The 268,010-nt window shown below is 38.7% G+C and overlaps 3 protein-coding genes across 5 annotated transcripts; 1 reads left to right on the top strand and 2 right to left on the bottom strand.

Moving 5' to 3' along the window:
* Positions 1–92,820: 92,820 nt before the first annotated feature.
* LOC124171352 lies at positions 92,821–123,143 on the bottom strand. Of its 2 annotated transcripts, XM_046550512.1 has the most exons (5): positions 122,877–123,143; positions 122,734–122,798; positions 122,511–122,657; positions 122,265–122,429; positions 92,821–95,172 (listed from the first exon to the last, which is right to left on the bottom strand). In XM_046550512.1, exons 1-5 carry the CDS (start codon positions 123,091–123,093, stop codon positions 94,741–94,743), a joined length of 1,026 nt encoding a protein of 341 aa, XP_046406468.1. In that variant the 5' UTR covers positions 123,094–123,143; the 3' UTR covers positions 92,821–94,740. The 2 variants fall into 2 exon arrangements, with proteins under 2 accessions (XP_046406468.1, XP_046406469.1); XM_046550513.1 differs by lacking the exon at positions 122,511–122,657.
* Positions 123,144–130,439: 7,296 nt separating this feature from the next.
* LOC124170616 lies at positions 130,440–156,907 on the bottom strand. Of its 2 annotated transcripts, none has more exons than XM_046549446.1 (6): positions 156,859–156,907; positions 152,697–152,861; positions 136,360–137,225; positions 135,361–135,562; positions 133,316–133,490; positions 130,440–131,512 (listed from the first exon to the last, which is right to left on the bottom strand). In XM_046549446.1, the coding sequence occupies exons 1-6, from the start codon at positions 156,890–156,892 to the stop codon at positions 130,786–130,788; spliced, it is 2,169 nt and encodes a 722-aa protein (XP_046405402.1). In that variant the 5' UTR covers positions 156,893–156,907; the 3' UTR covers positions 130,440–130,785. The 2 variants fall into 2 exon arrangements, with proteins under 2 accessions (XP_046405402.1, XP_046405401.1); XM_046549445.1 differs by lacking the exon at positions 156,859–156,907 and adding an exon at positions 156,341–156,852.
* A 28-nt stretch (positions 156,908–156,935) lies between these two features.
* LOC124170617 (solute carrier family 25 member 36) lies at positions 156,936–259,830 on the top strand. Its single transcript, XM_046549447.1, has 7 exons — positions 156,936–157,280; positions 158,203–158,544; positions 222,264–222,454; positions 227,147–227,271; positions 248,010–248,141; positions 250,674–250,773; positions 256,402–259,830. Exons 1-7 carry the CDS (start codon positions 157,240–157,242, stop codon positions 256,752–256,754), a joined length of 1,284 nt encoding a protein of 427 aa, XP_046405403.1. The 5' UTR covers positions 156,936–157,239; the 3' UTR covers positions 256,755–259,830.
* The last annotated feature ends 8,180 nt before the right edge of the window (positions 259,831–268,010 follow it).

The raw sequence follows: 268,010 nt of genomic DNA, 5'->3' as shown, positions 1-268,010 counted from the left end.
AAAGCCAAATCGGACAGACTTGGACATTGCTTCGTTTTTCCAGTTTCATCCTGTTCAGTGTGACAGAAACGCCAAACGATTGCCTTTTAGTGAAAGCATTTTCACGGTAGATATTGATGGCGAAAAATTTAAACGCAGCTGGCTTACTTACAACACTAGTTCAAAAAAGTTGTTTTGCAGTATATGCTTAGTTTTTACAGATTGTTCATCAGTTTTCTGCCAGGGGTTTGACCGTTACAGACATTTGACACAAACTGTACTTGAACATGAGGCTTCAGTATCGCACAAAGAATCAGTTAAGGCTAAGGTGGCGCATGACAGGGGATCGACCATCGACAAGCAAATTTTTGAAAAACAGCTTGCAAAAAGACAAAAAGAAGTATTTGATCGAAGGCAAGTGGTGTCTGCTATTATAGATGTTATAAAACTTATTGGAAAACAAGGCCTTGCTTATAGGGCATCAGAAGAAAGTGCCCATTCCCTTGATAACCATTCATTGAACCATGGAAATTTTTTAGATATAATCCTTCTCCTCTGCAATTATGACAGAAACTTAGAAAATCATGTGCAAAAAACCATTCAAGCGAGTAAAGCTGCGTTAAAATCAGCAGACGATGATATTTCTAAAGCCAGAGGAAGGGGAAGCCAGGTGACATTTCTGAGTAAAACCACCGTTAATAAAATAATGAGCATTATAAAATGTTTGATCAAATCAATTATCGCTCATGAAGTAAAGCAAGCTATGTCGTACTCTGTTTTAATGGACTCAACTACAGATGTCTCTGGTTTTGACCAATGTGTCATTGTTTTACGATACGTGTTGGGAACGGAAGTAGAAGAAAGAATTTTTGGCTTACAGAACGTGCAGTCGTCGTCAACAGGAGAAAGTTTATTCAAGACATTTACCGAAGTAATAAGGGAAGCAGGACTTGATATCAACAACTGCATTGCCAACTCATTTGATGGAGCTGCAAACATGAGTGGTCAATATAAGGGCGTTTCAGCCAGGCTGAAAGAGCAGATCCCAAACCACATTCATACGTGGTGTTATTCCCATTCCCTAAACTTGGTTATGGTAGACACATCACAAGTTGTGACGGCTTCGATTTCGTTTTTTGGTTTACTGCAGCAAACTCAAGTGTTTGTAAGGGAATCTCACAAGAGACTAGATATTTATTTGGAGCAACATCCAAGTTATAGGTTGGGTGCTATTGGTGCAACTAGATGGAGATCAAAGAGTGACGCCACTTCCAAGATCTTTGGCTATTTCCATAACTGGATGAAATTGGCGGAAGATGAAGGAAAACAACCTAAAACGGTGTACATAGAGTTGATCATTTCTCTTTCTATCGTGGCAAATACCCAAGAATTCAGTTCCAAAACAAGAAATGAAGCAAACAGTCTTCTTCAAAAGTTTTTGTCGTTTGAAACAATCCTAACTGCTATGATGTTCTTGATTATTTTCAAATCAACAACGCCTTTGTCGGACTATCTTCAAACAAAAAATTTAGATTATGCACAGGCTTGGAATTTGATTTCATCAGCTCAAGACAGTCTTAAGAGAATAAGAGAAGAGTTTTCAGGCATTGTCCATGCGGCAAAAAACTTTGTCAAGTTCATGTCAAAAAGTCTGATTAATAAAATCGAAGAAAATCCAATTTTGGATCAATATTCCAACAACATCAGCATAGAGAGTGAATTGCCGGCCAGAAGACAAAAAAAACGGAAAAAAATGCCAGATGAAACAAGTGATGAGGTCGTAGAAACTCCATTCAGCAGTGAAGAGAGTTTTAAAGTTAATGTGTTTTATGTGGTTGTTGACCAAATTAACGCCAGTATGGAAGCAAGGTTCTCTGATCAAAATCGGGTTTATCAAGATCTTTCATGCTTTGATCCTGTAAGATTCTCTGAGTTAAGAACAAATGGAATACCAGAACATGCATTGGAAAAAATATGCTCTGTGATCCCCAACATTGACAAAGGCAAGCTCCAGGAAGAACTGGAATCATTTATTGAGCAATGGCCAATCTTTAATATGAATTTACAAGATCACTTTCAGAAGGACTCCAGTGACATTGACGTGAATTTAAGTTCTAAATCAGAAGATGAAGATGAAGAAATAATTTGGTCTAAAAGCAACAACAAATGCCACTCCTGTATTAAATGTGCATACAAGATACTTTATCAGTACAATATGTACTCATTAATGTATCCGCAACTCCATAAGGCTTACAAGTTCCTTTTAACAATACCGATGACCCAAGTGAGCTGCGAACGTGCATTTTCAAAGCTCAAGCTCATAAAATCGAGAATTCGTTCATCCATGAGCAATGAGAATTTGGAAGCTCTCCTCTTGATGCAGTCGGAACGAGAATTAGTCACAAAGATAAGCAATGAAAAAATTATAGATGAACTCTGTTTCCGAAGCAAGGAAATGAAGCGCCTACTTTCCTTCTGATAATTAAAGTGGGCTCCAAAAAAGTACCTTTCACAATAATTAGTGATAACTTCAGTTTTCAGAGGCTGTTATGTATTTATACAAAGATATGTTTCATTTTGTATTAGTTTTATTTCATAAAACAGTTGAATACGTCTCTTGTTTCATGTACGATTTGCATAAATGTATACATAAATAAAACCCATTTATAGCCTTAATCTTACTTACAAGTTTTATCTTTTCCATTATTCAAACATTGTAAATAGTGGCTGTAGCGTAATTTGTAATATTAATAATAAATATCTTTGAAAATATTAAAATATAAAATATTTAGAATATATCCATGTTAAGTAGAAGCCAATTACACATGATCATTTTGAGTATTCGCTTGTTAAATTAGCGTATCTTCTATCGCATACGCGTTGTAATAGTTAAATAACTTTTTTGAAACCATTGCAAAAAAATACCCTATTTTTTCAAAATTTACTTTTTAAATTTCAAAGCAATATCCCACAGCCCTACCCTCGGACTGCGCCCTTTCTTAAGTTGAAGGCAGCGCCCTTTTAGAGGTCCCAGTCCGGCCCTGTAGTTAACGCTCGTTTACGCGGTCACTCCGCCGTCGCCGATCCATGCCTCACAGGGAAGAGAATCGAAGCGTTCAAGATGGCTGCGCGGTAGCAAAAAACCTTGGGATAGCATCCATACTCCTCAATTAAATTGAATGGCGGTAAATGGAAGAAAATTCTAAATTAAACACATAAAAAATATATATTATTAGCACTATATTCTAGCCATTATATTATATGATATCGCCGCTAAAAAGTTGCCCACCTTAGATGCCGGTTGGATGAATAGGGAACTTGCATATATTTCAGGTATAATCAAGAGCCCCAAAATTATATAAAAATATATGTTTGCATACCACGGTGAAAGTTTTTTTTTATTATTTTATGACGTGGTTTGCGATATTTAATGCATCAAAGTTCACGAGAATTTTCAAATACAAGTGAGAATCGAAAACGCCCGATGATTGGCTGGTAGAAAAAAGACGTCATTATTCAGTACGAGGAGGCACGGCGGCACGGCCATGGTAGTGGTTGCATACAAGCGACGGTGTGGTTACGATTCATTTATTGAAGTGCAGACGTATCGGAGTTTTTCATTGTGACTTCAGGGCTATTATTTGATCTATATCTCCTCCATTGCAAGCGATAGATTGCGTAAAGATGAAGGAATATGGTTATTTTTAGGCTGATCCTAGCAAGCTTCCTGTTACTGATTCCATCATGATACCAGGGTATTTTAGTGAAACTGTAGACTTCGTCGGCGCCGAAAGTCGATGCCGAGAAATGGAAAGGTAGCTAATGTGCATATGAAATGTTTTATAGTTCATAGCAAAGTGAGACTTGCGTGTAATATTGGCGAAAGCGTATACTCGTGTGAAATGTGTATTCTTTTGGCAGTCCGGTAGAGAGTCTTATGGTGAACTTATTTTCCACCTCGAATCTGTCGATGATACTTTCAACTTAAAAATGCCTTGCCTGGAAGGTGACAGGAAGCTCTTTAAGGCTAGAATCTGAGGAAGCCAGACTATTAATTGTTTCAATTTAGTAGCGACAATATGCGCGAATTTCCAACACAATCTATCATCTTGTGACTCAAAAACCCCGAAGCCACTTCCTATTCTGCAGAAAGAATCGGTCAATCGCACTTCGATCAATATAATAAACACAACGTCTTCAGGTGTTAATAAGTTACTTTTGTAATTAAGGCCTTCCTAAAGTAACATTAAAATGTGAATATTTTCCAAACAGTCTTTAATACATTTTGGGAGCTTTTCTCACGATATATCTGAAACCTACTCTAAAGACGAGGTCATCGTCATTGCGATCGGTTGTCACTTAAAAATTCCGTATCAGAAATCCTTGAGGGATAACTTTCGACGATGGCCGTGATCACCTGCACTCTCACTATCACTGGAACCCGTGGTGAAAATATCATCCCAATCCAATTTCTATTTGGTTTTAACTGGGGAAAGATCAACATATGAGAGAACTGCGCATTCTTTGGGCAACTTTGGGTTTCACTTTCTCTCAAACATCCCATTTCCCCTGTGGTGCACATCAGTCCTACTTTATACGATGGCCTGACAACCTTTAAATGGATCCTTGGTTTATCCTGACAACCAACTAAATGGAAATTGCTGATCCACACATGTCTTCTTATCTCCACCGTTTCCAAATCAAGGGCCGCGGAACATTCCTCTTGTGACTCAACTTTTTCTGAAAAGCAAGCAACGGCGTAGAAAAAAAATCAAAGAATGCTGCGATTCATTTTTGTGACCACCTTTGAACTCCATTCTTTTTCCATCTACAACTTCCTTTATAATGCGTCTCCTATACATTCTCACAGCAGCTGCTTGTTTACCCGGCGCGGCCCCGTTTGGCAACATAGCATTAAAGAGTTGATTAACATTCACAAATATCAATATTTTTATAGATTATGGATCATAGAAAAATCACAAATAAATTGAACGTGTTTCTATCAATTTTATTTTATCTTTCGGGGTAAACTATGGGACAAGATAATGTTTAAATATTTTCATTAATTTATAACAAAATATAAGTTCTAAAAATACCTAAAAGCCATTTTATTAATCCGCACTGCTGAATGTAAATTATTGTGGAAGATGAATGCTGTAGACGTAGTAGTTTTCCCTAGGTTGAGTTACAAAGTTCATGAAGTTGACAAAACGGCTAATTTTTCGGTGCGCGGAGTCATTTATTGCACTGGTGTATCTACATTTTTGAATTTTTTGTAATAAAATAAATCAGAATTTAGGATAAAATTTCCTTTAAAATGACGTATAGTTCATTATTATAGCATGCAGTGAAGCCAGGATATAAATTTGCAAAGTACAGCGGCACAACATTTTGCCGCCGACAGTAGAAGAAAACGCTGTCTTCTTGGCTGGCACTCGAATGCATGAGGATCAACGTTGCTCTTTATTTTCATATTTCCTCCCTTGATTTTAAACACCATGAAATTTTATATGTCCTTCCGTAACTGAAATTGAACAAGCGCTATAAATAATTCGAGTCCATCGTACCCATCGAGAAACAAGTATCTCGATTTTTGTTGAGAAGTTGAGTTTTTTTTCTACGGCGGCCGAATTATAGAAAAATCTCAGTTTCAAGTTACTCAGTCGATGAAATATGGAAATATTATTTATATTAAAGTTATCTTCGCTCACATTGCACACGGGTTTATCATTCCGTTTATTATACTCTTATTTGTCCGTAACACTCATCCCGACGGACGGCATGCATCGACGCTTTTCTTCTAATTTCCTCCGTGGGAATGCAGACGAAACTGTTTTCTGGGGTGTTATTGCACAGATGAATAATGCACCACTTGTAATTATTCCTAATTTCAACCATGTTCTCCTTTAAACGCAACGTGGCTCTTCCAAACCTGCAGCTACTGGGCTCGGATCTTGGACTCCTACTGAATTATGACGTCACGGCGTAAGATAACTGGGGGCGGTATTTTTTAGCTCGCGAAACTCGGTAGACTTTTGGGAGTCATTTTCTAGTGTATAAACTGAATTTTAAGCGGAAAAAAGTATACTGCGGTACTAAGTGCTTACTGTAGTATATCAGCATACTGTCTATAAAAAGTATGTAATTTCCCTAATTGGGTCAACATCGATAAATTTTCGGTACTTATTGAGAATACGAGAAGAATGCATCATTATTTTGTTGTTAAATATACCCACTCATTTGTTGAGAAAAGCAACTTTGCATGCTGTCACCTTTACAGAACTACTTTTACATTGTATTTAACATCTACTGCAGACACCGGCCTATGAAATGGGATTTATATTTGCTTCAACGATTTTTTAACGTATTTTTTGCTTTATCTATTCTGGTTGCTCTTCAATTAACAACTGTATTTCTTGGTTTAGCTTGAATATTCATTGCACTCGCGTTTTCTTCTTTATATTGTCGATTAGTACTCATGCCCAACATTTCGATGGATATGATATCTTCGCAACTCTCACGGATTTATATTACACCTTCAATAGTTTTAGTCCACGTCGTACGCAATGTAACATAAACTTTTCTACTTACTTTGAATCATTGGGCAACCAGAGCGACATGGAATACGAAATAAGAAACGGATTGGAGGCGATTTATGGCGAAGTCAAACAGCAACTACATCGATAATAGATCCTTGATAATCTATAAATCCTCATTTAATTTGAATTCCTGAATAACTTTCTTTCCAGAAAGGATGAGTGATAGTATGTTTCATTGGAAATAACCACTCCTCAGTATCCTTGAGTTTCGACGTGAGCGCAAGCCTCACATGGTTGCTTTTCTTTGAATATCATAAATGCGTGCTTCTCGTTGGAGCATAGAGCCTTTTACTTCGCTTAATATGTTACAATGCGCATAAGATATTGTGTTGGATTGTCATAAGTTCACAGTTGTATAATGTCCCTAAACACCGTCAGGGCCGGGTGATTGGAGCCTCACATCACAAAACTTGAACTTTTATTGACGAAGTTAATCAATATCATACTTAAAATTATATATTTAAAGAGCATGACTATATTACTGTACAGTTACTCATGCGTAATTTCTGTCAAACGAAGTCTGATGACTATTGTAGCTATTCAATCTGGGTGGCGCTAACACTAAATAACGAAAATACCGGTTTCTAGATGGATGTCAGAATTACCTCGCAACGCACTGTAGGCTGAAATCGAAAAAAGCTGGCCAAAAATCAAAATATCGACTTTTTCTTTTCGCACCGGGAACAGTACATCATCATTTTAGAATGTCCAGGACATGTAAAACTGGAGTGATTAAAAAAAAATAATTTGTTGAATTTTTATAGCTGGCCAAAAATCTTTAAAACAAAAACGAAATATTGACCGCGATTTTTACTGAAAAGTTCAGTGTTTGTTCCACAAGCAATGAAATGCAATTAATAATTCGGAATTTTTGAGAATATTTATTGATAGTGATATTATTTTAATTAATTAAAAGCGAACTCTTGTTAGAGTCAATCTTTTCTTAACTTTATGATTTGTTTAAAATATCACCGTTTTTCGCTTATTTTTTACCTCATGCTAGGATGAATGTAGATACCGCCGCTTGCCGCTCCTGATATATTTACACAAGGAGTTACACTGAAGTTTATATAAAAGAAAAATCTTGCTCCAGCTCGCACCCCTCCGATTTTTTTGAGGCAATGCAAAATGATGTCGAGCGGTTATCGCGTCCCTTGACCCGCAGTACACGGGGGTAGGCACTCGAGAACACAGCGTGGCATGCATAGCAGTCCATTTGAGAGACTGGATTTTCCCTAAATCTTGAGTGCATCGCATTCAACTACTTGTTATTTACGGTGAATGCATGGTGTGTACCCTCTTCTAGCGGTTTCACTCTCGAGTCTTTGTGCGCAAGCCGCTTGCGTACGGCAATAAACCTAAACGTAAATGGTACGCGCGCTCCCCTAGCCGTTTGTCCTTGGCGGCTACCCCTTTATGCACCCAGATTTGTGCCTTCATTATGAACACGTGCGAATATTTACATTCAACAAATTGTATGTTTCCAAAATATGCCGTCTATGCGATTGGCTCGCTCGTTTGCAGCCGAGTGCTCAACATCAGTCCCCTTCAGTATTCGTTGTTGAAGTGTGCGCCGGAGGGCGTTCGTATCGTAGTTCACAAGTTATGAATACAACGAAAGTGACTCGCCAAGATTTACATAAGGTGATCTTGGCAAATAGAGGACTCCATGAAGCAGAATATTGGAGTTTTTACGCAAAAAACCTTATTTTGGAAGGAGGTGCGAAATAAAAAACGTTGTTTGCAGCCTTCATTCAAAACATGTTTTTTCATCAATATTTTCCAAAGTGGGATGAGTGCTCCTGAATAAATAGTAGATTTCTGAAAATTTGTCAACTCAATTGGTTTTCCTAATCATTAGTTTGGATGCTTTTATTGCGTGATTTGGTAAACTATTAGTGATCGACAATCCTGATAGAGTGCCATATACAATCCTCATTCAGGAATGTCGTAGGATCTAATAACCCGCTTCGTAATAATTTTGAGAGCTGTATCTAATGTATTGAGTCTAATACTTCGAGTAAATAATAGGGTTTCCTCAGCTCACTGCTTTAAAACTACTGAACTATATGTAAAATTTTATCCATGATATCACATGCCACCAGCTATTCACTAACTTTTAATGCATAGAGCGGAAATTGTGAAAAATTCCATACTTCCTATTGCGCAGCTTTTCGAAGAGGCGTTGGAAGCCCGCCACAAGGATATAAGAAGATATCATGAGAAACACACCAGGAAAGTTTCTAAGATTGCCACGAACCATGACCTTTTCCATATGCTTCTGCTTACATCAGATCCTTTTATTTCTTGCTCTGTGGGGGTTCCCCGGAAAGTAAAAATATTACCAGAGGAGGTGAAAAAACTTCTTATTAATAGCAAAAATATTTTAGAATATGAGAAGTGTTCATTCTCTGACTCCGAATAGGTTATAAATTGGCACGCCCTTGTTTTTGAACAAGTAGCAATAAAATATTTGAGAATGATATTCTTTTTATTATAACGCTACAATGAGCAAAATTTATAGTTTAAAAGACTCAATAGCAATTTTCAATCATCACTTACCTTATGAAAAGCTATTAGATAGCTAAATCGCCGTTAACAATAGAAGAGATTCAATCATTCCCTTGATACTCCCGCATCAAAATTTCAAGTTGCCCTTGGCAAATAGTATTCTCGCATCAATTTTACCTATTTAAAATTTTTATTGCTCTCCTAAAAATATTATTGACCACATCATACTAAATAAGTTTCATTGAATCGTTAACATTTTTTTATTTACATTTTTTTAAAAATTATTGAATACACAATTCCCAAAAATTGTCATTAATTTAGCAATACTTAAGAATTTTGCGAGTATTGGCCAGCTTTTTTTCGATTTCAGCCCACTGTGTGACGTGTGCACTATTTCAATAGCAATATAAATTTTATTATTTTTTTTTAGAAAAATTGAATTGAATTTAGATGTGCTATCAGATAAAAACGCAAAAGATTCACACTATCACCAGCCTCGTGAGCCATTTGTTTTCAGCACGATGCATAAACGAAATTTTTGTGCTACATGGCTGAAATAGGAAGCATAAAAACGTGTTATTTTTTTCATTTAAACATAGGCTTTCAGGTAAAATATGATAAACAAAAGATTATCTTAAAATTGGAAATTATTTTGAAGCTACCCATTCCGCTCTGCCTTCACCAAAGAGATGCATGAAGCAACACTTGTCATTGGCCGTCGTCTAAAACTCTCGCATGATAGATTTAGTTGATCCGAGTAAATTAGGACGTGATGAGTGATTTTGATCGATTATTGTGTTCAAAATCAGTTTAAAATAATTTATACACGTATTTTTTATTTCCCTTGGTATTTATTTGCAGAAACTGGAATGCATCTGTATGCATATAAATCGACTGTTGAATTTTTCTTACTTTTTTTGTATTCTTCCTAAATAGATGTCCTAATGAATGCGGGTCACTTAAATCGAAGGCATAATTCAAATTATTCAGATGAAAATTGCATGCGATGCAGGTGATAGGGCAAATGCTTAGGTAATTTTCATTCTATCGTTTCATACATTGTTACAAATCACTAAAAATATTGGAAAATAGGAAACTGCGATTCCCGGATGGCATATATAATTGTTTCATTAACAGGACGAGAGGTTATCACGGTCAATAATAAGACAAAGTCAATGAATTGGGCATTGATAGCTTCTCAATAAATAAATTCGACCCTGAACAGGATTACCAACCGAAAGTCTGTTCTTTTAGTGCAACATCATGCTGAATGCTATCTTTGCTGAATGCCTTCCACGCTGAAGTTGTAAACAGATTTCCAGATGCCCATCTCATTCCTGCAACGGGAAATCAATCCCAGGGAAATATAACAAGAGAAATAAATATTGCCAGCTGCAGCAGTGGGTTTCGTTCCTCCTGCTTTGGGAGGCGGTATTGGCGAAATTCATGTAAACCTTCCGATTAACTGTAGATATCGCGCATATTATCGATCATTTCTAATTATCGCTTCTTATTTATGATAAAATATTTTCACTTTGATCCAATAGCGGCTCGCAAGCAACATTACGCAAGGATGACTTACGATTGTGTGTCATTGATTCGGTTTCAGTTGTAATTAAGGGACCTGATCTAACACAAACGGAACTATAATAGCCGATGTGGCATTTTAACCCATAAATCTATTGCTAAGGTGACAAGGTCTTGGCCATTTTCCGTCACTAAAATAACGTATGGTTTGAATGAATTTCTCCGATGAGTGGAGTTGTGATGAAGGCTCTGATCAATCATTCAGGAAATGGGCTCGCTCACCGATTAATTTTTTGTATTGTCAATGGCGATAGAGTTGAAAAATAAAGAGACCCTTATTCCTCCGTATCTCGATCCATCCACTTCTCGAGTCATCCCGCATCGAAAAATGGACGGCCTTAACCCCTTTGCAGATATTAAGTTGACCCGCTCCTGACGCTCCTCCACGGCGTAGCGCATCCGTCTCACTCGGTTCGTTAACTCTCAAAGGAGTGTCTCTCTCAAAGTGAGTTAATATTACGTTTGCTACTTGATATCAATAACTTCTATTCTGTGAACTCCTTTCAATGCATAAAATGGAAATCTAGGACTTAACGCATGATGTGCAAATGCCGTCAACGACCCGTCCTCGGTTGAGTATTTGGAATTAAATGAATCCCATTTCTCTGTCGTGTGCCTATAAATCTTTATTGCCCTGAGTGTGAATGTAACTAAAAGTGTAACCCATCGAAATCTATTTTCAGCTTCAAATAATTTCCAGCGTACTATGTGAGTTACGCTTTTTTACTTTTAGAGTGCATGGAGTGTGAATATTTACAAAATCAAACTAAATTCATTAAATGCGAACGTCTTTACATATGGCAACCATGTGGATGTATGAAATAACATGAAACCGTATAGTTGCAGGCGTAGTTCTCACTAAATTTTATTCTCACTAAAGACGAAAATTGCTTGGTACAGTTTGGTCCAAACCCAAACCAAATGGTTTGGGCCATACGTGAAAAACACCTTTCTGGTTGGACATTTTTCGGTCCACGCTCGTTTGGAGGCAAAACTATCGCATTACAAGCGAAAGTGTGCTGCAAGAGTTCTGCACAATTGGGAAAGAAAATGCACTTCGAAACATAAAATTTGACGTACATAACGCTTTATTTTGAAAAGATTTCCCGTTTTAATGTCTCATTTGGTTTTTAACAGTCATTGAAAAGTTTTTAATACAAAATATTAATGTCCAATGGAAATTTGTAATTTACAGTAACAAATTGAATTGCAAATTACTAATTCTATATTTCGAAGAGGAAATGTTTGGGAAAGCGTGGATCGTTAAATACTCATTAACTTAATGGGCTGCAATTTTCGGTCCAAAAGCACTTAGATTCTCACTAAATGTTACATAAATTATTTGAAATCGATGTTTTGCGTCAAGGACCATTATTACGTCGACGTCACCTTCGATGTAATATCAACGTAGAGTCCATTTAAAATTAGATTGAATCCGAGTTTCATTATCTCAAACACTAAATAATCGAAGGAAATGTATTGGGATGAAAAGTAAAATCGAATTAGCTCTGGAAAAGATAAGGAACGACACAATTTAATTGAGTGTGAGCGGCAGTCAGCTGTTAATTCTCATAAGTGTTGTCGATAGCATCCATTACACGTTCATTTAATCATGAAATTCGTAAGGATGATAAATCTCACACACACAAAGACACGAAAGGTAAAAATTTTTATTGCGGACTTGACATCAATAGCATGAAAGATGATCATTCACCTTGGAAATTATTTTGGAAAAATTAAGGGAAAGCTGGGTTTCACCGTAATGGGTTAGTCTAAGTTTGGGAAGGGAAAATCTCATTGAGACAACGCGAACTACCACATGCAAAACCTAGATATAAAATCCATTTTATACAAATAACATTTACATATACTCCGCCAGCCGTCTCAGCAGGCTATTTGCAGGGCTGTCAGGAGAGAGAAAGAAAAGAAGTAGCTCGTTGGAAATATTTCACCACTGAGTCCCATCCAGAATTTATCGAAGTTCTGATTTGTTCCGAAGAAACACTTGTTCCTATATCTATTCGTTCGGAAAATAACTCCCTAAATTTATCGTCTTCGTCCGACCTAAAAACAAAATTAGGCTCTTAGTTGATGTTCTCCGCGTTGTTTTTAATGACATTTTGTACTCATTGTTAGTACATATCTCAACCAACGTGATCCTAGCTCGCAGTCTCAGAGTCTTTTACGGCTCTGAGCCTAATTCCTGTAGAAGCTAACGATGAGATGGTGAGCATCGATTGTTCTCTCGATAATTCAAGCTTGACTGCCCAAATCCATGTAATACGCTACGTGCACATGGCAGGTGCTGCGGACCCTCCAGCAGTGTGCACCATGCAATGCACCCTACGCGTGGGCTTCATTTTTATCGAAGAAATGACCACTAATTGTAAGCAGTGCACAGGCAATGAGGCCAAGAGGGCGAAACAGGACTGGAGCAGAGTTAAATCTATATAAGAAGCCGATATTTATTCCCGGTCAGTGTTTGATATAAATTTATCCGTTCAATGTCATTATCAAACAATGTATTACAGCGAAGGAATAATAAATTGGGAAAATAGACCAGCATTCACTGCGGCGATTAATTTCGTGGGAATTGTTTGTGCCGACACCATGGTCGGCAATGAGGCGTCAGTGTAGAACGTAAACAGTGGATTTTATCTATTTTTATGTCTGATGTAAAATTAAGATCTGAAAACTTTAAACATGGAATAGTTTCACTCCTGTCTCTGATCTTGCCTTGCACCGTATAGTCGATTGTCCTGGAAAAGTTAGTCTTCCTGTAATCGCCACTGACTTTGCAATAGTTTTTACACAGATTATTGCTCACCCGGAGATCTAAAAAGTTATTGTATTTTTCATTAGTCACCCCCACATAATTTATAACTCGAGGTTTTTTCTGCCATTAATAGTTATTGAGAGATAAACTGCAAGTAGCGAAACGTAATTATAGCCTTATGATCATATGCTCCACCTCCAGGATTGATTGTATGTCCAACCTCTCGATGACATGCATTAATGCGAATTTTGATTCCGTGAAACATTTCTCAATATCCAGGAACAAGTTTTCCAGACAAGCGATGTAAACGAACCCATTTGCTGGCTAAACGGCTCACCTCTATGAAATGCTTATTTCAAACTGCAGGAAATCAAAGCTAAAACTTGTTTTCGGGCGAGAGATTACCGGAAGTATTTGCGGAAAGTCGTAAACGAGGCGAGATTTTATGACCGGTGGAGGTGGCGTGGTGGAGGGCGAGTGCTATTTCGCGATGGCGCCTCGAATGCGTAGTGATGGCATGGAATCCTCGCAACATTCTACTCAAAACCGAATGAAATGAGAAAAGAACAAAATAATTTTTGCTATAATCTGCCACGGGTGAGCAATACGTGGTGTTTATGTTGTAGGAGCCCAAGCGTCTTTCTGACTGTGTCCAAGATTGTCTTCGTTTCGCGCGCAGACTCTTCATTGCATAAATATTACGTCATCAGTTGCAAATTTAGAACATAATTAAATATTTATGGCGCCATATTGATCAAAAACAAACCAACAGTAACAACCAAAGTACTGAAGCTGCAATTTCTGACGTAATTTATGCCAAATGGAGATTGAGCATATGTATAGAAGATGATGTCTTTGTCGCTCTCGGAAAAGGCGTGAGGAGTTCATTTCGGTTGGGACCTGGAGCCCCATTCAGCAGCGCTACGAAATTTTTGAACAAGGAAAATGACCCAACTTTACGTTTAGACCCCAGAGTACATAGAGGCAAGAGCCAATTCAGCAATAGCGCGAGCGACACAGATTAAAATGGCAAAATCCAACATGACAAGATGAACCTGAGATGCTGACCAAGACGATGGCGTTTTGGAAATAAATAAAACTAGCTAATTCATCTTTATGAATTTCAACTAACACACGAACCGGGTTTTGATGGTCTGCATCATCTTCTTGAATCCCAGTTCGTGTGATGATTGATATTCATAAAGGGAAATTAGTAATTTTTATTTATTTCCACCTTGGAAAAACTTCACACAATTGCCCCTGAAGCCGATCGATTTGTGACGATAGCGTTTTTTTTCATGTCGTTTTTCCATTGGCATTTTTTTAAACTAATGACTCATGGATAAAGAAAAGTATCGAGATTTTAATGAAGCTCTCAAGTAGTATTTCATTTGATAAACTATTTCCGTTCCCTCAAAAGATCCCATAGTTTGTTGTGGTGATGTTGGCGTCGGTTACATCCTCGAGCACGCTTGTTTACGTCTGGCCGAGTGAATAAGCGCTCGCCTCCCTCCCCCGCCCCTCGCGCGGATGTGTGAACTCTCGACCCCAGTACTCGAGCGTCGAGTGCGCTGACGATCGTCAGTTGTTTTCCGGTCGATCAGCGCTAATAGGCTGGAAGGTTTGGGTTTTTCTTCGCACTCACCTTTCTCTTCGGGATGGAATTAATATTAGTGAGTCAGCTAGAACAACTTGAATATGTCTCGCATAAAACGACAAGGTCAAAGCGAAGCAATCGAAGAGAAGGCGCGAGCGAGGACGTTCGTCGAACGCAAGCCACAGGTGAATATGGGTAATTGGCATGCGCTTTTTTTCGCGTATTGTGTCCCTTAGAGTATCTCATTCTTTTCTTGTTGAGTGGGTATCTAATTCGAGAGCGATGTTCTTTTTGGTAAAATATGAGATTTAATATATTTTTGGCTGGCTATCCATCTTATTATCGTTTATTCCACGAGTTTGAAAATTATTTGTTCGCTATTGTAATCATTTTCTTCATGAGAGACCCACCGAACCAGCCCACAATTTCGTCTTTATTTAATATTTGTCAATAAATAACCATACTATGGGGCGATGGTTACTCTTGGCTGGCATTAATAAGCGGAAGTTAAAATAGCGACATATTCCTACTTAAGACGTGCTTACAATTCGATGATATACCCGCTGGTGAATAACGTGAAAACGCAATCACTTGAAATGCAAAACAGCATCCGTAGGAGTACCTCATCAATAAATATAATTGGAGTTTCATGACACATTATTACATATTCCGCTCTCACGTCATCGATTAGTCATCGAGATAATGCGGGTATTCCCGCGAATTGGTTTTCCAGGGAAAATCTATCATTCACCTTCCAAAGATAAAACAATTACTCGGTGCACTTTGAAATGTTCTCTCTTTTAAACCAAAACTCGTTTATTACCTCACTAAGAACGCGCTTTCCATCTATCATGTGTACTTTTCTTTTTATTAGTCCGCTCTTCCCAGAGACTGGCTTGAGCAAAGAGCTCATACCTCTCGATAATTATCCCTGCGTTAGGAATGAAATTGCGAAATATAAGAAGGACTAAAGAACCAATTGAAGCGTAGGATGAAATATAATATCGTTTCCGCGTGAAATTGTGAATTAAGTGTTTCTTTCAAACTTTGTACACTTTATCGTAGCCTTGTGAATTCTTACATCCACCTCATTTGAAGAATATGATTGCTTTATTACACCTCTAGCCAAATGTAATATCAAAGCTTTTTCGTAATTATTTCAATGATTAGCATTAAATACTCATCGCGCTACCGTGGAATCAAACCGAGCATTTTACATGAAAGGGAAGGAAATGCGGTATTGACTTGCGATGAGCGATAATTAGTCGCAATCGTAATAATGTACAGTTCAGTTTTCTGTATATTACATAGTGTGTAATACTGTAAAATTTTTACGAGCAATATAATTTTAATCGGGACCGAAGGACAAAAGTTTTAACACGGTGAAGCCAAACAAATTAAATTATTTTGCAAATGGTGACAAGTAAATTAATCTTGTTTTTAACCTGATGTGTGATTCTTGCTGTGATCTTTCTCTTGAGGAGATGTGTACTCTCTTTTGGCTGCTTAGAGTCCTTCGGTAATTCGGTTGGCTACTTCATTCATTTTATTAGGTCTTAATAACCTCGCAAGGTCGTTTGTTCGAGTCCCGTCTGAATCTGAATCCTTTCTTCTGGACATGGGTGTCTGTGATCGTCCAACGATGTTGTTAGTTCGATTCCCCCGTTGGAAGAATTTGATGATTGCGAGGTGGTTAAGATAAAAAAATTGAATTTCGATGAGATAAAAAATTAATTAAACGGGAAACAAATACCTATCTGACATTTGAAATTGGTATGAAATTAAAAAGTTCACATTTTAAAAAGACCCTAGATTAATTATATTTTTCATCAAAGTTAATATACTTAATAGAAAATCTAAGATAGATCAGAAACAGAGATCGAAATGGATATAGCTATTTAATGCACCAGATAGGAGGAAAAGAAATTCCAATTTACTTCCAATGATAAGTCTTCTGAAGTTTTTGAACTTAATCACACGAATCTCGCGTTATACAAAAGGCCATGCCTAATAGAGACTCTCGTGAGTGAGCATCATCTTTCTCTTCAATGAATTTAACTCATCCCTTCTCTCGAACCAATGCAAGTGCATTTTTGATCATTATCTGTCAAGAAAATACTTGACAGATTACATTGTATGAAAGTGAATCTCTCTTCCTTTCATTATGCTCCTCAAATTGTTTAGTTGCTTAAGAGGGCGCCCTAGCATTTGAATTTCCCAATTTAACGGCTCACTAGCCGCAGCGCCAGCACACGGAGACCGAAACCGAAGCGCCGCGAGGGGGAGAAAGGGGTGGGGTAGAAAGAAGCAACTCCCCTCCCAACGACGCCGCCCGCGACGACTCCGAGGAGAAATTGGCTACAGGGGTCGCAGACGGAGTTGATATATGATACGCAGAAGGCGGTATAAACTTATAAACAAGGTGGTATAAACTTATGGGGGCCATGCTTCGCTCTCATGCGCTGGAAAAATAGGCCTGTTAATTCGAGGGCCCGTTTGAGCTCGCACTATTTCTGAAAAAGCCAACGATGTTATCCTCATTATGCAAGCAGGCATTACGTCAACATCACGACATCAATAACAACTTTAGTATTGAATTGTGGTTGATGATATTACTTTAACGTCATGTGGAGTCTGTATACGCAGTGAAGATATCACCGCTCGCAGTTTTCGAAACGAGGGGATGAAACTGGTGGCATACGAAAAATGAACAGATTTATCATTAGATATATATAAAGGCGAAATATATTCATTAAAATAATAAATCGTTAATAAAATGTAGCAGTAAATGTCACCTAGCATGCTTGAAAGTCGCATTAGGATGAGAAAAAAAGGGTTTTCAAATTTCAGCCAAAAATATTTTTTATTTACCTCGATGAAAAAAAGCAAAATAATAGAACGCGATGATGAGAGAGCTGAGACTTGCGTTTCGAAAATAAGGAATAAATTAACATAGTAATGGAAGGAATGTAATGTAACGGAAAGCCACTACCCGCTTAGTGCACATGTATATTATGTTTTTTTTTTTAACTTTGTGGGCACTGTCGAATTCCGATGAGTCGGAATTCGCATCGAAATTTGAGTTCCGCATGCCGCCAAACCCTATAGAGGGTATAAAAGGGACAGACGTGTGAGTGAAATAGAGAGACGGAATAGAAAAGGTGACGAGTGTACAAAAGGGACAACGCAGTGGAAAAAAGTGGCAGCAGAGGAGAGGGAAGGAGACCAGAGGAGGAGGTATCGGCACCACGGAGCTGTGGTCACCCGGCTGTGTTAACTGCTGTCCTCTAATGTTCCCCCCCAGAAGTGAAATACCACTGTCCTCTACTGTTCCCCCCCAGAAGTGAAATACCACTGTCCTCTACTGTTCCCCCCAGAAGTGAAATTCCCCATCCCAGTGAATGTGTAATAGGTGCGTGTGTACTATTGGGTTTGGTTTTTATACTTTTCTCTGCCCTAGAGGGCGGTTTATTCATTTAATTTTTTTTCAAGTCAAGTTTCTTTTTTGTTTTGTCCAGCCCAATTGGCTGATCTTGTTCATTCAATAAATTGTCTTGTTATAATATAAGGATCCGTCTCTTATTAGGCGTAGTCACATTCGTATATATAGATTTGTCATTTGGTTAATATTTCTTTTTTTAAATAATAATCACCTCGTTGGGGCGAAGTTGGTGTGGGAAGAGAGGGCCCTTTGGACGGCAGGTTACAATAAATACTTCAAGGGCACTTAGAACCCTTCTCACTCAGAAGACGTGCTGCTGCCAAAATGTACGTAAAAACTGATTATTCAACGCTGATTAGCGGACAACCTAATTTTATCTAACGTCATTTTCTACCACTCACGCGGAAGCTTTCAAATATGTTGTGAAATTTCTGGCAAAATTGATTCCATATAAAACCTTGTTCATTTATCCGCCATTATTTTTTTCCAAAAATCGTCATTTCTGTCAATTAGCACAATTTCAATGCCCAACGAACCCCATAAAATAAAATCAAGTATTTAATGTCTGTGATGTGCAGCTGCCCCTATATTTGATGATGGTTATTGCCCTTCAATTTGAGAGCCACACGATCCTCCTTTCTCTCACATGATTCTAACCTCTTCTGAGATACGGCATCCTTCGGGTGCATTTCCCTGCATGTGTTTGGGCACTTCACTTCCACTATACCATCACCACCTGACAAGACGCCATCTGGTGTTGCTGCGAGGTAGGGAATCCTCCTATCAACAAAAAGCCCTGACGGGTTCACTTTTTTCCGGTGACTCTCTCATATTCTCTTAATATGGCCAATTATTCACTCGCAATCCCACATTCCGCGGCTTTGTTTCCGCGGAATGACGGGTAGAGCTAAGACTGAACAACCTTCTCCCGAGAAGTTCCTGCTCTTGGCTGCAAATGCGTGCAAAAGAAAAGGCAGTGAGCATATATCGTCGCTCAACGTGCCATGTTTGAGAGAGGCGCTGTTCACATTCTTCCAAATTTCGCCTTAGCATTTCGTCTACATTCAACGAAATTAGGGAAACCTCTCGCACGGTGGGGTCGATTTCTCTCCTCTTTTCGGCATTTTCAGCGTCACGCAGTCAGGACCAGAGATCAGGGTCAGGATCGACGTTTGTATGTGGTTGGTCTTTTGTATGCAAGTCGCCGCTTTGCTCGTATCGTTTTCTTTTTTGTTGAGGCCAGTTTAAACCAGTTTTGTGTAGAATCCTGGGCACTTGTTAGTGATACCCTTATATATCAGCGCATTACATTTGGTCCGGAATTGAAGGCAGAAGCGGCCACTTCACATCTTGTTCGTTATGACCCTCTCAATGCCTATTTTACTCTTTTGCCTCCAACGTCCTCTGCCACGTGAGAATTAAAAGACTGCTTTATTGTTGGCAACGTTCAGCATCAAGCTGGACGAGTTATTGGCCAACAATTTATTTGCAGCCATTACATCATCCCATACCCCTAAATTAATCAACGAAGGGACTCGATTCTCCTCATCAGCCTTTGACCCATGACAAAAGTACTACGCACTAGGGGCGCATCTAGGAATTAAGGCCGGGGGGGGGGGGTTCAGGTGCAACTAATACCGGGGTGTGTGGGGGCATGGAATACCCCCCAGGATAAGCGGTAGGTGCGAGATTAATAAATTGCGGAACTGTAAGATGAATCTTGGGGAGAAAGAGAAAGAACTAGACGATTAAGACGGAGATTACCAAATTCTATCTTCTAACTTCATGTCACAAATTATCTGACGGCGGGAGAGATGACGATTCCAAGTGAAGAAAGAAATCCGATGGCGAACAATTGCGAATGTTCTTTCGCTTGAGAAAATGACACACAGTAGGTTTATCCTTACCCATGAGTCTGTTGTACTTTATATTATACATTGTAACACTGTCTTTGAATCCTTCGATGATGACATCCGCTTCCATTGCCGTCGAGGAATCATTCCAGGGGCCTGATTCTGGTTCTTTCTAGCTATAGCCAACGCTATTTGTCGTAAAGTTTGGCGAACGGGGACCGAATTCGTATTCTTATTTTCATTTGCGAGCTATTTCGCCAGAAAAGCTTCGATTCGTCCCTCTGGCGACGAAAAAGTTATTTTCGTTCTGTCTGGCGAGCATATAGTGAATTTAAACATTCGCCAAGAGCGAATTTCGCTAGCGACGTCAATGTGGTCGCTCTAGCGACTTGGCGAAAGAATTGATGAGAGAACGACTCGTGATTTAATTACAGTTATACACCGTTATTAAGTTATATTTTTGATCCCAATTAGTTCAATTGTTATTCAAATGCTTGGCATACAACCTGTGTGTTGTTTTACTCGTCTTGTCGTTGTACGTAATTAAATAAATGGGATTAAAAGTGGGTTTGCATTTGAATGAACCGCGAAGCTTTTGTTTGGCAAGCGTATTGTGTTATCGCGGGAGTGCTGTTATTCTGAGCATATGAATGTGTTGGATTGCCTGAGAAAACTTGTTGCTTCGGTTCTTACGCTCGTGAACGCTTCATCGGAAATAATAAGAAAGGGACTGACCGTAGTATTCTTATATAATAGCATGTCTGCCAGTAAATGAAGTAGAGGTGGAGTGGATAGTACGGTGATCTAACAAACTCAATATTATGAGGTCGATTCCTGCCGAAGTAACTTTTTTTTCTCTCCACCACAAGAAAAAGGTTCGCATTTCATCTTCAGAGGCAAGTCAGTTGAAGTTGTCAAAATATTTTCTATGCACAGGAAAATCTATAATTAACTGTTCGGCTCTTATAAAGACTAACTTAATTTCACTATTAGGCTGTACATTTATGTCCGGAAGAGCTCTAGGCAGCATAGAATGTGTAGTACGCTGTTATGCCGCCTTTGGTGTTCATCCAGCATCAGCAAATTATGTTTATATGAGAATATTTGACTGTATTCCTTAACTATTCTTCCATAATATCTTATCTTTGCCTTAAATAAGTTCATTAGCGTACGAAAAGGTGCTAATCATTTTCTTCCGTAACTAAACCTTAAGAAACAGATAACTCTCTTATTTTGTGCCATCTGGGTTAGATTTAAATTGAAAATATTAACCCATAAGTTTCACCAGAGTTACATTTGGACTCATCGTTTACATCTACGAAAAAGATGAAAACCAAAGAGATCAGTTTTATGTCCAACAATGGAAAACAACTAATAAATAAGCAATATTTTGTACAACAATACTTAATTTAGCAATTTGATAGTATCACGCAACAAAAAGAAACATGGCATAATATATTTTAGAAATATGATTTCTCATATTCTAAGACCGTGATTTGAACTTACCAACGTCCTTCGCGCTCTTCAATTGTTTCGGACTGCGGAAGCAGTGTGTTGATCGCTGAAATTATCTTGTGACCCTTGACTTATGGGTATTCATCACTGTCTACGTCACAGTATTTTGCCAAGAGAACGAAGTTACCCGAACTGAAGCGATAGGCGGGGCGAAAAGAACGACGATAATCGCGGAGAAATTTTTTGCTTCGAGTTGCCGTGGAGAAGCGATGATTCGGGCGAAAGGAGAAAGAGAATCACCGCCCAGCTCTAAAAAAAGAACTTTATGTCTCGCTTCAGTTCTAGGGTCTTTTGAAGTAGCTTGTGCACATATACAGCAGTATTTATTTCTTACTCCAATAAATGTAACTTTTTTGGATCTCAATACAACAATACAAGCCTGAAAATGAAGTTCTGATAGTTCTGAAGAGATTCTGCGGAAAATTTCATGTGAAGTTTTTTAGTGTCATGATAGTGACTAATTTGGCGAATAAGTGATAAATATGAAAAAGAACGTACCACTCCTGACAAAGAGTTGTAATTTGTGCGGTAGGATCTCTTTGCCCATGATCCATCATACACCACTGCTATCACAGGTATACCGTCTTTATCTACTCCATTTGCTTTTATCGCAAGGCCACTTTCTTCCATAGCCGCTTTCCTTATCTCTTCCCAAGAAACATTATGTATGACAGAAGAGACGTTGGTTTGCGTGTTTAAAAATATTTGGTTGACCATAGACGGTATGTTTAAAATGGCACTCATTTCCGCCAGTTGAGCGTAACCTTGTCCAGTACATCCCATGCTGGAGACGTGTAACTGAGATCGGTAAGCAATTACATCTGGGAACGATGAAATGATGACCTAATGATTTTTAAAACAAAAGATGGCAACAAAGGTATGACAGTGGAAAGAAAATAGGCTATAAAAAACTGAATGTGTTGCCCGGCGAATAAATTATATTTAGTATAAAGTACGAAAATAGTGCTGGTTTTGTTTCCAGCGGGGAATGGTGATATCCTCATGTTATGGGCCAGGGGCGGATCCAGGATTTCTTTCTGGGGGGGGGGGGGCACAAGCAAGGCCGTATCCGTGATTTTGTTCGGGGGTGGGGGGCACAAGGATACCCCGTAATACAAAACGAACGCAACTATAATGGGATCGTATTAAAAATCTTGCATATTTTTGAGGGTCTGGGGGGGGGCACGTGCCCCCGTGCCCCCCCCCTGATCCGCCTATGTCGTGGGCCACTCATCATTGCGGTATTTATGTCCATGTCTTCTTTGGAGGGACACTCTGAGTGCAAATTCTAAATTATTCCACATACATCACATTTTAAGATAAAAGTGTTGAAAAACACTTTTCGATTCTACTTTACTACATCCATGTTAGAGATACCACACCCAAAAGGTTCATGGCTTCCTAATTCCTTGAGTGAGCGGAAAAGGTATTCCACATCAAAATATCTTCTGACTCTCGGCGATTTGATCACATTGTCAGTGACAAACGCTGGAGAGAAAGTTTAAGAAGCTCTGAAACATAAATCAAAATTGTCACTACATGGAGTAGGAGAGCATTTTCAGAATAATTATGAGTGTATACTTAATCACTTTAAATGCTGGACACTATTGGGGGACGAATGATGTCTCCGAACCATTTTATATTTTACATTAAAAATAAATTTGGTTCGCCTTCAAATGATAATTTCAATATACTCGTAACGTTGTCATGCATCAAATATGAAATTATGGGACGCGATTGTAGCATTAAATTTAGAAACTTTAGAAGAAATGGAAGGGCTGTGAAAGGAAAAAAACGGTTACAGAATGTTTTATCGCTAGAGTGAAATCATAAGCCTCTTATACGATTTCCATATTACTTGAAAGACGAAAAGTAAGTTCACCTGATAATAAGTAGAGTTGATTTTGAGATAACTCCTGTCTAACTACACGTCTGTCATCGGATGTATGACATGTGTCATTGGACCTATACTTTTCGTAAATATAAGTCATCAACCCCGCCGAAAACGCAAACAATCGAATCAAAACTTTTGCGGATTTACATCGAGCTATCACTTAATTGGTCCCTGAAAAGCTGGATAAAATGATCTTGTGTTTCAGGCTATACCGTAGAAAGTGACAATGATTATTTTATCGTTGAAAGTGGTTCCATGTTCATAATGCACGAGTTACGATGCAATGTCTTTTCTGCTCACCCAATAGAATCACCTCTTCTGCACACTTCATGTGCGACGTGATGGACCAAAGATGATTCCACGCCCTCCTTTGGTGTTTCCGTAGGCCAGTGACTACATCCGGGCTCTGGCGACACGCTTTTGAGGCTGTCGTAGGAAAAAGGACGTCCCGCGGACTCTTTAGTCTCATCCATATCGTCACCAGGGACCTGGTGCCTGATTGTGGACTTTGCTTTGACTTCAGATGATTTATCGGGCCAATTGCTCAGGGCTGGCCTAGAGAAACTCACTCTGTGGTACAAAAAGCGGCTAATCAGATAGGAAAACACTAAGGGATGTAAATAGCAAAGCAGAAGCAAATAGCTTAGCGAAAGCGAAAATGAAGAGTCGACAGTGTATCACATTGAACAAAAGTAAATCCTCAGGGGCTCAGCAGAAAGGAATACAATCACCACTGTTAATTCTATGACGTTGGTACGTTTAAACCCCCTAACTTATCCAATTCCTCATGTAATTGAATCGCCGGGTCCTATTCTTACCTTGTTTTCCAGTTTTCCGCTCTTCAGTGTTCAAGGTTGTGACAACTCCTTCAGATTCCAATTCAAAAGCACCAAACAAAAGAGTGTCTAGTATTATTTTCAATGTTAATATAGTTAATCGCTTGCCAGCGTTCAAAGCAATCAATTTTTTTATATTACTGATGCATATAGCACTAAATATGTTCTGACCCTCTCCTGACTTTTCCATTGCAGTGGGTTATTTTTGTTGCACGTCTTCCTTTTCTTGGACTTTTATCCTTTTCGATAGCGTGATTTCCTGTTGGGCTTTCAGGAACCTTCCATCGCACCAACCCACGGCGGTTTGGCCAACCTGCCGTGATTTTAATGGGTTTCCGTGACACTTGTGTGAACCGACTGCCAATATTATCCATTAATCTTCATTCAATGTCATGCCACGCTTTAATCGATACGGATGTGTCAGTTTCTCTTTGTGATGAAGATTTATTTGCTACTCTGAAATGTTCTTGGAGAAAGATTAATCGAAAGAACGTTGGCATCGAATTAATGACGATATCAGGCCAGCCATTTCATTTTTATTACTCAGTGTCTCTCAAGGTCCAAATCGGGAATTTATCTTGGAACCATGCGTTTTATTTAGCAAAAATTCCGTTTCCCGAGTTACTTGGCATGGATATCATTCGTAAATCAAACATGATTGTCTGTCCGTGCGACAGATTTAAGCTTTAAGAAGTGGCGAATGTTTTATTTTCTTTTTCGGACAAATGCGAAGCGCTTAGCTTGGCGCGAGATGGTAACTCGTCCGAATCCCCTGTAGGGCTATCCATAGAAAGTGCATTGAAAGATGATTTGCTGGGCTTATTGTCAAAGTATCCGGACGTTATTTCTCATGATTTGGGTGTGACGTCTGTCATGACTTATGAAATAAACTGTTAGATTCAACTCCAATACGATCTCATCCGTATGCTTTGTCTCCTCCGAAAGCTACTCTTATGAAGAAATATATCCAGTCACTAATCGATAACGTGATTGAGGTTTCCAACTGAAAATGGTGTTCGCCAGCTTTTTTGTGCCCAAAAAGGACGGATCTGAAAGACTAGTGGTTGACTATCCTAAGTTATATAAGGTTGTCAAGTCAGACGGTTTCCAATACATTCTGTTGAACATGCCTTTCAATATGTTGCTGATGCAAAATATTTCACTGCTCTCGATCTCAATTCCGCTTTTCATCATCTGAGAAGAGGAGAGAACACTCAAAATTAAATATTGGTTTTCGATAATTGAAACCAAAAAGATATGAACGAAAAACGCACATGCCAATTTTCAGTGCTCAAATTCGATTTTTTAACCGAGAGCAGTAGCTTTAAAAGTTCGCCAGGAGCTTCGGCCACGGCCACGACGCGAAACGTATTTCTATTGGCTGACGCCGCGTGACGAGTGAACCTCATGGATGTCGCGTGAGTAACGCTTGAAGAAGCCGTAAAGGTGGAAATAGTGGCCAAAAGTTTATCATCATGACGAAACAAAACATTAATATTTCCCGGCAGATTCCCGAAATGTACTGACATTATCAACAGAAACTGAATATTTCTGGCCTCAAAGCGAATCATTTCATTGAAATGAAACTATTTAAGATGAAATGTTTACAGTTCTGAGTGAGTCACTAATCAGGGCTCTTGTCGAGAATGCTTTAATTTGTGGGCATACCATCGTAAATTCCTTTACTTACCACTGCTTTTTAGATTCCGCATCCAAATTAAAAAATAATAGAACAAATCATCACAGTCAATATCTTTCTCGTACTAGGTGTTTTCTTGCCCTCTGAAGGGAGGAAATTCGGGGCTCTCTCTATTTCTTTCAGAACTAGCATTCAAATTTCGTTGGAACAGCATTTTTTTAAGCAGAGGCCTCCCTTTTTTCGAACTATGTTCCTGGTAATTCTTCAAGTCAGTTTCGTACTATGCCTCCTGGCAAAGAGAAAATCGGCCATGTTTCTCATTTAAAGGCATATCATGGTGGCATAGCTAATCCAGTTATTTAAAAAGAGGGTAATAACTTCATTGATTTCTTTAATTTTATTGTAATTAAGCATACTATTTTACTTCTCACAAAACTCTGATGCTTCTCACAAAACTCTGATGTGTATAAATATTTATATGTGACCCTTAATAATATATCCTCCAATGAACAATATTGAATACTAAATCTACTTCAATGTTTTTGATCAGTAATTTAACTTGAAATACTATATCTGTGCATGCGTCAATGATACTGGCTACATCACTTATGGTGTGTCGTGTTGTTGAACAGTGTTGTGTGAGATGGGGTAAAGTGGAGGTGCTTGGAGGGAGATGGGGGGAGTGTAACTGCGAACATTCTCCAAGATGACACGCTTGCAGTACAAGTCGTGGCGGAGTCTACAGTTATTAAGATTCAATTTTCATTGTGTTTCACCTTTTCCTCCACCACGACATTGGACATTCTCACACTTAGTGCATCTTGACTGTGACTGTGCTGTGATCTAGGAGTGTGTAGATTCTCTCATTACTTAAGAGATCAGCTGATCTCAAAATACTGCCTCCTGTGTTTTATGTGGCCATCTGGCGTTGAGTTGCGACCTTATCGCCCGACAGCTTTGCCATTACAAACTATCGCAAGCAGCACGTAGCTCTTCAAGCTGTTTTTTGATTTGGTTAACTTCAAGGGTGAAAACTGAGTGCTATTTTTCTTTATCCAATATGTAGTTGCCTTTTTGTTTGTGCTGCTCATGATCCTATTACTGATTTAATTAATACTGATTTGATGTTTTTGGTGGTTGGCTTTCGTTTTCTGTTTCTGACTGGTTTCCTAATTCATGTACTGGGTTCTTAACCAGAAAATATTTTCTAATGAGAAAATAAATTATTTGAAAATCTTTTAAGATCCCAATGCTGGGTATACTAGGAAGAAGTCCTCCCAGTTTTTGATATGGGTAATTCTTGTACTTTTGAGCACTGGTACATCAATCAAACATCATATTATAGCATACCTACTGATTTTCCATTCCATTTCTTGGCTAATAATACTAAATAATTTACTAAATAACACTCTATGATTTTTCTGTTCTCACATTGTAAAAATGCCCTGTTTTTTATAGTTGAATTCTCTCAAATTCCTGTTGGATGCAACAAGCTTTGATGCAACCATAATCACTCTATGTCATGTATCGCTAACAGAGTGATCAGTGTGTGCGGGGGGAACTCTGATATATCTTTGATTATTAAGGCAATGGAATGAATACTTTGTAATACCTTTATCACGGAATGTAACAATTAATATGATTCCTATTCATGATTAAAAATAATAGTACTTGGTTATAATATGAAAAATACAGTGGAGGTCGTTCTATAAATCTAAAATAAATGATAATCTATATTTGTACCATTGAATTCTAGATCAGACTCCTGACTTGTTACACTGTGATAACTGTGGGGGTTACTATAGCGGTGGTTAGTCAAGAGGATTCTTGTGGACCTTTGAAGTGGTGGGAGTGTTGTTGACCGCAAGTTCGAAGCAGAGGAAAACCCCCAAAATCCCGGTCAGCACAAAAACTCCAATTTCCCCGGGTAGTGCCCAAGTTGACAGGAAACTCTGGAACAGTTATCGTCGTCCAAGCAGGTCGTACCGTCGAGTTTCTTCTCCTCTATCTTCTGGATGGAGACACAGCCAGGTGGGGTGATCAACAGTTAAGACAAGCCATCGGAAGTGAAGAAGGGGAAAGACATGGTAGGATGAGGTGTTGGAGGGAGATAGAGAGAGATTTGATGGGTGAAAAGTGGAGTGCTTCCCACTCCATACTGCAGATTATGCCTCCCCACCAACTTCCCCTGCATCTCCACATCCAGCCTCACCCGCACTTGCAATTTAAGTCTTGATTTCCTTGGATGGCAGGTTCGGAGCCTTTGAGTCGAAGGCCTGTGCGCGAAAAACCTAAGCGGGAGAAGTTCTGCGGATAAGTTCGGAGGATTTTCGGAGGAATTTCTGGGAGGTTCCAGAAATTTTGGGAGGGGGTACACTAAAAATGTCACAATGCTTGGATCTCATTCGATATCAAATTAGAATGGTTCGATTCCACACCAATAATGCATTCTGGAATGTAGAGTACGATTCCTATTTTTTAATCGTCTGCAAAATTCACCTTACTGCAAGACTATTTTCCTGTCCTCAAGAAGTTCTTTGTTTACCTTAGAGACGATTTTTCACTATTCCGCTCAATCGAGGATTAGTATCCTCAAAGTTGAGCATGAAGTGCAAAGAAAGTAGAGTTTAGTTGATGAAGAATAGGAGGCCCCGGCCTCATATTCTTCATCAACCATGCTCAGCCGCGAGTAGTCAGTTGACGATACAACTCAGTCTTTTCTAGCCTAAGCCGTAATGCATTGGGAATTGCATTTTCTAGTGGAATCGACTGTCTGAGTTTTTGTCATAAGAATACCGTCTGGAAAGGATGTTTACTCTACACTTAGGGGAATACTGTAGTTACCACAGAACAGAGGAAAACATTGATAAAGCATTAAATTAACGTCGATAGTGCTTTTTTTAGTTAAGGATTCGAATATTTAGCAATTGTGACATCATGTATTCTCTCTTTTAAATGTGAAATTGATTATGGCATTGGCCCATCCGAGAAAATTTTTCTTCCCTGAGCCTTTGTTACTTATTGATAAGCCTTCGAAATCTCTTTGAATTCGCATCTAGCTGCCCGAAGCTTTTTCCATTTTTTTTGGTATGGCATGGTATCTTGAGGTGGCAACCGACAGATAAGGTCGTTTGCGCCACGAGGGCACAAATGGAGGAAAGAAACCCGGCGTTGGAATTGGCCTGCCCTTAACGAAAAGCGCCACAGGGACCACGGCCTAACGTCCCATCCGACGGACGTGCATGAAGTGCCCTCCACGAAGCAATCAAACAGAGATGGGTCAGTCTCTGGACAATCTCCTTCACCTCTGGGTTTGAAGCCAGACCCTCAGGGAAGCTAACACACTAGCTGCCACACCAACCCGATTTAATTGATGTTAACGCCGCAATGCCTTATAATTTCCTTGGTATTCAAATTTCATTTAAAAAATCATTCCATCTGTTTGATTTGATCTACAGCAAAAATTGGTGTTATTTAATTTCAATTCGAAGCATTTTTCGTTCGTAACGCAAAGAAAATCCCATATTTGTCCAACACCCTGGCATCGGGTGTCCCTAAATTTGGCAAAAATAATTTCACTGCATCGCTGACGTCTGTTTGATGGAATAAAAACCGGGAAGTCAACGGGGAAATTACCGAGAAAACGACTTCCCACTCACCGGATTTTCAGTCTCGCTCATAAGTGACGCGATGCTCACGAATGCCATTGCAGCACCTCATCAATATTTTACTTCAAAAACCGGTTTCAATGAAAATCTCTCTTGACATTGAACTGAGAGGTTTCGCTGATCAGGAATTGCTGCTTGTGCATCTAGGTGCAAGTTCTCCTGCTGGCAGCTTGAAAAGCATTTCGTGCGCAGGCCATTAAGTTGGATACTTTGTCGGACGGCAGAGATTTGTTTACCATTTTTTTGTGAAGCCACTTCGAGGTATGTTGGTTTGTCCTTTCGGGAGAAATCTTGCCGGAATTAACCCAAATTAAAACTCAAATTAAGCCCAATTCGCGATTAGCTATCGACATAAAATTTTCAGTGCCGATCAGAATCATATGACAATGCATTTTTCCGCTAATTCTAGTTCTTTGGAGGCCGTGAGAGCCGAAATCTTTTACAATTATTTTCTGCAAATCGCTCAGCTGCGGCAGAATTTTTTACGATTTGAGATAATTCAAAACTGTTTCCGGCTATTCGCCGCTGAGCCAACCAATCGAGTTGAGTATTTGCAATTAAAATCGATTTTGAAGATTCCAAGATATTTTATTCAAAATAACAAGACGAAAATATTACAATAAAATTTAAAAATTAATTAAAAACCCCAAATTTATTTTGAAATAAAAAAAAAGAAAATAAGCCACCCTGCCATGACTCAAGGTCCCACGTTAAAATTTTACAGATATAAGGCTTCACGTTCAAAATGAGAAACGTGATGCGCATCCATTTCAACATTTACACGAAATTCTACCTCTGTAAATATTTGAACGTATGGTATTTTATCTTAAAAATTTAAACGTAGGACCTTGGGCCATGACATGTTGGTTTATTTCCTTCTTTTTAGTTTGAATAAAAGCATAGCTTTCATTTTCTTATTTATTGTATTATCGATGGATGTGGATGGCTCTTCGCTCAAAATTGAGCCGAACAAGCGAAGTGCAATACGCGCATTAGTTAACCATAATCTGCTGCGGCTGAATTCGCCACGAGATAGACAGCGCAAGCGTGGATGGCAGCCTTTATTTCATTTGATAGCTTTCCTTAACTGAAAGCACTGTTCGGAGCTTGAACATAGTACAAATTTTTTGAAAAACTTTTCTAATGGGGAAAAATTTCTATATAATGAAGTATGTGCCGTGCATTAACATGAATTAAATGTGCGAGTTAAAATATAATTAACGCAGTAGGATGGAATCGCGGAAATTTTTTGCGTAATCGATAGGTAGGCCTTTGCCGTTTTGCCTTTCATATTCCCAATCAGAAAAGGAAGTAAAATTCTCGTTTTAAATATCTAGTTTAATATTTCTGGAAATATTGGTTTTTAATTTTATTTCAATTTATAAATAAGAGGGTATATAATGCAAAATAATTGTTGTCATAATTGCTATAACGGGATAGTCATGTATTAATAGCAGGTGCTGAACACATAAAATTTCTGCATTTAGACAGTCGTGTAAAAGTAGTTTACTTTTCAGTACAAGAGCCTCAAGTTCAAGGTATCTCTTCGCTTTCCTGGACCGAATGCAACGGTGGGCCCTGCGGAAGCGTTTCAAGTCCATCTTAAAGGGAAAGAAAGCAGAAGAGTGGGAAAATTGCGCACTTCATCACTCGCCCTGACCCAGATTTCGGAACTTCGTGGCGTTTCCAAATGTATAGTCAGTCCTCTAGTGATGCAACCAAAATTTCTCGCATATAAATTCTCTCCTGCTCTCGATCATCCACATCTCTCCGGATTCCAACTGGGGCACGCGTGTGAATTACTCTGTTTTAATCAGAGGAGACAGGCATTGGTGATTATATCCGAGCACATTATCGGACGTGTTAGAGACGCCACTCACAGAATATGAACGTGAAGAAACTGCACATTACGAAATACTTGTAAATCAAAAATTTGAACCGCTTTGCGTTTCAATCCGAGGATTCTAATCTATTTGGCTGCATTATCTCCAAGAACATGCTTCCTTTGAGGTGGCTGAGTAATAAATGACGAACAGTGTCTCTGAATCTCATAAATCCGTGAATTTCAGGATTAAGATAAGCTTTCGGGATCGATTCCAAAGCATTAGACTCTACTAACGTTCAATAACTTTGATCACGAACGAGGTATTGCTGTATAAGTTACGGCATTAAATGCTTGTTATTCGGAAGTACGAGATACGCCATCTATTAGTAGACATTTAGGTTCCATTTCAGTAGAAGACCCAGGAACACTGAGTAATCATTTTATTTAAAACGGAATTAAGTAGTTTTATCCATCTCCTGTAAAAAGTATCAAGTGAGAATCATTATAAAAATTCAATGGAGCAAATAAAGAAATGTTGATTTATATCAGTACGACTAGAGGGTAATATTTAAGGATCAGACAGAACGCCGACTCCACTTTTTCCCGATATATTTATTTTTGGGTGGGATCGTCAGCATCATTTGCAAAAAAGGTTGTTGCATATTAATAGATGGTGCAGTTGAATCCAACTCTTGGTTGGGTGGCAAGGCAGTCCACAGAAAAGAAACAACAGTTGGGGGAAATCCTTTGATAAAGTGAAAATGACGAGAAAAGAAAATCAATGAAGGAGCACTTGAAGGTATGAGAATGGGTCGCATTCGTGGTTTGAGGAGTGCAGCGAGTAATCGAAAGAAGTGCTTTTGAAGGGTGGGAATCTTTCTCTTTTTCCGCCGTTAGACGAGCGGACTGGGAGAATGACACACAAATTTATGGAATGCGTCCAGACAGCCGCGAATCGGTGCATAATCCATGCTCGAGAAAACCTAGAAAGAGTTGAGTAGTGAGTTATTTGATGTGTTGCATGTATTGCAGGCAAAAAGCGGATTCTCTGGAAGGCTCTACTCGATCTATTCGACGATTAGTGTGCAACGCGGACGTGATTGATTTGAGCGATAACTCTAGAACTGCTGGACTTGGCCCTTCAACGGCCAAGAGGGTCAAATTGATCCCCTCCATCATATGTTCACATAGAACACACTGTAAAAACGTATGAAGTAACAATTCCTTCCTGTGGTACGATTCCTTAAAGGAGAGCCTTGCCATTTTATTTGTGGTAGAAAGTACGACATATACGAACTTTCCATTCTTCGAAATACAATCTTTCTTGCAGAGGGACAAATTTGATCTCCGCGGCCGTTTCAGGGAAATTTGACATTTCCATGGGAAGAGTGGATGGTCCTGCTTTTACGCCCATGCATAAACTAAAAAAATGTTAAAAAGTTACGAAATAAAATGACTAAAAGATCCGCCCGTCACAAATGGCATTAATCTCATTTCGAAAAAGGATCAATTTGATCCGACTGGCCGTTGTAGTGTTCAGCGCCGCCGCAGTTTCCTCTCCGCTCAGTCGCTAAATAGTCGGGAGAGGGTGGGCTGGGCTGAGCAGAATATGGGACGCTGTCTCATATTCAAATATCCGTGGCCAGCGTGGACAGGGTGATTGCAAAAAGCAGTGTTGCACGTAGTAAAGAGAAACAAGACTGATTGGCAGTTTATTGATTGGAAACTTTATTCCCGGTAAATGTTAAACTAACGAAGAGAGATAAGTATCAAGATTATAATATTATCTTGAGGAATAGGTTGTGAGTGATCAAACATAAATAGATATATATATACCACTATTTTAAAAAATGGGCGCTCCGATCAAAGGACCCTCATATGTTCTTCGTGCGTTTCTATGGTAGAGAAGGGAGTTTCCGCTATTTTCAATGATAGAGGATCAACTGGGTCTACTGAAAAGAGTGGGTCATCCCACGAATAAGCCTGAAAAACTTGTGAACGTCCATTTTTCTGTATGTCTAGTTTTTTAAAACATAATATGGTAGTAAATTAACTTAAACAATTCATTTTCTAACTTCTCCCATTTCCAAAAATAATTCCGAATTCGGGATTTCAGTGGTGGCGTTGGCGTGCAGCTATTGCGCAGTCATCATTTCATTTGTTTTTGTATTCTCATCTCTTCATATAGTTTGGATGAGAACTTAAATTTAGTTGTATTCAAAACTCGCGAAAAAGGGTAAATACCAACCCTATTGGAAAAAATCTGCCGATACAATTGAAAATTTCAATTAAATTCAATTGAATATGTCAATTTTAGGAATTGCACGTCACTGGTTAAATTTATAAAAATTGAATATTTGGAAATTCAATTGAATTTCCAAATATTCAATTGATAATACGAATATTCATTTGAATATTAGGAAATTCAATTGTATTCTCAAATATTCAATTGCAAATCTCAATATTCAATTGCTTTCACCCACAAGGTTCAACATTACCACGATTATCACAAACCACCTATGACGGCTAATGAAGTGATCACGTAAATTAACCCTTTCACTCCCAAGCATTTTTCAATATGCATAACCAAAATTCCCAAGAGTTTTTAATGACATTATTAGTACTTTTTGTAAAAATTCTTATGGATTTATTTTGGACTTTATAGATATGGAAAAAATCAGAAATATGTAGAAATAAATGACGTTTTCAAAAATGTTAATTATTACTATGTATAATTTGTAGTTTTGCAATAATAAATTTATAAACTTAATACTTTTACATTTTTTACGGAAAACATAACTTTATGGCTTATTTATTCATAGTATTTTTTTCATTTTGCAATTGTTGAAAATTGTGTTATATTTAAAATTTAGTTTTTGATAGATCTATCTAATTTTTTATGCATAAACAGAAAAAATGTTGTCATAAAATTTTAATTGTTTAAATCTGTCTCAATCACTTTTGAGCAGTGCCTAAGCCAGTCTTCTGGACAAAAAAATGAAATATGTATATACTTATACATCTAGGCCTTAAATAATACAAATTATTGCTAGTTTAAATTATAGCTAAAGGAATTGTTTGAATGTTAACATTGCATTTATTTAAACATATGAATGACTTACATATGCAATGTTATTTCTATAAAAACGAAGGCTAACAAATATGATGAAATTTGTTTCACGGAGGATTTTTCATTATTTGTTCAAGTTGTTTATGAATTAAGTACATAGGTACACTTTTGATTAGTTTATAAAAATATCACGTAGGAATAAATTTTGCCTTTTGTTCACAATCACTCTTTTAGCACTTATGCTTATGCAAACACTTCCCATGCAAAACCCTGTTGCATCTGACGCACACTGTTCTAGATCTTCTTCTTTGTACATTTGTGCTGCAGACACAGCATCTGTATCCTTTTCTCCCACCCAGTTTCCCTATTCCCGGTGAAATACGGCCCCTCACTTCGGACTCTTCCTCGTGTTCTTGTATAAACATGTGAGACATGTTTCTGTTGTGAAACACACGTTTAATGTGGGCTTAATGTACAACCAGAATTATACCTATTCATTTTTAAATTAAAGAAGTTGTTCTTAGATAAGAACGTGTGAGATATTTGTGGTGCAGTTGTTATCGCTATGATCTGAACTGAACTTTTTTTACGATAACTATTCAACATTGTTGGAACTAGCGAAAGTTGTGGTTCTGTTTATATGGCAAAGATTTTGCTTTAAGATGACTATTCAAGATTGTTGGAACTAATGAAAGCTGATATAGATTTTCTGATAATCATGGCTAAACTATATAGCTTTTCGATAACTATTCAAGATTGTTAGAGGTGATGGAATATATGGGAGTACAATTGAAGTTTTTATGACACTGCTTCAAAAAAATTTCAACAGTAATTTCAGTTTACATGTTTTATTTATTTAGGATTCAGGATTCATGAAAATTAGATTTGAAGCATATCCTACTTTATAAATTTACCATAATGGATGAATTTGTATCTTTGAAACTTTTTCAATTAAAAAATTTGCAATGGAAAAAAATTCAATTGAAAAGTGGCAAATTTCATTTGAATTTTTGTCAGTTGAGTATATTTAATTGAAAATTTTTCGATTGAGTTTTTGCCAATTCGAATGAAATTTCGAGTATGCTCTATATTGCTCGAATCATTTCCATGAATGATATGAGCGCACGGCGTCCATCTTGCATCTGGCACCACCTCGGAATTTTAAGATCATATATAAAAACTTTGGAAGCATAGTAACCCATGCGATAGTTCAAATTATTTATATACTTTAAAAGAAAGTAGATTCACTAAAATCGATTTTCTAATGAGGGTAATTTGGAAAAAAACATTCCGGATTTTTAAAGATCAAAAACGTCATTTTTCTCCTCGATTACGTCTATATTTTGTTAAATTTATAATTATTAAACTATATTTAATGATTTGAACGCTAAAGTTTGGGGTGACATTCACAATTAATGGCAAAATCTCTCTTTATACGGTGAACACATTCTAACGAAATCGAGCCGTTATATCATATTGCCCCACCTAGGAAGTCAAAATATCAGTGTTACCTATAAGTTAAGGGGAAAACCCCATAAACTAGGCCATGAATGTCACAACCCACTTTCTCCCCCTGCATCGTTATTAAAAGAACAGTGAATACTCTGTGGTGAATAATTCAGGTACTTATAAAACCTTTAACTGTAAGTACGCACAATATACCGTAAGATATCATGAGAGCATTCGTAACCTTGCGGTCATTGGGAAGGAGAAAGCATTGAGATAACACTGATTGTGAGCCAACTTAATGGTAGCAAGTATGAGGATGCTGAAGCGCACTCCTTCGAAAATAGAGCAGGTCCCTTCCTTTTCGCTCTTCCCGGTACCTTTCTTCTCTTGCACAGGAATAACCTTTGCTCGACTGCATTGTGAAGGCTGTGCACCTGATGGGACCCCAAACAAAAAAGCCTCGTCGACCGGCCTTCACCCTTGTAGTGCCTTTGCTCTAAGCTTATTGTGTTTTTTTTTGGAGCTGGACGCTGCGGCATCAATACGGGACTTGTCTCCATTAGGTAGGATTTTTCTGAGCGAGAAACTAGGTAGAGTTCTGCCCCAAATTATTTTTTCACTTACTTTCTAATTACTGATTCGGAAGGCAAAAGACTTCGGATAACCATTTGAAGAGTAAGTTTCCTTCGGGTCATGTTCTTGAAGCATAATCATGGTTGCAGTGTAGCAAAAACAACTTATTACTTCGTCACGGGATCACAAAACGCAATACAGCAGCGATTTCTTAAAGTGGTTTCCCGCTATCCATACCGTATCGTTTGAATCCCTCTCATTACTTAGTACCTCATACCCCACCGAAAGTCAAAGCAATACACAATTACATTCAAGCGCACATGTAAACGAAGGATTCCGTCGTCTGCGTGTTCCAAAACAAATCATGTGGTCAGAAACGGTCGGAAATATCGTTAGAATCGACATGCACTATTGATAGTGGCACCAGTGCGCATCGTTTCTGCGCAGGAAATTCGCCGAAATTATTCGCCTTGTAAAGCGGTCACGGCGAATGAATTTAATTCGAATGGTCATTCGAATTATTTTAACCGTGTAAAACGGCCTGTACGTCCGATTGCACGGCCATTTTGGAACTATTTGTGAGTTGACAAGAGAAGGGGAAAAATCTGCGAGAATGTGCTGTGCACAAAGAGCACCTTGAGATAAACCTCTGCATTGCCCTTCTCATCTTCCACTTCTCTAGGTGCAGCTAAACGGTATCGCTCGTGATGGCTGGCCTCGCCCGCCTCGATGATTGCGTCGGAATCCCCTGCGCTTGCCTCCTCAATCTGTCCTCAACCTCGGAGGCGTCCTACTCTCATTTTTTCCTTCCCCTCCCTCTCCATCCCCCACCCCTCCAGGTGCATAGACGAAAAAAGTCGTGGACTTGTTCTCGGACTCAAGAAGTGTGGTTCCGACCGCAGGGTACCAGCTCCCCTCTAAGGAGTGCCTGGAGAGAAGGTTGTCGAGAGAGTCGCAGAAATGTATTTCATACTTGACTTGTTAACTTCTGTGCTACTAGTTTTATTTCAATTGCCTTATGTTTGTACATAAACTAACGGGGCCAATAAACATTATTATTATTATTATTATGAGAGAAGATAGGCTGTGCTGTTTGGTGCGTATCTTTCGATTATAAGCGGTTTCTTTGTCCGCTTGTTTAGTGTTTTCTGGTGTCCGCGACAGAGATGATATAGGTGTAGGTTAGAGGTGAAGGTTATCGAGCACAGGCACGTAGCCACGAGGGCTTAGAGAGCTTCCCCCCACAAATATTTTTCCCATGTGGCGACTGCCCGCGATACGCCTGCTGAAAAGACCACTCGCCACGGTGCACTAATTTTATGACTTCCATTTTTCGATACAGTTACAGTACATAGTGCCTACCACCGAATCTTATTGAGGAAACTTATCGACGATTCAATCTCCTTTTCAATGGAGCAATATCAATTAATGAACTCTATGCAGCCGAGAAGCTGTTGATTCCTTTCCTTAGACTACAACCTTGTCGCGGTGGAAAAGATTCCGCGTTACTATGACTCCGGGAGCGGCACCGTGCGTGTAAGAGAGTGGTCCTTTTAGATGAGGTAAGAGGTAGAATGATGGTGGTGGAATATTGAGGCGCGACCCACCAAACTTGTGATGGTTCAAATTTTCATGCCCACTAGTAATTGCAGGGGGGAAGAAGTAGGAGAGGTGAATAAACAACTCGAGGAAATAATTAGAGAAGCCCCGGGGAAGAAAAATCTTATTTTGATGGAGGACTGAAACGCCTCAGTCGGGGAAGGATGGACACGAAATATGAGAAATTGGATTGGGGGTGCGGTACGACAGGGGAGAGAAAGCAGCAGAATTTTGCTGGAGAAACAAGGTATTCATCGCAAACACGTGGTTCAACCGTCATAAAGGGCGAAGGTACGCGTGGAAAAGTCTAGGAGATATGGGGAGATATCAGATGGACTACATCATGGCAAGACAGAGGTTTAGGAATAGCGTGAAAAACTCTCGCAACTTCCCAACAGCAGATGCGGATTCAGACCACAATCTAGTGCTCATGAAATGCAACGCAAGATTCTAAAGACTTTTGAAAGTTAGGAAGGCGAGGAAATGGAATGTTGAAGCTCTGAAGGGACTATGAGAGGGAAATATCTGGAAATAGTGGAAAATAGTATCCAGGGGGATTGAAAATACACAGACCATCGAGGAAGGGTGGGATAGTATTGACACGGGAATAGTCAAAGCGGCTGAGAAGTCAATTGGCTACGTTGACAGTAGAAGGATAAAAAAGCTGTGCATTACGAAGGCAAATGTGAAATAAATGGAAGAGAGGAGGAAGTATAAGAATGTGGACACAGATCAGGGTAAAAGAATGTACAGGGAAATAAAAAACCGATTACGGCGTGAAAATATGAGGGAAAGGGAGGCTTGGTAGAAAAGACAGTGTGAAGAAATGGAAAAGTTTCGGAAGGAAGGAGAGGTAGGCGCGTTGTAGGCCAAAGTTAAGTCGCTATCGGATGGCAAAAGTGGGCAAGCCATGATTAATTTAAGGCTAAAGATGGAATGATACTAACCGAGCTATAAGAGGTACAGAATAGAGGAAGGAACACGTGGAAGATGTGTATGACGGAATGAACAAGCCGGAGGGATTGACTTTAGAGGAGGATAATCTTGGGGAAGGAGCAGTGGAGCAGTACTATCTTGTGGCGGCAATCTTAGATGCGGAAATCAAGGGATCTCTTCTTCATATGAATGCTGGGAAAGCAGCGGGCGTGAACAGTATCCCACGTGAGCTTCTGAAGTATCTAGAGAAGGATAGTAAGAAAAGGTTTTTCGATCTAGTTCGCAGGATCTATGAGGAAGGATGTTTGCCGGAGGATTTCGTGAAGACGGTCCTAATTCCGCTAACGAAAAAGAAGTAAACTATGATCGCACGCGGCGAAAGTGGAACTGAGGATATTGAACAGACGAATGGAGGCGAGAGCAAACGAGTATTTAGGCGATGATCAGTTTGGTTTTAGAAAAGGGAAGTCAACTCGTGATGCAATAGCAATAATGAGGTCCCTGGTGGAGAGGAACCTAGATTATGACCGGGACATGTATGCCTGCTTCATGGATTTTGAAAAAGCATTTGATGGAGTGAACTGGGTAAGTTCATGGATATGCTCAAGAAAATCGGTGTAGATTGGAGGGCTAGGCGACTGATTTGTAATCAGTATATATGGCGCAAACTGCGCCAGTGAGGGTAGTGAACGGATAATCTGGGTGGGCAAGCATTGGACGAGGAGTGAGGCAAGATGTTTTTTAACGTGTACGCTGGGGAGATGGCAAGAGGAGCGTGGGATGAGTTGGAAGCTGGAGTAAAAGTGAGAGGAATGATGTTGAAATCAGTGAGATTTGCGGATGATCAGGCGTTGATTAGCCAGTCAGCGAAGGGGCTTCAAGCTTAAGTGGATGCGTTATACGAGCGTTGCGAGGAATATGGGATGAGGATTAATCACAAGAAGACCAAGGTTATGCGGTTTTTTAAAGCATCACGAGCGAGGAATGTGAGACTTAAGATAAAGGTGGATGGTGAAAAACTTGAGCAGGTTGAGCAGTTCAACTACTTAGGCAGTACGTTAGAGGAAAACGGATACAGTAGTAAGGACATTAGGAAGAGAATAGAATTAGCAAAGGAGGCGTTCGTGAACAGGAAGGAACTTATGAAAAAGGATCGTTATGTAATAGTTTAGAAAAAAGGTTAGTGAAGAGTTTGAACTGGGGTATTGCTCTTTACGGTGCGGAAACGTGGACACTAAGGAAGGAGGAAGTGAGAAGACTGGAGGTATTCGAGATGTGGGTGTGACGAAGAATGGAGAAAGTGAAGTGGACGGAGAGGAGGAATAACGAAGTCTGGAGGTGGTAGGTGAGGAGAGGCAACTTTTAGTTGAGATACGGAGGAGAGAGATGGTTTACGGGGAGGGGATGTTGAAAACAGAGCTAGAGGGTCGAATGTTAGGTGAACGAGGGAGGGGGAGGAAGATAATTGAATTTTTGATAGAATAAAAGGTAGTAGGCGTGAATAGCTGGGGTAGTTATGAATTGAAGAGGGAGGTCCGAGAAGGGAGGGGAGTCTGCCAGGTTATTTCGTAAATACTCCATGCATACCTTCCTTATTTGGTAGAATATTTTAATTATAATAAGCAGTTAAGTAAAATAATTCCACTCGGCCGTACTCTTTAGTAGGTAAGGAAATGCAATGTCTCATGGTAACAGAGTAGTATGGTAATGAAAGGCAAAGAAGAGATTGGAATGCGAACCTCGTGGTTCTGACAAAGTGGGATGGGAAAAGAAATTTGACCATAGACAAAAACACGCACTCACTCACCAGGCAGATTAGTTGGAACGACAAATTTCCGCGGGACTCTAAGACACATTCGTAGCGAACATGTCTCTGGCGCCCGTGGCCATACTCGTATAATAATATACTAGAATTAAGCTAGAAAATTCACGCACACGTTCGAACACACAACTCGCTGATTTGCTCTGACGAATATGTTTCCGCCATGATTTCAGGAACTCACTTACACGGATTAATTAGTTTTAAAATATATGCTCGTTAAACTTGTGACAGAAAAATATTTCATAACACCTATTACAACCACTCATATTTGAAAAAATCTGAAAACCTTCATAGTCATATTTTTAAAGTAAATACAAATTTTATCTATCAGGTTATGATTACCTTTAACAAGACCATGATCAACTATTTTACGCAGAAAGAGGATAGTGGATAGTGGATAGTGGAAAGAGGATAGTGGATAAGAAAGTGGCTCAAAAATTCAGTCGAGTTAAACTCGTCAACAATCACACTCGCAGCTAACCGTCAACCTATCGAGTGCGTCCACTGGGTGGTGGGTCGATCTCCAGATACCGGAGTTAGATGCGAGAAAAACTTTACTCACGGTACTAGCTTTAAAAGCATTAAAAATTGGATGACCGAGGTATATTTGCGACCTTTCCAGGTGTCACAAAACCAACGGACAGATTGGAGTGGCTGCTATTACATAATATTCCAAACCTAAACAGAAGCAAGATTTGCATGAAAAGACTCGAGAATTCTCAAATAAGAAGACTTAAGGTATTTAACAAGCCCATCAGCCCACCACTGTTGAAAGCTCGTGCTCAACGTGTCATTAAACGATAAACCAACCAATATTTTAAACAAATGAAATCCACACACTTAGGCCTTGATGGACTTTGCTGGATGGAATTGGCTTCGTGGATAAAGGGCATAGTCCCTTCAGCGCCAAAACGTGGAATACACATTGATTTTGTTTTACTCTGCAACGCTATACCTGTTGAATAAAAAACATGATTTTTTCCTGAAGCTAAGAAGTGCAAAATGATCCCATGATTAAAATTAAATATTCTCTGCATAAAATATCTCCGCTGCGAAAAAATTATATTTACTATATAATTCCACTTGCATGCAGTATTTACATTGTCTGTATTCATAGAGAAAGATCTCGCGAATCAAGAATCATAGTCAAGTTTAAAATAATCACTATGGATGATCAAACCTCTTGAAAAAAACGACCAAAAAGAGAGTTTTCTTTCAGTAAAAAATTGAAATTGATTCCATTTATTATTCGCCATTTTTTGACGACCTTACTCTTTCCTCATACCCACTCCATTATGTGACTTATCTCCACTTTCTTCTCAAAAATTGCTTTCAATTAGTTTAACCTATCTCCGGTACTTAATTTTTCTACCCCCTAGAAAGTTTTTCGTTGTAAAGTCACCAACTAGTCCCCGAGACTGCCAAACTAACATGGATTTCTTCATGGAATCCTCAACAGTTTGTGAGAGGTAAGTGTCATCTGGGGAAAAATTGAAATGAAAGTTATGAAGTACTAGAAAGTTTTTATTCTAACATGTAAAAGATTTATTGCGATAATCGAGAAAGCTTCTGAATCAATTGAAACCAAATTTATAACATTTTTTGGCACGAAGGAATAGGTTTACAGACTATTATAAGTTATCTAGATAAGTACATTGTCGAAAAAATTAATTATATGTATTAATTATTATTGGATAATATTGAGTTCGGCAACAGGTTTGCAATTTCATCACTTAAATACAAGGTAGCTTATATAATAAGAACACCTTGGGAAGACGGATTAATAATACAAAAGATGTAATTGAGCGTAATTTAAAGTCTGGTATATGTTAATTAAATTGTGATCATTTTGAGCCTTTCTATATCGGCCAAACGAGACGAAATGTAAAGACAAGGGTGAAAGAAGACAAGGCATGCTGGATGAATAAGGATGACTCGTCAACGTTCGCCGGTCGGAGATGGGGCACCGAAGCGACTTTGAGCCGGAGTTAACTGCATTTGAGAGGAAGGACGATGGATGTATGTACTGGAAAATCGGGGGATAACAACGAATGGAAACCTTCTCAACAACGAAACCTTTCTTAATTCATCACCCTCCCAAAAACCCCACCCCCACAACCCGAATGACAAACTTTGTTTCCCCAGCCCTTCCCCTCCCTGCTTCACCAATCCCTGCTCCAAACATCTTCTAATAAACCCCCAGAGCATGTATAATAGGGTGGTGCGTAAAAACTCAATTTACAAATTTCCCGCCGCTATACAGCGGAAAACTTGCGATAACTTAATATAAGAAAAACAATAAAAGAATTATTAAAATTGGGCGTCACGGGCCATTAGACATGAAAGCCAAAATTACACTTTAAGAAGGCAGCATGTTAACCCTGATGAAACCGAAAGTGAAGATCTTGAGGTTTTAAATGATGCAACACAAAGTTCAACAAGGTGCAATGTGACGACTGTGGCTATTACATTCCTAGTACATCCAAGAGAAATAAATCACCATGGCAAATGATGGTAAAAGTACAAACTACAGCTCTGCAGCCTTACATTGTGATCGGTACGGGGTGTCTGAGCGTGCAGCTGCTGCTATAGCATCAATTGTTCTCGAAAACATTAGTGTTATAAATGAAGGAGATACTTATATGGCCATTGAACGATAAAAATAGAAGGGAAAAGATTAGCATCTTAAGCGATTTACAGAAAACCCAACTTGATGCAGGTGGACTACACAGATAGGCGACACAGATACAATGATAGGCGATACCCTAATAATAGAAATGATTGAATCGAAGGAGTACCGTCGGACAGTTAAAGAGGAACGCCATTCTTAAATAAAAGAACCTGGTTTTGCGTATGCAAGTCATGTATTCCCAAGCTCCGGGTCGGCTAAAGACATTGTCTTATCTCTTGATCAAGGAGTATCACTAGAGTAAGTTCAACTGATTCAGGCGCTATTAATTGGAAGATCGACGCATTGAAAGAAAGTGAATTTGCACAAGTGTTTAACGCGACCCACGCGTGTCGGCTCACAGGTATTGTAGCAGAGGAAACGCTTCGAACGCATTAAATACAAAAGTGGAAAAGTACATCTTTTTCGGAGAATTACTAATAAAGAAATAGCTTCCTTCATTGAATCCGAAGGTTATATACCAGGTTGGGGATGTTAAAAACTTCCCATATCACACGCAAGCAGTTGAGCGATGTGTGAAATTGGTAACTCAGGCATCCCTTTAGGTTTGTGGTCATCCATCCAGAGATGGATTTATTAGGGCTATAATCAAATCAAGGTCCATTATGCCAGACTTCCCCACCAAATGGCAGTACAAATTAGCGTTCAAATACTGAAAGTTAAAAGAAGGACAAAAAATGTAAATATTGTAAACAGTATTAAGCCTCATTGGTTCTGGGTTGTTCAAATATTAGTATATGATATCTTAACGAGGGACGATCTGCACAATCAAACATGTTGTATTTTAGACTGAGATATTTTCCTAAGTAAAAATATCACAACTGTAAAATCGGCTGACATGCCAAATTTATACATTTTTCATGGTATTGATAAGAAATAACCGTTTAAAGCAATATATCTATTATTAATGTACAATAATGACGTCCTCGGTGGCGGCGGGGTAACGTCCTCGCCTACTAAACAAAAGGTCGCAGGGTTCGAGTCCCGCCTGGATAGTTTTCCCCAGTCCAGGGAATGGTTGTTCGTGTACATTTACATGTTACATTTGTGAAATACCCCGGTATAAAATGGCCAATTAGAGCTATATCCGGTGGTTGGAGAATTAAATAAAAATACTATTTGTAATCAATTTTTGCTTTAGCGTTAAAAATACACTCTAAATTTCCTCTTTTACTACGAAAAAAAAAAACAATTATTTTCAGTTATGTCATTTTTTAGGTGTTTTGCGGGATCGTAAGATGACGCCCTATTTTAATAATTCTTTTTTTGTTTTTCTTGTACAAACGTATCGCAACTTTTCCGCGGTATAGCGGCACGGAATCTGTAACTTGAGTGTTTTCTCACCACCCTAATATATAAACCTGTCCCTGCCGTATTTTTTCATCGTTATTTATGCACTTGATGATGGCTTGGTAGCCGAAACCGGCTGTAATTTATGAATGAATTTTGGAAGTCACGAAGTGTTATCACTGCTAATATGCTCATGTAGTGTTATCACTGCTCCTTTCCACCACGTTCAAGCTTCTAGTTTCGATTTAATTAAGAATGTAGAAATGAAATTTTCCCTGAGTTCCCTCTTATTGCTACTCATATCAGAAATCCTGAGATTGCAACGTTTATTGCATTATACTGAAAAATAGTGCGTTCACAGAAAATATGGGAATCGTCGTGATGTTATTTGCTAACATTTTCATGATGAGGTTTGTGGTCGGACATATAAGTAGTGGAATCATTTGTTTCAAATTAAAATTTTTGCTTTACATACATTATTTACATTGAATTTTTATTAGCATTTTATTTTTATTATCTAAATCCAAATTTGCGATTTAAGCTATACAAGACCATCCCTGCTACCTATGTCGACCACATGTCTTTCATTTGATTTGTGTCGGGGATCTGTGTACTTGGCTGGAGTCTCAAATGGATTGGGCTGTCGTCGTTGCCCTCTGCCTCTGTAGTGTTGCCGCCATCTGGATTCCTGTCGTCTTCGGGCTCGGTACTGGTATCTGACTCTGGTATCTAACCGAATGAAATTTAATTACGAAATGTAATGTAATTACGATTACTTATTTAAATCAATATGCTATTTAGGATTTACTTTCCGATTTTGTGTTCTGAGACCTGAAATATTTTTAATTCACCATTCCTTCAGCAATAGCCGTTTATGTTCCTTAAAATACGATTTTATATTAGACTATGCAAATAAAATACAATTTACTCCCACGGGGTATGCGCTGCAGCAACTCAAAACCACAGTTAATTGATTGCGTTCTCATCGTACTATTGCGACATAATCTGACACGTATTTACCCGCAGTTTACTAGCCCACGATATCCGCGAATGACGACGGCAGCGCACCAATGGTTCCCACAGCGAAAATCCGAACCTAAACTACGTGATTCCTCAATACCAGTGTCTACCTGTTGGATGCCATAATCCGAATTATAATCCACTGATGGTTTCGTAAACAACAAATCACTACAATCTACGCAAAACGATAAACAACTCCGGTTCTAGCTTTTGGTAGTAGTACCATGACCAATGCATGTGATTGGTCAGTTTGCCCTCACCGTTCTCCTGTTTGTAGTCAAAATAGGAATGCCCAACGTATCAAGTACCTTCTACTTCTCCTCTTCATTCACCGATACTTCGTACTCGGTGTGTGGGTCGAAACTAAACCGTTCGAAGGTGAATCACGTGGTCCTTCCGGTGCGAAATATTATCTGCGTTTCGTCCCCGAGGTTTAGTTTAGTTTCGACCGGAAGTAGTTTTGACTCCGATTTCGTTTCAACCCTGAGTTTAGCTCCCCGGGTTTAAATTCATTTCGTTTAATTTCTATATTTCGCTCCCGGGAACGGAACTATTGAAATTTTACTGCTTTTGACTCACGTTTAGTTTCGATTGCCATCCGTGCCAGCCAGTGGCGGATCCAGGATAGCCACCTCCGTCCCTCCCCCCATACATCCGCCACTGCTGCCAGCAATACATGTTTGCTTGGCGGCTGAGAGAAATGAACTACTTGTTTCATAAAAAAGTAAGCTTTTAAATTAACCAGTGGAACGATATCGAAATGGGCACTATGAAGCTAAGTACCAAGCATTCAGAATTAAATGAAGATATGTATCGCACTAGTAGACAAAACGGGGAAAACTGATTTTTTAGATGAGACATATGCCTATAATATTAACCACTGCCGCTAAAGCACTATGGGGGCTGTATGTTTTTTATCAATTTAAAAATATTTTGAAAAATCAGGCGGGTTTTTTATACAAACCCTTCTGGAGACCAAACCATAAGGATTAGATCCATCTGAGAAATAATAACGACAGCTATAAATTTCAGCATCAAGAAAACGAAATTCTTCGCGAATCCAATCAAGTAGATGGTTTGCCGATGCGTGCGAAAAGTCTCCAATATAGGCAACCCGCCGTCCACTAAATCACCCTCCTGAAGGAAATTTCTGGCATCGTGCCTGCAAACAAGCAAGCATGATTGGTGGAACATTTTCTCGCAAAAGGATAGATAAAACTTATATCTGCAGATTGGATACCTATGAATGTTTTCTAATAATGCTCTTGGTGGTGGTTTTGTAAGTCATGAAACAACTAACTCGAATAGCAAACCCGTATCCATCGTGCAAACAATACAGTTATTAAAGCATTAGTGAACTACATATAAGTTTCAAACAACCTCTACATCTACATAATGCCCTGCGAGCCACCTCTAGGGTGTTTGGCAGGGGGTGATTAATCACTAGCATGCAGCATGCAATTGGACACCGACATGCATACCACACGGTCCAAAAAACGTCACGCATACTAACAAATTCATCTACATCTATATAATACCCCGCAAGCCGCTTAAAAGTCGTGTGGCAGGGCAGGGGCGGCTCCAGCCAGGGGGCGCGGGGGGCGCGCCCCCCCCCCCCTGGGCGGTGACTGACGGAATTTTTTGCTGCTTGCAATCTCCTCTTACCTATGCCAGGAAAGGCGAGAATGAAATGATGGCTCGTCACCCATTGTGCTACCGAGTATCAATTTGTGAAGCGAAGCGCGTGTGGCCGAAGTCTACGGTACATACATTCCTACAGCCAGAAAGAGTTTTTCTTGAAGTTGAGATGTTCCGAATAATTTGTTTCACTATCGGCAGGCGAGTTTATTTTCTTTGTAGAAAATTTCTGCAACTGTATATTCCTTAGATGAGCTTGCCAGTTCTATGATTCGAATTTGAAAGTCTGCAACTCCGACAACAGATTCATCGGTCGTTTCCACTCGTAGGCACGGTCAAGCAGCACAAAGGTGGAGCGCAGGAATCTGTTTTGCTGGCCTGCTGTTTGAAGTTGGAGCTCTGTACAATTACGAGCAAAAATTGTTGAAGATTTCCTCTGACGACACATTCTAAAGTTGAAGACTTTCTCTCTGAAAAGGTTGGAGTAATTCATCAATCACACGTGAGCTTGGACAGTTGCATTCGTTTTGGGGTTGTATTCTTTTTTTATGTTATCAAAATGATTTCTCTTTCTTTGTGTACGTGTAGATCTAAATTTATTTGCATAGATATGCAAAATGGTTAGGTGGCTAATAAGGAAGAAGCCTCGGCTAGAAAATGATTCAAAGGAACAAGATTCGACATCTCTTCCCGCGACTTTTTAAAGCATCAAGTAAACGTAATAAAACCATTGTTGATATCTTAGTTCATCAAATGACAGGTAACTGTGAGACTAGATGGGTAGAAAGGCATAAAGCTATTGTAACTTTTAGAGACGACTTACCTGATATTGCCAAAGCTCTCGAAAAAGTGTCAAAGTGGGATGATTATAAAACGGCAACTAAAGGAAGACGTTTATTGTTCTCAATTTGTAATTGTGAATTCATTTGAACTGTATATAGTCTGAGTGATGTTTTGAGTGCAATTTATATTTTAAGCAGATATTTGCAAAATGAGACTGTAGATGTTTTTCAAGCTAAAAAAAAAGTTGACCGAACTTTTGAAGTACTAAAGGATAAGCGGATGAACTCTTATAAAATTTTCTCTGGAATTTTTGCAAAGGCTAAGAAAATTATGGAGGAAATGGACATTCAAATCCGCATTCTACGTGCAGCCAATCGACAAAATAATCGAGCAAATTACCCGGCTACCAATGATGAAGACGATATAATCGCGTATTGGGAAAAAATAATCTATATTCCCATCTTAGATTACGTAAATACGGATATCAAGGACAGATTTGCTGGAGAGTCAATAGAGTGCTTCAAGTTGAATATACTGATCCCAGCTGTTTTCATGGAAATAAAAAATTCGGGCTCGTTAAAATGCATGCTTGAAAAAATATATGATAAATATGCACCGTTATTGAAAAAAAATAAAAGTACAATCTTAACGGAATTAGATAATGAGATAACTTTTTTGAAAAAAAATTCCGGAATTTAATGACATGAAACCAATGGAAAACTGCCATGGAACATGTGTGCACATGATTGTATTTATAAATACTTGATAATAATCGCTATGATAACTTCTCAAAAATATTTTCCAAGATATTCAGATGAAATGCGGCAAATAATTTTACTGTCGACTTCAGTTGTATTTCCTTGATCAATCATACTGTAGTTCCTGAAATCCAAAAGTTAAATACTTATGGGTAAAATTGGAATTTATTATCATCATCATTAGTCAACAATCCTAAGATTGGTTTGACGCAGCTCTCCATTTCTCTCTCCTATCCGCTAATCTCTTCATAGCTACATATTTATTCTCTTTTACATCCTTTATAACCTGTCCGATATAACTCATTCGGGGCCGTCCCTTGCCCTTTTTCCCTTCCACTTGTCCTTCAACGATTGTCTTCATCAGACCATCGTGCCTCAAAATGTGGCCAACTAAGTTGTCCCTTCTTCTGCTTAATGTTTCTAGGAGGCTTCTCTTTTCTCCTACTCTCCTTAGCACTTCATGGTTACTCACACGGTCAATCCATTTTATCTTCATCATTCTTCGGTAGCACCACATTTCGAATGCTTCCACTCTTGACTTCTCTGCTGCTGTCAACGTCCAAGCCTCGCTTCCATAGAGAAACATACTCCATATGTAGCATCTGATGAATTGTTTCCTTACTTCTATGCTGATATTTTCAGCTGTAAGAAGATTCTTCTATTTGTAGAAAGCCCTCTTCGCCTGCGCTATTCTACTGTGTATTTCTTTCTTGCTCCGTCCATCGCTGGTAATTCGGCTTCCCAGGTAAGAGAACTCGTTCACCTCCTCAAGCTTATGCTGTACTAGGTTGATGTTTGTTTTAGCCTCCTCTCTTTTGCTGCAAACTAATATCTTATGTCTTATTAATATGTCTTCTTTTTGTTGATTTTCAGCTGATATCTGGCCATTGTCCTTTCCATGTTTGTCAACGTCTTCTTCAAATCCTTCTCTGTCTCGGCTATGACTGCTATGTCGTCAGCAAATCGCAGCATATTAATTTTTTCTCCGTGGATATTGACACCCGAAGCTTTCTGCTTGATTTCGTTGATGGCTTTCTCTATGTAAACATTAAAAATGAAGGGGGAAAGCGCACAACCTTGTCTCACCCCTTTTCTTATTCTCGCTTCTGCACCGTTTGGTCCACATTTGATCACAGCTACTTAGTTTTTATATAAACTATGAATAATTCTACGATCATTGTAGAGTACGCCGATTTCTTTCAAAATTCTAAGCATTGAATTCCATTCCACGTTATCAAAGGCCTTCTCTAAATCGACAAATGCTATGAAGGTTGGTTTGTTTTTCTCCATTCTCTTCTCTATGATCATCCTAAGAGCCAAAATTGCTTCCCTTGTGCCCCTGCTTTTCCTAAATCCGAATTGGTCCTCATCCAGGAATTCTTCTGCTCTTCGTTCAATTCTCCTGTAAATGATTCTTGTCAGAATCTTCGACGCATGTGTCGTCAGGCTTATGGTCCTAAATTCTTCGCACTTCTCAGCTCTCTTCTTTTTGGGTATGGGAATGATGATGTTCTTCTCGAAGTCACTAGGTAAATCTCCTGTTGAGTACATATCGCAGATAGTTTTATATAGTTGAGTTAAGACCTTTTCTCCTGCATTTTTTATTAACTCTGCTGGAATGTCATCTATTCCTGGGGCCTTATTCTTTCGCAGGTCTCTTACTGCAGCGTCGAATTCCGATCTTAAGATGCTTGCTCCAATGTCATCCTTTTCAACTTCACTTTCCTCTTCGAGAACTTTTGAGCTAAGTTTGCTCCCGTTGTATAATTTCTCCAGGTATTCCTTCCATCTCTCGGCTTTGTCTTCGTTTTCAATTAGAATGTTTCCATTCCTGTCCCTTATGCTATTACATTTTGTGTTTCGTTCCTTGAAATGGTTCCTCACTATTCTATAGGCCGCTTCCACTTTCCCTTTTACGAGGTTATTTTGTACGTCCTCATGTAAGGGTTGCGGGTTCTTGCCCTTGGTGTCGGGAAGCGAATAATCACACACAAGTATTTGAAGTTTTAACCCAAAGTTTATTTCCCTTTGAAATCCCAGTTTCCAAATCAATTCAATGAATATACATAAAGTAATTTGAGCGTCCAGAATAGCCTAAATTTAAAACATTACCAAAAGTCTCGGGAAGGAGAGGAGCTGCTGGTGATGGCACGGGTGGATAGCGAGGCGCTTAGGTCGCACGGGCCATACGGCCCGTGCTTAGACTCCAACTGTGAGTTACTGAGTGAGTCCCTGAGTGCGTCAGTCCCAATAGCATCTCCACCGTGCCATTATATAGGGAAGTGGAACCAGGATGTTTTCGCCCAAGAGGAAGGGGAAGAGGAAGGTTAGGCGTTCTTGAAAGTGAAAAGGTGCAAATCCCAAGGCATAGTTTGTTGTTTATTCTGAGACGTCACACAACAACATATTTATGCATATTTTGGAAATGGAAATCTTCCATTTCCGGATCACTACACTCACATATGTTCCTCATCCACGCTTCTCTGGCTTTCCTCGCTTGGCGGCAAATATCGTTCCTTATTCTCTTGTAGCAAGCCTGTCCTTCCTCAGTATTCGTATTCTTATACTTTCTCCTTTCCTCAATGAGGTCTAGGATTTCATCCGTGATCCATGGCTTTTTCTTAACACATTTTCTTATCCCTAGAACTTCTCTAGCGGCCTCCTGAAGTCCACTTCTTAAGGTAGTCCAGTTATTCTCAACTGAGTTTTCAGACTGATCTAGTCCTATCTTGCGCTCCACTACTTCTTGAAAGGCCTGTTGATTTTTTGGCTCCTTAAGTTTCTCTAATTGCCAGGTGTTCTTTGCTGATTTCTTCAATTTCTTGAATTTCAGATGGCATTTCATCATCACTAGATTATGATCACTGTCGATATCTGCCCCCGGGTAGCTTTTACAGTCCTTTATCTGGTTTCTAAACCTCTGCTTCACTAAAATATAGTCTAGTTGAAATCTTCTTTTGTCTCCTGGCATTTTCCATGTGTATCTTCTTCGCATGTGATTCTTAAATAGTGTTGGCAACCACTAATTTGTGTTCTGTGCAGAACTCTAACAGCCTTTCTCCTCTTTCATTTCTATTTCCTAATCCATATTTTCCGGTTATTCTTCCATCCTGGCCTTCGCCGACGACAGCGTTCCAATCACCTAAAACAACTAGGTTTTCTTCACCCCTTACCTTTTTGATTACTTCCTTTATATCATCGTAGACGTCTTCAACTTCTTCATCCTCGTAGTCTGTCATGGGCATGTAGACTTGTACCACTACGGTATCTACTGGCTTAGTCTCTATCTTCACCATAACTATCCTTTCATTGTACTGTACGAAGCTTTTCACTTTTGTCAAGGGGTGTAAAATGCGAACTCGCATCATGTACCGTGGACTACCCTCTATTTAAAAATGTTACGCTTATGTCTGCTTTTTCTCTCTCAATTTTTGATCTACAGGGATGGGGTTTGCTGCATTTGGTGGGGATTCTCTGTTTTCATGATTTGATCATAATTGGAAGTGCATAAATAATACATGAGTCGTAAATTATACTCACAATTTTCCCATAAGATTGTACAGCGTTTTTTTTATTTTCTCGCCCTATTTCCCTCAACTCTCCATCGAAATCTACCATTCAAACGTCTATTCAAAGCTTGTGTCTCCGGGTTGGAACGAAAAATATACAGATCGTTTGAAATTCCACACGCAAATCGGAAATTACTTTTACAACTTTTTCCATAAAATAACACGGGCTTTTGCAATTTTCTCGGTGTATTCGGTGCAATTCGCTCATTAAAACCAAAAAATTTGTACCAATTCCTTCATTCTTCCTCAACTATAATGCCAAAACTCTTATCTTATTTTGACGCTAGTATGCCACATCATGAGAGAGAGAGAGAGAGAGAGAGAGTGGGGGGAGGGGTAAGCAGCCCGTCGCGCCCCCCCCTCAAGGAAATCCTGGAGCCGCCCCTGTGGCAGGGGGTACTAGGACACCAACCGTTTACAGCTTTAAAAAAATGAAGTACTCTAACGAGGTTGGTACTAGCGTTTATTAAAGTCCTTTATGGTTCGCGGGAAAAACGAATTCCCATATCTATCCGTTTGGCAAAACATCTATCTTAATTTATCGCTTCTATCGGACCTGGAAATATAGTGAGGCTCTAATATTATGTTCTCTATGTCGCTCTTAAAGATATCCATTCTCAATTGTTCAAGCAATCTAAGCCTAGCGCGCAGCCTCCGAGTCTCCAATGGCTCCCACCCTAATCCGCTTAACATCTGGGTAACGCTGTCTGTACGCCCGTAGCAGTTTTTGACGAAACGCGCAGCCTTCCTTTGTATTTTATTCAGTTCGCGGATTAAGTCTTTCTGCACCGGATCCCATACGCTCGCTGCATATTCAAGGTGCGGTCGAACGAGAGCGAAATAGCACCTTTCTTTTACTTTCTCATCCGAAAATCTTCCCACAGTACGCTCGACGAATCCTAATTTCTTCAGGGCTATGCCGCAAATATTCTTTATATGTGTTCCCCACGTGAGGTTCGAGGTTATCGTAACTCCCAGGTATTTCACTTCGTCTGTTGCCTTATTATACCACCCACTGCATAAACATGGTTAGAATTGGACGAATTCCGCAAGAAATGTAACGCCATGCATTTGCTCAGATTAAGTCCGAGTCCCCACTCTTGGCTCCACAAATGAACGTTGTTTAGGTCAGATGATAGAATTTCATAGTCAGAGTGATCACTAATTTCGCGATAGATGACAGCGTCGTCAGCAAATAAGCGTATTTTACTGCTAATGCGGGGGCAGAGATCATTAATGTATATAATGAACAACAGGGGGCCGATTACGCTTCCTTGTGGAACACCTGATGTAACTTTTACAACATCATAGCTAATTCCGTCAAGAACTACTTTTTGTTTACGATCTCTGAGAAAGTCGCGTATCCAGTTTACAACTGTCTCGTTTAATCCGCATGACTGTAATTTGTATAAAAGTTTGTTGTGAGGTACAGTGTCGAAAGCTTTCTTAAAATCTAGAAATAGTGCGTCAACTTGTCTTTTTGATTCACCAGATTTTAAAACGTCGTGAAGAAAGAGCGCGAGCTGAGTTTCGCATGATCTACCTTTTCGGACTCCGTGCTGACAGTCATGGAGGAAGTTACGTCTGTCCAAGAAAGTCATGATATTGCTAACGACGATATGCTCAAGTATCTTGCCTATAATCGATGTTAATGAAATCGGACGGTAGTTGCCTGGGTCATGTCTGTTTCCCTTTTTGAATATGGTTGTAACGCTTGCAATTTTCCAGTCTAGCGGTAACTTCCCTTCGGAGAGTGACTTCATGAATATGATCTCTAAGTAAGGTGCGATCTGTGGAGCTAACTCCTTGAGGACACGCGCGGGGATTCCCTCCGGACCCGGCGATTTACTATTCTTAATCGATTGTAGTTGTTTAGTTATCCCCTCACGTTGTATAGATATTTCTTCCATCGATTCGTCAGTATGTGGGATGTCTAAATTGAATTGAGTATCGTCAGTAGTGTATACACTTTCGAAGTGGGAATTTAAAGAGTTAGCTTTGTCAATATTTTCTGTGACAAGTTTACCATCTTTATCAAATAACGAATCTACGGTTGAATGTTTTCCCTGAAGCTCTCTCGGGTACGACCAAAATGATTTCGGATTTTCTTCGAGATTTTTCGAGAAAATTATACTACCATGTAGTGTTAAAAATAATAATAATTAAGAAACATGCATCATGTTTTACATAGGTTAGTAGGCTAGCTACACTACAAGTCATCTAATCTATTTATGAGTTATATCGCTGACGTTATAATCTCTAATTGATGATGGAAAAAAGACATCTGAATCTGTCTCTTCTACAGTGTTACTCTCTTATTTTATTTATATAATCTGATCTTCCGTAGTATGTTGGCGTCCGTAAGATATGGCTAACTTCGTTAGAAAAGACATTGCTCTTGAATTTATCTAATAGTTTTAGTCTATTTTTCAATCTACGGTCTGACAGAGATTCCCATCCGAGTTTATCTAAGAGGTCAGTTACACAAACAAGACTATCGTAACGACCTTTCACGTACTTGGCAGCTCTTCTTTGCACGCCTTCTAACTCTGTTTGTAAGCTAATTTCATGAGAGTCCCAAACACTGGCAGCGTATTCCAAAAGGGGTCTAATGAGAGAGAAGTAGATAATTTCTCTCACTTTGTCATCGCACTTTTATTCTCTTTTAACAAAACCTATTTTACGATTAGCTTGACCGGTTATTTCCCGAATATGTTTATTTCCCGATAGATCATAATTGAGTCTAACTCCTAGATATTTCACGGATTCAACTGCCTTTAATTGGGTGCCTTGAATCATATAGCCACGTTGTAGGAAGTTATTCTTCTTCCAGAAATTCATTGCGACGCATTTTTTCAAATTTAATTCTAACTGCAATGCGTCCCACCACGCTTGGATAGCAGCAAGGTCGTTCGTTATTTCACCCCTTTGTTTACTGAAACGACTTCCCTGTAAACTACAGCGTCGTCTGCAAATAATTGTAGCTTACTGTGTACTATTTGACCAATGCCGTTTATATAAAGAAGGAATAGGAGTGGGCCAATGACACTCCCCTGAGGGACGCCAGAAATGACTCTAACCTCGTTGGAGACTGCACCGTCCAATACTACTCTTTGGACGCGGTCGCTCAAAAATTCTCTCATCCAGGAAATGACATCTTCATCTAGGCAATTAGATTTCTGTTTTATTATTAACTTTCCGTGGGGTACTTTATCAAATGCTTTTTTGAAATCAAGAAAAATCGCGTCTACTGGAATGTTGCCTTCTCCGGAGACTAAAATATCGTAGACGAAAATTGCTAAAATGCTTGCTTGCTTCATAATTTTATCATATGACGCTTCAAGTTCTCTGATCGCATATGTCTAGGTATGGGCACAAAGCGATTAAGCAAGAAGAAATAACAAAGTAAGTAGGTTTTACAAGTACCTCCCATATTATTGAATAGACAATTTTAAAAATTACGTATGAATTAGCGTTGTAACCTTATGATGGCGATGGCGTTGGTTGTGGTGGCTATAAGAGTTATAGAGTGTTGGCTACCCGCCTCGTTGGGCCTGGTTCAAATGCGGCGGTGTTAAACCGATCTTGACTGCTCTGTGGAGGACGCTTCGAACTCCGTCCAGGGGCCGTATTCTGTATCTCCAAACCGATCGGTGCGGCACCGATTCGTCGGGTGGGACATCACACCGACTCGTCGTGCGATTCTGTATGCACCCGATCGGTGCGGCACCGGCTAGAAAACGGAAGATCGATAGCCGTACCGACACCATATAGGTGTCGGTACGGCCACTGACTAGTAGGTTTCATGAATTCCCCGGTGCACATTGCACGTTTTATTTTGTTTTCACCTCATCACCGAGTAAATAATGAGGTTTCCCGCAATTTTATCTCTTTCTCCCCCTTCGAATAGGCCACTATAATTCCCTGTGTCATCATCTATTGATTACCTTGACATAAATATAAGATATTGGTTAATAAACATGAGGTTTGCCACCATATTATGACTTTCTCTCATTTATGTCATCACTTTCACTCGCCTGGAATAGGAGTTGTTTCACTCTATCATCATTTATTTAATCCCTTGACATAAAAAAGATATATTTGATTAAATATGAGTTTTGCCGCAATGTTATCACTTTATCTCACTCTGAATAGGCAACTATTATTTCACTCAATCATCATTTGGCGTTTCTCTCGACATAGAAATAAGATCTTTTTATTTAAATATGAAGTTTGCCGCAACGGTATCAGTTTCTTTCATTTGTAATAGGCAACTATATTTCATTTTATCGTCAGTCATTGATTCCCTTGACGATAAAAGAAGATATTTGTTCAAAAGTATGAGGTTTACCGCAATATTATCATTTTCTCTCACTTGGAATGCGCAACTTATACATATGTATCTCACCCAATCACAATTTCTTTACTTCCTTGTCATTACACTTCTTTTAATTACACCCAGCTACATATTTTTATAACAATTTCCTTACTTGTTCCTCTTATATAACATTTACATTTGCTTTTGATTCCTATGTTCATGTTCCATGGTATGTGATTTTCGTCTGCTACGGTGCCAATGGCATAACCTTCCGTTGATAACATTTAGACGGAACTTACTTAATGGCAAATATATTACCAAATCATGAATAAATAACAATATACGGAGCCAATTTATAAAAAAAGAAACTTCGATCTCAAGGATAGTTTCAATAATTAATTCCAGCAACAACAATCTCCATCACATACAAACTATATTGTGATGTTGTAAAATTGTTTCCTTCGTTTCTGTAGGTACAGCATTACTACCACACATTATATAAGCATTGTTAACAACTTATTCAGTATCGATTATCTTAATCTAACAATAACTCGTAATTTCCGCAAACAAAAAGATTTAAAACGACGACAACAAACTGTGCCAATGAGTCTTCACTTGTTTTTACCCTTCTTTCATTGGTGGAGACACGTTAGATGACTTTTAACTTCGGATATTTTCGTTTTTTCCCTGTTTGGGAAGGAGTGGGAACCGTACCGACTGGTTTGAAACCGAGGACCTTACAGAATCGCTGAAAGTGCCGTCGTCGGTACGGAAACCGTTGTCGGTACGGAATGATGTCCAGTCGGTGGGCTTGAAAGGGAAACCGATCGGTGCGGTACCGACGAAATACAGAATACGACCCCAGTAGGGGCTTTCTCTAACTCGATAGCAAGTCTTATCGACGTTGCTGCGTCGTTAGCTTAGCGAAAATCTTCACTAACGACAATTGGTTTTCTCTACGCTCGCTTAACGATATTTTCTCGATAGCACTAACGAAAAATGCCGATAGCTTATCCGGGGACTCGGGAGCCCGTCTTAAGCTTATCGACGCCCGCTATAATGTTTTTAGGTATCGGTTGCTCAGTGCGTGGCAAAGTTATAATTCTGCTACCACAAAGCGATAAAGGTATTTTTACTTGAAAAATTATAGATACACTTTTGCAAAGGAGATGGAAAGCATTAAAACGTTTTGCAGCAATCAATGATTATAAAAAGTGGCAACAGAGACATTAGTTTTTGCGGGGGAGTGAACATGTTGTTTGAAGTAGATTTAAGGAAGTTATTTACCTTGTGAAAATAATATTTACACATTCCAATTATAGTGCTCCGATTATTTTTAGTCGGTAGTTTCTTTAGGCTCGACTGATGGGTCTTAACTTTTTAGGTAGGGATCTAATCACATCTTAAGGAGAGAGCAAATGTAATTAAGCATCTAGTGCAGAGAAGACGACTTAGGAATGTTCAGAATCCTAATTTTCGCCGGATTTTTAATTGAAAACAACCTTTTGAATAACCCCCGATGTGGCCGTAACACTGACGGATTTTTTGACGCCTTTTTTTGGCTGGCTCAAGCCACCGTTCACGAAAATAATTACGGTTTCCCTCATTTACTCAGAACTCATTAGTCGTCACTTTTAACTTTTGCAATGCTGTTAAACTAAGTCCCAACGAAAAATATGCCTGTGTTTTGATGGGTACATGCATACACTTATTTTAGTATCATTTTCAGCTGCTGATTGCAGTGATTTCCTATGCCTAATTGTGGCTACCAACGATAAACCTATGCTACGCTTTGATTTGTGTGAATTTAATCAGTGATTCGATGCCTCAACATGGTGGGCGACTATGAAAATATTTATATTATTTCCTTAAATGCACATTTTTTTCTATGTTTACTATATTGTGCTTATCTTCGCTTTGCGTAGAATATAATTATAAGTAACAACAACACCAACAACATTAACACTTCCGTAATCTTTACTCAAGAAATTAACACTAAAAAGCGTTAAGTATGTGACACGAGTTCACAATCACAACACTCACGATGATTCCTTCCATGACATCCGCGTAATCTCGGTATTTTTATCAACGAATTGATTTCAAGCATCTCAAAATATGATGAAAGCGTCAATAAGTTTTTCTAATTGAATAACTACCACTGTGGAAGTTGTGGACTTAAAGCGGAAATAAGGCAAAAGATGTAAACAAGCCGTGGCTGAAGATGCACTCCGAAATTTACATTGTTACAATACTAATAAAAATAACTTTGTTACCACTATAATCACGACACTAAAATTATTATAGGCGTAGGTGAACGAGTAAGTAGCAGACAAAGTCCTCTTCAAGATAATGATACTTGAACATTACGATACATAGTGCACCAAAAGTAGCCGATATTCTTCTATCGACGACTGTTGAATCCTTGAATATACACGCTTATTTACACTAGTTTCCCCCTTATTTTATTTTGTTCTTCATGGAAATATATTACGACACATCATAAAAACAGCAAATGAATCCACTACTAAAATAATACTCATCAGTTTTCTCCATCATTTATTATTCTTTTCCAAATCGACCGGTGCGTTCTTTAGCAGCTTCTTGTTTATTTATCGTTTATTAGCTACCGTAGTTAGGCGCTGCTTCTTTATGCTACCGAACGAATAAATCTAGGCATTGTGATTAGTTGAAAATTCTAGCCTCACTCGCAGGCGCCTACGGTGTATTGTTTGCTATCGACGAACCGTGGTCTTGTTTTGCAACGACGAGCTGTCGTTAAGGTGAGATACAGAAACACACTTTCGATAAGAGGGTGTCGTTGCAAGAGAGGACATTCGTTAACAACCCGTTAACAACAATTCGTTAACGAGTTAGAGAAAGCCCCTACAGGACGTTTAGGCGTGTTTCCCTAGCCGTTAAGAGCTGCCTTCTGCCTACGCTGGCTTTCAACCCTTTCCTCCCTCGTGGCACAGATGACTTAAGCTGTCGGTCTCCTCCTCGAAATACCGTACCACTATGATCACGCAATTATTCGAGATACATTATTTCTACATCGGAATTATCAGGAATATTACATTTTATTTCAAATAAATATAAATGAACGTTGTTTCTAAGATTGAAATAAGTTATAAGAAATTTAGGCCGGCGATATTATCTTTCATTTGTAGTTTTTCTTCGATCAATAGCATTAATTAAAACATTTATTGGAAAACTGGCATTTACCACAACTAACTACAATTTCTGGCATTGGAATCAAGTTTTTTTTTCTGATGACTTTTCAGGGTGCAAACCCAAGTGATGTTAATCTTAAAATCGATCTCCGATGGTTGTTCACTTTCTCCAATGTTATAAAGGTGTTGGAATTAAGACTCGGCATTCAGTCAAATGCTATGGTAATTACTGTAGGGATGGTCGGATCGGATACCTCGGATCCAGTTATCCGCGGATATTGCCCTTCGTCGGATACATCGGACCCAAAGTCGCGGAAGACATCGGATCTGGATCCGAAATTGTAAATAATGGCTTCAGTGAATGCAACATGAATAAGGGTGGAAAGAGTTCCGATTCTCTCTTCGAATGCGCCGTCGCATAATATTCTTGTCCTATTCGTGAACCGTTGTGTTTGAAAGCTCTCGCAGAGGTTACGTAGCAGCATTTCAGCCGTGGAAAATGAAAAGGGCATAATACGACTTGCACATAGTGTGAATCTTCACAAGAGATTGAACAATCATCGGGAGAATCTCAGCGTCGTAGAATAATAACCACGTCAAAAGTAACTACGTCGCAGATTTCAGAAAACCACCCTCGCCCGTCCATCAGCCCGTGCCCCTGTAGTTGTATTTGCTTCTAAAATCATTCGCACCATAAATCATTGTCTTCTAAGGATAATATCAAATTACACGAGAACAATTGAAGCGTGTTTAATCCCTACCTCGTCTCACCAACTGACCTTTCTTGGCCTACCTGCTTCAATTCTCCGTTTTTAGACAACAAATGCTAGTTGAGTGACCTTCTGGGGCCTAAGTCTGTAACTTCGTTTTCTCCCGAGTTGGGAGAAAAGAGACTCGTGAAGCTCCAGTTTCATCCAACTGAAGTCTGTAACGGTAACGGAGAAAACTTTCTCCCAGTAACGGAGACTCTGACTCTCCTGGAGAGTATCTTTCTCCCAACTGAAGTCCGTAACGCGATTTGGAGAAACTGACGCGCCCTGGACGGGAGCTTGGGAGTCACCCGCCCGGGACCCGGCGATTCATTTTCTCCATAGGAGAAACGAGGAAAATACCAATGGCGGACCGTTGTGGGCGATCGTACTGCAGTTCTAATTGTATTCTAATATGGTTTTTTACGTATTTGTGACAAAATAGAACACGAAAATGCATTCTTCAAGTTAGGCAGGCAACTTATGTAGTGTAATTTGTGACAAGAATAGAAATTTTTGTATGGCTGCATTTGCAAGGAAACTACGTGCAGTGAACTTTCATTGTGCCTCTAGTATAAGTGAACAAAATTTGTGTCCTTAGTGTACCCCTTAGTGAATTGATTGCACATAGACGATGAAGTAAAGAGTGAAGTGTGTTGTGAATGTAACATCTTCGACGAAATTATTTCGCACGTATATAATTTAGGCTACGAATCAACTGTATACATTACGATGAAAGGTATCTAACTATGTATTGCGAAGGGGATATGTTTCATATTTGAACTAGTCTTACTTTAGGGATACATCGAACGCCTGTTAATTTTCATTCGTTTGTTCGCTTCTAAGTTCTGTTTGATTTTATTACGTATTGCATCTATTTCCAATTCCCGTTGTGAGATGTGAGGTTTTGGCAATGTTTACATTTCACGCATTTCGTTGTGTTGTTGTTTGTTTTTGTTTTGGTCATGTTACGGTGAGAGTGATAGTGAAATTCGAAGTTTGTTGGTGTTACAATAACTGGTTTAGCAATTTGTTTCAACCTATTCATTTAATTGTCTTCGCAATGTTGATGTGAAATAACGTAATCTGATTCTAAGTCGTTAGTGATGAGTAGGAAGTGAGGTGTAAAGAATCCTTTCGAACTTCAAGGAGTGCAAATTCTTTTAGTGTGTGCAAAGTGATTGGAAAACCGATTATCATGTTTTATTAGTGTTACATAATGATGTTTTATATTTATTGTGAGCCAAGATATTTATTGAAACAGTTGATTCCGAATATAATGATTATAAGTATTAAAAAGATAGAAATGTGTGCGTTGTAGTGCTGTATGTGATATGATGAGCAATAAATATGTACAAGTAAGGGTAATTTTGCTTTGTTTTCCCTATATATACCTCTAGTAAACCATTTTCCCCATGTTTTCGCTATTCTACGCTGTCAGTCTTTGAAATTTTTAAAAGTAGCGAGGCAGGTTGTTGTGTTTCCTAAACTATAACATTTTGGGAGATTGTAACATATGTTACTAATTGCTGGCACGTAGGTATTTGCAAGAATAAATATGTACCATTCACACATTTATCTTAACGTTATTTTCTTTACGATTCTTTTCTGCATAGTAAAGTTTTTCAATTTTCTTTTTCCACACCCACATTGTGTATTTCAGCTTTTCGAGGATAAATGCATGTAATACTGACGTTGATAGTTATGTTTTTCCATACTCATCATGCATTCACCAATGAAAGTAAGCATCCGAAGTGCAAAAAAATATGCCATATATATCATCAATGAATACAGCGGCCGTTTGTATACAAGATTACCTACATCTAAAACATAAAAATGCTTTGGTGTTACGCATTATTCTCTCCTTTTTCAATGGTATAATATACTCTTTTGTGTGTACTAATGAACAAATATATCTGCGATGGATTTAAATCGATTTATCCACTATCAATTATAATTTCGATGCATCAATTTCTTTTATTTGAAAGTTTAACTTTAATGATGAACGAGTAGCCCTTATTACAGGTGAGAATCGTTTGATTTCCCTCTCGTTTTTTTATTTGAAACAAAGCTTTTCTATTGGTTCTTCACGGTATCGCCGGCTTCGGATTCAATATTTTTCATACCTACCTGCCGTTCCTGTCCGATACCGAGAATTAGAGTTTTCTCCGGTAGCGGCCAGGAACTGATGTTCTCTCCGCCAAGTTACGGACTACAGTCGGGAGAAAACTACGGGAGAGTACAGAGTCTCCGGAGAAAGGAGAATTCAAGTTACGGACTTAGGCCCCTGATAACAACGAATTTGTTGACTAAATTCGACAATAAACCTAAATTTGACACTTAATCCCCTTCCTGTTCACCAAATGGATGCTCATGAACGGAAGCACTAAAAGTACCTCCATTTACAACGTTTTTACAATAAAAGCAACGAAAATTCCGAGTTTGATGAACTCCTAATTGGGTGAACATTTCCACTATGGAAGCACATGATTCGGAGATGGGAATGTAAATTACGGTGAATATAATGTTTAGGTCCCACATTCATTCACATCAAGTTGTTAAATATTTATCACTTTTTGCAAAATACTTTACTCATGTAAAGTGGCTTGTAATATATGCCTGTAAGCCATAAAACAACGAGCCAACTTCACAGTATGAGAGTAATAGCACATGGCACAGAAGACGCAATTCAAAAATAGTATCTTCATTTATTATTTGTGCAGCAAATGCGATATATTAGAAAAAACTTTAAATTACTCAACAGGATTAACTTTTTAAGATGACACGAATATACACACCATTGCCATTACGCCAGCCATCACGGAGCGGACGTTTGTCCTAATATTGAACTTTATTCCTTATAATTATTATGAAAACTTCCGTAAATTTGATTCAAAAACATTCACTTAAACAGGTATGAATAATTTTAGGTGTTTAAAACATTCTGCCGGGGTGGTGATCTCCGATCCTTTTGTATCGTCGACCGCCGAAGGGCACGTAGGTACCTTTCTCGTGCCCTTCGTGCCCTACACTCCTCACGCCCTTCAAACCCTTGCACTACGCGTATTGGGACGACCCTTCCCTGACGTCACTTCCTGAGCGTGACGTCACCAAGGGCACGAAGGGTGCATAACCGTGGATTGGGACACGGCCTTAGGCCCCTGGGCCCGAATATGTCTCAATAGTTTCGAGAATTAGAGACATCCACGAGATTTGAAAAAGAATAACACCAAACGCGACGCATTCCTCACGATATTTCTGTTTATTTTTCAGCTCTAATTGATTGCCACTAAGTTCTCTATTTACAATTAGACTATACTAATATGCAACATTGTCCAAACAGCACAATTTTCAAAGAAACAAGAGCAACATTAACCCCTCAAAAACGTAGAGACGAATTGGAAACGCCAACTGCATATATCACGTAGCGCGCCCGGCTTCGCTTTTAAGGCAACGACGCACAGTGGGCTGAAATCGAAAAAAGCTGGCCAAAAATCAAAATATCGACTTTTTCATTTCGAACCGGGAATGCTATATCATTTTAGAAGGTCCTGGGCATGTAAAACTGAATTTAATTTTTTGTCAAAAATTTTTTTTTTAATTTTATAGCTCGCCAAAAATCAATAAAAATCTATGAAAGTGTGAGTGCGCTATTTATACGTAAAAGTTCAACGTTTGTTACCCATGCAATAGAATATAGTAAATAATTCGGAATTTTTGAGGATATTTTATGATAGTACCACTCTTTTTGTTAATTAAGAGCGAACTTTTGTTTTAGTCAATTGTTATTCATTAACTTTATGAATTGCTAACAATATCACTGTTTTTCGATAATTTGTTACCTAATGCTAGGATAAAAGTAGTTACCGCCGCTTGCCACTCCTAAGATATTTACATCAAGAGTTATACTGAAGTCTATATTATTAGACGGAAAAGAAAAATCTTTCTCCAACTTACTCCCCTCCGATTTTTTCGTGGTAAATCAAAATGATGTCGGGCGGTTGTCGCGCCCTATGACCCGCAATACACGGCGTAGACACTCGGGAACTTTGGATGACATGCGTCGTAGTCCATTTTAGAGACTGGATTTTCCCTTAATTGTGAGTGCATTGTACTCAACTACTTGTTATTTGCTGTTATTTATGGTTTGTGCCCTCTTCTGACGATTATACCCCTGGGTCTTTCCGCGGGAGCCGCGTGCGGATGGTAAAAAACCTATCGGTTCGCGCGCTCTCCAAGCCCTTGGTCCTCGGCGGCTACCCCTATGCACCCAGATTTGCTCTTTTACAATGAACACGTGCAAGTGTTTCCATTCTGCAAAGTGGGTTTTCCCAAAATATGCCGTCTATGCGATCGGTACGCTCATTTCTAGCCGAGTGCTCAGCAACAGTATTCCTTCAGTATTCCTTGCTGAAGTGTGTGCCGAAGGCCGTTCACAGTTTAGTTCCCCAGTTATGGATACAGCATCAGTGACTCGCCAAGATTTACATAGTGTGATATTGGCAAATGGAAGGGGGACCATCAAGCAGAAGAAATCGTCAGCAACTACTGGAGTTTTTACACTAAAAACTTTTTTTGGGAGGAGACGAGAAATTAAAAACTTTGCTTACGGCCTTCATTCAAAAAGTGTTTTTCATCACTTTTTTCAATTTTCGAAAGTGGGATGCGTGCACCAGAGTGAATAGTAGATTTCTGAAGTTGAATCATATTTGGTTAAAACAGCCAATAACACTTCCTGACGCTGTGTTTGAATCTGTCCCATTTTCGTATTCTTCTGTTGAATGCTAATGTTTACGGATAGATGTATGAATATGTACTACACGCATATGCAACTGCGCGAGTATTTAATTCCTTGTTACCTTTAGTCCGTGAATTGTAATTATTTCGTAATTTATCATTGTCTTAGGCTTAACTGAAAGCACTTCTCATGGAAGACCGTCACTGCATTTCGACAGTGCAAGTGAGAGGTCTAAACGTAGAAAAAAATGAAACTGAGAAGTTCTACTTCACTGGAGGAAACAAGTGTAGCAACTTTCATGGAATTCGCGAAAAATACACCAGGAAAATTTCTATAATTGCCACAAACTAGTGAAAAATCTTCTGGTGAATAGCGAAAATATTTTAGAATATGAGGAGTCTTTATCCTCTGACTCAGAATAGAATTTAATGTGGCACACATTTGTTTTGAGAAATTTGCAATATAAATATTTGTCAATGGTATTCATTTTTATTATTACTCTTCAATGACCAAAATTTCAGGTTTAAAAGACTCAATAGCAATTTTAATCATCATATACCTTATGAGAAGCTACTAGGTAGCTTAAACATAGTTGAAAATGGAAGAAATTCTGAATTTCCCTTGATATTTCCATATAAAAATTTCGACTTGCCCCTGGTAGCTATGGTTCCCGCATAACTTCCCCCTTTTTTTTAAATTTTATTGCCCTCATAAACACTGTTCTGGACTAAATCATCTTAAATAAGATTCATTGTGTCCATACAATACCTAATTCGTAAAAAGTTTCATTCATTTAGCAATACTGAAGGCTACAGCGAATTTTGGCCAGCTTTTTTCGATTTCAGCCCACTGTGCGACGTCACTGAAGCAAGATCGGACTTTTTCGTCCTTGACTTCCTCATTTGTAGCCTTGTTGTTTGAAATACGGAGGGAGCGCGCTCCATCCCCTCCACCTCTACGCGCTTCCGCTGCCCACCCTTTCCTCATGCTGAGCGGTCGTGCACCTCGTCGAACGTGACGTTAATGCTGTTTTAAATACTGTTAATGGTGTTGCATATTGCGCAGGTGCAATTTAATTTAATGATATACCGATAAAAATGTCTTTCATTGTGTGGAAACATTTCTATTGAGATAAGGAGAACCAATCTATACCATGTGCGTGCACTGTGGCGTGAAATTATCGCGAGGAAGTGCTAAATCCACCTCACCATACCGAAGCATTTTCGAATGAAACACAAGTCCGTATGCGATGAGAAAGTGACAAAATTCGGGGGAAACGTGCGTGAGGAAAAGGCTATTCGGGCTTCCAGCCGGGTGGTGTCCCTCCACTCTGCCGACGTTTCGGAACACGAGTCGGGAGGGAGACCATCCGGCTGGAAGCCCGAATAGCCTTTTTCGAATATATTCTCCGGGAAAGCATCAGACCTCACTTTGCGTGAGGAAAATTTGAATTCAGCCTATGGCAGTGGGGTAGCCAGGAATTTCGTTAGGGTGGGTCCAAAACCAGGGGGGAAATTTTTAAACAACAGGGCACAAAGTAGAGGGTTTCAAACTAATTTTAACACCCTTCATAATCGAAAAAAAAACTTCTTTTTTCAAAGAAATCTATTGTAAATGCATGATTTTTCAATATTTTGTTCCCTTTTATGAAGGAAAGTAATAGTGTTTTTATATTTCGGGGAGTCCGGACCCCCGGACATTCCCCTCTCGCTACGCCATCGGTCAGTGGTTTATCCGAAGATTTTTCGTATTTTCATTTCCAAACCCAAGCGTAACAGCTTAGGTCCTGAGCATGAAAAGACATTTTTAAAAAACAACTTTAAATCCTATAAAATTGATTTTTAATTTATAAAAATATTAAAATGTGTATGAAAATCTAAAAAGAATTCCTTTGATTGTATGTACCCAGAATAAACTTGAATAATTACTTCGTTTAATAGCAGGAATTTGAAAATGCATTTGGATCCGAAAATACCCGATCCGAAAGATCCGGCTCCGAAAATCAAGGATCCGTTTCGAATCCGGATCCGAAAAAAATCCTGGATCCGTCCATCCCTAGTAATTAGTGTTGCCGCGAGACTTACTCGTCTCGTCTCGAAAACGAGACGAGACCGTTGAGTAGAATTCGAGACGAAACGAGACCACTTTTGGACGAGACGATGCTACTTCCACGAGACTCTCGAATGTCTCGAATTAAAGATATATCTCCTTAATAGGTATTTTACATAGCTTTATATCTAAAACTATATCTTTCTGTTATGATGATGTAAATATTAAGTTTTTCTTAAGTTATAAATTTGAAATTTAATTCAATAACTTCTCCATATTTTATCTATTTACGTATATAAAACAAAGTCGCAAATCGTGTTACTTACACCATTTATAGCTCGAGAACGGCTCCGCCGATTTGAATGATATTTGGTTTTTTGGATTTGTCTCGGCCCTGGATAATAGAATAAATAATAAAAAAGTAAAATTTCACGAAAAAAATCATCTTGATCTTAGGGTTATTTTTCTTGAGTTGGTAACGCTGCAAAAGTTATCAAGTTGGTCAAAATTAGATGATTTGTTTTGTTTCAACCAATTTAATGACTAAGCTTCCTAACAATATTTAAAACATTTCAATAGTTACAACAAATTTAAATTATTAAAATAATATTAAAATCAATGTCCAGCTCGAATCGAGATGTCAACAAACATATGTCTACCGAGTGTGTATACAGATCTCCAAAAAATTGTTGACTAACAGTACTGGCCGCATACGAATCGATCCGATTGATTTCATTTCCTCGGTAGTTTTGTGCTGGAGAGCGAAGCGGGCTCTGTGCGTCGTCTGCTGCTCCCCACTGCGCAGGCGCGGCTCAACCGGCTTCGCTCAGCTGGCTAGGTAAGTACGTGCCGCTGGGAAGGTGGGCGTGAGGTGTGTGCTTCAACCGAGCGACTGGGAGGCATTGTCGACAAGCAACCCAACCGTTCCGGTCTAATGTGCCGCAGCCAGCTTACATATATTTTGTAGTTGAATTATTCGTGGAGAATACATTAAGTTATAGCAAAATGAAGCCAGGTTATCTTTTATTCCTGCACTCAACATTTCGGTGACCCCGACGTGATCCGGAGATTGCAGGTTTTGCAACCGTCTGAAGAATTCTCGACGTGGCTGCGAGTTCAGAGTCTTTCGTCTAAACTTCCTTCGTAACAAAATCATTTCCTACTCGGAGTGGCTCACCTCAACGCCTGCAGGACGGCGAAGCAGTTTTCCCGACGATCGTCATTGAACCTCCCCACGCCTTGGAGTCAACGAAGTTCGCTGATGGGCCGATTCAACATCTCATCTCGCCGATTGCCGTCGCTGGTGAGTGCAATCACTTTTGGTTTTGGCGTTCCTGTCTCGCATCGTTTTCCAAATGCCCTTTATCCTGACCTAATTCGATTTTTTTCGATCAATTAACCTAATTAACATGAGTGAGGATCTGAAAAAAACTTATTCACAAGCGAGGTCTGATTAAATCACGCCTAACTAGATTCAAGACATACTTAGATGACCGAGACCAAGACCTCTCGGAGTTTCAACTGTCAAGCCGTTTGGCAAGATTACGAGATTGCTGGTCGGAGTTTGATTCCATTCAAACGGAAATAGAATTAGCGCCAACTGATTCTAAAGCACTAAATGAAGCTCTTGCCGAAAGAGAAGCATTTGAAGATACTTACTTTGAGTTAGAGACCCTGTTTGCGGAGCTTATCAAAACTGGAATTTCACCATCAACTCACTTTCAAACGAAAATGCCACTAACGCAGGAATCCAGCTGCCGGCGTTGAACTTACCCTCTTTCAGTGGAGCTTATGATGAGTGGGCGCCATTTCATGGCACCTTTCACTCTCTAATCCATAATAACGTCTCACTCTCTCCCATTCAGAAACTTCATTACCTTAAATCGTCATTAAAAGGAGCAGCTTCTCATTCACTGGACAGTTTAGAAATTTCAGCCACCAATTACGAAGTGGCTTGGCAATTGCTGAAAGACCGCTATGATAACAAAAGGATCATCATAAAGAAGCACGTACAAGAAATTTTTAATTCTGCTCCGATGGAATCGGTGGCGGCGTTACGGCGTCTTTTAGACGACATTTTAAAGCACGTTAGAACCTTGAAGGCTTCAGGTCAGCCCACGGAACACTGGGATACCTTATTAATTCACATAGTTTCCCATAAATTGGACTTTACCAAAAAAAGGGTGTGGGAATCAACGTGGAATACCAATGAGCTACCAGTTATAGAGGACATCATTTTTGTCCCAACGCTGCAAAACTTTAGAGGCATCTGAAAATGATCAGTGCGCTCATCAGAGAGCCACATTCATCTGTCTCTCCGTTAACATCATCATCTGGCAAGTGTACCACGCATTATCGTCCGCAGGGAGAATATTCTCGCAAGTCGAATGATCACGTTGCCGCTCATCCGAGTTCGTGCCCATTCTGTGAGAAAGCTCATCAACTCTTTCAATGCAGCTCTTTTCAAAACTTATCTACTTAAGAAAAAATAAATAAATGCAGACAATTAAAACCATGCAAGAATTTTCTGCGCAAGAGCCGCATGACAATTAATTGTAAATCGTCATCATGCAAGAAATGTGGTAGAAGGCACAATACATTGTTGTATTTAGATCAACAGCCTATCCTTGAACCTTCTACATCATCGACTCCACAACCACAAACCGGGAACGAGTTTTGCCTGCACAATATTAATGAATCTCAACAAATTATTTTGGCTACTGCCATCATCAGCATCGCAGATTCGGGAAGCCGCTTGCACCAATGCAGAGTATTGTTGGACTCTGGATCCCAATCAAATTTCATCACTGAATCACTTACTTGATCTCCGAGTCTTAGCAGGATTAAGGCTTGCAAACCTATTATGGGTATTAATCAAAATATATCCCGAGCCTCTTATTTTGTTCGAACTAATATCCAGTCAATAATAAATGCTTTCACGTCTGAACTGGACTTTGTAGTTCTACCCCGAATTACCGGGGATTTGCCGTCAGCAACAGTACATAGGTCGACATTTCATTTTCCAAAGAACATTCACCTAGCTGATCCCCACTATTATCGCCCATGCAGAATAGACATACTCCTTGGCGCCGAGCTATTCTGGCGTCTGATGTGTGTTGGCCAAATCAGAATATCTGATAACTTACCTATCCTCCAGAAAACTACTCTAGGATGGGTGGTATCAGGTAAAATTCCAACCAAGGCTCTCTATGACATCTCTTCTCTACCAACTCATTGTAATCTTAGCGTTCAAGGGGACAGCTTAGAGGACACCATGAGAAAATTTTGGGAAATTGAACATATATAAAGGAGAAACTTTTCTTTCAGAAGAGGAGCGAACACACGAGGATCACTTCCGGGAAATCGTTAGCCGAGATGAACGCGGAGCGTATGTGGTAAGACTACCTTTGAAACACAGTCCTACCACTATGGGGAACACCAAACGGCACGCCGAGGACCGTTTCCTTAAATTGGAGAAGATATTTGAGAAGGACAAGGAACTGAAAAAGAGCTACAGCATGCAAATGAATGAGTATTTGGAACTTGATCACTGTAAACCTTGCTCTAATTAAACATATTCTGATTTAATTCCAGCTAACCACCTTCCACATCATCCTGTTTTAAAGGACTGAAGCACGACGACGAAATTGAGGGTGGTATTCGATGGATCAGCAAAATCAACCTCTAGCATTGCCTTAAATGACTTATTGATGATTGGTCCCAGCATGCAACGCGATTTGTTCTCAATATTAGTCTCATTTCGCTTTCATTCTTATGTATTCACAATAGATATAAAACAGATGTATCGACAGATAAGGCAGCATCCTGCTGACATCAGCCAGCAATGCTTCTTATGGTGAAATTCACCAGAGGAAGCATTATTGACTTATCGTTTGACAACAGTCACCTTCTGGTTAGCCTGCTCACCATTTCTAGCAACGAGATGCCTCCTACATTTGGCGGAGAATGAGAAACTGAGATATCCATTGGCAGCAGCAGTTACCATGAAGGACTTCTGCGTGGACGACCTCATAACCGGTGCAAGTACAATTGAAGAAGCTTTGAGGTTGCACAGTGAATTGGTAAGCATGCTGAGTCAAGCTGGGTTTAATTTAAGTAAATGGTGCGCCATCCATCCTGCTCTCCTAAAGAGAATCCTAATTGAAGAGCAGGAAGCATCTAACCAGCTTCCGAATGAGTCTGGGAGTGCCGTCAGAACTCTAGGGATGCTGTGGGAGCCAGTGGTGGATCATTTTTGCTTCATTGCTCCCACCATCGCCAAACAAGTTCAATTCTAAAACGCAGCATTTTGTCTGACACATCTATACTATTCGATCCATTGGGTCTCCTGCGACCAATTACCGTTAAGTCCAAAATAATAATGCAAAGGCTTTGGCAACTCAAGATAGACTGGGACGAATCCATTCCTTCCGACATCCACGCTGAATGGATAGAATTTCGAAGCCAACTAGGAGAAATCCATAAAATACAAATACCAAGAAGTATTATCCAAGGTAAAAACTCCACCGAACTGCAGCTGTATGGATTCTGCGATGCTTCAGAAGTTGCGTACGTTGCCTGCATTTATGTGTGTTCCGTTAACGACGAGGGAAAAATAAAGGTGACCTTATTGTGCGCCAAATCCCGAGTCGCTCCCTTGAAGAAGATGACTATTCCTTGATTGGAACCTTGCGCTGCATAATTATTATCACAATTAGTTTCAAAGGTTTCTAACTATATCCATTTTCAGCGTTGTTTTCTTTGGACTGATTCAAATATTGTTTTGTCTTGGCTTTCATCTCATCCTAAATCTTGGAAAACGTTTATTGCAAACAGGGTTGCTGAAATACAGGAGTCCACGTTTCTTATTCTCGGAAATCAGCACAAGTGTTATCTAGAGGTTCTTTTCCACTCCAACTTCTTCACTGCAACCTCTGGTGGTCCGGGCCTAGGTGGATAAGTGAGCTCAGCGTAATCCCTCCATCCGAAGGAGATGCAGATCCGCTTGAGCGGTCTGAGAGAGAGAATGATTGCATCAAGATCCACCTTACTGTTAATGTAAGCAGCAATATCTTTGAGAGATTTTCTTCATTATCAAAATTGAAGAGAGTCATTGCTTATTGCCTCCGATTTGTACATAACAGCAAGCCATCTCTACGCGAACGACGAACAGGAATACTAACTCTGGGAAAAATTCAAAACGCTCCATTACATTTTCTTAAAGCAGTTCAGTTGCAGCTTTTTGTTCCGGAATAGGAGGCTTTGAGAAAGGAAAAGGAGATATCATCTAAAAGCAGTCTGAGATCATTAAATCCTTTCCTGGATGGAAAAGGTGTAATAAGAGTGGGCGGCAGGCTGAAAAATTCTCAGCAATCGAGCAATCCCAGCTATCACATTATAAGCCATTGAGATAAGGAGAAGGAAGAAATACGGAAGGCGCTCATCAAGAAAGCTTGTCATGAGTTTTGTTACGGCCAGGCCGACAAATATCTAGAGTAATGACAAAATGGATGCCAAACTTTCAGGACTTTCGTAGATGTTGTTTTTATTCCATCGTTTTAGAGCATTAATTAAGGGATTTATATATAAGAATAATTTTTCTATTCTTGGCACGTCTGTAGTGTGAGTTAAATAACATCATACGGCCATAATTTGAAAATCATTTACATTTATGAAATGATGGCGAAACGACGGTCGCAAGGAAAATACATAATTTCACAGGAATAGCGACTTACAATTAGTCATAAAAGTCAGAGCTTTGTTATCATTCACAATAACAAACTCTCTACCGAACAATAATGTCCTATACTTTATTAATATCCATACAATTGCAAGTGTTTCCTTTTCTGACGTTGAGTATGCCAATTCAGGGCCTTTCAATGACCTGCTGGCAAAAGTTACTTAATAACTCTTATCATCCCCCAACTGATAAATCACGGCCCCAAGACAAAGTCACTACTGGCAGTTTGAACAAAGATGGTTTTGGAAAAATCTGGGAATAGAAGCATCACCGCGTCTAGAAAACATCATTTAATTTTATTAAATGCTTCATTTTGTTCTTCCCCCCATTTCCAAGGTGTACTTTTTTCAGCAAACGTAATAACGGAACGGTTAAATACGCGTACTTCTCCACAAAATTTGTGTAATAGTTACATAAGCCTAAAAATCCCCTCAGTTGTCTAACATTTCTTGGCGGAGGAGCTTTTTTCTTGGCCTTTAATTTTTCAGGGTTTGGCCGAATTCCTATATCTCGACAGAATATGCCCCATAAAGTTAATTTCATTTCGACAGAAATGTGATTTTGTCAAGTTTAAGGAAACATTTGCTTTACTAAGCCTATTGAAGAGCATTTCCAAATGCTGGAGATGCTCCTGAAAATTTGAGGAAGCAATAAGGATATCATCAACATAAATAGTATTGCAGTTTCGAAGCTCAGGACCAATAATATCATCCAAGCCACGAATTGGGCGGCACCGCTATTTCTTAAGCCAAATGAAAGCCCGCTGAATGACGTAACTACACGAACGGTAAATAAACCCGGTGTACTTCTGATCCTCAGGATACAATTGCACTTGTAAGTACAAGGCGGTAAAATCGATGCAAGTGAACTAATTAGCATTACGGAAATTTAGCAAAATTACATCAATTTTTGGAGGCACGTCAGATTCTGGGATGGTGATGCTATTCAAGCGTCTGGCGTCTAAACATAAGCGCACGGCACCATCTTTCTTTCTGAGTACCAATAATGGATTGATGTATGCAGTTTTTTTCCTTTTTAATTACTCCATCATTGATCATTTCTTCAATTTTTTCTTGCACCTGTCGCCGGTAAGAAAACGGAATTGGATAGGATTTTTTGTACAATTGATTCGAATTATCAACCAAACGTTCAATCTCCTCTTTATTGACATCGCATTCCACGGATAATACACTGGTCACGTCATTCGACTGAGAATTAGATATCGGAATGATAATGGAAGCTGCGTTTGTGTAACGGATTTTTACATTACCATCATTAAAATCAATGACAATCTTGATATCATGTAAGGTAATACCATACCACATACCATACCACAATACCTGTTGTGTAATGGGTGAAGACTTACGATCATTCGTGAAAATTGCGTGTGAGGGGTTTATGGGGAACGTGGGAAGCGTGGGAAGAGCAGTGTCTTTTCTAACGAAGTTAGCCATATCTTACGGACGCCAACATACTACGTAAGATCAGATCATATGAATAAAATAAGAGAGATAGATTATAGGACAGACAGATTCAGAATGTCTTGTTTTTCCACGATCAATAAGATATTATAACGGCAGCGTTAGAACTCGTAAATAGATTAGGTGACTTGTAGTGTAGTCTACTAGCTTATGTAAAACTTAATGCATGTCTCTTAATTTTATAATTATATCTAACGGCATATGGTAGTATAATTTGTTACCATGCGTGTCGTTTTTTGGACCGTGTGGTGTGCATGTGGGAGTCCAATTGCATGCTGGTGATTGATCACCCCCTGCCAAACACCCAAGAGGTGGCTCGCAGGGTATTTTGTAGATGTAGACGTATGTGAGATAAATTCTTGGCAAATTTTGAATCACTGGAAGCGCCAGGGTAACCATGACGTTTTGGATGGGGAAGGTGGTCGGTGAAGGACTCTGGTCGGACACAACTAATCTACTAGAAGCCATTCGAAGAATGCCTAGGTAAATATTGAGAGATACCCTGCTTGGAATTGTTCGCAGCTATGTGCGTCCGAATGTCTGAGATACCCGCGGAAAACAGAAGGAATAAAATCACTGGCGAACCGTCCGATCATCTCTGAATTAGGCGTTGATCGCAATGAAAAATATTAAGAAGACTTACACAAAGGACAGAAAACGATTTAAAGTCAGGGTATACGCCAGTTTTTCCGTTTTTGCCGAAAAAAGATTCGCGTGGATTCGCTCATTTTGGAGAATCTCTGTTGGCGGCTTTTCCTCTCCCTCGCCTATCCCCTCCACAGAAGACGGCGCTTAGTGCCCCGTTTACACAACGATCGTCGGGACGTTGATCCGTACGATCGTAACCTCAAAACGTCGTGTAGACGCGCAGAGTTACCATCGTAGGCCTTAGTACCTAACACTGCCGAACTTACGATGGTTAGCGCTAGTGTGCCAAGAAAAAAGAGTTAGGAAATGAAGATCGATGCATGTACGATTCTTTCGCGCCGTTGCAATCTTGATACAATAATTGATATTTCATAAATAACTCTAATATATATAAGATATATGGCAACGATTGAAGACATTATTGAGCAGGTAATGGAAGGACGTGATGGGAAAGTTTTTTCTGATGTTCTATTTACCAAATGATATCGGATATTCTATACTATACCAGTTTTATGCATTTCTTTATTTACAGGTTAACCCATAACCATGTATCCTTACATTATACTTCACAGATGATGGAAAATAACAAACATGCACAAAATTTTAACCAATTAAATCATTGTGTACAGGATTTCACAATAAAATTCGCCAGAAATAACCATAACATTTAGATGAGGACATGGAGATATCAATACTTGTGCCGAATCAAGCCGAAATCTAAGCCTTTTCTAGTTAAATTATAACGGCAATATGTACTGTCTTTAATGCGTGAATATTCTTGAATGTTTTGACATATTCTCTCGAAGAATCTAGTTTCTTAAAGACTTCGCGGACTGTTATGACTTAAAGTTTTAGTTTTATCTCATCATAGCTGGGAGTTGAAGACATAATTTGCTCTATGGTAATTAAAAACATGCAGGTGAGGATTTATATAGCTATGACGGGATACATTAAAAGTTACTAATAAAGGAGATAGGAACAATCTAAATATTAATTGATAATTTTGCAGAGGAATACGCCTTTTTTGGAGGATCCTTGGTCGTGTAAGAGTTTTCAAATTAACTAGGGAAAGAATATATGAAGTGTTGTAATCAGACAAAGAGATTAATAAATCGTAATTAATTAATCTGAAAATTTTATTTTGGACACGTTCAATCCGGATTGAGTCGATATTATAATAAAGTGACCAGTTAGCAAAATATTCCAATTTGGAACGTAGCAAGGAGACATATCTACTGTCTTTACCGCATGAATATTGCTAAACTTTGGACAGATTCCCATAAAGAAACCTACATTCTTCAACGTTTTACCGACAGTTCGGTCTAGCTTCAGTTTTAGCACATGAAAACATTAATATTCTTTTGCTTCTTAATTTCCAGGATTTCAATTTTCTCACGCAGTGTTGTCGTCAGTTGTTAAATGACACAATTCCACAACGAGGGCAGCACTGAGTTACGATGGTAACTTTTAGACGTGTAAACGTGCAGTAGTCGCGATCAACGTCGCGACGATCATGGTGTAAACGGGGCACTAGTCATCGCGGAAGCCAGCGAGTCCCTGCGCATTGCGCTTCACGCTCGGCAGCTCTCGTTAGGACAGGACTTAGACCATATAAGAACTAGACCCGCCATTCCCCACCCCTACCCATGTCTCGCCGTGTGGCCAACATCTCCCCTCCGCTCCCTTCCTTCCCCACCCACTTTTAAAGCGGCGTGACGTCACGGTTGGGACGCTCATCGTCGTAGCGCATGGCTACGAATGGGGACTCACTGTATCACTGCGGTATTTTGACCATATTCTTCGCGATTTTTCAATTAAAAGTACTAATATTTATTGCGTTATGTATGAGAAGTATTCTCTCAGCCATGGTTGGATTGGTGAACTTACAATTAATGAACATTGGCATTTTTCGGCATTGGCAGCGACGAAAAATATTGTGGCAGTAAAATGAAAACAAAGCCCTTTGTAAACTTCCGCAGATTTTTTCTTATCTCGTTAGCGATCTAGCATTATTCGGAACATCGTTATAAAAACATGAAATCTTGTACAAAAGTTGTAAACGGGGGGAATTTTAGAGAGGAAAAGGGTCATGGTGTAAAGAATTTGCCGGTCATTCACGAAGTAACGCGGCAACGCCTTCGCATATAGTAATTTTTAAACGGTCAATTATGCGATGCAAATCGAGCTGCGCGCTAGCGCTACTAAAAAGGGATGTCAACAAATCAGCATTTATATTATTTAGGTAAGTAATTTAGTTATTTCATAAATGCATAATTTTTTACTTAGCAGACAGCTCTCGTGTTATATATATTTTGCGATGGTGGAAAAAGGTCTAGCGCCGGCTTTGCAAGTGACACCTACGATTTACGTACGCTACGGAAAATTCTGGGAATAAATAATACCTATTAACATATTTATAATTAGAAAGAAAGAGAGGATTGGATTAAAATAATTTTAAAAATAAATTTGCTTTATAACAATCAATTATATTTAATATATTGAATAACTTATTAAATATTTTTATGTAATTTTGTACGTATGTACTTACAGAGCTTTCAATAAAATTTTTTAAAACAATTTACGACATAATTTAATTTTTTATATTCTTGTCACAATACGTAAGAAAAAAGGATGTGGATTCAAATATCATCTAAGAAGTGAATCTCATTTTATTAAAAAAATCCAGACGCGATTACTCTGTCAAATGTGTGAAGTGTAACAGATAAATTTCTATTTTTCACGGCAGTATGATATTTCGAAGCACTTGGAGACGCAAGACCATAAAAGATATTTAAATACTGCTCTATCTTCCTCCAAAATACAGAAATTTTAAGTAAAAACAATTTATGAAAACGAAGAAAAGAAACTAGCATTAGCAGAAGGATGTATTTCCATTCTATTTTTTATAGTCATTCCTTCAGATCTAAGGTCTATACATCACAAGTTATCAAATCGGTTTTGCAGCGCACATGATACATAAGGCCGTTCAAACAGCTGCTGTTTTGTTGCCCGCAGATGTGGAAAATATTGTCATTAAAATATATTTCTATTTCTACATTACACTGTGCGTCTTCAAATGCTGAAAGAATTTTGTGAAACTGCGGAAGTCGCATGTATAAGAAAATACTTGGTTACTGTAAAACGCGCTAGTTACCTCTTTCGTCAGCTGTAGATAGAATTTTTAAATTATACCACACCATGAATTCCTACTTTCTATATCAGGCTTAATGTCCTAGAATTGTAGAAGAGAGTTTTAATAAAGAATCCTCAAATTTAGCTAAAGTTTAAAAACAATCAATCGCCTTTTTTAAAAATGCTATTGAAGTTATTGAGGGATATAAAATTTTGGTAATCGAAGTAGCGAATGAAGTTTAAAATATCTGAATCAAAAGCGGTCAGAAAGTCAAAGCGGTCGACTAAAATCTCTATGACCTTTGACCCCCATTATGACTTTCGGAGGTCAAAATAAATTGTTGTACGGATGAATGAACTGCGTAACCGACTTTGGGACCCTTCAAAACCTATGGTTTGACACGTTGGTTGTCATGATGGCCAGACATTTAACTCTATGACCTTTGACCCCCATTGAGACCTCGGTGGTCAACAAATCAACAATACGGATCTATTAACTGAAAAATCGACTTTGGCACCCTTTAAAACATACGGTTCGAAACCTGGGTGTCACGATGGCCGGACGTTTACCTCTACGGCCTTTGACATCCGTATTAACCTTGGAGGTCAATTAGTGAATAATACAGGTATTTGGACAATACCAATGACTTGGGTGCCCTATAAAATCCATGGATCGACACCTTTGTTGGTATGCTATTCTTTTTGCCCCCCTTATGACCTTGACGGTGACCTTACTGGGTCAACGGTTGAATTTTCGTAAATTAAAGTGTTTTTTTTTCGGGTTTCTTGTGTCCGAAAACCCAAGAATTGACATTTTTGGTCAATGAAATTTAGACATTTTTCAATCTCGATTTTTTACATTAAAACCACATAAGGCAAATTAAAATTTTTGGTTTGGACCCACATTGTGAGGTCAAAAGGTCAAAATTGTAAAATTTTTCCTTAAACTCAACAAAACTTAGGACCTTTCCCCATAAGTGTGCCAATTTTTATGAATATTGCTCGATGCAAAGTTACTAAAATTACGGGTCAAAAATGACACACAACCGTTGGGACAGTCTTAATATTCATTTTCTAGGAATGTCACCGTTAGGTTAATCTACTACTAATAAGGAATATTTCAAAAATAATTTTGCCTTTTTATGGACCCCTCCCTTCACCCTTTGTGAAATATCGTAGGATTTTGCTCCACGCCTTCTTTTTAATCTCACGTAGGATTTTTCAAAATGTGTATTTTCAGTGTAAATACGTTAATCTAGGCTTCATTGTACTGGGCTTATAAATAAAACGATTTGTTTAATTATTTTTATTGAAGATTACCGAGATCGCAATAAACTGGTTTTTGCGGAAAAAATTACGTGATACTTGCCAGGACCCCTTCTTTTTAACCAGAGGGGGTGAAAAGGTATGGTCTAGGGGGAGGAAAGCCATGGTGTAGGGGGGGAAGCCATGTTCTAGGAGGGGGGGGCAAGCCAAGTTGAGACATTTTAGCATGGAAAAGATGAATGAAACCAACATTATAAGAACATTATAACAGCGCTTTATTAGTTTATGAGATCATTTCCTTGAAAAAATAGTTTTATTTCAGTTAATTAACTTATGTTAATACATATCATTTTTCGTTGGTTTGAAGAAAATTTGTTGAATACTTTCGTTCCAATTCAGTACTGATTTTGCTTAAAGACTTTTGCGATTTTTGCTTCTAGGGGGACAGCTACACCCCCTGGCCTTCGCTGGGTACGCTCATGTTTACATATGACATTCTTAATCAATTTATTTAATACGATCGCTTCTAGCTTTATCTTGATTTATTTAGCTTTTTTCTCACAGTCAAGGCTATAAAATGCCTTAGTTTATCGTAAAAATATATTTATTAAGTGTATAATCATTTTGCGTGCCCAATATCGTCACTTTTCAGCGACTTTGCAGCGAATGAGCGTTAAAATATCTCAAGCGCGCATACGGAATATCGTCTGCAGTCCCAACCGTGACGTCACGCTCCCTCATCCCACTCACTTCCCCGCCGTGCGATGTTGGCCACAGCGTTCCGCCCGAATGGCACGTCTACTTACTTAAATGGTCTAAGGGACAGGAGAACACATCACGACCGCACGGTGCCACATGGTCAGTGCAACGATTGCCTCCCCGTAGCGAGGCGACTCTTATGACAGCAAGCCGGAGAACGTCGTGGGTAGGCCTGGCCGATATATTGATATATCGTGAAGTATTAGGATATTTAAGTTAATCAGGAATCCGATATTCACGATAATGATGCAATCCGAAGGCAACTTTGGTTAGGTGAGGGTAAAGCTCGCCCTAGACTAGATCAAAGGCTAGTGAAATCCTCCCATTCAGGGCCACTTCCTTTCCTTGGGCCACCTCGCACATCGAGAATTTTGATTTGGGGTGTGCCAAGGCTTCACCCGGCATCCATTTGAAACGGAGCGGGAGTCGAAAAAAGCTGGCCGAAACTGGCTGTAGCCTTGATTATTGGTAGAGTAATGAGAATTTGCATTTTATGTATTTTAAAGATGCAAAGAAACTTATTTAGGATGATTTATTCCATAATATTGTTTAGGAGGGCGATGAAGATTTTTAAAAATAAGCTCAAGTGATGCGGGAAACATTTGCAAATCGAATTTATTATACATATATTGTGGCATCCCACCCCCGACTCGCCCGGATACCACAATAGAACCGGGGGGAGACGTCGCACAAAAATAAAGAAAATACAAATCCGCGAAGATCCCTCCCGCATGGGACCTACGGGACAAAACTATGCCACTCACTTCTCGTAATTCACATAAAATAAAAAAAATATTCCCCTTCTGTGAAGATGATTGCGGGTGGGGGGTTCCCGATTCAAACTGATGGGTGACGTTCGGGCGCTGATGCACTCGTCCAACACGCATTTACGGGAAGGAAATCAGACGGGGCGAAAGGAAGGACGAAGGATATTTTCAATGGGGTGACCCGTGGAGGAATCAGAACAAAAACACTCTCTCAAACACTTTCAATTAAACAAAATATAATTCACACAAATAAATTTGCATATGACAAAAAAACAAAAGGAACCCTCTTATACGCTAATGAAATATGAATTGGTGAAAGCCACTTATGAAACATCGATGATAAATTAAAATAAAAAAACAACAATATAACTTGGTTTCTAGATGAAAATCAATACAGAAAATGATGATAACAAATAAAAGTTCGGTGGTGAACACGTAAATATGATACAAATTCAGTGATTTCTTGACTGGGGAGGTAAATGATAGTCCATCCCGTCGAATATAAATTTGGGGTGCGAACGTTAATTGTACGTGGTGACTGATTTCACTTTCACTAATGTAACGGGTGCGTTCCGTGAATGTTTGTCTTAACTTGGCTTGGCAGGAGACACAAGGGGGCTTTGGGGGGGGGGGGGGAATAGCTGCAATCTTACTTTGTCGTAGTCCGAGTCTGGACCAGGTTGGATCCAACACTCTCTCGTTCCATTTACTGCACTCCTTTCTCCCTTGTTGGAGGAAGCTGCATCCGGAACGGAGATAATGCGTACTCTTCAGCTGGTCCTTTGCTCCTTCGGACGGGGGGGGGGGGGGGGGAATTCTTCTTCCAGATCAATCTTTCTGGAAACACTTGGGCCCCTTGTCTCCTCCTGCCGTGCGTCGCACTGATTTTGGGCATAGGCTCCGCCCGACAGTCACTCAGGAATTCTCCTGGTTCTCTTACGCGCACCACCTTTTATCATACCTCAACTAGGGGTGGGGGTAATGCACAATGAAAGGAGGGAGGAGTAGTACGCCACTCACTCAGGGAAAACCCGAGCTCCCCTCCTCCCACACACACACACTCGCACACACAACCATACAAAAATCGGCGAAAACACATTCATCCCCTCTTACTCATCCACGCCTTCCTCCACGGGCCATAGTCTGGGGGTGGGGTTTTGGGAAAGGTCGTGGAACGAGCGGGTAAACTGGTAGGGAAGAAAATGCGCCGAGTAAAAATGCACTGTAATGGGGCTTGAACCATTACAATATATATAATAAATAAACTTCCACTGATAAAAACATTAAAACCATCAAATAGCTGCACAAAGGGTAAATATCGATAAAAAAATTCGAATCGGCGTTTTAACTTTAAATTTTGGTCATTGAAGCGAAATAATATGAAAAATACCATAAAGATATATTTTTTATTGCTAATTCCTCAGAAACAATTGCTTAAACTCCTATTTGAGTCAGAGGATGAAGACTCTTAATCTTTCAAAATATTTTCTTCTGTCACCGTAAGATTTTTCACATCCTCTTGTAATATTTTACTTTAAGGTGAACCCCCGCAGAACAAGAAGTAAAAGGATCTAATGTAAGCAGACGCCTATGGAAAAGGTTATTGTTTGTGACAATCCTAGGCAGTTTTACGGTACGTTTTTCACGATATCTTCTTATATCCTTGTGGCGAGCTTCCAATATATCTTCCCAATAGAAATAATGGCATGTTTCACTATTCCAGCTCCATGTATTAAAAATTTGTGAATAGTTGGTGGCATGTGATGCTATGGATAAAGTTTTTCGTACAGTTTAGCTGTTTTAAGATAGTAAGCTGAGAAAATCGTATCATTTCGTAGAATTATAGCCGATACAATTCTCAAAATTACTGAGAGGTAGGTAATTAGGTCGTCCCAAATTCATAGAAAAGGATTTAACATTGCCCACTCCTAGGATTGTCGATTAATAATTTTACCAACTCGAAAATATTTTAATAGAGCGGCAGGCAGTGTTAATGACTTTTTAACCAAATTTTATTCAAATGCAAAAACCTACTAGTCACTCTGGAGAACTCATCACAATTTCTAAAACATTGATGAAAAAATAATTTTAATAAGGCTACAAGCAAAGTTTTTAATTTCTCGTCTCATTCCAAAAATAGTTTTTTGTGCAAAAACTCTAACACGAATGATTACTTCTGCTTAATGGACCCCCCTAAATGTGTTGACCATAATATGTAAATCTTGGTGTGTCATTTTTGTTGTATCCATAACAGGGCAACTACACTGTGACTGTCCTTCGGCACAAACTTCGACAAGGAATACTAAAGCGAGCACTCGGCTAGAAATGAGCGAGCTAATAGCTAAGACGGTATCTTATGGGAAACCCCCATTTGTTTGATGGAAATATTTGCACATTTTAAAAGCAATATAAAAATCTGGGTACACAAAGGGGCAGCCGCTGAGGACAAAGGCGCGCGAACCGTTAGGTTTATTGCCGTCCGAACGTGGCTTCGCGTAAAGACCCAAGGATAAAACCGTCAGAACATACCATAAAGGCAAGGCAAATGATAAGCAGTTGAATGTAATGCACTCGAGATTTAGGGAAAACCCAGCCTCTCAAGCAGACTGCTACGCATATCACGCAAAGTTCCCGAGTGCCTACCCCGTGTGTTGCGGGTTAATGGGCGCGAGAACATCCCGACATGAATTTGCTTTACCACGAAAAAATCGGAAAGTTGCAAGTTTCCGCAGGATTTTATTGTTCCATTACATAGAATAAACATTAATCTAGCTGTTGATGAAAATATCTCCGCTGAGATAAGTAAGTTTGTCTCTGATTTAGTTAAAGGATAATATACATATAATGAACATAAATAAAAACTAGTTAATTTAGGCATTCAGAACAATGCAATGTAACTTTCGGATCAATACAAAATAGTAAAAAATTGGGTTTTGGTCAGCTTTTTTCGATTTCCGCCCACTGTGCGTCGCGGGTCGCACATTATATAGTGTGGGTTCTTGCTCTTTGTGTCGGGAAGCGAATAAGCACACACACATATTTAAAGTTTTAAACCCAATGTTTTTTTTTCATTTAAAATCGTTTCCAAATCAATTCAATGAAAATACATAAAGTAATGATGACTTTGTGCGTCTAGAATAGCCAAAAGTTAAGATATTACCAATGTCTCGGGAAGGAGAGGAGCTGCTGGTGATGGCACGGGTGGATAGCGAGGCGCTTCGGTAGTACGGCCCATATGGCCCGCGCTTCGACTCCAACCGACGGCTAAATTGTGACTGACCACTGACGAGAGACAAGTGAACAGTCTCGAGTGATGACTAAGTAACTAAGTCAAGTAAGTGGCAATAGCGTCTCAACCGAGCCATTATATAGGGGAGGTGAAGAAAGTATGTTTTCGATAAAGAGGAATAGAAAGAGGAAGATTAAGTCGTTTCCGAAAGTGAAAGCTACAAATCCCGAGGCATAGTTTGACCAAGCAGGCTATTCTAAGACGTCACAACATAACATCTCTATGCATAATTTGGAAATGGAAATCTTTCATTTCCGGATCATTACAAATTTATACGATAAATATAACGGATCCGATAAAAAATCAAACCGAAAAAAAGAATATGAAATGGCATAACAGATAAGTTATGTTCTTCCGCTTTGAAAATATTCGTTTTCCGCCATTGAAAGAATTTTTAATCGTCATTAAATAGTACATTAGGCTTAGTGATTAATTCTGTTTGACGTTTTCCGCCAAAAAAAACTTTTGTCGACAAGAAAGGTTTTTTAAATGGGTAGGTACAATAACGTCACACTTCAGCCAGAAACTTTTTTCAGCGATAAAAACGTTTCCATGTCGTTCAGAGGAGTTGGTGTTATCATTATAGGTTGATTTTCAATAATACTGAAATCGATTGTGCCATGAAATCATGAAACCATTTTTGACAAAAAAAATACTTTTCCGCCGTCATCAACATTGGTCTCCCTTGAACAAGCTACAGTAAATATTTCTGATGATTGATTTCCAGCAAAAACCCAACGTAATTGATCAAATATAATGTCGGAGCTGATCAACTCGCAGTTCGCGTTATCCTAAACCAATAGGAAAGGATTAAATTTCCCCGCTGAAGGTGAAGCTAAATGTAAAGTTATATGATCCCTGGAAGTTGCAATAACCTTCATATTTCAGCATTTACTGCTGCCGTGACTATGGGTTCCATATCTTTATCCGAGCAGAGAAAAGTCCGCATTAAACGTCAGGTCAAGAAAAAGTCACGGTAAGACTAGTGCCGTTTATCTATTAGCCGAGTTGAAAACAGGAGTCCATGTGGTTAAAGTTACTTAGAATACGACCTGTGAGTTCTTCGTTCAATGGTATTAGGCTCGACTATGTGGAAGTAAATATTCGAAAATGAAAAGGAGACTTCGTTGACTTCCACTGATTTATTTCGTCCGTACGACATGTTTCGAACCATAGAGGTCATTATCAAGTACAACAAATTTGAATGGTAAGCAAACACATATACTCCTTGAAGGGGATGGGGGAGAGAGTGGAAGGAGTGGGTGTCAGGAGGGGGAGGGGAAGGTGTTGGGTTTTTCTGTGAGTTCTTATTATTGTAACAATTAAGATATTTGTTCCCTGAACGTCTTTTGATTAATTCATATTGCCGAGAAATATAACACCTATATTCCAAAAAAATATTTTCTATTCGTTTTCAAAGGTATTTACCATAGAGGTCATACCTTTTTTAAGCTTACCCCTAGCTTAAACAAGTGGCAACCTAACGGCTGCACTTTTCTGACACCATTTTCCGGTGCTATAAGATATTTTTTCCGAAAGTACCTACTAATCGCACCCGATACTTATCTCGCCCGATTTTTATATATATTTGTCGGGCCCGATTTTTATCGCTTGCATTTATAGCAAGCAATACGAAAACAAAAATAAGAATTTGTTTTGAAGAATTTTGAAAGTCACATAAAATAAGTTCGGTATATATCACGACATTTGTGTTCTTTAATCGTTCCGCTAAAAATAATAAATATTTAATACTGAATGTTGGAAAAAATGAGCTCAATAATATATATTACACCTAACAAATTCTTCAGGAATAATTCCATTTCGATTAGTATCCAGCTACACGTAACAAGTTCAACAAGGAAAATTAACATATGTTTGGAAGACTTAAGTGGAAATTGATGGTTTACCCGTCACCTTACCTGGACCACTCAAACCTTGGAAGGGCTTCGGCCTCGCCGCCTCTCTCCATCCTGCATCCAGTCGACTTCTGATCCAACTCTTTCCATGTCTTCTATGATTTGGTACTTCCAACGAAGTCGTGGCCGTCCCTAAAGTCGCTTTACCAGTACTAATCCTTCTGATAGAGCTTTTATCACGGTGATCTCCTCGATACCTGCCCACCGGAGTCTTCAACTTTTGATTTATGCTAATATGTCTGGGTCTGCATACAGCTCTTGCAGTTCTAACTTGGTTCGGATCATTCACCTCCCGTCATCGTTTAAAGAGCCATAAATACATCTTAAAATTTTATTTTCGTACCTTTTCAGCTTTTTTTCGGTATGGTTTGATATTGGCCATATTTCTGACCATGCGAGACTACAGGTTATATGATGGTTTTGTAGATCAATAGTACGGTCTTTTTTGAGAGTATGTTGCTATTTAAAGCCTTGGTAAATCCCAGTAACATCTGCTAACATTTATCATTCTAGTGTTCATTTCAGTCACCTCTTGTTTTGCTTGTCCAACATTTACTCTCAAAAATTTAAATGCACTTATTCTTTCGAAGGTAAAATCCTCTACTTTTAAATGGTTACTAATAAGCCCATGTGTCACCCTATCCCAAGATATTTTGTTTTCTGTTCAATTACATGAATTCCTACTTTTAAGCTCCTTTTATTAGGGCTTTGGCCCGGCTTTTAAAAATATTTTCATCTTCCCATGCCTCCCTTCCCTATCCCGTCCCAGGAGGCGTCGTCGGGCTCCTATCGCGGCGGCGCCTCCTTCCTTTCTCCTTCCTGTCCTCCCCCTTCTGAGGTGCAGAGGTAAAAAGCCTCGCGCTTATAGGCCCTGCCCCAGGAGTGTATCCTTGACAGCCCGCCCTAGGAGTCTCGCTTCATTTGTGTTCACGAGTGTGAGAACATAGACGGAGTAACTAGAGCAAGGGTCTCTTTCATTTTCCAGTACACGTTCGGTCCAAGGACAATGAAAGGTGGTGAGAGAGCCCGACGCTTCCGGAGGCCGTCCGGTACATTGACCTCATGATTTTTAAGAGCAGTTTCATCCACGCAGGTTTAAGTTCATTAAAAGAAGGGGATTTTGGAAACGGGCCACCCGCCTCGCATGCGATGACTGATCTTGAACGTCACCCTTCGCCACTAAAATAAAATGTTCAAAACAAGAGGAGCATTTCTGGTGTTATAACTAGAGGTACCGAATTTTCGCAAACCACGGTACCGCAATGATGGAACGGACTTTACTCGCTTTCGCGAAACTTCGATTTCGGCGCTTAATCCTATCAGAGTGATTTTTTTGAGTTGGCTTCTCTATAAGGGTGATTTTTTAGTCGCTTTCGTAATAATTACACTCATCCAACATTCGTAATTTAATTGAATATCGCTTTCACTCACTTATTTAACTTTTTCCGCGATTTGTCTTCAATACGACAGGCCGCGAAATGGTACATGGGTGGACGGGAAACGATGCGAACGGCGGCACAAATGAAGGGGGGAAAGCACCGAACGGACATATACGAGACGTCAGCCATAAACGTATATACAGGCACCTCATCGACTGTTATGGTATTTCATGCTGTTATTCAGCCAAACTCCTCACGTAGTCGCACTCAGATGAATCGTATAAGCGATAAAGTAGGCACTAATTCCGTGAATTGGAATGTGGATGATACAGTCGCTCTAAATCTGTCATGTTAGTCATTAATTCTACATTTTTTTATCGTGTCATACATCTTCGACATGTCATCGTTCTCTCTCTTCCTGCCCCTGTGCGCCATACCACCGACGCTAGGGGCGCTGGTGAAGCGGCCTGCCTCCACGCGGACCAGGGAAGGTGTGCGCGCGACGAGTCGCGATGTCCTCATTGGCGAAAAGTGCGGCACAGGAAATGCGGTCATTCCGGTAACCGTGGGTGGCGGGCGGAGGAACGGAGTTCGCCCCTTGCCAACCGCGGGCGACACTTAATTTCTCCTTTTAGCTCTTTTTTAGCATATTTATTTTTTCATTTATTCGGAAATAATTTTGGCAGTATTGAATTTTTCAGCAAGCGTTGAATGCCGCGGAAAAAATATAAAAAGCTAACGAGAATGAAAAAGAAGAGAGAAACTAATATTTTGGAAATACCTGAAGCGCATGAAGTTTCATTGATTTTTTCTACAAATAGTAGTCCAGACCATGGACTCGGTATTTGCTCATTTAAACTAGTGGAGATATTTTACCTCATACCTATCACTGAATTTATTCAAATTACTTTTCCGTGCATTAATGCTGTAAAAATTGTTTATAAACCTTTTTTGCCGTGAGTTAATACACAAATTATATTAAAAGTGTTATTTTTCATCAGAAAATTTTGATTCTGTATGACTAAAAATACTGTAAGTATATGAACAAATCATAAACTAGAGTCGACTGATGTATTTGATGAAATTTCAAGATTTTATTCAACATAAATCTTTGCCTCCAATTATAAGTAAGATGGAAAGAATATTTTACTGCTGATTTCTGTCCATGTAAAGATAAAATGCAGATTAAAGGATTTGAATCTGCAATGACTAGTATCTCCCATTCTCACGGCCCACTTATATACCACTGATCCATTGGACACAAAGACAGAATTGAGTCTCATTCCAAATTTTCGCGATTCAGCACACAGGAAGGAAGTCCTAAACAACCAGTCAGGGAAGATAACAAGAGCATATTAAATAATCAGAGATAGGAGCATTGCTTGCAATGATATCATAACTAATCTCTTTAATTTTTCATGCATCGGAATTAAGTTTTTAAAGTAAGAAAGTATGTCTCAACAGGTAGTAGGTAAGTAAATTTAAGTCCTAGAATTGGATTTTATTCAGGAATGAGTGGCACAACTATTGGAAGATTGAACCTTCTACATAGCCCGCAAATGACACAGTACTTACAATTCTGAACGGCAGCAAAAGTCGTGATGCTAAATTTGTTGCAATATATTGTAAGTCAACTTTACACAGCACCTTGCACAGTGGGCAGAAATCAAAATAAACTGGCAAAAATGCAAATCTATGTACCCTTCCCTCATAGAACAGATGAGCTATGCTATGAGTCACCTTGCTTAAATAACAACACAGTGCATCTGATCCTACGACGTAGAACAAGCACAAATATGACTCCTCTGATTTTTTGACATAATGGTTAAGGTATGAAATCTGGTCACACCATTGCACAAAATGTCTTTGCATCAGGGAAATAGTTCTATTTCCTCTGAGTTTTAATAGCATGCAGCCTATTGATTGCATTATCTCTTGGCTACAAATTTATTAAGGTACTACGGGAATACAGTAAAACTTCGATTTTACGCACTTCGATTTTACATCAAGTCTCGTTTTTACGCAGCGACACTCAAGTCCGGCCGGAAAGCATAGGGAATTGCAATGGTGAAACTTCAATTTTACATCTTTTCTTGATTTTACGCAGTTTTTCGATTTTGCGCAGCATAACCCCATCCCCAAAGAGGCCGCTAATCTTGATTTTACGCAGTTGTCTTTCGACTTGTTTTGAAAATTCCGACTGGAGCAATATGAAGTTAGGTTATTTATTCGTCTCAATGAGTTGCAAAAATGAATACATAAACGGTTGAAATGGCGTCGCGCTGTGTGCGTGAAACTAAAAACATCGCGAATCTAATAATTGCTTCCTCGTGCGCCCTCTCAGCAATATTTCAGGCTCCGAACGAATATTTACGAACTCGAATATCGCTCTTAGTTCAAATTTGCCGTAGAAGGATATCGAAGCCTAAAACATACGGCAATCGACGTGTATGCGTAACTACTTTTGATTAAGACAGATGATCGCCGGAGATATTAGCATTTTCACCTTTCGTTTATTATTCGGCTTATTGATCGACGCTGTTTATAACATATTTATTGTAATTACAGTAGATGGCCGTTAATCCGGAATTATGAGCTACGGAATATCTATCCCTCACGGAAGGTATTGTAGAATTTTGCCGGCGCAATGTTTTCCGTCGCCCCAGCGAAATATAACGGCGAAATGAGTCGTTAAAAATCCTCCCGTACCAAAATTTTGGCTTCCAAGGTAATCCAAAAAAGATAGTCGAACTTCTAGTATGTAGGTAAGTCGATGGTGATTCAACATGATGGTAAAGGCAGCATGCGTTGTTTCATTCCGCGGGCTAACCCCACATCTGCGGGACGAATGGAGGCGAGGGAAAGTTGCTTGCGCGGCGCACTTATCAGAACTGACTCAACTTGTATCTCATTGTCAGTGGGTTTTAGTGAAACATGATCGGAACTTTATAGCTATTATCTTAACTCCGCTAGGTGGCAAGCGTTTATTTTTAACTGAACGGGAGTTAATGCCCTCGGAGAATAACTCACGTCGTCAATCGTCTTGTAATCATTAAAGTCAAATTCAAGACGGGAGTGATATGGCAGTCCCTTTAAACTCAGGAATGGCTTAGCACCATTAAATCGAAATACAAAAAGTGTCCGGTGTTGTTATCAGATATGGGGAAGCAAAATATTACGTGAAGATGAGTCGCACGGCTTGTAAGTCGAAGGTCCCGGCGCTAAATTCGCGGAAGAATGCCGACAGAGAAGCTATACCCGGTAGATTCAATCTACTAATGCTAAAATTTCATTGGAAAATGCTTTTTTAATGCGTAAAAATTATAGAGGGAAAATTGTTCCGGACTATTAATCATTTTTTTATTCGTCACTGGCGGCATGACGGTAGTTGCGCGGTTATTTAAATGGCTCACTTAAAAAATGTGATCCAAACACCGGAAAAATCTAAATTTCAGAATATCCCGGGTCCTGAGTGCTCCATATTATCTATGGTATGATATTTGAAAGGAGGTAACCGACAACTGGGGTCATTAGCGCCATAAAGTAAGGGCTGGGGGATAGGAACCTTATGTTGGCATTAGCCAGGTTGTAATGATAGGCTTCAAATGGACCAGGACTTAACGTCCCATCTGATGGACAGAGTGGTGCACTGGAAGTGCCCTCCACATTACCCTCAAATAGGGATAGGACCATCTCTGATAAGTTTCTGCTACTGCCAGGACTTGAACCCAGGCCCACAGGGTGTAAAGCTTTTGTGATGTATTAGCAAAATTTTGCTCCCTGTTAATGGGGTTAATTTGGATGACTATCCTCATACATCTCATTTCTTCAATCTCCAATCTTTGTTTGTCTGCAGGTTGTCAAACAGATTTCTTGAAAACTGCTTTTAATGAGAATATTTTCGAAAATTAGCTTCTCTGCGAGCATTTAGTATCACCATTCCGAAATTTCTCCTGGGTAACAGAAGTAATCTTAGTGCCAGAAATGCTAGCAATTCAACCATGTTGTTCAACCATGGGAAAAATTGTTCAGGAATGCAACGCTGTTTCTCTTAAGGTAACACGTCGTCTGTGGTATTGCTTGTGAGTAAATCAGATTATTAGGCTTCATTTTCTTGCCCTCAAATGACTAATTGAATCCAAGAAACATATCTGACGTGATTGAAAAATATTTCATGCTCTTTTACCTACAACCTCCCATATGAGATTTTTTCTGGTTCCGGATCTGGCTTAAATCAGAGCTATACAAAAGTGTATGACTAAGCCTTCTAAAAATAACGAGCAAGAGTTATCCTGAAAACTATACTCCTCCTCAATACCAACACTTGATTTTACACACTTTGATTTTACACAGTGCCCATATTTCGGTCCCTCCAACTGCGTAAAATCAAAGTTTTACTGTAGTATTTTAATGGTCCATAAATCTATCTATTTTAAGTAAAGAACAGCATAGTCCCCTGGGGGTTTAGTGGATAAATGCAATAAATAAATAATTACTAGAGGTTATGCAATATAAAAAATTTATTGTATCACAGCTTATGCTTTCAAAAAATATAAATTTGCGGGCAGCCCACATCATATGAACTAAGCCATTGGTGTGAACAGTACCTTAGTCTCTGACTAGAGCTCAACACCAATGAATATTTAAAAGCATATACTGGGATGTTGAGCTTTCATTGAAGACCCAACAAAACCCATCATGAGCATTAGCCACCCTCTCAAATGATTACATTGTACAAAATACTGAAAACTTTCTTTTCCATTTACAATAATGCAGTTGAGCTTTAAAGCTTTAGAATAACTATTAAATTATTTTCTTAAGGAGTTTACTAGTAACTTTGAAATAAAATTGCAAGCAGTAAGAACAACATTTACAAATGGTCCCTACCATTATAAAAACTTTAAAATATATATGTACTTCATACATATTTTTTGAGAACTCAACACAAAACATAAATTTCGTTTAGTGCCAACAGGCAAGTGGAATAATTATAAAAATATTGTTGATGGACTGTGCTTGATTTCCATCATCAATTAGAAAACTTTATTAATTGACTTCAACATACTTCCCTCCACCTAGATAAATTTAAAATTATTACTCAAATTTCTGATCGTATGCTAATGACAAAAAGGCATTACTTTGAGTAAAGAAATTGGTGGAGGGAAGAATATCAGAAACACTCCCATTTCAAGACATTTATAAAGGAAAATTTGAATTTCCTTTGCCTCAAACTAGTAATATATCATAAATCATAGTCAAAATCACAAAAAATCTGAAATCTCAGGATTTTACATCTATCATCACAGCATCAACATGGCCAAAAATTAAGCCAGTCAAACTCCTGCACTTCTTAAGAGATCAATTAAAAAATCACACACCCACCAAAATAATTGCATTAGTAATTTAACTATTAATTGCAACATCCCAAAAGGGTAAAGTTGGCAAACTAAATTATCAAAAGCCAACGTATGGCATAAAGAAACTTTAAAATCTTAAATGAATAAAAATGGTGATGTTCACCTTCCGTATAATACTATGGTAACAGCAAGTCTTCCTTTATATCTATAAACCCCACTGCCCTCTGAACTAGCTTCTGATGAGGAATTAAAATTGTAAATAGCAACAAAAAATTTAAAAATTGACATATAAAAATTCACACAACATTCAAAAAGTGTCAAAGATGAATAAGGCAGTAATGAGGGATAATAGATATCAAGTTTAGCTGACTCAATCAGTGGTGATATCTGTCATGCCAAGGTTAAACCCTCCAATAGGAGAACATGGAATGAGGCTTTAAGAGGTAGAGCCAACTTTTAAATGGCATCACGGGTCCCAGAGGAGAGCATCTCAGTTTTTCATTCAATTCCGGGTGTTCATGTGGCCCACAAGTCTCAACCCCATCTTAGAATATTTTTGCATCCATCTCATGAAGTTAACATCAGTCTTCATGGACAGGTTACTGGGTTATCGTATGTAACAGCGAGCAGAGTGAATAAAATATAGCAAACAGAAAAACAGGTCTTGGAAAAGTTAAAAACAGTGTGTGAGTTACTAAAAAATTTACATTCAACAATTGCTTAAAATTAAACCTGCTCAAACAATATAGTACCAACAATTGACATAAATACAGTAAATTTCCTCCACTCATTCTACCCTATCAAAACCATGCGTTATGCCTTAGTAACATGTTTTTTGCCCAATCTAAAGTAACCAATTGGAGGGTTAACCAGGCAAGAACTGAATCCAGTCCATAAATTCAACTTCACCTAAGCACCACATAAATTTGTTAAAATATACACCACTCAGCTGAAATATAAATTGAAAGACTTTGTAGCAACTTTTAAAATAGTCAAGTACCTTTTCACTTCTCTGAGGAAATACCAGAAAGATAGTCAACTTAGACTAAAATCTGTGCTTACAGACTAATCAGTGACACGAAAAGTTCGCTCAAGGGTATCCACCATGTCATGGACAGCTTCCAGGTAGTTGAGTGGCTTGCCATCAGCCCCAGTCTTCACCTTTAGGAGTTTGCTTTCAGCAGCACCTTGCACAGTTTTGCCATCATCAATGCTCACATTAGGAATGGGCGAGTCCCGAGCACAACCACCTTCTTTGGCCTCACTCTTCACTTCAGCCATTGCGAGCTTCTTCTTTTTCAAATCACTCATCTGTACGGTAGATGCCACTCCAATCTCCTTTCCACAAGAACATTTTGTGGTCTTTGGTTTTCGTGGATCACAGCCTGAGGGCCCAGGATCCTGAGGATTTCTATTCTCGGGCAAATCTGCTTTCTTGGTAGATTTCTTTCCACCTGCAGAGCTAGTTCCCTGCTCATTTTCTCCACTTTCGCCAGCCTGAAATACATAAAAAGGGTTCCTCATCAAGTTGACAGAATTAGGTGATATGTACCTAAGTGAAATGAGTATTACTGAAAATGACCTTTAAGAAATAAAACAATTTGGCTCAAAATGTTTTATCTTCTTCTTACAATACATATAAACTTCCCTTTGTTCTAAAAGAAAAAGAAGTTGAAATTGAAAGATGGCAATTAATTAAAGTGGAATTACACCGTGAAAAGGGTACATATATGGCAACAGAATAATTCAGAGCAAAAGGCTCAGTGTACTTTTATTCTGGTGGGTCACAAAATGAAATTGGAGTTATCACCCTCACAAAATAAATGAAAATGATGAAGAAAACGAAAGTGCAAACCTTGTGATAACATTTATTAAATGTCAAGTGTTCCACCTTTATTAACCATGAATTACCCAGTAAGTGATTGTGTTAAAGCTCTATTTCCAGAGATGTTGAAAAAATTGTTAACATTATAATTGATTGGCAAAATGGATCTTAGAAGAGGAAGAAATTAAATTTGGCACTGCCAACTTCAACCACAAGTGCCCACCATGCTGCCAGCAATGTAGGTCACAATTAGATCACAAAATTCACTAAAATTTACTCAGCAGTAGAAAGAAAAATAAATATTTAACCTTTCATTCCACTTTCAAATTCTTAGAACTCAATTTGCAATCATAATAGGGTTGTTTCCTTCATCAAAAAAAAAACGAAAGGCATTGATTGCGATTCGTTACCCCCCATTAGTGTATTCATATTATACAAATTATTTCGTTTTAGAAATACCAGTTTAGACGAATGGCAATGGTCCGTTTTTATCCTCATTTGAAAAGGGCCAGATTGGCGCCCATGTGATGCCACTCCATGTGACGTCACAGGGACCTAGTTTCTATACGAGAAGATAGGAGTTATACATCGTCTGAGGTTACCAATGCATGCATGAGGCGTAGAGCTCAGGGAAACATGTCTTAATTATCACCTATTGAAACTGGCTAAGGTCGGAAAGTTTTCTTCGTTTGATAAGGTATTAATAATCCTTATATAAGCCTAGCGCTACCAGTCAGCAGGGTACTCAGCTACCCACTAGCAGCCTGCATCGTATCAGCGCTCAGCTTCGCCTCAAGGTCACTTCACAGGGCGGCAGCGGGAGCCAGAAATACGTCGCACGGAGAGATTTCCCGGCATTCATACTTGCACGTCGCGTTTTCGCGCGCTTGAAAATTTTCACTTTTCATTTAATCACGAAAAATAGATATCGTCATTTAAAAATCTAAAAGCGTGAAATACGTACTCCAGGAGTAATAATCTTTCGATTTAGGCAATAAAAATAATAGGAAACCACCCTATTGACTAATTTTGGAACTATAGATGAACCCTGTACACTAGAATATGACTACATGGTGCAGAAAAAGTCACACGAATGCAGTTTCCAATCAATAATACAGCTGTAATCAGATACCTTTTATAACAATTTGAGAGCTACAACATAAAAGATACTTAAGTAAAAAACTAAGCTTTGTATGAAGCAGAGTAACGAATTTGCTAATAGGGTGGTTTCCTATTATTTTTTTATTGCCTAAATCGAAAAATAATTACTCCTGGAGGAAGTATTTCACGCTTTTAGATTTTGAAATATACTATAAGATAAATAGACGATATCTATTTTTCGCGATTATATGAAAAGTGAAAATTTTCAAGCACGCGAAAACGCGACGGCTAAGTATGAATGCTGGGAAAACCCCGCGTGATGTCGTTCTGGTTCCCGCTGCCGCAAGTGAGGTGACTTTGGGGCGAGGCTTTGAGTGCTGATACGATGCAGGATGCTAGCAGGTAGCAGAGTACCCTGCTAGCAGGTAGAGCTTGGCTTGAATAAGGATTATTATTACCCCATCAAACGAAGGATACTTTCCGACCTAAGGCAGTTTTAATAGGTGATAATTAAGACATGTTTCCCTGAGCTCTGTGCCTCATGCATGCATTGGTAATCTCAGACGATGTAAAACTCCTATCCACTCGTTTAGAAACTAGGTCCCTGTGACGTCATGTGGAGTGGCATCGCATGGGCACCAATCTGGACTTTTTCAAATGCAGTTAAAATTGACCATTGCCATTCGTCTAAACTGAGATTTCTAAAACCAAATAATTTGTATATTATGAATACACTACTGGTGGGTAACGAATCGCAATCAATGCCTTTCGTTTTCTTTGATGAAGGAAACTACCCTATTATGGGTTCCCTTGAATTTTGCTATATCACTGCAAAAGCTTTCCCGATGAGAAAAAGTCAACTTTGATTGTTAGGCATGAAAAGTAGCAAGATCACATAGTTATTTCAATGTATTTACAAAGAATCCCTGAAAATCCTAGTTTTTCTGCCCTTTTTTGCTTGAAGTGTACTTTTAAACAAACAGAAATAGCAAATCACATTATCCCCAGCTTGTCATTATTACTTACTATAGCCCCACCCTACATCTTAATCTTACCCTTAAAATAGCCCCACCCCACCAGCATGTTAGGGAAGGGAAGGAGGGAGGATCCACGGGGCTTCTGAGTGTTGTAAAGCAATGCCTCGTATGGCAGGGAGGTGAAGGGAGGGTGGCAGGTGCCTTTGATGCAGCGTTTCGCCATGAAGGAATTGATATATGACAAAACAGTTGAAAATTTTGCTCAACAGACTCTGAAATACCATGTTTACTTTAGAAATTGTTTTAACCGGGTTGAAAACCGATTCACAAACTTTGAGACCATTAATTCCTTAATTGGATCATTTTATTTAATATAACGTCTGGCCGACAACGTCGCCATGCTTTGAATGTGACCATAATATACATTTACCATGACAAAACCCTGTTACAGTCTTCAGCAGGTAATTGTCACTATATGAGGCTCACATCATGGTGAAATGATGTCCTAGTACCTTGAATATACACAGAACATATTTATGAGTATGTAGACCATCATCTAGTAACTGTTCTGGAGGATGCCTTTTGTCACAGAATGAGAAATGATCTAAGGCAAAGTTAGATAAGCACGGATAACCCAAACTTTCACTTAAACGTCTTGCAATATTCATAATTTACCTAAAACAAACAATATATTATTATTTATTCAGTTTTTCTGTTACGTATTATAGAATGCTTCTTTGGAGATGGGATGTACTCGTCTTGCACAAGTTGCTCGGGTTGCAACTGCTGCGGGACGTGTATCCGTGATCATGGAGCTCGGTAGCGCACTGCGAGGCTTGGTAAACAGGAACAAGGTGCTCCCGTGAATGCAGCTAGTGTGCGATCATTTCTGTTTCACGAAGGGGATTCTAAGGGAAATAACAAGCCCTGTGTATCCTTGCATTAATGCAGTAATTCCATGGTTTTGAGTCAGATTTTTTTTTTTTTATAAAGATCGAGGAAAAAACTGAGCGAGAGTGAAAATCATGCCCAGATAATCCGCAACACGGATAAACCGCAGCCGGATAATCGGGAGTCTGCTGTATATCTCTATTATTACGACATTATTTCAGATTGGCTCTCACGTGCTGTTTCAAACGTCAATATGTAAATATTCAAATGACTTTACCTTTGTAATTCTGCTTTATGTGACATGATTTGAAGCAATCCAAGCATAAGCCCACTGCACATTTTTCACACAAGTACATGCTGTCTCTTCATTTTCCATACTAGGCACAAACTGCACACCTCCTTTGAGGCTTTGATTTCTTCGTATCAGTAGGAATTGTCTTTGGGAAATGTATTTCTGTGAGTCTTGGTACTAAATTGTCAAAGGAGTGACGGCCATATCCAAACAGTTCATATGGAGTTGGATGTTTCAAAAATATAACCTCGATCAGCTGCATGCGAAATGATAAGCCAACTTTATATTAGTGTTTTCCCTTCGAATGAAATATGAATTTAGCACTGCAGAATTCAATAGTCTCCTAAATAACTTCATACACCACTTGTTATGGCCTTTTCTTTCCATTAGATACGAATGCAATTACAGGTCCCTGAAATTCACCTACTGCGTACTGGGTACGCATGACGGTGGAATACGAAATTTAAAGGGTGCGTACTGGGAACACATGATGGCATTGAGGGGTTAAGCAATCCCAGAAAAGAAGATTCTGAGATTTTTCATCAAGTTATGGGTGCATGTATGCACTTGCACAATCGATTTTACAACAAACAGTTCAACCAATCAAGGAACGACAAATATCCTTTGGCAGAGGTAACGGATAATGTTAGTAAAAAAAATGTGAGGATTGACGTTAAGCATATAATTATGGACAATTCTCAAACCACTGGAATGTGGGTTTGGCATAGGTCACAATGGAGAAGCTCATCTACACTTATTAAATCTCTCATGCCTCATTTCCTTAATCTTCTCACTCAATCCTTGTGCAATAGCATCCCCTAACCTGGAGGGCACTATTTACTCCTTGTACAATACAGGTACTCCCTTCCTTTGGAGCCCCACAACTTTTCTTTCACTGCCCCCATTAACTGCTATGTAGATCTTTAATTTGGAATCTAACATCGTCTTCCCAACTATGGCACAAATTCCCGTGTGCAGTCACATGGCCTCAGGCTCAATATATCTTTAGCTAGCGTTTAGCCTTTCCCTGTATCAATTACAGACATATTATTTTCACATTCAACAGATTTTGCATCATGCCCACTTAAGGAAGAAGCCATGACATTGGTATTTGACTCTTCAGTGTCCTATGTGCAGTTCCGCATCTTAAATGGTTCCAGCAAATGCTTTTCTCCTGCGTGTAATTCCAACTCAGCCCTTTTAATTGAAAAGTTAAATACAAAAATTGTAACCCTGGTTTTCCTTTATCATTATCAATACAGCAGACTCCCAATTATCCAACTGCGGTTTATCCGGATTGCGGATTATCCATGCATGATTTTCACTCTCGCACAATATTTTCCGCGATCTACATTTTTTTTAAAATCAGACGCAAAATCATCGGAATTACTGCATTAATGCTAGGATACACTGGACATTGATCAGCGATACACGTCCCCCAGGAGTAGCAAAATGGGCAACTTGTGCATGACACGACTGTGCATGGCGTGGTTCCCGACAGTGTAGTTTCCGACGTCAAGCAGTGGTTTTGAAGCATTCGAGCAAACCACTTTTCTGTATCCGTGATCACACAGCCACGAATGTATGGTTTTCGGAACCAGGCCTTACATGGAGTAATAATATTAGTACAACCATGTTATCGCCACTAAAAAGATGGCAAACTGGCGAAGAAAGATCTCATTGAGTCAAGAAGCATTCTAAAATACGTAACAGAATAACTGAATATACAATAATACATTGTTTGTTTTAGGTAAATTATGAACATTGCAAAACGTTTAAGTGAAAGTTTGGGTTATCCGTGTTTTCCGATTATTCGTGCCGTCTTCTCTCGCCATCATTAGCCATTAGGATATTCGGGAGTGTGCTGTATTCGGAAATAACAGTCAGAGAAATGGGCAAAGTGATGAATTTTCAAGTAATTGGCTATGACATTTGCAGCCCCAAATCACTTAAATACATCAAGTAATTGTATTTGAAAAATTCATGGAATGCTAGAGATCTCACAGCTTATTTGAAACAAAATTTAAATATTTGAAAACTGAAAATTTATTAATTTGTTCATAGAACAAGATACATAAAACAATAAATATTTGTTCAAATTTTTAGAAAAATTATCATATAATAGTGCATTATATTATGCAAGTTTTGAAAAAAATTTCAACGACATTGATTGTATATTATGAAAGTTATAAATTATTGAATGATAGGATGCCAGAAAGGAGAAGTCATTTAAATCTCATTCGGCCGCTGGGATGGGATTTAATTAAATGCCCGCCATGCTTGAGGGGTTAAGGCAACCAGATTGCCTCACGGTCTTTATAGTACTATTGCAAGTTACCAGTAAGAAGTCAACCAGATTCTCTTTGGGGTGTTTAAAGCAAGGCAAGGAGCAAAGTGTGACCATTGCTTTGGGTTCATCACTTTCCACTGCACCTTGGAGGCATGCAGTATTCCTCAGCAATAATGTGCCCGAGACCTGATATTTATAGACAAGTGGTTTTGCATTAATTTATTTTTTAACTTTGCTTGTAAAGCTGGTGATAAAAAACTCTCATGGGAGAGACTCCTAAAAAACAACCATCATTCCAATCTTTCCAAAAACTACAGAGGGAGGTGCCTGACATGCCCCCTCCCTTTTATCAGCTACTGAGCAAGGCCTCGTGTTAATAATATTGTACTTGGAAGATAAGACTCACAGAAAGAATTTGCTTTTGGAAATATCTGAATTTCATTGACCAAAATGTCAATTCTTAGGTTTACCGGCACGAGGAAAATGAAAGTAAAACTTTATTCATGAAAATTCAACCATAGACCCACTAAGGTCACAATCAAGGCCATAAGGGTGGCAAAATGAATAGCATACCAACAAAGGTGTCAATCCATGGGCTTTAAGGGGTGCCCACATCAATGGTATCGTTCTATTAGCCATATTATCCACTAATTGACCTCCAAGGAGAATACGGAGGTCAAAGGTATTAGAGGTAAACATTGGGCCATTATGACACCAACGTGTCAAACCATAGATTTTAAAGGTGCCGAAGTCTGTTTTTGCAGTTCATAGATCCGTATTATTGATTTTTTGACCTCCGAGGGTCATAATGGGGGTCAAAGGTCATAGAGTTAAATGTCACCATGACAACCAACGCGTGGAACCATAGGTTTTAAAGGGTGAACAAGTCGGTTTTGCAGTTCATAGATCCATATTGTTGATTTTTTGACCTCTGAGGGTCATAATGGGGGTCAGGGGGTCATAGAGGTATGTTTTGAAATATCAGGGAAACTAATGTCCCCAACCAAAGGTTTTGAAGGGTAACCAAGTGAGTGGCGTAGTACACATCTCCACTGCCTTCTCCGACAAGCCTCCCTTGCCCTCTTTGCTTCATGATTTGGTTGATCATTTATTTCCCTAAACATCCTTTTGCCCGGCTCTCTCTCCCTATGGGAGGGAATGGGAAGCCTGTCGGAAAAGACAGTGCAAGGAAATGGAAAATTTTCAGAAGGAAGGAGAGGGAGGCAGTGGCATATCCCTTCGGAGGTCAAATATTGACGAAATGGATTATATCTTAAATTCTCTGCCTTGGGCAACCTTAAGCATCTTTCAGTTGGCGGGTTGATTGCCTCAGGGTTCCCACTCAATCTTAATTATAAAATTCACGGTTTTTTCCAGGTTTTCACGGTCTAAATGTCTTCAAATTCACGGTTTGTAGATAAACCATTTTTAGGCAGAAATATTTATCACGTAACAGTCATCGGCCGCACGTTAACTACAAATGTAACAAACGCAACAGACACCGTGAATGCAAACGCAGCAATGAAAGTGCTATCGATATAGAGATCCGCCTCAATCCAAAAAATTTCAATCGAGACACCGGCTTTCATCTCAGCAATACATGGAGACCTGTAATCAGCTGTATGAAAAACATAAGGGTTGAACGTGATGAATTTCAAAAGACCTACAGCCAATCGGACGACACCTTAGCCGCATTGTTGTCTTCGGTAAACTTTCGATCCAGTTCAGTGTGAAATTGGACTTATATTTAGTAACACAGCCTTGAGGATGGGAGACAAGTCGTCTCCCGAAACGTTGGCTTGTATAAAAGTATTAACCTGGCTGCAAACCCGAGAAATATTCGTCAAAAGTGCTATCCCTCCTGACGTCACATATCGTTTGCAAAATTCAGCTCCGGCTAAAGGCTGTGAGTGGGAAAATGGAGGGATCAGGGTGCCAGGGAAGTTAACAAGTGTCTGAATTTTCGCAAGTGTTAATGAACACTTTGGTTTCCAGTCTTCCGGATTTGGTACTGGCTTAAGGCCAATGCGTCATCATGACACACGGACCAATACTTGCACTTCAAAGATAAATGTCCCGATTTATCCGTGGCCCTGTCTGCGCGTGACTGTCCTTGAATTATGATCCAAATGTCCATTTTCCTTTCAATCCGTCAATCGTACTTCTACGATCGTAAAATCAAGATTGAGACATTTTTTAAGGCTTTAGGACGAGATTCACGGCTATTTCCAGGTTTTTTCACGGTGTACAAAATTCACGGCTTATTCACGGTTTTAAGGTTTTCAAGGTTGAATGGGAACCCTGTTGCCTACAAATTTCTGCGAACACTTCTGTAAACTTTGACCATCTTATGACTCAGGAGGTTAACAATTTAACGAAATGGATTTGTGTACTACGCCACTTATTTGGTCACCCTTTAAAACCTTAGGTGGAGACGATAGTTTCTTATTTTAGTTAACATATTGTTAGGACCCTTTCCGTTGGGCTACAACCTTGTCACGTTGGAAAGGCTGGCGCATTCCTATGACCCCTAGAGCTGCGCTGGCGGGATTAATTCGCAATTTTCCCGGTAGGGCCACCCATGCCAGATAGGTCGAAGGGTAGGAGCAAGACGAAAGGTAGTCCACGTGATGGTGTCACGTAAAAAACACTGTTGGAATGGAAGTGAGGAACCCTACCAACTATCTCTTCCCTGAAAACATGGAGTTTGATCAAACTAGCCTCGGATGGAATTGCGGGACCCATCCCGTAAGGGCGAGTGTCATAGGTGGCAACGAGGTTGGCAAGGTCCTCGCGGTCCTAATCATGCAAAATCCTTGAAGACACATATCATCATCATCTTTTTCAGCATCAGCGGCAGCAGCCAAGGAGGAGGACAAGAAGACCAAGAGGATGGAGAGGAAAAAGGCATCGATGAGAAAGTTACGTTGACAATAGAAGGATAAAGAAACCATGGATAACGGAGAACATGATAAGGGAAATGGAGGAGAGGAGGAAGTGGAAGAACGTGGACACAGAACAGGGCAAAAGAATGTATAGATTAATTAATAATCGATTACAGCGTGAAACAAAGAGAGCAAGGGAGGCTTGGTGGAAAAGACAGTGTGAGGAAATGGAAAAGTTTCAGAAGGGAGGAGAGGTAGGCACGTTATGTGCCAAAGTTAAGTCGCTATCGTGCTACAAAAGAGGGCACACCATTCCTAAAATTAAGGCTAAAGATGGAAGGATGCTAACCGAGCTAGAAGAGGTACAGAGTAGATGGAAGGAATAAGTGGAGGATCTCTATGAAGGGAGGAACAGACCAGAGAGATTGACTTTAGAGGAAGAAGGTGAAGTGGAGGAGGATAGTCTTGGGCCGGGTTTATTAGATTCGGAAATAGAGAAAGCACTTTGTGATATGAAGGCCAGGAAAGCAGTAGGCGTGGACAATATCCCATGTAATCTGCTGAAGAGTCTAGGGAGGGATAGTAAGAAAAGGTTTTTCAAACTTGTTCGCAGCATCTATGAGGAGGGGTGTTGGCCAGAAGATTTCGTGAAGACGGTTCTAATTCAGCTACCGAAAAAGAAGAAAGCTGTTGAATGCGGGGACTATAGGACTACTAGCCTAATATCTCACGTGGCGAAAGTAGTACTGAGAATATTGAACAGACGAATGGAGGCGAGGGCAAACGAGTACACCCATGTCTCGTATAGCGCAAGGGATGCGTTCCTTGGGGTCTTTGCGCTATACGAATTTGCGTTATACGAGAGCATTTTAACATAGGGAAGATAGGGATGCGTTCCTGGTAGCATAGGTCTTTGGTATTGAATTTCCTCTAAAACATCTATATTCCCATATAAAGCCTTAGTAAACATTATTTCTATAAATATTTATAGTTTAAAACATCTCTAAAGATAGTATTCACGCATTCAAATACTTTTATTCACGTTAAAAAAAATTCTTAAGTGCTTTCGAAATTCCATCCTGTCGTGCGGGTGGGCTAACATCTGCTATCTCAGGGGATCGTAATGCGTTGCCGGAAGTTGACGATTTTTCAAACTAGTCTAAAAACAACTGTTGTGTCACCCAGGCCCTTTTGTAGCTCATCGAAATGACAGGAAAATGCTACTTTAAATGCCATTTCATAGCTAGCGGAGTTTACGAATGATAAATCATTTTAATTTGAAGTCCTCCGAGTCATTAGCAGCTACGTGAAACAGTCTTTAAATGCCTTGAAACCTGACCCCGGTTTTCCTTCCCTGAAAATGAATGAACGAGAATGCATTCTTTTCCAAAAGAATATCGTTTCGTCAACACTAGATCTAGTTGAGGGGGAAAGGAGCCACTTTCAATAACAGCTTGGAGTTCATCAGAAAATGTTGTGGTGGCTGCGCTATCAACAATTGCAGATTCACCTGATATCGCCGCACTGAAAATACCTGCTTGCCGTTTAAATTCTGGAACCAACCGCTTTCACTAAATGTCTCGGAGCGATTACCACTCTCGTCTTTTTGTACTGATTCACCATGAACTTTCCGTATGTGTAGACCGCTTGGTTGAAGTTGGTGCGGCTGAGGTCACTGATATTTTAGCTTCGTCTTTATTCAGAATAAGGCATCGTGAGTTTAAACTTCCACGCAATATCGCTATGACGCTCTCCATTTTCAAAGCAATTGACCTCTCTCAAGTCCTCTTCTAGGTTTATGGTTTTTTTTGTTAAATTCTTGATTTTTCTACACGCATTCCTATTTTTTGCCATATTCTCTTGGTTTTTACTCTGTATGGCTCTATCTAAATCACCTTCTTCTGCTGAACTGTATTCCTGAGACGCAGAAGGCCTATGACTGCGGGGAGGGAACGAAGCCATTGTGTTTGAGACTCTATAGCGGACCCTTTTATGTGTTGATGCTATTCATGCGCAACTCGGCCACCGCTCCATTTCTCCCCCGTGAATACCGATGACCTTGAAGGCTTTAGCGTAGACCCTCTACCTGGAAGTCAATCGCCCGGTAACCTACGACGGCAAAAATACGTCTCAAACCATATTGCTGAAAAAAAAACTCATTTCCACTAGCCCCAAGCTTAATTAACGATCTAAATTATTTACTATCATTCTGTTAAGGAGACTAGATAAATCTTCAGTAGGCCGGCTATCTGGACCCAATGACGAGTAATACTTTTGGCAATTGCACAGCAATGAATTTCGATTATTATATAAACAAAAAAGAAGATTTGAGGCAAGAAATAATATTAATATGCGTAAATTGATAGAAATTACGTGTGTACTTAGCGCAAGTTCACGTTTTATCACGAGAGCGTTTAAAATTTTTGACTAGGCTACACTGCGTTGCAATGTTTCCCCGAGGAACGAATTTGCGCTATATCGAAATTGCGCTAATCGAAATTGCGCTATACGAGACATGGGTGTATTTGGGCGAAGATCAGTTTGGTTCCAGAAAAGGGAAGTCAACTCGTGATGCAATAGCAATAATGAGGTCCCTCGTGGAGAGGAACCTAGAATATAACCAGGACGTGAATGCCTGCTTCATGGATTTTGAAAAAGCATTTGATATAATGAACTGGGTAAAGTTAATGGATATGCTCAAGAAAATAGGTGTAGATTGGAGGGATAGGCGATTGATTCGTAATCTGTATATGGCACAGACTGCCCAAGTGAGGGTAGCGGACGGAGAATCTGGGTGGGCAAGAATGGGCCTCGGAGTGAGGCAAGGCTGTCCTCAATCGCCGCTGCTCTTTAACGTGTACGCTGGGGAGATGGTAAGGGAAGCGTGGGATGAGTTAGAAGCTGGAGTAAAGGTGGGAGGAGTGACGTTCAAATCAGTGAGATTCGCGGACGATCAGGCATTGATTAGCCAGTCAGCGAGGGGGCTTCAGGCTCTGGTGGATGCATTACACGAGCGTTGCGAGGAATATGGGATGAGGATTAATCACAAGAAGACCAAGGTTATGCGGTTTTGTAAAGCATCACGAGCGAGGAATGTGAGACTTAAGATAAAGGTGGGTGGTGAAAAACTTGAGCAGGTTGAGCAGTTCAACTATTTAGGCAGTAAGTTAGAGGAAAACGGATGCAGTAGTAAGGATATTAGGAAGAGAATTGCATTAGCAAAGGAGGCGTTCATGAACAGAAAGGAGTTTCTGAGAGGTTCGCTATGTAAGAATTTAAAGAAAAGGTTAGTGAAGAGTCTGATCTGGAGTGTAGCGCTTTACAGTGCAGAAACGTGGACACTTAGGAAGGAGGACGAGAGAAGACTCGAGGCATTTGAGATGTGGGTGTGGCGAGGAATGGAGAAGGTGAAGTGGATGGAGAGGAGGAGGAGCGAGGAAGTGCTGGACATGGTGGGTGAGCAGAGGCAGCTTTTAGATGAGATACGGAGGAGACAGAAGTTATGGATGGATGGAGTATTTAGTGAGGAGGGGATGTTGAAGAAAGTGTTAGAGTGTAGAATGTTGGGCAAACAAGGGAGAGGAAGGAATAGAATAAGATTTTTAGTTAGAATGAAAGGTAGTAGGTCTTATTGTGCACTGAAGAGGGAAGTGCATGATGTAAGGGGAGGCTCCCGGAATTCTTTTTAAGCACTCCATGGAAACCTACCGTAATCAGTAGAATACTTTAATAATAATAGTTGTTAGGACTTGTTAGGAAAAACATTGTAACCCCTAACTTGAGCGTGACCAATGGAGGTCAAATGAATGAAATGCGACATTAAGGGGCATTGCCATTTGCTTGGAAATCTTTAAAATTAATGGGTTTACAACGTAGTCATCATGACATTCCTCTGTGGCTTTTGACCTCCTTACAACCTTCTATTAAGAGAGAAGGCAGTGGAAGAATGTGGACACAGAGCCGCGCAAGAGGATGTTTAGGGAAATAAATAACCAACTACAGCGCGAAACTAAGAGGGAAAGGGAGGCTTGTCAGAAAAGACATCGGACATGTGTAATATGCCACTCACTTGGTCTACCTTCAAAAACTTTGGTTGGGGACATTAGTTTCTCTGATATTTCAAAACATACGTCTATGACCTTTGACCAACATTATGACCCTCAGAGGTCAAAAACTCAACAATACGGATCTATAAACTGCAAAACCGACTTTGGAACCCATTAAAGGCTATGGTTCCACACGTTGGTTGTCATGTTGACCCGATGTTTATCTCTATGACCTTTGGCCCCGATTATGACCTTCGGAGGTCAAAAATCAACAATACGGGATCCACAAACTGCAAAACCGACTTGGGCCCCCTTTAAAACCTTGGACCCGGATGAACAAAAGTGAGCAAATGCTCATTGGATTTGGAGCATTTGCTTCAGTTTGAATGAATAAAAATGGGGAGCATAAGGATTTGCTCAGCTCTGTCGGTGGCGCGTGAGCTAATGCTCACTTTAATTGCAGAGCATAAGCAAATACTCAATTTTCAAGTATTTAGTATGAATAAAGTGTAGAAATTGCATCAGAAGGTGAGCAAATGCTAAGAAATGAATGCATCTCCTCCGCACTGGATGCATCAAGGAAGTTTTTCATGATTAATGGGATTATTTGTTGCTATATAATGGCATCAAATCTGTTTTTATCTATCAGACAGTGATTTTTAAGCGTGAAAAGCTATGATTTTGGTGGAAATCTATGAAAATGCAATAGGTTCTCTTTTGTCCGAGAAACACATTCAAACTTTCTGAAATGTTAATAATGCCCAGATTTTCACTAACAGAGAGATAGGAAACAAGTTGACAAACACCATACAACCTTTTTAAGGACTATGTTAAAATACAGGGTTATCGTAAAATAATGATGTAGTTCCAGTAATTTACTGGAAGATAGTAGGGACATGGTGGCAGAGATTTTTCAGAGGCTGCCCAATCCCCGCCTGAGTGCCTTGAGGAGGGCAATTCAAGTGCAGCATTCTGTCCATCAGATGGGATGTTAAGCCTACGTCCCCATGGTGCCTCATGCTAGTAGTAGGTCAATGTCGACGCCAGGTTTCTCTCTTACCAAGTGACAATGGGTGCACATATTGAAATTTATTAATTATGTACAAAAATGATTGAGGTGGCAAAGTCGAAAATTAAAAAATGTAAACTGTAAGTACAGTAGAATCCTGATTTAAGGTTTTTCAGGGGGGACAAAATTTAAAACACTAAATGCGGAAAAACACTAAATGAGGACCTGCCATTTTTTTCAGGTTTTAGGGTCTGTAATGATTTGAATGGCTTTTTATGAATAAAAAATATTATTTTAAGTAACTAAAAGGTGCTGAATGCAGCAAAAAATTCTTTAATGAAATGTTCTCTGTCCTATCAAGGTTGGATAATACTTTTCAGGAATCAGCTAAAAAAATGGGTAGTAAAAATAAGTAATGAGAGGATGACAATTGTTTTAATGAAATATTTTAAGAAAATTCTAATAAACATCAACTTGGCATTCCCACACAGATTACTATTATGGACATTAGTGATTCCATTTTTATGCATATTTCATTGGTCTCGATGAAATTTAGAATTTTTTCTGTAAAAGTGACATGTAGGTGACTAAAGCATTTCTAATATAATAAGAAAAGGTGTAAGTAGGTACTCGAAAAATCATGAGGAATGAGTGAAATAAAGGGACAGCAGAAGATCGCTAATCCCGAATTCTCAACTACCGAATATCTAGTAAAAGGGAGGTTTTCTGGAATTTTGCCAACTTAACGTTTTCTGTTGCCTCGGCGAAACAAGGGATTTATGAGCCTTTAAAAAGCCTACTATGCGCACATTTTGGATTTCGAGGTCATCCAAAAAAGTAGAATCTTATTTTAGTATGCGTACAAGTCGATGGTGATTCAACTCGATGATAACACCAGATTCGTTGTCATATATCCGCGGCCTTATGCAGGTCGAATGGAGCCGGGAGAAGTTGCTTACGCGGCGCGCTGATCACCTTGACTCCGACTCGCCTTGTTTCTCGGCAGCTTTTAATAAAATTTGGTTGGACCTTGAATAACGATCAGCTAAACTCTGTTAAGTGAAAAGGTTTAATCTTCAACAGAACTGGATTTCATCCGAAAAATTGTCAGTGCCTCAGGAGTTTGGCAATTTCGTCAGGGTTATGATGTCGAAGTCAACCACCAAGGGATACCTGCCGGATTTTCGTATTTTCCCGCGCTCATCTATTCTACCGGGAGTATGCGGTGATTTTTTTCCAGTATGAGCGATTTATTTAGAGTCATGGACCGTGATAGTTCGTCAAAACTCCGATTGTCATTCTCTTTTGACATTAATTAGCACCAGATAAATATTTTTGAATCGACAGCGATATCAACCAGCCACGTGTCGATAAATTGGCTCCGGGATATCTAAATTACGATGTAAAATAGTGTTGTTCCGTAGGGAAAGAATGCTCTCACTCACGGTCATGACAGGGGAAACACTTCCTCCGTTCTTTCGCTTTTCCTCCGTGGAAACTGACCTTGGAATGGATTATAGAAAGAATCTTCTAGTGAACTGCGCAATTGATATTGGGCCTCCTCTTTTGAAAAGAGAAAGTAGCCGACTGAAAAAATATTGGGCTAACAATCGACTGCCCGTAGGGAGTAGAGTTGAAAGGGGCATAAGCCATCAATTGAAAACATTACGAGAAAACCATTATTGTAGCGGCCCTCGGAGGATAACTCGTGTCATCAGTCGTCACGTATCATCGAAGTCAAGTTCAAGAAGTGAAGGATAAGGTAGTTCGAGGATATTAAGGGATGACTTTGCTCCATTAGATCGGATCTGATACAAAAAGTGCCTGGTGTTTGGATCAGAAGGGGAGCGAAACGTTACGAGAAGACAAATCACCCAACTTGCGAGTTGAAGGTCGCAGCGCTGCGCTCGCGGAAGAAAGCAGTTGAAGAAGCGTTCCCCGGTAGATTCTATCGACTCTTGGTAAATTTTCATGAGACTGTTCTTGTTGATGAGCATAAATTCGAAGATTTGGATGAACCGTCATGAAAAAACGTTAAATCGGGCAAAAAAATCTTGAGCGGGACAAATTTTTACGACCATAAATGCGGAAAAATGCAAAATGCGGAAACACTAAATACGGATAATTTTTACATTGTCCTAATAGGGAATGAATCGGGACCCAAAAAAATAAACGCTAAATGCGCAAAAAACGTTAAATGCGAAGACGTTAAATCCGGATCCGACTGTAATTCTGTTTTCATTGCAACGTACTTTTATAATAACCCTGCATTACGGAGGATATTATTATTGAGCCCATATGTCTGTCCTCTGCCCATCCTTCCCCAATAATTCCCAGAAAATTGACTGGAACAAGATCTGTAAATAAACTAATTACGGGAGATAGATACTAGGGTATTAGCGTCACAAACATTAGCAACGTCAGGACTAAAATTAATATGAATGGGTATGTAAAAAGCTTTACGTAAGTTCATAGTCGGATGGTAATTTCGATAGAAAATTTCTCTCAGCATAGTAAATGCCAATCACCTGGTTAGTGATAGATGGATGAATGATGGAGCTTTGCTACATACAGCGCGAGCCAAAATTCCATTAGTCAACGGTCATTTCTTTCAGCAGTTGGTCCTCAAAATAATTTTTCTGGAATTTCTTAGTTTGAAAAATTGCAAACAAAATCCATAATGGTCTTTCTGTTCCCCAAAATTTAGTATTTGTCGACATTTTATTTACTTTGTATTTTTGAGATCTAGTCAAACGTAGTTTCCTACCGCATGGACATAATTTATGTAACTAGTGCACACGCCTTCCGATTTTGATTTACTAGTACATATTCCATTACAAAGGCCTCGCTTTAAAAACTCTTCAGTGAATATTTTAGAAAAACCATGGAAGTGGAATTGGTGGATATTAAAATTATCCTCCACAACACATTGAAATAATCAATAAAAGGTGAAATAATTTACGTTTTCATATAATCGAACCGGCAATTTCGTCCAATTAAGCAGCATCTATATAACACTTCAGTAGCCTAGGCTTCATCTCCTCCAATACAACCTTCATTTTTTTAGACCAGGCTTTGGGTAATCCACGGCCCTTACATATCCCTTGACGCCATTTTTAAGTGGCCCGCAAAATGATTAAAATCAATTAATTTTACTTTAAAAATAGTGCCCAGTAAGAGTATGGATTCCTTAAATTAAGTACACCAATATTTTACTAATAAAAGTGACCTGAGAAGGCTATTAATTGCACCCAGTATTGCCATACCAACTTAGGCCAGCAGCCTGTGCGTTGAGTGTGTGTGTGAGTTTTTTTCAGACCCCTACTTTCTATGAAAAGGTGGAAAACCTGCTGGACAATGTCACAGGGCCGCCATAATTTTGTACACAGCGTAAAAATCACTATGCTGACTACAATTAATTTCTACGAACGTAATAAATATAGATTAAAATAACCTTCGACCATCTACCTTCACACACACACCATCTACCTTCACACGCCGTGTGCAAAATGTTGAGCAAAAGGTATTTAAACAGAAGCATTTGCTCTCGAGTACAAGGTAGAGCTAATTCATACCAAATGAAGCAAATGCTTATGCTCTTACCTTTTGCTCAAAGCAAATGCTCATGCTCCAAGTTTATACTCGTGAGCATTTGCTCAACTTTTATTCATATGGCCCACGGTTCCACACGTTGGTTGTCATGGTGACGTTTAACTCTATGGCCTTTGACCCCCATTATGACCCTCGGAGGTCAAAAAATCAACAATACGGATCTATGAACTGCAAAAACCGACTTCGGCACCCTTTGAAACCTATGGTTCGACACATTGGTGTCACGATGGCCCAATGTTTACCTCTAATACCTTTGACCTCCGTATTGACCTTGGAGGTCAATTAGTGAATAATATGGGTAATTACCATTGACTTGGGCACCCCTTAAAACCCATGGATTGACACCTTTGCTGGTATGCTATTCATTTTGCCACCCTTATGACCTTCATTGTAACCTTTCTGGGTCAACCGTTGAATTTCCGTAAATAAAAGTCTTATTTTCAGTTTCCTTGAGTCCAAAAACCTAAGAATATACATCTTGGTCAATGAAATTCAGATATTTTCCTATCTCGATTTTTTTACATTGAAACCCCATAGGGCAAATTAAAATTTTTGGTTTGGACCATCATTGTGAGGTCAGAAGGTCAAAATTGTAAAATTTGTTTACACCCAACAAAACTTAGGACCTTTCCCCGTATGCAAGTATGCAAATTTTCAAGAATATTGCTTGAGGGGAGGTGACTAACATTGGAGGTCAAAAATGACAAACGACCTGTGGGACAGTCTGCATAATGTGCAAATTAATCAAAGCAAGCTACACTTATCTGCTCAAGAAGATGAGTTTTTGAGATTAGTGCTAAGTCCATCTCAATACAAACTTAAATTTAAAATAGTTACAGCAATTAGGGAGTGTGCTGTGCCTTCCACAGAGTCAAAATTTAAATCATGTATGGTAGAGTTAACTTTAATATCAGATTGATTCCTAGCACTACCTTGACCGCTTGCTTTGTCCTGATATCAGAAAAAAAACCATGAGAAGATCCCATGAGAAGAAAACATGCCAAGTAGCCTCTGAATTAACACAGCATAGTCGTTACAAAATCTGAATTTATTTTTAATTCTCTGACTTTTCCAAGTCTACCAATTTTAGGGAAACTTTATTCCAGATCATTGAAGAGAATACTAATGAAGGCTGCATTTTTCACAAATCACCATGTCGTTGTTGTGATAGAGACAACAGTTTCTGCTGCATTCCAGCAGGCATCTACAGGGCGAAGTGCTTGATGCATTCGCCTTGCGACCAATAACATGGGGGTATGGGATGAAGGGCTTTCCTCTCGATTGAAATTATGAGGATGTTCAGATATTTCAATCACCTCTCGAATGATCCTGGGAGACTATCGGGATTCTCTGGCAAAAACTTTTGTCTCTTCCCAGTTGATGCCGTGTCCTGGTTCACACAAAGTATGCTCAGCCACAACTGACAGATGGAAATGTTTATTTTTCTCCGCTCTTCTATGCTCCCGCTCTGCCCAATCAATGCAATTCCAAAACTGCATTCAATCTCATAAACTCCTTTGTAGGGGTGAGGTAAGACACAGCCCTTAGGAGTCAGAAGAAGATCTCCCATCATCTTTGTCGTTGTTGTTGTTTGTCATCACCACAGAGTTGAAGCATGTGGTAACATGTTTAGAAGACGATAGAACTCTTTGCTAGGCTCTTGGCTGTTTGTTGCTTTGTCTTCTTATTAAGGTTTTCATGAGGCTTCTCGTCTCTCATACTCTTCTAAGGACTTTCTCATTACTAACTCAGTTAATCCATTTGATACTAATCTTTCTTCTGTAGCCTTATATTTCAAAGGCCTTTATCCTTGCTTTCTCCGCTGCTGTCATTGTCCATGCCTCACTTCCATATAGGAGCATACTCCAAATGTCGGTTCTAATGAATTGTATCCTTACATCCACATTTATATTTCCACTGTAAGCAGGTATCTCTCTTAGGTAGTGGAATGCTCTCTTCTCTTCAGCTATTCTGCTTATAATTTCTTTCTTCTCCCATTGCTAGATATCTGGCATCCCAAATAACAGAATTCATTCACCTCTACCAGTTTTGCTTCTCTATTTTAATGTTAGTCTTGACTTCTCCTCATCTGCTGCATACTAATATCTTGGTTTTCTTTGTGTTTATTTTCAGCTGATACCTACCCACTCTCGCGGCTGAGCTTAAAGCCACCGAGTGCGTCCACCGGGTTGCGGATGGTGGGTCGACCTTTAGATATAGAGGTTAGCTGCGAGATAAGCGAGTTCTCTCGTCAAATAAGCAGTCGTGGACAAAAAGCGGCAGTATTCTGAGGGGGTTTGGGCTACCCTTGGGTAAGATAGACCATTTAAAAGATACCAAAACCTGTGAAGATACCGTGACTTGGCGACTGGGGGCCGCCAATAATTATGCGTCTCATCACCTGGGGGAGAGGGCAGCAGCTCTTCTTCACATGTGCGAAGGTGGAGACCATACTGGTCGGTACAGCGACACACATTCCACTACGGGCGTGGTAACATTTACTTTAACGGCTGTAGTACAGCGATGTGGAAGGCAAGGGGAAACCACCACATTATCATCCCGAGGAGTCACAGCTACTCCACTCAATTTATATTATGACATGATGGAATTCTCTCGGGTAAAATATTCCGGAGGTAAACTAGTCCCCCATTCGGATCTCCAGGCGGGGACTACTCGAGAGGGTACATCGGTCAAACGAGATAGAATGTTACGGATAGGAACATGGAACGCCAGATCACTTCGTACCTGCGGTAAGCTAGAGAACTTGAAGGTGGAGATGCGAAGAATGAACCTCAATGTATTAGGCATCAGCGAAATGAAGTGGCCCCAGGAAGGAGACTTTTGGAGTGGAAGCTACAGAATGATACACACGGGATCGCTAAATGGTAATGCTGGAGTAGGCATAATGCTTAGAAAGAGTGCCGGGATGTGTGTTAAAAGCTACCTGCAGTTTAATGAAAGGATAGTAATGGTGAAGATAGATACTAAACCCGTAGCTACTGTAGTGGTACAGGTTTACATGCCTATGTCAGATTATGAAGACGAAGAAGTAGCAGATGTCTACCAAGATATAGCGGAAGTTATCAATCAGGTAAGAGGGAAAGAAAATCTTATTATTTTAGGTGACTGGAACGCCGTCGTCGGCAAAGGTCAAGATGGAATAATAACTGGGAAATATGGGTTGGGTAACCGAAATGAAAGAGGAGAAAGGCTACTTGAATTCTGCACGGAGCACAGGCTAGTGGTTGCCAACACTTTATTCAAAAATCCCCTGCGAAGAAGATACACGTGGAAGATGCCAGGAGACCGTAGAAGATTCCAAATTGACTACATTCTAGTGAAACAAAGATTCAGGAACCAGGTGAAGGACTGCAAAAGCTATCCAGGGGCAGATATCGATAGTGACCATAACCTAGTTTTGATGAAATGCCACCTTAAATTTAAAAAGTTGAAGAAAGCCGTGAAAAACATATGGCAGGTTGAAAAATTGAGGGAGGTTCAGCATCAACTGGCTTTTAAAGAGGCTGTAGAAAATAAAATAGGGGAGGATACGACCAACAAACCAATGGAAGAGAGTTGGAAAACCATTAGAAGTGGTCTGCAGGCAGCAGCTGAGGAAGTTCTTGGTAAAAGAAGAGTCGTTATGAAAAAACCATGGATCACGCAGGAAGTATAAGATCTCATTGAAGAAAGAAGAAAATACAAGGCTGCGAAAACAGAGGAAGGACAGAATCGTTACAAGAGGATAAGGAACGAAATATGTCGTAGAGCGCGGAAGGCTAGAGAAACGTGGATGAAAAGCATTTGCAAAGACGTACAAAACAATCTTAAACATGGAAAAGTAGAGGCCGCTTATAGGATAGTGAGGAACCACTTTAAGGAAAGGGGCGTAAGATTTAATACCCTTAGGGACAAAAACGGAGAACTATTGATTGAAAACGAAGAAAAAGGGAAGAGATGGAAGGAATATCTGGAAGATTTGTACAAAGGAAGTCGCCTCAGAACGAATGCTATCGAAAACGAGAGGGAAGTGGATGCCGATGACATGGGAGCCCCAATTTTAAGATCGGAATTTGATGCGGCTGTAAGAGACCTCAGGATAAATAAAGCGTCTGGCATTGATGATATTCCTGCAGAACTAATCAAAAATTCAGGAGAGAAGACGTTGAACCAGCTATACAAAATCATTAGTGAAATGTATACGACATGTGAGATACCAAAGGATTTCGAGAGGAACATTATAATCCCTATTCCTAAGAAGAAAAGAGCGGAGAAGTGCGAAGATTTTAGGACCATAAGCCTTACTACACATGCATCAAAGATACTGACAAGGATCATCTATAGAAGAATAGAACGAAAAGCAGAAGAGTACTTGGATGAGGACCAATTTGGATTCAGAAAAAACAAAGGCACAAGGGAAGCAATATTAGCCCTAAGACTGCTCATAGAAAAGAGAATGGAAAAGAACAAGCCAACATTCGTTGCGTTTGTGGACTTAGAGAAAGCATTTGACAACGTGGATTGGAGCACAATGCTTGGAATCCTAAAGGAAATTGGGGTTCTTTATAATGATAGAAGAATCATCCCCAGTTTATACAAAAACCAAGTAGCCGTGATAAAATCAGGGCCCAGCTGTGAAGAAGCAAGAATTAGGAAAGGAGTGCGACAAGGCTGTACATTGTCACCAGTAATTTTCAACGTTTACATTGAAAAAGCCATTAATGAAATCAAAGAAAAGGAATTGGGAGTGAATATCCATGGAGAAAAAATTAGCATGCTAAGATTTGCCGATGACATAGCCGTTATAGCAGAAACAGAGAAGGACTTGAAAAATATTCTGGTTAATATGGGTACGGTAATGAGTAGATATCAACTGAAAATAAGCACGAAGAAAACCAAGATCTTAGTATGCAGCAGAAGAGAAGAAGTCAAGACCAACATTAAAATAGGGAGGCAAAAACTGATAGAGGTGGATGAATTCTGTTATTTGGGAAGCAAGATAACTAGTGACGGGAGAAGCAAGAAAGAAATTATCAGCAGAATAGCCCAGGAGAAGAGAGCATTCCACCAAAAGAGAGACCTGCTTACAGCGGGAAACTTAAATATGGAAATAAAGAAACAATTTATAAGAACCTACATCTGGAGTATGCTCCTATACGGAAGTGAGGCATGGACTATGACCGCAGTGGAGAAAGCAAGGATAGAGGCCTTTGAAATGTGGTGCTACAGAAGAATGATGAAAATCAAATGGATCGACCGAGTTAGTAATGAGGAAGTCCTAAGAAGGGTAGGAGAGAAGAGAAGCCTCATGAAAACCTTAATAAGAAGACGGAACCTTATAGGCCACATCTTGAGACATGATGGCCTGATGAAGACAATCGTCAAAGGACAGGTGGAAGGCAAGAATGGAAAAGGAAGACCTCGAACAAAATATATGGAACAAGTAAAGAGAGATGTGAAAGAGAAGAAATACGTAGGAGTGAAAAGATTAGCTGATAGGAGAACTGAGTGGAGAGCTGCGTCAAACCAATCCTAGGATTGTTGACCAGTGATATGACCTACCCATTACCCTACCCATATAAACCAGAATATTTTTCAAATTCTTCCCTGTTTCTGCAATGACCGCTTTGTCATCGGGAAATCTTAGCATGATTTTCAAGCAATTTTTTCTCTTTAGATATTCACTCCCGAGGTCCTTTCTTTGATTTCCTTAATGGCTTTCTCGATGTAAACATTGAAAATTACAGGTGACAAAGCACAGCCTTGTCTCACTCCTTTCCTAATTCTTGCTTCTTCATAGCTGGGCCCTAATTTTATCATCGCTACTTGGTTTTTGTATAAACTGTGGATGACTCTTCTGTCACTGTAGAGAACTCCAATTCTTTTTAGGATTACAAGCATTGTGTTCCAGTCTACGCTGTCAATTGCCTTCTGTAAGTCCATGAACACAACGAATGTTGGTTTGTTCTTTTCCATTTTCTTCTCAATGAGCAGCCAATATTGCTTCTGTTGTGCCTTTGTTTTTTCTGAATCTGAATTGGTCCACATCCAAATACTCTTCTGCTCTTCGTTCTATTCTTCTATAGATGACCCTCATCAGTATCTTTGATGCATGTGTAGTCGAGCCTATGGTTCTAAAATCTTCAAAGTTCACTGCTCTTTTCCTCTTAGGAATTGAGATCATAATGTTCTACTCAAAGTCCTTTGGTATCTCACCAGTCAAATACATTTCACTAATGATTTGGTACAGCTGGTTCAACATCTTTTCCCCTGCATTTTTAAATAGCTCTGCGGGAATATAATCAATTCCAGATGCTTTATTTATACTAAGGTCTCTTACAGCCGCATCAAATTCTTATCTTAACATTGGGACTCCTATGACATCTTAATCCACTTCCCTCTCATTTTCGATATCATTCAATCTCAGACTGCTTCCTTCTTACAAATATTCTTCCACCTCTTCTTCCCTTTGTCTCCATTTTCAGTCATTAGGTCTCCATTTTTCTCCCTAAGGGAATTACATCTTACGATCCTTTCCTTGAAGTGGTTCCTCAATATTCTACACATAGCCTCTACTTTTTCATGCACAAGATTTATTTTTTATGTCCTCACAAATATTTTTCATCCAAGCTTCTCTAGCCTTCCTCGCTCTACGACATATTTTGTTCCTTATTCTCTAATAGCAATTCTGCCCTCTCTTTTCGCAGCCTGGTATTTTCTTCTTTCATTGATGAGATCTAATACTTCCTGCATGATGCATGGTTTTTTCATAACCACTTTTCTTTTACCAAGAACTTCCTCAGCTGCTGCCTGCAGACCATTTCTAATGGTTTTCCAACTTTCTTCCACTGATTTACTGGTCGTATCCTCCCCTATTCTCTGTATTGCTTCTTCAAAAGCCACTTGATGCTGAACCTCCTTCAATTTTTCAACCTGCCATGTTTTTCACGACTTTCTTCAATTTTTTAACAAAAATCTGGTAAACAAAATACTAGACCCTTGTACTTTGTAACGGGGAAAGTGCAATTGGCACAATATTAGAGTCCGATATCCAAGAGCAAAAGAAAAAAAAGGTATATTGTCATGTTCTTGGTAATAAGCCATATTTGTAATGTTCTTGGTAATAAGCCATATTGATAATGTTTTTTTTGGTAAAAGTCTAATTTATGTTTTTATTGTAAAGTTTGTTTCTTTTCTGAATTGTTTTCTGACAGCATGTCAGGTATATTTCTTTGTAAATGTTTTGGGGGGTACTCTTGAGAAACTATGACTGATGATTGTTTTTATACTATTTAACTTTGTGTTTTAACTAGTTGGGGGGGAGAAATCGAGCCACGTACCTTGCTTATTCCGTTGCCATGAGAGACGGAGAGAGAGAGAGAGAGAGAAGAGACAGGAAAGAGAGCGGTTGTAGTGGCCATGGAGAGGGCTGAGATCTGGCCAATTTGAGCCTCCCGCGACCCCGCCTGTCAGGGAGTAAGTCGGCTGGGCCCGTCCACTGAAAGGTGGCGCGTCGGGAGCGGGCCATCTTGAAGCAGACGATGCAACGAGTACTGGCGCATGCGCAGAAAGGAGGAAGTCATAGCCTGCGACCACGGCTGGTCGCGCAGCGTTCGCTCTCTTGGATCTCAGACTTCAGCGGGGACGGTTCTCCCTGACAGCTGTATGGTGTGGGTTGAAAGCACATTGAAATTGTTTAAGTGCCTACCACCTGTGTTCATCTCAAAATCTCATATTCCAAATGTAAGGTATGTGGCTTGGTGTGCAGATGATGTGTTTAGCGTCTCGTTAGGGTTGCCTTTTCGCGTGTTGTCTCAAGGTGTATTTTATTTCGGTTTCAACAATCGGTTATTTTGTGTGAAGTTGAATTAATCATAGTTTCTTCCGAGTTGTCAAGTGAGGGGAATGAGCCTTAATGAATCTATGTATCCGGTGTCATTATGTATTGCCGACCTTTTCATTGTTTATAGAAATTTATTAAAATAAATACGGAAGTTTAGCCAGAGTGGGGATCCTGTTTTATTTGTTTTGCTTTTGTCCAAAGACGCTTGAATCCTGGCAGTCATCACCACTGAACTTATCTGGGTGGATTACGGTCGGAGGCGACCTTGATCCTGAATTTCCGTTGGTCTGGTAGACCTGGCGCCCAAACTTACTAGGTTTAACAGGTAAGGCGTCGCAACTTGGGTGTGATGCATCACCTGTTGGCATGGTAACAGTACTAAAACTAAGAGTAACTAAGTTGAAACACCAGAGATGTTCATCTCATGTGCCCTGATAGATTGAGAATAGGCACTCATAAATGGAAAGAGACCCTAGCCATTGAGGTTGCTCCAATGCAGTTAAATATATTTTTGTGAGGAAGAAAATCAATCCTAGTAACTGACAATGCAAGTACTTGGTATAGCTTTGAGATATTTTGTTGGAGACAAGCTGTTGCTGGCTGTCACTTGTTTTAAGAAAGTCATTTGGTGTGGAAAAAATAAAGATAGCAATGAAAGAACTTTTAAGTGCTAATGCAGGAAATCCCTAAAACACCAGTGACAAACAGAGGAGGATGTCAGGAAGACACAGCATTACCACATGTAAGAATGCACAGACAAAATTATTTTCATTCTTCACACCAAGAAGATCTGACTTGTGTAACTTCCATTTCTTAACTCCTGATTCCATGAGTATGCCCCAGAGAAAAGTCTGTGATGGACAGTGTGAAATGAACATGCTCAACAAAGTGACATATGTACTGCCATACTCGGTTCATACTTGATGGACACTGAGACACAATTTTCATCACGGAGTGAGCCTTACATCATGATATTTACATGCTGAAGTCTGCAACAGGGCTTGTTTCCATGGTGAATGTATGCATAATGGTCACGTTAAAAGTAATACCGTGCGGAATAATAGTGTAGTGAGCACTGTGACCGATCAAGCTGCCATACTACTTACACACCATTTACACTGTGCTCACAGTATAGTGCCCTTAAGTTCAATGTTCATTGCAGCATACTATCACATTGGTAAGCACACTTTTAGTCACATTTCAAGGTTTTTTGCACACTTTAAACTCGTTTCCAGTTTTAGAAGACTGCACACACACTTCTGGCAATTAAAGCCACTCTTTTAGCTCACAACTATTTTCTTCACGGAGACCATGAGCATATCCCTTCAAAATACTAACTTGTAGCTACAACTCTGCAAATTTTCCAGAATATTACTTTTTGTTAGTTCCCATGAAACAATGAATTCCCTTGAGTTCATCGGGTGATTCTAACCCCAATTCCTCTTTGTTATATCTATCAATCGAACAGCAGTAAATAACACCCATCGCACGATAATTTAATAAGGAAATTTAAAAAAATTACTAGATAAGAAAATGTGTGTACACAACTGATCCCGTGGCGCATGAATCATACCAAATGCATGTACCACCGCCCGCCACGGTAGTATAACATAGAGATTTCACTTGAGTAGATAGGCAACCCACTCGAATGAAGAAGCGTAAAGCGAGCAAACACCTCATAAGAAGAGCGTCGTTTTATTCCTATTAATTTAATACTTCAGATGACGCTTTTCGGGATAATGTTAGGAAAGAATATTATTTACCAATATTAAACCAAAACTTACAAGTATTAAGTCAGCAAGACAAAGTCACATTTACCTCTTTGTCCTCTTGTGCAGTAACATCTTCTCCAGTTGCCAGAAGCATCAAACGCTGGTACTCCGGGTGTTTTTCTAAGAGGAGAAAAAACAATTCCTTCCCAGACATGGCCTCTGTCTTTTCGTCGCTGCTCTTGCCACTGGCGGCATTGTCTGAATCGCCACTCTGTAACCAACATTAGCAGACAATTGTGTTCATTAGCGGTAAAAAAATTATAATAACTACATTGACATAAAATTCACATACTTTTACGTTCTCCAAATCTTCCGTAAATAACAAACCATTGGTATCAACAAAACATGGAGTCATTCCTGAGTCTATGGCTTTTTTCATCTTGACAAGTTCAATTAGCTGGCTAACTAGCTCATCACGATCTTTGAATATCACCCGACCCTAATTTCATGAAATATATTAAGATAATTGACAACAAAATTTAGTATATTTCACCAAAAATTACAAAACTCGATACCTCAACAGTAGCGTTTACGGTCTCAGGACAGCTTAGGCCAAGAACCATTAGAGACTCCTTTATTCCTGCAATTAGGAAGAGGTAAATAACACGAGGAAATAATTAAAACCCTTAGAATTTGCAGAAACAACAATATTACACACTGGTGACCCGTTCTTCCGTGGTGCAGTGACGCAAACACTCCTGAATTTCTACATCGAGCTCGCCCATGAGCCATCGCAGGAGCTCTATCCAGTCTTCCCCGTTTCGAAATATGGCATTCTTCAATTTTCTGTTAGTCCAAGAGCCCACATGAGGGTGCTTCAAGCTTATTAATTGCCATCTAAACTTTTTTACAGCCATCACACGTGCAATAGCCATGGTCCCAACAAATTCTCATCTGTCTGTCTCTCTCGCTTTCTTCGGCGCCAAAGAAATGGGCTAGGTTGAACAATTGAAACTAGAAATTCTGCGCATGGCGCTCAATATGAAATTGATAAATAATGGAATTCTAATGAATAACCATGACAACACCATTTTTTTAGGATATATCCGCGGAATAGCCAGCAGCGTACTTTTGCAAAGTCATCCATATATGCACAAAACGTGCATAGATTCCACAGTTAAGGGTCACCATCATTCTCTCGCAGAGTTTAATATGTTAAAGAACAACTGTTGTGGAGCATCATTTAAAAAATATTTTTGGGTAAATTATCAACATCCTCAAAATGACTTGTGACTCCACCCTTATATTATCGTCCCCCGTGCATGATACATCATTTTCGGTATAACTAATCCATGCCCTAGTGGTCTAGGGAGATGGCAGAATTTTGACTTTCTGTTCAAATGGAACTAAGTTTTCAGAGGAAGCCCGATCCCTGCTTTGGTGTTGTGAGGAGGGCGATTCAGGTGCAGCTCATCGTCCATTGGATGGGACAATAAGTGATGATTCCCCCCTTAGTCACGTAAATCAAGTCAGCCAATGCTAACTCTGGGTTTCCCTTCACTCTTCCTTTTATTCCTTAATGTCAAAAATGACCTTAGCTGCCAGCTGCTTACTACATACCCCTCTTACCATGCATGCAACTAGGATTCATATGATACATTAGGCCATTCACGGAAAGGGTGAGGGGAATTCGGACATCCTGTGTCCTAGCCCTATCCAGTAAAAATGGTTTGTGATGAACCAATAGCATCTGTATTCATATAAAGGTTGCCCCTATATACTCAAGGACATCGTCATAGATAAGGCTCAGCTGTCACCCCTCAGCATCACAAGTTCGTCTTTCGAGTGCTTAATGGATTAACGGTGCAGGTGCCTCGATCCTGGGCCATGCCTATGAGAATTTGTAATTTTCATTAGCTAAATTTAAATAAAAATCCGATTCAGATACTGCATAATCTCACTTACCACGCACCGTCATGTAAGACAACAATTTTGTTTTTGAGCGATGAATTTAGGAGAAAAATAATTTTAAAAAATTGGCCAACGTTAGCCAGGATTATTAAAAGGAAAAACAAATAATTTAAAAATATTATTATTATTTTTTTCCTTTAAATTTTCTTTAGTTTTCACTGAGTTGTTTTAGTGTTAAGAGCATGGGTTTCCACCAAAGTAGCTCTTTCCTATTGAATTGCGTTGAGAAATTTTCTCGTTATATGACAGGTTGAAACTATTACAGCCTTTTGCAATTTGATGTATGTATTTTGAAGCTGTTTTGTATATGTTTTGGGATGACACCAGTAGCTGAGATGACAATTGGAGCTATAGGTATAAACCTGTTCCATATTCTTTTTATTTCTATTGCCAATTCTTGGTAATTATTTATTTTTCCGGCTATTTTCTTGTCGATGTTATGCGACAGTGGCACAGCAATATTAACTATGTAACAAGTTCTATATTTCTTGTCACTCAACATTATATCTGGTCTGTTATTAACTATAGTTTTATATGTTTGGATGGGCAAATCATAGTAAATTTTAAATGCGCTGTTTTCAAGCACTATTTTGGGGTGGTACTCATAGTATGGGGTCTTGGCATCTATTAACCCTTTCGCTGCTGTTCAATCTCCGAAAACCTACTCCTCACATGCGGCGAAAATGTTAAAATGCGTTTCCTGGGCCCATGGAGCAGGTACTTCCAGGATGGGTGTGGTACACCCTCCGAAGGGTCGCTAATCTGCGGCCATATCCTCAACGAGCTCACCCACGCAGGACCGTCTCCTCGACCCTACCAGCCTACCTCCCGAAAAGTGACCTCTCCGACTGCAATTTTAAAATCAATCACTCAATCCAATCGTCAAAAAATGATTGTTTTCATCGCAATCCTGCCTATCAAGCAATCAAACACGTCTTTTAACCGTGTTTCTACGATGAAAAATAACGATTTTGTTAACTTTTCTAGAAACGTGGCTGCGGACAACCGGAAAAATGGCCATTTTAGCAAAGTTAACAAAATCGTTATTTTTCATCGCAGAAACACGGTTCAAAGACGTACTTGATTGCATGATTGGCAGGAGTGCGATGAAAACAATAAGTTTTTGATGATCGTATTGAGTGATTGATTTTCAAATTGCAGTCAGAGCGGTCACTTTTCAGGAGGTAGGCTGCCTACTCGTATGGCCGAGGAGACGGTCCTGCGTGGGTGAGCTGGTCGAGGATAGGGTTACGGATTAGCGACCCTTCGAAGTGCTTCGGCGAAAGTGCTGACCGCATGGCAGGGAGGAGGAAAAAGTACGTCCACAGCAGTCTGCCATGCGGACGTACTAGGTACGTCCACAGCAGTGAAAGGGTTAACTTGTGTTGGTAGGCCAGTTTTTGGTGGATAATTTTTGCTACTTGATTATGTCTACTTAAATATTCTGTATTAGCTAACATCTTACAGCCATATATAATGTTTTGAATTGTTTCTGGCACTTGAAAACATCTTCTACATTCATCATCCATTATGCTTTTATGACCCAGGATGTACTTTGCATAATTTTTAGTGCAGACAACCTGGTCTTGTATTGCCAGCACGAACCCTTTGGTTTCTCCATAAAGTTCACCCAATGACAACCATTTGTTTGATGAGATTTTATCCAGTGGCGCAGCGAAGGGGGGTTTTGGGGAATGAAACCCTCCCAGAGCTCAGAGAAATTTTTTAGTTGAATCCATTTTACTTTAATGGATTGATATTACTAATAGAATAGTGTCAGGATTAATAAAATATCCCTCAGAAAGCCGTAAAACTCACCATTTTGAATCGTTTATCTAAAAATTCCGCCTTGTATTAATCTCGCAACTACCGCTTATCCTGGTGGGTATTCCATACCCCCACACTCCCCGGTATTAGTTGCACCTAAACCCCCCCAGCCTTAATTCCTAGCTGCACCCCTGATTTTATCAACATATGGTTGATTGAGGTCATTGATGTGTCGTCCATGTATTTCCTTCTGGGCCCATAGTTCAACCTTTCTATTCAATAGAACGGTTCTTGTGTTGGTTGTTCCACAGGTCGTGCCATTTTTTAAGTTTAATGGTGTTAATTTATTGTCGGCATATACTATTGATTTGTGCTTCATCGAACTGTTTGATTTATCGTAAAAGAAATGTTTTAGTCCATGAATTTGATTTTTGAGGAGCTGCTGTATATCAATTAACCCCATACCTCCCATATAGTGGGGTAGCGTTAGTTTCTCTATTGCAGCCTTTGGGTGATGTAAATTAAATTTTGTGAATGATGTGTGTATTGATCTTTCTATGCCTGCTATTTCGGTTATTATTATTGTTATTATTATTATTACTATGGAAATAATACTTCAATTTCCTGCAAATATAGTGGATAAATGACAACTGTAAAATAAACCGATTATTTTGCATCATACTCCTGATGATGTTATGTGTCCTTCCTATTAATTATTATAGTATTCTACCGATTAAGGTAGGTTTCCATGGAGTATTCGAGAAGCGATCTGGGAGCCTCCCTTTCCTTCCAGCACTGCCTTCTTTAATTCACTGTAAGGCCTACTCTCTTTCAATCTATCTAAAAAAACCTATTCTTTTCCTTCCCCTCCCTCGTTTACCTAACATTCTACCCTCCAACACCATTTTCAGCATCCCCTCCCCGCTAAGCACTAACTCCATCCAAACCTTCTGTCTCCTGCGTATCTCATCTAAAAGCTGCCTCCCCTCGCCAACCATATCCAGCACTTGGTCGTTCCTTTTCCTCTCCGTCCATTTCACCCTCTCCATTCTTCTCCATACCCACATCTCGAATGCCTCCAATCTTCTCTCGTCTTCTTTCCTCAGTGTCCACGTTTCCGCGCCGTAGAGAGCTACACTCCAAATCAAACTCTTCACCAGCCTTTTCTTTAAACTCTTACACAACGATCCTCTCAGAAGCTCCTTCCTGTTCATGAACGCCTCCTTTGCTAATGCAATTCTCTTCCTGATGTCCTTACTACTGTATCCGTTTTCCTCTAACGTACTGCCTAAATAGTTGAATTGCTCAACCTGCTCAAGTTTTTCACCACCCACCTTTATCTTGAGTCTCACATTCCTCGCTCGATATGCTTTACAAAACCGCATAACCTTAGTTTTCCTGTGATTAATCCTCATCCCATACTCCTCGCAACGTTCGTATAACGCATCCACTAGAGCCTGAAGCCCCCTCGCTGACTGGCTGATCAACGCTTGGTCATCCGCGAATCTCACTGATTTGAACATCATTCCTCCCACTTTTATCCCAGCTTCTAACTCATCCCACGCTTCCCTTACCATCTCTTCAGCGTACACGTTAAAGAACAGCGGCGATAGAGGACAGCCTTGTCAGACCCGGCCTGAGACCCAGCTTAGCGAGTCCTTAGGGCCACTCCTTGGCAATGAAGCCCGACCCTCCCACTTATTTAAGACCATCCTCACCACAGGAATCTGTTGCGAAGAGGTTATATATTTTCAATAGTTTTTTCAATGATATATTTTATTGCATAGTACAATGTTTTATACTTTGAAATGAATTCTTTGTTTTTTTGTGCGTAAGCAATTTTTAATTGAAATTTTAGCATTAAAAACAAAGGACTTCCGGACTTATAGCCTTATTACCTGGTTTTTACTAACTTCGTTGTTATTAATGCTAGAGACCCATTTAAAATTCCACAATGCTTAAAAAATGCTCGCAATTCTTTTAGAAGAGTAACTTAATGAAAATCAACTACAATTTTTGGTTGAAAAAAACTGGTAACGCATTGAGTTGACCGTGGATTTGTGCCATGATAGGGTTAGAGGGTGTAGTGAAGTGATCATGGTTAGGGACGTGCTCCCCATTGAGGATGGGTCCCAAATCTGAGGGACGAAAATACCAGGGTAACTCCACCCCGAAAAAGAGCTCTGCACAGAGAGGTTTAAAATATTCTCATGCTACTCGTAGCACGAAAACATTTTCCAATTGTAGGCAACTGCAGGAAAAGGTTAAAATGCTAATTCAAGAATCACTTTCTAGATCACATGGTCATTTTTACCATCACTTTCACAGTGCTTTCAATGCTTGTAAATGCTATTCTTTTCGAAGTTGCAAAGGGAACTGTAACAGCTGTTTGGGCTCTGATTAGCTAAAAAATGTTTTCAAGAACCTTGTGCTCATTAATTGGTGGGAAAACAATAAGCATTTCATCGATGGAAGTCATCCATTAATTAATATGCCATTTCAAACCAATGATTGGAGATAAGTATCCTGTGCAAAGGATGGGAAATATGATAAAGTATTTCAGGTTTCAACTTCACTGCATACATCTCAGATGAAAATTCCAAATAAACCTATAAACCTAAGAAGTCTTAGCTAACACTTAAATTTTCTAGCATCGTGTCTTAAATCACTGAATGTAAACAGTTGCATCAAGCCAAGTGAGCAGCTACACCACTCATAGAAGTGGCTAAACTACTAGGTGTCCAGTGACTCTCCACCATGTCTACAGTGAATATCCATTAACACCTTAAGTGCGGTATGACGTGATATCAAGTGAAGCGGCAATATTAACGAGAGTGAAGAAAGTTATTTACGGAAAAAGTGTAAGTTATTTATAACATTAATTGTTGATATATGTATATAATTCACCTACAAACATTCTTAATATAATTTCAAATAATTGTTTGCACATTATCCCATTCTTATCTTATTCCTCATAAGATGTTTGCTTGCAAATACTATTATTTCCAGTTTTTATGTATTAATTTTTAACTCAGGTACATCATATTGCAAAAATATGTTATTGGCTTGAGTTCAGAAGATAGTAATGAGGAAGTTATGTGTTGATTCTTTATGTTTCCACATCCATTTTTACTTTGGCACCGGAGTCTCTACCCCAATGACCCGAAAAGGACTCGTGTCAGCAAAATCTTCCCTCATCCCACCCCCATCTTTTTGATGTGCCAATGGCACTCCCAAGAAAGCTATTCTCCTCTATCTTACAAGCGGACCGACTAAATCACCCCTCGCTTCTTCTCCGTACCCCCTCCAACCTTAGAACAGCCGGTTGCACGCCAAGAGACACCCTAATCCACCGTGGTAAAATAATTTTGAAAGCAGAGTGCCGCTCATCTCAAGTACTTGCAGTGACAGGAATAATGGTATGCGAAAACCATTTTTGTTAAATATCTGCTTCTTACTTGTGGTTGTATGGGAAGAAAGGTATTGGAGCTGAAAACAAGAAACGAGTAAAGGAATTTGTGATGAGAATAGTAGCTTGAGAAGAAAATATAGAAATTATTCAATATTCTAGAATCCTACCCTGATACTGAGGCTTACCAGTAAAAGGAATATGCCGAAATTTCTTGCACAGAATTACCATCTCAATCAAAAAGCTGTTCACGGCAATTCCTTGTACTTATAATTGGCATTACATCCATCTTAACCAAAAATGTCCTATAGCAGTGGCAAAATACCAATGGCGATACCGGTAGAGCATTACAAATTCATTTTCCTTGTATTATTTGGATACATCGCCCAGGAAAAAATTGAAAGGGAACGGCGGCGTGGGAAAAAATCCGTTCTTATGCAACCCGCATCACGTGTCTATCCTGCTGTGCCGTTGACGTGATATCACGTCATAAATAAAAAAATTCACAGCTAACAAATGAGAGCCAAGAATTTTTTTTTTCATTATTTTTCCAAGCTCTTTTGGCACCCATGCATGCGTTTTGCATTAAGAAATGGAACCGCACCAGGGGATAATGTTGACTTTTACATGGTCAGCATTGAAAGTGTTAACTGTCTGCATTATTATGGTCACCCAAAGGATGTCTCTAAATACATATCACAAAACAATGACTGCCTGCATAGGTCCATTTAGTATCTGATGCAGACCCAAAATGAAGACATTGAGGACAGATTTATGACTAGTGGGCATCTTTCAAGAGGACACTGCAGAATCACACCAGGATTGTACAGCCATGGAAGAGGCTTTTTGATGTCATGTTTATGAAAGTAGTAGGTACTACTTAGTAATTAGAATCAATCTAGTCCTCTTCAGAATTATTGAATGATACTAGTAAAAAATAAACTACCATGGCAAGACAAAAGAGACGAGTTTTAAGGGCACACCAAAAGGCCAAAAGGCCAAAGGGCAAAAGGACAACCAAAAAGTGAATGAATTATGTACTTAGATTGATATAAAGTGTTGAGTTGCAGTTAACCAATTCTAAGACTGCTAAACAAATTCAAAATAGCAAATCCAATTAACTAAATGCCATTATACTTTTCCACAATTTTATTAACACATATTGCAACCGTTTCCACCTTAATAAGGCATCATATGGCAACATTCATATAGAAATTAATAACATCATGTATTCTAATTGTTAATGGTCTCTGAGCTTACAGGATTATAGCTAAGGGGAAACATTTGTAGCTACCAATATTCTCGCTTAACACAGCAAATTTTTAAAAATGCCATTAAAAAGAGAAAGATAACAAACATTCATATAGAGGAAGATAATGTTAGCTGTATTATACATATTATAAATTTCTTTTTTATTACTATGTAAAATAAACGCTGTTTTAATAGTCTATTGTCAAATATAATGGAGAAAATCTTTCGCTTATGAGTGCATCAGACAAGAGTCCTTGAAGTTGGTTGCATTGAAAGCAGAAAAATAGTTATCATGAAGGAATCTAACAATAGCTTCGATTGGACATAGGTACCCAATTGACTGCTTTTGCCTCTCAGCCTTCCGGACAAATGGAGAAGTTCCGTCGCCAACTCCAGATGCAGGAAAATAATTCTTGTTCCCAGATGAGAAACTTTCTTTACAAAATGGAACTTGATTTGTCATGTCCTTACCATTGTATACTAATCTAAAATAATATTGCGCAGCAGTTGGCTGAGATGAGGCTGGTGATAAAGGATCTCTGTGATGCATGGGCTTATTAAAGGATGCACCTCTTTTAGATCCATTCAGATGTGAATGAGGGCTTTTCAGTTCGTTGAGAAGAGATGCCACAGAAGGAGCATGACGAATCTGCTTCAAATACATTTTACCAGCTGCCTTCAAATTCACCAGGGTTGAGCCCAGGCTCGGTGAATCTTTGTCGTCACTCTTTGCCATGTTCGCAGGCTTATCTGCATTGGAGCTCTTCGTGGTGGCAAACTGAAGCTTCTTGCGATAAACCTCAATGATGAACCTTGAGGCATATTGGGGTGGTGCTCCTTCTGGGGGCACACCAAATGCTGCTCCCAGCATCCTCAGGGTAGTGTCATGGCCTGAGTAGAGGACAAATCTGGGAGTGCCACCACTTCTCTTCAAGTCGTCTTCATGGGCGCTGCGCCTGAAAGATGCACAATAGGAGATGGGCTGGCATGCAAACATGTGGTTGGATACTATCAAATCCAATGACTTCAAATTTAATCAAATAGATTACCCTAGTGACCAGTCATTCAAGTTAAATACACTGCTGGTGGAAAAAAATATAATTTTCACCCAATCACTCCAGTGACAACTGTTCTAGTAAAGGGGCAACAGCCCCACCTGGAGTCACATGTATCCAGAGTGAAACCAAAGTTAAATCCAGACCCTCAACATATGCTGGATTGATTTCTTAAATTCTTACCTCCCCTCACTCATCAATATCACAATATGCTTTTAAAGGACACTGATCACTTACCTACACCAAATATGTATACATTTCACAAGGACACCTAGCTAGTTCATGGTTCCTTTTCATAGGTAATTACATTCTAAATAGCCTAATGAATATTTTTGAATTTGGGAGACCAAGAGAGGTTGATATCAGAGTGGAAAACAAGCTTTTTGGAGGCAAAAGCATTTATTCAATTTGTTAATGTGCAAGCAACCTCAGCATTAGAAAAATGAGTTACTAATAAGACTCTTTGATTTTTTTTAAACATAATCAATTTTTGTTTTATCGTTTATTATTAATTTTATCATTCAACATTCTTCATAATAAACCAAGAACGAACAACAGTTCCAAAAAATTGAAAAAAATTCAATGAGGCAAATTAGCACATCCAGGTAGTAAAAAAACTGGGTTTTCTAGTGTTAAACCAGCTAATCAGAAAACCAATTTCAAGATTGTTAAACGAATACAAACTAGCAAATTCAATTAATTAAATACCATTATACTTTCTTCTCTGCAAGTTTGCACCTCCCCAAAAAAGTGGCACTTATCCCTTTCCACTGTGAACATCTTTTTTTGCTCCTCAAAATATCAATGTTAACATGATCCTGCTACCATCTGTAGGTCACTGAGTGAAACGGAAAAAAAGAGAAGCACAGACCAGAACTTACACGGATTTGACACGATCATTGCAGTCCGGTTTGGCGCATAAAAGTAATCTGAACTGAACAGGGGAAATTTTTTAACAAACCTGCACGATCGTGTGGGTTCGGGTGGAAAGGGTTATACAGATAATATTTATTGTGAAGTGAGCCACCACCCTTTGCTCAGTTTGCCACACCCTCACAAGCTGCACTGATTCATTGAATACATTACCATCAAACTTCCATTACAATTCCACTGCTTCTTTTTGTGGGTATATCTAAGTGGGCCCCAGGGGGATTCTGGCAGCCCCAAAAGGCTCACGCCCCCTCAGAAGAAATTTGACAAATGAAAACACAAAAAAATTCAGTATCATGCAAAAATGTCATCAGAAATTAATTCAACTTAAGGCAGGCAGCTTAAAGTTTCAACAATTCCCTATGTCATTTCAAAGGTGACCTTTGAAAATGACATGGTGTATTGTCAAAACGTGGGTCGGTTATTAAAACTTCTGTGGAGCATACAACAGCGTATCTTTATTACGTTTCCTATCAGAAATTTGGTCAAGTTCTGAGGAGGTTGAATAAAAAAAATTACAAGTAAGAAATACCCCCTCTTGAATTGGGGGTATACCTCATCCTTCTGAAGAGACTTGGGGTAGTCCCATGGCTCCTCCTGCCCTAGTTCCCATTGGTTCTCCCCCATTTATTTCTAAGAAATTTCTTTTGGAATATTTTAATGAATTACTGAAAACTATAGTTAGATTTGAAAGTTTATGGAGTCAGTCACAAGTCAACTCAAAGTTCAGAAATTCTTAATGAAAATTTCTGATCATGCTGAGGATAAATTTACCTTTGGGACATTAACCGGAGAATGTGCCCCACAATAGCTCGAACAATTCCATATGCTCGAAGAAGTAGAGCTCTTGTCATTCCAGGTTTCCGCCGGCTCCGTACTTTACCTTCCCACTCAAGATATGCAGATAAACCAGATAGATCCCTGGGATGTAAGCATGAACCCCCATCAACTAAAAAAGAATAGCATTGAAAAATCATTCACTCCAATTGGATGTATCATAGGCAATTGTTAAAGACACTTTCTTGAGCAGCCTCAATCGTTTCCGCAAATGTACTCTTTATTTCAAGGCATCACATGTGCTTCTCCTTTGTGTTGCGACTGACATCAGAACATTAATTTATTTATTTTAATCCAAGAGACATTTAAAATGCATAGGATAAGTCAGTACATATAAGGATACAATAAATTAGGATCACAGCATAAATTCATCCACAGAGTAAAACAATTTGTTTTGCAAAAACACTTTCAATTTTTTGCAAAAGTCCTATAACAATCAATCCTTTTCAATTCTGATGGCAATTTATTAAACAGTTTAAGACCAGTTGATCTAGGTCCAAGAGCAGCACCCTTGGTCCTTACAAAACACCTATGGAAGTCATCATGGGTTCTTATGCCAGAATTGTGGATATGAGAATTTTTCACCAGCACATCGCTAATCTGCTCCACATACATAACGGAGTAAAAAATGAACAAGCAAGGAAGGGGAAGAATTCTCAACCTTTCAAACAATGGACGACAATGAGCACAGTACCCTTCATTAGATATTAAATGAACTATTTTCTTCTGAATTTTGAATATTTTTATGGCATGCAGGGATGAGCCCCACAACAAAATATTCTGTACAAGTCTTGAGTAAAATTCCCCATAGTAGAGAGCCAAAAGAACCTCTCCCGACACCATTGGTCTAATGAATCTGAAGAGATAACAGAGTGAGCTACACTTACTAGATAAATAATTGATATGCCACTCCCACGAAATATGGGAGTTAATCTAAAGACCAAGAAACTTAGTGGAATCCACTTGCATTATACAATTACCATTAATTTCAAGCAAAAGGTTTCTAGTTGGCTTGTTAATATTACCAAAATGGATAACTTGTGATTTCCCCACATTGAGATCCAAGAAATTCATAGTACACCAATTTTGTAAACTCTAGGTCACAAGCTTACAAGTGTGTACCAAATTAACAAATGAGGGGGCTGAAATGATAAAGTTGGCATCATCAGCATAGAGAACTGACATTATGGTATGGATTGTATGTTTCAGTTATAGTAGGCAGGTCGTTAATGAAAAGTAAAAAAATTATTGGACCCAAAACAGATCCTTGTGGAACATCTCTTGTTACGTTTTTACAAGTGGAATAATGCTTATGACCATTTACATACAAAAATACTGACAAATTGTTGTTGCTTTTCCAAATATGAGCACACCCAATTCTTTGGAACTCCTCTAATCCCAAAGCTATCAAGTTTACTGAGTAGGATACTATGTACAACTGAACCAAAGGCATTGGAAAAGTCAAAGAATATACCAATTGTTTCCTCCTTATTATCTACAGAAGACAAGATAGCATTAATGGCCTGCGCACAGGCGGTGGATGTAGATTTATTTTACGAAGCCATGTTGGTGTGCTGAAATTAAATCAAATGCACAAAGATAGGATAAAAGCCTATTATAAAACACCTTCTAAAAAATAATGCTCTTTTGGCTCTGTATAGAAATAGGTCTATAAGAATTAATATCATCATAGTCCCCTTTATTCTTAAAGAGTGGTATCACTTTAGATATTTTCAGGGCAGAAGGAAAGATGCCTTGACTAAGTGACAAATTAATGATATGACGCAATGGAGGGACAATCCAGCTAATGCAGAACGAAGGACTGTCCTGCCAAAAGTGGGTCATCTAGTTGTTACGACTGCACACCATAAAAGTATTCGCTAATTTTTCAGCATGAAGCAGACTCCAAAAAAATTCCATACATCAAAAATATTTGCTATATCATTGCCCTAGTTTCTGGAATATATTGTAAAAATGATCACCAGCATTAACATGATGTGAAGATATGTGACAAGGCAGAGGAGCACCGTGACAAACAAATGCCAAGAGGGCATCATGCACCGTGAGTGCTGATGGCGAAGCAGCTGCTCCTGGAACCTCAAGAATTGTAGCTGCTGCAGTTTTAACCAGCCTAGCAACAGCAGGATGAGATGCCAAACGCTCCTCTTCCTCTAGCCTTTCATCCTGAAGTTACAAAATGGTCAGAAATGTACTACTAAAAATAGTGATTATACATGAGAGTGGAAGCAAGAGTCACTCAGTACACTCAAGGTTTTCTTTTAAAGAAAGCTAGGCTTGCCACTGTTGTTTCAGTTTTTCAGAAGACAGAAAATAATAATAATATTTATAAACGTCATCAGGGTAAAACATCCATGAGTTTCTTCAAGGCATAAAATAAAATACACATACAATACAAAGATACATTGAAGCTATTCAGTGGAATTAAAGTAAATATTCATATGCTAATGAAGAACATCAGTTAGAAACTAATTTGCACAGTAACGGCACTTTTGTATTAAAACATTCTTCAATTTAGCCTTGAATTGAATCGAGGAGGAAATTGAATGCATGGTGATAGGAATCTTATTGTACCCAGTGGCAATGAAATAGTATGGGCCTTGTATACAGATATTGTAAGTAAATACCCAGCTGGTAGAGAGGATGGCAAATTCAAGCTAAAGACTCCATTTTCTAATAAGCTTTAATTTCTCAACGATGAGCCTGTTTTTGACAAAGGTTTCTGCAACTTCATGCAGATGTAAAAAGATTAATTTCTTCTGGGTACCCAATACAACAATATTTTACTTTTTTGCGGCTGTAACCCAACACTGAATTTATGCTCTCCATCTATGAGTAAGTGGCTGAAGAACTTTTTCCTCAAAAACCTATTGCGACAGCCATATATTGAATTCATCAATAGTAAGTTTGATTGATTGACTTCATTTCTCATGAACTTACATTTTACTTAGGAATTATCTCACCTGGTCATTAGGGGGAAGAAGTTTCTCAGCTGCAGCACATGAACAATCCTCTCCAGTACAGAATGACACACTATGACTGTCTCGGAACAAAACCAGAGGGCTGGAGGACAAAAGGATTGATGGGGGGAGAAATGCATGCAGGAATGCGAGGGCACTCTGAAGGGTACGTCTGTGCCTGGTGCTGTAGACAAGTACAAGGGGTCCACCATCAATGGAATTTGGGGAAGGAGGGGTTGGGGGAGAAGAATCCTGAGAGTCATCTTTGAGATTAGGCCGTGAGAAGTCACTTTTAGCAAATGCAGACGCAGGTGATTCTTTCCTGACTTGGAAAGAGAGGTGATTGACTGATGAGGGTATATTCTCATCTTCAGTTGCATCTTGCGATGGATATGTTCCGGATATAATAGGATTGCCCTCTGAAGCAGCAACCGTGAACCCTAGCCTTGCTGCATACACTTCCCTCAGTATGAGCCCAGTCTTGGCCATCTGTGCAACACCCACCCCAGTCAATTGTCCCAGCTGGCAGTTGGTCGGGGGCAGGAGGGGTAAGGAGGCCAGGTTGGAAGGTGCCCCAAAGAAACTGCCCAAAAGGCGGTCCAAAGGGATCTCACGTCGCAGGGGTGGGGGCCTCCCGATCCACCCCACTGGATCAGGGGGGGACTGGGAGGGGTGGGTAGTCTTCTCGCCCACCAAATAGCTTCTCACAAATGACACATAAGAACGGTAGAGGGTGTCGGCAGGCCCACCAGGAGGCAGCGGCGTACAGTGGACAGAGGAGAGGTTGCGCACATGGGAGAGTGGTCCACGACTGCCATGCCTCATCACCATGACAACACCCTCCAAAGACAATGAGTCATCAACTTGCCCTGGAAGACATTAATTTATCATCAAAACTGCGAATCATCTTAAGTAAAAGGACTTAATTTTGCGGTACTGTTTTTCTCATGCAGACACATTGCATTTTGCTGGTATAGTTTTTAGTATTATTTGGTTAATATAATCTGATAGGCTGAGAGGACGGGGGATTAAATCCAGGGTAAAAATAGTGATTAAATGGCTAAATTGCTGTTGGCAGAAGAAATTCCATATCCTACTTCCTTCTCCTTACTTTCTTTCCTCCTTCCCTTCCTACTCATTTCAACCGAGGAGGTTGTGAATGTCTGGAGGCGCTGTTTATGACTCTTTTGCGTGGTCAAATTTCTGCCATCTTGATTTGACAATTTTTGGACTTAGTCTCCTACTGATATTTTGACGTGGCAAAGTCGTGTTCTGAAAATGCACTACAATGAGTGAAAAATGCTACTACAATCACTAGTGTTTCCCCCGTGATTGTTATTGGATTTTTTCCTATCATTTGCGATACTTCTATTAATGTATAAACACTGTGTCTAGTAGCCACTTTACTAGTGGGAATATCCTTGAAAATATACTTTATTAATGTAATTGTCAGATTTCCGTACGCTATAATAAAATTAAATACCAGTATAAGTGTGGGTAAAAGACTATTTTACTCTCATAAATTTTAATTTCAGCTGAGCTGGTTGAAGAATGTAACCGAGGTGATTAATAATAATTTTTCCCTGGGAAAAGATGAATATGTCATAACTTTGCGAAGCCTACCAATGAAGTAAGAAAAAAAGGTTTACATTGTGCGTTCCATAGCTTATTTTAATGAATTAACGAGTTATGACCAAAAATTTCACCAAATAGAAAGAGTTGACCCTTATGGGATAGTCAGTGTTTTGGTCAAAGTTACCAAAAATCAATCACCAAAATGGTTTGTCCTACCCAAGCACGGCCACGATTTGCTCGAAACTAGCGGTGCCCCCTCCACATATTTACAACCTCCTTAATTTCAACGCAGTAGAGGAGTGTCCATCAACAACTCATCACCTACGGCTGGTGGCAACAGCCCCAGCTGATGAGTTAGCAGTACCTTTTTTGTGGGCTCAGGTGATGCACATTGGCAGCATTCTCTACACCCACTCTCTCCTCCGATGTGCTTTCGAATCAGATTTCAAGGCTAAGCCATACCACCAGTTGATGATACCACTCAAGAGTAGATTTTTGCATGTTTTTTGGTGTGAATGTGAGATGGTATGGTTGTAAGAGTGAGCATACCGATGGCTACAGAGTGAAGTGGAACGACGCACTATGCATTGCAAAAATGTCATCGGGCTGCTCAGAACACAACCCGGTGAGTGGCATGCACCCTATTGCAGCAGGAATTTTTGGTCTTTGGTCAATTTTGATTTTTGGTCACCCCTTCTTCTCTGGAGGCCTTGCAGCAGCTACATAAAGTGAGAAGAGAAGTGTGCCAAGGCAATGTGGCTCAAATAGGTACTGTTGTTTCATGTTAGGGTATGAAAATTTTGGGACAATTCTCTAAACACACACCACTCAGGAACAGGCTAAATTTTGCATAACTTCTACCAACTCCTGTAACTCAGCTAGCAAAACTCAAGGTGCATCTATAAAAAAGAAACATCCTGCAACAGCACAGGTAGGAATTTAAGACAGGGGTGTGAGCCACATTTGTATTGATGAATTCTCATGACAGCTATGCTTACATGGAGCTCACACTAATCTTGCTATTCATGCACAGAATACTAAACATCTAATAGAAAATAACTAATCACAACTAATTTCAAATGAAAAGAATACCAAGTTTTACATCCCTTTAATAGTAAATAAGGGCTTTCGAATTACCCCAATGGCTTATCAAGCCAAAGACGCCAGTCTCTTAGACAAGACCATATTTTGGGAGGAGAAAGCCCAAGGGGCCCCACAAAATGAGGAAAACAAATTAAGCCTGATAGTCTAAATCGGTTTAATGAATCATGAGACGGAGTATGCTCATGCCTTGCCGTAGTACTCTCACACAATAGATTTGAAATATCAGCACGTGATTGCCATCCTAACCCAAAAATTACCCAGGAGAGGATTATTGGTAAAGTTGAAGCATTTCTGTCTATAATAAGCATAACAGCACTCATTATTTGAATCTCATATACCAAAGTGAGGAAGAAAATCATTTTAAAATGGATAGTGTTCTATCATTGACTGTAGTATTTGGGCTATTTTTGTTTCAGGATTGTATCTAGAAGAGCTGAGAGCCAGTTAGCAACTGCGGGCTTCGTCCTACTGTCATTGACATGTGAAGTCTAGAGAATTGTTGATTGTTTTCCTTTGTGGAATAGAAACACATAATGCCTGTTAAGGAGAGGTGGTGTGGGTACCACTTTAAAAGCTAATTATATAAAAAAAAGTTAGGCATTGGGTGCATGAAACAAACTGAAATTATTCAAGGTCCACACAATCTAACATTTATGACTTTTAACTTATGGTCTGATGACTCGGGATTCCTTTTCACCATTTTTATAGCCTACATTGCTATTTATGTGATAATTCTGTGTTTTTCTTATGACTGTGGTTTCGCCATAAACTCATAAATGTAAATAATTTCCAAACTATGGCTGTCTGATGTTATTTCTTCTCATAATTTAGAAGCACCAAGAATGAAAACATTATTCTTATACATAAATGCCTTAATACTCTAAAACGATGGAATAATAACAACGTCCATGGAAGTGTTGAAAGCTTGGCTTCCATTTTATCATTACTCTGGATGTTTGTCGGCCTGGCGGTAAGAGACCCGTAAGAAAAGGCCAACAAGCTTACTTATCGGTGCCTTCCTTATTTTTCCTTTCACTTTATCTCAATGACTTAAAATGTGCTAGCTGGGTTTTATTGGTTGGTGGCGGCACTGGGTATTAACCCAAATTCCACTGCTTGCCACCCTTATGATACCTCCACTTGCACCTTACACGATAATAGCCTAGGGTAGGACCAGAGAAATCTGTGTCCTCCATAAGTTCTACTTTTTCGATTATGTAACGTAGCAACTAATCATGGATTTTATAATCATCCTCATTGAATGGTGATTACTCTGGAATTTTGATCAAAGTTCCAGAGTTTATTTAAATGATTTTACCTATTAGGAGAGACATCAAAATAACAGCAGCTGAATCTGAAACAGGAAAAGAAAACAAGCAGGCATACTAAATTTCCCTCATACTTGGCTCTTCTCAACTCAGCTGCTGCTAGTCCCAAAAAGAGTCATTTATCGCTCCAGCAGAATGCACAGAGGCATAAGTGGAGTGGGTGCAAAGTTGTCACCTCCCCTGAGCCATGATTTTTGGGCTAAACTCTGCCTTTCCCTGTGTGAAAGTGGTACATTTTCTTTGTCCAGGACTGTACCTTTATTTTTAACTAAGAAAAATACATAAAATGTTATACCTCACTCTAAATTGATCACTATGCATTACACTTTGATCCATCTCAGTAGTTTCAAGAACTAAATATCAAGATACTGCTTCAAATTCTCATTCAATTTTGTATCCTGATTGAACAGTTGTGTGAGCTCATTGTTTTTATTTCAAGAAATGTTTTTAAAATTAATTGTTGAAAATTATGCGTCACTTTTTCTTTTACACCAATCCTTCATTGAGCCAATTTATTGAAGATTGAGGATCATATTAACATATGATAAAATATAGATAACAGTGGGGGGTGTGCCATCCGTGAACTCCTCCATTTTTATTTCTGCTCTCTCCTGCCACTTGCTTTTGAGCAATGCAGTGCACGGGTGATCAATCATTGTTGAAGACAGAAAACCCTCCTAACCTAACCCTCTATCTGCCCCCTCATTCTGATATTGGTTGCTTAAGAGAAATTAGGACATATGGCACTATATACCCTCCCTGTTCTTGGACAAATCAACAAACGTTTGAGGGATCTTTCCCTCTTGCCTCCTCACTGTAACTGACCACCAGTCCTCAAGACAGGTTTCCCTATTTGGTAGTGCAGAGTAAAGACAGGTCTTGGAAAATGGGAGAGATCTTGTCGAAGTGAGACAGGAAATATGTGTGAGCAAGCATCCTGAAAACTTTGAAGAAATGGAAAGGACAGCTAAGAACTGCCAAGTATCGATATGGGGCCTATCGCTCACAATCAGTACGAAAATAAATTTATGCTTTGACATCCTAAGGAATGAGGGATGGGGAGTATGATAGCCTAGTAGGAAAACCCATTGGCTGCTGATTGTGGGGTCCTGGGCTTGAATGCCCTCATTTAAAAGTCCTAAAAGTGCAGGATAGCTGAGGCAAGGGAAGTGAAGGATTAAATTAATCACCATGGCTTGGTGGTCCATGCATCCACATAGAAAACAGAAGGTCCGTAATTCGATTCCCAGTTAAGGTGAAATTTTTTGTGCTTCCGCCCATCAATCTATCTCCATGTCAACCACTGCATCAATATCATGTGTTTCTCTTTGATTCATCTTCTATTTGTATTTATATTTGTGCTTAAAATGGAATCAAATAGACTTGAATCAAAATTGGATTTATTTTGTCAGCATACCAGATTACCTAAACGACTTAAGGTGTAATACATATATAGGTATTTGACTCAACAAGAGCTTTATTCAATTCCCAGTTTTACTCTTTTGCTCTTTTATAAATGGAGTTGATTACAGCTTGAGAAAGTTTTCTGTTACTGAAAAGAATTGTCATTCAGCTAACTCTGCATAAGCATTCGTATTTTGTTTTGATTTGAAAGTGATTTTCATATGTTATGCCTTCCTTTAAAAGTTTTTCAAGATTTGAATTGTTTCATTTTGCATTTGTAAAGAATATTAAATTCAGTTTCATTTGATATGAAATTCCTTCATTTGCACAAAAAACTTTTAGTATGGAGGGCATGAAATCACAGTGTTACCTTGGTTCAGAACATCAGACTAGAGTCATTCACACCGCACAACAGTCGCACACTGAACTCAATATTCAACTTACCAAATGGATTAACCAAATAAGATAAGACTAGGAGGGGAAAGGAAATTTACCTGTTCCAAACAAGGAACAGCAGAGCTCACCTGACCATGGCTCCTTGGCAATATCTAAACGGGAGAACTTTCTAGTGGCTCCATTCATCCTCAAGAGAATGGTAGACTATGCCTTTGAAATTTAGGCACATACCAATTAACCTGTGAGCCCAGTAAAAAACCCAAGAACTCTTCTTACAGCTTAACTGAGGTTTTGAGGAAGATGACTTCATACTTGTTAGTCGAGTCCCCATTCACTACTTCACTAGGTTTCCCAATCGCAAGGAAATGAATTTTATTTAGGGAATACCTAATGAATATTTTTTGTTTAACTTACTGTTGTTTTGTAAGATTTGAGAGAGCAATTTCTCATATGAACACTGTAATATGATTTCGTTAAGGGGTGTCCTCCATTTTGTGCGTTTAAGAGAGTGAAATAAAAAAGATCAAAGAAATACTTTTAACACTTTTATTTTCAACCTGACCCTTAACAAAAGGTTATGGGCCCAGGGCATGTACTGTTCCGGTTTCGATAATAGTTTTTTTTTATTAGTGAAGTGTAAACGTCTTGCTGCCTTCTTTTCATTTCTATATTGAACGGAAATGGAAGAAGAAAGAGTGAAATTTCCATTCTTTGATGGACGAAACTTTTCAGGAGTTTTCGGCTTAAACTCCAGCTCGATGAGTGTGAGTTATTGGAGCATATTATCACACCCTTGAATGAGCTGAAAAAGGCATTTGAAGAATGCCCTAGAGATAGTGCATCGCTTAGGAAGCAGAAAGAAGAAGATTTGATTAAGGTAGTAAAGGCGGACAAAAGTGCAAAAGTTTTATCGTGCAACGAATTCAAGATGGACAGTTGGAGGTTGTGAAAGACAAAGAGACTGCGTATGAGTTATGGAGTGCATTAAGGGAAAGATTCGAGTCCACAACACCAACTACAAGAATGAATCTTTCCAAAGAATTGCATTCACTGGTGTATGTACCGAAAAGGGAATCCTTTCGGGACTATTGTCTTAAATTTGACCGTATCATTAGGGGCCTTAGACAGGCCGGTGATAAGATTGATGAAGAGGGCACTATTATTCAGTCCCTTTTGTTGATGCCTAAAGAATATGAGTTTGTGGTCACCAGCTTACTAACACCTGTATCGAAAGAAATGACGATGCAGTTTGTGAGGGTCAGAGTAGAAGAATACGAGGGGTTCAAGCAGCATTTCCGTTCCCATGCAACAATTGCGGAAAAACGGGGCATCGGAAGATCCATTGCTGGAGACCAGGAGGCGGAGCCTATCGCGGAGCAGTGCGAGGAGGTGGTATATTAAAAAATTACAGGGGCCGTGGATCACCAGGACAACACCTGCAAGGAGGTCGTGTCTACCGCGGACATCGTGGAGGTCGGAGCAGCAGCTCGTGGTCCCGTGGAGGCCATAGTCGCGGTTATAATCGCGGACGTGGACCCTGCCAATCAATGCCAGCAACAGCGGAGTTTCAGGGAGAAACTGCTAGTTTTGCCTCTGGGGAGAATCTGGACCAGTGGCTTATAGTTTTGAGGTAGGAGATGATACTGAAACTGTGGAGTATGAAAGGTTGAATAATGGTAACATGGTTGTCAGATCTAAAGCATACAGCTCCCTACTAGAGTCAGATTTGTTGTCTGCATGTAACAGTACTGTAACATTGATTCTGGTGCATCGGACCATATGGTCCAGGGGGGAGTGCCAATGTCAAATAGAAAATTATTAAAAGTTCCAGTAACGATTAAAATTGCTCAGAAGGAATCATATTTGAAAGCGTTTGAAGTTGGAGATGTTTGTGGTAATACAGAAGTTGGAGGAAAAACAAGCGTAATTCATCTTAAGAATGTCCTTATTGTGAAAAATCTAAATTACAATTTGCTGTCTGTTTCTAGGTTGGAAATGAGAGGCTATAATGTACTCTTCTGCTCTGGTAAATGTTTTATCAGCGTAAATGGTACAGTTGTGGCTGAAGGGGTGAGACAAGGTAGATTCTACTGTCTTGCACTCAACATTGAAAGTGAAGAATAAGCTAACCTGGCAGTGAAAGATGAATGTCTCTGGCACAAACGTCTGGGGCACATTGGTCAGCAAAGTTTGCTGCAGTTGAGTAAAATGGTATGTGGATTAGAAATAACCAATTCAAAAGAGGCTAATCGTGCTGATGTGTGTGAAACTTGTGTGAAAGGCAAGCAAACTAAAAGACCCTTTACAGGGATGAGAGACATAACCACTAGGCCCCTAGAAAAGAGTACACAGTGACCTGTGTGGTCCAAAAATGCCCACTGCTTATAATGCAATGAATACCTGATATCCTTAGTTTCATTGATGATTTTACTCACTTTACAGTAACTTTTGGTTTGAAAAGTAAATCTGAAGTATTTCAGTATTTAAAGATGTATGAAGCCAGGGTGACTGCTAGATTTAACTTTAAAATATCTGTATTTCATTGTGATAATGGCACTAAATATATAAATGAAAATATAAGAGAATTCTTCCATGAAAAAGGAATTCATTTTGAATTGACAATTCCCCGAACACCTGAAAAAAATTGTGTAGCTGAACGAATGAATAGAACAATTTTAGACAAGAGTAGATGCATGTTACTTGACAGTGGTTTAAATAAAGTCATGTGGATTGAGGCTGTCTATACGGCAGTCTACCTGATAAACCGGAGTCCTACTAGAGCATTAAGTGGAAGGGAAGTTGATCCCACTGAAAAGTGGTATGGGAAAAAGCCTGATCTTTCAAAATTAAGGGTATTTGGCTGTCTTGCCTATTTACATGTTCCTAAAGAGTTGAGAAAAGGAAAATTTGATCAGAGAAGTGTTAAATGTGTTATGCTTGGTTATTGTGATAATGGCTACAGGTTGTGGCTGGTGGACAAGAAAAGATTGATCACTGGCACAAATGTTATATTTGATGAATCAAAAACCTTGCTGGACTCGTGGGAAGGTTTCTTGAGCCAGGAGATGCATGGGAAGGTTTCTCAGAGCAGGCTAAAGAAAGAGAAGGTTTCTCAGGTCAGGATGATGAAAGAGAAGGTTTCTCTGAACAAGTAAAGGAAAGGGAAAGTTTCCTTGAAAGTAATAATGAAATAACTAATGGGGTACTGAGTCCAAAAGTAATGGAGATATGTCCAGGAGGGGAAGCAAGGGGATTAGAGCCTGAAGTTACAGGAGAAAAACTAGAACTGGAGGAAAGTGAGGAGCAAGTTGCTCCCTTGAAAAAGTCAACACGACTCAGAATACCCCCAAAATACCTCCAAAATTATGTAGTACTAGCCATGGCGGCAAGGTTTGTCGACATGTTAGACTATGCCCAACAAGTTGACATTAACATGGTCCAGAGAGCAAATAATGAAAATGAAGGGAAGTTGCCAATGCAGTCTTTAGAGAATATTCAAGGTACTGAGATTAATAAGGGCATAATTGCCTCACAGTTGATGAGAACCAAGTTGGTTCAAAGCGAGTCAGATTGTGGTTTATTGGGAAAATTCAATGATTCATTCACGTATGATGATGATTGTACCTTAGCATTGACTGCAGAAAATTACTGTAACAATATCCCACAAACTTTTGATGAGGCCATGTCAAGGGATGATGGAGATCTCTGGATCAAAGCAGTGGAGGAGGAATTGAGTGCCTTACATCAAAATGAGATTTGGAACTTAGTTCAGTTGCCTAAAAGTCATGTTCCAATAAGGAGTAAATGGGTGTTTACCATGAAATATGATGGAGATGGAAACTTGGATAGGTACAAAGCTAGGCTGGTTATAAAAGGTTGTGCTCAAAGGAAAGGCATAGATTTCAGTGAAACATATGCTCCAGTAGCAAGGCTATCAACTTTCAGGGTTCTTTTGAGTATGTATTGCATGTCGAGAAAATCTTTTTGTTCATCAAATGGATGTAAAAAATGCATTTCTAAATGGTATCCTTAAGGAAGATGTATACATGTGGCCACCAGAAGGGTTGAATGTTAAATCAGAAATGGCATGTAAACTAAATAAAACACTTTATGGTCTGAAGCAAGCACCTGCTGAATGGAATCGAAGGTTTGATGAGTTTGTGAAGAAACTAGGGTATGTTCAATGTAAATCTGACAAATGTCTCCATGCATTGCATGTAAATGGTGGTATATCATACCTGCTGCGGTATGTGGATGATATTGTCATTGCTGGAAAATCACTTGCAGAAATGGCTCAAACAAAAGAGCAGTTAATGAGGGAATTTCAGATGCGAGACTTGGGTGAACTATGTAAAACATTTTTTAGGCATCAAGATAATTCATTCTGAGAATAAGATCTTTATGAGTCAAGAAAGGTACATGAAATCAGTTCTTAGGAAGTTTGGAATGTCTAATTGTTCATCAAAAGTCAAAACTTCTTTACTCTTAAACTTAAGCGATGAGTCAAACATGAGTAGTGGAGATAATGGAACAATTATTGGGGTGCATCCATACAGAGAACTCATTGGAAGTCTAATGTATGCCTGCATGGCCACCCGGCCAGACTTGTGTACTGCAGTAAATTATTATAGCCAATTTCAAACCAATGCAACTAAGGAGCAGTGGCAGGGCCTAAAGAGAATTTTAAGGTATGTACAAGGAACCTTAAATTATGGATTGTGTTTTACAGCAAAAGATGACAACTTATTAGTAGGTTATGCTGATGCAGACTTTGCCAACGGTGTAGATAGGAAGTCAGTGATGGTCTTGTAATAGAAGTGTATGGAAATCCTGTTGTTTGGGGTACAAGGAAACAACGAACTGTGGCACTGTCAACCACGGAAGCTGAATATGTAGCACTGGTGACAGCAACAGTAGAGGTTATGTGGTTAAAACAACTGATGGAGGAATTAAAACAGGTGTGTAATGGACCAATTACTATTTTTGAGGATAATCAGTCTTGCATTAGAGCTCTAGAGAGTTGGGAACAGAAAAGAATGAAACATATTGATGTCAAATATAATTTCATTAAAGATCTGCATCAGTCAAAGGTGATAAGAGTAGAATACATCCCCTCTGGAGATCAGAAAGCGGACTTAATGACCAAGGCATTGGCTCCTGAAATATTTCGGAAGCATGTTACGAATCTTGGGATGGTTGATATGTCATCAATGTGCTAAACTGTTCGGGTTTTTGAGTTTGTGTGTTTGTTTTTGTTTTTTTTTTTGCAGAGGAAGAGACTGAAGTACAAGCCTAATCAAAAGAAATGTTCTATTTTTGAGAAATTGAGGAGGGGTGTTGTTTTGTAAGATTTGAGAGAGCAATTTCTCATATGAACACTGTAATATGATTTCGTTAACCCTCATATGGATTTACAAAATTAGTTACGTCGTTGGATTTACGGCGCCGCGTCATTTTTTGCTATTATTTTTCAAAGTTAGCCTGAAATTACATATTTCCTTATTGATAATGGTAAACACATCTGTTATCTTTATTTCTTACCGTGTTTTGCTAGATTTAAACCGTTATTGTTGAAGTTATAACAAAAAATCCTGAACGCTGCATTCTTTTCCATTTCTTGCCGTAATGCTCTTAATTTCAGTTCCCTTTGTTTGTTATTTTCAAGTGAAAGTTTTAATTTCGTGTGTAATTGTTGTTTAAAATATTTTTCTGATATGCAGAGCTCTACAAACTCCGCTTTTTAATGTTTATATTGCTTATAATTTTACGTGTCTAAATACTAAAAATGATAACCGAATAAGATTCATTTATACCCATATGACATAATTTTGCTTCACTGCGTCCACCCATTTGTAATATCTTTGTAGTGTATGTAGAAGGATAAGTTATCAAACGTTAAAAATGAAACAGCTGTAGGTTAAGTGAGAAGAGACGAGTGTTACTTCCGTGATTTTTACAAGATTCTGGCGATCAAATCTTATGAATATTCTGGGAGCTTATATCCTGCAATTAAAAAAATCAAGTCTTATGGGTTTTGAAATATAAATAATATGGAATGATAAGCAACGTGTCAAAGAACCCAACGCTTCTTTGGAGTTGGAGCTAGAAGAGTCGGTACTCTTTTTCTACCACGGAGCCCTATTCCTCCACTGAGGACGTGTAGCCCAAGGGAAAGGTTTCCTTAGATATGGACGGGTAAATGTTTTGCGTGGGAGTTCATCAGATTAGGTTTTACTCCTGGATTGGTGGGAAATCCAAAAAAAATAAATTCTTAGAAGTATGTGTTACTGGTGGTAGGGGAGAAGGAGCAGCTGCCTTTTTTCTTTCGTCTTGCTTTGCGTGAGAAACTGATGAAAGAATGCTCTGGGGTGACAAAAATACCCTCACTTTGGAAGGACTTCCCTTACATTTTCTTTCCGTTTCCTTTCTTAGCATTTCACTGACCCAAACATTGAGACTGTCCATACCTTCCCACTAAGCTCCCTTATTCGTCATTCACCACCTTCTTCCCCCCTCCCACAAAACTTGATTGAACTTCTCTCCACCCTAATGACCCACCGAGCTGGACCTTCTTGGAATGTAGGGAGGGCCACCGCGGGGCGTTTTGACAAGGCTTTTGTTCCCTGTCCCTCATGCAGTGTTGGAAGGATGAAGAAAAAGCAGGCTTTTGTATCTAATTGCCTCCTTGCACTCCCAACCTTTTTCACGATAAGGATTTTCTACTCCTACCTGTACTAACGATCTGGGTATTCCCCGATCCTTGGCAGTCGACACACTACCACCCCTTCATCCCAAAACAACCTCCTGGCATTCCTTCTCCTTTCTCCTCCTCACTCACCCCTTTACGTTAGTAACACCCCCAATGCATAAAACAGCTGCGCATTTCAGTACACAAAGAAACGAGAAATATGTTCACAAATTTTTACCTCACGGTAAATTGTCTTTTCACCTATTCATAATGAAACGATTTCTATCATGTAAAGACTAAACTCATCGTCAGGAAAGAGAAATTATTTTCTATCACACAATTAGTTGGGTAGTAATCTTGATTTCACCCCAATGGTAAACTGTCACGTCATCAGTAACTATATAAACGCCAGCAATTTTGTATAGACTATCGTAGCCGCAAAGGGTTTTTTTTCGAATGAAAGGTACAAGACATATAACAATAACTGTGCGATGTGATCTTCACAGTAGTCGGTGAAACTTCTGAATCTCCTGGCAAGTTACAGTTACTCATTCAGCGAGTAATATTCACACAACGGTGAGGAAGCATTATTCTACGAATTCGGATAACGCATTGTGTTAAATGTTTCTTAGAATTGCTGCTTGGAGTAATTCTAAACAGAGTCACCCTAGGATTTACCGAAAGGTGACTATCACCACGGCAGGTACGTGGACGCGGAGCGGAGAAGGTGCCCAAGCAAAACTAAGTCGGAGGCCCATGAAAAAACAACTTTGACTAGCCATGAGTTTTTATGAATAATTCTTGTAAAAAGATGAAGTTTTGTCAATGAACATCATAACGAGGCAAATATTTCGATTCTTTGCTTAAATAGAAAGCAAAATTGGTATGGTAATATTTTCCTTTTGTTTAACAATTTCATTTTGTTTATAATGTTTAGAAATATAAATAATATGATTATAAATATATTATAGCATTTCATACGAAACATAAATGCTTTGACATTAACATTGAGAGTGCAGTCAACGACGTAGCGACGAGGAAATACTGAGCGCCGCAGCGGCGCCGAAAATCCAACGACGTAACTTTTTCCATTAGAGGCAAATAAAATGTAACCTATCGACACTATGCTAGCAAAATTTTATATGTAGACGAAGAAAGCAGAAAAAATAGACTACTGAAAATTTCAAAATGATTTATTGGAATGGAAAATTTTTACACCACTTTTAAAACCTCGAGCGCCGCTAAGGCGCGGCAAATCCATATGAGGGTTAAGGGGTGTCCTCCATTTTGTGCGTTTGAGAGAGTGAAATATAAAAGATCAAAGAAATACTTTTAACACTTTTATTTTCAACCTGACCCTTAACAAAACTTACCTTCACACTAAAATTACCGATTTCACATCTAAAAAAATGTCAGAGAATGCATATAAATTTTCTTCTGGAAAATATGGTTACAATAACACCTTATGAGGCGTGTAAAGGAATTAAATTTCATACCTATTGGAAAAAGGGTGTAACATGTGATATTAGTCAGGCAAAATACTAATTCACAGCAAAGGTGAAACAAATAAGGCCATATTTTATTTACCATTTAGTTCATTTATTTTACAGCTATTTTATTTCCCACCATTAATTCACTCCAAGCCTAAATCACAACATCATATTTTTGTTCCTTTTAAGGAATAGCTTCAACAACCACTTTAATTAGCCAGTTGGGATTAACTTTCTTAGGGCCAGCTCAACCACAGCAATAGGGTAGTTTCCTTCATCAAAGGAAATGAAAGGCATTGATGGCAATTCGTTACCCACCATTAGTGTATTCATAGTATAGAAATTATTTGGTTTTAGAAATTCCAGTTTAAACGAATGTTAATGGTCAATTTTCACCTCATTTGAAAAAGGCCAGATTGGTGCCCATGCAATGCCACTCCACGTGACGTCACAGGGACCTAGTCAGGAGTTTTACATTGTCTGATATTACCAATGCATGCATGAGGCACAGAGCTCAAGGAAACATTTCTTAATAATCACCTGTTAAAATTGCCTGTGGTCGGAAAGTTTCCTTTGTTTGATATGGCATTAATAATCCTTATTTAAGCCAAGTGCTACCTGCTAGCAGGGTACTCTATGCTACCGCCATGCTCGGCAGCAAACAGCCTGCATTGTAGTGGCGTTCATTGCCTCGCACCCAGGTAGCCTCACACAGCAGCAGCCAGACATCACACGGGCTTTTGCCAGCATTCATACTTCGCTTTGTCGAGTTTTCGCACGCTTGAAAATTTTCACTTTTCATTTAATTGCGAAAAATAGATATCGTCATTTAACCTTTTCCCTCCTAAAGACGTAAATATACGTGTGGACGTTTCTTGACCCGGGAGACGAAAGCCGTATATTTCCGTCTGAGATTTTCCTGACCAAGAGAACGAAAGCCGTATACATACGTTTTCTAGCTCTCCCCCTTTAATGACGGTCGCATGTTTACGTCGTCTTTGTCTCGGGACCCAACACTGCAGGGTTTAGGTTTTACCCTCGGAATCCGGGAGCAGATACCCTGACCCCTCGTCTTTTATTACCCCTCTTAGGCGTAAGGGACTGCAGTCATGCAATTGTTTATCCAGTCAGTTTTCTAAAATAAATATTTGTTCTTTTCTCAAGAAATATAAACTAAGAATTAAATTCTCTGTCTTTTGAGCAGCGCTTACAATTTTAAAACGAAATTCTATGATAAATATCAACTTATATCTTGAGTTCTGTATAAACATCATCAGGGAAATTGTTGCTGCATTAAATGCGTTAATATTGACCTTAGAACTTCGTTTTAAATTTGACAATGCTCAGAAAAAAATGAGAAATTCAATACAAAGTCTGCAATTTACGTGCAAGCAACAATTATCCATGTGCTAAATACATATAAGCAAGACATAAGTTGACTGCGAACCAATGCCGCAGGTATGGTTGTAAACCCGGAAAGGAGGGAGCATAACTACTCTCGGGGTCTGAGATAATGCGAAGTCCCAGCGGGGAGGGGTCGATAAAGGTTCCTTCTTAACGAATGTCCTCCAAAAATGCTCCGTACCACGAGAAAGAAGAGTCTCTTGGGGCTCAGTACAGCAGTCATGCAAAGACGATAATTCCACCATCTCGAAAAGGTTAAAATCTAAAAGCGTGAAATATGTACTCTAGGAGTAATAATCTTTCGATTTAGGCAATAAAAAATAGTAGGAAACCACCCTATTGCCATCACTTCTAGCATAATTTAGCATGCTCCTTTCTCAATTCCAGAAAACATTAATTATTAGCCTAATGATTCCAATGGTTGAGAGAGCAATTATTATCAGAATGCCATGGCCTGCATCCAATGAAATGAGAGTTGCGTGAAATATTGGAAATTATGGAAAAAGACTGTAAAAATGACCAAGTGGTACAATAAATGAATGTGGTGTCTGAAAGGCCTTCGCTGAACCTATCCCTCTCATGGGATAGAAAAATTAAATCAGGCCATAAATAATTTAAATATATACGAGATAATCATTCGACCATGGTAAACTTGAAATGGTATTAGTCATTGCTATAATCAAATGATAATTAAGTTTAGAAGTAAAAATTGATTTAGGCTCTAGTTATTACAATTATTTTTTCAGTCTGCAAGAAGGTACCATTTAGTATATGCTATCCCACTCTCAGTATTTTTTCCATGTTGATGATACATGAAATAAAATGGGTGTTAATGAAAACATAATCCTCCCGTACACCTCTTCAACGAATCCTTCATTGCCAGAGACAACTCTAAAATTCACTTTTAAAATATTTTCATAGGCATACCTAGTGAGAAATCTGCATTATTACCTTCACTACCAAGGGCTATATCTTCTGGAGGGTTGCAGAATTTAAATATTCTTTTCACTTTATGGTCCTGCTTCATATTTATTGGTGACATTCTCACGGGCACATTGGTGTTTGAACTTTTGGAAATAGAAGCAATGTCATCTTGTCCAATATATTTGTACATTCCTGGAAAAGAAGCTTTTATCACAGATTGGTTCTGCGTCACCAGGAACAAGTAGAGATTGATAGCCAAAGAGGAGTTTAAGAGGTATCGCTAATAACTATGCATGCTCATAATCGTACGTAGGTCACAAAATTAAAAGCTTTCAAACTATAAATCTAGTCTAGCTCAATGAATTATATTTGCCTTTTGTTGTACGTACTTATCAGTTCTTCAGCTAAAAGGAGCCTCTACTATACATACATCTAACAATGATTAGGAAAAAATTTTAAAATGCATACACATACATGGAAAAAAGAAATAAATAGCATGAATGAAGAGAATTGATGCAAGGCTTTAAAATTTTGCTGACCAATAATCCTACCTCTGAGTCTCCCAGTTCCCCCAATTCTAATGGTATCAGCCAGGGCCTCTTAGTGTCCTATGCATGTTACCTACTACAGCCTGAGACTTGAATTTCAAACCAGCTAGCGGTCTAAAATCAGTACTTTGTCAATTACTAGGGTCTTAGTAGAGATTTGCTTATTTTAAGGCACATCCTCTCCATTGATCCATATTTGTAATGACTGTTTCACAAATATTTCAGCAGGCATCAAGTGTAAGTTATACCACTCTTAAATACACCTTAGCATCATTCAGGTTCATCCTGATTTATCATTTCATGAAACAGTCACTTCTAGGTACTAGAGAATGAATAGTAAATGATATGATATAGTTGAATCTTGATGGCTTGGCTGATTCAATGACCTCTTCTTCATTTAGACTAGGATATCGATACCTCCACTACATAAACGCTCAACAATCGCCCACCGAATAGAATCTGCTCATCTAGATAGCCCTTATAGTACTAGAGGAGCAGATTTGATTTGGTGGAAGATTGCCGAGCGTTAATGCAGTGGAGGTATCGATATCTCTCCCACTTCTAGTATTTTTATGGTTAATACTGGGTGAAGGTCCCTTTTACAAGGGCTCAGGAGGGGATGTACAATTCCAAATCTCCCCATGGTGTATTTTAATCCAGATTTCATGGGTCTGGATGCCAATTCATAATAAACTGCTGAAGTATATAACATCATAGATACCCCTTTGTCCCTCCCAGGCCTATGTAGTGATGTAAGAGGTTGTCTTCTAGTAACAGTTATCAGTATCACGAGTGCAAACCTGCAACAAGCACTTAAAAGTTCAAGATGCCTCCTCCTGTGCTGATGAATTTCATCCATATGGTAAATTGATGTGGGGGGTAAAAGTTTCACAAGGTTTTGTCAGATCATAATCAGATACATGAAATTTGTATTTTATAAATGCCTTTAAAAAAAACATCAGAATTATTTTCTCGCCTTCTACCATACTCACCTTTTAGACTGATGCACTCCCAACAGAAAAATAAAGATAATGCATAATCAAACTGCTTGACTCTCTCTGAAGATAAATTATGTCAAGATTTACAAAGATTCTTGACAGAGTTGCAACAATTTAACGTAAGTGTAAAGCCAGATGTAACAAGGTGAAACAAATGCAGTATGGTGCAACAGTGCAAGACTTCCATTCCTTTAGGATATGTGACGCTCACTCTGCCTAGCAAGAAATTAAATAACTAGGTCTCGGAAACTAAAACAATGAGCCTGCACACATCAATTTTTCTTTCAATGGTTCTCCCTCGCTTGACTCGATGGATGAAGAAATGCAATCACTGAGAACTTTGATATAAGTTCTCGGTGAATTCAGCAACGAAGAACTCAACTTACCATATTTTACCCATTAATTATAATTAAGTTACATCTTTATGGCTAGCTCAAATCTGTAAGAAGTAAATGAAAAAGAACTTCAAAATTTTAAATCTTATTTGTAGAATTTACAAAAACCCAGCGAATAAAAAACGAAAGTAAACAGAATGTTCCCTGCCACAGAACAACGCATTAAAATTTCTGTTACATATATTAGCACAATTTTCGAAACTCAATTTCATTATATTTGAAGGTATAAAATTAAAAAATTGTTTATAATGAATGAAATTTGATGTTAATTTCAATATTCTTTAAATAAGATGTAGGCAGTACATGCATTGTCGTATTTAAAGGAAAATTAATGTAACCGTCTGAATGAAGGAAGTTGATATATTTTCTGCCTGTATTATTGTCTTTCTATTATTACTTGAGATTTGTCTTGACCAATAGGGTAAGGCTCCAAAGGAAATAAATATTATCTTTTTGGAAAAGCAGTGGTAATTAATCAATCACAATGGTTACTAGAGAATGGGTTTGGCTAACTCTATGGTAAGCAGTGTGATATTTTCTTAAAATTAACTTTACAATAACCTATGAATATGCCATCTTCTTATGAAGATTTTCTGTAGTTACATATAGAATTCCACGCTAATAGCCGTGGTATTTTCTTGCTTATGTAGGTGGATAACAGAAATCCACCAACATTTCTCATGCATTAACATTTTGGAGTTAGCCTCGAGTAGTTAATGGCCTACTTTCACTACGAGCAAAATCTTTAGGTAGTTGACACTTGCACAGCTTATAAGCTGTATATAAACATTGTGTGTGCATCATGCAACACTGGATAAGATGCCTCGGAAACTTCCAGATAAATCTATCATGGATTTCACAACTCCTTAGACACATCTCTGATGTATCTACATCTATATAATACCCTGTGAGTCACGTCTAGGATGTGTGGCAGGGGAGAGAGGCATGGGGTTGCAGAGAACATGCAAGGTTACGAACTTGGTATGTGATTGAAATATACTCGCTATGTACATAATAATTGTGCATTATGTATATCTATGACTAGCAGTTCATTGCTAGCTAGTATGGCATGTAGTACCAAAACCTGATCCCTTATAATCCCCAAACTTCTATTCATATATCTTCCTAATGATCAGGTGTTACACACCAGAGTTGGCAATTTTTGGTTTCGATGGCTATAAGGACCAAAAGGGATGGTCATCCACATATATTCGAAAATATATCACACCACAAATCGTAGGAATAAAACCATTTGATTCCTGCGCATCGACGTGTCCCCCTCTCAAAAATTATATGCGAGGCGTTTCCTACCTGTAAAGGTACCACTTTAATAATTTTCATACTGATCTGTGCCTTTGCCAAGACAGCCTTGTGGCCACTGCGAAAAGTTAGGTTTCTTCACAATAACACCTTCCTGTGGCCAAATAATTTAAATCGCCAACTGCGCATCATCAGGAGTCACATCTACATTCTGTACTTGTCAACGGACAGTTGACCCCTTATTCCACACTACAGGACTCTCCAGAAAAATCAAGGAAATAATGACAACTGACAGGATATGCCCAAAAAGTATAAGAGAAAGGTATCCCATGGATGCAGGAATAAAATTGAATGAAAATGAAAGAGCATGCGTACAGCTAAGGCTCCTTGCAAGAAGACAATACAAAAGTATTAAAAAGATTTGGGACTACACATGGATAGTACGAAAGACTGTCCTAAATGTTACTCACCCGCAACTAATAAAAATATCCATAACATCAGCATCAAATAACAATATAGAGCCCTATGTTGCGACGTCAGCCTCATGGCTTACCAGGCACTTCAATTACAACAATTACAAGCGGATGTTAGAATAATTATTGCTTTCTCAAAAGGCAGAGGTAAAATGTAGATCAAGAGTCATAGTGCTAGATAGAAGATTCACAGGATGGTGGAAATGCAAGACTGGTACTAATTATTCGACGGAAACATTTACTTATAACACTCCTCAAGAGGAACACTGGTGGATATAAGCGTATGAAGTCAAGATCTCAAAGCATCTGGTTACGCATCACAACATAATACCTGTAACCTGCTCTTACTGTAGAGATTTACCGAGTACTAACGCGTACACGATCTGTACTTCTAATGCGGATACAATACAATGATTTCGCTATCATTGTATCTCCAATATAGGATTTGGTAAAACAACACGGAATCCCTGACATCTTCTCCATAAACCCCACTTGCCCACCAAATTATGTAGTACCGATGGAAACCAAAAGAGAGCGTATGACTAGCATAACCGCAGCCGCCGCAACCCCGCACCAGCGCAACAGTCGCTGCCGCGCCGACGCCGCAACGAAGTCCTAGAGAGCGCAGGGACGGAGCGGACGGAGCTATCCGCTGTGTTGTAAACAAAATCACGTGTGTTTCGAGCCAATAGTGAGGAAGCCAGCCGAACGGGAACCAATGAACTCGTACCTTTCACGTGAACGGAGCATGCAGAAGGCGGACTAATTTTGGTCCACTATAGAGCCAGTGATATGATCACTATACTGTGGATAACGTAATGATTCTATTGTAAACTGACTGCTCTAAATGCGACGAAGTCTTTAATGGAATATTCGTTTACCGATCTCGTGCTGCGATGCCCCATCGGGACACAATAATACACCTCGTTGCGGGAGGGTAAGCATAGAATGATCTTTTGTTAAAAGGAATAATTGATATCATTGTTTTTATTTTAAGGTCTTGTGTATTTTTCAATTGTCCTAGAGCTAATATACTTACACGAGCCATACTAGGATGTTGTTTGAAGTGAGATCAATTCCTTGTTGGGTGTCGACTGAGACGTTTTGTCAAAGGCGTAGTAGATTGCCATCATGCGGTGTCGACCGCAGGCGACCAATTTTGTTATGAGTTCATGTCCTAGTGCTGTTTGTTGTTCCTGAAAATTTTATTTGGACCTTGAATATCGCAATTAGGTTTTGGAAGTGCTGTATGACGCCCAAAGTGTGGTGCAATGAATAGCGGAAACAATGCCACCATTAGTAGCCATGCAATGGATAATGTGCTGATTAAGTATCTTCTCTCTTTACGTCGACAGCTCTTAATTCCGGTGGTCTGATGTATTTGAATATATCATTTTCTTGATGACTTAGGGAATATTTCCTTCCAGAACCTGTTATGGTTGACTAATAGCCCAAGTACGTTTCATTATCACCTGAAGATGTTAGTAAATTTGATCACCATTCGTGTTGCCGACTTATTTGGGGTTGTTGGCCTAGTTATTAAAACATCTACTTTAAAATAATTGGCCATGTCAATTATTTTGTTAAGGATATATGAATCATGAATAGCTCACAATTTTTATTCCCAGTCGTCCGCTGCATGTGCTGCTATTTACTTAAGGTTGTATGCGAGCTACATTAAAATATCATGCAGGCATTGCATGTCACGGTGCACATTTGTAGACTGAGACGTCATCATTATGATGCTTAGTGGAACGTGGCAATTCATGCTCTAAAATGATCGATCGGTCTTGAATGAAGTGTAGTGGTGCGGAATTATTTATTTACTGAAGTTACATTTTTATTTTTATCTTTGACAGGGTGGCTGGAACTGCCGGAGCTGTAGCTACTTGTCCCCTCGAGGTTGTGAAGACACGATTGCAATCGTCGCATTCGTCGTTCCACGTAAATGTTGTTCCCCCAAGTATTGCGACTCCGGATGGTGGTGGGGCTAAGGGGACGTGCTACGGAGGCCCAAGGTTGCCTCCTCGGGGTGGGAATAACGGGGAGCAGAGAAGGGCTCTGAGTACTGTAGGTGTCGCCCGTCATTCGCCGACCGCACAAGTGCTATCCCTATCTCAGCATCACCATGTCAAGAACGGAGGGGGGCGTCATGGAGGGGCGCCCAAAGGCCCAACTATGGGCCTGCTGCAATGTTTACGGTAAGGCATTACCATTTCTCTCTATCACCTTCGACTTGTACTTAATGTATCATATGATTCCTTGGTAGTTCCTAAATGTCTAACCCTCCTTCCTTGGGGAAATGACGTGCCTTTTTGTTGTACTCCAAAAGTTTACTAAGATTGCCTTCTGACTTCAGGAATATAGTCAGAAGTGAAGTGAAGGTAGGGCAAGGCATGGGCTCGAATTGTTATCATTCATATTATGCAGCTAGATGTTTTTTACTAGTACTAATTTTAATGTAGCATAATATAGATTCCATGATATTTGTAATTTTGAAAATTGATGTGCCTTGGTTTAGGCTTATGGATTGAGACTGATCCTAGTAAAAAAATGAATTATTTTTGTTCTGTTACGGATATCCGTTCTGTATGTACAGAATTTGCAATACTTCTATTGCATTTTACTATGTATGCCATTGTTTTTTCCTGTGTTTATGTTTTTTGTGTCTGGAAAAATTTTATTCGCTGTGAATCAGTGAACTTTTCCATAGAATTAAGACTGTAAATATCGTTTGTTTTTTATGTGTTCCTAAAGTTTTTGATCATGCATTAGTTGCATTTATCTGACATGAAAGGAGGCTAGTTAATACCCTTAGGTCTTTTTGCTACCTTGAGTGACTTCATTTCAAGGTGTCAGTGCTGACAGAATATGCCAATGCTCGTCGAAACTTGAAATGTGAATTTCCAATTTTGTAAAATTGTCACTATGTGCTTGTGCAAGTTTGCGGCTTCAGATGTATAAATGATCTCAATGGTGATTAGGAGCCACCCAATTACAAAATGTATGATTACAAGTGTTTCTTGAAGCTGTACTCACGAATTGTCAGTGGGTATAATAAAGTAGTAGAATTTCACTTTTTAACAGTGTCCCTCTGACACTAATTAAGTGTAATTATTCTTTTGGTATCATTGCAGAGACAACTATTAGTAGAAGATAGCTATTATCCTTGTACAAGTCTGCTTGATATTGGATCAGTGCTAGTGAAGTGTGACTGCTGTAATAGTCATGTCTTTCTTGATACTTGTATATCTTGATTACCTGCTTCCTGGAGTCAAGTCAGTTTATATTTTTACCCTTTCATTTTGCTTGCTGTTTGTTCTTGTGCTCATTCCAAGCTGAACTTCTGTATAATTGTTGATGAAAAATAGTCTCCGCAAACAGCAAAAGGATGTAGCATGTTGCTGATGATTATGCCACGATGTAATCAGTTTTTAGACAAATTTTTACAGACTACCATAAGTATGGTATCAGCTGCTGTAAGTCAACTTTTAACTGTTACCTGCCTTGGCAACAGAAACTTACTCTTCTCAATTTTGCTGGTATTAATGTTGGCTGTATGCACTGTAGTTCTGTTAGTTTGCGTCTACTGACATATTGTGTATCACTTATTTTTTTAGTAAAATAACTTAATAGTAGGTGGAATTAAGGCATTGATTGCAATCTATGTGGAACCAGCCAATGGAGGAGTACCGGGAGGAAACTTTGATTTAATCTATATCTGTAAGACATTACCATTAAAATCCAGCCATAGCCACTTCTTCAATATCAAATTAATGATGTTGGATTTCCATTCTCTTCAATATGGGATGAAGTTTATTATTCTCATGGATTTTGGTGGTAGGTCCTGCTGGTGAGTTTTGCCAGTTGATGATTAGAATTGACGGTTGAGCTTGTTGAATTGACAATAATTGCTTGTGGTACCTGAGGTGTAAACCTGAAGCTGTGGAAGAAAGGACTCCGATCCTAGCGGAATATCATAAGAAGTATTCCCCACATCATATAACACAGCTAAAACGGAACTCTTTTACAACCTACTCCCTGACAAAACCCTTGCAGAGCAGGTTGTTTCTTGTAATGTGGCTTCTAGAGGCAGGAAATACTCTGTTAACGATGACATATGGAAAGTTGATGCTGCGCTTTTAGTTAATTTAACTAAAAAATTTGCATACTTTTTCATGCTTCGCAGTCACTATTGAGAATGTTAAATCAATTACTTCGTACTCGTAAGTTTTGTTAGCCATACGGTCCATCAGATGCCTATGCTTTTTCATTTCTTTGTTGCATATATTACCCATGCGTGTTATATTAGTTGCAGTTTCTTGCAGCTTGCTTTTGTTTTACTTAAGTGACATCCGAATAATATCTGCATTGTATTTTTTCATTAAATAATATAAAGTTGACATTTTTTCTTGTACAGCAAACTGCTGGTTATCGCACTAATGGCGAATGAGGGGCGGCACGAATAATCGGAAAACGCAGAAAATCCAAACTTTCACTTTCATTTATTGTGATTTTCATAATTTTGGTAAATTAAGCAATTTACTATTATGTACGCACATTTACTGTTATTTTGGATCGCTTTCCGGAATCCTTAAGAGCTTTGCTCTCCCAACCGCGATCTTTTTAGCAGCAATAACGTGATTGCACTCACATTCCTGATCCATATAATACCCATTTTCGATAACCAAGTTCCTGTCGTGGCTGCGAGGTCAGGGATTCAAAAAAGTTGTTTGCATGCATGCTTCAAAACCACTGCGCGACGTCGGAAACTACCCCATAACGCACCACATCAGGTCTTGCACCAATTGCCTGGGATGCAACTGCTGCGGGATGCTGATAGGTGTGCTTTCGCATCCGTTTTTATTTTTTCATAAAGAATTGCAGAAAACATCAAACGAATATGAACTCGTGCACGGATAATCCTCAAACTAGATACACCACAGCCAGATAATCGGGACTCTGTTGTATTACCAATGTAAATTCAAATAATTTTTATTGTATTGCTGTGGATACACTCAGTGTAATATTTCAATGATGTCTTGGGCGTGACACTCAAAATGGAACTTTTTTTTTGAAACAACGGCGATTTTAATCACATCATTTTGCATAATTAGCATACTTTATAGCATAGATAATGAAGATATTACATTGTATGATAGAAAAAGTCTTCCGAGGTAGGATCGTTCTACAACCTTCCACCGTTTTTGTCTGCAGAAACTAATGCGATACGTTATTTCAAATAACTTCCACGGAAAGTACAGGAGCAATAAACATACACCAATGGAAGCATTTGAGGCATTAAATAAACGCAATACAGTTTTATCAGCAATTTTTCAAATGATCACTGGAAAATACCAAAATAATAGAATGATGACATAAATGCACTAAGTACTTAGAAGAGTGGCTTTTCGTCAGTTGTGCATTGGGATAATGATGGACAAAGCAATGCTAAGCATGATTTTTATTCTGCGCTTATAAATGAAATGCCTACTTTGTTATTAAGGTAAGGAAATTTATTGATGCAAAGCAACATCACCTTTCGTCTTTCGATTTACTCTTAAGTTTATCGGATAGAAATTTCTCTGGCATCACACCAATCTTTTAATTCCTATATATATATATGTTGACAATAGGTTTATTGGCTATTATTTGCTCTACCTCCGGTGAAGCAACAATTTAGCTATAGCGAGTGTTCATTTGAACACTGTGGGGTCTTGTGTTATCGAGGTTTTGATGTATTTAGCCACCGTCAGTACATAGTGAAAAATTGATAATTTCTATTTTAGGAGGAAACAAACCCCTGCTCGTAGTTAAAGCAATTGTAGTGAATAGCTAATATTGCTTTTGCTGCTAATACTGCTGAATTTCTGATTAAAATACTCTTCACTGACTCCTGCCGCCAAGTGAATTTTATCGGGTCAGTTTTTTTGTGGCAGGAACATTTTCTTACTTTGACATATTTGCTCAGGGATTGTTTGATCATCTATTTTTACCTGAGATTAACATACTGGTATTCCAAGAGGGTTTCAGGAGGGGAAATTCCAGGAGTATTTTTGTGGCAAACTCCACACATGTATTTTGTATCCTATTTGGTTAAGGTTTTTTGTATTCTGCCTGTTTTTCCCTTTCTGTTGCTGAGGAGCTGGTATTCTTGTGCTAGTATAATCTACTTACTTAGAGACAACCATCATGTGTGACTCCAAATTCCTGTAGTTAATCTTTAGCAATGTTTGTGAAAGAGGAAACTCTCAGTACATATACATTAAAATATAAGTAAAAGGGGGATTATGTCATCCATTGGCTGATAGGCATTGTGATATTTTAGCTGAATATTTCTCTTTAAAAAAACTATGCTCAATAGCCCTATTTTAAAGATCTGTTGAATCGAGAGTTCCAAACATATAATTCTGTATTAAATTTTCCTTGATAACTTTTATACTTCGCTGCCTTTAATAAGTATTTGTAATGGCTTAATCTACAAAAAATCTTTTCACCTGCATTATTGCTTATACAGCTGTAGAAAAAAATTGTATGATTTCAGTCAGTATGTATATCTACATCTAATCAAATGTAAATTTACCTAATTTACATTCAAAACCAACATGTGTAATTTTTTCCACCATGACATTTATATATTATACTAAATTAGACGTATATTGACAATTATTTGTTTACCTATAAATGTCTATATACTTCGTAAAATGAAAGTTAATGCACGGAGTATAGAGAAAGCTTGAATTCAATTTACGCAAGAATGCAATGTTAACATATGTATGTATCATGGTAGTTTTTATTGTGCTCTGGAGATGGTTCTGAAAAAAGTGTTTTTATTCATCGATTTAGTTGCAGAGGTATAGTTCTTTTAGAATAGTATTTGTACATTACAGTAGATGATAACTTTAGCAAGTAATACTTGGTGGCTGGTAATCCGATGTGTATAATTGAATGTGTGTACATTTAGCTAACAGTTGGTGATTTAGTGACTGGCGTTATGATGGAAAGGAATTCAGCATTCTCAATGTAATTCTACTCAGTTTAATGCTCGGTGTAAGGGTGCCTAATAAATTTTCAATGTTACGCCAGACTGTTGCTGCAAATTTAGGAGCAGCTTAAAGCTATAACTTTAGCCAAAATATGAGCTGAATACTAATTGCTCATACATTAATTATTACAATTGAAAATTAGCGAAGATGTTACTCTTGCATTATTTGATACAATTAAGTAAACTTGTATATTGCATAGTCATTTATCTCTAAACTGTGTTGCATTGCCCTTATTATTTGAGTCAGTCAATTCATTCTTGTGTATATGACTGAAATAATATGTTATTTAACTATAGAAATGGAGTTAATTTGAAAAATTGAATATTGCTGTCTTAGATATTGTGGGTGGTTATTCTGTTGGTACTTTGAGGAATCATTTACTACTTTTGGCATTGTTCACATAATGCACTTTGCTGTACATTCTGTGCTGTGCTGCATGTCATGCTGTGCTTCATGTCATGCTGTGCTAATTATTCAAGTGAATCAACTCTGAAACTTCCATCTGACGAAAACCTTCATTGAATATTCCAATGATTTTATTTGAAATAAGTGTCAAGTCCTCCCAAGTAAACTGGCTGACCAGCAGCCTTATTTAAATTTCCCCATCCCCTCGGATTTTGTTTTAAGTTTGACCTGTTTTTAGTCAAATTAATTTGGAATTAGAGTAAATGATTACTATCTTTAATTAGTTGCATCATAAAGGAGAAGAAAATGGTCATAAGGCTAAATATAATGCCTTCTCTTTTCATCCTGACGTGTGGCATGGGAAATCTTTCACCCCTTCCCCTTAAATATTTAAATAGAAATCTGTATGAAAAGAGGTTTCATCTAAATTGTTGGTGATAAAGTTTAAGCATATTAAATGTTGGTGGTTGAAGTCTGGATATGTAATGGTCATCTTTAGATAAGAAGAAATAATACGTTATATTCTGAAAATTTAATGCTATCTGAGAACATGGTTGTCTCTCTGTGGTAATTTTCCATGGTTTTTATGATGCAGCACCCTCATTGTTATTGTGGTATTTGCTTAAATATTTAATCAAATTATAATTCAGGTTTAAATTGGTTTTTGTACCCTTACCACTTTTTGCTTGCTGTCATCTCTCACATACGCCTGGTATTTTAAGACTTTGCAGGCATAAATCATTGTGTTAAAGCAATCTTTTAGTATTTTATGTAATTGCAGCTGCAATCACAGTAAAAGTGAAATGTTAGAGTCAGCAGAAATAAGAATGAGTGTCTTACTGTAATTATGATTAACAAGTTCTCCCTTATTGAATGTGTTGAATGGTGGAATCTTATGATAGTTATGCCAGAAAAATAATAAGGGTGGACAGTGTCTATTTTTATCTTCTTGGTCACATCACCCAAAATTAAATCTTAAATTTTGTGTGACTTTCACATACTTTTTCGGGAAGGCATGGCATCAGATCTTATTTCCCTGCCCCATTTCTACAGTTATGTACCTCCTACCTTAGCATTCTCCAACTCACACACCACTACCACTTGCTTGGAACAATCCTTTGATTTTGGCAATGAGAACTCATTTCACAAGATGTTAACCTTCCTCATCATCACTGGAAGTGAACTCTTCCTCCATCCTTGGCCTCACTTCTTACTTATCATAATCATTTAGTAATTTTTGTCTGCAACTGTGCATGATATGTGATAACATCAAAATACCTTGATATCATTACTTTGGCAAATTACCAGGAAGACTGTTGTTGTGATAATGAATTTTCACTGTGTTACTTGTGAGTGTTATTTCTATCTCAGAAATCACTAAGTAAGTTTCTTAAATACGTAGGATATAAAGAGGAAAGAATGCAATTTACATAATAATTTTCTCTGAAGTTCTATAAGATATGGTAAAAGTGTGTATATTTTATATCTCTATATCCTTAGTAGGCCATGTTCTCCTTCAAATTCCGTTTGTGGAGGAAGCGTCAATTACATCTGAATTATCACTGCTGGATGGCAGAAACTGGTTCAGTGCTGATTGCCAAATTTAAGGTTCTGTGGAACACTGTCAATTAATTAACGGTGGACACTGTTCAAAATGAAACATTTTGGTAATGCACCACATTGAATGTACATCCACCTATGTTTCATTAGCTCTTTGCCATTTTGTACCTTTAGGTGGACAGTAGATGAAGCCTCATGATGGCAACACTCAAAGAGCCCTCTGCTTGATCTATTAGTAAAAAAAGGTGAGGTAGAGGACATACATCACAATACTGGAATTGGTATTGAGGCTCTGCAAAATTGGTTCAGTCAACTTGAAAGATGATAATATGCATCCATATGCTTATGCAGGATATAACATGATAGGGTGAAATGTCTTAAGGGTGAAAATTCATGTGTGCAACTAATGACAAAATAATACTATCCAATTTCTTATGATTGTGCCCATTAGTAATTCAGGTTGAATGGTCCATGGTTTTATTTCTTCTGGTTTTTGATAACTACAAATGAGATTTGACCTTTTTAAACAGCTTTTTTCTCTATTAAATGTCAAAAACTCAGGGAATTACTTTAATTATGTTCTGTTTTTTATGTTTCTCCCATATTAGTGGCAGTCGCTTATGACTCCAATGACCAAAATGTACTAAATATATTTGAAAATGTGAACATACCATGTGTAATCACTGAGACTATTGTGAAAAAACTATGATGGTACCATGCGGTGATGTCTCATTGGCTGCTGATCGTGTTGCTGTGTGACATTCATTTATCGACCAAAAGGTGCTAAGTTCTCTGGATGTAAGCCTATTCTCATAGTTCTTTATTTATTCATCCTAAGCAAGGCCATTCCTGGGGTTTTTTCAGGGCTTGTGTTTGTGGGGAATATGCATTTTAGCGTTTTCACTTTCTTGAAAATGTAGAAATGCATTTGAGGGGTGGAACGACAACAGGGTCATTTGCACTTCACTTTCTTTCTTCATTTAATTTGAGGGGTCTTCATCCCACCTGCTGGCTATGGCCTTGGTGCTCAGTTAATACCTTATGCACCCTATTCCCAGTTCTCTGTTGATGTCAGGATGGATAAGAGTATAAGCCCTATTTGTGATGTTAAGATGACACGGTTTTTTATGTTTTATGCTAAGTCTTTCTTAAGCGATATGAACTGATATTTTTTGTCTTTGTTCTTAGGTTGTTACTTTTCAGTAATCATATATACCTTTGGATGGGTTTATTATTTATTGGATATTTTTAGAACTATTTGCAGTATTTTGAAATGTAAAGCTCTTTGGATTCTGTTGTGAGAGTGGATATTTGTGAGGAAAGCAGTTACTAATTTATGTTTTGGTGGTTGCCGCACCGCAGGGTGAGATTTCTTTTCGTTCCCAGTAGACTCACTGTTGGCTGGGAGGAGTTACTGTCATTTAATCTGGGCTGTTCAACTTGTATTTAATTAGGCTATTTGAAGTATGATTCGTTCAATTTGTGAGATGGATATTTTATGTTATACCCATTGCCCTCTCCTGAAAAATGGTGGTCTCTGGTATATGCACTTGTGACTTATGTTACTTATTGCATAAGAATGGCTTTCCAAGGGTTTAAGATAGAGTATGGGGCTCATTCATCATTTTCATTATTGTTGATTGTGATTGTGTGGTAATTATATCTGTATTTTTGTGTTAATCAATGCATCGCCTACTCATTGAGCTTATTGAGGTGAAAAGTTGACAGACAACCCTTTCGCAGATAAGTTGGCGATGTCACACACTCCTTAAGGGTGTGCCACTGCAACTTAGCTAATTGTGGTTGGTGGTTGTTCTCACTATTATGAGTAATACCTTCCCTCAATGAACAGTTGGTTATCTCGGAATGAGTTAATGAGCTGTAACAATGACTGCGTCACCAACTCATGAAAAGAGGATGGTACTCTCAAACTTAAATTTGATTGAAAGACTGAATGAAGTAGTTTTCTTTATCTTCACTAATTATATTTCTCCTCCATATACTTACTTTTCCAATTATTGTGTGTAATCCTTATTACTTTCATCATTGGATATATCAGTGTAAATTATCCTTGTGTAGGCTTTCGCGGTGTGGTGAGGATTGAGCAGACTGGTTTTCGGGGCTACTACCGCCTAGATTCATCTCTGCAGACAGAGATGAATCTATGTCTGCAGAGATGAATCTACGTGGTAGTAACCCTGAAAACCAGTCTGCTGAATCCAGTGTAAATTATATTAATACAATTATGCTAATTCAAGCAAAATAATGCTGTTGAAGTAAAAACTTCTCATCGCTATTTGGGTGTGGTCTAATATAGGAACTCGAGATTCATTGATAAATCAATAAATAAAAGTGACGGAACTGGAATTGGGGACTGGGAAGGCAGGTCGCGTGAAAAGAGGGGAGATGGCCAGAAGGAGAGGGGGGAAGCCATTCGAAGGAAACCACTTACCATTGTTCTCAGGTAACTTGAAACTTCACTTGACTTCAGTGAAATTTTTCCGGCCATAGAACTCCGGGCTCAATCCATCCCTATGCCCCATTCCACTTCCATTATTAATTTTTAACCAGGAAACTACTTACATGCTTAAAAAATGTCAAAAATATACCGTGGTTGGTGTTATTTTCTTTTGAATTTTGTGGACAATAGGGATATTTCAACCCAATCAATATACCTCATCATTTGCCGGAAGATATGGTTAAACACTTTTGGGCCCAATAGGTGACTTATTTCTGCCCTCCAGAATCAGGGAGCTTTGATTAAGGTTGTTTGATGAAGGTCAGCAGGCGAGAAAGGGTGTAAAGCGTTTCCCAATTTAACGGCTTACGAAGCCCTCTAGCCGCAGTGCCGGGACATAGAGACCGAAGCCGAAGTGCCTCGAGGGAGAGAAAGGGGTTTCCCCTATCCAGGGCTTGGTTGTTCGTGTAATTAATTTTTAAATTTGTTGAATACCCAGTATAAAATGGCTCAATATGAGCTGTATTCAGAGGTTTGTGAATAAAAATAAATAATAAAATTTCATTATGGAATTGTAGTTTATGATGTTATTTTGATGGAATGTCATCTTTTTACGTAATGATTATTACATCGCTCGCAGTTTTCGAAACGGAAGGGAAAAACAAGAGGCAAACGGAAAAAGGAGAGGTTTTTCATGTGATCAGTGGCGTAACAATGGGGGGGGGGGGAGATGAGGGGGATAGATCTCCCCAAAGCCTCGGAGAAATAAAAAAATATTTTAAACTATTGTCTAGTTTTAGTTTTGAGATGTAATTACTGCATTTACTCAACATGAAATTTTAAGTGCCAAAATGATGTAAAATATATTTCCAGGCATTTAAATGTTTCAAACATTTTCCCGGACCCCCTGTTGCTTGGAGGGGGGGCTCACCCCCGGACCCTCCCATCCCCCCAAAGGATATTCCTAGTTACACCACTGCATTTGATGTATACTTACGCGAAATATAGTCAACTAATGCAATAAATTATTAATAAATTGTAACAATATGTGTCAGCTAGCTTGCTTGAAAGTCACACTTGGATGCGAAAAACAATCTTTACTAAAATTACACCTAGAAATATATTTTTATTAACACCGATGAAAAGAAGCAATAAAACAGAACACAATGAAAAAAATTCTGTGAGAGAGCCGAAACCTGCGTTTCAAGACATGAGTAATAGTTCAATAATAGTTGAACATTTTGGCATGATTTTCTCGGATATAACACTCCACAGAAATCACCTCGCAAGCATTTTATACTTTGAAAAATGTAATTGAAAACATGAAATTATAATTGAACCATTGTAATGCTCATCACTGAATCCTGGCATTGATGCAATGATGCGCGAGGCTGTGTGGTTCAAAAGCCCTTGAAGGTCCACTTGAACTTTTTCTTCAATTGATGTCCCCTTTGAGTATGAAGATTTTTTTTGCGTCTAGGCCTTTCATAACTACGATAGAGGTGGTGGCCACAGATCTTGGCAATCTTATAAATAAATCTGTATAGAAATTTTGTTAAATTGCAAAATAGGCGGATCTAGGGAGGGGGGCACGTGCTCCCCCCAGACCCTTGAGAAAGCAATCAACAATCGGCGAAAGAGGTTCTTCTGGCGTCAGTTCATTTTTAGTATTTTCCTCCATTTCAGTAATATCCGTTTCCCTCGGGTGGGGGTGGTCGTGGTCATTTCCGTGATTATCTTCGCTGCCCCATCATTCCCTTGCGAGCGCAGTGTCATAAATGTGGCTAGCGATAGCTCAGCTGCTGATGCTTTCTCAAATCAGTCACTTTTCTGCTCTTATTGTTAGACCGATCAACCGACCTCTTTAAGTCTTTCCTAGGCCTTTCTTTGCTGCTTTACCCAGAAAAACAGGAATTAGATAGCATAGTGATATAAAATCTCCTTGGAGGAAAGAAAAGCCAATACGAATACGTTTAACAATAATAGGTTACAACCTGAGCAAGGAGTCTCAAGGAGATTATTATGCATGTCAGCTGGGTATATCCTTCTGGGTATACCCAACATCGACGTGTTTTTCAAACCTGTCGCTGGTTCTCTTGCATGCGTCCCATTTCTGGAAATACGAATTGAAAAAGTTTTTGTTCACCATATTCCGAATTATTTCCGTCGTCTTCACTTCTTGCTCCAAGTTAAACTTATTGAGAAGATATTGAACGGCAAATTTACGTTTCGAGGACAACGAATTTCCACTTCCATTAATAATAAAGTCATGTATTTCTTTTCTTGTTATTATACTTTCTTGCGCTCAATTTTTTGTTATCCGAAATATCAACAATCTGAATCATCGAAGAAGAAAATCGAAATTAGAATAAAATTCCCTGCATAATACAACACTCAAAATCAGTGAGATATTTATCTTGGAAAACATAGGAACCTTTGTATCATCGCGAGACATCATCCAGTAGTGGTAGTTCGTCCTCAACGGTGAAATCTCACGCTCTAGGGAAAATAAACCCATGTTCTTCGCTCCCGTAGCACAAGCACTGAGATCCTTTGGCACTCACTTGTAAAAGCTGACTAATTTGCCCGGTAAAATCGTGAAAGGAATGCTTACAAACGAACAGCTATGTTTTGAGCACCAAACCTCTTAAATGCTAGATAAAAATCGTAAGACTGAGGTGGGGTTTACGGGCACAATAGGGATTAACGCGGTAGGGAGGGTAGTGCCCGCCGCCACTCTTGAGCCCTTTCCACTGTTTGAGCTTATGAGAGCTATGACAGATCTAGGAGTGAGTGGTTGGGAAAATGCGGGTGCAAAGTGGTAAGGTATGGGTTCTTCAAGATTAAGAAACTATTTTCTTGCTGCCGCGCATTTTCCGAGACAAGCTTCTGACTAGCCAGCGCAATCTTTAAGTCCGTAAAGGCCTATTCACATGGTGAATGGTTATTCGAATGATCCATCGAATTAAATTCATTCGCCGGTACCGCTTCACACGGTGAATGGTTTCGGCGAATTTTCTGCGCAGAAATGATGCGCACTGGTGCGACTATCGATAATGTATGTCGATTCTAACAATGTATATCCGACCATTTACGACCGCACGATTTGTTTTGCAAGTCGGAATGCTTCGTTTACATGTGCGCTTCTTTATGCTTTTGTATTGCTTTGGCTTTCGGTGTGGTATGACGTACTAAGTAATGAGAGGAATCAGAACGGTACGCATTGATAGCGGAAAACCACTTTAATAAATCGTGCGTTTTGTGATCCCGTAACGAAGTACACAAAAAGTTGTTTTCGCTGCAGAGCAACGGTGGTTATGCTTCAAGATAGTGCACTCGCTCTATAAAATGATCATAACGAAACTTACTCTTCAAATTGCTACCCCAAGTCTTTTCCCTTTCGATTTAGTAAATTATAAAGTAAGTGGAAACATAATGTGGGGCAGACTATATAAAACTGGCAAACTTCATCCACTCACCGTTAGCCCTGATGGAACCCGACTTGTGTTCCGAAACGTCGGCAGAATGGAGGAGACCACCAGGCTCGGGTGCACAGTAGGGCGGATCGGAAAATCGATTTTTTTTCAAATCCATCCGGGCCAGTGAAAAAAAGTTGTGGGACCGATCAAAAATAAGGCCTGAAAAATTTGAGACCTCTACGTGAATTCCGGACACTCGCTCAAATGCGATTGGGGGGGGGGGTCGAAACTCTAAAAAAGTAATGTTATCTGGTCATTCCCTGTAGATGTTGTCGAATTATTGCCCATGTAGACAAAAATTACGTGCATTTTAACGTATCTGCCACCGTTTAGCCACAAAATGCCTAATTTGAGTCCCCGTCCGCGAAGATAATATTCCAACGCCCACGCAGCGTCGCACAGTGGTCCGCATCGCGAAAAAGTTGGACAAAAATCAGATTTTCGTTGGATGTCTTTAAATATTGCTCCGTACATGTTTTTTGGCGAGCTATTTTCATTTCTGCAGTTATTTTTACGAAAAAACAATTATTTCATGCGATATCGTGGAACTTTAACTTATTAACTGGCTAATTGTAACGCTGACTGCATAGATCAACGGTAATCATTGTAAAATATGAAAATAAATGATAATTTGTTGTATAAAATGAGTTAATGATCTTTCAAATTAGTCAATAAACAAAAAAACGGCTAAAAGTAGGGTTTTTGGGTGCATTGACTTACGTTAAAGAGGTGCGATTTCCAGATTTCGTGAGATTCTTCTGTATGGACTAAAAATTAATTACTAAATAAGTGTCAAAATAGTATTTAAGCGACTCTTTTATTTTCATAAAAGCATGGTTAATTCCTCTTAAATTTACAATTATGTATTATAATTTTTCAGCATCAGATTCTTCTGAATCCCACGCATCCTCCTCTTCGCATTCACTCGAAGAATTTTGAGACTCTTGCAAGACCAAGAGATCACGAACCTCCTGCGGAAGATCTTTAAGGCCCCGACATTTGTTTAGCTCAGTTCCTAATTGCTAATAAATGGATCCGATATTAGGATCAGTCTCCGGAAAATATCCTCATTAGTGTGAAGTCGAGATATTTTTCTCGCGTGATGCTCGCGATATAGTCTAATGTCTTTAAATTGCGAGATTCCTGGGCCTCCTCCGACAGTTCTTCAATAGGAAGAAGAGCCAACTCGATGACATCTGCACCGTGTATTAACACTTTGTGCACAGTGGGTGGCATGTAAAACCAACCATAATGTCTCACAAAGTTTTCCGCTGTATCCGTACAGAACTTTTTAAATTTTACTGAATCAATCAAAAATCCGCAAGACAAAGACCTTAAAATTGTTGAGAATTGAAAGATTAAGTCTTCCTCTACTCCTGAAAATTAATTAACTATGTTATTTCATGTGAAAAGTACAGCATAAAGCAATAATAAAAAGATGTTATATTGCAACAATGAAAAGAAAGCATTCAAAAATATTGACCCTCGCCAGTAATTTCAGCCGATAGGCGAGAATTTTTGAAGAAGCACCTAGCTAAGTGTCCATCACTCGATGTGCCATATTTTGGCTTCGGCACATCAACTAAAAGGCCCATTCTCTTTTTAAATTCGTAGGTACCTATTAAAAAATAAGACTACTAGAACAATATCCCAGGGGACCCCATATCACCATTAGAATACAAGGAAAATACGAACCTGAGGTGCTTTGAAGGTTGCGAAATACAACATCAGGGAAACAAAACAATTTTGTCCAACCAAGTGCAATTCCTCTTCAAAAAAGAAGAGTTTGATCGCGAACTAGCTCGCCATCTTCTCTCGTTGGAATAAAAAAATTTCATCTTTAAAAAATTATTAAGCTCTAGTTTTGCCTCCTCGTCTCCGTGTAATCTGAAACAACTCTCTAGATATGTATTCAAATTCCTTTTTCGAGCATCCATGGTTTTCTCTTTTTTCTTCAGCATTTTTTCGTGCAGTTTACGCCGCGTAAATGCCCATGACATTGTTGACAGTCAACAATAAAAAACACAGGTTGGCAAAAAGCTACACAAGTCTTCTTTCTAAAAAGTTTAAATATCAAATAGAAGGGAAAATTTGAAAAATTAGAGCGGTGCCTCGTCTCAGACCAATGAAAAAAAAACGGAAACAAGAAACGGAAATAAATGAAACATAGTATACCTGCTCCATAATCCTTATTTATGTGGTTGTCAGGAACTAATAAATCACTTAATCACAATTTTTTTAGTTATCACAACACTATAACTTCTTTGCGAGATCACTGTAAATCACAAAAACTGTAGCCAAAATAGGACTTCGCAATTAGTGATGGGTATGTGTTCACATCGACAGAAAAGTTGAAACGGAAGGGTACCAAATTGTTTCGACCGAAATTTGGATGGGGTTAAAAAGAGGAGTAATCTTTACCAATGGAAATGTGGGTATTCCCCTGGATGACTTGTTGGGGTAGGGTTGGACCCCGTAAAGAAAATGTGAAATGTTTGGATTTTGAGCGAAAATACATACTAGCGGCGGACCTGCAATAAAATCCGTCCAAAAGGAAGCGGGTGGAGGGTAAAGACCTCATCTATTAACACGTGCAGCTTCACTTGCAAGCCAGACCGCCCCTAGAAAAGCAATAAACTCAAGTTGGGTGGTGCGCCAAGTGGCAGAATAGCAAAATGAAAAAAGATGGCAAAATGTCCCGACTAAAGACCACTTCCCACTTCCCTGAGGTCCGACACGTGTTCGGGTAACGGGTCTCTTGCCCGTTCGGATTGAAAGAAAGGGAAGGCAGTTGTGGGTTTTCCCGGTAGCAGTGCATGTAGCCTGTCGTATTTACTTCAATCTATTACCAAATCGCGATTGAAGTCGTTCTGAGAAGCGATCGACGAAAATATTTTATCTCCTCTCCCAGCGTCCCAACTGCGCTTAACCTAATTCAAATTGTTCCGAAATTATTCTATTGGTCCACACACAGATAAAGTTTGGATGATTACAAAGTATAAAATAGGTTTTAAAATGCTAAAATTCTTTTTTTTTGTGATTCTGGCCCATGAAACATTGGGAGACACATTTTACCATGTGCCTACACTGCGTTGATGCTAGCGTGTCGACGCTCACGTCTACCGCGGCTAGGAACATAAATCGTTGTTATTCGCTGACTCGCACAGATTTGCAGCTGATTTCTTTACGTATATCTTTATAATACTGTACTTTATTGTCACCAATAGCCGAATTCGCGCAAATCGACGTCACTTTTTCTTTAACTCAACATTTATGCGAATTTTTCCGAAAAACATTACTCCCCTTCAAATAATTCTTCAGCGATCATCAACATCTCTATAAGGTTGAAATATATATTTTATGACAGTGAAATGTCTATATTACTATGGGGCAAAGTTAGTTTACAAATATAATTGGCGGCGTAAAGCCAAAAATAAATCTAAAATGCATAATTTTCGAAAAAACGGAAAAATCAAGTTTCCATTAGAAATAGTGCTACTTTGACGCAATATATCTAAGCCAACAATTTTTTTTATAAAAAATTGTTAAGCTGGTTTGGATGCCGGATGAAATGTTATAGATGTAATGCAGTGATTAGCTTTGGGTAAGCTTCTGTCCATCAGGCCGGAATTGGTTAATTTTTAATGCTTAGAAAACCTGAATTGAAAACTGAGGTATTAGTGATAAGATTAACACTCAAAGAGATGGTTTTCTTTCCCATGAATAGAAGGACAAGGTTTTTGGATGCATTGAATCACTATTTGTGGCCATCTGTATAAATCATTTTCTGCTTGAGGGTTTGCCAGGATTTAAATGCCTGCATGGTTCCACCCACTTCAGCTTCTCCTTGAATGCCCAAATTAAGTCTATAGTGGAGATTATCTGTGTCTGCCTGCGGCCGTATCTGCTAGGAAAGAGTTTTATGTAAAATTATATGATTTAAAGGTAGTCAGTTTTAATTTAATTATTTAATCCCAAAGGTCAGCCACTGTGTTGGTAGTATCATCCTTAGTTGTTATAAATGAATGGCTGCTGTACTTAAGCAAATATTTTGAGCCCATGCTTAATTGTGGGAGATCATTGTGGTCTAGTAGGTATAGAGCTTGGCTACTAATCGTACAGTCGTGAGTGAAAGCTTTTGTGTCCAGTGTGGCCCTGGGAAAGAAAATAGCTTCCCCACCCTGAATGTGCAACGTATGCACACCCTACGTATTCTGGCATGACCTTCATATATCCAAACCAACCTTTAGGTGGAAGCACTTTAGTATGTGAGATGTTTTATTGTATATAGTAGATATATTTAGAATTTCGTACCCCTTTAATTATCATTGTTAAACATTGTTCAATGTAGCAGTTGGTTTAGTTATCTGAAAGGAATATTTGGTACATGTTTACAGATCTTGAAAAGTGTCAGGTTTTTGTGCATGCGTTCCGTGTTATGAGTTAGTGTAATAAGAGGTAATGTAATGCTTCATATATTTTTCCTGGAGTATTTTCTGATGCTGTTGGTTTATTGAACGGCTTAATTTTGTAGTCCCTCACTATTTTTTGACAGACAAATATGACTTTCCTCAGAACCAGGGCCAATTGGTTTAGTTGTTTGCCAGAATATTTTTGTTAATCCAAAAAGTTAATGGTCTATTACGTTAGAAGTGCTACATTGTTGATTTGTAAAATTGGTGTGATAAACCTGAATTTAGTCTCAGCTTGCACTACTCATATCATATTACAGATATGAATGATTTCTGGCTGAATGACTGGTAATTGTCTATTCCTGGTTTGGCTGTGGTAATTGGCAAGTTGAGGAGGACAAAACTTATCAATGATTTAACACACGTTAATGCAGGTTTATCCAGAAAAAGTTGGCTCCATTTCCCATTAAAGTTGATGAATAGTTATGGAGAGAAGTAATGGCAAAATTATAGGCATTCAGAGTATGATCAAAGTGCAGAAACATATTTATATATGTGAAGTGAAAAATCCACAATGCCTGCTTGATAGGCCTTCAAGGCCTTTGGTTTTTCCCAGCAATGAATCTTGGAATGGCTGATTCCCACTCCCTAACCTGTGAAGGCTGAGCCAGAGACAAAATGTGGTGGTGTCATTAGAAGCGATGGATTTGCCAAATGCAGTTTGCCACTCAGCTCTGGAATCTGCTGCAGGGGACTTTGCAATGTACTCAGGTGGAGTAGACACCAGTGTAAGTGTGTCCTACTATTTAGTTACTGCCATATTATGGACTGCTATATCAGAAAATATTTTCTGTGTGAGTTATCAACTCATGTGAAAGCATTATTTTGCATCACTTACGTCATAGAATTGAATCATTCTAGTTAAGGAATGGGAAGGGGAGCTATCATCGTTACATCATATAAGTCCCTTTATCTTAATCAAAAGATTTAAATTTAATCTTAATATAGTGCAAAAATGTGTTTTGGTCCCTTCAGAGTAATAGTCATAATATCTATTATAATTCATTTTCGGGAATACGTCTGCGTGCTATTAATATTTAACTCAACGTTTCGTTCCACTTACTGGGAACGTCGTCAGGAGGACGTATTCCCGAAAATGAATTATAATAGTGCATCTAATCGCTGCGAAAACCTTAAAACTAAAAGTCATAATATCTGTCAAAACATGGTCATTTAGCCATTACAGCTGTTTAATGCTATGTGATGTTTGTGTTGGTGGGGATTTCTGGAAATTGCTTAGCTAGACAGAGATATAACTGTGCTTCAAGCCATCCAGTGTGTTGTGCCTTAGTTCTTGGAGCTTCAGAAGTGAGCAGTGGAAGCTCTTGTCTCATGCTGGAAATACAGTAGCATGTTTATCTTATGCTTCAAGTAGGGATGGTCGGATCGGATACCTCGGATCCAAATATCCGCGGATATTGCCCTTCATCGGATACATCGGATCCAAAGTCGCGGAATACATCGGATCTGGATCCGAAATTTTAAATAATAGCTTCAGTGAGTGCAACAATGCAAATAAGGGTGGAAAGAGTTCCGATTCTATCTTGGAATGCGCCGTCGCATGCGATTCTTGTCCTACCCATGAACCGTTTTGTTTGAAAGCTCTGGCAGAGGTTACGTAAGAGAATTTCAGCCGTGGAAAATAAAAAAGGCAAAATACGACTGGCACATAGTGCGACTCTTCCCAAGAGATTGAACAATCATCGGGGAAATCTCAGCGTCAGGAATTTGAAATGCATTTGAATCCGAAAGTATCCGATCCGGCTCCGAAAATCAAGGATCCGATCCGAATCCGGATCCGAAAAAAATCCTGGATCCGTCCATCCCTAGCTTAAAGTAATATCTTGTTTGTGCTGTCATAATAAATTCTGTGTCTCAGAGGCCATGCATTCAAATATTCCAGTTTTTGGCCGGGTGTTTCTTGTTCTAGTCTTAATGGATGTGTGAATTAATTTATCATTACTATGTTATCTTAACATTTATTAAATGATCCAATAATTTTTTGTAATACATATTTATGAAGTGGCACTTTCATGTTTTTCAAGCTTCTGTCCCTCAGTTTATGCACCCTTGTTAATTTGATTTCCTTGGTGGAGGTAAGTTTTATGCCATAATTGTTAACTTAAAGAAACATGCTAATTAGTTTAATTATGATGCCTCTGCTTTTGAATTATTCACTAATTCGTGTTTTTCATGAAATACATGTGACTAAATAGTTATTATTCATGATAAAAGAATGCTAATTCCTATAGGGTTACTCAAATCCAACAACTGTTAGTGTGCAGTCCTAGTATTTCTTAGATATCTTTTATTGATTATTTATACTTAATCTTCGCAAGAGTTTTCTTGTAGTGATTCCTAATTTGGATGCTATCATCATTTGATAGCGTATAAAATCGTTTCTGGCTTGATTTGGTGGAAGTTCGATATATCCATGATGAAAGAACACAAATGGTAATTTCAACACTTTTTAATTCCAAAACTCTACAACTGACCCAGGGTTCAACACATTGTTAACCTTTGTTAACATTGTGTGTTGAAACCTGGGTCGGCTGTTGAGTTTTGGAATTAAAAAGTGTAGAAATTACTATTTGTGTTTTTTCATCGTGGATCATTGAATAAGATAATCTAATGAACTCATTTTATTTTTATGAGATGAACCATTTCTTCACACTTCCCCGTTTTATGCCTTGTGGTCATTTTCTTGAAGTGATTTGTTTGATTTCTTTCTTCTCTATTTGTGCGATTTATGCCAACGATGGTGTCATGGATTTCTAATTTCTGTGAACTTTGACCTGACTGCTCTATTTAGCTGCATACCGCATGATTTGATCGAAATACTATTTGATTTTCTTTTCCCATTCAACTATATGTAAGGCACCGGAATTAAGAAATCCTGCTTTTCAATTTATAATGTATTTGTACTAATTTAAGCATACCGGGACTAGCCACGGAAATCGAGGGATCCGAGTTCGAATCCCGGTCAAGGCGAATGATTTTTCCTCTGTGGATTTTTCGCAGTATTTGTACTAATTCTCCTGAAATATTTTTTACATTAACGTGGGTTACTGAAAGAGTAGTGCAATGGTTAAGGATAGTTATTTTGAGTACAGTATTTTGTGTCTAAGATGAGTGATAAATCTATCATAATTGTTCTTTTACTTAAAACTGGCCCTTGTGTTTGCTATGGGGATTATCCTTTCCAAACTATTCTGTTATTCTATTGTTTTTGGATTTCCACTCTTTGAGGCTATTTAAGGTAAGCATTCCAGGTTTTTCAATGCACCCCTCATATCTTCGTTGCGATTGCAACTAAAACAATGGTTATAGTGTAGTTATGGATTCTAATCAACCCTCCTCTGTGCTTTGCGTCAAGAATTGTAGGAGTCATGAGAGATGAAGTTCAAAATTGTAAAGCGATAATCACAAATCAAAAAATCTGCAAATTTGCAGTTAGCTACTGCGTTAACTTATACTATAACGTATAATTGAATAGTAGCGGAAGCGAAACCACTCTTGCATGCATTCAGTTTTTCGTCAATTAGAAGTTCACCCTAATTAATTCCTCGGGCGACTCCTGCTGGTCGACCTCGGCTCCTTGGGTCGCGTGCTCTCTCTCGTCTAGAAATGGCCGATGGATGTGGAGCAGTCGCATGGCGGGAATGTGTGGCGAGGTGCCCGTTTTGAAGTCGCTGACTCAGAGTAAGTATAAACAAGGGAGATGGTCTCCTTTCACGCATGGGGCCAACATTGAAATGGCAAAATTCGAAAACAAGTGTTAGGCTTTTTTAAGGTGTAGACTGCGGCGATAACCTCGTTCATGTTGCTTACTTCGATTCGATATTTTATTAACTTTGAACCTCATGATCTCGTAGAGGGAGAAATACCATGCTTTTTAATATCATTATTCTTATTATGATTATATTGATAAGTACTTCATTAGTCAACTTTTTTCCATTTTTTGTATTAATTCGGGAATTAGAGTTTTATTTTTGGCCTCAGTTTTTGGTCACTGCTCGGCCATTTAGAGCACTCATGTATGTATTTACTCTGACGTAACATTCATCCTATATTGCTGCACAGAATGGGCCTCATTGATCGTCGGCAGTTGATTCGCAGAAAGGGTTGTGTTTACTACGCGCTAGACCCGCCGCCTGACCTTCAACTTCCCAGCTGGCCGTGCCTTCTCTTTCCCTCCTCCCTCAAGTCGCGAACCTCTCCGCTCTTGATATCTAGCGAAAGATATTTTTAGCGTCATCATCTCAGCTATTCTTGCTTTCGTCGTAAACGTCCTCGCTTGGAATCAATATCGTCCCAACGTTTTTGCGGATTGATGTGTGTAGCTTTTGTGTCAAAGCTGTGATCGTCTAGGTTACTCTGGAATTTCCCCGTTAATGGAAATTTTTGGTAGAATAGGTCATTATTGTGACATACAAATAGTAACTAAATGTCCCATTGAGTATGTGATATCGCTTGCTAGTGAAAATGTTTATGGGGCATGAAAAGTGTGAAAATTTGTCGCTGAAAAATAAAAAAAATGAACATAGGTCCACTGTGGCATAGGTACAGCCTTTAGCTGCATCACTAAATTTTCCCACTGGCGGTGATGAGGCTTCTGCTGCTACTTTAACAAAGGATTGATGCTCTTCATTGGTGCCTCATTGGCTGCGCTCCCTGCATTATCCGATACATGGCGGAATGAAATCGTTTCCTCCAAAGCTCTAGATGGAGGAAGTACCGCCATCCCTCTCCAAAATGTAATTCTGGGATCCGCCATTTGGGTTCGATGTCATTCTAAATGTTCCCATTTATCGTATGGATTAACCTTTAACCCGAGCACAATAACATGAATGATTATCAATGTCATAATTACGTTCCACATCATTCTACGTAACATACAATATCGGTACAATAATCACCGCACCCACCATCACCCACTCCACTTTCTCAACTCGCTTCCGCCCCGTGTACGAAACCGCGCATATCCTTCCACACAATTCTTGCCGCTTCCAGGCTATTTCATCCTCATCCTATCGTTCAATCACAATCTCCTCCTGATTCTGCTTCCCAGCACCACGTTACCATCCTGATCCGGCACCTTTTCCAACATTACACATTCCACCCTCATGTCGCTGCACCACTTTCTCATCCTGCTCCCCAACCGTTCACACCAGACGTCGCACCACCGCCAAAGGCAAGGGCACCATCTATATGTATGTATTGTCACCTTGTTGACCTCGGACAGCTATGCGAACAACTAAGGTGTCAAACCCTAGGTGCGTAAAGATCAAAAAGTCATCGATTCGGCCCTTAGGAAGCCATCGGCCACCATTTAACCGCCAGGGATTGTATGTAGGTCAAAGATCACTAAGTAGACAACCGAATATGGCAAAATATTGTATTTTCTCGGGGAAAATATTGTCATTATATACTTTGCTTCAAATTCCAACTATTTGGCTTTCAATGGTCATGCGCAGGGTTTCACAATTTTTTTACGGATACTCCACCTCTTACTTCAGTGACCTTTGACCTCAGCATAGCCGGTCAATCGTGTGACATATGGGATCTACGGACCTCGTCTATGTCTTCGTCAGCCCTCTTTACCTGCGGTTAGGCCAAGGTTCTTAGAGAACTGTCTAGGAACCTTGCGGTTAGGCATTCTGGTGCCCGGATAAAGAGGAGTAAATGTCAGTGACAGTTGACCCATCCATGATCCGTGGAGATCAATTAGTTAAAAAAATAAGGGTATGTTGACTGAACTGTTGACCCTTAAAACCTAAGATTCAACCCTTAAATCAGATCTTTTGCCACCCTATCGACATTGGTGGAGACCTATCCAGTGACCTTGCAGTGAACACAGTTGAATAATTTATCAACTTCAAATTCTATTGTTTTCCCATGTCCAAAAAAGTTGGTAATGGCATTTTCACCATGAAATTCCGAATTCCTTTCCGTCCATTAACTTTTAATGTTGAAACTCGAGAAGACAAAGTCGAGGTTAGTGTTAGGACCCACATTATGAGGCCAAAATATCGACGTTAATTTTGATTTGTAGTAAACGAAACATACAACCTTTTCTGATGTCTATCCAAATTTTATCGAAATATCACACTTTTAAGTGCCTTAAATTAGAGGTAAAAAATGGCGACACGATTAATTGGAGTCTGAATTCCCTAAAATGGACATTATTGTTCATTATATCGCCACATATGCTGCTTTCGGTGGTCTGAGTGAAAGAAACTCTAGATCATATGTATTCCTGGACTTTATGTAATCGACATTTTCTTTAGATTCAGGCCTTAAATATGACTATTCTGAATCCACCATTTCCTCCCATATCAACCCCAATGGGGTGTGGCGGATAATTTTCCTGACGGAATAGCTAAGATTGGTTCAAGGTTAAATTCTGCTAAGTCTCATGCTTGCTTCTTCAAATGCGACGGTTTTCTGAGCAGGCACACACTAACTGTGCAGCCCACTAAGTGCCTGGGCCCAGATTGGCGGCTGCCCAGGTGATGGCGGTGTTCTTGCATGATGTTCCTCGGGTTGCTCCGTTGTCCATTTAGTGCTTTTAGCGGGACTTAAGTATAACATTTAGTATCGTGTTTTTACTTGTTTATTTTTATTTGTAATATATTAACTAACACGCACAAGAGGAAAAATTGTGACGTTAATGGTAAAAAATAAGTAAACATTCCATTTTGGGGTTCGGGTTGGTGTGGTGGCTAGTGTTGCATTTAGACCTCGTGGGTTCTGGTTCGAATTCAGGTTCCGGCGGTGGCGGAAGTTTTTCAGAGATGACGGCTTTATCCCTGCTTGAATGTTTTGTGGAGGACGCTCGAATCGCTACATTCCGTCCGTCGGGTGGGACGTTAAGCCGTGGTCCACTTGGCTCATTTTGCTAGGAGCAAGCTTGGTGGTATTTGGAGGAGGCGACCGACAGCTGAACCCGTCACTTGCGTCATGGGGAAGAAAGGGTGGAGAAAAAATCAAAAACCATACATACTCACCTCTATTGAATTGCAACATTTATCATTTTTTCCTTCGGTTATATTACAACAAAAAACATATTCTTACCGTCTATTTCTTTTCAAACGGCTTCCATCGTTCCGTTGAAAGAAGTAATCGATATTCTTACAGAAAATGAATTTACTGGGGAACCAACTTAATTATAAATACCATTACTACTTACATCATTGCTTAATTTTTTCGCAGTACTTATCACGAAATTTATGACGTTGTGATTTTAAGTCACCCGAATGAGACAGTAAAGATTTCCCCGACATTCGACGACAACGCTGAAAGGTGTTGGGGGGCGAAAGTGGTTATTTACTGAGAGGGCTTACCATTATTGTCTATGATTTAATGTTCCCAAATCAATTTTTTTTCTAATAGAAAATTTTATATGCCGTTTAATTTTCAATGAATACTGGTAAGAAGTAGAGTAAAACCGTTGATAACGTTATGTTTAACGTTTTTTGCCTGAGTAATGTTTAATTGTTGTGTACAGGTAATAATTTCTGCTTATTTGATTCGAAGCGAGGGCTTGATTGGAATAAAATAATATGATCACTCTTGAGTCACGAAAATTGGCTTGCTTGAGGCGTCCCCACTCGCCAGCTCGCGCGGCCATTATCTGTTCGTGAGGTCCTTGTTATGTCGTCGTGACCATTAAATTGGCCCGTCTCCTCTGTGACCCGTTCGACTTTCTTTTGGCGCAAAAATGGACCCTTCTAATTTATTGATTACGCGGGAAAGGATGTTTGCGACTTGGTGAGGAGTCAGCTCCGGATTAACTCGATGAAATGTGTTATGTTGCTCAATCGCGTGAAACATTTTGGAGGCGGGAATGACGAGCAATTGCCGCTTCGGAGAATGAATTTGCATTTATTTAAGCGATGATTCGGAATGTATTACTCTCATTTAATAAGCCTTTTGAACACGGATATGAGGAAATTGCAGAGAAAGTATTATTTTTGTGTACGGGGATTCGAGCCAAGTTCGTGATATTGCCGGTCTGTGATTCTGTCGGTTCTACAGTCACTTTCAAACGTTTTTGGACAAAATTTGTGGCGCCACATCTTCTTCTCTACAAATTTTAGTTTCCCTTAAGCTTTTTGTTTGCTGGTGAAGATATATGCACTCAGAGGGAGATGCTAGTTGCAAATTGATCATTCTGTTTCGATATGTGCCGTATTTAATGATTATTTCGAGTGCATTGATTCCATACTTTCCCCGGTGTTCCTTGTTAATTTGATAATACGTAAAATATAAACCACTTTGGCAGTATTTGTGCAGGTTTAGTGGAGGGAACGTGCGGCTGTGAAAGTGAATACTACTAGTTGGAGTCCCCGACGTGGAAGCTTTGCATTCATTTTTTTTACTCGTTAACTTGTTATGCATTTCTCTATGGGTTTCCAATCATTTTAAATTCGCTGCAACAGGATCATATATTGTTTTTAAAGTTAAAGATAGAGAAAATGTGGTACTATCCTTTTTAAGAGTGCATTTAACAGTTTAAATGCAAGGGATTCGGAAAATAGGGTCAGCCGGTGGCTAAAGGCCGATTTACACGGTGAATGTTTATTCGAATGAACTTGCGAATGACCATCATTAATCGTGTAAAACGGAAATTTCCTGCATTCGAATGATCACTCGAATGAAATTTCAAGCCTGTTTTAATTTGCTTGAATGATTTCCGTGAATTATATGAGTGCACGGCGTCCATCTGGCCATTGGCACCACCTCGGAATTTTAAGATCATATGTAAAAAAAAAACTTTTGAAGCATAGTAACCCATGCAATAGCTCAAATAATTAATATGTAGTTTGAGAGAACATAAATTTGCAAACACCAATTGTCTAAAGTGGGTAATATGGGAATAACATTCGGGATATTTAATGAATAAAAACGTCGTTTTTCTCCTCGATTGTGTCTATATTTTGTTTAATTTACTATAATTAAACTATATTTCATGATTTTAACGCTAAAGTAATTAATGACAAAATCTCTGTTTCTTCGGTGAACAGAGTGGAAGGAAAACGAGCCGTCACGTTTTCTTGGCTCACCTAGGAAATCACAATATTGCCTATCTCTCATCATTCAAGGAACACACCCGAATGAAATTTCGAGCATGTCCTAATTTGCTTAAATGATTCCGTGAATGGTATGAGCGCATGGCGTCCATCTTGCCATTGGCATCTCTGTTTATTTGGTGAACACATTCCAACAAAAACGAACCGTGACATCATATTGGCCCACCTAGAAAGTAACAATATCACAGGGTCGCCTGTACGTCAAGGGGCCAACCCCATTAACTGGCCCATGAATGTCACAGTCCACTTTCTTCCCCTGCATCGATATTTAAAGAAAAGTGAATTCTCTGTGGTGAATAATTTAGGTACTTATAAAGCTTTTAACTGTAATTGTGCGCAATATCCCACAAGATATTCAGATAGATCATTCAAGCAAATTAGGACATGCTCGAAATTTCATTCGGGTGTGTTCCTTGAATGATGAGAGATAGGCAATATTGTGATTTCATAGGTGAGCCAAGAAAACGTGACGGCTCGTTTTCCTTCCACTCTGTTCACCGAAGAAACAGAGATTTTGTCATTAATTGGGATCTCACCCCAAAACTGAAGCGTTCAAATCATGAAATATAGTTTAATGATTGTAAATTAAACAAAATATAGACACAATCGAGGAGAAAAATGACCTTATTGATAATTAAAAATCCGGAATTTTTTTTCCGAATTACCCTCATTAGAGAATTGATGTTTGTGAATTTACTTTCTTTCAAAGTACACATTAATTATTTGAGCTATCGCATGGGTTACTATGCTTCCAAAGTTTTTATGTCTGATCTAAATATTCCGAGGTGGTGCCAACGGCAAGATGGACGTCGTGCGCTCATCATTCACGGAAATCATTCAAGCAAAAAGCTTATCCTTGAAATTTCTTTCGAATGATCATTCAAATGTAGGAAATTTCCTTTTTACGCAGTGAATGGTGGTCATTCGCAAGATCATTCGAATAAAAATTCACCGAGTAACCCCGCCTTAATGAACCATTAACAGGATTTTTAAGGTTATCGTATGTATTTTTTGCGCGAATACTTACGGAGTATATTCATGAAATAATACGTTTGAAATGCATATCACGACCACGCCTGGTAGCACAAAAAGTAATTCAATTACGAAGTGAAGGAATTGCTCACATACTGAAAGCGTTGCCGAAACGATAGCCGGCACATGATGGGAAAATTTCTTCTTGGACGATAGTGGATTGAGCGGCATTGTAACATTTCCGTGTGGGATTACTTGCAGAGGGGTTCATTAGGTCGTGGAACTCGAAATGATTACCAGACCCCCATCTATCGCCCTTGACCGCCCAGATGCAATGGCTAGGTATCTTCCAGACGATTAAATTATATATTTAAAACCAGGAATAGTATAAATTCTTTGAGCTCTTTGTGTGAGTTTTTTTATATGCATGTATCGTTTTTTTTAAATTCTGTCTGGTATTTTGGTTCTGATATTCTTGAATTGTTCTTGGAATCGTTGAATATTCTACTCTTGAATTTCAGGAACCTGCCCCCACAGTCGCAACGACCTTAAAGGCCGTTTTACACGGTACACGGAATTGCACAATCTGACGTACGTGCGAAGGCGCAATCGAAATTGCGTCGTATAAAGCGGTGAATTTCTAGAACACATGCGAGAATGCGTGGATGCGAGACGGCAAAATAGCCCCTGTTCTAATTTCGTTCATCCATTCGCGCAATTCCACGCCATTTTAGACGTTAATGCAGCTCTAACCTGCGCAATTCCGTCCCCAGTGTAAAACGGCCTTAATTCATTGCTTTGAAGAATACAATCAATTCTTTTGTTATTGAGATGATTGAGTTGTTAGCCGTGTTTCTTGGAACTACGAAGTGTATCTATTCTCTAGCACTTCCTCTCGAAGGTGACATCTGGAAATTGCCGAGTCATGCACGCTGCAGCATGGAAAGCGGCGTCGCGGCGTCCCATTATTCCGTTATTTTTGTCACGCTCTCCATGCGCGCACTCCTGTCTACAGACATCGGCAAACGGGGGCTTCTGGAGATGGAGGGTTACGTACAATCGTTATTTTTAGCTAATCATGGCAACGGACGCTACTGAGAGCCCAATCGGATCCATTCAATTGGGAATCCTTTGCTGTGAAAATAATTCTTTAATATTTCTGCCGGTGACGTCTGAATGGATTTTGAGTCCCTCAGCGCATGCAAGGAAATACAGTCAGAATAATTACTGGTCTGGTTTATTCCACCAGTGAAACAATGTTGACATTAAAATGGCGGTGAAATGGGTTCGAGTCCCAGCCAGGCCGCATTTTTACCCTCTGATTTCTGGCTTTTTTCCATCAATCACAAAACCGTTGTCCACGTCCTTTTTCAACCCTATGTTCATATCCCTTTCTTTCCTACCCTATTAATTTATTTGTATGCTTGCGCGGAAGGCGCCGTGTGAATGAATGAAGTTATGAATATATAGTTTACTATGTGAGCTATGGAGTTTGCCATGTCGTTTGGACTCCTCGCTTTTTGTGCACTTCCTCGCCACACCTCCATTAATTTCCAGAATTTTATATGAAACACTGCAATTAATAAGGAAATGATAAGTATTTCTTAAATTGAAGGTGGACTGTTTTGGCTGTGGGGAGTGGGGGCTTGACGAATGCTTTCTGATTCTGAAATACTGTCTGAGCTTTGAATGAGTGAACTAGCTCCATTTGAACAAACCGAACGTGATCAATTAACCCGCATTAGCATTACGTGAAGTCCGCTTTGAAAATATAAACCATGGATGCCTGTGTCGTGGACCGAATTTTCAAAGCCATATTACCTCAGTCGCGAGAATAACTATGATATTAGTAAAATAGTAGGGCCGCTATTGATATAACGAGTTATTTATTAGCTGCGTATGTAATATCAGAAAAGCTGTTTAGCTATTTACATCGATCATCTGTGCACTATGATGTAATGCTACACATTGGATTTTTTATCTAAGTATTATTTTTTGACCGGCCCGCGATTGTATTGGTTACGTATGGAGCTTCTGCGCAAGGTTTTGCCACTGACTGCGATAAGGCTTTTGATTATGTGGTCATGGTGCTTGAGGTTCTGACCATTCATAGCTATTATCTAGTCGCCCTTTCAGAGTTCGTATTATGAAACTCCTCGGCGACGTCACCATCACTCACTATCGCATATACTCGCAGACGTGGGATATTTTTGACCCTTGAAATCGATTTAAAGGAATCAAAACCTCTGTTGGACATGAAAACAGGTGATACAGTGTAACCTCAGTTGAAAGACATTCCGTTTTGAACCACGAGTTTGCTCGTTTGTGTGAATGCATACATTTCTATTGGAAGCTACTCTCAATTCTATGACCTTCAGCTCGACTTTCCCCGTTGTACAACGCACAAAGGTCACTCTCGCTAATCTATTTACCCGGATATCAATCTTTGTTATACGACGCCGCTAAATGTTTGTGTTGTGCAAGTGTGCGAATATATGAACAATCGATAAAATCAACAACATAAAGAAGTGATTTTGAAATGGACGCTGCGATTTGCAATCCATGTATTCTCCTCTCGTTTCTGAGGCTGCTTCTTGCTCGTATACAATGCTGCATTTACAAATCATCTTTTGTGCTGCCACGTGCGCCGTATTTTATTGCTGACTCATGCTTTATAAGCTCATTATATAAAGATTTTGCGTTTAAAAATTTGTAAAACTGATTATCATTTATTAATTTAGGGGAATTGGTTTTTTCGGGTCATTTATTTGTATTGAAAATGAGAAAATACGCGCGTCATCTTTTATTGCAAACACATTGCTCATCAGGTCATTCTATAGTTTTATTTTCTAGCATTGAAGTTTATGACAAAAAATGGGTTCATACTTTAAATTAGAGCTGAAGTTGTGGTGTGTAGCAAGTATGGATGTAGTCGTTAGGTAATATTTAACTTTGGAATACCTTAGATGTTCATTGCAGAGGTAAAGAGTAAGGTTAGTTAATTAAAATTGACCGTTTTAACCCCTCGATCCAACTTTACTTCCTAGTTTTATTGTTACGTTCATGTTTTTGCTGAAGGTTGCATTTGAATATTTTAAATATAGATTTGGCGAATGGTTTCAATCGAAGCAGTTGGTGAGTTGCTGGCCTTGATTTTATTTTAATAATCTATTTACTTAGGCTCCTTCCTCTGATGATTGTTTTATTATGACTCTAATATTTAGTATCATGCGTGTGTCAAATTCCATTGAAGTACTGCTTTCCTACAATCTTTGCTATTCTCCATTCGAGCGCCTTCACTATTTCCTCTCGAATATTCTCCGGGTGTGCCAATTATTGTCTGATATAGACAGCCCTTGACGTTTTGCCAACAAAGTAACCTTGCCATGTTTAATATTCATTTCGCCATAGCCTGCCAGTATTTCTCATATATTTATTAACTGGAATATACAAATCAATACATTTTCGGCTGCTATGCTGGTATGCTAAACGAATGGTAATTGAGATACTTCACTTTCGCCTGCGACCCGTGTGCGAAACTTGGAAACCTTCGATCATATGCGTAAACATGATGACAGTCCCGACATCAACCTGTGCCACTGACATCACTCCCTTAAGACTTTCACCTGAGGAGCCCATTCACATCACTGTTTTTCATTTAGTTGTTTGGGATGGGCAGCGCGACTCATGAGTCGTGTTGCACTAATGTTCCAGGGGAAGTTCTGCTCTTAAACGATTCGATGTTGATTCAACAATATTTTGCCATAGCAATGCACCTGCTGTTTATGTGATAATTGCCTTCATAAAAGCGTGATAACGGCAGTGGGCTTCCAGTTTTCAAGGTTTGCGCTGCTGTTGGATGTAATAGGGAGACTAATGAATCGGTTTGCAAACATTCAAAGTAATGCTAACGTTAAATCACAATTATTTGGTTCTACAAAAGCTAAAATGCGCGTTGAATATAATGATTATTTACCCTCTAGTAATTAAATCAACATCTGAAAATGGATGTACTGCAGAATTATGAAAGACTTCGGCCATCTGTATAACGGAATCAAAGTAGTTTCTTGTCATTTTTTAAAACTGGATGGATAGTTTCACTATTTCTTGAAACCTAGTTGAATTCAACTATCATGCCGTGTAAAACTATCCCTATTAAAGAGGATAAATGGCCCTTCGCTATATTTTGGGCACTCCTCCGCAGTCCACTCCTTCGGGTACTTAAACCGAATCTTTACAATCGTGGGTGTTGTCGTTTTAAGCCCTTAATGGAATTAGCATTCGTGAAGCCAGTGAGATAATCGGAGTGGGGGAATCCAAATCCGTTTACTGGTTCAGTAGGTAGTGAAAAAGTTCATTGGACTTGAATATTTTATGATGGACGTTTTATTTCCGTTGATTTCACATTATTGCGGTGGCATCTCTGCTCTCTCGTTTAACGGAATCTCATGCTCACAATTTGTTTATAAGTTGTTGCATTTAGCAGTTTCTCGGGTTAACTAGCAACCTTTGCCCTAGTCTCGCTTAAAGGCCTCCTATTGATGATTACGTTTTGGCAATATTCTTCGGAGATCTGTTTGTTATATACTGCTTTATCTAAAATTGGGTTGTAACTTTTACTTTACGAATTGATTCATTCTATGTGGTTTGTTAGTGTTGCTCCTTGCATTAAAACTAGGTTCATTTCTTTAGATTAAACAACATTTTGTTGGAGGTCAATTATCTCATGAATGACAATTACTTAGTCATTCCGGCTTATCTTGTGTAGGCCTTATAGAGTGTGTAAAGTACTAAATCAATTTTGTTGTACGTCGGTGGACTTAATGTTACCTATTTTGTCGATTTGTGTGTATGCTACTTTAATACTTTCGAAGAGGTGTCAGTCTTTTTTCATAGTTCGATTAATCATCTCACTACCCGCATTAAATTTTATTTACCTCCAATGCAGTCGTTGACTTTGAAGGAGAGAGTGAAATGGCTGGTAAATATTTGCTTGTTAGGGGTCATCCCGGTAAATATTTATACCGGGTTGATAATGCCTTTATTTGCTATTCGGTGAAGCGATGGCACATGTTATTTGGTGGAAACTAGTTGTATCCTGTTTTCTCATCCTCAGATTTAGACGCCGCCAAATGGTTGTGAGGTTAGATATATCGAGTACTTCAGATGAATCGTTTCTCTCTTCGGCTGTCCTGTTTTCATTACGCAACGACTGGGGAATATTCTCTAACTAAAACATTTCTGGCTTTTGATAGGCTTTGGGTTAGAGGGTGACAGTAAAAGAGAAGGTTGAGGCGGTGCTGCGGTTATTTGGCGGCTTGCGACCTCATCTTTTATGGCGCATGTGTCTTTTATGGCTGCGGAGCTCGTACGAAAGAGTCTTCTTGTCAATCTTGCTCAACCGACTAACTGTCCGGCCCAAATTTTGTTGGCGAATCATTGCGTCCGAAATTGGTTGTGTGCGTGTGTGTGTGTGTGAAGCACACTAGCAACTGCCAACCAAGTGAGCGTTATATAACTGTGATAGCCATCTTTTCATTCAAATTATATGCGGTGGATGAGTTTATGCAGTAGTTTTTGTGCTGCTTCTACCCCGCTGCCCGTTATTGAAATATTTACTAGCGATAGAATGTCCTTCTCCAAAGACGGTAAGCTTTGGCATTAATCAATTGAAGAAAGTGGTGGCGAGATATTAATGGAGACGCGTCTATAAGATGCCAAATGATCTAAGCATGATTGAATCCGTGTTTCAATTCAACGTTATTAAATTATTTCGTTCCTCTTTGAGGATTGTTTGGAAAAGGTACGATTTTTAGCTACAAATCAGTCTTTTCTCCATGAAATGAAAACGATTTGTCGTGGAAAATAAAATATTATGCCATTGAATATGAACTCTTTTATTTCTTTTTATTTTAGTGCATATTTATGATCAATGTGCTAGATTTTGCCTTATTGAGCATTTTTCAGAAATGGTCACCCCGCATGTGTTGCATACCCTCCTGGATGTTTTGAGCTCAAAAATGCCTCGAACCTCTTCAAAAATATTCACCCCGATAGAATATTCATTTTCTCATTGATCATCGTTTTTGCACCATAGCAATTTTCGGCGAAGCCACGTGGTTTCCATTTCGAACTTCCCTTCCAACCGGCACTGATGAGTGAACGATGGAAGCTTCAGTTGCAAATGCAACCTCTGGCTTAAATGAACTCGTGCGGTAACCAAAGATTCCATGACACTGAAAATGCTTGCCAAGACGACCGTTGAAAGGGATTGCTCAACTTGACGTTCCATCATACACTGCCACTGAACATTTATGGCTACTCATAAGGGAGAAATTTACGCTGTTATCTACGCCTGCAATGAGCGGAAATATGTTTGCATGCTGATAAACATGTTCTACTAATGGCGCGGGTATGCCATTGATGCAGAGCTACCGGCGAGAAATAAACCAACGCCTCATCCATTTACCTTCCTCTGAGGGGCTCTTTAAGGGTATTACGGAATGGATGAATGATTATAGCAAAAATTTAACGTTGATACGACAAACTCGGTAGAAATTTGGTTAAGAAATACGTATTTCAAGTGGAAGGGTGATTTTTATGAACTATCGGAAGGAACGCCTGTGAAATCTCCTATCTCTACAACTCTTGCCAGAAAATATGAATCTGAGTACTTTGAGATGTCGGCGCTAGAAATTGCCATCTTCAAGTCATCAATGTGGCTCAGATATGTTGACACAACGTCCGTTGTATGGAGAAATGGTAATGAGAGGCTGAAAGCATTCCACAATTATTTCAATATTGTAAACTGCAACATACAACTCACGATGGAGGAAGAAGGTGACAAGAAAAAGACAGAAAAAACGGCAAACACCCGAAAACATCCCCAACAGCTCGTTTTGAGTTGTACTGTTCGGCCAATAAGGACTAAGGTAGTTCCACTGCAATGCCACTTTGGGTCGTCTTGCATTACTTTGGGTTTCCAGGACGTCAGTCGGCAGATGATCGTCTTTCTCTTGAAACGTTTACTCGTTAAAAATGTAGTTCCGGTTCAGAATTTTCAATTTTTGACCCTCTTATCTCCACTCCGTTACTTCTTTTAATTATTGAAATCAGTTTTATGGCTCAAAAAGCTCAATAACGAGCCGACTTAGATCAATCTGGTTACTATCACACGTGGGCATTGATTGTAATGGATCGGGGTGAAAATTGATCGAAATTCATTGCAATCGTACCACAGTGGGTAGAAAATTCGCTTCCTTCATTAGCTATTGGTAAATTAATTATCGAAACGTGGGTCTTTAATTTTTTTTACTAACAAAGACCTCGCTCAATTATGGGATATGGAAAGTAGTGAGAATATATATAAAATATGGCCAGTTGTGTGAAAATGTAAGTGTTAAACTATTGATCTTGGTTCTAATTTATGTCCAAACTATGACCAAATGTTTTCTTGATCGGATCTCCTGTATAGTTTCCACTGCGCAACAAAGTTTAACATACGATATACAGTGAAACTGTCGGCCTTTTGAAGCGTACGTTTGCGCTGATTACTGTTATGAATGGTCTAGATTAAACGTCGATACTTATCGCCGTTACATAAATCCCTTTCAGTCGTGTGTCGATGACATTTAATATAGAAGCTGTCTTCACAGTTTTATTCTCGCCGTTTACTCATTATCTTGAATCGTTAGCGTAACCAACGCTCTTATCGTTGATGCTTGTCGCCTCGCGTGGCGCAGTTTTCTTTGTATGAGAAAAAAAGACATCGTTTCAGACGCAGTGTGTTTGCTTTAGCGTGAGGCTGAGTAAGTTTTTACTCTAGCCCGCCAATAGCTGTCTCTAAAATTATTTTCAACGTCGATTGCGTTGGATGAGGTAAATTGAATAAGGCCTCTTGTCCGTTTGGTAACCCCACGCCTACTTTTCGACACATCGGCAGTGAAGCATCCAAGTTCTCACAGTGATAAGGGAGACTCAGTGTTTCGTCCTAATCGCCATAATGCCTGAGTCGCCTGCATCACCGTATTCGGCAACGGTTGACGTCAATGCCACGAGATATTCTGATTGTGGCGGTCATTACGTGGGAGACCTTGGTGATCCTAGAGTCGTCAAGTTTTGACAATATGATTGGCCTCCGGGGCGAAGTCCTCGAGCATTTTAGCGCCTTCAATCGTGCCACTCTAAATGTATGATCAATGAAAAGAGCTCCCTTGTGTTTTCATTGAGCCCGCATATTTTCATTTGGACAATATTCACTCGGAAGCTAAATCGCTATTATTTAAAAGAATTCGGTAGATGAATGGGAAAGATATGCTACCGCGAAAATAATTTCCTCAATTAGCCATTCTCTTATAATTTAAAACGTGAAAGTTGTCGCTCTGTTTCCATGCGTTGGCGACGTAATGGGTGTGTGTACTCATTTATTCTTTCGGAGAGAAACGCCTACTCGAGGAAGGAAACCAAGGCGGTGCTGAGACGCGGTGACCCGCTTGGCAGAATTCGATGACGTCATCAACTTATCTGCCAAGGCTAATAAAGAATTTGTGAACGAGCCGATGAGTTTCATCCCCATTAGATTGACAAGGCGTCATTGCCAGTCACAATGCGCACCTCTTAGCCTTTAATCGGCTCCTTGTGCATCACCAGATTCAGGGGCCGTATTCTGTAACTCCAAACCGATCGGTGCGGCACCGATTCGTCGGGTTCGACGTCACACCGACTCCCGGCAAGAAGTGGTGCGATTCTGTACGAACCCAATCGGTGCGGCACCGACGTGAGGACGGGAGATCGTCGGTAGCCGTACCGACAGCAAAAAGGTGTCGGTACGGCCACCGACTAGTGGGTTTCATGAACTCCCCGGTGCGCATTGTACGTTTTATTTTGTTTTTACCTCATCAGCTAGTAAATAATCAGGTTTGCTGCAATGTTATCTTTTTCTGCCCCTTCGAATACGCCTCTATAATTCACTGTGTCATCATCTATATTGATTACCTTGACAGAAATATAAGGTATTGGTTAATAAACATGAGGTTTGCTAACATATAATGACTTTCTCTCATTTATGTTACCACTTTCACTCGCTTGTAATAGGCTTTATTTCTCTCTATCATCATTTCTTTAATTGCTCCTTTGACATAAAAAATATATTTTTGATTAAATATGAGTTTTGCCGCAATGTTATCACCTTATCTCACTCTGAATAGGCAACTATTATTTCACTCAATCATCATTTGGCGTTTCTCTCGGCATAGAAATAAGATCTTTTTATTTAAGTATGAAACGTTTGCCACAACGGCATCAGTTTCTTTCATTTGTAACAGGCAACTATATTTCATTTTATCGTCAGCCATTGATTCCCTTGACGATAAAAGAAGATATTTGTTAATAAGTAGAGGGTTTGCCGCAATATTATCATTTTCTCTCACTTGGAATGCGCAACTTAAACTTATGTATTCCACCCAATCACAATTTCTTTACTTCCTCGTCATTACACTTCTTTTAATCACACCCAGCTCCATATTTTTATAACAATTTCCTAACTTGTTCCTCTAATATGACATTTACATTTGCTTTTGAATCCTACATTCACGTTCCATGGTATGTTATTTTCGTCTGCTACGGTGCCAATGGCATAACCTTCCGTTGATAACATTTAGACGGAACTTACTTAATGACAACTATATTACCAAATCATGAATAAATAGCAATATACGGAACCAATATTTAAAAGAAACTACGATCTCAAGGATAGTTTCAATAATTAATTCCAGCAACAACAATCTCCATCACATACAAACTATATTGTGATTTTGTAATATTGTTTCCTTCGATTCTGTAGGTACAGCATTACTACCACACATTATATAAGCATTGTTAACAACTTATCCAGTATCGATTATCTTAATATAACAATTAGTCGTAATTTCCGCAAGTAAAAAGATTTAAAACGACGACAACAAACTGTGCCAATGAGTCTTCACTTGTTTTTACCCTTCTTTCATTGGTGGAGACACGTTAGATGGCTTCTAACTTCGGATATATTCGGATTTTCCCTGTTTGAGAAGGAGGGGGAACCGTACCGACTGGTTTGATACCGACGACCATACTGAATCGCTGAATTTGGCGTCGTCGGTATGGAAACCGTCGTCGGTACGGAATGATGTGCTGTCGGTGGGCTGGGAAGGGTAACCGACCGGTGCGGTACCGACGAAATACAGAATACGGCCCCCCCTGGGGGGTTACCACGTAAACGCCGATTCCGAACTCTCGACTTCGACTTCGGCAAGCGGAGCCGAAGTTACGTCACATTCGAAGTGGTTCCCGATTGTTGCGACCACGTAAGCATTTCATTCCGAACTTCGGCACGACCTTCGAATCGAACTTCGGCATGCGAATTCGAAGGGGTTTGAGGCTTCGAATACTCAGTGCCGAATACGGATTCTCGGTTCAAGGTTTGGCGAGCTTTCGTATATCGTAATTTTTGTGTCCTCTGAGGTTAACCACGCTTCTTATATGATGTTATTATTTAATTTAATTAATTTTAAACATGGCACAATAACAAAATCCGTTTACAGGCTTCGAATTGTAGATTTTTGAATCAATTCCCGGTTGTGTGTTTTGGCCAAGATGATGATGTGTATCGTATTATGTTGATTATAGTTACGTTGAGGTATGAGTAAGAAATTGAATACATCTAATATCCTGAAGCTTCCTTTGAAGTCATGAAGTAGTTAAGTTCTCAAATTAAAATGCCCAAGTTATGTTATCGTTCGAATTTACTTCATGCAAGTTGGTATGCAACTAATCCATTCGCGTTGTTTGGGCCGACATCTTCACGATTAATTAAATATGGAGTTTTTAAGCTGCATCGGTAAGTAATCATCGTCATTACTAACGTTTCCATAATGCCATAGCCAATCAATTATCTCAATAAAAGTCCAATATGGACAATCAACGCACATTGATGAAGTTAGGTTGGAATATTACTGTCACGAAAACATGATGTCACAAAACATTTTCGATGAATTCGTTAATTTATTTCCGAAATATCGCAATTTTGGCTGTCGCAGAAGTTTTGCTTCCCTAACTTTCATATTTGAGGCTAATATAACATAATAAGAGCTACAATTCGAACGGTGAAAAGGATTTGTGGACATTGCCATTTAGAATAATTATGATATTTTAATCTACATGTTATTTCTTTTAACATAAAAATCTTATCTTTGATTGATCTGTGATGCATGATGAAACTCTGAACTAAAGCTATGGATGAGATATGGGGACTCAACTTTTTGAGAAGAAGGCAAAGGGAGAGAGAGAGAGAGCTAAAAAATGTTGCACATAATCGCGCTAGGTTGCGTGGAATCAGGGATTCCTCAGACCCTTTTGCTGTGGACGAGCTCGTCTTCAAGGGGCTCTACCGCCTGACAAAAGATATGGTGCGTGAACTTGTGGCAGGTTTGAGACCACACATGGCAGTAGCACGGAGGAGCACGGCCATACCCATTGAGTCAAAAGTTAGTTAAAATAAATCAAGGCTAAGAAAATGATCTCTGCATGTGACTTATACGCTACTTACTTATTCCAATTACTTACGTAGGTCCTCTATGCACTTCACTTTTATGGTCAGGGAAGCTACCAAAAAAGCACCGGAACCGATAGTAATCTGTGACTCTGCCAAAGCAGCATGTCCAATTCCATTGAGGAATTAACAGAAGCTCTCAACTCAAACGAAATCCTTGCTAAATAGATCCACTTACCATTGAGGAGAGAGGAAATGAGCAGGATCATTCGCAAGCATGGATACATTATATTTTAATTCTTGATTTATTTATCATTAACATTACAAAGTCATCAATACATTTAATAAATTAATAAATTAAAATATACATTTACCTTCAATAAAAAAATCAATTTGGTTTACATGAAATACTACCATTAAAAATATCAAAGTTAATGCCTTCTCAGGTACTCGATGAATCTATAAAAGAGAGAAATCAAGAATTAATAATAACATATACTTTCTTATCACCCAGGAATTACCTTGTCACACAAATACCTGGCACAATAGGCTATGTTGATGGAACTTATTTAGTCATCAAAGCACCAAAAGAGCAGGAAAACATATTTTTAAATAGAAAATCATTTCATCCCATCAATGTTATGATAGTTAGTGGAAATCTACTGACATGGTATTTTTCAAATAAATCCAATTCAAAAAATAGTTCACCATTAGGACTGAATTATTTCTAAGAACGACTAATGAAATTTTTTTCAATTATCTCTATATAATTTTTGTATGTTCTTAGATTGTAAAATTTGGAAATTTGCCTTTTCGCAGACTTAATTCAATGTTATGCCAATGTAGGCAGTAGCCAGTGGAAAATGTTAGCATGAAATAATAAAGCATTTTTTTTAACTTGGAGACATCTCTAATCTCTCGAAATGTTGAAAGATGTATGGATACCTTTCCCTTTCTCCAACTTAACTTACTCATTCGCAACAGCCTGGAAGGTCTCCGCCATTTGGGCCACAGCAGTTCTTCTCACATCAGCCGCCTTGACCATGCGTTCATCGAGCAATGTGGAGTTATCGTCTGAAATAAATTTATTCACAACACATTAGACTTCTCAAAAAGTTTAAATTAATGTATTTTTGTGAAACAAATATTAATATAGAAAATTACGGCTCAGATATGAATACTCTGACATAGCAACACTGCAATGGAATACTGAAAATTTATTGGCTATCCAAATTAAGGTGAGAATTTCTCTAAGATTCTCAAAGGAATGAACTGGCTTAATCTAACTGAACTAGATACTCACTAAGTCATGAACATCAAAATGTTTGTTATGACAGAGGAAATCACACATGAATGATCTTGATTGAGGCTTCGTTACAAATAATGTTTAGTATTAATTTCATTCCATTCAAAGATAAAAGTGTTTAACAACCATAAGCATATTGATATTTGGGAAAAAAGTGTCTAAGGATGTCATCCGTATTAAAGGCATTTTAGTGCTGGCTGGATTGGAGACAAAGGTAACCCAAATACACTATGGAGATATCTATACTTTTTAACAAAATAAATTAAAAGAGTGAAGAATAGAATATTATTATGAGAAAACATATCACTATTTGAACATCCCTTACTTATGCATTTCGTATTTATTGAGCCAGCTACTTTCAGTCACTATGTTTCGAGAGATCACTTCATTTCTAGCACAGTAATTGACATTCATTTATCCCCAGATAGCCAGAAAACTCACCACTTTTTTCTCTCTTCCTTTTTCCCCTTTCCCTGAGAGCCTTTATCGCTCTACTGGTTTGGGTGTGGAACTGGGGAGGGGACATGTGAAGTAGAAGGTACATGAGATGAGGCAGGAGGAGGCAGCTCCTTTTGGGCAACATAATTGGTCACGAGCAAATGCAGGGTGCTCCTCCATAAATTGCAGCATTATGGCTCGCTGCTCTACAGAGACCCTGAAATTGGCTCCTTTGCCTGCATCATGTTCTGAAATTGTAAATTGAAGTACTCTGCAAAGATGAATTGTGAATAATCAATCACAATAAAACAATTATCTCCTTCAATTATAATAATTCACATTCATTTAACTAGCCAAAACAATTTGTAAACAAAATATAATCAATAAAGGTATCGTTTAGAAATATCATAATGGATTAGACGACATATGAATGCTGAGGGAAAAAATATTATCTTAAAGATGTATCTGTTAGGTAACACTGTTTTTAAAAAGCATTTTAAGGTTTCAATTTTTCCTTTTGAGTATGAGCACGCCTTCCATTCATGTAACAAACAACAGCATGTAATCTTTGCTGGTAGAGAAACATAAGCATTGAGTAGAAAACATAATAAAGCAATATAAATAACATGATTACAAACTGCAAAAACATCTTACCTCTCAGGCATACAAATATAACTTCCATTATTGTAAAAATAAATGACATTTGTTACTGCGGAACATCTGCATGTACTGACAGTAGCTTTATGATCTAATTAAAATACAGCATACTTTATAAACTAAGTAGAAAGGCATTCAATTAATATATATACTTCTTGATATTCCACGATGAGGTATTTACCACAAATATAACCCAGGTTGGGTAACACAGTAAAAAAGAGCCTCACAGGAATCATGCCATCTAATCATGGAATGGCATCAATGACACTAACACTCAAACTAAAGATGTACATAATTCATCTTTCAGGAGGATTGCAACCATTTGTGTCACTGTCTATGCTTTTACTACAGAATTAGAGGCATTTTTACCAACTATTTCAATTCAATGCAAGTATCATTACAGCCAAAGTAACTATCATCCATTAAATATTACTTTTCTGGTAAATACCTTCCTCATGGTATCAAGCACGCCTTTCGTATGCACAAAAACATAATGCAAATTCATTTACAGCTTATTATATTTCCTCACATTCCCATCATATAAATAAATATTCCCACCACCGTATACACAATAAATAAACAAACAAATTACCTCTCCGGGATAAGACTTCCATTTCGTTGGTAAAGGAAGACATGCAGTGATTGCGAAACATACCATCTCAGTAATATAGAGCACTTAAATCATAAAAAGCGCCAAATGATTATGTCATACCTTTAGGTTTATACCACTTGCCTTCTCGGTTATCCCGTCAGTATTCAGGGTATGCTCACAGATGTTGCAGAAATTGAAAAATGATCAAGTATGTGTTACCTCAAAAGGAGTAGCTTAACAAACATCGTCGTTCACCTTTATGATGTTGTCCTTCCATGGCTCCAGTCTTCTTCACTTTCTAAATGCAAAATCTAAAATAAAATACCAGTATTAGTATAATTTGTGCAGAGAGAATTGCAACCAAAACTGGTGAATAGATGAAGCCGCAGCGGTGTCTGATGAATGAATGAATATTAAAGAATCAATGCTATGGTCAGGTGATATATTCGGCTATTGAGTTATTTCTTGATACCTTAATTTAATTGTCGCTTGATTTCACATTGATTAAATTCAGGAGTCCCAACAGTGGATGAACGAACGAATTAGGCGGCATGTAACGTTTGCTTTGTTGAAATACGCATCACGTATTATGGGATAAATACTTTGTTTGACATTTTAAAAGGTTGTTTATCTATTGTTGGGACGAAAATAAAAGCCTCAGAATGTTGAAACAGCTGCTGTTTGGCATTCCGACATCGTTGGCCTCGATTTCGTTGACTTGTTTATTCATTATCAATCATCAGCATTTCATTATTTACCGTAATCGAAGTAAATAAGTTTATACAATAAAAACAACTTCTTGCGCCTTGAAAGTAATGAAGGATATTTACAATACGAGCAATTATCCGAGTTACTTACCTCATATGGAAATACTTACCTCTTATTCTGTGTTTGTGAAGCAGACACACCCAATGCGGCACACGTTCTTCATTGGCTGCAAATGATTACGTCATTGTTTCATCCGTCAGTTATTGCGTCTCTTCGAAAAGCTTTTCGAATTCGAAGCCGACGAGTCGAAGGTTGTTACGTGGTCGCGCCGAAGCACCTTCGGTTTCGTCTTCGGCAAGCCTTCGGAAGCGGACTCGAAGTCGAATTCCCTGCCGAAGGCGAATCCGAAGACGGTCTCGAATTTACATGGTAACCCCCAAGGAGGGAATGAGGAAAGCATCAGTAACCGGAATGAATCGACGGAACGCATCACCTCGCTATCGCTCCCCTTCCGTGACGTTTCATGTTGCACCACTGTGTAAGTTTCGATCATCCCTGTCGATGGCTCCAATCTATTGTAATGGGATCCATGGCATGGGAATGGTGGTATCATAGCCGCCTTGGTTTATTGTGTAACGGATCCTTATTTCAAATGAATCAACGCATTGATATAGCCAAGAAATCTTTACTTGACGCCCACGTTATCATCGTATAACTCTCATGATGTGCTTAGTGGTCCCTCTTCAACCTTTTCTTTTATCTTAAATTTGACAATTAATACCTTAGTAATTTTTCTGATGAAAGTTTTTTTCATATTTGATATGCATTTTAAAGTAGAAAAGTTTTATTTGATGTTCCCTGGAATTTGCAAGACGATGACATAAGTTTTAAACAAAGAGTACGTCACGAAAATAGACAAAATGCTCTCGGTCGAGCGGGAGTGATGCGTTCTCTTCAGAAACTCATTGCCCACCCACCCATTGATATCCTGCTCTGCGGAAGTTATCAACCAAGCCAGGTACTGGTTTTGGATTGTAGGCGCACGGCAATGGAATGAAATTTTGCACCACTGTGTAAGGTTGTCGCATTGGTTTATTGTGTAACGGATCTGAATTTCGGAACTGTGAACGCATTGAAATGGCAAAGAACTTGCGTATAGCGTGAATCATCCAGTCCTCTACATAACGAGACGCCTCTGATAATTAGTTCACACCCCACTCCGCTTGTGGACGAATTCTTGATCCCGTGTGGCTGCACAGCACTTCCACGAGAAACTACTTTCCACTTCCAGAGTTATTTTTAAATTAATGCGGGGTATTGTTGGATGGAACTCTTTTATGGTAGTCGAAGTTAGCCATTGTTCTGGTTTGTCGTTACACATTAGTTTAAAAGAAGTGTATTTTTCTGTTGCAGGAGTACAAAGCTGGCTAATATATACGTACAGGGATGAGCATTTATTTATTTTTTAATTTTTTGATTCATTTCGTTTTATCAACTTCAAACGTTGCTCGAGATCCGTTATGATTCTAAAATTTGCTCCATTTGAAATGAAAGGCTCGTGTGTTTGTCAAAGCAGCCGCAGTAGGCGCAGTGCTCCGTGGAAGTGAGAATCGGATCGTTGAATCGAGCGCCCGCCAATCAGCGACGAGTGCTCAGGGAAGTAGCGGCCGAGAAGACCGCTCTGAGGAATGACTGATCGCTCGCACTGAGCTGATTCGTAGCACTCTCATTCAGGAGGACATTTCACAGCTGTTAGGATATCGCAATGATTGCGTGGAAGAGGATGACCATTTTGATGAAGGCTCTTATCAGTTTGGAATTTGGGTCAGTGATAGGATGGCATTGGGGATCATGCACTATTTTTAAAAACTCATTTAATGAAATAATCAACACCGAAAGCATATCTGGGGCCTGATTCTGGCAATTTCTGGCTATAGCCAACGCGATTTGTCGAAAAGATAGCGAACGCTGTATGCATTCGTATTCTCATTTTCATTCGCTAGCTATTTCGCCAGAAATGCTTCCCTTCGTGTCTCTGACGACGAAAAAGTTATTCTCGTTCTGACCGGCGAGCATGTAGCGAACGTGAACATTCGCCAAGTGCGAATTTCGCACGAAGCGACGACAATGAAATCGCTCTAGATGCTTAGCGAAAGGATTGGAGAGAGACAGGCTCGTGATTTTACGATCGCTTTACATCATTATTATGTTTTATTTTTGATCCCAATGAGTTTACTTGTTATTAAGATGCTTGGCATACAACCTGTGTGTTGTTTTACTCGTCTTGTCGTTGTACGTAATTAAATAAATGGGATTAAAAGTGGGTTTGCATTTGAATGAACCGCGAAGCTTTTCTTTGATAAGCGTAATGTGTTATCGTGGGAGTGTGTTGTTCTGTGCGTATAAATGTGTTGGATTGCTTGAGGAAACTTGTTTTTTCGGTTCTTATGCTCGTGAACGTTTTATCGGAAACAATAAGAAAGAGACTGACGGGTGTTTCGCCATATAAGAGTATGCTTAAATGAACTTGACGTAGTGGTGTAGTGGATGCTATGGCTATCTTAAGGTTATAAGGTCGATTCCTACCATAGTCACTTTTTTCTCTCCACCACAAGAAAAGGATTCGCATACTATGCTTTTCATCTTCAGAGGCAAGTCACTTGAAGTTTTAAAATATTTTCTATGCTCAGGAAAATCTCTCATCAGTTGTTCAGCTCCTATAAAGAGTCACTGAATTTCACTATTAGGCTTTACAATTATGTCCGGCTGAGCTCTAGGCAGCATATGATGTGTAGTACGCAGTTATGCCATCTTTGGTGTTCATCCAACATCAGCAAATTATGTTAATATGAGAATATTTGACGGCATTCCTTACCTATTCTTCCCTAAAATCTTATCCTTGCCTTGCATAAGTTCCTTAGCGCACGATAAGCTGCTTATCACTTTCTTCCGTAATAAATCCATAAGAAACAGATAACTCTCTTATTTTGTGCCATCTGGGTTAGGCTGAAATAGGAAATATTAACCCACAAGTTTCACCGGAGTGACTTTTGGACTCATCGTTTACATCTACGAAAACTATGAAAACAAAGCGAACGGTTGTATGTTCATTTACGGAAAACGACTTATGAATAATCAATATGGTACAGCAATACTTGATGTAGCAATTTGATAGTCTCACGCAATAAAAAAACATGGCATAATATATTTTAGAAATACGATTTGAACTTACCAACGTGCTTCGCGCTCTTCAATGGGGTAGTTTCCTTCATTAAAGAAAACGAAAGGCTTTGATTGCGATTCGTTACCCACCATTAGTGTATTCATAATATACAAATTATTTGGTTTTAGAAATCCCATTTTAGATTAATGTTAATGGTCAATTTTAACCTCATTTGAAAAAGGCCAGATTGGCGCTCATGCGATGCCATTCCACGTGACGTCACAGGGACCTAGATTCTATCCGAGTAGATAGGAGTTTTACATCGTCTGAGATAACCAATGCATGCATGAGGCACAGAGCTTAGGGAAACATTTATTAATAATCACCCATTAAAATTGTCTATGGTCTGAAAGTTTCCTTCGTTTGATAGGGTATTAATAATCCTTATTTAAGCCTAGCGCTACCTGCTAGCAGCCTGCAAATTAGCGGTGCTCATAGCCTAGCACCAAGGTGGCCTCACACGGCGGCAGCCGGAACAAGAATGACGTCACACGGGCATTTCCCAGTATTCATACTTAGCCGTCGCGTTTTCGCGCGCTTGAAATTTTTTACTTTTCATTTATTCGCGAAAAATAGATGTCGTCATTTAAATGTCTAAAAGCGTGAAATACGTACCCTAGGAATAATAATCTTTCGATTTAGGCAATAAAAAAAAGGAAACCACCCTATTGTTTCGGACTGCGTAGGCGGTGTGTTGATCGCTGAAATTATCTTGTGCCCATTGACATATCGGTAATTCGGCATTGCTTACGTCACAGTATTTCGCCAAGAGAACGAAGTTACCCGAACTGAAGCGATAGGCGGGGCGAAAAGAACGAGAATAATCGCGGATAAAATTTTCGCATCTCCTCGAGTTGCCGTAGCGAAGCGAAGACCCGAGAGGAAAGAGAACGAGAATCACCGCCGTAGAAGAAATCGGTGATTGAAAATTTTGTAGTCTGGTGATATTACTTCTATAATTGGACTTGTTTGGCCGCTTAGATGTTGCTGGGGAGTGAGCGGGTGACGTGACGGCGCGGTCTCACCGCTCTCGACAAGCGTGATGGCCTTCCACATTAAATGGACCCGATTGTGAAAATACCTCTGTGAGATACCACTTCGGAGAAAAGGTTCTTCAATGGGACGCCTGTGATTTCTTACTCCAGAAATGTGAAATTAAGATTTTATTCGTTCAAATTTCGCCAAGATCGAGAAAAGAGAGTTTTCTGGTTAGCGTCTCCCGCGGGAAGTGATAAATGTTCGTTACCAACTGTGAGTGTGGCCCTCACGAGGAGAAATAAACACTAGCACTCAAAGTGACTGCGCTGTAAACGGAGCCTAAAAAATCAGTGATAATCAGCACAGTATGGATGGAAACTTTAGGAGATAAAAAGGAAATTGTATAGAAGAAATAAGTGAAGGCGCATGCACAAGCACGAAATTCCCCATAAAGAAATTTTGTCGTGCATTTATTTAAATTTCTCTCCATCAAGGAGGATTTTCAATCGCACGCTGGGAGATAATTATCTTCATTTCGTGAGAGCTTTCACTTGATCGTACGTTAGCTGTGGAATTATACTAATTAGGAATGGTTTTCATTCACGGGATGTAATTAGCTTCGTCATAAGTCCCTTGCTAACAGGATGGAGAGAGCTCTTTCATGAGGTTATTTATAAATGTATCCTCTAGTCGAGCCAACTTCGAAAGATCAAGAGTCCCACTTGGCTTGTCGCAGTGATTTACGTGTGAGAAACAACTTGGATCGGTATTCCGTAATGCGCCAAAAATGGGCTCAGACTTCTCTTATGATGGCTTTCATTTCACTTCTATAGATTATCCAGGATGTCCTCGGGCCCTTGAATTCCGGGAATTATTCTTGAATGTCCGGAACTTGAAAGGGCCTAGAAGGATTAAATGGCAATAATTTCCCGCTAGTCGTTAGTCACGTACCAGATTGGTACCCCATATAATAATAATTATTTTATTTACTCCTACATTTTGATTTTACATCTTCTATACGTGCACGGATTGCAACCAAAATTAGTACATCTCCATGCCATCTCATGCTCTTGAACCCCGTAGTAGGGCGGATCGGAAAAATCGATTTTTTTCAAATCCATCTGGCCCAATGAAAACAAGTTGTGGGACCCTTCAAAAATAAGGCCTGAAAATTTTGAGACCTTGAGGGGGGAAGGTCAAAATTCGAAAAATATTATATTTTATGGTCATTCCCTGTAGATTTTGCCGAGTTAATGTACTTTTAGGGCTAAATTTTCGTGCATTTTGACGTATCTGCCACCGTTTAGCCACAAAATGCCTCATTTGAGTCCGCGTCCGCGAAGAAAATATTCCAACTCCCACGCAGCGTCGCGGATACAAGAGCCGCAGGCCGATCCCTTCGCCTCCCCGCTCGGCTCTTCCCCTCCCACGCCTCCAATACAGCAAAATTCATCCCGCGTATGCTGCTAGGAGGTCGTTTGTCTTTTATAATATAAATCGGAAATTTTTCGAATTTTGACCTTCCCCCCCTAAATTGCATTTGAGCGAGGGTCAGGGGTTCACGCAAAGGTCTCAAAATTTTCAGGCCTTATTTTTGAAGGGTCCCACAACTTTTTTTCATTGGGCCAGATGGATTTGAAAAAAATCGATTTTTCCGATCCGCCCTACCCCGTAGTGCTACTTTCGGCTGCACTCGACACGTACTTAGCGTTGTTTTCTCACTACCGTTCGTTACGTTACCTCTTGACATTCTCAGGGAAAATACCATAGTATTTATACTAGTATGTATGGAAAGTATTCAAAGGATACTAATCTCACCCATTAATCCTCTCGGTGCAAACCTCTTTACCGGGGTATGCGTTCATACGAAATGTTTGGTCTACACTAGAGCTGTGTCGTTCATGAATGAATCGTTCAAAATGAACGATTCAATGGCATGAACCGAATGAATCGAATCCACGTTTTCCTCTCGAATCGTTCAAAATGAACGATTTGATTGAAGATTCAAATCCGCCGAATCCAAATCGTTCAAAATGAATGGATTCAAATCCGCCGAATCCAAATCGTTCAAAATGAATGAATTGTGGGGTAAGATTCAAATCCGCCGAATCCAAATCGTTCAAAATGAATGAATTGTGGCGAAGATTCAAATCCACTGAATCCAAATCGTTCAAAATGAATGAATTGTGGCGAAGATTCAAATCCGCCGAATCTACTGCTGTTCGCAAATTGGAATAGGTACCACTAATTTCAAAAATACAATTTCAATTTACCAGAATTTATTAACAGAGTAAATACCTTTGAAACACCTTGTCAAACGCCTGATCACAAATTGGAGCAAATATAACGGTAATGTTTCAATGACCTTATAATAGATTAGAACACCGCTCATAACTTCAAAAATAATTATCACATTCCAATAAAATTGCCAGATAAAAACAATTAGAATACTACTTCAAAGATCTTGTGTTCCCTAAATAGAGCACTGTTCATATCTTCAAAAATTTAATATCACATTTTCAATTACCAGAATATCTTTGCATATAATACCCTTGAAATACTTTGTCAACCAGAGTGTTCATAAATTCACAGCCTTGTGTTTCTAGATTAGAACATCAGATGTTCACAACTTGAAGCACCACTCTTCACTCATAGGATTTGAAAAGCAGTAATCGACAGATTTACAAGGATTCGAGATTCATGGATTCGAGAATCGGATTCGAGGTATGGATTCAAGAATCATGGATTCGAGAATCACACGGTTCATTCGGTTCATTATGAACGATTTAAAGAACCGAATCATTGCCAAGAATCAAATCCCATGAACCGAATCCACAAAATGAACCGAAATTCCCACCTCTAGTCTACACACCTACATTCACACATAGCAATCAATTCTGTGGAGCGGGGTGGAAGCTGATCTCATGCGCGGTGTAAGGAAATCGATATCTATACACCAAACCCGCTTTGTTCTTTTGCCTAAAAATTCCTAAATATGTGACCATGGCTGCTTCTGGATTTAATTACACCGTGCTATTCGCCGATATTACGGGAGAAGGCGTAATAATATTTCGTATTCCGACCCTGTTGCAATACGGTATTCTGAACGGGCGTAATCCATGCTTCAATTCCATCGGAAGGCGTAATTCTCAAAATTTCGGTAGCACCGCACAGTGGTCCCAAATCGAAGAAAGCTGGCTAAAAGTCATTTTTCGAATTTTTGCAAGGAATTTTTGAATGCTGTGTTCGGATTCCACAGGATATGGTCCAGAAAGCCCGGCACTTATTTGAAAGGGCATAGCCGAATAAGAGGGTGAAAAGTCCCCCCTCCGGGATTTTTCTCGGACTTGGGGCATAGGATTTGGGATCAAAAAGGACTAACCTCCCCACACTTCCAGCCCACTAGAGGCACACCAGGGCCGGCTAGCTCGAAAATTCGATTTCCACCGAATAATAAACTGCATTTTGGCCATTTCACGTGCGAATTTTCTGGGAAAATGGAGTTAAAAATATTACGAACCTCACCCAGTGGAAAACTCAAATTACTTTTCGACATCGCTTGCACGAAAATTTTGCGCTAACCTTCAGTTTTATTCAGAGTTTCCCCAAAGAAAGACGTGAATGTGAGTTAATTTAAGTATGGAAGAGGTCGAGTATTCTAATAATGTAAGATTTCAGTGGAAATCTTGTAAGTGGAAGAGGATCTAAATCATTTAAGAAACGATACGTATTTGATTACTTAATCAACAAGTTGAAGTTAGATGGTGAGGTTAATCGATCAATTATCTTAAAACACTTAGTGGAAAAGTGTTTTAATGTCATTCCAATGCATGCGGTGAGAATATGCTGCTGGATTTGTGATGAGTTCTCATCACAAATGAATCACACACTGCTCATGAATTTATCTAAAAGGTTTAGTCTATTTTTCAATCTACGGTCTTACAGAGTTTCCCCTCCGAGTTTATCTATGAGGCCACTAATAAGACTATCGTAACGACTTTTCACGTACCTGGCAGCTCTTCTTTGCACGCGTTCTAACTCTGTTTTTAAGCCTATTTATTGAGGGTCCCAAACACTGGCAGCGTATTCTAAATGGGGTCTAACGAGGGAGAAGTAGCTAATTTCTCTCACTTAGTCGTCGCGTTTTCCTAATATTCTTTTAACAAAACCCAATTTACGATTGGCTTGACCTGTTATTTCCCGAATATGTTTATTAACGGCAGCGTTAGAACTCGCAAATAGATTAGATGCCTTTGTAGTGAAGCCTACTAACTTATGTATACTCTAATGCATGTTTCTCAATTTTATTATTATTTGTAACAGCATGTGGTAGTACAATTTGTTAGTATGGTATGGTATTTGGAGGAGGCGACCGACAGCTGAGGTCATTTGCGCCATGAGGGAAGGGTGTGGAAGGAAGGGTGGAGAGAAACCCGGCGTCGGCTCTTAACGAAAGGCGCCAAGGGGACCACGGCTTAACGTCCCATCCGACGGGCGGAGTGTTCCGCTTGAAATGTCCTCCACACAACACTCAAGCAGGGATCGGGCAGTCTCTGGAAATTCTCTGCCTCCGCCGGGTGGGAAGCCAACACTCTAGCCACCACACCAACCCGATCCCCACAATTTGTTATTATGCGTAACATTTATATGTCCGTGTGGTGTGCATGTGGGAGTCCAATTGCATACTGCATGCTGGTGATTGATCTCCCCTTGTCAAACACCCTAGAGATGGCTCGCTGGATATTATGTAGTTTTCTATGTTATAATTAATATGGTGTAGGTTGGCGAATAATGTGCGGAAAATAATGTCGACTTGAAGCATGTATTAGTATGTACTGTCCACATGAGAAATGAACCGCTGATCAAATATATGGTATTAATAATTTTATTTTAGAGCATTAACCATTATTTTATTTGGCCTGTCAGAACAAAACAAAAGCTTGGAAATTTTCAAGAATTAACCTGAGAGCCTTCATTGAGGATGTTTTCGCCGCACGTAAAGAACCACAGCGATATTTTCCTGAGAAAAATAGTGGAATTTCGCTGCAAAGCGATGAACGTCTAAACTTCATGGGTGAAAATCGATCAAAACACTAGCGTAATCGACATTAGACGAGGGAGATGATGGATATAATTTACAAGAAAAAAATCATCTTTTACCATTGCTAATTGCTGCACGAATTGCACTTCCTATTATCTGACCTTTTGATTGAGTAGCCAGGTTAAGTTTCATCATCATCACTGGTCAACACCCCTAAGATTGATTTGACGCAGCTCTCCACTCGGTTCTCCTATCAGATAATCTTTTCACGTCTACGTATTTAATCTCTTTTACATCTTTCTTTACCTGTTCCATATATTTTGCTCGAGGTTTTCCTTTTCCGTTCTAGGCATCTACTTTTCCTTCGACGATTATCGTCATCATGTCTCAAAGTATTGCCTTTAAGGTTGTTCCGTTTTCCTTTCAAGGTCGTCATGAGGCTTCTCTTCTCTCATAGTCTTCTTAGGACTATCTCTTTCCAGATCGTCCTATCGGTCGATCCATTTGATTCTCATCATTCTTCTCTAGCACCACATTTCGAAGGACTCAGCCCTAGATTTCTCCGCGGCTGCCATTGTCCTCACTTCCGTTGAGAAGCGTACGCGAAATTTAAGCTCTGATAAACTGTTCCCGTGCTTCTATGTTTAAGTTAAGTTTCATTCGTTTCATTGGCCAAAACAAATGCGCAACGCGGGCGATGAAATCTCGATCACGTACTGCTGAGGCTGTTTCACTGCTAAGATCATTTTCTTTACCATTTTACCATATATACATGTTAATATATTCTCATTCGTGGGAGTCTTTAAGTATCGTGACGACTTTTCTCGGTTATGTACTCCAAACCTCGGCCAAAAACAACCGATTTACTAGATTATCGATTGGTAAGAACGGTCGTTATCATGCGTAAACGTTGGCGGTTCTCTTGAATCTTCCGACTTCTGAATCAAAAAGCGCTTTGTACTGTTCCAGATGCCTTATTTTCACCGCGTATTCTATCAGTGAAATTTTCAATCGGTCTCTATAGGAAATAGTGTATTTTATCCCATCTGACCTCTACGCTAATCCTGTCTTGTTTCCGCCACGCAAGCAGGAACTTTGTTTGAGGGTGATGATGATGAACGCGTCCCAGGCGCACAAACGTAACCAGACGGCGATTTCGAGACGTGACATGCTGGAATGAACAATGGCCGGTTTAAAGTAAAAATTAGCACTTAATTTAATGTAGGATTAATGAAAAATAAGCGCCTCAGCTTCGCGGATTTCTAGAAACAAATGAGCGTGGAATGGACACCATTTATCATTCTTCTGAAGAACTGATTGCAAACTGCCGCGCCCACCGTATTTATCGTATTTATATTGAGTTGAGTTGGTTATTTGTAGCGTCCATGTTTTTTCCGGATTTTGCTTCTAAATTTCATCTTATATCCGCATTATTTTTCATTCTGAAGTATCTTCTTCCGCTCTTCATGTAGAACTAGCAAAGCTCAACTCCACGCTAATTTTCTTGACGCACTGAATTCTCACGTTCCGTGTGGATAATATATTGGCTAAAAATATCGAAAGTTAGGTTCTAAGAATAATGAGCGAAACGTGAGAGCAGTTACAATCGCTCAAATTGCGTTTCTAATCTGATCGTGTAAGGGCTAACCCGGGTTCGAATTGTGACCGCATTGGGCGCTGTCGATTTCCACTTGGGAATGGCCGCGCTGAGTAACGTGTGGAGGGCGACGGGTTGATCTTCGCGTCCCCTGCTCGACGAACCGCCGCCATCCCATGATGCAAATAGAGCCACGCATCGTATTTGCGTCTTAAAATATGCGGCCGCCCCTTTTGAGATAATTAGGTCACATTCCTCTCTGCGGCTAAATTTTGTTCTTCCTCCAAGTACGGATTTTTTTATCGCTTTTCCGCGAACTCTCTTGTGTGGGTGTTTTTAGCTGTTGTTCATTGTGAATTACTATAAGTTACCGAGATCATTTATGTGGTCAGGAAACAGATATATGAAAAATTAAGCATATATTTATTTACATATTTAAATATTATTAAATGTTTCCTAACTAAACACTATGCACTGTCAATAATATCTTCATTGAATGGACCAAAGCCAGTGATATACATTTAACTACAGAGTTTCTAATGTGTTTTAAATACGCTGTAAATAGAAATATCAAGTAATTTCAATATGGCAGTGATTATTACTATTATTACATCTTTGTATGAATCACTTCCTCAATGCAAGATTTTTTCTAAATGAATTTCCACCATTGTGCTGTTGAAACTTGAGTCAAGGGGATTGCTTTCTACATTAATCTATGTGGTTCTAATTTTTGTATGTTGTAAGGACAAGTATTGGTGGCAAATATCCAGATTTGCAATTCTAATAAACTTGAGCAATCCCTTGGGGGTAAAAGGGGGAATTTGCAGAGTTTTGGCATCCTTTCTGCATTTTCCCCATTACATTTCAATAGATTTGGTTCAATTAGACCAATGGATAGTAAGGGAACTATGCAATAACAAATTTTAATGCATATGGTTGAATTTGTGGTGATATGATGCAAATAATAGCAGTAAGACTGATAATTTGGATGCCATGCTATAAAAATTGGTACTTTTTGTGGAGCATTGGAGGGTATAGAGAAGTTGTGGAGCATGATCGAATGTTTTCAAGCTGCACAAGGAAGTTTTTCCAAAAATAAAATCTGCCTGTATTATTTGCCTTTGGATTCTCTGACTCTTAGGAGTGTTGTTTGTGGGATCTGATTTGCTTTACTGTAAGCTGTTACAAATATATAAAATTAGTATAATCTATATATCATATCATAGAGCTTCCATAGAGATGCAGAAGTCCCTCAGTTGTGTAACCAAACATATTTGAAAGCATTCATTTCATTGTGGTTGCTTATTTGCTCATTATGCGTTGAAAATTTGCTAATGTGAGTCATTGAGGCTCAATTTTAGAGTTTGGAATCAGTTGAATTGGACTAAGTAGAAAGAGCCCTTTAGCCTGAGTAGGAGGTACTTGTATGATTTCTAGTCATCTACCTGGAAACTTTAACCACAATTGGAAAACATGCTCATTTACACCCAGTTAAACCACCTTTGTCCCAGCTGAGGCAGGAAGAGGGGTTATTGAAGTTGCAAGCTAAATTCATTTGGAAGCCAAATCTGTTGGTGTTGTGTTTTTATTGGCCAAGATTACATTGAAGAGAAGGCATAATTTTACTGTTGATTTTCTTGGACTAGTAGTGATAGGAGGGATTACACTAATAAATGTTGTGTTTGATTTATAATGCAATGGGTGTAAGAAAGGCTCTCACCAAATTTTACCATTAAGCACTGAATAATTTTGCCCTGTAAGCAGTTTGAAATTTCAACTTGAATTCCGCACCAAAAACGCATTTCTCGGGCGACGCCATGTTGATGACGTGTGAACCTCATAATATCTGCATTGCTTGCATAAGGAGTGCATTGTCGTAAACGTTATTTGGAGTAGAAATATATAGTAGATAAAATGGAGAATTTTAAATGAGTTGGAGGAAACCGTATGTTTGCTGTTGTGTGCCGAGATGTGAATTTACTTCTCGTTAAATACCAGAAAAGTATTTTTTTATTGTGTCAAAGGACCCAAAATGGAGAAGGCGGTGGTGCAACGCTGCACAGAGACTGCACATTTCTTTAGAAATAGGCTTCTATAAAATTTGTGAGTGCCATATAATGTAAGTTACTTCTCATTCTTAAAGGGATTTAGTTTCAGTTACTCCTTTTGTTATGTTTGGCCACACATAGCCAAAATTTCAGGCGTGCTAAAATATTACTCCGGACGGAAGCTCGATGGGAAATTTTACTTTTTAATTAAAAATATATCATTCTGCTTCAATTTATGTTGGATTTAATGATTATTTCGTGTGCATTTACTGCATATTTGCCCCAGTTTTCACTTTGTTTCTATCTTGCGCATTAGAAGCCAACCACTGCAATGGAAAGGGTCTTCAATGCTAACCTAATGAAATGTCAAATAGTACATAGTAAAGCATGATAATCTCAAATTTTAACTCCAGAAAATACTACGATATGTTTTGCTCACAAAAAGCAGAAATAAGTACAACTGACACCAGGAGGTACCGCCAAGTTGAAAATAGGAGCACAAATAGTATATAATAAACACGGATAACTTTGCAAATCTCACAACAAAGCAGAGTAACTGTAGGCAGGTGCGTATTGAATGAATACTAGCAAATAGTTTGAACTATGTATCATTAAGCGAAACAGAATAAGTATCAAATAATACAATGTAATGTGTGACTCCTTTCGCCAGACATCAAATTGTACGTTAATGCCAACACCAGGATTTTATCCACCATTTTTTTTTCCTAATTTTAAAGACTTCCATGGTCACATAACATTGTTCTTGGAATAAACGTTAAAACAACCAAGGGTGAAAACCGGTTCAAGTATACTGTAAATGCACACGAAATAATCATTACATCCTACATAAATAGAAGCATAGTGATAAATTTGCAGTTATAAAATAATTTATCCCTTTGAGTGCATATTCATTCACTCGCAAGTGGAATGTTGGCGGAGTGCAGCAAAAAACTATGAAAGGAATAAAAGATGCTGAATTTCCGTGAAGAGCAGCAGCGGCTTGGTGCCACATTCTTTGTTCTAAAACCTTTGAAAGTAACTAAACGTGTAACTCTGACGTAAATATAAGTGAACTTAAGGTTATTTTCATGTAAATATCCCCTTCTCTGAGTTACTATTTCATCTTGATGACACTTGTTTACCCTTTTTTATAGAATGAAACTGACTTGAAGAATTACCAGGAACATAGGTTGACCAAAGCGAGGCCTCCACTTAAAAAATTGCTGTTCCAACGAAATTTGAATGCTAATCCTGAAAGAAACGGAGAGATCCCCAAATTTCTTCCCTTCAGAGGGCAAGAGAACAGCTATACTCTGTTCATTTTATTTTTGCGGGTGAGCTGGTGGGGCCAAAGCAAGTGGAGATGAGGGGAGGGAAAGTTTCTGGACCTGTGATTTTGCCTATGCCAATCAGCAAACAGTAGGCGTGGCCTCAGTGAGTCGCTCTCAGGCCTCTGCCGAGTGAACACTGTTAATCTGCTCGTGGAGCAGTGTTGCCAAACCTCACGCGTTCTCTTTGTATATGACTAAGTATGCCTTCCACCAATGGTGCCTCATTCAGCACGGTAGCTGACGATGTCATGGGCTTCTGAGAAAGCATTATCCCCAATGCCTTCCAAATGAGTATCTCGGCACCAGGGCCAAAATACCTGTGGCCACCTATGACTCACACGTTTTCAGTGACAAAGTAGGGTGGCTAATTACATTTGGCAACGTGAAGTTCACTCCTCCTCTGTCTCTCGGTACTACCCCTCCCCTATCGGCAAACCCATCCGAGAGTGTCCGGGCTCTCATGAAAGCTCATCCGCAGACATAAAGTGAATAGACTGTAGTAGGGGAAAGATATTGATTGTATTGATTTGTTCTTTTATTTTATAATTTACATCCAGAAGCCAGAAAGCAGTTATAAGCTAAGGATTTTATGATGGTATGTCCACAAATTATAGAATCCATGATAAATGCCATGATTACAATACCTCTTAAAACTGTAAACATTTCATCTTAAAAAAGTTTCATTTCAAAGAAATGATTCTTTTTGTGACAAAAAAAAACAAAATTAACGTTATGTTTCGCCACGAAGATAAAATTTTGCCCACTATTTCCAAGAACCCAATGTATCTACGACTTCTTCAAGCATTACTCACACGACATTCATGAGGTTTACACGTCACGCGGCATCAGTCAACAGAAATACATTTCACGTGGTGGGCATGGCCAAGGCTCCTAGTGGACTTTTGAAGCTACTTATCGTGGTTAAAATTCGAATATGAGCTCTGATAATTGGTTGTATGTTTTTCATTCATATCTTATTGGTTTTAAATAATGAAAACCAATTTTTAGTTTTGAGTGATCCTTCCTATTAGTGGACTAAACTCAGTATCGTGCATAGCAAAAACGCAATTAATTGAAGCCCATTGATGTTTGTCGGTTACTGATGATAAAAAATTGTTATGGTAAGGTAGTGTTGATGTCATTAGTTGATTTCTATATTTGGCCTGCAAATCAAGTGATTCCTTGTCATTTGTCTATATGCAAAGTTGCCTGACTTTAGGAGACAGTTGGTAATGGCTAGTGCTCCATTTTGTGAGTAAATTGAAAGGAACTTAGCCGCAAGACCTCCCAATAATCTTGTGCACCCTAGATAATCGAGGATAAATAAGTGAGTGACTGCGAACCCTTTTCCCAGCCACTCCCCTCCATGCATCCAACAAGTGTTGCCAGTCCGTGAAAGCAAATGTACACTCTCTCAAAAGCAAACTATGCAAGCAAACGCTGTGCAATTTCCATAGAGTATGTTTGGCAACACTGTGGGCTGGAGAGCCATGTTTACTGCGGGGAAGTCGGAGAGAGACTGAGTCCTCCTTTACACTTTCACGTGATACTCTTCTGTGATTGGCTAGAGGAGTGAACGGGACTCAAGTGCATTTTAGTCACCCATTATGAGTCGGGGAAAAGGGTGTTGACTTTTGCAACCTTCTAGTTAGATACCATTATTTCTGCTGTAAATGAGCAAATTTTTTATTTGCATGTGAATTTGTGAAGCATTATTTTAGTTCGTGGTTCTAGCGGAAGATTTCTTCATGAAATGGAACCTCCTATTCAATGAAGAAAGCAAGTGAACACCAAATTTTCTTTACAGTTGGGAAATATCCTTTATTCATTTGTGGCTAATTTGATTGAGGAATCCCTTTGATGTTTATAATTTGCTTTACCCTTGAAAATGCTTACCTGGAAGTAAACTTGGGAATCCTGCCTCATCACATTCCCTGACCGACTTTATTTACTTAACTTTCATCTATATCTACATCTACATAATACCCCGCAAGCCGCCTAAAAGGCGTGTGGCAGGGGGTGTTAGGACACCAGCCGTCTACAGCTATTTAAAAAAAAAAAAAAAAAAAAAAAAGAAGTGCTCTAACGAGGTTGGGACAAGCGTTTATTAAAGTCCTTTATTGTTCGGGGGAAAAACGAATTCTTATATCTATCCGTTCGGCTAAAAATCTCTCTTAATTTATCGCTTCTGTCGGACCTGGAAATATAGTGTGGCTCTAAGATTATGTTCTCTGTGTCGCTCTTAAATATATCCATTCTTAATTGTTCAAGCAATCTAAGCCTAGCGCGCAGCCTCCGAGTCTCCAACGGCTCCCAGCCTAATTCGCTTAACATCTGGGTAACACTGTCTGTACGCCCGTAGCGGTTTTTGACGAAACGCGCAGCCTTCCTTTGTATCTTATTCAGCTCGCGGATTAAGTCTTTCTGCACTGGATCCCATACACTCGCTGCATATTCAAGGTGCGGTCAGACGAGAGCAAAATAGCACCTTTCTTTTACTTTCTCATCCGAAAATCTTCCCACAATACGCTTGACGAATCCTAATTTCTTCAGGGCTATACCGCAAATATTCTTTATATGAGTTCCCCACGTGAGGTTCGAGGTTATCGTAACTCCCAGGTACTTCACTTCGTCTGTTGCCTTTATGTTAATGCCATCCACTGCATAAACATTGTTAGTGTTGGACGAATTCCGCAAAAAATGTACCGCCATGCATTTGCTCAGATTAAGTTCGAGTCCCCACTCTTGACTCCACAAATGAACGTTGTTTAAGTCCGATGATAGATTTCCATAGTCAGAGTGATCACTAATTTCGCGATAGATGACAGCGTCGTCAGCAAATAAACGTATTTTACTGCTAATGCGGGAGCACAGATCGTTAATGTATATAATGAACAACAGGGGGCCGATTACGCTACCTTGTGGAACACCTGATGTAACTTTTACAACATCAGAGCTAATTCCGTCAAGAACTACTTTTTGTTTACGATCTCTGAGGAAGTCGCGTATCCAGTTTACAACTGTTTCGTTTAATCCGCATGACTGTAATTTGTATAAAAGTTTGTTGTGAGGTACAGTGTCGAAAGCTTTCTTAAAATCTAGAAATAGTGCGTCAACTTGTCTTTTCGATTCACCAGATTTTATAACGTCGTGAAGAAAGAGCGCGAGCTGTGTTTCGCAGGATCTATTTTTTCGGAATCCGTGCTGACAGTCATGGAGGAAGTTACGTCTGTCCAAGAAAGTCATGATATTACTAACAACGATATGTTCAAGTATCTTGCCTATAATTGATGTTAGGGAAATTGGACGGTAGTTGCCTGGGTCATTTCTGTTTCCCTTTTTGAAAATGGGTGTAACACTTGCAATTTTCCAGTCGGGCGGTAACATCCCTTCGGAGAGTGACTTCTTGAATATGATCTCTAAGTAAGGCGCGATCTGTGGAGCTAACTCTTTGAGGACACGCGCGGGTATTCCCTCCGGACCCGGAGATTTACTTTGATGTGTTGAGAACTTTCATGTGTTGATGATGCACAAGTAGTAAACTATGTATCTGTTTAATAGTAGGGAAAACATTGTCATTGATTTTTCTTTTTGTCTTTGTGTTAGTTACCTAGTAACCATATCTTCTCTGCCTTGTTGTTTTTTAAGTAATGATTAATGGAAATTTTTTGTAGGTGTTCGTCTAGTATTATAAATTAGGTTCATGTGAAGTGAAACGACAAACTGATTTTGGGGAGATCTATGTGATGTTTCCTATCAGTATGTGGTATTTGTAGCTGTACCATGATATCTTTAAGTAATAGTCTATCTGAGTTTTATATTTGAAGTGAAAATCAAAATTGGTTTGTGAATTTTTGTGCTGTTCTTGTCTTAATTAATAATGCGTTGGATACAGGAAGTGAATTTTTGCCTTCCTTTTCTTATGAAAGAGAGAGAAATGTGTTCTAGTATAGCCATTGCATGTATGTGAAGGTGTGACAGCAAGCCTAGCTTTGTGATCTGAAATGAGGCCTTGAAGTATCAATTTTGTGTGTCTACTCTAGTCAGATTATGTGAAGGCCTTGCCTTTTGATGCCTCACTTTGGTACTTATTAGACTATCCCAGCGCACCCAACATTTACTTTTTTTGTGAGATAACGTCTATTCGTCTTCATCATTTCCCAAATGTCCATTTCTTGGCTGATATGAGACTTGGAGGGACTGTGGAAATCTTTCTAAGTTAAGGAGGAGGATTAATTAATTGTGCAGTCACTTGTCATGTAAAGTAAGATTTAAGTTTCATCAATAATTGTAATCCGACCACAATAAGTAGAATCTGAAACAGGGTATAAAAAAACCTACTGATAAATTTTATTTAGTATAATATTTTATTGAAAAACCAAATTGACCGACATAGTTTTAATTAAATCTTTAAATGATTTACGTTTGGTCTTGGATTAGTGTTTGTCATATTAAATTTTATTTCTTCTCTTGTGTTTTGTTTTGATTTAAGATCTTAGATTCTCCCGGCGTATCAAGTGCAGAAAGGTTTCTTGGGTTTTCCACTGGGTGATTTGCTCCATGTCACGTGACGTTTCAAAAAGCGACTTGCTCTTCATCCTCAAGGGATCTTCTGAATATCTGAAATTTTTTTAGAAGATCCCTTGACGTTGAAGAGCAAGTCATTCTTTGAAACATCGTGAAACATGCAGCAAATTACATGGTGGAAAACTTGGGAAACATTCTGCATTATGTTTTGATTGTTACATTCTTACTAAAATTTAATCTTCAGTACCTAAGGCGACTATTTTAATTGTGTTAAAATGCCTACATAAGACTTACTGGCAGTAAATATATTCAATTATATTCAGTTGTTTTATGACTTATTCATTTTTAGTTATTGATGGTTGGTAACAATTTTTTGTATTTTAAATGGGGGTATGAGTTTAGCTGAATCCCTGAAAAGCATCTTATTTACATGCATAAAGAGTGGCATAAAAAACTTTATATTTATGAGAGAAAGCCTTGAGTAGCTGGAATAATGCTTGAATCTGTCTTTGCTGTTGTCATTTCTTTTTGCATAATATGTATTGTCTAATTTAATAATAGGCTTATTGATAAAGTATCTTCAGCCTTACCTAAAATAAACAACCTGCATTCCATGTGGCTAATCCAAAAAAATGACCATGTTGGCCAATCTCATCCCTATTGTTTTATGCTTATACATTAGGGCGGATCGGAAAAATCATTTTTTTTTCAAATCCATCTGGCCCAATGAAAACAAGTTGTGGGACTGATCAAAGATAAGGCCTGAAAAATTTGAGACCTCTAGGTGAACCCCTGACCCTCGCTCAAATGCAATGTAGGGGGGAGGGTCAAAATTCGAAAAGTATAATATTTTATGGTCAGTCCCTATAGATTTTGTCCAGTTACTGTCTTTTGGTAAAAATTTCATGCATCTTGACGTATCTGCCATCGTTTAGCCACAAAATGCCTAATTTGAGTCCGTGTCCACGAAGAAAACATTCCAACCCCCACACAGCGTCGCGGATACAAGAGCGGCAGGCCGCTCCCCGCTCGCTTCTCCCCCTCCCACGCCTCGAATACAGCAAAATTCATCCCACATGTGCTGCTAGGAGGGCATTCATCTTCAATAATATAAATCAGAAGATGGTAGAAGGTAAAAATGGATGCGTAGTGAGACGACTTGTCCCTTATTTGGCGCCTGATCGGCATTAAACAAATCGATGTTACCAACTTTTAGAGAAGTGAAATATTGTTAGATCCAAGAACACAGTTAAGAATCCTATGGTGTATGAAGAGGCCTCTCGAGTGGCTATAAACGTGTGCGAACTTCGGATATGCGCTTCTATTCCGATATTGATCGACGGCTGTGGCTAAATTGACCAGATTGAAGGCCGCTTGTGTCCTCTCCCCTCTTGCCTCTCCCACGCCCCAAATGCACCAAAATTCACACCAAGTGCATCTTTTTTCATTAGTCTAACTTATATTTGATGTTTCAGCATCGTATGTGGAGGAACAATCATGAAAGAATTATTCAATAATCTGCTTTCCAGTCTGTATTTCTTATGTTAGTGTCATTGTTCGTGTCTTTGTGCTTCTTAGAATGCGTTTGTGGTGAAATTAGTCCAACAATTGTGAAGTATTTACCTTTCAGGTATTTCCATTTCAGAATTTTCTGTTTGTGACATTCGCTGGAGAATAAAGGGCAATAGCTACTCAAGAGGGCTATTGTAATTATTATCTTATGCTGAAGTTATATGGCCAAAATGTTCACCAGTTTCGTCAGTTAGCAACTGAAATCGGTCACATTTCCCTGGAAAATAATTCTTAGGCTTTCGCCTATCATCAAATTAATGTCACTCCTTTGTATCATACCATTAGTTCTCTTTTCAGAGTTTTTACATTTCAACAATTCCAGATTGAGGAGTGTGGTTGCGTAATGGGTAAAGAACGTGATCACTGATGAAAGGGTTTTGTCCTGGGTGAATTCTTCGGACATCACCAAATAAAAAAATCCTTGAAGCACTGCGAGTTGCCTCTGGAAAAGGGAATGACCCCCCTGCCCTGAATGTGTGAAATTGACATGTCGGTGGCTTAGTGTGGGGGAGCTCAACCCTCACCTTCCCAAGCCCACCTTTGGGTTGAATAACATAGTGAGAAATGCAGCTGTTTGGTCTTGTTTTATTGAGAAAAAGTTAGCTCTACCCAGTCAGAATGTCCATTCAGGCATGGGTTACAGAAAGACTGCTTCTCTTGACCAGGATTTTCTGGTTCCTGGCTCGCCTTCAGGTCAAATACTGTGGGTGGTTGTACATTGATTGGTTGTTGGCAGAGGAGGAGCAAGCGGGTGAACTGGTGTCCAGTGTTGTCATTGGTTTATAATGAATGCTGTTTGGTCTTGTCAGTTTTCAATGTAGTTCAAACTTTGGGCGCATTTTGTTTGAACAGGCTTTAAGTTTGTCTCTCTGTCTCTCATGTCACCCGCAGGCACATAGTGGAGAATGAGGGCCCACGTGCACTCTTCAAAGGCCTTGGACCCAACATTGTAGGAGTGGCTCCATCTCGAGCCATCTACTTTTGTGCATATTCACAAGCAAAATCCTTCTGCAATTCATCGCATTTGCCAGGATTAGTCCCTGACACGCCTGCTGTGCATGTCCTGTCTGCTTCCTTTGCTGGTAAGTATCAATCAGTTTGGTCTCCATATTTAAGGACATTGAGCTAGTCGCTAGGGATGGATCTTTGAGACATGCATGTGCACTTCAAGTGTGATTCCTGATTCCAGTGAGAAAATCATTTTCCTCGAGTTGGTCTTAATCTAACGTCATCAGCATTTGAACAGAGTAGCAAATGATGTTGTGGAATGCAAATGGGCCATGGAGCCTTGGAAACATTGGAATGGAAAAATTATTCTTGAATTTACAAACCTGAAATATGTATTTCCATGCATTATTTTTGAATTTCTGGTCAAATCTCGATCTTTATTTCAATCATCATCTACTTATATCTTCTTTAGTGAGGTGTTCTTGACTCTATTCAGAATTACAGTGACAGCTTGTTTAAGCAAGCACAGAATTGTGAGAATTAAGTTATTACGGGTTATTGGTGAGGACACCTAAATTTCATGAGTAAGCTTTTTCTCAAAAATTTTAATAGAAGCATTAAAGTTGTTATTTTTATGTGTAAAGCCGTAATTAGTTTAAATTTGTCATTAAAGTGTTTGCTAAAATGGACAAAATTTTGTGAATGGCTCTTTATTCATGAAATTTTATATTTTTTAGTTGTAACTCCAATATTTTGCTTGAAATTTCACATCTTTCAAACTTGACAAATTATATTTTTCAGAAAAATATGGCATTCTTTATATTTTGATATTTGTAAAGAAATATGACTGAAGTCGTTGCCCTATTTGATAACAAATGTTTGCTAAGTCATGGTATGACTTAAACCCTTAATTATTATTTATGTGAACTCACCTCAATCCTCCATCTGATGGTGGGTTGAGGGCATTTTATTTTATCTCGCTGCCAAAATACATATTTTTTTGTGTTTGGTATCTATCCCAAAATGCCACTTAAGCAAATTGTGCTGATTCTATAATGGGACTGCTCTGCGCAAGTAAATCTTGCAGGTTGGGTTGAGCGACAAAGTTGTCAATTGGGCGTAATAATTATATTCACAGTGCTGAGCTACCTAAACTGTGACTTAAGAGGTTGTAATGAATCATTGGATAAGATAAAAGAGTTAATTTAGGCTAAACTCTCAAATTCATGGACTGGTGTTGAGCTTATGCATTGCCATCTTTAAAAATGACCCCTAAACGATAGAATTCATGCTGCAGCAGACTGACCGTGTCCATGGCAGAGGGTCGGTGACTGGAGTGTCACTGATATAGCAGGGTGGCAAAAGTATCTCTACTGTTTCCGTACGATTGCAATTTTTCATGAAAGAAATTTTTGGAAAAAAATCAAGTGCTTGCATTGACATGTTGAATAAGCTGTGGTGGCATCACCGATATGGTAGGGAGTCCCCTATAACAGGGAAGTCTCTGTAGGCACATATGTATTTCAATTGTCAGTATTTCTGGATGAAAAAATGTTATCATTTGTCTATAGTTAGGTCAGGGTAGCTGTTGGTTAGAATCGTATCCCTGTAGATCATAATGCTGAAAACTGTCTGCATATAAGATCGCCATGGAGTCCATATTATCTTCCATCTGATAAATGCCTTTTTCGTTCCTCTTCAGTTTCATAAAATACTAGCTCTTTCAGAAATTTAACTGCTGTTGTTTACGCAACCTTCCCTAGAGCTATTTATCATTTTTTAGGGACCCTAGTGATTGGCAATGTTCCATCAAAAGGCCTTTGATTAACTTATTAAAACTGTACATTAAGTGAGGCCAAGAAGTCCCTGCAATGGTATGTGCTCGATACGATGAGGTTTATCTCTTCTAAGCTGTGCATAACTAGTTTCTCTGAAAGTAAATGGGGCACCCATTTTGCTGGTGACAGCAGAAATAATAGCTCTGGAAACATGTGTACATGTGCCAGCCACTGAAAGTGTAAGCATCAAAAAATGCAGTAAAAATTACCAAACCATTTAAGTTAAACTGATTGACGACCCGGCTTGCAGGCACATGATAGATTCGCAACATTGGCCATTGTAGTTTCATGTGGAAAGAAGACTCAGTGTGTGTGCCAGGCAGTGTGGTATTATGCCCAAGCAGTGGTGAGAGCTTGTCCAATGGAGTGCCACACTGGCCTTATTAACTCCTCACCATAGCTAGGGGGAGATTTTTCTTGCATTATTGTTAGTAAAACTAACATAAGAATGCAAGATTTGTGCCATGTATATGATATGAAGAGTCTTGAGCACCACTTTAGTATGGCGGAGTAGCATTTAGCCAGTCAGACAGTATCTGAGGGCAATGGTGTGAGGAAAGGGTGGAGTTGACTTACATTTGTGCCAGGTTTGCATGGGGCATACCAGTCATAAAACATGATCTGAAAAGAATCTAGTAGGCATCAGTCTTCACCTTCCCCACAACACTGATCTCTGTCATTGTTTAATTTTATTGTCCTCTTCTCTCCACTCTGTTCTGTTGTGTACTCAGTTTACATTATTACTGAAAATAAATGAAGCCACGATAGCCTCCTATCCAGGATGGTTAATGAAGACTGAAATGATACTGGAGTGCCTATGTGATATCTTCTTGTGCTGATTTCAGGTGTTTCTGTGCCTGATAGGCTACCTCATTCATACTCTTGCATAGTGGAAGGAAAAGTGTAGTAGGTCTCACTGATTATGATTATTAATGTGGTAGGACAACCTTGCATTTGAAAATACCTGTGGCTTTAATTGCTTGAATCCAAAATGGTTCATCTTCTGCTGCAGGATGCATGATCCTGAGATAGTTGCCCTCATGACATCTCAGTGTTTATGATTTCAAAGTGTTGTGAGAAGGTGTGATTGTATCGCATGCTCATACCACCACAACTGTCTCTTGAGCAGCTTGGTGAGATACATATGTTTTACCCAGAGTCGGCCACTTTTCAGCAAATTTACACACATTGATGATTATGTCGCGACACATGGTGTACCATTCAGCCACAGATGCAAGTTTTTTGACAATAAGTGAGGATAAATTGTTTTGCTAAGTTTCATTTGCAAAATCGTAGGTAAACAGGCAAGTTAGCACTTCCGTAAGTCTTCTACCTCTGTAGAATAGTACTGAAACGTAAGAAGAGTGGTGAGGGGGATGAATATGAAAATAGAGGGGCTTCATGTGTTACCCTTGGATGTAATGAGTGGCCAATATAGCGAGCAAGTTTCTCAGAATTTTGAGCTCTAATTATAAGGAGATTCCACTGTATTGTATCCTAATGGTTATCATTATGAGTGGTTAACTCAGAGTGGTTTGTTATACACGATCAGAATTTTTTTTTGCTTTAAATTTTTCATTCCCATATCTCTCTTCAGGGGCTGATCTTCTCGTCAAAATGAAAAATTTACGGTATATGAGATTGCAATCGTGTTACCAACCTCTTGAAACAATTTTTCACATTTCTCATTGACGTTATCCGATAATGCAAATATACTAAATATGTATTTTTATAGTTTCGTCATTGTAATTAATCCTTTTACTACCTCTTTGGATGTTTGAATACTGCCATGACCAATGTTTTGGCCCTACATTTTTTTTACATTTATTTGCTTCATGTATCTAAATGCATTATCTAAAAAATATAGAAATATAGATTAATAAAATGAAATTGAGATGCTACAAATATTAAGAATTCAAAATCTTGTAAATATCTGTAAAATAGTATTGGCCCCCTTTTCACATCCTGCTGAAAATGGACTGATAGCTAAAGAGTCATATGAACTTGGAAAAATAGAAGAATTTCTGGACTTAGTGGTCTAATTTGTAATTTTCTTTATTAAAGAGGTGTTAAAAAAGTTTCTCACATGATGAATTGTCCTTCTCTGTGCTATGATAAAAGTGAATAATAATACTTGACATTAAATTGAATAGGTGTAACGTGGCCTCAGTGCATCTGGAAGTGTGGAGAAACATTGTTGGTGCGTGTATTTTTAGCTAGGGCACTTTCTAGGGCGCTGATATGATAAGCAGTGCTTGGTGGAGTAACCTTCTCTAATGAATGATGTGTGTTAATCAGTATAATTCAAGTATAGGCTTGAAAATATTTCTGTGACATCTAACACAGTATACTTACATGTTTGTAACTCCTCTTCATCTATAGAAAATTGTATCCAGCTTAATCTCATGGTATTCTAACATATTTATAAACTAAAAGTCAGTGGCAATTTCCACAAATACTTAAGTTTTACTACATTTTGTGTTATCTAGCAGTAAACCTTCAAGGTTCATTACCTGTGTGTAGTGCAAAATGCATTGGAACCAGTTATGAAATCAAAGTATTTGTGGAAAATTGCCAGTGACTTATAGTTATTTATATCCCCTTCATCTTTAAAGTTTTTGGCACTTGTTGCAATAGAAATGCTTCATGGGATGTCTCCCAGATTTTACCATCATTTTAGCCATTATTGCCATTAAAGCTATAGATATAAAGTCCATGAGCTACCTCCCTTGGAAAAGTGTCAATAAGGTGGGTAGTCATTATTTTTACTGCCCAAGGCACTTCTGATGTGACATAACTGTTATTTTTCTGTAGCCAAAATGCTAGAACAGAGAACAGTATGAGTTACATACTGAATTTAATATGCAGGCTATTTTACCTACTTACTTATGGTTGCTCACGCATGATAGTTAAATTGTTACAAAGGTGACACGCTATTCATTTAGTGTCTTTGATATGCTTACTAATAATTCCTCTTAATTCTCATAGGTTTTGTGGCTTGCTCTGCTACAAACCCTATTTGGTTTGTGAAGACCAGGCTGCAGCTTGACCATGCAACAGAAGGGAATCGACTGACAGCAGTGCAGTGCATATCTCAAATATATAAGCAGGGGGTAATTACGTGGCCTTGGCCTAATTTTCCTCTTATACAGTATGCTTTATAAATCTCTCTTTGTGCCTCCTTCTGAGTGTAGCTTGATGTAGTGAAAGGGATGCTTCTCTGTGTTAATTTTTGCAGTACAACCACTTGTCACACTGCACTATTTGTCCACTAGGTCTTTTGCAAAGGGCATGATAACCAAATTTTTGAACTTCTAAATCTGATTTTGTTTGAATTGTTAGATGACCTTTATTTCTCCATTTTTGGGCCTGTAGTCTGCATTTCAAGTGATGAGAAGCACATCATCAAATTTCTGTATATTTTCATCGAAACTAGCAAGATAATTAGCTGTCATCATTTTCTGCTACTGCCTAATCACAAATTGAGTCTTGCAAAGTGGAAAAGATCTGTAATATTTCTTAATGGAGACAGTTTTCACTAAGTGTTGATGGTGGCTTATCAGGTAAAGAGAGTATAGTGACACTTAATTTATATTTTGAAGGAATGTATGGTTATTTCCATTTTCACAAAATTTTGAATATTCCAGAGTTCCGAGTTTCTAAGATACAATGGTTACATAGTTATGCATAAACTTGTTGTACAATGCTCCTATAGTACATCAAAATGTCCGTCCATGAGCAACTTTCAAGTTGCCTTGGCAAGTGAAGGGCCCCACTCTGCCACGTCATTTGCGAGTGGAACAAAAGTTGGGGAAATGAGCGCTCATTGAAGTCAGTCGAGAAAAATAGTCATTTGCCAGCCCATCAGCATTTTTCTAGGCTGCGTATAAATGTGTGTATGATTTTGGCCGCATGATCTGCTACCTTGTATCATCAACTTTTTTCAGCTTAGTGGAAACTCCAATTGTTATATAGAATGCAGAAGATAAAAAACCTTGTTCAAAGTAATAAACCTACTCCTCAATTAGATTTTGAAGTCATACAAATCAAGCATTGGATCTAGAGCTTTCCCAGCGTATTAGCTGGGTTTATTTTTTTGGTGCCATAGAGTGGGGTGAGTTTGAATTCATGGGGCGAGTTCAAACAAATATGACCAGTGGGGGATACATTGTATTAACATCAATATTCCGAGTTTTGATGCATCATAATTTCATGTCAGGCTCTCAAAAAGATGCAGTGTGTTGTATCTATATACATACACCCATTCCTCTTATAGCGCAAGGGATGCATTCCTTGGGGTTTATGTGCTATACGAATTTGCGTTATACGAGAGCGTTTTAACATTGGGAAGATAAGGATGCGTTTCTGGTAGCATAGGTGTTGGGTATCGAATTTCCTCTAAACCATATATATTCCCATTAATAGCCTTAAAAAACCTTATTTATATGAATATTTATTGTTTAAAATATCTGTAAAGATAGTAGGTACGCATTTAAAGACTTAAATTCACGTTAAAAAAAATCCGTACGTGCTTTGAAATTCCCTCCTGTCGTGTGGGTGGGCTAACATCTCCTATCTTAAGGGTTCGTAATGCATTGCCAGCAGTTAACGATTTTTCAAACCAGTCTAAAAACAACTTGTGTCTCCTAGGCCCTTTTGTCACTCATCGAAATGACAGGCAAATGCTACTTTGAATGCCATTTCACAGCTAGTGGAGTTTATAAATGATAAATCATTTTAATTTGCAGTCCTCCGAGGCATTAGCAGCTATGTGAAACAGTCTTTAAATGCGTTGAAACCGGACCCAGGTTTTCCTTCCCTGAAAATGAATGGACGAGAATGCATTCTTTTCCAAAATAACATCATCTCCTTAACACTAAAAACTAGTTGCAGGGGAAAGCTAACACTAAAAACTAGTTGCACTTTCAATCACAGCTTGGAGTTCATCAGAAAATGTTGCGGTGACAGTGCTATCAACACTTGCAGATTCACCTGATATCGCTGCACTGAAAATACCTGCTTGCCTTTTAAAATTCTGGAACCAACCAGAGCTTTCACTAAATGCCTCGGAGCGATTACCACCCTCCTCTTTTTGTACAGATTCACTGAACACATTCACATTCAATGAACTTTCTGTATGTGTTGACCGCTTGGTTGAAGTTGGTGCTGAGGCCGCTGAAGTTATACTTCATCTTTATTCAGAATGAGACATCGTGAGTTTAAACTTCCGCACAATATTGTTTTGATGCTCTCCATTTCCAAAGCAATTGACCTCTTTCAATTTCTCTTCTAGGTTTAGGCTTTTCTTGATTTTTCTACCAGCATTCCTATGTTTTGCCTTTGTTCTCTTGGCTTTAACTCTGTATGGCTCTATCAAAATCACCTTCTACTGCTGCACTGTATTCCTGAGACACAGAGGGCCTACGACTGCTGGGAGGGAATGAAGCCATTGTGTTTGAGACTCCATAGCGGACCCTTTTATGTGTTGATGTTATTCATATGCAACTTGGCCACTGCTCCATTTCTCCCCCGTGAATACTGATTACCTTCAAGGCTTTAGCGTAGACCCTCTACCTGGAAGTCAATCACCCGATAACCTATGACGGGAAAAATTACGTCTCAAAATGCATTGCTTAAAAAAACTCATTTCCGCTAGCTCAATGCTTAATTAAAGATCTAACTTAACTATTGTCATTCTGTTAAGGAGACGAGATAAATTACTTCGGTAGGCCGGCTATCTGGACCCAATGACGAGTAATACTTCTGGCCATTGCACAGCAATGGATCTCGATTAATATATAAACAAAAAAGAAGATTAGAGGCAAGCAATACTATTAATTTGGGTAAAATGACAGCAATTTCGTGTGTACTTAGTGCAAGTTCAAGTTTTATCATGAGAGCGTTAAAGTTTTTTGATTAGGCTACACTGCGTTATGATGTTTCCTCAAGGAACGAATTTGCGCCATATAGAAATTGCACTATGCGAGGCATGGGTGTATAGAAAAGTAGATGTCTGTTTGTCTGTCTGCTATGCATTTCCACATGCCTGCATGGATTTCAACCTGAGTTATTACGTATGTGCATCTCATGCTATCAAACACAGTACTGCTACTTATGGTTGCATCTGACGTGTCCTTTGTGTCGTTTTCTCATTACCGTTTGTTATGTTATGTCATCCAACTTTTGGGGTTGGACAACCTGTTGGTTAGGCATACTTCTTGACAGGCTCAGGGAGAAAGCATAATAATCGTGATATGTGACGTTGAATTCCAAGTTTCCCACTTCTCTTAGTACTGTCCTTCCCTATTACGAAGACCTTAGCCTTAGCTTCGAAAAAATACCAAGTTACACGAGAACAATAGAAACTAGTTTCGAGCCCTCCCTTTTCTCCCCTACTGACCTTTTTTTTCCTACCAGCTTCGAAGTTCTCCATTTCTGTGGAGGTCAACCGCTGCATGAGTCATCTATTAGCACAAAAGGTGTCTAACAATGACTTTAGTCAGTTGATACTACACCATTATCGGATTGAAATATTAGTTACGTTCGCGTAATTTCAAAAAGAATAAGACCAAACACGACGTATTTCTGAGTTTATTTTAGCATTTTACGCAAAGAAATAAATGTCAAAATGCGACGGAGACTTAGCATTCTGGCGAAACTCGATATCCTCGCAACTGAGCTTCTCGGAAGTTGATACGGTATTTTTTTTTTTCGAAAACATATATCAAGTTACAATTTATGAGTTATGCTATAAATCTCTATTGTCACAGTCGAAGGGATATTTTCTCAGGATATTTGGTTTCTCCCCGCTAGCAATTCGAATTCATCTGCTTATCTCGTGAGAACTTCCAAAGATGGACTGAAAATAATTGAAAAAAATCCGGGGGAGAAGCACCTGTATTTTGCAAAACGCCTCAGATTGTCCTCTAGCACTTGACAGTAGGAGTGAGGGTAAAGCGAGCTACCTGTTGAAAATAAGAAGTTGGATGAACCCGAGTATCAGATCGGCATGCCGCAGAAATGAAGTTTGGTAGATAAGAATATATACATCAGACAGAAATCCATCGTAGCAGTGTTAAAGCCGAGATGGCATGCAATCGTTTTTTTGCAAATTGGTGTGTCCCCTTAGGATATTTGAAAGAGATGTTAGTAGAATCAACTATAAGCCCAAATTCTTTCCATAAAATTAAAATATTCCATTAATCAGCTAAATTCCGGTTTGAATCCTTTAAAGGAAATCTTAATTACTCGCCAAAATCCTGGGTTTCCTGCTGCATAGGCAACCCAGTCAAACATTCCCGCATTTATAATTTTTTTTTTCGTTCCCCCTGAAAAACGATAGATCGAGGTTCCACTGTTTACCTTTTTATTTATATATTCATCAAGGGAAATAGAAACTTAGTAAGAAATAATAAGCTTAAGGAAATAATATTCTTTGTGCAATTCTAGTTTTCGAGGTATTCGAATATTCGAGCAATGATTTAATATTCTATTTCGATATTCGAGTTTGAGAAATCTGCTATTCGACCCATCTCTAATTATGACTGAATTCCATCAACAGATACATTTATGATTGTGGAAATTATCATTGATGTGTTGTAGCTATGTCAGCCAATACAATGCATAGCTCAACTTCGTGTAGTTTGGTCAGGTGACATAGTTTGTAATTATGTGAGGGTGACCAGAGGCTGCATACATGCAAGTATGACTCGGAGTAACTGAAAAGAGCTTTTAATGCCGTAACGGATGGAGGGATGATTTTGTGAAGAAAAGGTTGATGAAGTTGGTAAGAATTGCTATTTATCCTATTTTACCTATTTTTGGGAAATGTAGGTTCTTCTACCTTTCATATATTTTGTTATTGTAATAAAGAAGTTTTGAGATTATTGGTTATGATAAGCTGTCCATTACTATTAACCAAAGTTACTGAAGTGAGGCATTCTTCCCCACCACTGCGTAGTTTTTATTGATATACTAAATGACAACCTTCAAAACCTAGAATTCCAATTTGGTGAAGAAAATGAGCCTCATTAATTTTGCCATTGTGTATTGGAAGTAGTTTCTGCCATTGTGATAGTTTCCTGGTTCATAAACTCCATGTTGGAAGGTCAAACCAGTTATCAGCAAAATAAGTAACAAAAGCTAGGGTTATCATTGATGGTAGAACCTAATAAATGGTACAGTGAAACCTCGTTAAAGCGAGTACGGGCTATTGTGAGACCCCCGCCATTAACCCTTTCATTGCGTAACATTTTCTCAGAGTTGTTTCACATTGGCGGAGAATTTTTTTTCACTTCATTCACTTTGTTTTTCGAAAATATGTAAACAATTTCAATACAAAAAAGATTTTTATATTCATTTCACTATTTATTAAACAATTTGTTAATGGCATCACAGTGATGCCATCCGCACCCATGTGAAAAAATGCTCCGGATATTTATGCAACCCATTACACAAAAATTAGGTGACGACGGGCAACTAATCTTTACGTAGCAACTAAGAAGCTTAAAATAATTTCTGAAATGATGGTGGAATTGTATTATAAAAGAAGATAAATATATTCTCAGTTATCATCCACTTTCCATGCATCAAATTTTGGGAAAATAAAAGTTTTCGAAGTTTAATTTTCACATTTATAAATTTTTAAATTTACCAGTAACTTAGATTTGCATGCAAACATATGAAAGTTATTTTATCTTTTTGACATTTTTATTTGCGTTAATGCTATAAAAACTAACTAATTGTGGAATTCTTTGACAAAAGGCTTCAAACACAGCCCTGGAGCTTCTGCACATCATATATCATCAGAGCCACTTTTTAGTCGTTCTTAGAACGTGAGGAGTATTATTTCTCTGTTTGTCCTTAGAGTTTCAGAGGTGTGTCTTTTTTGAGTAACTCAATAGATACTTCAAGGATTATTATAATTTTCCATACGTAAACTATGCAGTGTTTCCACGGAAGGGAGGGTTATGGGTTACAACCCCCGTTGAGGCGCCAAAAACGGGTAAGATGGCCCCCGCACCCTCCGGAAGGGCCCTAAAATCTCCGGCAAAAACCCCTCATTTCAAAATCGTGGCTTCGCGACTGTATAAACTGTGTCCACAGAGATGAAATCTATCGATTAATTTTCGCACGACTTTGTTTGCATGTCCCCTGCCTCCAACATCAGGATCCTTCGCCCCTGTGTAAATTATAGCATCTTGCAAGACGCCATTAGGCCCTGAAAGCATATATAATGTTATGCCGTGTTTGTGGCGCCAAAGCAACATGGACTCATGAAGCAGTGTTCTTTACCCGGATAGTAAATTTATTTCATTCTTTGAGTGAATAAATTCAAAAGGGGTCGAATTTTATGCAAGGGGTCTCTTGGTATCAGATCATCTACTCCAGGGTCCCTGCCAAAATGCATGCAACGGAAAATTAGTTGAAATCGGTCACGGGAAAAAGTGGTGTGAAGACAAGAAACATCGAAGATATTTTCCTACATTTTCCAATAATCTGGAATGGATGGCCATCTTGTAATACTTAATACAATCATACATTAGGTATACCAGATTAAAAATATCTCCCATTCCCCACGAGTAAGATCCCTATGCTCGGTCTTTTCTAATTATAATAGCTCTATTTGGTTGAAGTAAAATATGTAAATTGCTACAAAGTTGAAAAATCCTTCGCGGAGAAGACCCAATGCAGTTTTCCATGCATATACTTAAGTAAATTGTGCCAGAGGTAGCTTAATTGCGAGGACATATTCTAAGCCTAGTTCACCAAAGGCTGATACATAAACGGTCCTTGGGGTTTGAGAATAGGAATAAAATTAAAAATAAAGGTTTCTCCCATATTCCACGTAAGTGGCTAAATATATGTAAAATACTGAAATTTCAAATAGAAAAAGGCTATACGGTAATATTATAAAAAAATAAAATCTCTGTAGGGGAGTGAAAATGCACGCAATCGAAAGATGTCCGAAGTAGAGACGGTACTAATGGCGAGAGTCGAAAAAACTGAGCAGGAAGAGCTCACCTTCTCCACCACATGCACATAACAGAATACTTTGCATTTGCATGCATTTCTCATAAGAATGGCAAAAATACTTCTAAAAATAGAGATAACAGGAGACACAGAGTGACTTGTAGTCTATTCCGCGGTGACATAAAACGACTCTTTTTTTTTTGAGCCCCGAAATTTGATCATTTTTTCCCCAAAGGTTTCCCCAATTCTAATTTCTCATTCAAAATGAAATAAATATAAAAGTTTTCCTAGAACCTTCAATATTTCCCGTGAATAACAAATTGGTAGACGTAATTATTCGAGCCTAGTAACTTTAACAAACTCAAACGAAATAAATGAGAAAAATTCGAAAAAATCTATTTCTTTTTCGGAAACCAATATAATCAAACCCCTATTGAAAGGAACATTTAGAAAATGAGTTGCAAATATGTTATGGAAGTATGTTATGAGTTAAAACGGCATTATGTAAATATTAAGTTTACACAATAATAAAAAGATAAAAATATTATTCAACTGTGTTTAGCTTGTGTATTTTGACTGTATTTTGAAATACGAAAATAATTTTCGTCGGTGAGATGAAAGGAAGATTATGACTAAATATTGTTTACAAAAATTTTAATACGACTAAAACGGGGATAATAACCTTCAAATCTGGCAACATTTAGTATAAATATTCATAAGAGTAAATAAAATATCACATTTTAATTTTTTTGTAATGGTGAAAAATCTTACAAATTAAAAAGTACTCCATAAATGTAAAAAAATGTACTAAAAAAATATAAACTTTTTTTCAAAAACGGAAGGCATATCAAGGTAGCCTAATCCAATGTGCATGCGGGAAACCATCGTGAGAGTAGAAAGAACAGAGCGGAGGAGAGTAGGGAGCGATTGAAGGACATAGGCCGGCGTGGCATCAATGTGATGCCACCCACCCGTTGGCAGGACCTATGCTGGGCATCAATGCTATGCCATCCGCACTGAAAGGGTTAAGAGAGATAGCCGAGGCACCATCAATTGACCCTATAATAAGCATGCAAAAAAATAGTTTTTTCTAGGCCCTTTTGGTGTTGGCACTTGCCATAGTGAGAGTTTCCATCACCGGAAAACCCTCAAGAGTCCCTCATCTCTGTTATTTCTTGAGATCTGTTAGAAATGAAGTTGAAAAGTAGTGCTCAGTCTCAAATTCATGCAGTAAACTGTCGTTCAATAAATAAGTACTTCATTTTGGTGAAAATATTGTGGCATTAACATTCGCGAATGCTTTGTCTTTTGTTTCTCGGGCGGCAGCACACCTGCATGTCCATGAGTTGCGTGAATAGAAAGCATTTGATGGCAGACACCATGGCCAATAAACACCAAACACATCTAAGCAAGAAAATAAAAATGCAGTACAGCAGACTCCCGATTATCCGGCTGCGGTTTATTTGGGTCGTGGATTACACAGGCCAACAAAAAAAAACTTTTTTTTTGGTGCCGGGAATTTTTTAGCTGATACTAACAATATTAGTGGTGCTGAATCCAAATATGATATCCGTTTTTACGTAACAGCTCTACTTTTTTAGATACGGCGTATTTTATGATTATATTCTTTCAAATTTTTTATATATTTCAGAAAATATTTTTTAAATTTAAATCAATCTATAAATAAACTAATTCATAATCACTCTGCAGTATTTACTTTGAAAATCACCTTTATGCCTTTGGGAAAGGGGTTGGGGAGGATTTGGCGTGTTTGAAGAAGGGGGAGACAGGCGTACAGAGCGGAGGCAGTGGGAAAAGATACAACTAAAGGATGTGGGAAACCCACGTTGGAAAAGGACCCTAGTCATAACTGTAGAATAACGACACGTGGGAAGAATCACAGATAAGTGGAGAAGAGTAAAAAAGGGGGGATATGGTAAAGAGAGAGTGTCTTTGAAAATGGAGAGGCGGGAGTAAGTAAGCCGTAAGGGAATTTCCGAAAACAAATGGTCAAATTCTCAAAGTTTTTATAAAGCAGCCTCTAAAAATGAGCTCAAATCGAAGAAGCTGTGTAAATCATTGTGATGTGTTTTGTTACATTTGTGGGGAATATACTTTAAAAGAAAATAGGAAAAACATTACAGACTTCGTGAAACGTGCATACCTAGGATATTTTGTTGTTCAGCTTGGTGACCAAGGTAAAAAGTAGGCACCGCATGTTGTGTGTAAAACATGTACAGAACATCAGCGGTATTGGACTACAGGAAATAGGAAAAGTTTAAAGTTTTGTGTGACAATGGTTTGGAGAGAACCTACAAACCATATTGACGACTGTTATTTTTGCATGGTAAATGTTTCGGGAATTAATCGAAACAATCGCCACAAATGGAAATATCCAGATTTGCCTTCAGCTAGACACCCGGTACCCCATTCAGAATAAATCCCGATCCTAATATTTCAGACATTACGAGATGTATGTGAGGATAAATATGAGCCATTTGAACACATTCCTGATTCTATTGACGATAGTGACAGTGACTACGAGGCAGTATCAACAAATCCTCAACTATTTAATCAAGATGAACTAAGCGACCTTGTTAGAGAATTGAACTTACCGAAGGAAGCATCTGAACAACTAGTTTCAAGGATGCATGAAAAGAATTTAATGGAACAAGGTACAAAAATTAATTTTTATCTCACAATTGAAAAGGATCTACTACCCATCTTTACTCAAGAAGACAATCTAACATTTTGTTTAGACTTTAGAGGTCTTCTGAAAGGAATGGGACCACCACAATATGAAGCTAGTGATTGGCGTTTGTTCATTGACAGCTCCAAGCGTAGTTTAAAATGTGTTCTTTACAACGTTAACAAGTTTGGCTCAATACCAATCGCTCATTCAACTGAAATGAAAGAAGAATATGGTACAATAGTATTGGCCTTACAGAAGATAAAATACCAGGGACATCGCTAGGTGATTTTTGTAGATTTAAAATTGGTGAACTTTCTTCTTGGGCAGCAATTTAGCAACACAAAATATCCTTGTTTCTTGTGCCTCTGTGCTAGCAGGGACAGACAAACCACTGGATTAAGAAGGAGTGGTCAAAGAGAGAAAACTTAATTATTGGGTAAAAACATTGTTGCTGAGTCTTTGGTGAACGGGAGAAAATCACCTTACCGCCCCTTCATGTTAAACTTGGCTTAATGAAGCAATTTGTAAAGGTTCTTGACAAGGATGGACCATGCTTCGGCTACATAAGAATAAAAATGTTGCAGATAACTATAGAAAAACTGAAAGCTGGTAGTTTTGATGGGCCACAAATTAGACAACTTACAAAGGATCCTGCTTTTGTCAAGCCATTGAATGAGATTGAAAAAAACAGTTGGCTTTCATTCGTTGAGGTAATAAAAATTTTTCTGGGAAATCACAAGCGAGAGAAATTATCTTGAGCTGGTAAACAATATGCTCACTAACTTTAAACCATTTGGATGTAATATTAGCATAAAAGTTCACTATACACAGTCACTTAGACAGTTTTCCTGAAAATTTAGGCGACACAAGTGAAAAACAAGGCGAATGATTTCACCAGGAAATTTAAACAATGTAAGATCGCTACCAAGGAAGATGGGATAAACATATGATGGCTTATTACTGCTGGTGCTTAAAACGAGACTGTTTTAACAAAGTGCACGCAAGAAAACTCGCAAAAGGAGCTTCCGTAGTGTTGAGTGACGTTTTTACGTATTTTTTTGTTTAAATTGTTTTATTTCAGTAAAAAATGTTACTATTTGTATTCAATTGTATTGTAAAACTATTGTAATTGTAGGTGATTTAACATTCCTATAAATAAATCAAGTCTTTATATGTTGTGGGTTTTATCATATGTGTAATATCATCATATTGAAAAATTTTTACGTAAGTAACAACATATCTGTATCTTGAAAACTAGAGCTGATAGGAAAAAACTAATATCATATTTGGATTCAGCACCCCAATTATACTTGAAATCAGCTTTAAAAGCTCCGGCACCAAAACCACTGTTGACCTGTGTTATCCGTGCACCATTTTCACTATCGCTCAATTTTTTCCGCGATATATATTTAAAAAATTGGATGCAAAATCATCGGAATAACGGCATTAATGCTAGGATACACCGGGCTTATTATTTCCGTTAAAATCCCCTTTGTAAAACGGAAGCAATCACGTGCTAGCTGCATTCACGGGAGACTCCTGTTCCTGTTTTTCAAGCCTTGCAGTGTGCGACCGTGCTCTTTGATCGCGGATACACGGCACACAGCAGTTGCGACCTGGCCAACTTGTACAAGACGCGAGTACGTGGTGTGGTGCCTGACAGTGTAGTTTTCGACGTCTAGCAGTAGTTTTGAAGCATTCATGCAAACCACTTTTCTATATTCGTGATCACACAGCCACGGATGTGTGGTTTTCGAAACTAGGCCTTACATGGAGCATTAATAATATAATTACAACCATGTTATCCCCTCTAAAAAGATAGCGAACTGGCAAAGAAAGCTCTCAATGAGTCCGGGAAGCACTCTTAAATAACAGAATAACTGCATGAATAATAATATCTAGTTTGTTTTAAGCAAATTATGAACATTACTAGACATTTAAGTGGCAGTTTGGATTATCAGTGTTTTCCAATTATTCGTGCCATCTCTCCCCATCATTAGCCCGGATAATCAGGAGTGTACTGTAATGTGAGAGTGGCATAATTAATTTATCTTCCTATTCGCTCTTCACAATTAATATGCCTAAGCCTAAAGCAGTTTATTTCAGGGATAGATTGTGAATCGAGAACTAGGGTTCAGAGTTCAGAAGGTTGGTTATACTAATTCAAAGGGAGGCTGTGAGGCGAGAGAGAGTTATTTGGTGAGTCGCCACTCCCTCCCCTCCGCAGACCGCACACGACTCCCTCCGCGCACACTGTGCGTATTGGAGTCTTGAGCGGTAGAAGTCGGCTCCATTCGCACGCGACTCCCTTCCCATACAATGTGTGCTGGAATTGTGCGAGGGAAAGTCAAGACTCCAGGCGCTCACGACTCCCTCAGCGCACAATGTGCGGGTTGGGTTCGTGTGCGGTGGGAGTCGGACTTCATGCGCACGCGACTTCTTTCGCGCACACTGTGCACTGGAATTGTGCTAGGCAAAGTCAGACTTTTGTGCGAGGCGCCGATGACTCCCTCAGCAGGCTCTGTGCATCTTGGAGTCTAGAGCGGTGGAAGCCGAACTTCATGCACACATGACTCCTTCCACAAACATTTTCCGTGTGAGGCTCATCGCACATTTGGCTGGTCAAAGGGAGCACATGGCACTTTTCGTGGGTAGCCCACTGCACACCTTTTCACGTCACTTGAAAGATTCTCTGTTTCATGCATCGTGAAAGAAAAATGGTGGAAGATGCTCATGTAAAAGTTTTCAGCAACGGCAAATTTCGGAATTAGAAATGAGAAGAAAAGATAAGAATTAGATGAAATTAATTATGAATTGCTAACATGATCATGTAGTTTCGGAGAGAATATTTTGTTACAACAGAATTTTTTAAATTGCCGTCATCTCCTAGCACAGGAGACAGAATACATTTACTGTCTTCCATGAAAGATATTACGTATCGGCAGAAATGGTTCCTCAGTTATATCAACTGTTAAGCATTGTGACTGTGAAATTTGTGATTTGTTACCAATTTTTCAAATTGTGATCTAGGAAATGTTGCATTTTAAATGTTCGTTCAGAAGTCCCCCCTCACCAACTTCCCCTCTTCCCCTTTCATCCCCTCCCCTCTTCCCTCTCCTCTCAACCCAGGAGCACTTTGCTGAGTCGCACTGTGCGAGCGGCTCTCAGGAGTGTGCTATGAGCGGTGAGGCAACTTCACAAAAAGAGACGTTTATGCCATCACTATTCACAAAGGTGAACTATTTGCGTCAGTGGTCGGAGTAGCACGGGTGCTCTGTTATGTCACCTGGGCGGCCGAGCATCCCCTGGTGGCTACTGGAAGAACTCTCAGAAGAACTGACTCTCGTTTGACACCATGTCATATGTATTCGGCACCGCCACAGATGGCATATGTGAAGAGCTGATGCTGTGCTTTAAGTTTATTTAATTTAAAAATTCTGCATTCCTTTTTCATGTTTCTCAGTCATTATTAAGAATGTTAAATCAATAAATTCATATTCCCAAGTGTTTTTGGCATTAGGGTCCATCAGGTGCGTATGCCTTTCCGTTTCTTTGTCGCAAATATTACCCATGTGAGTTATATTCGTTGCAGTTTCTTGCATCTTGCTTTTGTTCTACTTATGTGACATCAGCATAATATCTGCGTTATATTTTTTCGTAAAATAATATCACATTAATATCTTTTCTTGCAGTACCAATTGTAACTCTAATCATTTTTATTTCAGTGCCGTGGTAAATTCAGTGTATTCTTTCAAATACGTCGCGAGCGTAACACCCAAAAATGAACTTTTTTTAACAATGGCAATTTTAATCACATCATTTTGCGTGCTTAGCAAACTCTTTACCGTAGATAATGAAGATTATATGATGGAAAAAGTTTTCTGAGGCAGGATTGTTACACAACCTTCCACCGTTTTCGTCTGCAGAAACAAATGCAATATGTTATTTCACTTAACTGCTGCTTAACGTAAAGGAACGTAAACATACATCAATGGTAGCATTTGAGGCATTAAATAATTGCGATACAGTTTTAACAGATATTTTTTGAATTTTCAGTGGAAAATACCAAATTAATAGAATGATCACACAAATGCCCTAATTAAGTACATAGAAAAATGGATTAGTCAGTTTTGTATTGGCGTAATGATTGGCAAAGCAACGCTTACCATGATTTTTATTCAGTAAGGCACTTACAAATTGTTTAAATAGTTAGTTGTTGTTTAAGTAAGAAATTTAGTGATGCAAAAAAACAATGCCTTTCCTCTGGATTTATCCTTACGTTTATCGGATAGAAATTTCTCTGTTGCCCCACCACTCCTGTTCGTGTATAACTGTTCGCAGTAGGTATAATGGCTATTATTTGCTCCACCTCCGGTAAAGCGACAATTCGCTATAGCAAGTGTTTATTTGAGCACCATGGGGTCTCGTTTTATCGAGGTTGCACTCTATTTTGATTTTCCACTCTTCTCAGGAGTGACTTCAGCTACGCAGCATCGAAAACAAATGTGTTATAACTCTCATTTCTTTTTTGAAATTTTGTGATTTTCCGAAAAACAATAAATGCTGGAAGATTTTATTTGTAATTGCGATATTAATTGCAATATCAAGATTATTGAACATCATAATTGAGTGTAGTGATAGGTAATTATTAATGATGATTATACATCAAAATGAGTTTGAACTCGCCCCATGCTTCATAGTATCATCTGGGTGCATTATTTCATGAATGCCTTTAATTTGAGGTCCAAACTGTTCTTTACTGAAGTGAAATACATCTTTCAGTTCTGTTTAGGATTATAAGAGGATCAGTGTGGAAATTTTAATAATTTCATAAGTTTCATTAGACATCAGCATAAGTTGGTAATTTTTGTTTTTGACTAAATTTCAAAGTTTTCTGAAGAATTTCAAAATCAACTATGTGTTTGTGATGCATTATCACTTGTGTATTCAAATTTTATTCATTTTACTTTTACAGAAACCATAAAAATAGCCAAATCTACCTAAACATTAATATGTTACAAAAGCTGCCTTGAAATTTTTGGATTATTGAGGAATTTGGGTGAACATGAGATTTGGAATATGAAAACCATGTTCACAAGACTTTTTGGAATTCTTAACCAGCTGAAAAATGATCAGTCACCTCTTTCATTCTTTCAAAATATTTATTTTCATTGCTACCACTGTCATGTCATAAGTATTCCTAGTAAAACATGCAATATATATTTCTTCTTACATGCTGAAAATTTTCCCCTAACGGTGATGAAGTATTAATTCAAGAACGTAGAACGATTGTACAAATAATTTATTAAAACAGTTCATATTGATTATAGGTAATTACGTACTTTATATTTTAAATTGAAGCCACTGTCCCTTTAATGGCAATAAATTATTGCAAGAAAATCATCATGTGATGGCACAATGAAGTTCGTCCATAGCACCCAGAGTAACTGCCCGTGGTAAGGATTTCGGCTCTTTACACGGTATCAGTGGAGCCATCATTACTATAAACTAGGGATGAGTCGATTCCAAAAGTCGATTCTCGATTCCACCGATTCTCGGGCACGGAATCGGAATCGAGAATCGATCGCCTAAAGTTGATTGCGATTCCATCGATTTCAGGAAGATAAATGTTTTGAGCATAGACTATAAGTTTGGGACTTAAAGGCTGCCACACACCTAAGTGGCCGCGGTGTCAGCCTTGCCCGCGCGGAGGATACGCCCGGCATGCGGGTGCTGCGACGAACATGCCCAAGAGGCATTGGAAACATGAAAATTTCGGTAAGAGCGACAAACCAACGAACCCTGAAATGGCGCGTATTCATGAGCAACTCTCAGAGAAAAAAAAATTGGAGACCACGGGATCGGGAGGCAATGCATGAGTTTTCCGTTCTTTTATTAACCGCTGGGCATGGCAAATGAAATAATTGCGATTATGAATCACATTCGGAGAATTCATCTGGACCACCAATTTTAAAGTATAATAGATCGAAATATATATTTTTATTTTCGAATGATATTTGAAGTCTGATGATAATAAAAACGTGCAGAGAGTGAGGTTTCCTGTGAAAAAAGTTTCTTATAAATACGCGCTGAGAGCGGGTTTTTTTATTCAAGTAACTTTTTTAGACTAACACGCGCCTGCATCAATAATAAAAAAATTAGACACATTCGTATTTGTATAGCCCAGTTTCATCAATGCAACCCTTGAGAAAGTTGATACTTACTTGGCATAAGCCACCGCGGCCTCCGGGCGGACTCGACAGGTTGCGTTCTGTCGCCACCGCACACCTGCCAGGCTGCTCTGGTATGTATGGACGCAATGAACGCTCCATTATTGTTTAGCCACCGCGGCCAAACGAGAATGTAGCCACTGCGGCTACTGTTATTTTTAGGGATGGTTGGATCGGATACCTCGGATCCAAATATCCGCGGATATTGCCCTTCAATGGATACATCGGATCCAAAGTCGCGCAAGACATTGGATCTGGATCCGAAATTTTAAATAATAGCTTCAGTGAATGCAACGCCCCATCAGGGTGGAAAGAGTTCCGATTCTCTCTTCGAATGCATCGTCGCATGCGATTCTTGTCCTACTCATGAACCATTTTGTTTGAAAGCCCTCGCAGAGGTTACGAGTAGAATTTCAGCCGTGGCCAGGATTTTCAGCCAGAAAATAAAAAAGGTAAAATACAACTGGCATATAGTGTGACTCTTCCCAAGAGATTGAACAATCATCGGAGGAATCTCAGCGCCGTAGGATAATAACCACGTCAAAAGTAACTACGTCGCAGATTTCAGATAACCACCCTCGGCCTTACATCAGCCCGTGCCTCTGTTGTTTTTGAAGCGTGTTTCATCCCTACCTCGTATCACCAACTGACATTTTTTGGCCTACCTGCTTCAATTCACCGTTTCTAGACTACAAATGCTAGGAGAGTGACTTTCTGGGCCCGAAGATATCTTGATAGCTTCGACAATTAGATGACATGCACGAGATTTAAAAAAGAATTAGACCAAACGAGACGCATGCCTGACGATATTTCTGTTTATATTTCGGCTCTAATTGATTGCCACTCAGTTTTCTATCTACAATTCTTTAATTAGTCTTTACTGATATGCATCATTGTCTAAACAGCACAATTTTCAAAGAAACAAGCGCAGCATTAACCCCTCAAACAATTATAGACAGATTGGAAACACCAACTACATATATCACGTAGTGCGCCCGGCTTCGCTTTGAAGGCAGCGACGTCACTGAAGCAAGATCTGACTTCCCTCATTTGTAGCCTTGTTGTTTGAAATACGGAGGGAGCGTGCTCCTTCCTCTCCACCTCACCTTTATGCACTCCTTCCCAGTGGTGTAGCCAAGGGTAGGGTCTGGACCCCCCACCCCCCGAAATATAAAAACTCAATTATTGTCCTTCACAAAAGAAAACAAAATATTGAAAACTCAGGAATTTACAATATTTTTCTTTAACAAATTAAGTTTTTCGATTATAAAAAGTGTTAAAATTAGTTTAAAACCCATTATTTAGTGCCCGGTTTTTTTCAAAAATTTTCCCCCCTGGTTTTGGATCCCCCCCTCCCCCCACAACAAAATTCCTGGCTCCGCCACTGCTACTTTCCCTCCACCTCTCCTTTACGAGCTTCCGCTGCCCACTCCTTCCTCATGCTGAGCGGTCGAGCACCTCATCGCATGTGACAATAATGCCGTTTGAAATACTGTTAATTGTGTTGCTAATTGCGCAGTTGCAATTCAATTTAATGATACACCGATAAAAATGTCTTTCAATGTGTATAAACATTTCCATTGAGATAAGGAGAACCAATGAATGTCGTGTGCGTGCACTGTGGCGTAAATTATCGCGAGGATGTGCTAAATCCACCTCACCATACTGAAGCATTTTCGAATGAAACACAAGTCCGTATGCGATGAGAAAGTAAAATTCGGGGGAAACGCGTGTGAGGAAAATTTGAATTCAGTCGATGGCGGGGGGGTAGCCAGGAATTTTGTTAAAGGGGGGTCCAAAACCATGGGGGGAAATTTTTAAACAACTGGGTACAAAGGAGAGGGTTTCAAACTAATTTTAACGCCCTTCATAATAGAAAAAACTTCATTTTCAAAGATTCGTTTTTTTTTTCATTTTTCATTTTTGTAAATTCATGATTTTTAAATATTTTGTTTCCTTTTATGAAGGAAAGTAATTGTGTTTTTATATTTTGGGGGGTCCTCTCGCTACACCACTGGTCAGTGGTTCATCCTAAGATTTTTCCTATTTTCATTTCCAAACCCAAACGTAACAGTTTAGGCTCTGAGTATGTAAAAATGTTTTTAAAACAACTTGAATGCCCATAAAATAATTTTTAATTTATAAAAATATTAAAATGTGTATGACAATCTAAAAAGCATTCCATTGATTGTATGTACCCAGAATAAACTTGAATAATGACTTTGTTTAATGGCAGGAATTTGAAAATGCATTTGGATTCGAAAATATCCGATTCGAAAGATGTGGCTCCAAAAATCCTGGATCCGTCCATCCCTAGTTATTGTATTCCATTCAATTCTTAAATTTTAATGACACCAATGCTACAGATAAATCAAAATCCCACCTCTTAGAAGGAGTAAGAATCGACGGAATCGGGAATCGATTTGAAGGAATCGATATTGGAATCGGAATCGAAAAAAAGTGGAATCGACTCATCCCTACTGTAAACATATTAACTTCACTGGTCTTCAATGTCTGTCCAAGATGGAAAAGACTTCAATCAACGAAAGAAAATGTTTTCATGCAAGGGTGAATTGTAAGGCTTTCACTACACATAAAGAATATTTGCGGCATAGCCCTGAAGAAATTAGGATTCGTCAAGCGTATTGTGGGAAGATTTTCGGATGAGAAAGTGAAAGAAAGGTGCTATTTCGCTCTCGTTCGACCGCACCTTGAATATGCAGCGAGCGTATGGGATCCGGTGCAGAAAGACTTAATCCGCGAACTGAATAAGATACAAAGGAAGGCTGCGCGTTTCGTCAAAAACCGCTACGGGGGTACAGACATTGTTACCCAGATGTTAAGCGAATTAGGCTGGGAGCCGTTGGAGACTCAGAGGCTGCGCGCTAGGCTTAGATTGCTTGAACAATTAAGAATGGATATCTTTAAGAGCGACACAGAGAACATAATCTTAGAGCCACACTATATTTCCAGGTCCGACAGAACCGATAATTAAGAGAGATTTTTTGCCGAACGGATAGATATGGGAATTCGTTTTTCCCCCGAACAATAAAGGACTTTAATAAACGCTTGTCCCAACCTCGTTAGAGCACTTTTTTTTTAATAGCTGTAAACGGCTGGTGTCCTAACACCCCCTGCCACACGCCTTTTAGGCGGCTTGCGGGGTATTATGTAGATGTAGATGTACTCTTGCCTTAAGGATATGTTGAGATGAGGACTAGTTTCACCAATGCAAAATGTAGTTGTTCCACACTCACACACTATCAGAAAGCAGGGAGCAGTTAATTCCCTGACAGAGTTTCATTTACCAAATGATGCAACTCTCCGAGTCTAATTAATGATGCCAGGATTTTTTTCTTAATTGTAGTGCCTGACGTCCGCATAAATGCTGTCAAAACATAGTTATTTTCACAACCAACTGAGTACCCAAAGTTATTACTTAAAGGGGGATGTTCAAATATTATGTAAGCACTCATAGGGCGGGGGAGGGGGTTATGAGTTAGCTGACAAGTGGGAGGGGGAGTCATACCTTTGCTTAGGTAAGACAGGAAGAAAGAAGGTGTGGTTCAGTGGGGTCTATTGCAATCTGGGAGTGCTTCTGGCTGCTTTTCCTGGTTTAAAAATATCTACTAAATTGAGAAGCGTCAGACATTGAGTCATTTGATGGATGATTACAGAGAATAATTAAGTGTCATCTAAATTATTCTCTGTAATCAGCATCTAGTAGCGTGTCACCTTGGTGATTCTATGGCTAGTAGAAAGGCAGTAATTTTATGGAACGATTCATTAAATACTTTGTCACTTGATGGACCTAAGGAGTGAAAGGTTGCTCACGAAGAGAAAATGAGTTTCTCTCCTGCAACTCATGCATCAGTAAAATGGCACAACTTTATAATGAAAAGTAGCTTAGCCTCCCTTTGTCTGGGAAAACAAGAGCTGGGGGACTTGCAAGGCATGCGGTGAGCATTGCCAGTGATAGGTTTTATTGCTTTTGGAAAAATTCACTGTTTCCTCCAAACCTTTTTAATGCTAAAATAAATCATTTCATATCTATCGCCAATGCTTGAACATAGAGTAGTGTAATACCAGATGTTTCAAAATAAATATTGGGGTATGAACACTCTTTACTATTTCAGTCTGGAGGCTTGTAATAACTGAAAACGATAAGGATCTAGTACGAAGCTTCCATGTAAAAATCTCCTAACAGTCAATGGAGGGATTGCTAATGAAGGACTAGCATTCCTAATGGATTTCTTGGGGTGCGAACAACTCTTGAACTTGCTCAAAACTCTCCATAAAAGCTCTTGGTCATCCCGTACTCTTCCCTTGACGAAGGCAGCCTGCATCTTCCAGCTGATGTTGCCATCTAAGGATGTAATTATCACCTGGAGGACCGCAATTGAACAAATACAGAATGCTTGTTGCCCTGTAACTACAGATTCCATCTTTGTCGTGAGCGCTTTCTAATGGTTGTGGCAGAAACATTGCATGCACATGCACACTTGTGCCAAAAAACAAAACTTTTTTTATTTTGCCAACTTAGAAAACTATGTTTAAAGATAGTTGGAGATTATCTAAAGGCCACTTATCCAGTCAGATGCATTATTGATGAGAAGAATTGCATACCATGAAAGCACCACAGGAAGTTGTGAAAGCCCCCTACCTCAAAAACAAAGTCCTATTGCTGAATGGTTAACCATATCCTCTGCCATTCCTAAATGCTATTTTTCATAAGTGAATATTTTAAATGAAAAAAGGTGGCAATGGCATCAAAATGATTCCTGTAATTTATCCCTCCCGACCTTTGTTCAATAAGAGCATATCTAATTTTTTCACTTACTTCATTTTCAAGTTCCCCAGTTGTGTTGTCTGTATTTTTGTGAGTCCATGTCCTGTTTCTTTTAGGATATGAAATTGTCTGTGATATTAATGCTTTTCCATTATTTTCCATTTTCAGGGTATTAGAGGATTTTACAAAGGAATAACCGCTTCCTATTATGGAATCTCGGAAACTGTAGTCCACTTTGTTGTCTATGAAGCCATCAAAGCTCAACTTATGGAAAGGCGATGTGCTCGGCAAAGGGAGCAAGTAAGATGGCTCCATAATTCTATGCATGGAAAAATATGCTTGCAATCATTAATTGCCCTTAATATACAATAAATTGTGTATCAAATGTAGAAAAACATTGCAAAACATGTGCCATAGTGTATGTTTATTTCACTGCATTAGTGACTTTTTGGCTCATCTTTGATTTAGGACATCTATGGAGTGGAGCAAATCTATTCTGCTCTTAAAGTAACACATCTCTTCCTTTTCATAATCTCTCATATAAAACCTGCACTCCATATCATAGAACTCAAAGGGAATCTTTCTTATGAAAATAAATTATTAGTTCTTTGGTTTTTAATTATGAGTCTAAAAATATTATAAGAAGCTCTTGAAGCAATAGGCCATTTCCCTCGGGGATTAAAAAAAAAAAGATGAACCTCTGATTGGTAAAGAGTGCTTTCACCTGGAAAATTGGCATCTGAAGAAACATGCTTAAATGAAATGTCGATTCTCACTGCTGCAAATGAGTGAGGTGTCAGTGTATATGGATACACCCACACCTCGCTCAGCGCAAGGGATGGGTTCCATGGGGTCTTTGCTCTAATCGAATTTGCGTTATTCGAGACCATTTTAACATGGGGAAGATAGGGATGCGTTCCCGGTAGCATAGGTATTGGGTATCAAATTTCCAATAAACAATACATATTTCTATTAATAACTTTGGAAAACCTTATTTATATAAATATTTATAGCTTAAAATGCCTTTTTAAGATACAGTAGACTCTCGTTATAACTAAGTTGACGGGATCGAAAAACCGGAGGTTCGTAATAACATTTGAAATTTTGGGTGCGCTTGAATTTTTTGAATGTTCGTATCTCCGGAAGTTCATAAGTTAGTATGAACGTTTCTTTCAGGAATCATTGAAAAAAACATACTCTGTCAAAATGTCTTGTATCTTCAATCTCCCACATTTATAATCTTCAGCAACAAGTGTATAATATACGTGATTAAATTATGCGCAAGTCCTCGATATACGAAGAAGATGCATTCCGAGACCTTGCTCGTTAGTTGATAAACGTATAAAAGGCATCGATGAGAAAGGTTATCGTGCAGAATGCAACACTGCCTCACAATCTTGCATTAACTCACGATTGTGAAGAACTGATCTAGCTTGCAAGGTAGTCGGAGTGGAAAAAAATCTCTGTCCGCAGAAAGAAAGAATGGGTGAAACACTGAACAGTTCCTGAATTCACACCAGATTAAATGATTATTTGTTCTATGCCACGTTGTGTCGCATGGGCAAACTCCAAAGGTGCCAAATTTGAAGTTTTGGGTGCGCTTGAATTTTCCGAATGTATGTATCTCCGAAAGTTCGTAAATGCAATGTGCATAGGAAGAGGATTAACTGTACGTCCAATGAACGAGCATTAATGAGTGGGTCACCACAATTCCTCAGGAATGAAGCTTATTACATAATGTTGAGTGCATACATATTGAAGTATCTCCCACTGAAGAAAGAACCAAAATTGACTCTCTCAGACACAGTGCAAGAAGAGAACTTAAACGTAGATCAATGATGATAACGTAGCCTAGTGTATATCCATCCTAAATGCCATTGCTTTTTCGTGGAATTTCGTAATAAAGTTCATTTTGTAACCACCGGGATCGGGACTGAGGTTCGTAATGTCGTGATAACGTTTCTTTTACTATAGATTGGATTTGCCTTTTCGTCGGGACCAACAAATTGCTTCGTAATAACGAGAGTCTGAACTGTGGTAGGTACGCATTCAAAGACGTTTTTTCCTGTTAAAAAATATTCATAAGTGCTTTGGACACGTGTGTCCATGTGTAGAAATGTCCTTATGTGCGGGTGGGCTAACATTTAGGAAAAAACATACTAGCTCAAGGGTTTTCAATTCATTGCCGGCAAGTGAAGAATTTTCTAACAAGTCTTGAAACCCAGTGTCACCCAAGCCTTTTTGTCTTGAAGCTTCCACTTGATGTCTCGGAGCATTTATCACCCTCATCTTCTTTTATAGATTCAAATAAAGCCACAGGTTTTGCACTAATAACTGCCTGTGATAGAAGAATATTATTTGATCGTTTATGATAAATCCAGGCAATTAGTATTCTTTCCGTTTTTTATCCAGCAGTGAACATTGTGTACATGTTGACCGCTAGGCTGTAGTTGGTGTGGCTGATGTCACTGACGTTTTAACTTTGTCTCTATTCAGAAAAATAGTGCGGACTTTCGACATCGTGAGCTTAAATTGGAAATATATTCTGCAAAATTTGAAATTAAAAAAAGCTCGTGCAGAATGAGCTCAGATGTAAATCTAATTCCATTGTAAGCTAAGACCATCATTAAGTTGGGGTCTACTGTGTAAGGCAATTTGCTGTTGCTCTGATGCTGTGTCAATTTTATCTTATACATAATTCAAATATCCATGAGATTCATTTCCTGTCATCTTAGGTATTTTGCTGTCCAATTGCATCACCATTTCTGTCAGCATAAACCCTTGCAACCCAGAATGCTTAATGTGAATATGTTTCATGTTTTATTTATGCAGGTTACTTTAGAAGATACCAAAACATCCAGAGATTTCCTCGAGTTTATGATGGCTGGAGCAGTGTCAAAAACTATAGCATCTTGCATTGGATATCCACATGGTAAGGACCATGAAATTATAAGCAATGATGTAGCTATAGAAAGCTTAACCAACTGATGAACATGTTTATAAGGTTGTGCCAAAAATTACTTATTTCAGGACTAAATTTGCAGAATACAGTGGAACCCCGGTCTATCGTTCCCGCATAGGTCGTTTTCCCACGTTCATCATTTGCCGTTCCTGGTCCCAAATAAAGTTCCATTCAGACAATGTAATTTTTCCCCGCATCTATCTTTCCCCGAATTATTGTTTTTCCACATTGATCGTTTTAAGATCGCGGTCCTGATGTATAATTTTCCCGCATCCATCGTTTTGACAGAAATGAGACAAAGTGTTTTCAATGTGTCATTTATGGCTAATAACAACAGGCACAGCGATCTAAAGCAACAGACAATGTGTATAGTTAATAATTGATAGTTTTATTTGCCTAAATTATGAAAATAAAAAAAAATCACAGTGAACGTTTGGATTATTCGTGTTTTCCGATTATTCGCACCACCTCTCCCCATCGGGATTATCTGGATAATCGGGATGATGCCGTATTAAAATCACTTAAATCAATCGAAGCTCAGCTCAAGTTGAGTTGTCAATGAACACATCATTAACGTGTATGTAAAAAAATTCCAAGCAGTTGTTGACTATTGGTAATGGCCGTGTTCCTGTCGACGAATCAAGCAAATTGATTACAGGCGGTCCTCGGCTTTCGTACAATTCGCACTTTCGTACGTTCAAAATTGATACGTTTTACTTGATTTCCATACACTAAATTCGGACTTCCGGACGTTGGCCTGTAATTTTTTTAAATTCCCGCGATGTTTACTGCGCATCCCAACATTCAATTGTTTCAAATGGCAGTATGTGCGAACAATATGAACGTATACAATGAAGGGAATTGCTGGTTATTGACTCTAATCTAGGTGATTTCTTTGGGAGAGAGACAGCCTGCTATAGACTCCTTCATCAAGAGAAGAAGAAAGCCTTCTATGAAGAGATTTTTCAAAAAAGTTGACAAGACATCATCAAATAGCTTTCAATAAAACTAGTAAGATCTTCTTTCTTATGGTGTTTTTTCGTTTGAGTGCTGTCTAAATCATTTAAACCTTTAGCAACGATATTGCACATAATATCACCCAAATTCCGTTTCTCTTTGGTCTTTTTTGAATAACATGCGAAATATACGCGATTACGAATGTCACCTGCCGAATGTCGAATTTTGGCGTAAAAATTAAAAGGTATCCAGAGTGCGGGTTCAACAATTACATTTTGTTATGCTTCTTGATATATCTTTTTATTTACAGTGGACATAATAAGTGGAATGTCAACTTAAACGCCAAGAGGAAGTTTCACTCGATAGCCAACGGAGTTCTTGTTTTTTTTAACTTTTATTTACATTTTCCTGCGTATTTTTGAAAGAAATTATATGATTTGAGGAATTTTATTAACGTATTATTAAAATTTAGTGAATTGAAATAAAATCCGTGTAAAAAAGGTTTTAGTACGTATATTCCGCTCTTTTGGAACGTAACCCCTAATTAGTATGGAAGTCAATGGTTCGACTTTCGTACATTCGACTTTTGTACAAGTTATCGGGAACGCATTGTGTACAAAAGTCGGGGACCGCCTGTACATTTTCTTGGATTTTTTTCAATTTCATTTCATTAAGAGATGAGTGTATCAATAAAATGTTCCCGAACATGATTGGTTACCACAAAAAATCACAAACGGTTGAGTGAGCGAACAATTTTGGTGGCTAAGAACGAAGACCAAGTCACTTCTCTGAATTCACATCTGTCTGAATTTTTAAACTTCTTGCACAGTCTAAACTGTGCATCTTGGATATGCCTGGCTTACCATCATACAATTCAGTGGTGCTGACTCCATGGGGTGTGAGGGGGCCCGAGCCCCCTCAAAAAATTCATTATGGGGGTGAGGAGAAAATGTGTCAGGCTTGTCGATTTTCCCCGGAGTGTCCAGTTATCGAGAGTAGAGTTTTCAGGGTTCTAATGTTGATCATATGACTCTTCTAAAATGCTTTAAAAAACTTAAAAACTCACTATTTATAAAAATTTCCGGGTCAATACCCTCAGTATGGGCCCCCCAATATTTTTGATAACTCGGCATCCCTGACACAATTTACAGCTGAAGGTTGGCCTAAACTAACCAAAACTATAACATGGAAAGCGTGTGGTGATTTAAAAAAACTGATAGTCAATGTGATTCACGCTACTATGTTCAAAGAAAAATTTAAGGATGAGGCTCTCATTCCGAGGATTCCCATGATCCCAACCGATGTGCCCTGTGAGATAAAATGAATTCAATGTCCAATTTGTGTTGCATTCAGGATGACGATTAACAAACCTCAGGGTGAGGGTTTGTGGTCTGAATTTAGAAAAACCATGCTTTTGTCATGGTTAAATACATGTGGCATATTCAAGTGTTGGTTAACCATTCGCTTTATTTGTCCTTGCTCCTGATTACAAAGCAAAAACTTTGGTATATCAGAAGGTACTTGACTCAAGAGAATAAACCCGAGTGTGTAGGATCGACAGCGGCACGTTTACACAATGCACTTTTTCCGAACCGAGTCATACGTAGCATGTCACCGATCATGATATGCTGCTCCCAAGGGGCTTTTCTCACAAGATTTTAAGTGCCACTACAGCAAGCAAGTTATAAATCAATGGTAATATATCATTACACTGAAATAAATCATATCATTTGTTAAGTTTTTCTAATGAGTACATGACAATTACCTCTCATGCCCCTGGACTTTCACTTAAGACTGTATGGAGTAAACATTATGATTCTTAAAGAATTCACAGGTACCAGTGTGTTAGAGCACTAGTTGTGTGTTACATTAGATGCTTTCCTTTAAAAAAATTTAAACCCATTTTACTGACAATTTCCCTAAAAACAGTATTGTTTTCATTAACTGATTCGGTTTGTAAAAGGAATAAACCTTGCTAGATTTTTCGGAAAGACATTACTAATGGAAGGTCTTGTTATGTGACTCAATTTGAAATCATAATGCAGCACAAAAATGCAAAGAGAGGAAAGAGTGGAAAAGGTGTATAAAGTTACAGTAAAACTTTGATTTTACGCAGTTGGAGGGACCGAAATATGGGCAATGTGTAAAATCAAAGTGTGTAAAATCAAGAGTTGGTATTTAGGAGGAGTATAGTTTTCAGGATAACACTGGCTCATTATTTTTAGAACGCTTAGTCATACACTTTTGTAAAGTTCTTATTTAAGCCAGCACCGGAACCAGAAAAAGTCTCATATGTGAGGTTTTACGGTATGAGGATAGTCATCCAAATTAACCCCATTAACAGGGAGCAAAATTTTGCTAATACATCACAAAGGCTTTACACCCTGTGAGCCTGGGTTCAAGTCCTGGCAGTAGCAGAAACTTATCAGAGATGGCCTTATCACTACTTGAGTGTAATGTGGAGGGCACTTCCAGTGCACCACTCTGTCCTGCAGATGGGACGTTATGTCCTGGTTAATTTGGAGCCTATCATCACAAACTGGCTAATGCCAACATAGGGTTCCTATCTCCCCAACCTTTACTTCATGGCGCTAATGACCCCAGTTGTCGGTTACCTCCTTCCAAATAGCAGACCATAGATAATCAGAGCACATAGGACCCGGGATATTCGGAAATTCAGATTTTTCCGGTGTTAAGATCACTTTTTTTAAGAGTGCTATTTAAATAACCGCACAACTACCGTCATGCCGCCAGTGATGAATAAAAGATGATTAATAGTCCGGAACAATGTTCCCTCTTTATATTTTTACGCATTAAAAAAGCATTTCCCCATGAAATTTTAGCATTAGTAGATTGAATCTACCGGGAATAGCTTCTCTGTCGGCATTCTTCCGCGAATTCAGCACCGGGACCTTCGACTCACAAGCCATGTGATTCATCTTCACGTAATATTTTGCTTCCCCATATCTGATAACAACACCGAACACGTTTTTTATTTCGATTTAATGATTCTAAGCCATTCCTAAGTTTAAAGGGACTGCCTTATCATTCACGTCTTGAATTTGACTTCAATGATTACATGACGATTGATGACGCGAGTTATTCTCTGAGGGCATTAACTCCCATTCCGTTAAAAATAAACGCTTGTCACCTAGTGGAGTTAAGCTAATAGCTATTCAAGTTCCAACCATGTTTCATTCAAACCCAATGATATACAAGTTGAGTCAGTTCTGATAAGCTCGCCACGCAAGCAACTTTCCCTCGCCTCCATTCGTCCCGCAGATGTGGGGTTAGCCCGTGGAATGAGATGACACATGCTGCTTTTACCATCGCCTTGAATCACCATCGACGTTACGTCCATACCAGAAGTACGAGTATCTTTTTTTGAATCACCTTGGAAGCCAATATTTTGGCACGGGAGGATTTTTAACGGCTCATTTCGCCATTATATTTCGCTGGGGCGACAAGACATAGCGTTGGCAAAATTCTAGAAAACCTTCCGTTAGGGATAGATATTCTGTAGTTCATAATTCCGGATTAACGACCATCTCCTGTAATTACAATAAATATGTTTTAAACAGCGTCAATCAATAAGTCACATCGCGGCTGCGTCTTCGATCTAGTGTCTATCGGTAGGTCTCCACTCTAAGGAGAGTAAAACAAAGAAAGAGCAACAAGTGGTATCACTGATTATATGGTGATCGCCAGAGATGTTAACATTATCACCTTTCGTCCGGAGATCATCTGTCTTAATCAAAAGTAGTTACGCATAAAAGGCGATTGGCGCATCTTTTAAGTTTCGATATCCTTCTACGGCAAATTTGAACTAAGAGCGATATTCGCGTTCGTAAAGTAGCCTGAAATATTACTGAGAGGGCACAAGGGGAAGCAATAATTAGATTTGCGATGTTTTTAGTTTCACCCTCAACAGCACGACGTCATTTCAACCGTTCCTGTATTCATTTTTGCAACTCATGGAGACGAAATAATAACCTAGCTTCGTATTGCTCCAGTCGGGATTTTCAAAACAATCAAAAGACAACTGCGTAAAATCAAGATTAGCGGCCTCTATGGGGCTGGGGTTATGCTGTGCAAAATCGAAGAACTGCGTAAAATCAAGAAAAGATGTCAAATCGAAGTTTCACCATTGCAATTCCCTATGCTTTCCAGCCGGACTTGAGGGTCACTGCGTAAAAACGAGACTTGATGTAAAATCAAAGTGCGTAAAATCGAAGTTTTACTGTATTTTTAATTCATTCATGACAGTATAGTTATGTTTGACTTGAGTGAATGCCTTTGTATGCATGTAAGAAATTTTAAATTTCATATCTCATTCATTATCTATGAATTTCAGCAATATCGTTATAAATCATGTATTTAAAAAAATAAGATCTAGTAATTATGGTTAATAGTTATACATACTTTTTATTCTAAGGTTAGATAATAATTGTTTTACTACTTTGAATAAAGCAATTTACAAAAACTGGTTGAAAATTTGTTGAGAAATGTTAATTGCATCCAAATTTGAAATTATGAAATGACAGTTGTAGTAAATATTTTGTGATTGGTAGCTGAAAAGATTCTTGCCTTTATGAGATTGTTGCCTTTATGCCTCATGTGCTCATTATCCTCTCCCAACAGAAGTGGCACGAACCAGGCTGAGGGAGGAGGGGAGGAAGTACAGACATTTCTGGCAGACCGTGATCTTGGTTTGGAAGGAAGAAGGCTTTGCGGGAGGGTTGTACCGTGGATTGGCCACGCAGCTAATTCGTCAAATTCCCAACACCGCTATTATGATGAGTACCTATGAAGCTGTAGTTTACGCCCTTACCCGGTACTTCGTGCCTCGAGAGAATGGTAGTGGGCATGCTTCTGCATCTGATGAAGAGGATAGTCAGTTTTATGTTCAGAAGCAAGTCATCACTTCAAATTCAGGAAAGAGGGTGGTTCCATTAAACAAGACTTCTAAGTCGATAGCTGTCGAAAGCCAGTAAAAGTCTCCGCCAAAGAGTTTTAACTTGGATTATAGTACACATCACAATTTATTTTGTCTTTTTGAGTGTATTTATGCCATGATATTATTTTTCCAAAAGCAGGGATAGATAAGACAGTATCCCTTTTAGTTAGCCCGTCCAAGTGTTGATAGGTGGTTGTGTGCTTTGATTACTCCAGTGGATGTATGTTGAAGATAGTTATCAGTGAGATTGTTACAGTTGTTGTGTTGAACAAGTATTCCATTTGAAAAGTGGAATTTACGTGAAGTTGGTCAGTCAGCCTTTTGAACATTGTTGCAGTCTATGTATGAAAGTATGTGTGAGATTCATCGAGACATCATTTCATGTTATGCAATGATTTTCAAGAATCTTTAGTAAACTTGCTTTTTTCCCGTGACACCTTTGCCATTAATTGGCCACTTGCCCAGCTCTATCTAATGTGGGAGTCTGTGCAGGTAATTGTAGTGTGGCAGAAAATTCCAATTATCTTTGGTGCAAAGTATATCGTGTATAATGTTTATTGAAGGGTATCTAGTGTTAGTAAAGGGAAATCTATTGTCACTGATGATTGAAGATAGATAGCCTTTAAGGTATGTACAGCCTATCCTATACTTATAAATCAAAGTTGTCTGTAATTGTTGTTCACTCCTTGCTTGCTTATGTGATTGAAGTGTAAATCAACCTGGTGGGGATTAAGTCAAAAGAGGAGGTTAAAAGTTATGTCTCTGCTCTTGATGGTCTCTTCGTCATTGGTAAATTCATTGTTCAAGGGGTTTGATTACTTTTATTATTTTGTGTACGCTTTTTCAGAGTTGAGAAATTTTCAGCCCTCAAAAGGGTCCCCACAGCTTTTCCATGAAGAGCTTCAGGAAGGAAGTGACAGCAGCAATTTTGTCTCGCTGGCATCTAGTATTGTCATTGATAGGCAGCTTTGATTTTAAGTGGATCAATTAGTTCTAATTCCATATGTCTAGGAAAATAGTAGGGGTTCATACATTTTGTGTCACATTACATGAAAATTTTAGATCTACAAATTATAAGACATTTTCGGTAGCCAATGATGATCAATTTTTATTCTATGAGAAGCCTCTGTTGTGTGTGGCATCTGCTTTTATTTAGTTACAAATTTTTAAATCTCTTGATCATGGATTGCATATGATGAGTGTTACAAATAAAAAAAGATGCAAAAAATATGCTTGGTAACGAATTACATTCATGCATCATCTGTTGTTATAACTAGTCAATGTTTTCATTATCAAACTGGTCAAATATTTTAGTTTATGATATCTTACTTTGCGTGGCATTTTAGTTATAAAATAAGGGAAGTTATATGGTATTTCGTGGCTGTTTGTAAAATATTTTATCATGTGATGAAACCTTAGGCAAATTGTATTTTTATTTCTTTTTGGTTCCTTATGCATAATGATTGGAGCCTGTTTGCGCACAGTATGTTACATTTTTGTTTTTTTTAGAATCCATGTTGATGAGCTTACCTTATGACTTAATATATCTTTGCCTCTTTCAAGAACATTGTAAGGTTTTGCGACATAATTCAAATTTTAAAATAGGAAAATGACTGTTTCTTTTTCTAACATACTGAAAAGTCGAAGTTATTCAGGTGTGACTTGTAGTTTCATGTTATCCCCCTGTGTGATGCATTAGTCTTATGTGACGTACATGTCAGCCATTTTTGTGACACAAGGTGTGTAATGCAAGATGCTAGCCATCTTTTGGTGTACCTGCTAAAACTAAACTCTTGCAACATATCCAATTTTAAGACAATAAGAATTATACTTAAAAACAAAAATCTTATTGAAAGCCAATGATTTTTGGATTTTGGTGATATTATTGTTTCACAACCTCCATTAGCTATTATTGACATGGAGTAATGAATTGGCATTGTGAATTTTCAGCAAAATTAATGATGGCTTCCTCATAAATTATTTCATGAGGTAAACCATTAGCCACAATTCAGTGGATGCTTTAGTTACCAAATAAGCCTCTTGGTTCTCAAGTTGTTCATGCAGATTTAACTTTTCAAATAGTTTCTTTGTCCTTGACCTGGAATTCAGGCTAACAGGCCAGACTCAAATTTACATAAATCACTAATTGAGATCATGAGAATGATGAAAGTTGTTCTAGTTACTTCAATGCAAATGTTTGAGTATAAAAGTCGTGCTATAATATAGCATGCAGTTTTTCAAGCAGTAAAATATATATCTACTAGATGCAGTAATTGATTTATATTTTTTGGGTAGTGGAATGTGTTTATTTATAATTCAGTGACTAATATCTATTTTTCAATTAGGAATAAAATGACCAACTGAGTTATTTTGCACTTTTGAAAGGAAGGTTGAAAAAGTTCTCTCCTTCATAGTAATAGAAAAGTAACTAAGTTATGACCACCCCACTTCATTTCTTGCTGGAAGCAAGATGTTAGTACGTTATTGCGTGGTATAACCCCACTCATTATTTATAATGTGTTTACACATGGTGACATGCTTTTTTTCTGAATAGCTATCCTCAGTTGGCATTGGGTGTTTTTGTGAATATCTCATGCCAATGTTACTGTGATAATGGATGGTTTGCTATGTTCCTAAACTAAAATAAGAGACTGCAACTTTTAAAGACTGCAAATTCAGGGTTGAGTAATATTTACAGCTTGTATATTGGACATTGTAACTATCTGCTTGTACATAGTTGTAAAATGTTGGCAAATCTTTATGGTTGTGTGTGGCTTCAAAAAAACAAGCCTTTGAGAGCATTTTTCCAAGACTGCAAAGTTGGGAGTAAAAGTTATAGCTGATGTTTTATAATAATTATAGCTGGGGGTAGATGTTTAGATTTGCGACAAAGAAAAGGTTTTTAAATGAAGATGCATTCCTTGAAATTTCTCTATTGTTGATTAATCTTTCTAGTGCTGTGGAGTTGTGAATATCAATCCTTGTTTGATGATGAGCAAGGAATAAATCTTTAAAAAAATTTGCCTTCGCTAAATCGGATGGAAATCCATTGTCAGGCTACCTGTACCAATATGGTCAACTATGGAGTAATAAAGTTACTGCGGAAAAGTTAACTCTTCTCAGTTCATTTCTTTCTATTGCAATTTTATTTTAACTTTATTAATAATAATAATTTATTCTCCGCAGACCGTACGAATGTAGGCATCAGATTCGTCAGTATATAAAGTACAACATAATTATTTAAATACAAAGTACAATATTTTCAGATATTGTGTTCTCCTCCCCACTTTGCTGACAGGACTTTACAAATTTTATTTTTTACAAATCCGATGTGCAAACAATCAAATGTTACATACCTTCAACTGAGTGCACATTCTGTCTTCAACATTTGCATAGATTCCTGTGGATGTATGTTAGGGTGTCAATCGTTTTTAAAAGATTTTTTGTAGATGAAAATCTTTTTGTTCAACCTCATTTTTTTCCTATGAAGTCACATATGAAGTTTTATCTCAACAGAATATCCTCAAGCTTTGCGAAATTGAACGCCAGAATTGAGTGGACATTTAAACGGAAAATTGTAAGTGTTGGTTCATTTTGGATCACGTTGGGTTGATTATTAAATTGTGAGTTGGTTGCCGTTAATAAAGAAGATGCAATTATTTTATCAAAGAGAATAATTGACCACCTTAATAGAGGATCCTTCTCTCATTAATGCAGCCTGGAAGCTAAATTGGTTTTACACTGTTCTCCTGATAATGTTATAGCAGAATTTGATTTTGTATCTTATGTGTAGGCAAAAGTAAAAAAAGTAGTTTGAAACTTGGACTTACTTGGACTCTTAAGGCAAGGCTTTTCACAATTTATGCTTTTTTTTAATCATTCTTTGTGCTAAATCTTGTTTATTGGTGAATATTTTGAAGAGCATTGTAAATTTATACATACTACTTTTGCCACACCTCAGGCTTCCTGAGAATGTGATTATTATTAAAGGTATTCCAGCTGTTTGCATAGGTTTTCATGCAATAAGGTGATAGAGGAGAGGTGGTCTCAGTGTCTCCCCCACCAAAAACCTGTGACTCTCGGCAGACACCCAGCCATACTCGACATACTGCACCGCATTAAAATTCACAGTTTTGTCAACGACTATTGCGATACATATCTTTTATTGCTCTTATTCCCCTAATTGTGCATTATATAAGCATTGTAAAGAATGCGTTGTATGGTGGCTACGTGCGCTAACAGCTCTAGTAAAGTTAAAAAGAATGGACCTTAAATATCCTTTCAAAGGCAGGAATTATTGTTGCGTTGTTGCGATTATTTTGGATGGTAAATAATTCTAAAGAATAAAAGTTGTTCACTCAAAAATAGCTCCTAATTAATATTAATTTGATTATCTTGAATAGTTTTCCAAAGTATCTGAAAATAAAGGAGAGGATAATGAAGTGCAAGAGGAACGGTCGGTACATTGCGACCGATTCTCGCCATTTTTGCCCTGAACACATCTCTGTTGAAGACTTCATTAGAGATTTGCCAGCGGAGCTTTCAGATTAATGCCTGAAACAGAAATTGCATTCATATGCAGTTATGAATTTGCCTACAAGTTTAATTACTCTTCACCCAGCTGCAGCTGAACGAAAGGCTGAAAATGAAGCTAAGATGCCGAAAGAGGTAAGTTTTTTATGTTTTTTTGTGAATAACCTTACAAAATTAGTTCATTGGACGGTGAGTTTTGTTCATAAATGTTAAGAAAATGTATCAAGGTGTCCATTCTACCTCTCCGAATAAGGTTCAAATAGCTTGAAATAACGAGTAACCAAGAGTGACTATAGAGTCCTTCTTGGTGAAAGAACAAGACCTTCATCTAACAGTGATTGCATTCTTTTAAGACAATTTTTTTCTTCAACTCAGCTGTTGTTTTCTCTTCATACCATGCATTATTAAACTTGTGTGTTATTCGACGTATGTATTTTTAATTTCCTTATTAATTAGATTACTGACATTAATGTTATTTTTTAGGTCCATCATAGCACAGTAGAAAATATTCTACGAGGCCACATACGTGATGCTGAGATCATTCTCATGGAAAGACAGGCAGATCACATAAGAGCTTAAAACCCTCCTTGCCTGGAAATATATATTGACTTGGGTTTTACTGCTCAGTGTCATTTCATAATGTATTGCTCATTGTTATTTACTTCACAATCCTTTCACTTTTTAGTTTCAGCGTGAGATAGGATGTTGTTCATTTTACATATTATAGTAGTATTTTAAGTTCATTGTTAACTCATTTTTAATATAAAAATTGCAATGCCACCTTTTTATGTCAAATTGATGGCAAATGGATATTCAGATAGTGTATTTCTATCGGTAATTTTTCTCCTTGGAACTTAAAAAAAAATATTGCATTTCTTGGAGTGCTTTCATGTCATGTGTTACTTATACTTACATTGTGAAAAAAATATCATTATGTTCTTTATTTACATTCTACTTATTCCTGCAGTGCATATTTCATGTTACATTTTATATATGTTTGGATTCCAAACTTGTAATGCCTCTCTTTTCTGACAGTGTGTTATTAATGATATTTTCTGTCTTATGCCCACATTTTAACTAAAATTAGAGCACATATAATTTACCAAGTCAATTACAGTTGACAATTTTTATTCATGATATTTTTTTTACTGCTTCTAAGTCATAAGTTATAATATTGATATTATTTTTACCACTTTCAAGTCACTGAGAGGAGAGAAATTTAAAACCACGTCACCACTATTTGTTGCACCATGAATGTCATTACAGTTTAGCAAAGTTGTTAAAATTGGTAATTTTTAATCCTTATTTGTGATTACTACATGTTGATAGAAAGCATTCAAGTTGAAGGTAGGGGGAAATGAGATCATGGATTGAAATTGGTTGGAAAACTTTCATAAACAGAAACCAAAGTGAACTAATGTTAGTCATCAGTTTGTCTCTCCGTTATTAGATAGATATTTTCAGGCATTCTCTAATAAAACTAAAGCAATGAGGATCAAGAATATGCAGGGAAATCAGGAACTTAGCGTGATTCACAAGATCATTCTTCACATGTAGGTGTTCATTTCTTAAGGCTTATCATCTGTGTGGATTCCCCTAAGTATCTGCTTATTTGATTTTGACTTCTATCGGTATGGTTAAATCATAGTTTATGACAATGATACGCTAAATAACTACATGAAAGACTTGTTAGATAGGAGTTCATTCTAGGAGGCGAGGGAGGAAGAAAGAACGGTTGACTGAATCATGCTTGTACCCAACCAATGCTCTGATTTTTAGAAGTACTCACTGGTAGATATGAAATTTTGTATTCATGGATTAATAAGATTGTTTTTGGAAATGGCACTTTTAGTTGTCCTATGGACATTCAGCTTTTTCAGTTTGCTGCTGACTAATCTGCGCATAAATGCAAAAATAGCCGTTATTCAACGTCCTCATTTATTTATTTACTTTTTTATATAAGTACTTTTAGTTTATGACAGGCTATTTCATTGAACGATTGCGAATGATGTCAAACATGTATTCCACCGACCACAATCGCTTCATCGGTATATCTAGCTCATCGGTGAGAATTTAAATAAATTTGACAGCAAAAACCTGGGAATGGCACTTAGTTCCTGCCAGGCGGCTGGGTGAGGTGTCTGCCGTGACGTCATCAATGAAACGTTAGACAGAAAAGTGAGACCACCTTAGTTTCTACCACCTTGATCATGCAGTACATTTACCAAACAAACTCAGATCGGTCTTAACTCAGACCAATCTGAAAAGAGAAAGTGAGCTGACATGGCACTTTGCATTACCGGCATGGATTTAACATATTAATTCTGCCATCCTTCTTCTTGCCTCCCACTGTCTTTACTATTTTGTGTTGCTGTCTTTATCAAGTGTAGTTATGTAATCTAGTTTCTGAATATGGAATGGGATATGATAGCATACATGTTAAATTATCATAGCCAGAAGGTGTTAATGGCCAATTTAAACCAATATCAGCTGCTATTGAATCGAAGGTTTAGGGAACACCTGCAGAGATTGCTATTGTTATGGAATTTACTCAGTCAATTTCTATTATAAAATCTAAATAGAAGATGCATCATGTTTAAGTATACTGGGACTAGCCACGGTGATAACTTTACATAGTCACCCGCAATGCACTAATTGAGCGAAACATCCACAGAGGAAAAATCATTCCCCTTGACTGGGATTCAAACCTGGATCCCTCGATTTCCGGCCGCATTTCAAATTTTTCATTTCAAATTATCTTATGCCATAGTTTTAAATATAAAATTATTGAGGTATGTATTAGCCTTGTCATTTGAATTCTCATGCAGAAATGCCCTAGTCGTAAATTAAATGCTCATAAATTGCAAGCGAAATGACCAAGTAATCTACAGTGTATTTTCGTATTTATTAATTTTAGGTGTGTCAGCTTCACTTCACACCTTCTGATATCAGAAAATTGTCCGTGGCCTTAGACGAGAAGACAAGTCATGTCGAATTGAAGGTGCCCAGATTGGAGGAGGGTGCCATTACTTCAGTTACCAAACTATCATCTGGAAGACATAACAGTAGAAGTGACTTCTAGATCTATGGTGGATGTGGATTTGTTTTTTAAAAGTGAAGGTTATGATAGTGGACATTCATCGGAGAATTTATTGAAGATAGTTAAGTATTATGGCTTCTGCCAGTGCTCCTTTAAATAATTTTTGTTTGAAAGAGAATAAGAGTATTTGTTTCGCCAAGTTAGATGTGGGTTAGAAGAGAAAATTGCAGATATTATTAGGGCCTACTGTGGACAAGTTTCACGATTTTAACTTTATGATTTTAAGACTTTAAGTATGTTAAGCCCAGGATTAATGAGGCTGTAACTTCCTTGTCTTAAATGTGATCAGCCTTTTATCTACAATAGACGATGCCCTGCAACAATGCCATAATTATATCATTCATCTTTACAGGAGCAGTGCAGGAAAGCATGCCTGCCCCTTGAAAATATGTAGAAGTGACTGAGAAATTAGATAGGCACGCCAAGAAGCACTTGCAGGGGGAGAAGAAAAATAAGTAATGTGTAATTTCTTGTGTTAGATTATTGTGCCAAAGAAGTCTAATAAATATATTGTACATGAAATCGATGCCATATATATTTAAATTCTTGTCCAGACCTAGTATTTATTGGTAACGAAAAAAATTCAGCCCTAACCTAAATGTGTCCTTTGAGTGACCTGAAAGTGTCCAGAGCAGACACTTTCAGGACGTCCGTAGGCAGCCTTTTTTACTGACATGCAGCGGACATCCTTAGGCATAAATGCGGATGGCCTACGGATGTCCGTAGGCCACTTGGCGGACAGTCACCGAATGTCTTAAAGATATCCATGCTGTGTGGGGCCTTTTAACATACAACTAAGAATGGTCCCAAACACCCATAATTTGGATAGAGGACACCTAAGCAGGCAGTCCTAGCCCATTTCACCATCAAATTTCTTTTCGTTAATACTAGGTTGTGGTAGTAATTGCTGCTCGGAGGCATTATGTCCTAATGCCCTCACCACCCGCCCATTGAGGCAACTTACTGGAAGGTATGCAGATGTACACCGTACTGCATTTTTCCTGAAATCAAAATAAATATATGAATGCTTTGCCATCATTGTTAAGGAAATTTAAAAAATAAGGACCAGAATTCAGGGAAATTGATAATAGGAAGTTGTATGAACGCTGACCATCCCTTTGCCAGTGGTAGCCTTCCCTTCCGACACTTTTTGATATATCTTTGGGCTGTGGGCTGAATTCTGAATGTTAAATAACTTGTTATAAATGAATAGAGGAGTTGTATTAACTACTGAAAATCACAGGATGGTCAAATGTCAGACACATATACTTATTTTTTCATGAATGATAAAGTATCACCATTTGAATAAGAAAAATTGAGATGATTTTTCCAGATTATTTTGAAATTTTTTCTGCCAATCCATGAATTTATGATAGAGAAATTCCCAATCTAACCAAGTTTCCAGAGGAGTGGCAACTTTGTTAAGAAGAGTGAGTTATAAATTATTTGATAAATTGAGAATAATATTTTTAAACATATGAATCTAACCAGGGTTGGCAAGTGAAACGCAATGAAAATGCTTCGTTTCGATCCAGAGGGAAACGAAAATATAAGGCCTGGGTTTAGTTCAATTCCCGCACGAAATTAAAATCACCAAAGAGTTTAATTTCGACCCGGGACGACTTTTTACTCCCAGGAACAAAACTAAATTAATCGAAACTCCAATGCTCATAGTTAAGTTCCGATCCCAGAAGTTGGGTAGAGGAGGATTAAAGGGAATACTTTAGACCCACTACATTTCACATACGTGTGAAGAGGCTAAGCATTGAGCTTAAAAGTCGAATGGATAGTTTGCATTCACCGTTATCCTGTTAATGGTAAAAATATGAGAGCCCCATACATCTAATGCCGGCAGGCCGATCCTCTACTTCATTCAACCATAATTCGTACTCGATGTATGTTCGAAGGTGAAGCACGAGGTCCCTGCAGTGCAAAACATTATCTGCGTTTTGTTTCATGCCAGAGTTTTGGTTAAGTTTCGACACAAAGTAGTATTGACTCCGATTCCAGTTCGACCCCGAGTTTAGCTCTCTGTGTTTAAATCCATTTTGCTTCATTTCTACGTTCGGCTCCTTGGAATGAAACTATTGAAATTTTACTGGTTTTGCCTTTCGTTTCGTTTCACTTGCCAACCCTGATTCTAACCCTTTATTTAGAAACAAAAATTTTTTATTGTAAGTATTTAATGAGTATCCTGCATTAAAAACATGCTTTAGTAAGTGCAACTGTGGATTCGCCTCCAGGAACAAAATGAGAACATTTTTTGCTTTGCAAGTTCTTACATAGTCTGGAAAGCAGTAAAATTACTTATTATCTTCCTATTATTAATTTTTTTAGAATTATTCAGTAACTATGGTATTGATTTGTATGTGTGAAGGTAAAAACAAAATGTTTGTAAGAATGAGATGAATTTATGTTTGTTCGAATTTTCTGAATTGAAGTAATTGAAGTAATTTCTGAAGTAATTGTGTTTTTATATTTCAGGGAGGGTCCAGATGCTCCCCCTTGCTATGCCACTAATCCCTACTGCAAACGCTCTAAAAACTCAAGGCATCCAATGGTCTCATTCATTTGATGAAAAGCCTTTAGGCGTGTGTTCACTGTATTCCTTCATTCATGTGGGAAATGAGGATTTTCAACTATGCGTTATAGTTAAGTCAGCCACAGTTTCAGGGAATTGTTAACCACATTTACATTCTTCACATAGACTTTTACAGAAGAGCGTAAATCAATTGTAATGATTAAATGAGAAAGCGGCAACTGCCGAAATAATCAGGATTTCTCGTAGTCCACTGTACTGAGTTGATGGAGTAGCCTGGAGCTCAGTGTATATTTTTTTACTGACACCCCAAGAATTTTTATTTGTGTGTTATTATTGATGAACGGCCAGTTTGTACTTAGTTATAAATTAAGGTCATGGCGAAATATAGTCAATAGGATCATTGTTGACACAAGCACTTGGGAGAGAGCTTACTGCAATTGTGTACAGACACTTGTAAGTCGAAGAATGTAATGACATATCCTCTTTCCAGAAAATATAATGATATCTCCTCATCTATTCTATCGTCTTTCCTAGTATTCAAAGTATTCTCCTTAATCTGATGAAAATCTCAAAGAGAGAATACAATGGGAAGCTAAAACCTACAATAAAGGAGGAATGCTCTTTGGAAGATTGCTCTCCCTCAAATGAATAGTTCCCTTAAATTACTTAAGAAACACTCTTTCTTTATAATGTTCTTTTGATCCGATGGAAGCTCTGATATTTTTATCCTAAGTAGTCAAAACTAATGTAACTTTATATACAATATTCCAGTAATAATCAATAAAATGTGTATCCCTTCATGCTTGCCAAACACATGTGCAACTAAGGCCACAATCATCTCAGGAAGGCCACAGATCGGCAAACCAAATGTTTGTGAATATAAGTATGATAATGGTTGCTGTTGATAAAAGCCGGAAAGGCAAAGGTCCGTATTTCGATTCCCAGTCCTGGGGAATTTTTTCTCATGGCAATTTTTGTGCATTTCACCGCCATTCACGCGGCAGGGTTAGAAATATTACACACCAAGTTTTGCGCGGCTTTAGCACAGGTTTACGGCTCTCAACCGGTTGTGGCTTCTTGGAAATCCTTTCTCCCTCGCATTGCTATCCTTGATGAAC

Source organism: Ischnura elegans, chromosome X (genome assembly GCF_921293095.1).
Source record: "Ischnura elegans chromosome X, ioIscEleg1.1, whole genome shotgun sequence".
Taxonomy (NCBI): Eukaryota; Metazoa; Arthropoda; class Insecta; order Odonata; family Coenagrionidae; genus Ischnura; species Ischnura elegans.
Note: the sequence above shows the minus strand (reverse complement) of the source record. Positions and strands in the feature narration are given on the sequence as shown.

Excerpts from the sequence above, each read along its gene's own strand:
- LOC124171352 (XM_046550512.1), bottom strand. The coding sequence starts at position 123,093 with ATGGCTATTGCACGTGTGATGGCTGTAAAAAAGTTTAGATGGCAATTA. Across the intron at positions 122,658-122,733 it reads CCGTAAACGCTACTGTTGAG|GGTCGGGTGATATTCAAAGA; the intron begins GTATCGAGTTTT and ends TCATGAAATTAG. Across the intron at positions 122,430-122,510 it reads AAGATTTGGAGAACGTAAAA|AGTGGCGATTCAGACAATGC; the intron begins GTATGTGAATTT and ends TGTTGGTTACAG.
- LOC124170616 (XM_046549445.1), bottom strand. The coding sequence starts at position 156,416 with ATGAGGCTGACGTCGCAACATAGGGCTCTATATTGTTATTTGATGCTG. Across the intron at positions 137,226-152,696 it reads TATAGCCCTTGGTAGTGAAG|GGCAAGTTGATGACTCATTG; the intron begins GTAATAATGCAG and ends AATGTCTTCCAG. Across the intron at positions 131,513-133,315 it reads CTCCGGTTAATGTCCCAAAG|GCGCAGCGCCCATGAAGACG; the intron begins GTAAATTTATCC and ends TGCATCTTTCAG.
- LOC124170617 (XM_046549447.1), top strand. The coding sequence starts at position 157,240 with ATGCCCCATCGGGACACAATAATACACCTCGTTGCGGGAGG. Across the intron at positions 222,455-227,146 it reads CCTGTCTGCTTCCTTTGCTG|GTTTTGTGGCTTGCTCTGCT; the intron begins GTAAGTATCAAT and ends TAATTCTCATAG. Across the intron at positions 227,272-248,009 it reads CTCAAATATATAAGCAGGGG|GGTATTAGAGGATTTTACAA; the intron begins GTAATTACGTGG and ends TTCCATTTTCAG.